Below are 241,340 nucleotides of genomic sequence, written 5' to 3'. Positions count from 1 at the left end.
CAAACAGTTCCATTGTTATAATAAAACATTTACACTCATACTAGATTAAAATACATGTGTTTAGCTTAGAGACTACTTTCAGATCAAGCTTGCTTCTAAATAAGAGACCTGACTATGAATACTCTCAGGTTAAGAGACCTGACTATGAAGACTCTCAGGTTTCTTTAGTCTTTCTTATTACAATAAAACTCAAATATGTGCAACAATGTTGTTTTTTTTAGATTCAAATATCATTCTATCTAGAAAGGGTTACTTTTTTTAAAAATTTGCAATACCTAGCCTATATGTTTAGTACCCCAAAAACTATGGCTTCATTTTCAATTAAACCAGATTCCTGATTCTGCCAAGGTTAACACAGGATTCCGCGTGCGGTAGTCTTTATTAATTTAACAATTTGTTCAATATTTCTGCTGACTTTATATTTTTTCAAATACATTACAGTCATTATAATATCTGTTGCAGTTTTACAAATGTTCAATTTGTATCCCAAAGATCAGCCTGCTTCCAGTAGCTGTGACAGTCTTGGGACAGTTTCTGCTCTCACTGAGTCTGTCAAAGCCATCACCGGTCACAGGGTGACAGTCTTTAAAAGCCTCACACCTGCAAGAACACTTCTGACTGACTTCTATTATATGCAAACTTATGGAAACTATAATAAGATCCAAAATGGAAAATTACCTATATGGTAACAGGGTCCTGGGAGACAGTCAACATGGTTTTAGGAAAGGGAGATTGTGTTTAACTAACTTGCTTGATTTTTTTGAGGATGCAACATCGATAATGGATAATTGCAAAGCATATGACATGGTTTATTTAGATTTCCAGAAAGCTTTTGACAAAGTCCTGCACAAAAGATTAATTCTCAAACTGAACGCAGTTGGGATTCAAGGAAACACATGTACATGGATTAGGGAGTGGTTAACATGTAGAAAACAGAAAGTACTGATTAGAGGAAAAACCTCAGAGTGTGGTAACCAGCGGTGTACCACAGGGATCAGTATTAGGTCCTCTGCTATTCCTAATCTACATTAATGATTTAGATTCTGGTATAGTAAGCAAACTTGTTAAATTTGCAGACGACACAAAAGTAGGAGGAGTGGCAAACACTGTTGCAGCAGCAAAGGTCATTCAAAATGATCTAGACAAGATTCAGAACTGGGCAGACACATGGCAAATGACATTTAATAGAGAAAAGTGTAAGGTACTGCACGCAGGAAATAAAAATGTACATTATAAATATCATATGGGAGATATTGAAATTGGAGAAGGAATCTATGAAAAAGACCTAGGAGTTTTTGTTGACTCAGAAATGTCTTCATCTAGACAATGTGGGGAAGATACAAAAAAGGCTAACAAGATGCTCGGATACATTGTGAAAAGTGTTGAATTTAAATCAAGGGAAGTAATGTTAAAACTGTACAATGCACTAGTAAGACCTCATCTTGAATATTGTGTTCAGTTCTGGTCACCTCGCTATAAAAAAGATATTGCTGCTCTAGAAAGAGAGCAAAGAAGAGCGACCAGAATTATTCCGGGCTTAAAAGGCATGTCATATGCAGACAGGCTAAAAGAATTGAATCTGTTCAGTCTTGAACAAAGAAGACTACGTGGCGACCTAATTCAAGCATTCAAAATTCTAAAAGGTATTGACAGTGTTGACCCAAGGGACTTTTTCAGCCTGAAAAAAGAAACAAGGACCAGGGGTCACAAATGGAGTTTAGACAAAGGGGCATTCAGAACAGAAAATAGGAGACACTTTTTTACACAGAGAATTGTGAGGGTCTGGAATCAACTCCCCAGTAATGTTGTTGAAGCTGACACCCTGGGATCCTTCAAGAAGCTGCTTGATGAGATTTTGGGATCAATAAGCTACTAACAACCAAACGAGCAAGATGGGCCGAATGGCCTCCTCTCGTTTGTAAACTTTCTTATGTTCTTATGTTCTTTCTTAAATAAATTAAACTGTTTCTATCAAAGAGCCATCTATCTCTGCAGCATAAATCTTTCAAGCAAAAAAGGGAAGGGAAGACTGGTTTTAGGGTCACTCTTGACACTGAGTGTGAGTGTGTGCATGTGTGTGTGCGTGTCTGTGTCAGTGTTTCAGTGTGTGAGTGCATGTTTGTGTCAGTGTGTGTAAATGTGGGTGTGCGTGCTTGTGTCTTTATGTGTGAATATGCGTGTGCGTGTGTGCTGCTAGGTGAAAAGTTCCATGCTGTTTGTGTTTTCAGGTCCCTTGTTGTTTGTCTGTCATCAGTATGTCTGTCTGTCAGCCTGCTGCACTCTACATGCTGAACATTATTTGTCCAGGTGTCACAGGAAATAAGTTAGCATTTGCCTTTTTGAGCCTTTCTACGCATGCGCAAATCTTAGAACTTAAAGGCAAAGTAAAGCTGTCGACCTTTTTCTGTCTGTGAACTTTAATTCAGATTATTATTGGGATCTTTCCAATGTGTCTAGTATATTGTTTTACTCTTAAAAATCTTATCAGGATCTTTATTAAAATCTACCTTGTATATGGTAAAAATCAAAAAACATGTCACTGTAATATTAATAACATGCTGTGGCAAAATGCCCCGCCCCTGGGCTATTTTTATTTGTGTTATACGTTGCGTGTTGTGTGTTAATATTGTTGTATAGTCACTGGTACACAGGATATATATGGGTTACAAGCACAAGTGTTTAAAATGATGTCAACACTCAGCCAACCCTGTGACATATGGTGTTCTTCGTGGGATAAGCGCCTCCAAGCGTCAGACCAAGGAAAGTGTTTTTTTTTTTAGTTTAAAAAAAATATATACAGTGGCTCTCAAAAGTATTCACCCCCTTTGGACTTTTCCACATTTTATTGTGTTACAACATGGATTCAAAATAGATTTAATTAGGAGTTTTTGCCACTGATAAACACGAAAAAGTCATTAATGTCAAAGTGAAAAATAAAATCTACAAAATGTTCTAAATTAATTACAAATACAAAACAGAAAATAATTGATTGCATAAGTATTCACCCCCTTTGCTATGGTGCAAACAGTTTTCTTTAGAAGTCACATAATTAGCTGAATGGAGTCCACCTGTGTGCAATTAAGGTGTTTCACATGATTTCAGGTTAAATACACCTGTCTCTGGGAGGTCCCAGTTGGTTAGTACATTTCCTAAAAAAACTACATCATGAAGACGAAGGAACATTCAAAGCAAAACCGGAATAAGGTTCTTCAAAAGCACCAATCAGGGGCAGGACCTAAGAACATTTCCAAGGTATTGAATATCCCCCGGAACACAGTAAAGACCATTATTAAGAAATGGAGAGAACAAGGCACAACTATGAATCTGTCTAGAACAGGCCATCCTCAAAAACTGAGTATCTGGGTGAGAAGGGCACTAGTCAGGGAGGCCACCAAGAGGCCTATAGCAAATCTAAAGGAGTTACAGTCTTCCACGGCTGAGCTGGGAGACACTGTGCATATGGCAACAATAGCCCAGGTGCTTCACAAAACTGGCCTTTATGGGAGAGGGGCAAAAAGAAAGCCATTGTTGAAAAAACTCACATCAAATCTTGGCTAGAGTTTGCCAGAAGGCATGTGGGAGACTCTGAAACCAACTGGAAGAAGATTCTATGTTCTGATGAGACCAAAATGGAGCTTTTTGGCCTCAACGATAAGTGCTATATTTGGTGGAAGCCTAACAACGCACATCATCCTGAGAACACCATCCCTACTGTGAAGCATGGTGGTGGCAGCATATGGGGATGCTTCTCTGCGCCACGGCCTGGAAAGCTTGTGATGATAGAGGGCAAAATGGATGGAGCAAAGTACAGAGAAATCCTGGAGGAAAACCTGCTGAAGTCTGCAAGAGACCTGGGACTTGGGAGAAGATTAATCTTCCAGCAGGACAATGACCCAAACATACAGCCAAAGCCACACTGGAGTGGCTTACAAACAAAAAAGTCAATGTCCTGGAGTGGTCCAGTCAAAGCCCGGACCTCAATCCAAATAAGAATATGTGCAAAGAGTTGAAAATTGCTGTTCACCAAAGGTCCCCATCCAACTTGTTGGAGCTTGAGCAATTTTGCAAAGAAGAATGGGCAAAAATTGCAGTGTCCAGATGTGCAAAGCTGGTAGAGACTCATGACTCATGGCTATAATTCCAGAAAGCTTTTGACAAAGTCCCGCACAAAAGATTAATTCTCAAACTGAACGCAGTTGGGATTCAAGGAAACACATGTACATGGATTAGGGAGTGGTTAACATGTAGAAAACAGAAAGTACTGATTAGAGGAAAAACCTCAGAATGGAGTGTGGTAACCAGCGGTGTACCACAGGGATCAGTATTAGGTCCTCTGCTATTCCTAATCTACATTAATGATTTAGATTCTGGTATAGTAAGCAAACTTGTTAAATTTGCAGACGACACAAAAGTAGGAGGAGTGGCAAACACTGTTGCAGCAGCAAAGGTCATTCAAAATGATCTAGACAAGATTCAGAACTGGGCAGACACATGGCAAATGACATTTAATAGAGAAAAGTGTAAGGTACTGCACGCAGGAAATAAAAATGTACATTATAAATATCATATGGGAGATATTGAAATTGGAGAAGGAATCTATGAAAAAGACCTAGGAGTTTTTGTTGACTCAGAAATGTCTTCATCTAGACAATGTGGGGAAGCTATAAAAAAGGCTAACAAGATGCTCGGATACATTGTGAAAAGTGTTGAATTTAAATCAAGGGAAGTAATGTTAAAACTGTACAATGCACTAGTAAGACCTCATCTTGAATATTGTGTTCAGTTCTGGTCACCTCGCTATAAAAAAGATATTGCTGCTCTAGAAAGAGTGCAAAGAAGAGCGACCAGAATTATTCCGGGCTTAAAAGGCATGTCATATGCAGACAGGCTAAAAGAATTGAATCTGTTCAGTCTTGAACAAAGAAGACTACGTGGTGACCTAATTCAAGCATTCAAAATTCTAAAAGGTATTGACAGTGTCGACCCAAGGGACTTTTTCAGCCTGAAAAAAGAAACAAGGACCAGGGATCACAAATGGAGATTAGACAAAGGGGCATTCAGAACAGAAATTAGGAGGCATTTTTTTACACAGAGAATTGTGAGGGTCTGGAATCAACTCCCCAGTAATGTTGTTGAAGCTGACACCCTGGGATCCTTCAAGAAGCTGCTTGATGAGATTTTGGGATCAATAAGCTACTAACAACCAAACGAGCAAGATGGGCCGAATGGCCTCCTCTCGTTTGTAAACTTTCTTATGTTCTTATGTTCTTATATGTGATGGAGTGTACATTCCACAGCAATCTTGGTCAGCTGTGAGGCCATGGCTGTAAGGAGTACACACTCCATCTGGGTAAAGGTTGTGCTGACGCTTTCAAAGGAAAGTAAAATAATAAAATGTGAAGACAACATAAACTAACTGGTCAGCAAACAAACTGGGAAATGAAGTAATAGGTTTTAAGACCATGGGGAACAGACTGTTGTCTAGAGTAATTAGCAATTGGTCTTAATTGTGTAATTGCTTGATTGCCCAGCACTTACAACGGGTTAAGCTGAGATGGCCAGAGAGAGTGAGCGGAGAGACGAAACGGTGAGAGAACGAAGAACTGTAACAGTAAAAAGGAGACTTTGTTTTGAGGGTAAGCAGAATTAGCCTGCCCCTGTTTAGTTTAAAGGGAAAAATAATAAGTGTTTAGTTTAGGACCCGAGAACAGGGAAGGTTTTGTTTGTTTTCTGTTTGTTTTGTTTTCGAATAAAACCACGCTCCGACGTGTTTCATTGCAAGTACGGCTTTTGTTTGGATTTGTTCAACTATTTTACACAACACAACGTCTTTAACCTGGTGAATGACAGCAAATTCTTCACAATATATATATATATATATATATATATATATACACACACACACACACACACACACACACACACACACACACACACACACACACACACATATATATATATATATATATATATATATATATATATCTCTTACATATAATATTAAAGAAAAGGGAGTTAATTACTTTTTTAGTGTGGAAATACAGACCAACAAAGTGGTTGTACAGGTGCAGAGAAAGGTAGCCTGGAGGGAAAATCAACCAAGGGGACGGACTCCCGAGTAAGGAGAAATACCACCGGAGCACAACACCTGGACATACCGTTTGGTCACAGTGAGAACCTAAAGCTTGCTGTGTTTGTACTCATGGAATCTATTAAGTACGAGACTGTGTTCATGACAGTGCAACGAAGCACAGTTGAGTCAGTTGTTGTAAATACAACTGAGTAAAGGGAGATGACCTGTGTGCAGAATAAATAAAAACTCGGGGAAGGAGGTAGCGCAAACAGCTTTATTTCACACTTTAAAAGGGAGAGGTGCAGAGCTTCACCACTAAAAGTGGACCCATTACAAGAAAGAAGTGGGGGTTTATAAAGGTAACAAGGGGGACACACAACTTTCATACACAAAAGTACTTATCTGTGCAGCAGTGGGTGGTTGCTCTATTTTAGAGCCCTGGGATACGGTGTTAGCAGTGCAGAACAATAAACAGACAATAGGTGGCAATCAAGTATACCATAGGAGCTGGCTAAGCTCCTGCTCTTCCCTACAGTACAGTGCCATCTGTTGGATGATCAGGGATTCATTTTGGAAATGAATCAGGAAGAAAGTCAAGGGGCCAGCCCTCATGTGTTCACAGTGGAACCACACCCACTGGTATAACTGTGGACTATACTGCTAAGGATCTCTGGGAGAAGGGGCTTGAACCTGGAATGTGCTAAGGACTGTGTTAGTAGAGTATTACACAAGGTCTCCTGTGTTTTTGTTTTATTTTCATTTTTCATAAGAAAAGAAAGAAAATTAAAATTGAAGTATTATTTCCATTCTGGTCTTCAGTTTCCTTTGTGACTCCAACATATACAACCGGACAGAAAACCTGACAATAAGGTGGTTGGTATGTTACATTTGGTGTCAGATTGGGATCTGTTAAAACTGCAGATTTCCACTACAGTACTGTCACAAAGACGGTCGGAGTGGGTGGAGTCAGACCAGAAACAGGAAAATAAACAGAGGTGGAGTTTGGTTGAGCTGAGCCTTTAATAAATAAACAGAACAGAAAATAAACGGTGGTAACAAACAGAAACACAAGGACATGGCACATGCAGCCAAAACAAACAGACAAACAAAACGGACTAATGCTAAACAAAAATATGGTGAGCAGATATTTTACTAATATTATTACGATCACAATTACTACCTCCGTCTCCTATCCCGTTCTCCACTCACCGAACACACCAACCGCGAGTGGGTGAAAACATGCTGCTTTTATGCAGCTGTACCAAGACTCGATTGCTAATCAATCATTCAATTGGAGTCTCGGTACAACTGCACATGAATTAATAAAGTGCAATTCCCCGTGCTCACATATTATAACTTTTTATTTGCACGTGAAGTGCTGTGCAATCCTTGTGCCTAAATACAAATATACATTTTAAACACTTGTGTTACACAGACCCGTTTATATCCCATGTACCAATGACTATACACCAACATTTAACACACCACACGCAACATATAACAGATAATATACACAGGGGCGAGAACTTTGTCACATATCACATTCCTCCTCTTCTGGTGGGGGAAGTGTTACCAGCAGGCATGCCTCCTCTGCTGGTGGGGGAAGTGATACCAGCTGGCATTCACCCTCTGCTGGCGGACAGGGACCCAGCAGGCATTCACCCTCTGCTGGCGGACAGGGACCCAGCAGGCATTCACCCTCTGCTGGCGGACAGGGACTCAGCAGGCATTCACCCTCTGCTGGCGGACAGGGACTCAGCAGGCATTCACCCTCTGCTGGTGGACAGGGACCCAGCAGGCATTCACCCTCTGCTGGTGGAGGAGGCAGAGGCAGCTCCTGCTGCTCTGCTCCTGGAGGTGGAGGTGGAGGTGGCAGAGGCAGAGTCAGCTCCTGCTGCTCTGCTCCTGGCGGTGGATGTGACGGAGGCAGAGGCAGCTCCTGCTGCTCTGCTCCTGCCGATGGAGGTGGCAGGGGTGGGATCGGGGTGTAGTCTCCTGTCGGCGGAGGTGGGAGCGGCGTGTAGTCTACCCTTATTACAGGGGACTGGTGCGGCTCTCCCTCACTTGCAGGGGATGACAGCGGTGGGGCCTCTCCCTCTGGTGCTGGAGATGGCAGCAACGGCTCCTCTCCCTCTGGCTCTGGAGGCAAAACCAGCAGGCATTCTTCCTCTGCTGGTGGAGACTTGGGTGGTGGACGCTCTGCCTTCCTCTTCTCCTTTCTCCTCCCCTTTCTCTCCTGGGCCAGTTCCTCCTCTCCCTCTTGGTAGGGGCAGCGGAAGGGACAGCTGGCGAACAGATGGTCCTGGTCGCAGAGGAGGCACCCCGGCAGTGGCTTGTTACATCACCGTGGATGTCTGGCCCTTAGCGGCACTCCTCCTCCCTGTCCTTCACCTCTTTATCCTCCTTCCATCCCATTTTATTTATTTATATATATTTTTTTAAACCCAAATTTTTCAAAAAATGCAGTTCCTGCTCTGGTCTGACGCTTGGAGGCACTGTTGTCCCGGTTCTGACACCACGTGTCACAAAGACGGCCGGAGTGGGTGGAGTCAGACCAGAAACAGGAAAATAAACAGAGGTGGAGTTTGGTTGAGCTGAGCGAATGCTTGCTCAGCATTTAATAAATAAACAGAACAGAAAATAAATGGTGGTAACAAACAGAAACACAAGGACACGGCACATGCAGCCAAGACAAACAGACAAACAAAACGGACTAATACTAAACAAAAATATGGTGAGCAGATATTTTGCTAATATTATTATAATCACAATTACTACCTCCGTCTCCTATCCCATTCTCCAGTCACCCGAACACACCAACCGCGAGTGGGTGAAAACATGATGCTTTTATGCAGCTGTACCAAGACTCGATTGCTAATCAATCATTCAATTGGAGTCTCGGTACAACTCCACGTGAATTAATAAAGTGCAATTCCCCGTGCTCACATATTATTACTTTTTACTTACACATGAAGTGCTGTGCAATCCTTGTGACTAAATACAAATATACATTTTAAACACTTGTGTTACACAGACCCGTTTATATCCCATGTACCAATGACTATACACCAACATTTAACACACCACACGCAACATATAACAGATAATATACACAGGGGGCGGGCACTTTGCCACAAGTACCCACTGGCTTATTAAGCAGCAGGCACAAGTGCAATATTAACACCCATCATGGAGGAAGTGTTTAGAGGTTTGATGCAGAACCTGTCGGCGCAACAAGAAGCTCTTGCAAAAGTAGCAACAGCACAACAAGTAACCCTGGTAGGGGTCACGGCTGCCCAACAGGAAACCAATCAGCTGCATGAAGAGCAGGAAGCACTGTTGGAATGAGCGGTCCTAAAACAATGCATGGAACAGATGGCGACCCACCCTACCCCAGCTTCAACTATACCAACCATCAGGTCCACCCATGTATTGACTAAGATGATTGAAGACGACTACATGGAGGCATACTTGGTGGCCTTCGAGAAGACTGCCACCTGAGAAAACTGGCCATGAGGAAAGTGGCCTGGCATGCTCTCAACCTTTTTTTAGGAATAGACGCTCAAAAGGCCTATTTCATAAGAACATAAAGTTTACAAATGAGAGGAGGCCATTTGGCCCATCTTGCTCGTTGATCTCAGAATCTTATCAAGCAGCTTCTTGAAGGATCCCAGGGGGTCAGCTTCAACAACATTACTGGGGAGTTGATTCCAGGCGACAGCGAGTGGGAGAAGTACAGGCGTGGAAAAGTACAGAGCAGTTTCGAAGCAGAAAGGAGAAATTGCATCTTGAATTGCTTTAATCAGAAAACAGAGGACATTGGGGAAACACAGCAGCAGCTCAAAGTCAAACAGCCGCGTGTGTTTTTCTGATAACAAACAAGCTGAAACTCGGAGCAGCTGATTCAAATTCAGCGCCGTTTTGAGACACGGGCGAGGGGAGGAGCCAACAGCACAGCAGAACAACGCAGCTATAAACAAGGCAGTCTTCCCAGCGACAGCGAGTGGGAGAAGTACAGGCGTGGAAAAGTACAGAGCAGTTTCGAAGCAGTTTGAAAGCAGGCTGACGGCTACAGAAGAAACTAAACTTCAAAAAAAAAAAAAAAACCCTCAACATGGTGTTCAAGCCAGTAAATAAAGCCAGCTTGATGTGGGAAATCCGAGAAAACCCAGCGGAGCTAAACCAAGTGTGCGTAAAGTGCCGCGCGATCCAGGATTTGCATAAACTAGTAAGTATGCTAGAAATGGAGCTGGAAGAAGTGAGACAGCGACAGGATCTTGAGGAACTGGCACACCCACAATTCATGGAAGTCTGCATCACCCCTAACAGACTAAAAGCCACCAGGGAGATAGAAGGTCAGAACAGCTGGGTTCAGGTAGGCAGAAGCAGGGAAAAAAAGAAACTTCGTCAAACACAACCACCAGAAATCAAAACAACCAACAGATTTGAGTCACTTCAGAATTTTGATGAGCAGAACCAACAACAAGAGAATGAAAGGAACAACATCCAGGACCCTATTGACAGTGGTGACCAGACAGCAAAAAGAAGGGAGGTCATGATTGTTGGGGACTCCATATTGAGAAACACAGCAAGTTCAATTCGCAGTTTGGACCCCCTTACTACAACAGTGTGCTGCCTTCCGGGAGCCTCGGTCAAGCACATCACTGAGAACGTGGACAGGCTCCTAGAACGAACAGGAGACGACCCGGTAGTAGTCGTCCACATTGGTACAAACAACATTGGAAGAGACAGACCAAAATCCCTGCAAAACAAATTCAGAGAGCTAGGAAGGAAATTAAAAGAGAAAACCAAAACTGTGGTATTTTCTGGTATACTACCGGCACCTTGCAAAGGACCATATGGACAGCTGGAAATAATTAATCAAAACGCATGGCTGAAGACGTGGTGCACATGGGAAGGCTTCACCTATCTTGATCATTGGACCACATTCTACAACGAGGACTATCTGTATAGACGGGATGGACTGCATTTAAATAACAAGGGAACTAGTCTACTTGGAGAAAAGATCCTCGAGCAGGTTCGGAAGCATTTAAACTAGAAAGGAAGGGGGGAGAAATCAACAAAAAAACAGAAGGGAGACCGCATCAAAACAAGAACAACAACTCAGGTAAGACAACCATTAAATGTATTTATCTAAATGCTAGAAGTATCAGAAACAAAATTCTAGAACTTGAAGCTATTGCACTAACAGGTAACTATGATGTGATAGGTGTTACAGAAACTTGGTTGTCTGAGAGTGATGGGGACGAATATAATATTTGTGGGTATACACTGTATAGGAAAGACAGGCAGGACAGAAGAGGAGGAGGGGTAGCGCTATACATAAGAAACAGTCTTGAAGCCCAGGTGTTAAACCTGGACAAAGAAAATAAAACCGAATCAATATGGGTCAGAATAACGGACAAAAATTCAAAAGGCATAATAATAGGAGCATGCTATAGACCGCCAGATTCAGACGGTGAGCACAATAATCTGTTATACAATGACATTAGAAATGTGTGTAGCAAAGGAGAAGCCATACTAATGGGGGATTTCAACTTCCCCCAAATAAAATGGGAAAACCCGGTGGGTAGCGCGAAGGATGAAATAGAAATGGTGGAAATGACAAATGACTGCTTCCTAACACAATTTGTCAAGGCACCGACTAGAGGGGAGGCATGCCTTGATTTAGTCTTTTCAAATAACGAAGACAGAATAACTAAAACAGAGGTCAGAGAACCACTGGCAAACTCAGACCACAACATGGTCTCATTTGAAGTGTTTTTTAAATCCCCAAAAGAAATGACTAAAGCTAAGGTTTACAATTTTAGAAAAGCAAACTATGAAGGTATGAAACAGAGACTAACAGAAGTAGATTGGAGTAAAATAGAGAAAACACCCACAGAAGAAGGATGGTTGTTCTTCAAAAATGTAGTACTAGAGGCACAAAACAATTATATCCCTAAAGTAGACAAATCTAAATGTAAAACTAAATTGCCAAAATGGTTTAATAGATCAATTAAAAAAAATATTCAGCGAAAAAAAGGCACTTTACAGAGCATTAAAAAAGGACCAAAAAGAAAGTACGCAGAAAGAGTACACAGAACTGCAAACGCAAGTCAAAAAGGAAGTTAGAAAGGCCAAGAGAGAAATAGAAATGAACATTGCTAAGGGAGCTAAAACCAATTCCAAAATGTTTTTCCAATATTACAACAGCAAGAGAACATTCAAAGAGGAGATTAAATGTTTAAGAGATACAAATGGCAAAATCGTAGATGAAGAAAAAAAATAGCAAATATGTTAAATGATTACTTTTCACAAGTTTTTACAAAGGAAGATACTGACAACATGCCCCACATGTCATCCAGTTCCTATCCAGTTTTAAATAACTTTAGCATAACTGAGGCAGAAGTGTTAAAGGGACTAGGAGCTCTTAAAATAAACAAATCCCCTGGGCTGGATGAGATCCTCCCAGTAGTACTCAAAGAAATGAAAGAAGTAATTTACAAACCGCTAACCAAGATCATGCAGCAGTCTCTTGACACAGGGGTGGTACCGACAGACTGGAAAATTGCAAACGTAATACCGATCCACAAAAAGGGAAACAAAACTGAACCAGGTAACTACAGACCAGTAAGCCTGACTTCTATTACATGCAAACTTATGGAAACTATAATAAGATCCAAAATGGAAAATTACCTATATGGTAACAGGGTCCTGGGAGACAGTCAACATGGTTTTAGGAAAGGGAGATCGTGCCTAACTAACTTGCTTGATTTTTTTGAGGATGCAACATCGATAATGGATAATTGCAAAGCATATGACATGGTTTATTTAGATTTCCAGAAAGCTTTTGACAAAGTCCCGCACAAAAGATTAATTCTCAAACTGAACGCAGTTGGGATTCAAGGAAACACATGTACATGGATTAGGGAGTGGTTAACATGTAGAAAACAGAAAGTACTGATTAGAGGAAAAACCTCAGAATGGAGTGTGGTAACCAGTGGTGTACCACAGGGATCAATATTAGGTCCTCTGCTATTCCTAATCTACATTAATGATTTAGATTCTGGTATAGTAAGCAAACTTGTTAAATTTGCAGACGACACAAAAGTAGGAGGAGTGGCAAACACTGTTGCAGCAGCAAAGGTCATTCAAAATGATCTAGACAAGATTCAGAACTGGGCAGACACATGGCAAATGACATTTAATAGAGAAAAGTGTAAGGTACTGCACGCAGGAAATAAAAATGTACATTATAAATATCATATGGGAGATACTGAAATTGGAGAAGGAATCTATGAAAAAGACCTAGGAGTTTTTGTTGACTCAGAAATGTCTTCATCTAGACAATGTGGGGAACTATAAAAAAGGCTAACAAGATGCTCGGATACATTGTGAAAAGTGTTGAATTTAAATCAAGGGAAGTAATGTTAAAACTGTACAATGCACTAGTAAGACCTCATCTTGAATATTGTGTTCAGTTCTGGTCACCTCGCTATAAAAAAGGATATTGCTGCTCTAGAAAGAGTGCAAAGAAGAGCGACCAGGATTATTCCGGGCTTAAAAGGCATGTCATATGCAGACAGGCTAAAAGAATTGAATCTGTTCAGTCTTGAACAAAGAAGACTAAGTGGCGACCTAATTCAAGCATTCAAAATTCTAAAAGGTATTGACAGTGTCGACCCAAGGGACTTTTTCAGCCTGAAAAAAGAAACAAGGACCAGGGGTCACAAATGGAATTTTGAAAAAGGGGCATTCAGAACAGAAAACAGGAGACACTTTTTTACACAGATAATTGTGAGGGTCTGGAATCAACTCCCCAGTAATGTTGTTGAAGCTGACACCCTGGGATCCTTCAAGAAGCTGCTTGATGAGATTTTGGGATCAATAAGCTACTAACAACCAAACGAGCAAGATGGGCCGAATGGCCTCCTCTCGTTTGTAAACTTTCTTATGTTCTTATGTTCTTATGTTCAGACCCTCACGATTCTCTGTGTAAAAGTGCCTCCTATTTTCTGTTCTGAATACTCCTTTGTCTAATCTCCATTTGTGACCCCTGGTCCTTGTTTCTTTTTTCAGGTCGAAAAAGTCCCTTGGGTCGACATTGTCAATAACTTCTAGAATTTTGAATGTTTGAATTAGATCGCCGCATAGTCTTCTTTGTTCAAGACTGAATAGATTCAATTCTGTCTGCATATGACATGCCTTTTAAACCTGGAATAATTCTGATCGCTCTTCTTTGCACTCTTTCTAGAGCAGCAATATCTTTTTTATAGCGAGGTGACCAGAACTGCACACAATATTCAAGATGAGGTCTTACTAGTGCATTGTACAGTTTTAACATTACTTCCCTTGATTTAAATTCAACACTTTTCACAATATATCCGAGCATCTTGTTGACCTTTCTACCACTCAGGCTGACAACTACGATTTTCTTTAAGCCGAGATCCTGTCCGTAGTTGGGCATATCAAGCCACCCAACCCCCACGGTCTCAGATGTTTGACTTGATTCATCTGGCCAACCAGTGGCTTAAACCGGAGGTGCACTCCAGTCGTCAGGTTGTCGATGCATTGGTAATGGATCGCTACCTACGTGGCTTACCTGCCCCAATGAGGAAATGGGTGGGTCAAGGGGATCCCCATAGTCTGGATGAGTTAATCGCCCTCATAGAGCACCAACTAGCTGACGAAGAATTGGTACATAGCACCTCTGTACCAATCCCTAAACTCAAACTACCTGGCCCGGCCATATGGAAGCAACATTACCTTGACAGGACAGGTAAGTCACCCTCTGTTGAGAACGAAGAGCAGGGGTTTTCTAAGGGAAGGGAGGGGATCGACTACTAATTTTATAAGTGTTATAAATGCAATCAGTTTGGGCACATAGGTTTTGTAAGCAAGACGAGCCTATGCAGTGCAACATGAGGGATTACTTTTGTGGTAGTATCATTCTTCCTGGGAAACTAGAAGAGAGGTGTCCATATCTGGCAGAAGTATACTTCAACGAAACTAAGGTTAAAGCTCTCATTGATACCGGCAGTGCAATTACCCTGGTAGCAGCTGATTTAGTGCCTAACACCCAATTAGACCATCATCTGCATAATCCACACAGTACGTTTCCCAAAAAGACTCGAGGCCCGAGCTTCAAAAGGTTTGCACACTGCACAGAGGGGTATGCGCATCACAAATGGCCGTTGTGTCAAAATTGTGCCAAGTTGCCATATTCTAAACGTTCTTTTGCGCGCCACAATCCATTCTGTGCTGTGTAGAAATAAAATGTATGCATCGCGCAATATGGGGGGAGTGGCCGAAAATATGCGTAATCCTTGTATATTCAAAGATACGCGCCAAGCACAAAACCATGTTTGTGACGTGCAGAATAAGGATTGTAAAAGGACTGCCTTAACTCCGCGCACACTACCATTCCAGCACTGACTACAAACAGGCAACAATGGGAAACGTGGGTAGCATGTAGCGTGTCCGTCGACATGTGGTTGTGAATGATACAAAGCACACCCAGCAACAGCAACCCAGACATAGGCGAAGATATGCTGAAAGGGTGTACACATGAGGCAAACATATGAGGAGCTCAGCAATGAGAAAATCGTGTCCAGGGATCATCTCGACTCATCTATGCCACATGCTGCATGATGACCTGGCCGGAACAAACCTGCGCAGTCATGCCTTGTCTGAGCAATTGGTAGTGTCTGTCTGTATGTGTACCCTGGCTACCGGGACCTTCCAGAAGGTAGCAGGTGATATGGTGGGGATCAACCAGTCAGCTGTGTCCCGCCACCTCGACCTTTCATAACCGCGTTGCTGCAACGTGCTGAGGAACATATTAAATTCTCCAGTACCAGTAAACAGTGAGGAGATAATGCAGGGTTTTTATGAGGTTGTGCACCTGCCGCACATGGTAGGTGCAATTGACTGCACCCATATTGCTATCCGGGTACCTGTTCCAGTTGTCTTGTTCTATCAGGATTCCAGTTGTATTCGGAATAGTGGGAAATTTGAATAGCTATTCCATGTCATGTAAACAGGGTATTCCAAAAGAGTCCATCCGTATTCTGGATACCAGTATTTTGAAAAGGTGATACCTATTACCCACTTAGTATTAGGATACTACCGGAATACTAGCCCTTCTAGACACCTTATTCTGAAAACCAGCTTTTTTTTCTAGACACACGAATCATCGTTTTATAATCTACAATATATAAGATAACAAAAACTGTACACAAATATATTAGTACTTGCATGATTGCCGACTATGCAATATCTTCTTGGTTTTTTTTAAGTTTTTTAATGTTCTACAGGCAATAATTATCTATTATTTATAAAAAAATATAATCATTTATATATAATATATAAATATATATATATATATATATATATATATATATAGCTATATATATATATATATATATATATATATATATATATATATATATATAGGCATGCTATAGCCTAGTAATATGTAGCATTGGCTCTATAATTTATTTATTTTATTATCCTTGTGGTCACATTGAGATTAAAACCTCTTTTACGAGTGAGACCTAGCTAAGCAGGTAGGAGCAAGTCAATCGGACAACAAGAACAAATACACAATAAAATACAATTAAGACGCAGGCAAATCACATTTAAAACAATAATCAAAATACACAAAAGTAGTCAACTATTTAAAACAATTAGCCACGAAATCATGCAGTTTACTCTTAAATTGCAATAAAGATATCTGGGTCTGCAGCTTTAGTTTGGACTGGAACTCATTCCAGGACCATGGGGCATAATAAGCAAAGGATCCTTTACCAGCCTCAGTACGCACATTTGAGATGTATAAAAAAGAATGAGATTTTAGGCTATGGTTACTATGGGAAGCTATAAGGTATTCATTTAAATAAGTATATTCATATAATTTACATTGAATAGCCTTATATACCAGAATATACCAGTGCTTCAACCTGCGTAAAGCCAAAGAAATTCAGCCTACCAAATCGTATAATATACAATGATGAGTATTAAATCTTGTATTTGTAATGTACCTCAATGCTGCATGATATAGCGAGTCCAGTTTACCTAAAGTTGATGGTGATGCAAACCTATATACTGCATCACCATAGTCAATTTGTGGCAAAAACATTCAAGCAATAAGCCTCTTTTTGTTTCCATAATATATGTAACATGTACATATCATAGTGACATTTATAGCGTATTCCCATGCCCAACAGACAAGTGTGGAAACATGAACTCACCTCTGTCCAGCACACTGCCTTCCTTCTGTTCCTTTAATACGGTCCTATTAGAATATGGTAATGGATTGGTAATTTGAAACATGTGATGCAAATGTATTCTAGGTCGACATTCAATATGCACATAGCACAATCAAATCTGAATATACCAATATCTGCGCAATAATTGTGATGTGCTAGTTCTAATAACTGTGCACTGCTGGCTCAAATAGAGTCAGAATAACTCCACTCTGGAGTTGGGTATAATAGTACAAACATACGCTAGTACAGAACCCCCACACATCCAACTTGTACCATCAAAGTATGGAAATGAAGATCTTTTCTGTGTGTTACCACACATCTGTAAATTAATTGTATAAATACATCTTACACCCATCTTGTAGCCCATTGCTTTATTTGGCATTCCATAGGTTGCTGTGCATTATGGGTGAGGGGTGGGCAGCTGCAGTTGCTATGAAAAGGCATGCTAACATTTTCTTAAAGTCAGACCGGTAATACGATCAACCAATCAAAGACCTATATTTTCTCTGCAGCAGTCCAATCATAAGTTAGCTGAAGTGGGACAAACAGTTCTGTAATTGTAACTGTAATTTCTGGCCATTTTTACGCATTTGTCCAGTTTGCTGAATGTCGGTGTTGCTAATTGTACAGAAACTGTTCATTTATTGAGAAATCATAGTGGCTACAATTAACATTTTAGGAGAGTGTTTAGAATTAATTATTATTCTTACAAAAAAATGGCATAACGAAAAAAATCCATTCTGGCGACACTCAAAACTTTACAAACTGGCCTTAATCATGATGTTCAAATGGGTGAGTAGAATGAATAACATGACACATTTCTGTGTGTTGTGTATACAAAAATGCTTGATTGATGTTTACTTTGCAGGTGAATGAACTTGTTACATTTACAAATCAGAGAGTGTGCTACCACAGTAGACTCTGTCACGGCACGGCTTATATATATAAAAAAATCATTCAAAACAAAGACGGTATCCAAAGCCTTTTTTAAAATTTTATTTTACTTCAAAAACATACAGCTATGTTGGATCAGCTGGCCTTTTACAGAAACCTATATAGTATTTCCTTGTGATACAATACTGTTCATATTCATTAAAACAGTGGTGTTATCAGTACATTTTTTTTTTTTTTGGTTCCTGGGTAGTAAGTGTTATTTCCTAATTGCTTATGCCTCAAAGTATAGAAAATGGCTGTTATTCCACACAAACTTTGCTTTTGTGACCAGGACAGTGACATTTTGAAATTTACCTATTTTCCAGAATATTCCAGATAGATTCAGTGCTGAGTAAACTTGGAGTAACTTCTAGAACTTTCTAGAACTTTCCAGTAATATAAATAGTAGTATAAATACAGGGGCCTTAAGCCCACCAGTTCAGTTTAGTTCCAGCTGCCTAAGTGGATACATATCTGCATTTTTCTGAGATGGCATCAAGAGGCTGCAATGGTGACATTCCTGATGGGTCTCCAAGGTGGTTTTACCAAGTTTCCCTGCTATCTTTGCCTTTGGGACAGCAGGGACACCAAGGCGCACTACCACAGGCGGGACTGTTCTCTGTGGGGAGGAACAACGTCAAGTGGGAGACACTGGTGGACCCCCGGAAGGTGCTGATGCCACCACTGCACATCAAATTGGGCCTTATGAAACAATTTGTCAGAGCTGTAGATAAGGAGTCGGCAGCCTTCAAGTACCTTCAAGACTTCTTCCCTAAGCTGTCTGAGGCAAAGGTCAAAGCCGGTGTCTTTGTCGAACCACAGATAAAGAAGATCCTGGAGTGCAATGAATTCCCCAAGAAGCTCACTAGTAAGGAGAAAGTGGCCTAGAACAGCTTTGTCGCAGTGGTTCGGGGCTTCCTGGGCAATCACAAGGCCGAAAACTATGTGGAGCTGGTTGAGACTCTGGTGAAGAACTACGGCACAATGGGCTGTAGGATGTCCCTCAAAGTCCATATCCTTGATGCTCATCTTGATAAATTCAAGGAGAACATGGGAGCGTACTCGAAGCAGCAAAGCGAGCGCTTCCACCAGGATATACTGGACTTTGAACGTCGCTACCAAGGACAGTATAACGAGAACATGATAGGAGACTACATTTGGGGGCTGATTCGTTAAAGTGATTTACAGTATAATCATAAATCTCGAAAAACTACTACTTTTGTAGTCATTTTTGTATTACTTTAGTATAAATACATGTTAATTTGGATTCATATGTTGTTTTTTTCTGACTTTATGTGAACGAAAAGACACAAATTCGCCTGTTTTCTCATTGGAAATAGGTAAATTTCAAAATATCACTGTCCTGGTCACAAAAAAGTTTGTGGGGAAAAGTTTGTGGGGAATAATGGCCATTTTCTATACTTTTGAGGCATAAGCAATTAGGAAATAACACTTACTACCCAGGAACAAAAATTGTGTTACATAGTGATCAGTACATATTGTGGCAACACCAATGATAGCAGCTTGTCGGGGTAATGCCATTACTAATGGTGACTGTTCATCATTTTGCATTCTTGCTTGGCTGTTGTGTGCAGTTGCTATATTGGTAGTGAATGCGCAGATGGTTTTGCGAGGCGCAAACAGATTTGTGAATTGCTCAAAAAACTGCTATATTCCAATGTCTCGCAACTGCTTTGTGCCGTTTTGGAATATATCTCATTTTGTGCCAAAGCACTATTTTTTTTTGAAGCACAAATTTAGCAAGGAGGTTGCGCGAAGATCGAAGATCAGGCCCTCTATGTTTTATTTCAAAACAAAAATAAAGAAATAATCCACCCCTTTACCAGCAATGGTATCGTGGGTACACGGCGGGCTTGCAAACCCAAAATAATAATAATAATAACTGGAATTGCCAGGCAATTCTAGTTAACAAGCCCCAGTATCAGTACCCATCTAAGCGTGTTTAGTTCTCAATATGTCAAGTTTAAAATCAGCAACTTCAACTGCAAAATGCATCAGGCAGCCATCTGGTTTAACGCAAGTTTCTTAAGTTAGTTGTATTGCTACAGCATCAAGGATGATGCTTGTGAATTTTCAAGTTAGTCAAGTAAACCACTTGTCAACGGAGGCAGTTTTAAATTTCAGACGTAAACGTACACTTGGCGGCCATCTTGTTTTATAAAACATAACCATTTTTATATATTTGTATTCCATTATTACTGGGAAAATAACTACCAAGTTTGGAGTTTGTTGGTCAAACGGTGTTCAAATAGTAGCAGTTTGCTGTTAAGGGTGCATTTTGTTAAAGTTTGTGGCAGCCATTTCGACATTAAAATTTATTGCAGAAACTTCTGCTTCGCAAACTTGATGCGGGTTTGGCTGCTGATGGTATTATGCCAAGTGTCAGCTCAATGGCTTCACCGGTTCCGAGAAGAAGATTTCAAAAGGTTTCTAAAAAAAGCGTCAAATGGCCATTTTCGTTTCCGGTCCATACAATTTTTTAAAAGTCAGTTGTATTGATACAGTATCAGGGAAGATGCTTGTAAGCTTGGAGTTAGTCAAGTAAGATGTTTGTCAACTGACGCAGGTTTAAATTTCAAACCTAACCGTATAAGTGACAGCCATCTTATTTTATAAAAAATCACCTTTTTCACATATTTGTATCCCATTGTTACTGCGATGATAACTACCAAGTTTGGAGTTTGTTGGACAAACAGTTTTCAAACAGCAGCAGTTTGTTGTTAGGGGAACGTTTCGATAAGATTTGTCATTAAAATTTATCACAGCAACTACTGCTTCGCAAACTTGATGCAGGTTTGGATGCTGATGATATTATACCAAGTTTCAGATCAATCGCTTCACCTGTTCCCAAGAAGAAGATTTCAAAAGGTTTTATTGAAAAATGTGTCACAGTACAGTAGCAGTTTAAAGTTTTGGGAAGAAAAAAAAAATAATAATAAAAATAATAATTAAAAAAAAATCTTAACAATAACAATAGGCTTCCCGGCGGGTATGACATCCAATAGTCATATCTAATTTAGTGAGGGGGTAGTCCTTGTTATCCCCATGAATACAGGAAATGACCACTACCCCATGTGACTACCAAGGTACCCCCATCAACAGAGCTTCTTCAATTAAAGTCTGCCCACATCCTGAGTCCACTAATGCGTGGGTCAGCACCAACACATACATCAACAATGCAAGCGGGTGAAGTGCTGTGGTGGTCCTGTCCTTGGGCCTATCGTCTGGGGTCGGTTGGAGGGAAGAGCGGGGGTGACAACCACCTCCAGCGTGGTGGGTCGATGTCGGGTGACCCAGTTCTGGGTGTCCGGCCCCAGCACCTTCACGAATTGTTCAATGGCAATTAGCTCCGTAATTTTCTCTGAGCTGTTGGCGCCGGGGCAGAGCCACCGGGTAACATGATCCACCACCTCTTGCGCCACCACGCGGGGTCGCAGTCCTGAGGGTCTCTGGTATTCCCAGAACCAGTGGTGGTACGTCTCTTCAGTGGCATCGAGCCGCTGGAGAATAGCCTGCTTCACCTGGTCGTACACCAGTGCTTGCTCGTGTGTCAGGGCTTGGTAGGCTGCCTGGGCCTCTCCGATCAAGTTGGGACCCAGCTGGGTAGCCCACCACTCCCGAAGTCACTGTGCTGCTGTTGCCTGTCTCTCAAATGCAACCAAGTAAGCCTCTGGGTCATCCTCCAGCGACATCTTCACTACCCTAGTCCTTGGTAGTTGCACTGCTGGTTCAGCCGCCCGTTCCCTCCTCTGATTGACCTCCAGGAACATATCGTGCATCCTCTCCATCATAACTGTCAAAGATTCCCGGTGCCTCCACTCCTGCACCTCCAACAATGCTACAAATGCAGTTGGGTCTATACCTGTCCCACTTCTGGACACCAAATGTTGACAGATGCAAGGAGTGAAGGTCCTCGAGCAGGTTCAGAAGCATTTAAACTAGAAAGGAAGGGGGGAGAAATCAACAAAAAAACAGAAGGGAGACCGCATCAAAACAAGAACAACAACTCAGGTAAGACAACCATTAAATGTATTTATCTAAATGCTAGAAGTATCAGAAACAAAATTCTAGAACTTGAAGCTATTGCACCTACAGGTAACTATGATGTGATAGGTGTTACAGAAACGTGGTTGTCTGAGAGTGATGGGGACGAATATAATATTTGTGGGTATTCACTGTACAGGAAAGACAGGCAGGACAGAAGAGGAGGAGGGGTAGCGCTATACATAAGAAACAGTCTTGAAGCCCAGGTGTTAAACCTGGACAAAGAAAATAAAACCGAATCAATATGGGTCAGAATAATGGACAAAAATTCAAAAGGCATAATAATAGGAGCATGCTATAGACCGCCAGATTCAGACGGTGAGCACAATAATCTGTTATACAATGACATTAGAAATGTGTGTAGCAAAGGAGAAGCCATACTAATGGGGGATTTCAACTTCCCCCAAATAAAATGGGAAAACCCGGTGGGTAGCGCGAAGGATGAAATAGAAATGGTGGAAATGACAAATGACTGCTTCCTAACACAATTTGTCAAGGCACCGACTAGAGGGGAGGCGTGCCTTGATTTAGTCTTTTCAAATAACAAAGATAGAATAACTAAAACAGAGGTCAGAGAACCACTGGCAAACTCAGACCACAACATGGTCTCATTTGAAGTGTTTTTTAAATCCCCAAAAGAAATGACTAAAGCTAAGGTTTACAATTTTAGAAAAGCAAACTATGAAGGTATGAAACAGAGACTAACAGAAGTAGATTGGAGTAAAATAGAGAAAACACCCACAGAAGAAGGATGGTTGTTCTTCAAAAATGTAGTACTAGAGGCGCAAAACAATTATATCCCTAAAGTAGACAAATCTAAATGTAAAACTAAATTGCCAAAATGGTTTAATAGATCAATTAAAAAAAATATTCAGCGAAAAAAGGCACTTTATAGAGCATTAAAAAAGGACCAAAAAGAAAGTACGCAGAAAGAGTACACAGAACTGCAAACACAAGTCAAAAAGGAAGTTAGAAAGGCCAAGAGAGAAATAGAAATGAACATTGCTAAGGGAGCTAAAACCAATTCCAAAATGTTTTTCCAATATTACAACAGCAAGAGAACATTCAAAGAGGAGATTAAATGTTTAAGAGATACAAATGGCAAAATTGTAGATGAAGAAAAAAAAATAGCAAATATATTAAATGATTACTTTTCACAAGTTTTTACAAAGGAAGATACTGACAACATGCCCCACATGTCATCCAGTTCCTATCCAGTTTTAAATAACTTTAGCATAACTGAGGCAGAAGTGTTAAAGGGACTAGGAGCTCTTAAAATAAACAAATCCCCTGGGCCAGATGAGATCCTCCCAATAGTACTCAAAGAAATGAAAGAAGTAATTTACAAACCGCTAACCAAGATCATGCAGCAGTCTCTTGACACAGGGGTGGTACCGACAGACTGGAAAATTGCAAACGTAATACCGATCCACAAAAAGGGAAACAAAACTGAACCAGGTAACTACAGACCAGTAAGCCTGACTTCTATTATATGCAAACTTATGGAAACTATAATAAGATCCAAAATGGAAAATTACCTATATGGTAACAGGGTCCTGGGAGACAGTCAACATGGTTTTAGGAAAGGGAGATCGTGTCTAACTAACTTGCTTGATTTTTTTGAGGATGCAACATCGATAATGGATAATTGCAAAGCATATGACATGGTTTATTTAGATTTCCAGAAAGCTTTTGACAAAGTCCCGCACAAAAGATTAATTCTCAAACTGAACGCAGTTGGGATTCAAGGAAACACATGTACATGGATTAGGGAGTGGTTAACATGTAGAAAACAGAAAGTACTGATTAGAGGAAAAACCTCAGAATGGAGTGTGGTAACCAACGGTGTACCACAGGGATCAGTATTAGGTCCTCCGCTATTCCTAATCTACATTAATGATTTAGATTCTGGTATAGTAAGCAAACTTGTTAAATTTGCAGACGACACAAAAGTAGGAGGAGTGGCAAACACTGTTGCAGCAGCAAAGGTCATTCAAAATGATCTAGACAAGATTCAGAACTGGGCAGACACATGGCAAATGACATTTAATAGAGAAAAGTGTAAGGTACTGCACGCAGGAAATAAAAATGTACATTATAAATATCATATGGGAGATATTGAAATTGGAGAAGGAATCTATGAAAAAGACCTAGGAGTTTTTGTTGACTCAGAAATGTCTTCATCTAGACAATGTGGGGAAGCTATAAAAAAGGCTAACAAGATGCTCGGATACATTGTGAAAAGTGTTGAATTTAAATCAAGGGAAGTAATGTTAAAACTGTACAATGCACTAGTAAGACCTCATCTTGAATATTGTGTGCAGTTCTGGTCACCTCGCTATAAAAAAGATATTGCTGCTCTAGAAAGAGTGCAAAGAAGAGCGACCAGAATTATTCCGGGCTTAAAAGGCATGTCATATGCAGACAGGCTAAACGAATTGAATCTACTCAGTCTTGAACAAAGAAGACTACGTGGCGACCTAATTCAAGCATTCAAAATTCTAAAAGGTATTGACAGTGTCGACCCAAGGGACTTTTTCAGCCTGAAAAAAGAAACAAGGACCAGGGGTCAGAAATGGAGTTTAGACAAAGGGGCATTCAGATCAGAAAATAGGAGACACTTTTTTACACAGAGAATCCTGAGGGTCTGGAATCAACTCCCCAGTAATGTTGTTGAAGCTGACACCCTGGGATCCTTCAAGAAGCTGCTTGATGAGATTTTGAGATCAATAAGCTACTAACAACCAAACGAGCAAGATTGGCCGAATGGCCTCCTTTCGTTTGTAAACTTTCTTATGTTCTTATGTTCTTATGAGTGCAGTGCAATAAAAGTGACTGTCCACACAGTACGTTTACCAAAAAGACTCTGTGTTTGAAATAACAAAAATAAATAATCCACCCCTTTACCAACAATGGTATCGGTGGGTACATGATAAGCTTGCACACCCAAAAATAATATTAATAATAACAATAATAATGCCAGTCCCAATACAAAGGACTAATTCATCCCGCATCCTCCGTGCACGAAAGTGTGCATGCTTGACTCCGGGAAAGTGTGGAGAAAAGACATGGTGTTTGTGGAGGGTAGTGCTCGGGTGATTGCTGGTTTCTCAGCGACAGCTCCATGGTGCTCAATCCTCCTCTGTGAACACAGAGCAGACACACACGTAATACAAAAAACACAACACAGGCTCCGGCCGCTTGTTTACATTTCTCAGCATAAAGCGGCGTGCTAACATAGCTGCTTCCCCTTTGTACCCACAACCTCCTCCCTGCAATCAACCCATCGCCATTGTTTCTCCAATAGAGGTCCATCCCACAGCTGATTGCAATGGAGTCATTCCGGGTACGTGCAACTACGTGCTCCCCCTAATATGTTCACCTTCCGGTTTCTACCTACCATTAAGGCTGTCCATCTAGGAGGCAGCATACCAACGTCTTTACACAGTGCCCTTTCTAATCAGGAGGGAGATTTACAACATCAATCCTTTCTCTCCTTATCACAGGGACATAAAGCCATATCCCACCACATGCATAGTGATTGCATTTAGAGGTTGCTCCTATGACCTCCGAGTGGGAAACATTACCTCACCAAGTAATCCTTGGAAGAGATTATCCAGGACTCAAAGACCTGGTTAATTTAAACGGGCAATTGGCTAACCTGGCGTTAAAGGTTGAGGTGGACAATACCACTGCTGAGAGTTTCCTCACCTTAATTCCGTTTGCAGGTGAAGGGCTGTTTGAAGGGCTTTAGCCCAATAAACAACTTAAGTCATGAGGGTAGCGGCGTTTAGAAAAGTGAAGGGGAGTTAAAAAGGTAGCAGTTTTAGTGGGGGAACCTGAAAAAAGGGCTGGAAAAGGGGTAAGCACCCAATGTTCATTCAAGGACATAATTGAGGAGGCGGGGGAGGAAGTAATTGAGATAGGTAATAGTACGGAACCCGAATTATGGTTTGAAATGTTTTCACCCCCGGCTGGGAATTTTGGGCGGGATCAAGCACAAGATCTCACAAAAATGTTTGCGAGAGAGTAGTGTAGGTGAATGGTGTGCCAGGAGAGTTGTGAATCCAAAAGAACACTATATAGTCAAGAATGATTTGTTATATCGAGTTATTAAGGTTAAGATGACCCTGTTGAGCAGCTGTTGGTGCCTCCGGCTTACTGTACCCAGATGTTGAAGTTAGCACATAATCATTTATTTGGAGCACATTTCGGAAGTGAGAAAACATTTCAAAGAATTTCACAAAGGTTTTATTGGTGAGGGATTAACAAAACCGTAGAACATTTTTACAAATCCAGTCACGAATGCCAAAGAGCCAGCCCTCCAATTGATGCCAATTATTGAGGTACCTTTTGAAACAGTGGCCATGGATTAGATTGGCCCCCTAAACAATCTGCCAGAGGACATGAGTACGTCCTTGTTATACTAGATTATGCTACCAGGTATCCGGAAGCCATACCTTTATGGAACATGGCCTCCAAAACCATTGCTAAGGAGTTACTGCAGGTGTTTTCTAGGGTGGGAATTCTGAAATAGATCCTTACCAATCAAGGGATCCCCTTTGTGAGAAAATATATGAAATAGTTATGTGCATTATTAAAAATTAAACCAATCAGAACGTCTGTTTACCATCCACAGAACGACGGGTTGGTTGAAGGTTTTAATAAAACGTTAAGGTCCTGCTTAAGGTAATTACTAAAGCGGGGAAAGACTGGGATTTGTTACTACCATATTTAAAATTTGCATTTCGGGAGGTTCGCCAAACTTAGAACATAAGAACACAAGAAAGTTTACAAACGAGAGGAGGCCATTCGGCCCATCTTGCTCGTTTGGTTGTTAGTAGCTTATTGATCCCAAAATCTCATCAAGCAGCTTCTTGAAGGATCCCAGGGAATCAGCTTCAACAACATTACCGGGGAGTTGATTCCAGACCCTCACAATTCTCTGTGTAAAAAAATGCCTCCTAATTTCTGTTCTGAATGCCCCTTTGTCTAATCTCCATTTGTGATCCCTGGTCCTTGTTTCTTTTTTCAGGCTGAAAAAGTCCCTTGGGTCGACACTGTCAATACCTTTTAGAATTCTGAATGCTTGAATTAGGTCACCACGTAGTCTTCTTTGTTCAAGATTCAATTCTTTTAGCCTGTCTGCATATGACATGCCTTTTAAGCCCAGAATAATTCTGGTCACTATTCTTTGCACTCTTTCTAGAGCAGCAATATCTTTTTTATAGCGAGGTGACCAGAACTGCACACAATATTCAAGATGAGGTCTTACTAGTGCATTGTACAGTTTTAACATTACTTCCCTTGATTTAAATTCAACACTTTTCACAATGTATCCGAGCATCTTGTTGGCCTTTTTTATAGCTTCCCCACATTGTCTAGATGAAGACATTTCTGAGTCAACAAAAACTCCTAGGTCTTTTTCATAGATTCCTTCTCCAATTTCAGTATCTCCCATGAGGGATTCTAGATATCACCAAAGAGACGTGGGGGGAACAAGATAGAGTAGGAAAGAACATCATTGATCATATGATTCAAATGTAAGATAGGATAGATCGGGTTACCCCAATTGTTATTAGCCATTTAAAGCAGGCACAAGGATGACAGTCTAGGCAGTATAACAAATCAGCCATAGTACTTTAATGCAGGGGATCAGGTTATGGTTTTAGTTCCCACCTCTGAAAGTAAACTATTCACCCATTGGCAAGGACCCTATGAAATTATTGAGGTGGTAGGGCCTGTAAATTATAAGGTTAGGCAGCCTGATAAAAGGAAAAAGGAACAAATATATTATGTTAATCTGTTACAATTGTGGGTAGACAGGGATACATTAATGGCAGAGACAGAACTGAATAATAGTGATTCACTAACGGGAAGAAGAGCCTAGGACTGAGGAAACAAAAACAGGGAAATTTAATATTGGTACAGACTTAAACCCAGAACAAAGGACAGAAATAATCCAATTTGAAAAAATAATCAAAACGTATTCTTGGTCATCCCTAGGAGAACCCCTGTCATTCAACATGGCATTATAACTCCTCCCGGGGGTCGAATGAGAATTAGACCCTACCAAATACCAGAAGCCAAGAAGGAAGTCATTCGAAAAGATCGAAGAGTTTCATAGCCCATGGAGTAGTCCGATTGTCATGGTAACCAAACCTAATGGCTCCCGACGTTTTTGTAATGACTTCTGTCAATTAAACAATGTATCCAAATTCGATGCTTACCCGATGCCAAGGTAGGCGAGCTGATTGAAAAATTAGGAAAAACTAAGTACTTAACTACCTTAGACCTTACTAAGAGGCTTTGGCAGATTCCTTTGACATCGGACGCACGAGAGAAAACAGCATTTGCCAGTCCCTGGGGTCTATTCCAATACAAAGTTATGCCTTTTGGGCTACACGGAGCACCCGCATCCTTTCAGAGGTTAATGGATAAAGGCCTGAAGGCCTCATATAGATTACGCATCAGCATACATTGACGACATTATTATTTATTCAGAGTCTTGGGAAGGTCATTTGGTGAAGGCAGAAGCTATAGTCGATAGCCTGAGGGAGGCAGACCTTACAGCTAACCCTGCAAAATGCTTTATCGGGTTAAAAGAAGCAAATTATTTGGGCTATGTGGTAGGAGGGGGAGTAAATAGACCACAAGTTCTTAAGATAGATGCCATTAAAAACTGACCAACCCCACAAAACAAAAAACAACTCAGAGCGTTTTTAGGTTTAGGAGGGGTGTTATTGGAGATTTGTGCCAGATTTGTTTTCAACCATTACAGCCCTCTTATCAGATTTAATCAAGAAAGCTGCACCAATAAAAGTGCAGTGGAATACAGCTACTGAAGCAGCATTCCAAAAGGTGACACAGATACTGTGTAAGAAACCCGTGTTGGCGGTACCAGATTTTACCCAGCAGTTCATTTTACAGACTGACGCATCAGACATAGGGTTAGGGGCAGTCTTGTTACAAGTAAAAGACGGGGTAGAGCATCCCATCTTATATTTAAGCAGAAAAATGTTACCCAGGGAAACTGTGCTAGAAAAGGAATGTTTGGCAGTGAAATGGGCTATAGAATACCTGAAATACTACTTGCTGGGGAGGAAATTCATTCTAGTTACCAAACATGCTCCACTTAAGTGGATGAAGGAGAACAAAGAGCGGAACGCTAGGGTAACGAGATGGTTTTTAGCATTATAGCCCTACAAGTTTGAGATAGAACATCGCAAGGGGAGTCAGAATGCCAACGCTGATGGGCTGTCGAGAGTCCACTGTTGGGATAGTCAAGTCACTCTAACCTGTAGGTTAGAGCTGGGAAGGGGGATATGTAATACAAATGAGGGTCTACAAGAAATGAAACCAACAAAGGTAGAAATCGACTCAAACCTCGACTGAGATCAGGAAGTAATAAATACTATACAGGGTGAAACTATGAACCAGCAAAAGACTACATATAAAAGACTACATAAATTTGCAGTATAATCGTAAATCTCGAAAAACTACTCACTTCTAAATCTTTTGTAGTCATTTTTGTATTACTTTAGTATAAATACATGTTAATTTGGATTCATATGTTGTTTTTTTCTGACTTTATGTGAATGAAAAGACACAAAAGCTCCCGTTTTCTCATTGGAAATAGTGATATTTCAAAATATCACACAGACACCTTTGCTGCTCTAAATCAGGTTGCCAGACTGAAAATACCTCAGTTTCTTTCATCTTTACTTTGATTGACATGTGACAAACAAAGGAACTGAGTGAGTGATTGTTGGAGCAGGCAGAAAGCTTATCTTGAAAGGCTGAAAAACCTACACTGTTTCTAGGTGAAATATAAAAAAGTTTGCTAAACACTCCCATGCAATAATTTTAATCAATGAACATCAATGAGAAAATAATAAAGACGGCCGGGAAGCAACAATGATTTCTTGCAACTTATATTGCATCGTAAAGATCAGGGACCGTATACAGCAGCACAGCACAGATGAGACATGGTGTTGCTCTTTACTATGCAATAAAAATTATTTTAAAAATTTTTATTTTTATGTTCCCCTTGAGAGTCATCAAATGGTTGCATTTTCTAATACATTTACAGTAAAAATGCATATTGAAAATTACGAATAATAATAATAATAATAATAATAATAATAATAAAATGTAGTGTGGCTCCATTATACTTACAAATCCTGAAAAGGCTCCAATCCATCTTCAAATGTTGCTTCACAGATGCTGAATCAGCGCTCTCCAACCCAGAAAGTCATTTTCGCCGTCACTTTAACTATTATCCACCTCCTCCAAAACTTCAAAAAGACTGAATCGACTTCTTTTGGGATGCTTTGGAACACTGCTCGCCATTTCGTTCGATTTTATAAATTTTACAAATTGAGAAATGATCAGAAAACGATAAGAAACCTTGATCCTATGTGCGTAACTGTGCTCTCGCTTGCAAATATGTGTCCTGTTTACGTACGCACATCGATTACTCTTCAATGGATTAGGCTACAAACAAAGTCAAGATATGAATGGACAGCTTGTGACCTCCCCTACAACGTGATCAGGGAGATTTCACCATCAACAAATACATGTAAGGCCAGAGCAGCGATATTACAGATGATTTTTGAAATATAATGTGTAATTGCAGTACCGATGTCCAGCCCGCGGAACAAGGGGGCATAAGAGGTTAAAGAAGGATTTTTAAGCATGGATTGTGTATGTGTGCCATTCAGAGGGTAAAAGGGCAAGACTAAAGATTTAAGTGCCTTTGAACGGGGTATGGTAGTAGGTGCCAGGCGCACCGGTTTCAGTGTGTCAAGAACTGCAACGCTGCTGGGTTTTTCATGCTCAGCAGTTTCTCGTGTGTATTAAGGATGGTCCACCACCCAAAGAACATCCAGCCCACGGCAGGCCAGTGGTTGAAAACGGCTCATTGATGAAAGAGGCCAAAGGAGGCTGACATGAATTTTGCAGAGCAACAGACAGGCTACAGTTAGTCAACTGACAGTCCAGTACAACAGTGGTGCCAAAAAACCCATAAAAGAATGCAGAACTCGTCATACCTTGAAACAAATGGGGTATGTCAGCTGACGACTTCAGAGTTCCACTTCTTTCAGCAAAATACAAGAAACTGCGGTTGCAGTTGGCTAAGGAACGGAAACACTGGACACAGGTGGATTGGAGAAACATTGCCTGGTCTGATGAATCCCCGGTTCCTGCTATTTCACGCTGATGGGAGGACTAGGGTATGGAGAAATCCACATGAGTACATGCATCCGTCATGCCGTGTGTCAACATTGCAGGCTGGTGGTGGTGGTGTTATGGTGTGGGGTGTGTTTCCATGGCACACATTGGGCCCCCTGATAAAAGTGGATCAACGTTTGAATGCCACAGGATAGCTGAACATCATTGCCAATCGAATGCATCCCTTCATGGCTGCAGTGTATCCATCTGCTAATGGATTTTTTCAGGATAATGCCCCATGCCACAAGGCTAGGATTGTCCAGGAATGGTTCAACAAATATGACAGTGAATTCAGCTTACTGCAGTGGCCTGCCCAGTCACCAGCTCTCAATTCAATTGAGCATCTGTGGGAAGAGATGGAACAAGCTATTCGGAGTAGAGATCCACTACCAGCCAACTAGACACAACTGCGGGAAGCATTGAAGTCAACATGGGCCAGCATCCCTGTGGAACACTTTCGATACCTTGTAGAATCCTTGCCCCGACGAATTGAGGCTGTTCTGAGGGCAAAAGGGGGTGCAACTCAATATTAGGAAGATATTAATGTTTTGAACACTCAGCGTGTGTGTGTGTGTGTGTGTGTGTGTGTGTGTGTGTGTGTGTGTGTGTATATAATACAGTGGCTACAAGTAATACATTTTATCTCCTTCCAACTTGTGCTCCTTCTGCTGAGTGTCACTGTGTGCCCCTTTGGTGGTGGCAGGCAGCTACGTATTGGGCAGCCAGTGGGGCTGTATGTCCCTCCCCTAGGAGTACAGCCAATTTTTCTGGGTCTGCCATGTTTTGAAAAAGTGGATGGGCATTTACTATTTTATTAAAGTATGCGGGCATTGATTATACTACAGAATACCTTCCCCAGATTACTGCTCACACAGATACCTTGGGAGTTATGGGGGTCGAATTTGTCTATGCTCTTGTGAATTGGGGATATAAGCCCTTGGTTCCAGATGTCAGGGAAGTAACCAGTACTTAGTACCATGTTGAATAATTTAAGTATTACCTCTTGTAACTTAGGTGTTGTATGTTTGAGCATCTCAGTACTAATGCTTTCTGGGTTTAAGTGCCTGAAGCTTCTCAGTTAACTCTTATAGGGTGACTGGAGCATCAATTGTATTTTGGTAATCTTTTATTGATTGTTCTAATAATTTCAGTCTTTCTCCAGTTTCAAAATATTTTTTTCTAAATTGTTCCATTTTGTATTGTTAATTCTTGTTTGTTTTTTTAGTTTAAATTGTTCCACATTTTCCAGAATTGGTACTGAATGTTGAGGAAAGTGTGAATGAGGTTAGTCATTTCCATAGAACTGAATGCTTTGTTAAATTCTTCTGTGCTGTTTGGAGCCCATCTGTATGTTTGATTAAGATTGTACAGCTTACTGGTCTGTGTCTGTGTGTTTTTAGGCTGACCGCTTCTTTTCAGGAACACAGTGATTTGGTTGTGGTCAGACAGGGGGGTTTTGTTTAAGAGATGCATTAAGAGATGAGGGGTCCTTGTCAGTGATGACATAGTCGACTACACTTGTCGCAATAACTGAGCAGTAAGTAAACCTCCCTAAAGAGTCCCCTTTTATCCTGCCATTACCGATATACAGACCCAGGGCTTCACAGAGATGCACTAACTCTCTCCCATTCTTGTTTATAACATGGTCAGGGTTATTTCTCTGTGTTAGGTGTGAGGTATGAAGGGGTCTGTCCGAATATATAGCTGTTTCCCTGAGTGTTGAATTTAAATCAAGGGAAGTAATGCTAAAACTGTACAATGCACTAGTAAGACCTCATCTTGAATATTGTGTGCAGTTCTGGTCACCTCGCTATAAAAAAGATATTGCTATTCTAGAAAGAGTGCAAAGAAGAGCGACCAGAATTATTCCGGGCTTAAAAGGCATGTCATATGTAGACAGGCTAAAAGAATTAAATCTGTTCAGTCTTGAACAAAGAAGACTACGTGGCGACCTAATTCAAGCATTCAAAATTCTAAAAGGTATTGACAGTGTCGACCCAAGGGACTTTTTCAGCCTGAAAAAAGAAACAAGGACCAGGGATCACAAATGGAGGTTAGACAAAGGGGCATTCAGAACAGAAAATAGGAGACACTTTTTTACACAGAGAATTGTGAGGGTCTGGAATCAACTCCCCAGTAATGTTGTTGAAGCTGACACCCTGGGATCCTTCAAGAAGTTACTTGATGAGATTCTGGGATCAATAAGCTACTAACAACATTAACATTACTTCCCTTGATTTAAATTCAACACTTGTATTCAACACTTTCAACACAATGTATCCGAGCATCTTGTTAGCCTTTTTTATAGCTTCCCCACATTGTCTAGATGAAGACATTTCTGAGTCAACAAAAACTCCTAGGTCTTTTTCATAGATTCCTTCTCCAATTTCAGTATCTCCCATATGATATTTATAATGTACATTTTTATTTCCTGCGTGCAGTACCTTACACTTTTCTCTATTAAATGTCATTTGCCGTGTGTCTGCCCAGTTCTGAATCTTGTCTAGATCATTTTGAATGACCTTTGCTGCTGCAACAGTGCTTGCCGATCCTCCTATTTTTGTGTCGTCTGCGAATTTAACAAGTTTGCTTACTATACCAGAATCTAAATCAATTAATGTAGATTAGGAATATCAGAAGACCTAATACTGATCCCTGTGGTACTCCACTGGTTAACACACTCCATTCTGAGGTTTCTCCTCTAATCAGTACTTTCTGTTTTCTACATGTTAACCCCTCCCTAATCCATGTACACGTGTTTCCTTGAATCCCAACTGCGTTCAGTTTGAGAATTAATCTTTTGTGCGGGACTTTGTCAAAAGCTTTCTGGAAATCTAAATAAACCATGTCATATGTTTTGCAATTATCCATTACCGATGTTGCATCCTCAAAAAAATCAAGCAGGTTAGTTAGACACGATCTCCCTTTCCTAAAACCATGTTGACTGTCTCCCACTACCCTGTTACCATATAGGTAATTTTCCATTTTGGATCTTATTATAGTTTCCATAAGTTTGCATATAATAGAAGTCAGGCTTACTGGTCTGTAGTTACCTGGTTCAGTTTTACTTCCCTTTTTGTGGATTGGTATTACGTTTGCAATTGTCCAGTCTGTCGGTACCACCCCTGTGTCAAGAGACTGCTGCATGATCTTGGTTAGCTGTTTGTAAATAACTTCTTTCATTTCTTTGAGTACTATTGGGAGGATCTCATCTGGCCCAGTGGATTTGTTTATTTTAAGAGCTCCTAGTCCCTTTAACATTTCTGCCTCGGTTATGCTAAAGTTATTTAAAACTGGATGACATGTGGGGTATGTTATCTATAACATGCTCCTATTATTATGCCATTTGAATTTTTGTCCGTTATTCTGACCCATATTGGTTCGGCTTTATTTTCTTTTTCCAGTTTTAACACCTGGGCTTCAAGACCCATCACTCTCAAACAGCCAAGTTTCTGTAACACCTACCACATCGTATTTAAGAACATAAGAACATAAGAACATAAGAAAGTTTACAAACGAGAGGAGGCCATTCGGCCCATCTTGCTCATTTGGTTGTTAGTAGCTTACTGATCCCAGAATCTAATGAAACAGCTTCTTGAAGGATCCCAGGGTGTCAGCTTCAACAACATTACTGGGGAGTTGATTCCAGACCCTCACACTTCTCTGTGTAAAAAATTGCCTCCTATTTTCTGTTCTGAATTTACTTGTTAGTGCAGTAGCTTCAAGTTCTAAAATTTTTGTTTCTGATATTTCTAGCGTTTAGATAAATACATTTAATGGCTGTCTTACTTGATTTGTTGTCCTTGTTTTGATGCTTTCTCCTGTTTTTTTTATCTCTCCCCCCTTCCTTTCTAGTTTAAATGCTTTTGAACCTGCTCAAGGATCTTTTCTGTTGTTTGTACCGATGTGTACAACTACTACCGGGTCATCTCCTCTTCGTTCTAGGAGTCTGTCCACCTTCTCAGTGATGTGCTTGACAGAGGCTCCTGGAAGGCAGCACACTGTTGTAGTAAGGGGTTCCAAACTGCGAATTGAACTTGCTGTGTTTCTCAATATGGAGTCCCCAACAAACATCATGACCTCCCTTCTTTTTGCTGTCTGGTCACCACTGTTAATAGAGTCCTGGATGTTGTTCTTTCGTTCTCGTTACACGTTTCCCATAACGATGTTTGGTGGCCGTCTTCGAATTGAAAGGGAACGCTAATTTACCTACCGTAAACCTGGTTCCCTGAAAGAGAAGATGGACACCAACCACGAGGTCACTTCGACATCACAGTTTAGTCGTGAAAGAGGGTGTTTCTTCCCCTGCATGATGATTAAGTTCCCTTGGGAGGCGGGACCGAAGAGGTCACTGGGGGAAGGGGGCCTATCGGCAGCTTTGATATAGAAGCTCAGTGACACCTACCAATAGGCAGGAGTGTATCCCATAATGATGTTTGGTGGTCATCTTCTCTTTCAGGGAACCAGGTTTATGTTAGGTAAACTAGCGTTTTCCACTCTGCAAATCTGGTAACCCTAATTACATGAACAGTGAAAGAAAGTAAAGCTCTCACATAAATTTGGTCAAGCACCAATATCCAAGTCGAACAACTAGAAAACTCAAATGAATGCCTACAGTAGAATAGTGCATGTTTCCTAACTGAATACTGCTCTATTCTCCTACTGCAAGTCATTCAACATGTATAATTAAATTAGCGAAGTGTCGTCACCTCCATTTCCCATGCTTTCTTCCAAAGCAATATGTAAGAATATGTAAGACTCTAAAACATGCTGTTAAAAACCAGAGCAATACTTCAACAGTAATACAGTACCCATTAGAAATTAAAGTTACTTTCACCTCTGATTATAAAGAACACTAGATAAGAGAGGTCGTTGTGCACACAATGGGTTGAATTAGAGTTACTTTCACCTCTGATTATAAAGAACACTCAGGAGATCAGGGGCCCCTGTGCTTGGTTCCAGTTCAGGAGCCCCTGTTCCCCGCAGTGCTGGTCTCCCCCTGTGTCAGAGGAGGAGTGTGTCACCTGGCAACATACTGCTGTTAAAGAAAGTGGGTGGCTTTCCATACAGCAGAGAAAAAGCAGCAGCATGAAATATGCATTAAAAAGCATCACTATAGTGCCCTGCGGAGAGTGCTGCACGGAATTATAGCCACAACCCAGTACTTGAACCTTGTGGAGCTGGGGGTCAGTGACCTGTGCCTCTTCTGCCTTCTGTCTGCCTTGTGAATTGTTTTTATGAAACAGCTCTTTGCTTTTAATATTACATTTTAAACTTTAAATTGGCCATTATAAAATCCAGAAAGAACAAGATGTTAGCCACTGGTGTTAGCTGGGAGTTGTTGGAGGGGCGATGACGTCATGCTGCAGTCTAGTCGGTTGTAGAGAGAGAGGGGCAGCGGTTGGTGCTGATGAGAGAGAGAGAGAGAGAGAGAGAGAGAGAGAGAGAGAGAGAGAGAACTAACTCAAGGCAAACTGGTTTTGCGTTTAAGGGGGAGGGTGAGAGAAAAATACATTTCTGAGCTTAAATCAAGCGAAAGGAATCGGGTTAATACAGAAACCGGAATATATCAATATTTACCGCAGCAAAAATAGATAACGGGTGAGACATTAGACCGCAGATATGACAGGTGGGCGTTGTATAGTGGTTTGTTGTCTGGGGTTTTATTGGCAGGGTTTTAATGTCAGAAAAACAATGTCGGCCGAGGCGTTTCCAATAAAACACCCACTCAGACAGACAGACAGAAATCTATTCATGTGAATAACGAGGGGTGCATATTTAGATGCTAGAAAATATGTATTTATTTAAATATTGAAGAAAATTGTTATTATCTATTTATTAGCCTAATATTAATTGTATCATTAAACGTATTATTAGTACTGCTTATGCAGACAGGCTGATAGCTGGAGCTACATTAAAACTGCGTTCTTTTTCCAGTAGGTTCTTGACCAAATAAAATCAACGTTGGAAGACTTAAGGAATCTTGTGACACAGGTACGTATAACGCTATATTTACTGTGTGGCCGTGTGTGTAGTCCTTCTGATATAACCTCCTAGAATAACTCTGCAGCAGCTCGAGGGTTGCACAACGCCCACAAGATACACCTCATCTTCCCAGAAAACGGGTGCATGAGGTAATGCAAATGAAATGAATATATACAGGGAGAGCGAGTGCGTTGACTGGTGCATTTAATAGCAGTGCAATCGTAAGTCAACATCATCAGTAATCGATACTTTCTATTTGTATCTGTGTATTAAGAAGAGCTCTCTCCGGAACAGTATCTGAATGCAGGCGGTGGAGGTAGGCAGGATGAAGCGACAGACAGCGGGACTCCTGCTGCTGTTATTGATTAGCAGCGCGCTCGCCAGTAAAGGTAAGAATGAATTACATCGCACTGACTTGCTGAAATACACGGAAAATCACAGGCGCAACCACTGGTAAAATGTTGGGGGAGGACATGGATTATTTTTTTACCAAGACCTATGTGTTGAAAATGTAAGGGTTCTCCTCAGGCCGACAGAACCCCGATCTATGTGCTAATGCTAACGTGCCTTAACGGTAAGGACTGCGCTGCCAGCAGACTAGATCACTTTACGGTGGCCCAGAAGTGAAAAATACAACATTAAGGAAAACACAACAACATTAAGGAAAACGCTGCAAAATTAACTTCAAACCAGAATGGGTAGTTACATAGGAAAAGGGGTTCCGCATCACTGATAGGAGGAACAACCTGTCAATAACTGTGCTGTGGAACTGTTATTAATACAGTATTTAGTTTACCAGCGCTTTTATCTTGATCTCATGTAGGGTGTATATATATATATATATATATATATATATATATATATATATATATATATATATATATATATAAATATATATATATATATATACTATATATTAGACTGCATTACATGTGTGTGTGTGTGTGGTACACAGACTTTACCATTTTGGTAAAGCATTTAACCTGCCCTGATTGTCTTTAACAGGCTAACAAATAAAGCATTTAACCTGCTCCGATCGTCTTTAAACAGGCATCAATCGATTCCTCCTTGCCAGCTTAGAAACAAGAACCATCTTCATAGCACTTAGTTTTTATTATTATTATTATTATATTATTATTATTATTATTATTATTTATATTCAAGTAAATGCACGTAGATCGGCCGGACGAGTCAAAGGTTTTCAGATCGTCTTAGCAGAACACAAATGTGTTTTCCTAAAAAGGAGCGGGTTACATGTGATCTTTAACCATTGTAGAAGTCTCGTGACACTATCTAGATAGATAGCTATCTATCTATCTATATATCTATATATATATATATATATATATATATATATATATATACATATATATAATGCGTTATATATATATATATATATCGATATTTCTATACTATGCTATTCGGACAAGGTCATCTCCTCTTCCATTCTGAGAAGATCGTATAAGAACTTTCTAGTCGAGTTTTAATCAAAATTAAGACCGTTCCAAATTATTTTTAATTAATAATAATAATAATAATAATAATAATAATAATAATAATAATAATAGCGCTAAAAGATGTTTTTTATGTAAGCTGGCAAGGAGGAATCGATTGATGAGGTTAAAAGCCCCTTCCGGCAGGGTTTCTCCTGGTCGGGCTTTTACCCATTCCCGAGTGTGTGTGTGTGTGTGTGTGTGTGTGTGTGTGTGTGTGTGTGTGTGCGCAAAGCGCTGGGAAATTATATTGTATTAATATGGACGGCGTTTGTCAATGATTGACATGTTGTTCCTCCTATCAGTGATGTGGAACCACCTTTCTTATGTACCTACCCATTCCGGTTTGAAGTTAATGTTGCAGTGCATTTCTTAATGTTGCAGCGTTTTTCATAATGTTGTTGTGTTTTCCTTAATGTTTTTGTGCTTTCATTTTTGTGTTTGTGTTTTTCACTTCAGGGCCACCGTATCAGTTGCACGCGCGATTGAAAAAAATAAACAACAACTTGGAACCACATGGCAGCTGTGTTACGTTTTACTAGATTTCACCAATCAGAGAGTGAAGGGTTGTTTTTTTTAAAGCACTTGAGGCTGAAACGTTAAAATGACTGCTAAAAAAATAGATTGTTTTCTAAGCAAAAACAGTGACAATGAATGGGGAAATTACCAGACCGAAATGGAATGAAAGAATCAGGCCAGTAAGTAAAAAAAAAAAAAAACCAAACAAAAAAAAAATTGTAATGGTGGGCATGATGTCATGTGGGCAAAAAATAAAAATGTTTTATTTTTTTTTTACAGCAAGGAATTGGGTGGTATAATGTGCAAGCTCTGTCAGAAACACAAATATTGCAAAGGATCAGGGGATAAATGGAGCAGTGTAGTCTGGTTATGAATTAGGGTGGATTATTATTCATTATTGTTATAATTGTTTTGTTATACGTTTAAGGTAAGACAGTTTTATTTTTGCGTTATAAGTGCACCCGGCTATAATACTCTGTCACCCAGCTGTACAGAATTCCTAGGGAGACCCCTGAATGTGTATGACCATTTTCACAGGACTAAGGGTCTCTCAGTGTAGCCTGGGAGTACAGATATCTGTAAATTAATGTAGTCCGTAAACACTTACATTTTGAGTTCTATTATATATTTTAACAAAACAACATTTCAAAACTGTCAAGAAACTCATAATACTCGAACCCTGACAAGCAGGAGAGAGAACTAGAATTAAAAACAGATGAGTTTGACTGGGATAAAGGTGTCTGGAGATGTCTTCCTAATATCCATGTATGTTTGAAACCCGACACACAAAGAAAAGGTGCACTTAAAAATATGACATGATCTGGAATACCTTACTAAACACAGGTATGAAATCCATACTTTATGTTATTTAAGAAAACTGTTTCATTTAGATCAGCACAAAGCACCGCGCTGTCCTAAAATCAATAGAGGCGCATTGCAACAGAACCCTCTACTGCATTGCATGCTTCATTAAAACAATTCCAACTGAGTCAAAATCTTAAAAAAAAAAACTGAGACACACACACACGCACGCACACACGCTGACACACACACACTGAGATGCACATGCATACACACACGCACACACACACACACACTGACACACTGACACACTGAAAAATACTGTGTGTAATCCTGGAGCTATGAGGCAGGGATAAGATATGTAATCTTTCAGTAATCCCAAAATCTGTGTGGGGGTGGGGGCACAGCCACTAAAATAAGCCATCTGGGGACTAGGTGGCACAAGCAGACAGACAGTGGCACGGCAATAGTAATGCAGACAGACTGGCAGTGGATTGGCAATGCAAACAGACAGAAAGTGGCACTACAATGGCAATGCAGAAAGACCAACAGTGGCACTGCAGTGGCAATGCAGACCGACAGTGGCACTGCAATGGCAATGCAGACAGACAGACAGTGGCACTGCAATGGCAATGCAGACAGACAGTGGCACTGCAATGTTAATGCAGACAGACAGACAGTGGCACTGAATTGGCAATGCAGACAGACAGAGAGTGGCACTGCAATGGCAATGCAGACAGACAGACAGTAGCACTACAATGGCAATGCAGAAAGACCAACAGTGGCACTGCAATGGCAATGCAGACCGACAGTGGCACTGCAATGGCAATGCAGACAGACAGACAGTGGCACTGCAGTGGCAATGCAGACAGACAGTGGCACTGCAATGGCAATGCAGACAGACAGTGGCACTGCAGTGTTAATGCAGACAGACAGACAGTGGCACTGAATTGGCAATGCAGACAGACAGAGAGTGGCACTGCAATGGCAATGCAGACAGACTAACATTGGCACTGCAATGGCAATGCAGAAAGACTAACATTGGCACTGCAATGGCAATGCAGACCGACAGTGGCACTGCAATGGCAATACAGACAGACAGACAGTGGCACTGCAGTGGCAATGCAGACAGACAGTGGCACTGCAATGGCAATGCAGACAGACAGTGGCACTCCAGTGTTAATGCAGACAGACAGACAGTGGCACTGAATTGGCAATGCAGAAAGACTAACATTGGCACTGCAATGGCAATGCAGACCGACAGTGGCACTGCAATGGCAATACAGACAGACAGACAGTGGCACTGCAGTGGCAATGCAGACAGACAGTGGCACTGCAATGGCAATGCAGACAGACAGTGGCACTCCAGTGTTAATGCAGACAGACAGAGAGTGGCACTGCAATGGCAATGCAGACAGACTAACATTGGCACTGCAATGGCAATGCAGAAAGACTAACATTGGCACTGCAATGGCAATGCAGACAGACAGTGGCACTGCAATGTTAATGCAGACAGAGAGTGGCACTGCAATGGCAATGCAGAAAGACCAACAGTGGCACTGCAGTGGCAATGCAGACAGACAGTGGCACTGCAATGTTAATGCAGACAGACAGACAGTGGCACTGAATTGGCAATGCAGACAGACAGAGAGTGGCACTGCAATGGCAATGCAGACAGACAGACAGTAGCACTACAATGGCAATGCAGAAAGACCAACAGTGGCACTGCAATGGCAATGCAGACCGACAGTGGCACTGCAATGGCAATGCAGACAGACAGACAGTGGCACTGCAGTGGCAATGCAGACAGACAGTGGCACTGCAATGGCAATGCAGACAGACAGTGGCACTGCAGTGTTAATGCAGACAGACAGACAGTGGCACTGAATTGGCAATGCAGACAAACAGAGAGTGGCACTGCAATGGCAATGCAGACAGACTAACATTGGCACTGCAATGGCAATGCAGAAAGACTAACATTGGCACTGCAATGGCAATGCAGACCGACAGTGGCACTGCAATGGCAATACAGACAGACAGACAGTGGCACTGCAGTGGCAATGCAGACAGACAGTGGCACTGCAATGGCAATGCAGACAGACAGTGGCACTCCAGTGTTAATGCAGACAGACAGACAGTGGCACTGAATTGGCAATGCAGACAGACAGAGAGTGGCACTGCAATGGCAATGCAGAAAGACTAACATTGGCACTGCAATGGCAATGCAGACCGACAGTGGCACTGCAATGGCAATACAGACAGACAGACAGTGTCACTGCAATGTTAATGCAGTCAGACAGACAGTGGCACTGGATTGGCAATGCAGACATACAGACAGTGGCACTCCAGTGTTAATGAAGACAGACAGGCAGTGGCACTGCAATGGTAATGCACAGACAGGCCTTTTTTTGTAGCTTCCGCACATTGTCTAAATTAAGACATTTCTGAGTCAACATAAAGTCCTAGGTCTTTTTCATAGATCCCTTCTTTAATTTCAGTATCTCTGTAACAAAGTGCCCGCCCCTGTGTATATTATCTGTTATGTGTTGCGTGTGGTGTGTTTAAATGTTGGTGTATAGACATTGGTACACGGGATATAAACGGGTCTGTGTAACACGAGTGTTTAAAAATGTATATGTGTATTTAGGCACGAGGATTGCACAGCACTTCACGTGCAAGTAAAATGTAGTAATATGTGAGCACGGGGAATTGCACTTTATTAATTCACGTGCTGGGATTCAAGTGAATAATTAATTGGTAATTGAATCCCAGCACAATAGTATATATAGATGCACGTTGTCACATACTGGTGGTTGGGTGTTCGGTGAGCGGAGAACGGGATTGGAGACGGAGGAAATAAGGAAAGTAGTAGTAGTAGTAATAATAATAACAACAACAACAACAACAAAGTATCCGCTCACCGTGTTTGTCAGTGTCTGTCCGTGCACCGTTGTGTTAAGTTTAGTCTGTTTTCGTTTGTCTATTTATTTTGGCGTAGAGTGCCGTGTCCTGTGTGTTTCGTGTTTGTTAAACCTTTTATTTTGTATTAAACCGGCGCCAACAGGCGTCTTCATCATTTCATTTCATCCGTCCTGTGTTTTGTATATTTTATTACCTTTCCTGGTTCTGACGCCGCCCACTTCGGCCGTCTCTGTGACACGTGGTGTCCTGCGTGGGATAACAGCGCCTCCAAGCGTCAGACCAGGAGAGGTGTTTTGTCAAAAAAAAAAAAAAACCACAGCAACAACAAAAAAAAAATAAAACATGGAAGGCTGGGACTGGAGAGATGGCTGCCAGGACCTGGAGGAGTTCCTCGGTGGTCTGGAGGACCAGGGCTGGTGCCTTGCCTGTGGGGAGTTTGGGCACCCGGTGGTGCGCTGCCCCTACCAGGAAGGAGAGGAGGAACTGCCGCAGGAGAGGAAGGTGAGGAGGTGGCAGAGAAGGGGAAAGGGGAAGAGGAAGGCAGAGGTCCCACCGCTGTCTCCACAGCCGCACCAGTCTCCTGCAAGGGAGGAAGAGCCGCACCAGTCCCCTGCAAGTGAGGGAGAGCCGCACCAGTCCCCTGTATCAAGGGGAGACTACACACCGCTCCCACCTCCACCACCAGGAGACTACACGCCGCTCCCACCTCCACCGGCAGGCGCAGAGCAGCAGGAGCTGCCTCTGCCTCCGCCACCTCCACCGGCAGCAGAGCAGCAGGAGCTGCCTCTGCCTCCGCCACCTCCACCGGCAGCAGAGCAGCAGGAGCTGCCTCTGCCTCCGCCACCTCCACCGGCAGGGGGAGAGCAGCAGGAGCTGCCTCTGCCTCCGCCACCTCCACCGGCAGGGGGAGAGCAGCAGGAGCTGCCTCTGCCTCCGCCACCTCCACCGGCAGGGGCAGAGCAGCAGGAGCTGTCTCTGCCTCCGCCACCTCCACCGGCAGGGAGGAGAGCAGCAGGAGCTGCCTCTGCCTCCGCCACCTCCACCGGCAGGGGGAGAGCAGCAGGAGCTGCCTCTGCCTCCGCCACCTCCACCGGCAGGGGGAGAGCAGCAGGAGCTGCCTCTGCCTCCGCCACCTCCACCGGCAGGGGGAGAGCAGCAGGAGCTGCCTCTGCCTCCGCCACCTCCACCGGCAGGGGGAGAGCAGCAGGAGCTGCCTCTGCCTCCGCCACCTCCACCGGCAGGGGGAGAGCAGCAGGAGCTGCCTCTGCCTCCGCCACCAGCAGAGGGTGAATGCCTGCTGGGTCCCTGTCCACCAGCAGAGGGTGAATGCCTGCTGGGTCCCTGTCCACCAGCAGAGGGTGAATGCCTGCTGGTATCACTTCCCCCACCAGCAGAGGGTGAATGCCTGCTGGTATCACTTCCCCCACCAGCAGAGGGTGAATGCCTGCTGGTATCACTTCCCCCACCATCACGAGGAGAGGAGCTGGAGCTGCCTCTGCCTCCACCTCCATCAGGGGGAGAGGAGCAGGAGCTGCCTCTCCCTGCACCACAAGGGCCAGGACTAGATGCTGGCGGTCCTCAGCAGCCCTTGCATAGGCTGCTGAGGGAAGCACGGGGAAGAACCTCCCGGCTGCAGTGGCCGAAAAGAGGGCCAACACCCGCACCCCAGCTTGTCCTGACTGCCAGCCTCGCTTCGCCCAAGGATGCCAGCCTCGCTTCGCCCAAGGATGCCAGCCTCGCTTCGCCCAAGGATGCCAGCCTCGCTTCGCCCAAGGATGCCAGCCTCGCTTCGCCCAAGGATGCCAGCCTCGCTTCGCCCAAGGATGCCAGCCTCGCTTCGCCCAAGGATGCCAGCCTCGCTTCGCCCAAGGATGCCAGCCTCGCTTCGCCCAAGGTTGCCCGCGCTCTGCATCGCCCGGGGTTGCCCGCCGCTGGGGTTGCCCGCCGCTCTGCATCGCCCGGGGTTGCCCGCCGCTCTGCATCGCCCGGGGTTGCCCGCCGCTCTGCATCGCCCGGGGTTGCCCGCCGCTCTGCATCGCCCGGGGTTGCCCGCCGCTCTGCATCGCCCGGGGTTGCCCGCCGCTCTGCATCGCCCGGGGTTGCCCGCCGCTCTGCATCGCCTGGGGTTGCCCGCCGCTCTGCATCGCCTGGGGTTGCCCGCCGCTCCGCATCACAGCCGGAAGTACTGTGGCCGGAACCCCACGAAGGGGAGCTGCCGGCCATGAAGAAGGGGGAGGAGGTCTGGAGACCGCCAACCCCAGCAGCAGTTTCGCTGCCGGAGAAGGGGGAGGAGGTCTGGAGACAGCCAACCCCAGCAGCAGTTTCGCTGCCGGAGAAGGGGGAGGAGGTCTGGAGACCGCCAACCCCAGCAGCAGTTTCGCTGCCGGAGAAGGGGGAGGAGGTCTGGAGACCGCCAACCCCAGCAGCAGTTTCGCTGCCGGAGAAGGGGGAGGAGGTCTGGAGACCGCCAACCCCAGCAGCAGTTTCGCTGCCGGAGGAGGGGGAGGAGGTCTGGAGACCGCCAACCCCAGCAGCAGTTTCGCTGCCGGAGAAGGGGGAGGAGGTCTGGAGACCGCCAACCCCAGCAGCAGTTTCTCCGCCGGAGATCGTGGGGGAGGTCCGGAGACCTGCTCCCTCTGCAGTTTCTTCCCTGCAGGAAGAACGGTGGTTGAAGCCCCACCAAGGGGAGCTGCCGGCGCCGAAGAAGGGGGAAGGTCGGGAGACCACACCCCAAGCAGCCTTTCCGCTGCTAGGACTACCCTGGCAGGAGAATGCTACCCCGCTGACAGCATTACGACCGGTGGGCCCCTGGAAGCCTCTGGTCCTGGCCAAGGACTTTGGGCGGGACTTTTGGGCTTTTAAGGGGGGAGGTGGCCATTGAGGCCATGTGTGCTTTGCACAGGAGGGGGTATATGTAACAAAGTGCCCGCCCCTGTGTATATTATCTGTTATGTGTTGCGTGTGGTGTGTTTAAATGTTGGTGTATAGACATTGGTACACGGGATATAAACGGGTCTGTGTAACACGAGTGTTTAAAATGTATATGTGTATTTAGGCACGAGGATTGCACAGCACTTCACGTGCAAGTAAAATGTAGTAATATGTGAGCACGGGGAATTGCACTTTATTAATTCACGTGCTGGGATTCAAGTGAATAATTAATTGGTAATTGAATCCCAGCACAATAGTATATATAGATGCACGTTGTCACATACTGGTGGTTGGGTGTTCGGTGAGCGGAGAACGGGATTGGAGACGGAGGAAATAAGGAAAGTAGTAGTAGTAGTAATAATAATAACAACAACAACAACAACAAAGTATCCGCTCACCGTGTTTGTCAGTGTCTGTCCGTGCACCGTTGTGTTAAGTTTAGTCTGTTTTCGTTTGTCTATTTATTTTGGCGTAGAGTGCCGTGTCCTGTGTGTTTCGTGTTTGTTAAACCTTTTATTTTGCATTAAACCGGCGCCAACAGGCGTCTTCATCATTTCATTTCATCCGTCCTGTGTTTTGTATATTTTATTACCTTTCCTGGTTCTGACGCCGCCCACTTCGGCCGTCTCTGTGACAATCTCCTATATGATATTTAGAATGCACATTTTTATTGCCTACATGCGGTACCTTACACTTACAGTTCTGAATCTTGTCTAGATTATTTTGAATAACCTTTGCTGCTGCAACAGTGTTTGCCACTCCTCCTATTTTTGTGTCATCTGCAAATTTAACAAGTTTGCTTACTATCTGTGACAGACTGGCCGGGGGTGACGTCAGGCCAGATGCGGGAACCAAAACAAAGACACTGCAGATATGGTGCAAATGGCGCTTGCACCGTTTTATTTTAAATAACAAAAATAAAATAAATATTTAAACAGAAAACACTGCGCACAGAGCAAAATAAATATTCAAACCAAAAACAAATCACAAACACAACAAAATCCATATAGGTCAGACTGGGCAATCGCCTTCACTGATCCTGTCTTTGTTTTTAGTTTCGTTTCCAATCACCTCGCTCTCCCTCATTGTGTTGTTCGTGATTGAAGCAATAATTTTATTGAATTTAGTGATGAAAGCTATAGCAAATTTACATGAGCAATATATTATATTTCCAATGACAGAACACATTACAAGCCATCGTATAGAGCAATGTTTTTTGCTAAAGCAGGTTTTCCAGCTGTAGTAGGTGCTGTAGACCTCACGCCAATAAATTCACCAGAGGACGATAGTGCTGAAATCTTTCAGAATCGTAAAGGTTTTTTTTCAATCAATGATTAAATCATTGTAACAGAGCTAATCATTACCAACATAGTCACTCGATGACCTGTTTTGTTTGTGCCAAGTTCGAAAATAAGGAGATTGGAGGTTTATTGTTAGGTGACAATAGCTACCCTTCTAGGCACTATTTAATGACCCCAATTTTAAACCCTGCAACTGGTCCTGAAAGATGTTTTAACATTGTACAGACGAGAAATGTTGTCGAACAGACATTCTGAGTTCTTAAAAAGAGATTTCCATGTTTAGCATTTGGACTTCGTGTTAAATTGGAACGGTCACTTGTGATCATAGGTACATGTGCAGTTTTGCATAATTTCAGTAGACTAGCGGGGCTTCGGGATTTTGAAACAGACGCACCTCTTGATGACCCCGTCCCCTCTGTGCACGAAAGGCATCAAGGTGGAAATGCGATGAAACAACAGCTTCTAGCAGTTTTTCAGCAGTTAAACACTGGTAAAATAGCCTAACTGATTACTATTTCACCACAAGTAGATACCAGTGGATTTTAACTATTGCAGTAGTGATTTATTGGGGCGGTATTTATTATAACATAACAATTACGTTCAACAGTAGAAAAAACAAAAAAACAAAACAGATGTAAGATATAATGGTTAAGTGTATTTATTATTCTGTACACACTGGTGTACCTTTTATCCCTTCCCATTCCTATTCAATGCAGCTATCTGTAACATTAATTTCTCCTCTTTCAATGCGTAGAGACGCATTTTCAATGTGTGCTCTTTGTGAGCCATCTCCAGGAGGACTGGGCCAGGGTCAGCTGATTCCCTTCTTCGGTTTGTTACAGATGGCGAAGTGACAGTGGGCAAGCCTTGTTCTACCGGAGGCGAGCTAGTGGCTGAGCTAGTAGCAGTACAGACAGCGGCGTCAGGAGCCAGTTATCTTGCAGATCGTCAACTACCTAAGAAAATGTGTTGTAAATAAATAAATGTTTTTAGTTAATTCAGTTCTTGATTGGTTATTCTAGTTATTAACTCGAACATAAATGAGATAATCAGCAGATGGACTTGCTGTCTAGGTAAATAATAATATTTAGTTGTAAATGTATAATCTAGGCTATATTGATACAGAATATAATAAATGTTTTTTTGTTTGTTTTCTACAACTGTTGAAACAGGCATCATCATCATATGGATTTGGTAGACTATCAAGTTGTTGGGGCAAAAAATTAGCAAATCTCTTTGAGTTGCTATCTGTTGCTGTCTGGGGAAGTCCATTGGAAGTCACATGTTGCTCCCGTTTCTCCCTGGAAACCTCTTTCTTTTTGCTTTAGTCTTTAAACATTTCTATATCTTATAGATCTTTATAGATCTCGATGTGTGCAATCTACCCTTAGACATTTAACCTCCTCTTTGAACGTTCTCTTGCTGTTGTAATATTGGAAAAACATTTTGGAATTGGTTTTAGCCCCCTTAGCAATGTTCATTTCTATCTCTCTCTTGGCCTTTCTAACTTCCTTTTTGACTTGCGTTTACAGTTCCGAATACTCTTTCTGTGTTCTTTGTTTTTGGTCCCTTTTAAAAGCTCTGTAAAGTGCCTTTTTTCGCTGAATATTTTTTTAATTGATCTATTAAACCATTTTGACAATTTGGTTTTAGTTTTAGATTTGTCTACTTTTGGGATTTAATTGCTTTTTGCCTCTAGTACTACATTTTTAAAAAATAGCCATCCTTTTTCTGTGGATGTTTTCTCTATTTTACTCCAATCTACTTCTGTTAGTCTCTGTTTCATACCTTCATAGTTTGCCTTTCTAAAATTGTAAACCTTAGCTTTAGTTTTAGTTATTCTATCTTCGTTATTTGAAAAGACTAAATCAAGGCATGCCTCCCCTCAAGTCGGTGCCTTGACAAATTGTGTTAGGAAGCAGTCATTTGTCATTTCCACCATTTTGTTCCACACCGGGTTTTCCCATTTCATATGGGGGAAGTTGAAATCCCCCATTAGTATGGCTTCTTCTTTGCTACATGCAATTCTAATGTCATTGTATAACAGATTATTTTGCTTAAATAATGGGATGGCAGTGGGGACAGTGAGGCTGGTAGAATAGGATGGCAGTGGGTACGGTGATCCTGGTAGAATGGGATGGCAGTGGGGACGTTGAGGCTGGTAGAATGGATTGGCAGTGGGGACGGTGAGGCTGGTAGAATGGGATGGCAGTGGGTACGGTGATCCTGGTAGAATGGGATGGCATTGGGGACTGTGAGGCTGGTAGAATGGGATGGCAGTGGGGACGTTGAGGCCGGTAGAATGGGATGGCAGTGGGGACTGTGAGGCTTGTAGAATGGGAAGGCAGTGGGGATAGTGAAGCTGGTAGAAAGGGTATGGCTGTGGGGACGGTTATGCTGGTAGAATGGGGAGGTAGTGTGGACGGTGAGGCTGGTAGAATGGGATTGCAGTGGGGACGTTGAGGCTGGTAGAATGGGAAGGCAGTGGGGACGATGAGGCAGGTAGAATGGGATGGCAGTGGGGATGGTGAGGCTGGTAGAATGGGAAGGCAGTGGGGATGATGAGGCTGGTAGAATGGAGCCACAGAACTGTGAGGCTGGTCGAATTGGATGGCAGTGGGGATGGTGAAGCTGGTAGAATGGGGAGGCATTGGGTACGGTGAGGGTTGTAGAATGGGACGGCAGTTGGGACGGTGAAGCTGGTAGAATGGGATGGCAGTGGGGACGTTGAGGCCGGTAGAATGGGGAGGCAGTCGAGACGGTGAGGCTAGTAGAATGGGAAGGCAGTGGGGATGAAGAGTTTGGTAGAATGGGAAGGCAGTGGGGACGGTGAAGCTGGTAGAATGGGACCACAGTGGGGACAGTGAGGATGGTAGAATAGGATGGCAGTGTGTATGGTGATCCTGGTAGAATGGGATGGCAGTGGGGACGTTGAGGCTGGTAGAATGGATTGGCAGTGGGGACGGTGAGGCTGGTAGAATGGGATGGCAGTGGGTACGGTGATCCTGGTAGAATGGGATGGCATTGGGGACTGTGAGGCTGGTAGAATGGGATGGCAGTGGGGACGTTGAGGCTGGTAGAATGGGATGGCAGTGGGGAAATTGAGGCTGGTAGAATGGGATGGCAGTGGGGAAATTGAGGCCGGTAGAATGGGATGGCAGTGGGGACTGTGAGGCTTGTAGAATGGGAAGGCAGTGGGGATAGTGAAGCTGGTAGAAAGGGTATGGCTGTGGGGACGGTTATGCTGGTAGAATGGGGAGGTAGTGTGGACGGTGAGGCTGGTAGAATGGGATTGCAGTGGGGACGGTGAGGCTGGTAGAATAGGATGGCAGTGGGTACGGTGATCCTGGTAGAATGCGATGGCAGTGGGGACGTTGAGACTGGTAGAATGGATTGGCAGTGGGGACGGTGAGGCTGGTAGAATGGGATGGCAGTGGGTACGGTGATCCTGGTAGAATGGGATGGCATTGGGGACTGTGAGGCTGTTAGAATGGGATTGCAGTGGGGACGGTGAGGCTGGTAGAATGGGAAGGCAGTGGGGATGATGAGGCAGGTAGAATGGGATGGCAGTGGGGATGGTGAGGCTGGTAGAATGGGAAGGCAGTGGGGATGATGAGGCTGGTAGAATGGAGCCACAGAACTGTGAGGCTGGTCGAATTGGATGGCAGTGGGGATGGTGAAGCTGGTAGAATGGGGAGGCATTGGGTACGGTGAGGGTTGTAGAATGGGACGGCAGTTGGGACGGTGAAGCTGGTAGAATGGGATGGCAGTGGGGACGTTGAGGCCGGTAGAATGGGGAGGCAGTCGAGACGGTGAGGCTAGTAGAATGGGACCACAGTGGGGACTGAGGCTGGTAGAATGGGACGGCAGTGGGGACGGTGAGGATGGTAAATGGGACGGCAGTGGGGACGGTGAGGATGGTAAATGGGACGGCAGTGGGGATGGTGACGCTGCTAGAATGGGATGGTAGTGGAAACGGTGAAGCTGGTAGAATGGGACGGCAGTGGGGACGGTGTGGCTGGTAGAAATGGACGGCAGTGGGTACGGTGATCCTGGTAGAATTGGATAGCAGTGGGGACGTTGAGGCTGATAGAATGGGACAGCAGTGGGGACGGTGAAGCTGGTAGAGTGGGACGGTAGTGGGGACACTGTCACTGCTAGAATGGGATGGTAGTGGGGACGGTGAAGCTGGTAGAATGGGATGGTAGTTGGTACGGTGATCCTGGTAGAATGTGATGGCAGTGGGGATGTAGAGGCTGGTAGAATGGGTTGGTAGTGGGTATGGTGACGCTGCTAGAATGGGATGGTAGTGGGGACGGTGAAGCTGGTAGAATGGGACGGTGAGGCTGGTAGAATGGGACGGTAGTGGGTACGTTGAAGCTGGTAGAATGGGACAGTGAGGCTGGTAGAATGGGACGGCAGTGGGGTCTGTGGGGCTAGTAGAATGGGAGGGCAATGGGGACGGTAAGGCTGGTAGAATGGGGCCACGGTGGGGACGGTGAGGCTCGTAGAATGGGAAGGCAGTGGGGATGGTGAGGCTGGTAGAATGTGATGGAAGTGGGGATGGTGAGGCTTTTAGAATGGTGAGACAGTGGAGACGGTGAGGCTAGTAGATTGGGATGGCAGTGGGGACGATGAGGCTGGTAGTATGGGACGGCAGTGGGGACGGTGAAGCTGGTAGAATGGGATGGCAGTGGGGACGTTGAGGCCGGTAGAATGGGATGGCAGTGGGGACTGTGAGGCTTGTAGAATGGGATGGCAGTGGGGATAGTGAAGCTGGTAGAAAGGGTATGGGTGTGGGGACAGTTATGCTGGTGAGGCTGGTGGAATGGGATTGCAGTGGGGATGGTGAGGCTGGTAGAATGGGACTGCCTTGGTTCTGTGAGGCTGGTAGAATGGGATGATAGAGGGGAAGGTGAGGCTGGTGGAATGAGGCAGCAGTGGACACTTTGAGGCTTGTATAATGGGATGGTAATGGGGACGGTAAGACTGGTAGGATCGGGGTAACAGTGGTGACTCTGAGGCTGGTAGAATAGGATGATAGTGGGGACGGTGAGGCTATTAGAATGGGAAGGCAGTGGAGACGATGAGGCTGGTAGAATGGGATGGCAGTGGGGACAGTGAGACTAGCAGAATGGGATGGCAGTTGAAACGAGACTGTTTCAGGAACGTGTTGACCCGGAAGGTAAACGAGGTGGCAGTTGCAATCTATAGATGCAGCTGAATTCATTTACCAAGGGATCATGTGGGGTAGCATAAAAGTGGCCTGAGAAACGCTAATCTTTTCCTTCACTTGGGGTTTGCGCTTTAAACCTGGATGGACTCAGAGTTGCAGTAGAAACCACAGAGTAGTATTCGTGAGTGTTTGTTTGTTTTGTGTGTTAGTAATTGTCTTGTTTGTTGTATCACTAGACGGCTAAACATGTTCCGGAGCTGTCGCTTTTGGGCCAGCACAAGCCGGAACTGCACTACACGAACTGTCACCTAATAACCTGTTATCACCCACCATGAGCACTACTACACGCACCCGGGACTGGTGACCGTGTTTTAATATTGTTGGGAGGATAATGTTTAATGTTTGGGACTGTAAACCCATTTGTTTGGCGCCGCGCATTACACGTTGTTTATTGTCGGAGCATTTTTCTTTTGTTGGTCACCAGACCCGGGTTACAATTAAAACCACTTTCCTACCGGATTACAATTGTTTGTGATTTCTTTTGCACCACATCACCTCTACACCTGTTCACAATCACCGGTCAAATTTCCACACATGGTGTCGGAACACAGGATGGATCGCAACGCACTGGCGGAGGTGCTGGAGGCTCTGGAACACAGATGGGAAGTAGAGGAGAGAAGCAGGGAGGAGCGCTATACTGCGCTTATTGAGCGGCTAGGGCTGGCAATGTCCACAGCACCATGTTATGTTGGCACCGAAGGCTTGGGCGATGAAGATGTCACCGGAGGATGACCTGGAGGCGTACTTGGTGGCATTCGAATAGCAGATAACTGTGAGGACTCCCTAGCTTCTGCCTGGGTTTGGATAATGTCGGCAGCCGACCCCTACCTCTCTCTCCTCCAACACCATCCCCACCAACCGTCCAGGGACCCAGACCCCCAAGACCGCCGACTCCAATGGGCCCCCTTGCCTCCCCCCCATGGAGACCAAGTTTTGCCCCCAGCTAGGGATAGAGGTGCTGCCCCTGCCACGTTGCAGTACTAGCAGCGGGACAAATTCTTTACCCGTTCCCTCTGTTCCCCCGATTTGCTTTAGGTACCACCAACAAGGACATATGGCCAGGTCATGCCCCGCTGCCATGGAATGTGACGTGGCAGTGTGGTAATTGGGCACCTGAAATAGGTAAGCGTGGGGAAAATGGTCGGGAGGGGCCTTGTATGACTGATGTGGTTTTAGGTAATGTGAACACCCGCGCATTAGTGGACACGGGTTGTGAGCATACCTTAATTCGGACAGCTCTCCTGGGCATTGTGTCATGGCGGCCACGAGGTCAGCATCTTTGAGACAAGGCTGGGGTCTGGTGGGAAAGTGTTTGAATGGTAACAAACGCCAGTCAAAGGGAGTTGGAACGCAGTGTGACCGAGAGGGCGAGGTTACTGGGCCAACCAGGGCAGATACTACTCCGGCCCCTCTCAATATACCGGACATGTAGTACTCAAGTGCGGACATAGTGTGGGGCCAACACAATGACCCGTCACTAGTGCACGCTTGGGGGCAGGTCCGGTCTATTGAAGGTAAGGATTTTGATGGCGCTGGGGCTCTAGTATATCCACATTTCAGTATCAAGGGGCGATTGCTGAATAGAGCAAATCTAGCAGCAGGCACAGGACATCCTGTAACACGATTATTGGTTCCCCCATCTTGTTGGACTGAGGTCATGAGGCTGGCGCATGGTATCCCTTTTGCAGGGCACCTCGGAGCTGAGAAGACGAGGGAGCAGATATCGCCCCGATTTTCTGTTGGTTAGGTCTTCATACTGATGTGTCGAGATATGTAGCCACAAGCCCACACTGCCAGCAAGTAGTGCTGGGTCAAGTGCACCCCGCCCCTTTTGTTCCACTGCTGATTATTTCCACCCCCTTTAAACGCATTGCAATGAACATAGTGGGCCCTTTGCTACCTTCTGACTCGTACATATATATTAGTAGTGGTAGATTATGCAATGCGATACCCAGGGGCAGTTCCATTGAGATCCACTAGCGCCGCTGCAATAGCCAACGAATTAATACAGATTATGGCAAGAGTAGGGATCCCCAAAGAGATTTTGACTGATAATGGAACCAATTTTCTGTCTAACACGCTACACCAGGTGTATAAAATATTAAAAATACGTCCCATTAGGATGTCTGTTTATCATCCACAGACGGACAGTTTGGTGGAACGCTTTAATCAGACCTTGAAGTCGATGCTGAGACAGTTTGTAACATTGGGCATCGCTTCTTCCCTACCTCCTTTTCGCAGTGAGAGAGGTGCCGCAGAGTTCGACAGGGTTCTCCGCCTTAGAGCTCCTGTATGGCCGACGGCGTCGCAGCATCCTCGATCTGTTGAGAGAGGGGTGGGAGGAGCACAAAGGCTCGTCCAAAAATGTAGTGAAGCATGTGCTCCTACTAAGAGATCGCCTAGATTTGGTCTGTCATTTGGCCCAGGACAACCTCAGATCGGCTCAGCACCGGCAACAGCAGCATTACAACAAAAATGCACTAATTCGAACCTTTCGACCAGGAGACAAGGTAATGCTGCTACTTCCCTCATCAGAATCAAAATTGTGTGCTAAATGGCAGGGGCCCTATGAAGTGATTCGGGCTATAGGGAATGTGAATTATGAAATTAGACAGTCTGATCGCCATAATACCGGATCCCAGAAAGTCGACAAAGTGGCGTTCGCAAAGAGGTATGGGACATGCTTGAGCTTGGGGTGATTGAGCCTTCCAGGAGCGAGTGGTGCAGTCCTACTGTCATAGTGGCCAAGAAGGATGGCACCAACCGCTTCTGCGTAGATTTCAGAAAGGTAAACTCTTTTGCCAAGTTTGATGCATACCCCATGCCTCGGGTCGTGGAACGTCTAGATAGATTTGGAAAAGCGAGGTTTATCTCCACTCTGGACCTGACGAAGGGATACTGGCAGATCACCTTAACCTGCAGCTCCAGAGAGAAAACTGCATTTTCAACACCAGAAGGGCTGTTTCACTTTAAAACCATGCCATTTGGGCTACATGGTGCGCCCACTGCCTTTCAGAGACTGATGGACCAGGTTTTACGCCTGAATATGCAGCAGCGTATATTGATGACGTTTTTATTTACAGCTCCACCTGGCAAGAGAATTTGGCTAGGATTGCAGCCATCCTTCAGTTTCTAAGGGCAGCCCAGCTGACAGCTAACTTGAGGAAATATGTGTTTGCCAAAAAAGAAATCAATATTTGGGATTTTTAATGGGGAATGGAAGGGTGAGACCCGTAGTCACCAAAATCCAGACTTTGGTTGACACAGCGATCCCCAAAACCAAGGCTCAGGTGAGGTCACTACTGGGATTAGCTGGTTATTACCGCTGCTTTATCCCAGAGTATGCCACAGTGGTTAACCCGTTAGTTGACGTCACCAAAAAGAGTGCTCCAAATTTAATTAAGTGGTCAGCTGAGTGTCGGGGCATTTTATGTGATTAAGCGTAGACTTTGCCAGTCTTCCACTCTTATCACACCAGATTTCACCAAGAGATTCTTCCTCCACACCGACACATCGGATGTAGGTTTGGGTGCTGTCTTGTCCCAAAAGGTAGTTGGAGTAGAAAACCTGATACTGTACATCAGCAAAAAGAGGCTACCTCTGGAACGCAGCTACTCCGTAGTCGAAAATTAATGTTTGGCCATTAAATGGGTGTAGTCTCCTGGCGACGGAGGTGGGAGTGGGGTGTTGTCTCCTGGCGATGGAGGTGGGAGCGGCTTGTAGTCTAGCCTTGTTACAGGGGACTGGTGCGGCTCTCCTTCACTTGCAGGGGACTGGTGCGGCTCTCCCTCCTGCTCTGAAGACAGCGGTGGGACCTTCCCTCTGCTCCTCGAGACAGCTCATCTCCCTCTGGCTCTGGAGGCAAAACCAGTAGGCATTCTTCCTCTGCTGGTGGAGATGGGTGCTGCAAGTAGTCTCCCTTTAGCCCAGTGATCCTCACTGGGCTAAAGGGAGACTACTTGCAGCACCCAGGTAGGCGTGGCTCCTCCCACTTGGAATGCAACCTGCTGGGGCAGTCCCATATCAGCAGCCAAGTAATTGATCACCACGGCTGCCGGTTTCACGAAGGGCACTGGGTAGAAATGTTGTTCCCAGCATTCCCAACGTTCCCCATCTCTGGCCCACAGTAGGTCAACAACCAGTGGGAAGTCCTCCCCGCTCCACTCCGGATCCGACACCCAGTCCAGCATCTCCTCAGAGGACGGGAAAGGCTCTGTCTTCTCCCTCCTGGACTCTAGTTCCTCCTCCTCCTCCTCCTCCTCCTGCAGTCGTTGCTGCCGCTTTCCTCCTGCTTCTCCCCATTTCTTTATTATTATCTTTTTTTTTTTTTTTTTTTTTGTAATCTAAAAAACTGCGGTCCCTGCTCTGGTCTCTGTCTAGGAGGCGCTGGTAATCCCGATTCTCACACGACGTGTCACAAAGACGGCTGCAGTGGGTGACGTCAGATCAGAAACAGGGACCGACTCAGAACACAGGTTTTGGAATGGTGAAGGCACTGATGCACAGTTTAATAATTAAATAGACAGAAAGTAAATGAAAGGTTTGTAACAAAAACAGCACACGGCACGTGAGGCCAAAATAAGTAGACAAACAAAACGTGTAGACACTAACAAAACAGGGTGGCCGAACGCTACACAAAACAAGTACGGTGCTGGTGCTTCCAGCACTCGTAGCAATTGATATTTATAATTATGCTTCTCCTATCTCTCCCCCGTTCTCCACTCCAGAACACACAACCCAGAGTGAATGAAAACATGCTGCTTTTATGCAGCTGTACCGAGACTCGATTTCTAATCAGTCATTCAATTGGAGTCACGGTACAACTGCACGTGAATTAATAAAGTGCAATTCCCCGTGCTCACATGTTATTACATTTTACTTGTACGTGAAGTGCTGGGCAATCCTCATGCCTAAATACAAACATTTTATACACTCGTGTTACACAGACCCATTTATATCCCGCGTACCAATGACTATACACCAACATTAACACACAACACAAAATACACACAGGGGCGGGCACTTTGCCACAACCCCTCATTAATATCATAGAGATACAGCTGCTTGGAGATTTAACACTCAAACTCAAATCAAGCTGAGTGTGTTTTTCTTACAGTCTTTTCTGTGTCAGGTCTTACATACAAAGTGTGCAAGAGAAAGCACACTACCAACTCGATTAGTGGGAGACACTGAACTCTTAGAAGCACATCATAAGTCATTAAATCTAAATAAAATGTAAAAAAAAAAAAGATGAAAAGCTGATGTTTATGTATGGAATCTGTTTTTGTAGACCCTGTTGTGGTTTAAACGTTTCGAATGCTCTGTTGCTGCATTGTGAGTGCAGGTAAATAAAGCATAGTACAGAAGGGAGCAGTCTGCGTGGGATTGTTTACATATCTGTCCGGGGGTGCCCACACCCCATCCAGTTGGGAAGAAAGTTATTGAGGACTTTCTTTACCACGAGTTATTGAGTTATTGTCAGACTCTGTATGTCTCTAAGTCATTGATGTGTTTCTGTCTCTGTGTAATAAAGGTAATAAAGCAGGCAGAGAAAAACAAAACAGGCGTGTGTTTGAGGATATTCGGAGCAACAAGAGAACATTTACTAGAATACAATTATATAGCAAGTGTGTCAGGTCAAAGAGAAAAGAAAGTAAAGTTAGAGAGCTTCTTTTAATGTAAAGTTGTATGTTCTGTATTAATTACATTATAGTTTCATGAACCCAGTTGCACTTTATGAACATTAATAACGCTTGTGTTTAATAAGGATTTCATATAAACAACTTGACTGTAAAGAATGACAGGGCTGTGAGTGACACTGGCACTGCAGGACCCCTCTGTGTGCTTGATTCTAATGAATGGCATAGCTGTGAGTGACACTGGCACTGCAGGACCCCTCGGGGTGGTTGACTCTAAAGAATGACAGTGCTGTGAGCGACACTGGCACTGCAGGACCCCTCGGGGTGGTTGACTCTAAAGAATGACAGTGCTGTGAGTGACACTGGCACTGCAGGACCCCTCGGGGTGCTTGACGCTAGGGAATGACAGTGCTGTGAGTGACATTGGCACTGCAAGACACCGCGGGGTGCTTGACTGTAAAGAATGACAGGGCTGTGAGTGACACTGGCACTGCAGGACTCCGCGGGGTGCTTGAGTCTAAGGAATGGCAGTGCTGTTAGTGACACTGGCACTGCAGGACCCCGCGGAGTGCTTGACGCTAGGGAATGACAGTGCTGTTAGTGACACTGGCACTGCAGGACCCCGCGGAGTGCTTGACTCTAAAGAATGACAGTGCTGTGAGTGACAGTGGCTCTGCAGGACCCCTTGGGGTGCTTGACGCTAAGGAATGACAGTGCTGTGAGCGACACTGGCACTGCAGGACCCCTTGGGGTGCTTGACTCTAAGGAATGACATGGCTGTGAGTGACACTGGCACTGCAGGACCCCTCGGGGTGCTTGACGCTAAGGAATGACAGTGCTGTGAGCGACACTTGCACTGCAGGACGCCTTGGGGTGCTTGACTCTAAGGAATGACATGGCTGTGAGTGACACTGGCACTGCAGGACCCCTCGGGGTGCTTGACGCTAAGGAATGACAGTGCTGTGAGCGACACTGGCACTGCAGGCCCCCTTGGGGTGCTGACTCTAAGGAATGGCACGGCTGTGAGTGACACTGGCACTGCAGGACCCCTCGGGGTGCTTGACGCTAAGGAAAGACAGTGCTGTGAGTGACACTGGCACTGCAGGACCCCTTGGGGGTGCTTGACTCTAAGGAATGACATGGCTGTGAGTGACACTGGCACTGCAGGACCCCTTGGGTTGCTTGACTCTAAGGAATGACACGGCTGTGAGTGACACTGGCACTGCAGGACCCCTCGGGGTACTTGACTGTAAGGAATGACACGGCTGTGAGTGACACTGGCACTGCAGGACCCCTCGGGGTGCTTGACTGTAAGGAATGACACAGCTGTGAGTGACACTGGCACTGCAGGACCCCTCGGGGTGCTTGACTCTAAATCCTCTAAATTCATTACATTAATACAATATCATAGCTTTCTGCATTCAGTGTCTTCGGAGCACTTGCTCTTCTTTTAGGTCCAAACAGGGGGCACTTTGTACCTTTACATTACATTGCATACATTATCCATGTCATCCTCTAAAATCACCTCAGTCCCTAGTAGCTGATTGGGCTCATCATCATTAGTATAGTCAGAGTCACTCCACCCACAGCAGACCCTTTTATTGTAGCACTGAGCCTGTTTGAATTGGGTTCCCATCTCCGTTAGAACTCTTTGAAACAGGCAGAACCACTTTAGACAGAAGATACTCAATCCGATCACATCAACCTGTCACAGATCTCTGTGTGGTGATGTCAGGCCAGGAAACAGACAACAGCACTGTTTTGCCATGTTGCAAAACAGTGAACAATAAAATAACACATTTTTTACACACACAATACATTCAAATAATAATAATACAAAACCATACAATGCACACAGGGGCGGGGTGTATCTCATCACAGAACCCTTTCGATTTTTGCACGGAGGTATATTAGTTAGGTTGCATAACATTCATCCTAACAGCCTTCATGGCTATTTTGTTATGTTTGCTTGGAACAATAAAAATAGTCAAAGTTTAAAACACCGTCACAAATGCCCCTCTTTTCAGAAAAGCTTTGATATTCAGGGCATGTCTCTGTCTGTGTCTGTCTCTGTGTGTGACTGTCTCTCTGAGTGTGTGTCGGTCTCTCTGTCTGTCTCTCTTTCTCTGTGTCTGTGTTTGTATCTCTGTGTGTCTTTTTGTGTGTCTGACTGTCTTGTCTGCTCTGATCATCTCTCTCCTCAGCCAATAAGCACAAGCCATGGATTGAGACGGAGTACCAGGGGATTGTGATGGAGAATGACAACACTGTGCTGCTGAACCCACCTCTGTTTGCCCTGGACAAGGACGCACCCCTGCACTACGCAGGTAAGAAACCCTCCCTCACCCTGCACTGCACAGGTAAGAACCCTGCCCCCTCCCTCACCCTGCACTACAGAGGTAAGTGCCCCGCCCCCTCCCTCACCCTGCACTACACAGGTAAGAGCCCTGCCCCCTCCCTCACCCTGCACTACAGAGGTAAGTGCCCCGCCCCCTCCCTCACCCTGCACTACACAGGTAAGAACCCAGCCCCCTCCCTCACCCTGCTCTAAACAGGTAAGAACCCCGCCCCCTCCTTCACCCTGCGCTTCATAGGTAAGAACCCCGCTCCCTCCCTCACCCCGCGCTTCATAGGTAAGAGCCCCTCCCTCACCCTGCACTACACAGATAAGAGCCCTGCCCCCTCCCTCACCCTGCACTAGACAGGTAAGAACCTCGTCCCTTCCCTCACCCTGTCCTATACAGGTAAGAGCCCTCCTCTCGCCTCATTGTGCTTCACACCCAAGCTTTAATGTGGTGGAGGGCAGAAAGAGATTATTCTGACCCTGCAGCTGAGACTGGTGAACACAGAGCTTTCTAAACTGTTCAACTTCTTTAAAAAGTCCTCTTGTTCCAAAAGATTCTGCAATCCCTGGCACAGTTTTGAACGACTTTTCTTTGTCTGGATCCCCCAGCATCGTTAACTCCATCTGAAAGCCTGGGCTTACCCAGTTGTTGTGGAAGGGAAAGTTGAGAGTTTGTCTCTGCAGAGACTGCCCTGGCAGAGGCTGAATCAATAGGATTGTCTCCCTGTGTCTTCATGCCATTCTGGTTGAAACATGCTGTAGTTCAGCAAACTCCCGCTTCCACAGCACTGTATGTCTTCCAGACACCACCGCTTCTGCCTCTGTGGTTTGTCTGCTGTTTTGCTGACCCTCATTTTTGGCTGGGGAATCTTTAGATTGTGCTTGGCAATACAGTAATTCATTGCGTTAATCATCATGTCTCAGTACATGTATTTGTTCTGCTATTCATTTGATAGATTCCAGTGTTCCAATAGCACTGCATACACACTGGAGCCCTCTGGCTCCCCCTTTCACAAGGTCCAGATATACTATAGCTTCACAGACACACCGGGTCTGTCCTGCCACTTCTTTAGTGCATTTAAAAAGCCCAACCGTCTTTGCGCTTGTCTTGCTGTAACAGTGCTGTCATGCTGAAGTGTTAGTAGCATCTCCAGGTAGCGCAGTGTAAGCAGAACAAACCCGTGAGACTGGCACTGTCCAAACAGACCAGCTAGTGTGGCACAGACATGCAATACTGCACACCACTTCCACGCAGACAAACACAGATCATCACATGTTCTTACACTCGGGAGATTCTCCCATAGTAACTGAAATGTCCTGAACAAGACGCAACTCCCGGCCCCCCTCTTGCAGGGTCCAGTGAATGGGTATTACAGTGATCCAACAGGACTCCTGACTTGCACACCTTACAAGAGACCATCGGAGCAATCACCCAGTCCACATTCCAGAAGCACATTCAATCACAATCGGACGCATTGTAAAATCCCACTTTACAGTCTGCAGGTTACATGGAATGGTTCTAGCTGCAGTCAGTCTGAATGGGCTACCCCGAGCTTGTGAAACTACCTCTCCCTGAGTTGCATGAGTAAGATTTCCTCACCTCCTTTGGGCTGGAGTCTCATCGGTGTAGCCATTCCCTTTCATTGGGTCAGTGTCTGTCTGCTCTAGCAGCAGAGGAGTCCATCACAATTGTCATAGCTTCTAAAAGACATTCCTTTATGAGCAAGGAACTTGAATGACCCAAACCCCATTCGCTCCGCAGTTTTTGCAGGACATTAATGGGTAAACAGCCCAGCCCGGCAGTCTTTTTCATGCCTCGTGAAAGTGTGATCTTTCATGTTCCTTAAACTTTTCAGATGCTTTCCACCAGTTTGAAAAGCCATCCCTAACAAAAGTAAATTCATGTCTCACCTTCACTTACCAGTTCTTTTAATCATGAAAAGAACCTGATCACTTTCCTCCTTAACCATGGCTATTATAACATCCAACAAGACTTACATGACCTGCAGGAAAATTGTGGTCCTTTGATCGAAATAACTAATCCAGTGCCCCTGTATGGCGGAGATCACTGTGACTGGGATTGACCTCTGACTGGAGACTCATGTATAGGAATAGGGCAGCTTGTGTTTTTAGCATTGCTGTACAAAACAGCACCCATTAGCTGATTTTAGCAGGTGGTGCTGCGGAAGAATTTATAAACATACACTTACGAGTTTTAACTACTGACCAACTCTCGGGCAATTGCACTGACCGACTCTCGGGCAGTTGCACTGACAGATTCTCGGGCGATTGCACTGACCGACTCTCGGGCGATTTGCACTGACCGACTCGGGCGATTGCACTGACCGACTCTCGGGCGATTGCACTGACCGACTCGGGAGATTGCACTCACCGACTCTCGGGCGATTGCACTCACCGACTCGGGAGATTGCACTGACCGACTCTCGGGCGATTGCACTGACCGACTCGGGAGATTGAACTGACTAACTTGGGACGACCCCTTTATTGAATACAACTGAAATGTAATGACGGGCCGATTACGCAAAGAGGAGAAGAATGCTTCTCGGAGAGAGCAGTATTTTGTACAAGCTAGCTCTCTGGGTCTCAGTGTGCAGTCCGGTGTCATCGGAGTTTGAGATGACCTTGTTCCAGTTCTTGTGAATGTCATTGTCTTTGAAACACCTGACTATTCATTTATTTTACCATGGACTATATAAGTGTGTGTTTGACCTCCCTCTTCAGTTCACTGCCAAATACTGAAGGAGTGAATAAGTGAAGGACCCTCCAATCGGGCAACATAGGGATTTACTAGCAACATGGTGGAAAGGATCTTTGGACAAATGTTGTTGTTGCTATTGGGATGTACCTGTGCTGGCCCTGGCTGACACAAAGTGAATAAAATGACTCCCTGTCCTTCTCTCCCACTCCCTCTCCCTATCTCTCTCCCACACCCTCTCTCTGGCACTCTCCCATTCTCTCTACCTGCTTGTCCTACTCCCTCTCCCTGTCCCTCTCTCCCAATCCCTCCCTCTCTCCCTGCCACTCTCCCTGTCCCTCTCTCCCACTCCCTCTCTCCCACTCCCTCCCCTTTCCCACTCCCTCTCCCTTTTTCTCTCCCTCCCTGTCCCTTTCCCTCTCATTGTCCCTCTCACCCTCTACCTGCCCCCCCCCCCCCCCCCCCCCCCCCCTCCTCAGGTGAGGTGTGTGGATTCCGGGTGCACAGTGGGGGGAGCAGCGTCCCCTTCGAGGCTGTGGTGCTGGACAAGTCGACAGGGGAGGGTCTGATCCGCGCAAAGGAGCCGCTGGACTGCGAGGCCCAGAGGGAGCACAGCTTCACCATCCAGGCATACGACTGTGGAGAGGGGCCAGAGGGGACCAACAGCAAGAAATCACACAAGTGAGAGAGTGGGGAGATTAAGGGAGATACAGAGGAAAGGGGAGGGGGAGATTATGGCAGAGAGAGGAAGGGAGAGAGGAGGGAGAGAGGAGGGAGAGAGCACACCCTAAAGGCATACTCTCCCTCTCAGGGCCACAGTGCACGTGCGAGTGAATGACGTAAACGAGTTTGCCCCGGTGTTTCTGGAGCGCCTGTACCAGGTGTCGGTGAGCGAGGGCCGGCTTTACGACAGGATCCTCAGAGTGGAGGCCATCGATGCAGACTGCTCTCCGCAGTTCAGCCAGATCTGCTTCTACGAGATCCTCACTCCCAACATGCCCTTCACCATCGACAACGACGGTACTGACTTTGTTTGTGTGTGTGTATAAGTGTTTACGCGTGTGTGTGTGAGAGTGTGCAGGCAGGTATTTCTATCAATGTGCAGACAAAATTTGAGGAAATGTCCCCAGAAAGATAGTAACTCCTGAAAAAACAACGTTGTGGGGACGTCCCCATTTTGTAAAACACCGAAATATTTAGTTTGTTGTTGACTTTCACCCTGTGTGGAGTTTTGTCTGACTGGAGTTAGAAATGATAAATAAAAAAGTGAGAATTAAGTCCCCACAAATATAGAAATGCAAATATGTGTGTATGTGTGTGTGTGTCTCAGTGTCTGTTTGTTTGTCCAGAGGTTTCACTGCACTGTTAGTAATAATAATAATAATAATAATAATAATAATAATTATCATCTTTATTTTTAATGTAACGCCTTTCACAATAAAAATGAATAAAAACAGACAAATATTTATAAAAGAATGCAAGAAAAGCAGTACAAACAAAAGAAACACAGAACAGTAAAACAAGGCAGAGAATAAAAGGAACACCTGCCCTCTATATACATGGATTTTGAAATCTCTGTTCTGCAGCGGTACGTCCATTGCACTGCTGATAAACACTACAAACAATGCAGTTAGCATGAAAAACTACACTGCTAATAAAAACAGTAATACTGAAGACAAACACCTTGAAACAGACTTGTATTTTTAAATATTTTAATCGGTAGAGTAGGACTGTGATCAAAAAAGGAGTGAATACAGTTTCAAACTTTTTTCTCCCGTCTCTTCCCCCACCCCCCTCTCTCAGGTAACATTAAGAACTCTGAGGTTCTTGATTTCCGCAGGCAGCGGTTGTATCGCTTCTCCGTCACGGCGTACGACTGCGGCAAAAAGCGTGCGGTGCAAGACAGCGAGGTGCAGATCGAGGTGAAACCGACCTGCAAACCAGCCTGGACAGGTGAGATACAGACTGCAGAGAGGAGCAGTGGGAGTGGAGCTGTGGGGCAGTGGCCACGTTGGGAGGCTCGCAGACAGAGGGGGATAGTGGGCTGCATGTCATGTTGTAAGCACCAGTGGCCAGGGAGAGCAGGTAGGAGGAAGTGCTGAAGCAGCGGGGAGGGAGGGAGCTGATGATAGCTGCCAGCACAGTTACTGAAGGCTCCTTCAGGTCTGATAGCGACGGCAAGGGAGGCTTTACTGACTTCTTTCTCACCTCTGGGTCCTCTGCAAGCCAGAAATCAAAGGGAGCGTACAGTCTGAGTATTAAGGAGTCTTTTGAAAAAAAGGACGGGAAAGAGAGGGATTGTAGTAGAGGATTATTTCCCTGATTCTAAATTTTCAGTTCTGTATAATTTTTATTGAAGAAAGGCTCAGGCACTGAGAGCTTCTCAGCGATCAGGAGAGATTGAAGAACGTGTTCGGTAAACTCAGGGACGGTCCCTGTAAAGTCGATCGCAATGATTAGGAAAGGAAGAATGATCTTTTTTTATGTCTGTTTTTCTGTTTCCCCTTTCTGCTTTGTTCCACTTTTTAACCTCTCAATGAGTGAAATTTAAATCGGGAGTTTACAGAGATGCCAACTGCTATGGTTTGGCTGTAGCAGCTAGGGCTTTGAGGCTCTGCTACGGTGATACGGGCCAAGTTTAATTAGACTCGCATCAGTGCAACAAGACGGGTGCTTCTGTTTTGTTTTTGTTTTTTGTTTTTGTGCTTCTGTGTTAATGATGGTGTGAGTTTCCATGTTCACATTTTGAGAGGAGAGAGAAGCGCTCATAAGATGAGAATTTTTTTTTTTTTTTTAACTCTGTCAGAGAGTATTACACGGAGGCCAGTTCTTATATTGCCAGCAAATTGCCAATGCATGAGGAGCTCTTAAAACAGGCACAAGTGGCTGACATCAGTAAGAAGGCAAATGTCAAATCTGAATCTGTGATGTATTTTGTCAGAAGATTTGATTTGGTCTCAGTTGATAGGCTGGATCAATTGGAATTGGAAATTGGCAATCAATTCAATTGGCAATTGGAAAATGAGTTTGTTGCGTACCAAGTAGAGAACATTCCCAAAGATATTCTTCGGTCAGACAGGGCAGATGATTCCTGGTACAAGATAGGGAGGATCTTGAATCCTGCAACAGGCCAACCAAAGTTTACATTGTTGGCCATGGTGATGCTAATCATATTGAAGGTACCCCACAGTAATGCAGACACAGAGCAAATATTTAGCATTGAGCGTAAAGTTCACACAGAGTTCCGCCCAAATTTATCCAGGAAAACGCTAGAAGCTATTTGTGTGCGGAATCTCCTTGTCTCTTGTTTTTAATTTGAAAAGCTGTAATTTGAGCCACGGTCAAGAAAGAGGTCTTACTGAGGCACAACATAAAAGTATGATTTTAATAAAATGTGCATTTATTTTTACGATAGTTTAAATAATTAACTCTGAATTACATTTCTGTCTAAGCATTATTCTTGTTGAATAGTGATTGATTTTATCCTTAAAAGTGCATGAAGGGGGCATGGTTAGGGTATGCTAGGGTTTGCTATTGTTTTCTTGATTGCTTTGCTCACTAGGTGCTAGGATTTCCATTTTCAAATGTTGGCATCTCTGAGTTTAAATATTAACAGGTGTCGAGACGCGCTAATAAGAGCTGCAGTCTCTCAATTTGTTAGGCAAAAAACAAACGTCACATTCTTACAAGAAACTCATAGTGATAACTGGAGACATGTAGCCCTTGCTTTGTGCCAATTATAAACTGCTGTCTAGAGCTCTGGCCAACAGGGAGGTCATGAGGTTTGTGGTATACTCTGACCAGACATACTGTGTGCCCAGCAGACTGAGGGAGGTCATGGGGTTTGTGGTACACTCATGGGGTTTGTGGTTCACGGGTGTGACTTTTATGTGCTCTACAGTGACATTCACAGTGTGCTGAAGATCAATAGCGGGCTGAGTGCCCGACCCTTTCCCCCCGTAGTCTGGCATCCGACGGCTGCTGTGGGGTGGGGTGGGGGGGGGGTGGGGGGGGGGGGGGGGGGGGGGGGGGGGGGGGGGGGGGGGGGTGTGGGGGTGGCACCACCCTGAGAGACTTCCAATCAGTGTCATCTGCCAAGATCAACTGGACAGAGCTGTGCCCTGCTGGTGGGGGAGAGGAGGGACCAGGACAGCCAGTGAAAGAACTGGGAGAGGGTGTTGGAGAAGTGCGGGGTGGCTGGGCAGGTGGCACTGGCTGCTGTCTTTCATAGGCAAGGCTCTCATTACCAACAACCTGGTGGCCTCCACACTGTGGCACGGGCTGTGTTTGAAGCCACCACAGGGGCTGCTAAAAGAGGTGCAGAGGGTGCTCCTGGAAGTCTTTTGGGACTGGCTGCGGCAGGGCATGCTGTACCTACACCTCTTGGCCACTGTGAAGGGAAAGACTCTGTCAGAGCCTATGTGCAGCTCCAGCTGCTACCCGACACTCACTGGAGAGACAATCTGTGGGTGAAGGAGGACACTGCGTCAGCCTGAAGAACAATATATAAGCAGCACTGAGAGAGAGAGAGAGAGCTGGGGATCTGCAGTGGAGGCTTTTACACATTATAACTGCTGTCAATTAATTTATTAGTGTTCTTAACCCTGCTGTGTCTGAGGCCTGTCCTTCTTTCATTGTTTTAGTTTTTGTTGCCGATTGACACCCATTTTTAGCCTTTCCGCCCGATAAAAGCCTGATTTTAACCTTGCTTAACCAGCTGCTTGGCCAGGCCAAGATAGATATTTACAAGAGCAGGAAGAATAGGGGAATCGGTGTGAGAGCCAGGATGCTGTGTGTGTTTTCAATTTGTTTGTTTAACGTAGGTTTGAACTGGAATTGAATTACGACAAATGAATGCATCATTTAAGAACATAAGAACATAAGAAAGTTTACAAACGAGAGGAGGCCATTCGGCCCATCTTGCTCGTTTGGTTGTTAGTAGCTTATTGATCCCAAAATCTCATCAAGCAGCTTCTTGAAGGATCCCAGGGTGTCAGCTTCAACAACATTACTGGGGAGTTGATTCCAGACCCTCACAATTCTCTGTGTAAAAAAGTGTCTCCTGTTTTCTGTTCTGAATGCCCCTTTGTCTAAACTCCATTTGTGACCCCTGGTCCTTGTTTCTTTTTTCAGGCTGAAAAAGTCCCTTGGGTCGACACTGTCAATACCTTTTAGAATTTTGAATGCTTGAATTAGGTCGCCACGTAGTCTTCTTTGTTCAAGACTGAACAGATTCAATTCTTTTAGCCTGTCTGCATATGACATGCCTTTTAAGCCCGGAATAATTCTGGTCGCTCTTTTCTGCACTCTTTCTAGAGCAGCAATATCTTTTTTATAGCGAGGTGACCAGAACTGCACACAATATTCAAGATGAGGTCTTACTAGTGCATTGTACAGTTTTAACATTACTTCCCTTGATTTAAATTCAACACTTTTCACAATGTATCCGAGCATCTTGTTGGCCTTTTTTATAGCTTCCCCACATTGTCTAGATGAAGACATTTCTGAGTCAACAAAAACTCCTAGGTCTTTTTCATAGATTCCTTCTCCAATTTCAGTATCTCCCATATGATATTTATAATGTACATTTTTATTTCCTGCGTGCAGTACCTTACACTTTTCTCTATTAAATGTCATTTGCCATGTGTCTGCCCAGTTCTGAATCTTGTCTAGATCATTTTGAATGACCTTTGCTGCTGTTGAAGCTGACACCCTGGGATCCTTCAAGAAGCTGCTTGATGAGATTTTGGGATCAATAAGCTACTAACAACCAAACGAGCAAGATGGGCCGAATGGCCTCCTCTCGTTTGTAAACTTTCTTATGTTCTTATGTTCTTATGCAACAGTGTTTGTCACTCCTCCTACTTTTGTGTTGTCTGCAAATTTAACAAGTTTGCTTACTATACCAGAATCTAAATCATTAATGTAGATTAGGAATAGCAGAGGACCTAATACTGATCCCTGTGGTACACCACTGGTTACCACACTCCATTCTGAGGTTTTTCCTCTAATCAGTACTTTCTGTTTTCTACATGTTAACCACTCCCTAATCCATGTACATGTGTTTCCTTGAATCCCAACTGCGTTCAGTATGAGAATTAATCTTTTGTGCAGGACTTTGTCAAAAGCTTTCTGGAAATCTAAATAAACCATGTCATATGCTTTGCAATTATCCATTATCGATGTTGCATCCTCAAAAAAATCAAGCAAGTTAGTTAGGCACGATCTCCCTTTCCTAAAACCATGTTGACTGTCTCCCAGGGCCCTGTTACCATATAGGTAATTTTCCATTTTAGATCTTATTATAGTTTCCATAAGTTTGCATATAATAGAAGTCAGGCTTACTGGTCTGTAGTTACCCATTTCAGTTTTGTTTCCCTTTTTGTGGATCGGTATTATGTTTGTAATTTTTGCAGTCTGTCGGTACCACCCCTGTGTCAAGAGACTGCTGCATGATCTTGGTTAGCGGTTTGTAAATTACTTCTTTCATTTCTTTGAGTACTATTGGGAGGATCTCATCTGGCCCAGGGGATTTGTTTATTTTAAGAGCTCCTAGTCCCTTTAACACTTCTGCCTCAGTTACGCTAAAGTTATTTAAAACTGGATAGGAACTGGATGACATGTGGGGCATGTTGTCAGTATCTTCCTTTGTAAAAACTTGTGAAAAGTAATCATTTAATATATTTGCTATTTTTTTTTCTTCCTCTACGATTTTGCCATTTGTATCTCTTAAACATTTAATCTCCTCTTTGAATGTTCTCTTTCTGTTGTAATATTGGAAAAACATTTTGGAATTGGTTTTAGCTCCCTTAGCAATGTTCATTTCTATTTCTCTCTTGGCCTTTCTAACTTCCTTTTTGACTTGCGTTTGCAGTTCTGTGTACTCTTTCTGCATACTTTCTTTTTGGTCCTTTTTTAATGCTCTGTAAGTGCCTTTTTTCGCTGAATATTTTTTTTTAATTGAGCTATTAAACCATTTTGGCAATTTAGTTTTACATTTAGATTTGTCTACTTTAGGGATGTAATTGTTTTGTGCCTCTAGTACTACATTTTTGAAGAACAACCATCCTTCTTCTGTGGGTGTTTTCTCTATTTTACTCCAATCTACTTCTGTTAGTCTCTGTTTCATACCTTCATAGTTTGCTTTTCTAAAATTGTAAACCTTAGCTTTAGTCATTACTTTTGGGGTTTTATAAAACACTTCAAATGAGACCAAGTTGTGGTCTGAGTTAGCCAGTGGTTCTCTGACCTCTGTTTTAGTTATTCTATCTTCGTTATTTGAAAAGACTAAATCAAGGCATGCCTCCCCTCTAGTCGGTGCCTTGACAAATTGTGTTAGGAAGCAGTCATTTGTCATTTCCACCATTTCTATTTCATCCTTCGTGCTACCCACCGGGTTTTCCCATTTTATTTGGGGGAAGTTGAAATCCCCCATTAGTATGGCTTCTCCTTTGCTACACCCATTTCTAATGTCATTGTGTAACAGATTATTTTGCTCACCGTCTGAATCTGGCGGTCTATAGCATGCTCCTATTATTATGCCCTTTGAATTTTTGTCCGTTATTCTGACCCATATTGATTCGGTTTTATTTTCTTTGTCCAGGTTTAACACCTGGGCTTCAAGACTGTTTCTTATGTATAGCGCTACCCCTCCTCCTCTTCTGTCCTGCCTGTCTTTCCTATACAGTGTATACCCACAAATATTATATTCGTCCCCATCACTCTCAGACAACCACGTTTCTGTAACATCATAGTTACCTGTTAGTGCAGTGGCTTCAAGTTCTAGAATTTTGTTTCTGATACTTCTAGCATTTAGATAAATACATTTAATGGTTCTCTTACCTGAGTTGTTGTTCTTGTTTTGATGCAGTCTCCCTTCTGTTTTTTTTGTTGTTTTCTCCCCCCTTCCTTTCTAGTTTAAATGCTTCTGAACCTGCTCGAGGATCTTTTCTCTGAGTAGACTGGTTCCCTTGTTATTTAAATGCAGTCTATCCCGTCTATACAGATAGTCCTCGTTGTAGAATGTGGTCCAATGATCAAGATAGGTGAAGCCTTCCCGTGTGCACCATGTCTTCAGCCATGCGTTTTGATTAATTATTTCCAGCTGTCCATATGGTCCTTTGCAAGGTGCGGGTAGTATACCAGAAAATACCACAGTTTTGTTTTTCTCTTTTAATTTCCTTCCTAGCTCTCTGAATTTGTTTTGCAGGGATTTTGGTCTGTCTCTTCCAATGTTGTTTGTACCGATGTGGACGACTACTACAGGGTTGTCTCCTGTTCGTTCTAGGAGCCTGTCCACGTTCTCAGTGATGTGCTTGACCGAGGCTCCCGGAAGGCAGCACACTGTTATAGTAAGGGGGTCCAAACTGCGAATTTCTCAATATGGAGTCCCCAACAATCATGACCTCCCTTCTTTTTGTTGTCTGGTCACCACTGTCAATGGGATCCTGGATGTTGTTCCTTTCGTTCTCTTGTTGTTGGTTCTGCTCATCATTCTGAAGTGACTCAAATTTGTTGGTTGTTTTGATTTCTGGTGGTTGTGCTTGACGAAGTTTCTTTTTTTCCCTGCTTCTGCCTGCCTGAACCCAGCTGTTCTGACCTTCTATCTCCCTGGTGGCTTTCAGTCTGTTAGGAGTGATGCAGACTTCCATGAATTGTGGGTGTGCCAGTTCCTCAAGATCCTGTTGCTGTCTCACTTCTTCCAGCTCCATTTCTAGCATACTTACTAGTTTATGCAAATCCTGGATCGCGCGGCACTTTACGCACACTTGGTTTATCTCCGCTGGGTTTTCTCGGATTTCCCACATCAAGCAGGTGTCACAGATTACTGGCTTGAAGACCATGTTGAGGGTTTTTTTTTTTTTTAAGTTTAGTTTCTTCTGCAGCTGTCAACCTGCTTTCAAACTGCTTCTATCTAAACTGCTCTGTACTTTTCCACGCCTGTACTTCTCCCACTCGCTGTCGCTTCCACTCGCTGTCGCTGGGAAGACTGCCTTGTTTAACTGCGTTGTTCTGCTGTGCTGTTGGCTCCTCCCCTCGCCCGTGTCTCAGAACGGCGCTGAATTTGAATCAGCTGCTCCGAGTTTCAGGTTGTTTGTTATCAGAAAAACACACGCGGCTGTTTGACTTTGAGCTGCTGCTGTGTTTCCCCAATGTCCTCTGTTTTCTGATTAAAGCAATTCAAGATGCAATTTCTCCTTACTGCTTCTAAACTGCTCTGTACTTTTCCACGCCTGTACTTCTCCCACTCGCTGTCGCTTTTGGACATGTTTGAGAGATATTTTGCCCTGTTTGAGAGATATTTTGCCCAGTTTGAGAGATATTTTGCCCTGTTTTGAAGTGTAAGATGCTGTGCTGAGTATGAATCAATAACTGCCCTTCGAGCTGCTGTCTGTCACACTGCTCTGGTTACTGATCGAGCTGCTGTCTGTCACACTCAGCATTCCCGCTCAGGTGAAATGTGCACATTTTTTGCAGTAACTTGTGAAGTACTTAAAAAATAGATGGTGAGTAAGTAGATTCAAGAAAATGCACAGAGTCCTTTTCTTCAGTCAGTTGCCAGGTTTATTGAAATATGCAGGGAGTCTGGTCCCAGGTACAGGACAAACAACACTCAAAATTACAATGCTTGCGTGACATTAAATACCCTTCTGTATAGATGGTCCACCTCCCCTTTCTCTGACATTAACCAATGGTCAAGGTAATTTAATTTATTGTGTGAGTGTTAATGTGTGTGTGTCTGTGTGTGTGGTCTAGTGTGACAACCTCTGAACTTTCTTCACACTCCTGGAGACAAAAGGTCCATACATCTGCCTTTTGTTGTCTCCTTGCGACCCCCATTGATGCCAGTGGGATTATCTCTTTTGATCTCTCTGAAGTCTAGAGCCTGTTCCCTTCTAGTCCACAGCATTGTTATCTCGTTAGCTTGCAGTCATTGTTGGGCAGTTTGTAGACGCATCGTCTCTATCAGTGGTTAGCAGTACATGCAATTTGAACCAAACAGTCTGCTATCTGCAATATTAGTCTCTTTTCAGAAAAGAACACCAGTATAGCTCTGCTAGTCCACATGCGTAGCAAACCCCTAATCAATTCTCAATCCATGTTTTCCAACAACTTGCAACAACCTTCGCTCTCAGTTTACTAACTTTCGCAAGTTATTATAAATACACCGTGTAACAATTATTTATTTTTTTTTGGTTCCTGGGTAGTAAGTGTTATTTCCTAATTGCTTATGCCTCAAAAGTATAGAAAATGGCTATTATTCCCCACAAACTTTGCTTTTGTGACCAGGACAGTGATATTTTGAAATTTACCCATTTTCCTGAACATTCCAGATAGATTCAGTGCAGTAAACTTGGAGTAACTTCTAGAACTTTCTAGAACTTTCCAGTTATATAAATAGTAGTATAATTACAGGGGCCTTAAGCCCACCAGTTCAGTTTAGTTCCAGCTGCCTAAGAGAGTGGATACATATCTGCATTTTTCTGAGATGGCATCAAGAGGCTGCAAGCATCCGGCAGACGCATTTTGCTATGTCGGAAAGCCGGCTTCTGGCGATTCTCGTGTTCATAAACTTTACAGTTTTTAACTCGTCGTATAGTTGAATATTAAAATCTTTGAAGCACAATCTTCCTGCATTATTTAGAAGTGTAAATATTCCGGTAAACATAAATAAAAATCACAATACTCACACTTTGACGTTTTTTTGTTTTATTTCCCTTTTAAAAAACATCAATTTCAGAAATCATCTCAAGTGTTTTGAAACTGTTAAAAATTTAATCGACATGTTAGTCAAAAATACACATTTAAGTGTATAGTAATTGAAGAAGACATACCATGTCCATTTTTGATTTTTGCTAATTTATTCATCATGTAACTTCACTCCAAACGGAAACTCAACATGGCAGCTGCACTAAGAAAAAAAGCAATATTTCAGTAAGACAGAGCTAAAAGAAATCTGATTATCTATATGATGGTGCGATAGTATTCTTAAAGTTTTGCTGTAATTCATGTGATCATGTACGAGTCAATACCATTATATATCATAATGCCAATTGTAAACATGTAGAGAATAAGAAAGCAAATAAGACGGCAACAGTGGCAAAGCACTGCATTCTATGCTGAAAAACTAAGACCTAATACTTGAATTATATTTTCTGACGACGAAGAAATGAGCTCAAAACTGTTTTTCTAGCTATACAATTCTTAAAGGAGAAATTGATCACTGTACTGTGGAACGGATGTAGTCACTGCACTACACACTGTTGGTTTCATAAAGACATTCTGTCTGGAGACACACCTCTTTTTAAATCTTGCAAATAACACTGCAGAGTTATAGTGGCTCTCAAAAGTATTCACCCCCCTTGGACTTCCACATTTTACTGTGTTACAACATGGAATCAAAATGGATTTAATTAGGATTTTTTGCAACCAATTGTCTTTAAAGTCACATATAATTAGTTTAGAGTCCACCTGTGTGCAGTTAAGGTGTTTCACATGATTTCAGGCTAAATACACGTGTCTCTGGGAGGTCCCACAGTTGGTTAGTATATTTCCTTGAGCAATTTTGCATAGAAGAATAGGCAAAGATTGCAGTGTCCAGATGTGCAAAGCTGGTAGGGGACTTATCCAAATAGACTAATGGCTGTAATTGCTTCCAAAGGTGCCTCTAACAAATACTGAATATTGGGGGTGAATACTTATGCAATCAATTATTTTCAGTTTTGTATTTGTAACTGATTTAAAACAATTTGTAGATTTTATTTTTCACTTTGACATTATGGACTTTTTATGTGTTGATCAGTGGCAAAAACTCCTAATTAAATCCATTTTGATTCCATGTTGTAACACAATAAAATGTGGAAAAGTTCAAGGGGGGAGAGCCACTGTAGGAAAGAGAGGATTAATTATGCATTTACATTAAAAGGGGCCCAATTACAATTGGGCAGTTGTGGCAAAGTGCCCACCCCTGTGCTATTTATTTTTGTTTTATGTTGTATGTAGTGTGTTCATTTTGGTGTATAGTCATTGGTACATGGGATATAATTTGGGTTACGAGCATGAGTGTTTAAAATGTATATTTGTATTTACAGAACTTCATGTGCAGGTAAAATGTAATAATATATGAGCATGGGAAATTGCACTTCATTAATTCACATGCAGTTGTACCGAGACTCCAATTAAATGATTGGTTAGCAATCAAGTCTCGGTACAGCCGCGTAAAAGCAGCATGTTTTCACTCACTCAGGGTCGTGTGTTCGGGAATTGAGAACGGGAGAGAGAGAGGAGAAACTTAAAGGAAAATCTAATATAATAGCAATTGCTACGAGTGCTGGAAGCACCAGCACCGTACTTGTTTTGTGTAGCGTTCATCCACCCTGTTTTGTTAGTATCTACTCATTTTGTTTATCTCTTTATTTTTGGTGTAAAGTGGTGTGTCCTGTGTTTTTTTGTTACCAATCTTTTTATTTTCTATTTGTTTACTTATTAAATGCTGAGCGTTTGCAAGCGCTCAGCTTCACCAAAAACCCACGTCTGTGTATTGTCTCACTTCTTCCTGGTCCGTGACATCACCACGCACCTGCGCACTGTGACCATCCTGCCACATATGGTGTTCAAACTGGGACAAACAACGCCTCCAGGAGCCGGACCAGGAAAAGCAAAGTGCATTTTGTGGGGGGAAAATGTTTTGTTTGTTTTGTTTTTGAAAATAAATAAATAAAATGGGATGGAAGGAGGTAAAGGACAGGGAGGACACGGTGATATAACCAGCCATTGCCGGGGTGCCCCCTCTGCGACCAAGATGATCTGTTCACCAACTGTCCCTTCCGCCATTATGAGGAAGAGAAGGAGGAACTAGTGCCCAGACTGGGGGACCGCAAGAGTCCCGTGCCCAGACGGGGGGACCGCGGGAAATCGAAGCCCAGGAGTCAGCTGTTCCCATATCCACCTGCAGAGGAAGAATGCCTGCTGGTTTCACCTCCACCAGCAGAGGGAGAGTGCCTGCTGGTTCCGTCTCCAGTGTCGGTGGGAGAAGCCCCGCTTGCTTGAGGGTCACCATCGAGGGAGATCTGGGACTGGCTGATGGACCCTGAAGGGGTCCTGAAAAGAGACCTCCCGAAGGCGATTAACTTGCTGTGGGCCCGAGATGGGGAGCGTTGGGAAACCTGGGAACAGCAACACCACCCAGTGTCCCTCCGAGACATCGCAGTCATGGTGCTCAACTACCTGGCTGCAGATATGGGAGGGGTCCTGCCATCTCTGGTCTCATCAGGAGAAGCCCCGCTGTTGTTTCGAGCGCCAGAGAGAGAGGAGCCAACGCTGCTGTCTCCAGCACAAGGAGAGCCACACCAGTCCCCTGAAAAAGAGGGAGAGCTGCACCAGTCCCCTGCAAGTGAGGGAGAACCACACCAGTCCCCTGCAAGTGAGGGAGAACCTCACCAGTCCCCTGCAAGTGAGGGAGAGCCGCACCAGTCCCCTGCAAGTGAGGGAGAGCCGCACCAGTCCCCTGCAAGTGAGGGAGAGCCGCACCAGTCCCCTGCAAGTGAAGGAGAGCCGCACCAGTCCCCTGCAAGTGAGGGAGAGCCGCACCAGTCCCTTGCAAGAGGGAGAAACTACATGCCGCTCCCACCTCCGTTGCCAGGAGACTAAGCATTTCCCACCTCCGTCGCTAGGAGACTATGTGCCGCTCCCACCTCCGAGGCCAGGAGACTACACTCTGCTCCCAGGAGTAGAGCAGCAGGAGCTGCCTCTGTATCCACTACCCTCACCGGCAGGAGCAGAGCAGCAGGATCTGCCTCTGGCTCTGCCTCCTACACCGTCAGGAGCAGAGCAGCAGGAGCTGCCTCTGCCTCCGCCACCTCCACCAGCAGAGGGTGAATGCCTGCTGGGTCCCTTTCCACCAGCAGAGGGTGAATGCCTGCTGGTGTCACTCCCCCCCCTCCCCCCCCCATCACCATGACAAGGAGAGGAGCTGGAGCTGCCTCTGCCTCCATCACCACCAGGGGAAGAGCAGCAGGAGCTGCCTCTCCCTTCATCAGAAGGACCAGGACGTGATCCTGGCAGTGCTCAGCAGACACTGCATAGCCTGCCGAGGGGAACATGGCTGGAAACAGAGGCCACGAAGAGGGCTAGTACTGCTGCCGCCACTGTACCGCAGTACCAACCACAGTACCACGACCAGGGGTCGCTGCCAGCTCTGCTGGGGCTGGAGGAACCAACCCGGAAGCCATTAATGTCTCTGCTGCCAGTCGGTAAGCTGACAGTCTTTCTGCTGTCAGCTATGTAGCTGCTGGTTATGAAGAGGGGGGAGGAGGTCCGGAGGCCACCAACCCCAGCAGTAGTTTCTCTGCCGGAGATCTTGGGGCAGGTCAGGAGACCTATTCTCACGGCAGCATTTTCGCTGCAGGAAGTACTGTGGCCGGAGCCCCACAAGAGGGAGCTGCTGACTACGAAGAAAGAGGGTGAGGTCTGGAGACCACCAACCCCAGCAGCCTTTCCGCTACTGGAATTGCCCCGGCATGTGCAGTTGTACCGAGACTCCAACTGAATGATTGAAAGCAGCATGTTTTCACTTACTTGGGGTTGTGTGTTCGGGAGTGGAGACTGGGAGAGAGAGAGAAGAAACGTAAAGTAAAATATAATATAATATCAATTGCTATGAGTGCTGGAAGCACTAGCACCATACGTTTTTTGTGTAGTGTGTGTCCACCCTGTTTTGTTAGCGTCTACTTGTTTTGTTTGTCTATTTATTGTTAGCGTAAAGTGATGTGTCCTGTGTTTTTTGTTACAATCTTTTTTTTTTATGTTTGTTTACTTATTAAATGCTGAGCGCAAGCAAGCTCAGCTTCACCAAAAACCCACATCTGTGTATTGTCTCGCTTCTTCCTGGTCCATAACATCACCACGCACCAGCGCACTGCGACCATCCTGCCACAGATAAAACATAGCAGTGAATGTGTTTTAGAGCAACAAGTCACCCAGCACGCCTTTATCAGTGTTTCATATTTTACCCTGGTTATTATTATAATGCCAGTAAAACGCTAAACTTATTTTGTGGAGTACTGTACATGTGATTACTCTTACATGACATTGCTGGACTGGTACTAATTTCATGTTTTATTTTTTATTGTAAATGTCAGCAATAAGCTAAACAGGTCTTTTCAAAACACCTTTATTTGTAGACTAAATTACTGTGTCAATGGAAGACTGTAAATATAATTCTCAGAACTGTGCTGGACATTTGGTTTTCTGAACTGTTGTAATATAATTCTTAGATTTTCCTGCTTATTTTAATGCCAGCAATGAGCCAAGTGATGTCTATAAACATTATGACAGGTCTTACAAATGAAATTGGCCATTTTTGAAAAACAGAATTTGGAATTCCCAAGAATGGAACAATTAGTAGCCCTAGAAATGGTTACAATTGAAGACAGTGCAGATGTTTTATGCAGCAGTATAAAGCAATTTTATGCAGGCCACCAGTTAAGCATGCAGTCTATATCTATGATAACAACCGACAGCTCTGCATAGGATTGGGATGATTAAAAAAATATATATATTGAGATACTTGTATTGGAATATTGTTTCAAAATTGTGTAATGCAACACAAATATATTAAAAGGGTTAATGCATGGCCGACGGTTTCTCACTGATAATGTACCCTTTCTCAGTCAAAACGGCAAGTTTCTCAGTATCTAAAAAGCGTACGCTGGTCACGCTGCTCTGGTTACTGATCTTGTGGAAATGGAGGGTGAAGGACAAATGTAACATTTTCAAAAGCATAGAAATGTGTTTTAGATTTTACTGTACTGATTAATTAAAGTAAAAAGTCAATTCAGTCTCTCTTTTCTCTCTCTGTCACTCCCCTCTCCTCTCACTTTCTCCTCTCTCTCCCCTATCTCCCTTGCTCCTCTCCTCTCTCTTTCCTATCGTTCCTCTCTCCTCCCTCTTTCTCTTCTCTCTCCCCTCTGTCTCGCTCTTCTCCTCCTCTACTCTCCTCCCTCACTCTCTTTCTCATCTCTCCTCTCCTCCCTCTCCCCTCTCTCAGGCTGGTCGAAGCGGATCGAGTATACCCCTGGCTCTGGCAGTGTCTCCCTGCTTCCCAGCATGCACCTGGAGACCTGCGATGAACCGGTTTGGAACATCCAGGCCACTATAGAGCTGCAGACCAACCACATCGGCAAGGGCTGCGACCGGGACAGCTACTCTGACCGCTCTGTGAGACGGCTCTGCGGTGAGTACTGGAAGCACTGACAGTGGGCTGGGACCATTAACACCCGACACCACACTGTGACAGCACCGCTTCACAGAATCACCCTGACAACAGCACACTAATAGCACCCCTTCACAGAATCACCCTGACAACACCACACTGTGACAGCACCCCTTTCACAGAATCACCCTGACAACAGCGCACTGTGACAGCACCCTTTCACAGAATCGCCCTGACAACAGCACACTGTGACAGCACCCCTTCACAGAATCACCCAGACAAAAGCACTCTGATTACTGCGTTACGATCCTGGCCGGTGCTTCATAGTGTGGTTCTGTGCTGGTGGGCTGAAGCCCCACCCTCTTCATCGCCTCGCTCTTTCTCCTGTCTGATAGGTGCAGTGCGCGGGGAGGTGGACCTGCTCCCGCCCCCTTCCCTCTCTACCAATTGGACTGCAGGGCTAACCACGGTGCCCTCCCCAGATTCGTCGCTGGTGTTTGTGTTCAATGGCTCGGTGCGGCAGGCGTGCGAAGTGCCCCAGTCCGCGTTGCGTGAGCTTGGCGTGTCAGCTGGAGACCACTTCACTCTGCAGCTATGGATGAAACATGCCAGCGGCAACCAGCCGGCACAGCAGCAACACGGCCGGGCCAGAAAAGAGGAGGAGAGCATCATCTGTAACACCGTCAGGAATGGTGAGAGAGTGAACATAAGAACATAAGAAAGTTTACAAACGAGAGGAGGCCATTCGGTCTATCTTGCTTATTTGGTTGTTAGTAGCTTATTGATCCCAGAATCTCATCAAGCAGCTTCTTGAAGGATCCCAGGGTGTCAGCTTCAACAACATTACTGGGGATTTGATTCCAGGCCCTGTCACAATGACGGCTGCAGTGGGTGACGTCAGACCAGAAACAGGAACCAGGAAATAAACAACAGAAATGTGGAGTTGGGTGGAGCTGAGCGATTGGTTTCGCTCATCATTTAATGAATGAACAGAACAGTAAATAAAAAGATTGTAACAAACAAAAACACAGGACACGGCACTTTCGCCAAATTAAAGAGACAAACAAAATGGACTACACAGACAAACACGCTGATATTTTAACTATTATTATTATAGCCTCCGTCTCCAATCCTGTTCTCCACTCACCGAACACACAACCTCGAGTGAGTAAAAATATGCTGCTTTTATGCTGCTGTACCAAGACTCGATTGCTAATCAGTCATTCAATTGGAGTCGCGGTACAACTGCACGTGAATTAATAAATTGCAATTCCCGGTGCTCACATATTATTACATTTTACTTGCACCTGAAGTGCTGTGCAATCCTCATGCCTAAATACAAATATACATTTTAAACACTTGTTTATATCCCGTGTACCAATGACTATACACCAACATTAACACACTATGTAAAACACAAAATACACACAGGGGCGGGGCACTTTCCCATAGATCCTCACAATTCTCTGTGTAAAAAAGTGCCTCCTATTTTCTGTTCTGAATGCTTCTTTGTCTAATCTCCATTTGAGACCCCCGGTCCTTGTTTCTTTTTCCAGGTTGAAAAAGTCCCTTGGTTCGACATTGTCAATGCCTTTTAGAATTTTGAATTATTGAATCAGGTTGCCGCATAGTCTTCTTTGTTCAAAACTGAATCGATTCAGTTCTTTTAGCTTGTCTGCATATGAAATGTTTAAACCCGGAATAATTCTGGTTGCTCTTCTTTGCACTCTTTCTAGAGCATCAATATCCTTTTTGTAGTGAGGTGACCAGAGCTGAACACAATATTCAAGATGAAGTCTTACTAATGCATTGTACAGTTTTAACATTACTTCCCTTGATTTAAATTCAACACTTTTCACAATAAGTCCTTTGTTGGCCTTTTTTATAGCTTCCCCACATTGTCTAGATGAAGACATTTCTGAGTCAACAAAAACTCCTAGGTCTTTTTCATAGATTCTTTCTTCAATTTCAGCATCTCCCATATGATATTTATAATGCACATTTGTATTGCCTGCGTGCAGTACCTTACACTTTTCTCTATTAAATGTCATTTGCCATGTGTCTGCCCAGTTCTGAATCTTGTCTAGATCATTTTGAATGACCTTTGCTGCTACAACAGTGTTTGCCACTCCTCCTATTTTTGTGTCATCTGCAAATTTAACAAGTTTGCTTACTATATCAGAATCTAAATAATTAATGTAGATTAGGAATAGCAGAGGATCTAATATTGGTGTTTGTGGTACTCCACAGGTTACCTTGCTCCATATTGAGGTTTCTCCTCTAATCAGTATTTTCTGTTTTCTACATGTTAACCACTCCCTAATCCATGTACATGTGTTTCCTTGAATCCCTACTGCGTTCAGTTTGAGAATTAATCTTTTATGCGGGACTTTGTCAGAAGCTTTCTGGAAATCTAAATAAACCATGTCATGTGCTTTGCAATTATCCATTATCGATGTTGCATACTCAAATAAATCAAGCAGGTTAGTTAGACATGATCTCCCTTTCCTAAAACCATGTCGACTGTCTCACAGGATCCTGTTACCATATAGGTAATTTTCCATTTTGGATCTTTTTTAATTTAGTCGTCTCCAATTTTTTACCCCGGTTTTCTCCCCAATTTAGTGTGCTCAATTATTATCTGTATCCTCGGCTCACCCCTTGCAACCCCCCTGCCGACTCAGGAAACGGAGGCTGGAGCATGCGTCCTCTGGATCATGCTCCTGTGAATCCATCATTTTTCGCACTGCGGCTCCACAGCAAAGCCACCAGACCTAAAGCGCCAGAGGACAACACAGATCTGGCGGCTCCACTGCAGAACCACAAACGCCTTGTTGGCCACAGGGGTCACTGATGCGCGGTGAGCCGTGGATTCCCCTGCCGACCTAAACCCTCCCTACCCGGGCAGCGCTCGGCCAATTGTGCGCCAGGAGCTCCTCGTCACGGTCGGCTGTGACATAGCCTGGACTCGAACCTGCGATCCCAACTATAGGGCACATCCTGCACTCCACATGGAGCGCCGTTACTGGATGCGCCACTCAGGAGCCCTTCCATTTTGGATCTTATTACAGTTTCCATAAGTTTGCATATAATAGAAGTTAGGCTTATTGGTCTGTAGTTACCTGGTTCGGTTTTGCTTCCCTTTTTGTGGATCGGTATTACGTTTGCAATTTTCCAGTCTGTCGGTACAACCCCTGTCTCAAGAGACTATTGCATGATCTTGGTTAGCGGTTTGTAAATAACTTCTTTCATTTACTTTTTGTTTATTTTAAGAGCTCCTAGTCCCTTTAACACTTTTGCCTCAGTTATGCTAAAGTTATTTAAAACTGGATCGCAACAGGTTGACATGTGGGGCATGTTGTCCGTATCCTCCTTTGTAAAAACTCCTTTCTGAATTTATCTCCATGTATTTAATGAGCGTTTAATCATAGCAGCCCTGGTTTGTGTGTGTGAGTGAGAGTGTGAGTCCGTGCTTGTGTATGTGTGTGTGTGTACTTGTGTGAGTTAGAGAGAGTGTGAGTGAGAGTGTGTGTCTGTGTTTGTGTGAGTGAGTGAGAGTGAGTGGGTTTTTGTTTGTGTGTGTGAGTTTGTGCGAGTGTGAATGAGCGTCAAGGGGTGTTCACACCAGACACGGCACGCATGCCGCCTCCTTGCTTGTTGCTTTGTATTGCCGCACTCACACTTATTCTCACTCACACAGACACACACACACACACTAGGGCTACTATGATTAAATCGATCTCTCTCCCTCCTGTACACTCACTCTCACACTCCCTCTCCCTCTCTCAGATGACTCGTTCTCTCACTACTCTCGGTGCACGGCTGTCGTTTATCCCTCCTGTACACTCTCTCTCACACTCTCCCCCCTTCGCTACCTTTCTCAGAGGACTTGTTCTCTTACTGCTGTTGGTGCTTGGCTGTCGTCTCTCCCTCCTCTACACTCACTCTCACACTCTCTCCCCCATCTCTCCCTCTCTCAGATGACTCGTTCTCTCACTACTCTCTCTCGGTGCACAGCTGTCGTCTGTCCCTCTTGTACTGGCCGCAGCTTACCAGCGCTAGACCTGTCAAGTTCCTCTGGAAGCTGGAACAGGTAAGAGACGCTGGTAATGTCCAGGCCACATGCTTCTCACAAGGGCTCAAGATTTTTACACTAATGTATTCTGATTCGCTCAATGAAGTTCCATTAGTAGCGAGGGACCTCTTATTTTTAGTATTTATCTTTTACCTTTAGGTCAAATACTTCGCAGCCATGGAGTTAATTTTCATTGCTATGCCAATGATACGCAAATTTATTTACAGGCCAAACCTGAGTCAAGTCTTGTTTTTCTATACGTCTTGCTTGCCTTTCTGATATTAAAATTTGGATGCAAAATAATTTTTTTAAATTAAACAGATAAAACTGAGATGCTGTTAATTGGGTCTTCTCAACAGCTTCGTGAATTGTCAACCTAAAAATTGATTGGGTTGAAGCATGTTGCGCTTCTGAAGCCTGAAATCTTGGTGTGAACTTTGACTCTACTTTCTTTTGAGTCCCATGTTAAAAATACCACCAAGATTTCCTTTTTCCATCTGCGCAACATTGCCCGACTAAGATCCTCCCTTACAGCTGTTGATGCAGAGAAATTAGTCCATGCTTTCATTACCTCTCGCATTGATTACTGCAATAGGCTATTAGCAGGGGTCTCTGTTAAGCTCCTGCAGAGACTCTAAATGGTCGAGAACGCAGCAGCCAGGGTTTTCACTAGAAGCCCACTCTCTGCTCACATCACCCCTATTTTAGCATCCCTTCACTGGCTCCTGGTAAGGCAAAGAACAGATAATTTTACTCACGTACAAAGCCCTGAATAATCTAGCATCAGCCTATTTAAAATAACCTTTCATTTTCCATGTCCCTGTATGTGCTTTAAGATCTGGGGACCAAAGATTGCTGGTTGTTCCAAAGACAAGGCTGCGAACAGTGGGAGATCGGCTATGGCTTTTTAAATTGCTTTTAGTTCTGTCTGTTATCTGTTTATATTTTTATTTTTGTAATGTTCTTGTAGTGCTGTTTTATTGTTGCTTTTATTATTTTTGATTATTGTCATTTATGTATGTAAAGTGCTTTGTGATCCCTGAAAGGCACTGTATAAAATCAGTAAATTATTATTATTAAATTATTATTGCAGGTGGTGTCCAGTAGATATAACACTGTGGTTTCAGCCTCTGCGCTTGCAGACATTTTTCACATTTCTATTCACTGCCCCTCAGTCTGATCTGACATGCCCCCTTCATTATGCATCTCTAGTTTCTAGTGCTGGTTGTGTTCAGATAATCTTTAAGGCACACTATACTAAAGTCCTTTTTTCAACTGCTAACTCCTAAAGACTGAAAGCTGCATTAGATTCTGAAGTGAGTAGTTGGTTTCTTAATTGACGATTTTGTCTGTATATCTGTTCTTCGTGTGTCTGTATGCCTGTTTGTGTGTGTGTATGTGTGTGTCTCTCTCTGTTTCTCTGTGTATCTCTGTGTTTCTGTCTGTGTCTCTGTATGTCCCTCTTTGTCACTCTGTGTGTATCTGTGTCTCTATCTCTGTGTCTCTAGGTGTGTGATGATGACTGGCACCACTACGCTGTGAATCTGGAGTTCCCCACAGTCACGCTCTACGTGGACGGAGTGACCTATGACCCCGCTCTCATCCATGACAATGGCCCCCTGCGTCCCCCTGCCCCCCGCCCCCGCCTAGTCATCGGAGCCAGCTGGACAGGTGAGGGGGGCAGAGGACTGTGTATCTGTATTGAAATGCAAGAGGGGAAGGAATGGGAACAAAGCACTTGAATGGAAGTGTTCTGAGACAATGTTTAAGAAGTTACTGCAAAAGAAAGTAATCCGAGTTCTGTATTGGCATGTTCTCTCTTGCAGAAGAAGCTCAGAAGGGAAGCACTAACGGTAGTGAGTCTGAGCAAGGTGAGAGTCTGGGACAGGGCAGGTAATCTCCCATGAGCACCAGTGTGGGGCAGCGTGGCCCTACTCACTGTTTAATTAAGTTTTGTTGAGCCCTTTTATATTCATTAAACTTGAAACTGAATCTGTTTCTATCTCAGTTTATTCTCATTTTTAAAACATTGTTTAACCTCAGAGCGTTGAATATTGAAATACAGTTATTTGATGCTAATTCACCACTCCCCCCTCTCTCTCTCTCTCTCTCTCTCAGACCTCGCCCCCCCTCAGTTCCAGTCTCATTTTCGGGGTCTGCTGGCGGGGTTCACTGTGCGGCCGGGTCGTGTGGAGCCCCACAGTGTCATAGAGTGTCTGTATGCCTGCCGAGAGGGGCTGGACTTCGGGGACCTCGAGTCGCTGGGGTCGGGCATGAAGGTGAAAAGCGTGAGCCACGTGGACACTGGAGCCGTAAGAAAGACACTGCGGGGCAGTTTAATAACTCTGTCCCTCCCTGTCTCTGTCCCCTCCCCTCTCTCCCCCTCTACCCATCTCTCTCTGTCACAGGTCCATGTTAATCCTACACAGTCCATGCTAATTCTTGAGGGCGATGACATTGAGAATTTCAATCGGGCGATTCAGCAGATCACATATCGGAACTCTCTGAGATTCGCAACCCCTGGGGTCCGTCCACTGAGGATATCCACATCACTCAGGTCAGCAACCTGCATATCCCCCCACCCACACCCCTATCCCTCACTCCCCACACCCCTCCCCATCACGCCTCACACCCCCACTCCCCAAAACCCCACTCACTCCCCACACCCCTAACCATCACACCCTCCCCGTTACGCTCCACAACCTCCCCCTCACTCGCCACACCCCTCACCCTCACTCGCCACTCTCCTCACCATCACTCACTCCCCACACCCTTCCCTTCACCCCTCACATCCTCCCCCTCACTACTGCACACCCCTCACCCTCACCCTTCACACCCCTCACATCCTCCCCCTTACCCCTCACACCCTCTCCCTCACTCCCCACACCCCTCACGCCCTCTCCCTCACTACCTCACACACCTCACTCTCACTCCCCACACCCTCCCCCTCGCACACACTATTTCTCTCCCTGTTTCTCCCAGGTGTTTCAGTGAGGAGGGCTGTGTCTCAATTCGTGATGTTGAGGGGTACCTGGTGGTCCTGCAGCCGGACGCACCTCAGATTTTTCTCTCTGGGATGGCTCACTTCGCATTGCCCGCCTCTGAATTCGAGACCCCCCAGGGGGTGCCCCTCTTCTCTGAGTTGAGGATCACCTGCTCCCTGTCCCACTCCATCAACACAGCTAGCCAGGGTATGGAGGGCGGAGGTGAGAAACTGTTCCCTGGCGTTGCCATTTTGGATTTGATTCCCTATAGTTTATACAAAAGGCTACCTCCAGACATGAGCCAGAATGGCAGCAGTTTCATTACTTCTAAAACGGTTTGTTTATTTTCTATTTGAATTTATTCTCCCACCCCACCCTTCTTCAAATTCAAATGGTCTTTACTGGTGTAGAGGGGTTCAATATAGCTACATTGAATATTCCCTATAATTATTAGGGAATTGAACTGTTAGTATTCATTACAGTATATCAGGGGTTCTCAGCCTGCGGGCCAATCAGCAAACAGCTGCGGCCCATGTGACATCCTGCTCAAATTTAAAACAAAATAATGTAGAGAGTGTACAGGCTGGTTAGATCGGCCAGACTACAGAAAATGAATGCTTTGTTGTTCACGGAGAGAAACACTTGTGAGGCTTCAGAAAGGAAAGAAAGGAAAGTGGCAGATAAAGGAAAGAAAAGGCCTTCATGCCCATGTGCTGTCACCCGTCATCACCCAGACTGTGAAGCAATTAGGAAGTAGAACACTAGCCCTTAGTGGCCCATTTATTCAGCACTTTATTGTCAGTGTCAGGTCCAGTATATTTTCACATGCACTGTTTATTTTACACATGCTGCTTTTTTCAGCGTAAAACAGGTTTAAAAGGCATTTAATCACAAAAGGACACTCAGTACTTTATCTCCAGCCAAGCCCCACCCCTTGTTCGCTGTATTTTTCACATACCTCTTTATGGACGTGCATACTGATAAATCCTCTTCTGATCACTTGTTTTAACTCCTCAATAATGCGATCCAAGTCATTATTTTATTATTATAACATCTCAAAAAGCTCTGCAAATGTCCATGATGTTCTTTGAGTGCAGGATGCAGAAGCAGCTATCTCCATTGTTGTGTCCGTGTTATCTCTGTAAGGCATGGGGCTATGAGATGCGCCTTTTTTTTTTTTTGGTCTCACTCGGCCATTGAAAGGTTTTCTTGGCTTTTTCTGGAGAAAAACGATAGAGACCTGTGGTTTACGCCTTTTTGATGATATCGGACAGGGTTAATCCTTCTTAATGTGAGAGCCATTGCAGTGTATTAATCCTTCTTGATGTCATCCTCTGAAAATAGGAGAGATTTACATGCTGACATAAACAGACATAAACAGTAGGCTATTAATTCCCCTTTGATTCAGCTTCCGGCCTTGATATAGGTTGACATATATAAGCTCGCTTGCAAATGGGACTCTTCAGTTTAAACTCAAACGATTTATTCATACAGCATAACAAAACAGACAATAAGCATTCGAATAATTAGTGAAAGCAACTTCTGTAGATGAACTAGAAGAAATTCTGTCACAATCACTGAGCTTAAACCTGTAAGCTGTGTGCAATTACAATGAGGATTCTTTATCGTTCCGCATAAACAAATAAACAAGAAACACCCACAGTTGTTGTTCCTAAAAGGCCATGCTCCAGTCCTGAAATATCGTATTCTCTATTTAGTTCTCCATTGGTATGTAACAAAGTAACTCCTATAGCATTACACGTCAGGCATCCACAAGTTACCAACATTACAATAGAATCACTTCCATAGGTTCCTAAGAGCAAATCAAATTGTACTGGATGCAATCAGATTAACAGAAGTGCCCTAATTGTTACGATAATGTTTACACTATAAGATATCTGTTATCTACTCACATGAACGCAGATATTTCAACTTTATATCATGGTTCAGCTCTCTTGTTTAGCATTAATCTTGTGCATTACTTGCATGAAGTCTCATCTAGACTTTCTAGAGGAAGCAGTATGGACTTCACAAGGCAGCAGGAGTGGGTCCTCCTGCGAGGAGCAGTTTGAAGAACGTGGTGCAGTACTAACAGCTTGGAAGCCATTTTTGCAGACACATTTAGTTGCTAAAACTCTTATTAATGTGATTTTGGAACAAAGGATACTAAGTCTCGAGTGACTGATTGTCTGGTCATACGAGAGCGGACACTTCCTTTGAGGTGAAGCTGTTAAACACTCTGGGCCCAATCTTCGATCTTTGCACAATCCCCTCGCTAAATTTGTGCCTCGCAAAAAAATAGTGCTTTGGCACAAAATGAGAGAGATTCCAAAACGGCACAAAGCAGTTGCGAGACATTGGAATATAGCAGTTTTTTGAGAAATTCACAAATCTGTTTGTGCCTCTCAAAACCGTCTGCGCATTCAATACCAATATAGCAACTGCACACAACAGCCAAGCGAGAATGCAGAATGATGGACAATCACCATTAGTAATGGCATTACCCCGACAAGCTGCTATCAGACCATTCAAATACACAGTTGACTCCATAGCTAGGTGCCGAGTTTTCAAATTAATGTACTGATAACGCCACTGTTTTATTGAATACGGACAGTATTGCATCACAAGGAAATACTATATAGGTTTCTTTAAAGGCCAGCTGATCCAACATAGCTGTATGTTTTTGAAGTAAAATTTAAAAAGACCAAAGTCTACTGTGGTAGCACATTCTCTGATTTGTAAATGTAACAAGTTCATTCACCTGAAAAGCAAACGTCAATCAAGCATTTTTATATAAACAATACACAGAAATGCGTTATGTTATTCATTCTGCTCATATATTATAGATTATAAAACGACGACTCATGTATCTAGAAAAAAACTAGTATTCCGATTGTATCCTAATACTAAGTGGGTATTTGGTATCATGTTTTCAGAATACTGGTATCCAGAATACGGACGGATTCATTTGGAATACCCTGTTTACATGGTATGGAATAGCTATTCAAATTCCCCACTATTCAGAATACAACTGGAATCCTGATAGAACAGAACAACTGGAACAGGTGCCTGGATAGCAATATGGGTGCAGTCAATTGCACCTACCACGCGCAGCAGGTGCACGACCTCATAAAAACCCCACATTATCTCCTCCGTTTGCTCTGGTACTAGGGAATTTAATATGTTCCACAGCACGTCTCAGCAACGTGGTTATGAACCTGTCGAGGTGGCAGGACTTGGCTGACTGGTTGATCCCCACTGTATCACCTGCTTCCTTCTGGAAGGTCCCGGTAGCCAGGATACACATATAGACAGTACCAATTCCTCAGACAAGGCATGACTGCACAGGTTTTTTCTGGCCAGGTCATCATGCAGAATGTGACATAGATGAGTCAGCATGTCTCAGTCGAGAAGATACCTGGACACGATTTGCTCATTGCTGAGCTCCTCGTGTGTGCCGAGGCCAGTACACCCTTTCAGCATATATTCACCTATGTCAGGGTTGCTGTTGCTGGGTGTGCCTTGCATCATTCATATCCAAATGTCGACGGGCACGCTGCATGCTACCCACGTTTCCCATTGTTGCCTGTTTGTAGTCAGTGCTGGAATGGTAGTGTGCACGGAGTTAACGCAGTCCTTTTACAATCCTTATTCTGTGTGTCACAAACCTGGATTTGTGCTTGGCGCATACCTTCGAATATACCAGGATCACGCGTTTTGTCAGCCACTCCCCCCCATATTGCGCGATGCATACATTTTATTTCTGCACAGCGCAGAATGGATTGTGACGTGCAAAAGTACGTTTCGAATATGGCAACATCAGTGTTCTATGCAAGCAGATGAGAACTTTAATTGAAGTCATTGTTTTTAGTCTTAATGTTATCTTATTTATTATTGATTTGTTTGATTCTGGATAACTTTATTTAGTCTCAGTGTTTCCTTAATTCCAATGACTTTCCTTATTACTTATTTTGTGTTGAAATCATTAAATTTTCCTGAATATGTTCCCCTGTCCGCTGGTCATCTCAGCCCCCAGGGAGTGAGGGTCGCTGTCAGACTGGCCAGTGCCTCCTTTGCAGTAAAGGTGTCCAGGCGTACTGCTTGTTTAGCTCTGAATACATGCCCTTGATTAAGGAATGTTTGGTTTCCATTTTACAATGCGCAGAGATCCTAGTGCAATTCATTCTCAGCAAATTGATCCCTCAGTACAGTGTCTTTATCTGGGACTCCCTCGGGCTGCACTGAGAGTGATCCTACAGTGTCTTTATCTGGGACTCCCTCGGGCTACACTGAGAATGATCCACAATACAGTGTCTTTATCTGGGACTCCCTCGGGCTGCACCGAGAGTGATCCTACAGTGTTTATCTGGGACTCCCTCGGGCTGCACTGAGAGTGATTATACACTGTATTTATCTGGGACTCCCTTGGGCTGTACTGAGAGTGATCCTCAATACAGTGTCTTTATCTGCCACAGGAACATTCCCTTACTGCTTCACCTGCTAGCTGTTTACGGGCAAAAAAAATCCCTTCTGTAATTTAGCAAATGGTTGTGCACACCCATCCACTCCCGTACTATTTCTATTATATACTTGTGATTCCTTCATTCCTCTAAAGAACAAAGTTTAATCTCATCTCCTGCTTCCCCCTGTGCCTCTTCTCTATGGGACAGGCGCTGGGAACCTAAACACACTGAATTTCATCAACCCATTGGTACAGAGACATAGGAACATAAACTAGTGGCTCTCCCTGACTGTCATTTCAGGGAGCACTCACATTATGCAATCCTGCGGGTGCCCCTACATGTCTTGACCTGGTTACCCCACCAGTAGCATATTCATGGGCAGGAGCCTCTTTTTCAGCAATTAGCTGCTCACAAGGCTTGCAATTCTGTTTGTAGTTCATCAAGAGACACGGTGAACACCAAACCAAATAACCCACCGACAAAGAAGGCAGACAAACGTTAAAAAAAATATAAAGCAAAACTGAAATCACCAGAATACCAGTCCCATCCCAGGGCTGAATTAAAAGAAAGTCCATGCAAACAAGTTGCTGATGGCCACAACCACGCGGTTCATTTGTCTTTATTGCCTCTCCTGAGGCCACGCCCATGTGGTTCAGTTGTCTTGCTATTGCTCCTGAGACCATGCCCACGTGGTTCAGTCATCTTGCTGTTATTCCTGAGGCCACGCCAATGTGGTTCAGTCATCTTGCTGTCACTCCTGAGGTCACACCCATGAGGTTCAGTCACCTTGCTGCCTCTCCTGAGGCCACGCCCATGTGGTTCAGTCATCGGTCACTCATTATAGAAGGCTGTGTGGTTAAAGAAACAGGCTTGTAACTAGGAGGTACCTAGTTCAGGATCTTCACACCAGGAACTGCCCAGCCCCAATCCAACAGCAGTAGCATTGTACCTGAGGAAGGGAGCTTCACTATTACTTATTGACTGATTCTCTTTCCCACGAAAACTAAAACCCTTATTAACATCAGTGAGAAAGCATCAAGCATCAGTCTATAATTTCTATTTTGGTTAGAGGATATTTAAATAGACCCATGTCTAACTTTTAAGAATATATTTATTTTGTATTCTATTTGTAAATTAACTTTGAGTGTTGGGCACAGCATGAACAAACTGTTTGGCCATCACAGCTGGTAAATTGAGATTGTTGGGTAGCCATCAGAAGATGTTCAAAGACCAGGGCTTTGCACCTGTAGCATGTCATATTGAGACTAGCAACAGATTTCACCCTCTTATTCAACATGAGACAAAGTAAACTACTTTTAGCAAGGTGCTTTTGGTGGGTGATTCTATTATTAGAGACATCAAGCCCAGTACTTGCAAATGCGAAAAAGGTCTCTGTTAAATGCTATCCTAGTTCTAGAGTCCTTGATTTTGCTGCAAAGTTGGAAGACCTGGTTTGAAACCATGGACAAGTGTCTGGGTTGATTGTTCATGTGAGCACAAATGATATTCGATTAAAGAAATCTGAGGTTCTCAAGGATAATTTTAAATCACTGTCTAAAAGCAAAACAATTATGTTACAATATAATTATCTCTGGCCCTCTTCCTGTGGTTAGGAGAGGATGTGAAGCCTTTAGTAGAATCATCTTTAAATTGCTGGCTAGCTAAATGGTGTGCCTCTGAGAATCTAGGCTTCATCGATAACTGTGATAGGTTTTGGGAGAGACCTGGGTTCTTTAAAAGAGATGGTCTTCACCCAAACAGAAGAGGCTCATTTTTACTAACACAAAATATAGAAAATTACTGTAAAAATGCACAACTTATTACATTGGCTAGAGGTGCCCCAATTAATTCACCAGCTAAATATAATATTGACATAATATCTGCCCCTTGCTGTAAACTACCAATCTTCAAGAGTGTCTTGTACTGCAAATCTAATCAAAATTAAAACTTCAACAGGGGGCAGTTCCAGTAGCCCGGCACTATCCTCTCTCAAGTTAGCATTATTCAATGCAAGATTTCTTGGTAACAAGTCTCTGTTAATTAACGATTTCATTTTGGAAACAAAGTTGGATATTCTAACTTGGTTAAAACAAGATGATAATATAGCAGTAGTAGAGGCTTGTCCATCTGGTTTCTCATTTTATCAGAAAGCACGCACTACAGGTCGGGGCGGTGGCCTCGCTACAATATTTGGGAATGAGTTTAACCTTATTCATAAAGATGTAGATGGATACTTTTCATTTGAAATTCTATTTTTTGCTGTTAGTTGTCCTATTCCCATTTATGTTGTTGTTCTTTACCTCCCCCCTAAACCCAACTCTCTGTTCTTGTCTGAGTTTGGCGAACTCTTATTGACGCTCGCTGTCAGGCATGATAGAATTGCGGTTCTAGGTGACTTCAATGTGCATGTTGATGTAGATGGAGATCCCCTTGGAAAGGACTTTATGAGTTTGCTCGAGTCTGTTGGTTATGTTCAACACGTATCGGGCCTGACTCACATCCATGCTGATACACTTGATCTAATTATCACCCGTGGTCTTGACATTCAGAATTTGTCTATCAGTGATCTTGCAATCTCTGACCATTTTGCTATTGTTATGGAACTGGTAATACCTAGCCCAATAAAACCCCTAGAATACTGTATTCAAACTCGTTCCCTAAATTCCTCCACTACTGAAAAATTCTTGGAAGCTTTATCCACTTGAGTACCTATTCATTCAGGATCAGTCAATGTATTGGTGAACAGCTACAACTCCACCTTTGGTAGCATCTTGGATACTGTGGCACCTCTTAAAACAAAAAAGTAGCTTTCAAAAGATCATCCCTGTGGTTCAATGATACAACTTTTTATGTTGCCTGGAAAGGTAGTCTGATTAAATATAAGGTTGCTCTGTCTTTAGCTAGATCATGGTATTAGAACATAAGAACATAAGAAAGTTTACAAACGAGAGGAGGCCATTCGGCCCATCTTGCTCGTTTGGTTGTTAGTAGCTTATTGATCCCAAAATCTCATCAAGCAGCTTCTTGAAGGATCCCAGGGTGTCAGCTTCAATAACATTACTGGGGAGTTGATTCCAGACCCTCACAATTCTCTGTGTAAAAAAGTGTCTCCTATTTTCTGTTCTGAATGCCCCTTTTTCTAAACTCCATTTGTGACCCCTGGTCCTTGTTTCTTTTTTCAGGCTGAAAAAGTCCCTTGGGTCGACACTGTCAATACCTTTTAGAATTTTGAATGCTTGAATTAGGTCGCCACGTAGTCTTCTTTGTTCAAGACTGAACAGATTCAATTCTTTTAGCCTGTCTGCATATGACATGCCTTTTAAGCCCAGAATAATTCTGGTCGCTCTTCTTTGCACTCTTTCTAGAGCAGCAATATCTTTTTTATAGCGAGGTGACCAGAACTGCACACAATATTCAAGATGAGGTCTTACAAGTGCATTGTACAGTTTTAACATTACTTCCCTTGATTTAAATTCAACACTTTTCACAATGTATCCAAGCATCTTGTTAGCCTTTTTTATAGCTTCCCCACATTGCCTAGATGAAGACATTTCTGAGTCAACAAAAACTCCTAGGTCTTTTTCATAGATTCCTTCTCCAATTTCAATATCTCCCATATGATATTTATAATGTACATTTTTATTTCCTGCGTGCAGTACCTTACACTTTTCTCTATTAAATGTCATTTGCCATGTGTCTGCCCAGTTCTGAATCTTGTCTAGATCATTTTGAATGACCTTTGCTGCTGCAACAGTGTTTGCCACTCCTCCTACTTTTGTGTCGTCTGCAAATTTAACAAGTTTGCTTACTATACCAGAATCTAAATCATTAATGTAGATTAGGAATAGCAGAGGACCTAATACTGATCCCTGTGGTACACCGCTGGTTACCACACTCCATTCTGAGGTTTTTCCTCTAATCAGTACTTTCTGTTTTCTACATGTTAACCACTCCCTAATCCATGTACATGTGTTTCCTTGAATCCCAACTGCGTTCAGTTTGAGAATTAATCTTTTGTGCGGGACTTTGTCAAAAGCTTTCTGGAAATCTAAATAAACCATGTCATATGCTTTGCAATTATCCATTATCGATGTTGCATCCTCAAAAAAATCAAGCAAGTTAGTTAGGCACGATCTCCCTTTCCTAAAACCATGTTGACTGTCTCCCAGTACCCTGTTACCATATAGGTAATTTTCCATTTTGGATCTTATTATAGTTTCCATAAGTTTGCATATAATAGAAGTCAGGCTTACTGGTCTGTAGTTACCTGGTTCAGTTTTGTTTCCCTTTTTGTGGATCGGTATTACGTTTGCAATTTTCCAGTCTGTCGGTACCACCCCTGTGTCAAGAGACTGCTGCATGATCTTGGTTAGCGGTTTGTAAATTACTTCTTTCATTTCTTTGAGTACTACTGGGAGGATCTCATCCGGCCCAGGGGATTTGTTTATTTTAAGAGCTCCTAGTCCCTTTAACACTTCTGCCTCAGTTATGCTAAAGTTATTTAAAACTGGATAGGAACTGGATGACATGTGGGGCATGTTGTCAGTATCTTCCTTTGTAAAAACTTGTGAAAAGTAATCATTTAACATATTTGCTATTTTTTTTTCTTCCTCTACGATTTTGCCATTTGTATCTCTTAAACATTTAATCTCCTCTTTGAATGTTCTCTTGCTGTTGTAATATTGGAAAAACATTTTGGAATTGGTTTTAGCTCCCTTAGCAATGTTCATTTCTATTTCTCTCTTGGCCTTTCTAACTTCCTTTTTGACTTGCGTTTGCAGTTCCGTGTACTCTTTCTGCGTACTTTCTTTTTGGTCCTTTTTTAATGCTCTGTAAAGTGCCTTTTTTCGCTGAATATTTTTTTTAATTGATCTATTAAACCATTTTGGCAATTTAGTTTTACATTTAGATTTGTCTACTTTAGGGATATAATTGTTTTGCGCCTCTAGTACTACGTTTTTGAAGAACAACCATCCTTCTTCTGTGGGTGTTTTCTCTATTTTACTCCAATCTACTTCTGTTAGTCTCTGTTTCATGCCTTCATAGTTTGCTTTTCTAAAATTGTAAACCTTAACTTTAGTCTTTACTTTTGGGGATTTAAAAAACACTTCAAATGAGACCATGTTATGGTCTGAGTTTGCCAGTGGTTCTCTGACCTCTGTTTTAGTTATTCTGTCTTCGTTATTTGAAAAGACTAAATCAAGGCATGCCTCCCCTCTAGTGGGTGCCTTCACAAATTGTGTTAGGAAGCAGTCATTTGTCATTTCCACCATTTCTATTTCATCCTTCGCGCTACCCACCGGGTTTTCCCATTTTATTTGGGGGAAGTTGAAATCCCCCATTAGTATGGCTTCTCCTTTGCTACACACATTTCTAATGTCATTGTATAACAGATTATTGTGCTCACCGTCTGAATCTGGCGGTCTATAGCATGCTCCTATTATTATGCCTTTTGAATTTTTGTCTGTTATTCTGACCCATATTGATTCGGTTTTATTTTCTTTGTCCAGGTTTAACACCTGGGCTTCAAGACTGTTTCTTATGTATAGCGCTACCCCTCCTCCTCTTCTGTCCTGCCTGTCTTTCCTATACAGTGTATACCCACAAATATTATATTCATCCCCATCACTCTCAGATAACCACGTTTCTGTAACACCTATCACATCATAGTTACCTGTTAGTGCAGTAGCTTCAAGTTCTAGAATTTTGTTTCTGATACTTCTAGCATTTAGATAAATACATTTAATGGTTGTCTTACCTGAGTTGTTGTTCTTGTTTTGATGCGGTCTCCCTTCTGTTTTTTTTGTTGATTTCTCCCCCCTTCCTTTCTAGTTTAAATGCTTCCGAACCTGCTCGAGGATCTTTTCTCCGAGTAGACTAGTTCCCTTGTTATTTAAATGCAGTCCATCCCGTCTATACAGATAGTCCTCGTTGTAGAATGTGGTCCAATGATCAAGATAGGTGAAGCCTTCCCGTGTGCACCACGTCTTCAGCCATGCGTTTTGATTAATTATTTCCAGCTGTCCATATGGTCCTTTGCAAGGTGCGGGTAGTATACCAGAAAATACCACAGTTTTGGTTTTCTCTTTTAATTTCCTTCCTAGCTCTCTGAATTTGTTTTGCAGGGATTTTGGTCTGTCTCTTCCAATGTTGTTTGTACCGATGTGGACGACTACTACCGGGTCGTCTCCTGTTCGTTCTAGGAGCCTGTCCACGTTCTCAGTGATGTGCTTGACCGAGGCTCCCGGAAGGCAGCACACTGTTGTAGTAAGGGGGTCCAAACTGCGAATTGAACTTGCTGTGTTTCTCAATATGGAGTCCCCAACAATCATGACCTCCCTTCTTTTTGCTGTCTGGTCACCACTGTCAATAGGGTCCTGGATGTTGTTCCTTTCATTCTCTTGTTGTTGGTTCTGCTCATCACAATTCTGAAGTGACTCAAATCTGTTGGTTGTTTTGATTTCTGTGGTTGTGTTTGACGAAGTTTCTTTTTTTCCCTGCTTCTGCCTACCTGAACCCAGCTGTTCTGACCTTCTATCTCCCTGGTGGCTTTCAGTCTGTTAGGGGTGATGCAGACTTCCATGAATTGTGGGTGTGCCAGTTCCTCAAGATCCTGTTGCTGTCTCACTTCTTCCAGCTCCATTTCTAGCATACTTACTAGTTTATGCAAATCCTGGATCGCGCGGCACTTTACGCACACTTGGTTTAGCTCCGCTGGGTTTTCTCGGATTTCCCACATCAAGCAGGTGTCACAGATTACAGGCTTGAAGACCATGTTGAGGTTTTTTTTTTGAAGTTTAGTTTCTTCTGCAGCTGTCAACCTGCTTTCAAACTGCTTCGAAACTGCTCTGTACTTTTCTACGCCTGTACTTCTCCCACTCGCTGTCGCTTCCACTCGCTGTCGCTGGGAAGACTGCCTCGTTTAACTGCGTTGTTCTGCTGTGCTGTCGTCTCCTCCCCTCGCCCGTGTCTCAAAACGGCGCTGAATTTGAATCAGCTGCTCCGAGTTTCAGCTTGTTTGTTATCAGAAAAACACACGCGGCTGTGTTTCCCCAATGTCCCCTGTTTTCTGATTAAAGCAACTCGAGATGCAATTTCTCCTTTCTGCTTCGAAACTGCTCTGTACTTTTCCACGCCTGTACTTCTCCCACTCGCTGTCGCTTCCACTCGCTGTCGCTGGGAAGATAGAAACAAATAAAAATAATCCTCACTTTCTCTTTGAAACAATTGTAAAACTAAGACATAAACGGAGTAGACCATAAATACCCAGCTACCAGCAGGCTGTGATGACTTCCTGGATCATTTTAACAATAACATTATTAATATAAGAAATCAGGTATCAAATAGCACACTCAACCTTGATGAAACATTCTGTTATACTGGTAAAACTAGTTATCCATACCATGCTAAAGCAGATCAAACCTTTGCATCTGTTGCTCTTATTAACCAACTTGATCTAACTGATTCAGTTAATAGGACAAAATGAACTACATGTGCGGTTGATCCTATTCACACTAAATTATGTAAAGAAGTATTTTCTAAAATAGATAGCATGGTTTTAAGTATTGTAAATGGTTCCCTGTCATCTGGTACTGTCCCCAACTCCTTAAAAGTTACTGTAATAAAGCCACTGCTTAAAAAAACAACCCTATTCCCTTTCAAGTACAAAAGGTATTCCATTACACATGGGTTAACCTATTACACTTGATTCCACTGAACACTTCTACCAAAGTCGCGTCTACGCCCATGACATCAGCACGCCTGTCTCCACCCCCACAGGAGACAAGCTACGTGCAAGACGCCGCTCAGCGCCATTTCTTTTTTAGCCTTTTAGCCTTACTCTATCTTATTTTATTTCTGCTTGTTTTGTCCCTCTGGGATAAGTCACTGAAATAAAAAAGTTGTTAAATATTTTGTGTTTTTTACCGTGAGTCTCTTTACTCAGCCTTATGGCTTGTGGCAGCACCATGCTTGCCTGCCCTGCTCTCGCACATCGGTAACACAGTATTATTCATTAATACCTCTGTTCTACCTTAAATCCCGTTGGAGTTTTATTAGTCTTGTTTTTACAAGTAAAGTGTAATTTTTCAACTACGTTTTTAAATATATTGTGGTTGCAATTGCTGTATTTGTGTTTTTCCCCTTTTATTCCAGTACTGGGCACGCGGCTTACTGCTTATTGCTTACAAGCCTGCGCTCCTGGTCGGGCACTGTGTTAGCTCTCGGGCTGCACAGGCTAACTTGCGGACTGTAGCCAAACAGTTACAGAGTTTTACTCTGCTGCCCATGCCACAATAGCGGATAGCTTTGGCACCATTTTGTGAAGGCTTGTTAGTGGGAAAAAAACTGTAAGCAGGTTCTTGCATTGCATCCCTGCATTACTGCCTTGGTCACGCGCAGTTTACTTTTAGCCCTGCCAGTACCAAACGTACACTGTAGCGTGCACCGTACCGCACCGCACCACACCGTACTGTACCATACCGTGCAAACTACTGTGCCGCGTATACCGTACTGCACCGTAACGTACCACGTAATGTGCCCCCGTGTACCATACTGTGCCTCTGTGCACCGCACCGTACCGTACCACACCATACAGTACGGCACAGTGCAAGTATTGTGTACCATACCGTTCATCTGTGCACCATACTGTACGTGCAACATATTGTGCCCCGTATACCGTACTGTGCTCCTGCACCAGGTTGGTCTGTGCTTTTTAGTGTACCGCACTACACAGTGCACTGTAGCACACTGTAGCATTGTGCTGTATTTTATACCGTGCCTGTTACTATCCGTGTGCATTACTACAGTCTTGCTGTAAAAATGCCTGGCTTCCATGCTTGCACAACCTGCAAGAAGCCTATCCCTTCAGAGGATAAGCACAAGGAATGTGTGCGGTATCTTGATGCTGAGCATGCTCAGCAGGCTTTATGCAATCACTCCACGAGTGAGTTCTGTGCACTACTTTCCAGACAGTCGGTCGAGCGCAGGAGCAAACATTTTGCAGAACCTGCTCCCTCGATCTCCTCTCAGAGAGATATGTCATGTGTCTTCCTCACCGTGGTGGACGACACCGCTGGCGGCAGCTAGGAAACGACAACGCAGAGGCAGTAGCCCCTTCGCAGCTTCATCATTGACCTCATCCTTTTCCTCCTAACCCCCCCCCCCCCACCCACCCACCCCCGGTCTAGGGGTTCTAAGTAAGAAGGCCAGCCGTCGCCATTCCCCAAGTGACCCGGCTATTAAGGCCCAAATGGATCACATGTGGGAAGCCATCTCAGCCCAGAGCCAGATGTTAAAAGCACTGACGGAGGTGCGCCCGGCGCAACCAGCCCCTGCTTTCCCTGTGGTGCAAGCGGCTGTTTTAATGCTAGAGTGGGGACAGAATGACTTCTTGTCCCTTGCTGCCTCGGGGACTCCTGAGGAGCTAAAGTGATGGGGACGAATATAATATTTGTGGGACAGGCAGGACAGAAGAGGAGGAGGGGTAGCGCTATACATAAGAAACAGTCTTGAAGCCCAGGTGTTAAACCTGGACAAAGAAAATAAAACTGAATCAATATGGGTCAGAATAATGGACAAAAATTCAAAGGGCATAATAATAGGAGCATGCTATAGACCACAAGATTCAGACAGTGAGCAAAATAATCTGTTATACAATGACATTAGAAATGCGTGTAGCAAAGGAGAAGCCATACTACTGGGGGATTTCAACTTCCCCCATATAAAATGGGAAAACCCCGTGGGTAGCACGAAGGGTGAAATTGAAATGGTGGAAATGACAAACGACTGCTTCCTACCGCAATTTGTCAAGGCATCGACTAGAGGGGAGGCATGCCTTGATTTAGTGTTTTTAAATAACAAAGACAGAATAACTAAAACAGAGGTCAGAGAAACACTGGCAAACTCAGACCACAACATGGTCTTACTTGAAGTGCTTTTTAAAACCCCAAAAGTTATGACTAAAGCTAAGGTATACAATTTTAGAAAGACAAATTATGAAGGTATGAAAGAGAGACTAACAGAAGTAGATTGGAGTAAAACAGAGAAAACATCCACAGAAAGTCGCTAAAGTAGACAAATCTAAATCTAAAACTAAATTGCAAAATTGGTTTAATAGATCAATTAAAAAAAATATTGAGTGAAAAAAGGGACCAAAAACAAAGTACACAGAAAGAGTACACGTTGTTCCCACAAATATTATATTCGTCCCCATCACTCTCAGACAACCAAGTTTCTGTAACACCTATCACATCATAGTTACTTGTTAGTGTAGTAGCTTCAAGTTCTACAATTTTGTTTCTAATACTTCTAGCATTTAGATAAATAAATGTAATGGTTGTCTTGCCTGAGTTGTTGTCCTTGTTTTGATGTGGTCTCCCTTCTGTTTTTTGTTGATTTCTTCCCTCTTCATTTCTAGTTTAAGTGCTTCTGAACTTGCTCGAGGATCTTTTCTCCAAGTAGATTGGTTCCCTTTTTATTTAAATGCAGTCCATCCTGCCTGTATAGATAGTCCTTGTTTTAGAATGTGGTCCAGTGATGAAGATAGGTGAAGCCTTCCTGTGTGCACCACATCTTCAGCCATGCGTTTTAGATTAATTATTTCCAGCTGTCCATATGGTCCTTTGCAAGGTGCCGGTAGTATCCCAGAAAATACCACAGTTGGTTTTCTCTTTTAATTTCCTTCCTAGCTCTCTGAATTTGTTTTGCAGGGATTTTGGTCTGTCTCTTCCAATGTTGTTTGTACCGATGTGGACGACTACTATCGGGTTGTCTCCTGTTCGTTCTAGGAGCCTGTCCATTTTCTCAGTGACTTGCATGACAGAGGCTCCTGGAAGGCAGCACACTGTTGTAGTAAGGGGGTCCAAACTGCGCACTGAACTTGCTGTGTTTCTCAATATGGAGTCCCCAACAATCATGATATCCCTTCTTTTTGCTGTCTGACCACCACTGTTAATAGGGTCCTGGATGTTGTTCCTTTCATTCTCTTGATGTTGGTTGTGCACATCAAAATTTTGAAGTGGCTCAAATTTGTTGGATGTTTTGATCTCTGGTGGTTGTGTTTGATGAAGTTTCTTTTTTTCCCTGTTTCTGCCTACCTGAAGCCAGCTGTTTTTATCATCTTCTATCTCCCTGGTGGCTTTTAGTCTGTTAACTGTACTTTTCCATGCCTGTACTTCTCCCATGCTGTCGCTTCCACTTGCTGTCGCTGGGAAGGCAGCTTACCAGTCGACCCTTTGTACAGCGAATCACAGGCCCCCCCCAGCGGACGCTGGAGGAGATAAACCTGGTCACTGACCATCTCCTGCAGCTGTCCAAATACATAAGAACATAAGAACATAAGAAAGTTTACAAACGAGAGGAGGCCATTCGGCCCATCTTGCTCGTTTGGTTGTTAGTAGCTTATTGATCCCAAAATCTCATCAAGCAGCTTCTCTACAGTGGATAGTCTCCTGGCCGAGGCCTCACAGCACTAGTAGCTGTTTGACGACAGCTTTGTCTCTCCCAGGCATGAGTGCCTGGTGGGGACAAGGCCTCTCTTTTGGATGCCCCGGTCACGCCGGGCCATACGTTTGGTCCAGCGGTGGATGACCTTTTGCTGAGCTCCCAAAAGGCGCACGAATCCACCAAAGAGCTGGTTCGCTTGCTGCCCAGGAAGGCTCCTCAAGCCAGGAAGCAAATGGCACTTTGGCACCCTAGGGCTGAGCAGCCCCAAACTCAGCGGCCTACAGTGCCTGCAGATCGGGGGGCTCCCCACTAGAAGGGCAGGCAAACACAAAGGGGGCACCACCGCCAACATCGCCGACCACCTTTTGTACAAAGAGCAATGGTAGACTCACCGGTGGCTCAGCAGCAGCCCTAGGGGTTTGCTGCCACAGGTTCAGGGATTTTATTCAAGGAGCCACCTGGATTACTGGTGATCAAGCACCACAGTTGGGTGCTCACTACAATACAGCTCAGCTGCTCACCCCAGTTCACAAAGGGCCCTTCCCCCCTTTCAGGAGTGGTTATGACTTCTGTCTCCAACCCTCAGGATGCCCTGGTGGTGTCTCAAGAGGTGAGGACCCTGTTACAAAATGTTGCTATTCAGGTAGTAGACCCTTCTGATCTGGAGTCCGGGTTTTATTCCAGGTATTTCCTGGTGCCAAAAAGGGACAGTGGCCTACGGCCCATTCTCAACCTCAGACAGCTCAATCTGTTCTTGCGGCGCAGGAAGTTCAAGATACTAACAATAAAACAGCTCTTACGATCAGTCAGACCGGGCAACTGGTTCACTACGGTGGACCTGAAAGACGCCTACTTCCATGTCCCAATAAAATACAGCCACAGGAAATATCTGTGGTTCTCCTTTCAAGAGACCATTTATGAGTTCCTTGTTTTGCTGTTTGGCCTCTCTCTAGCTCCTTTTCGATGCATGGAGGCTATCCTTGCCACTCCCTGAGGCTACAAGGCATCAGAGTGCTCACCTAACTGGATGACTGGCTCATATGTACCTAGTCTCAAGCACAGGCAGTAATCCACACAGAACTGGTGACCGCTCACCTCGACAGGCTCGGCCTGATGGTGAACATGTCAAAGAGCCAACTGGTACCGTCTCAGACTACCATCTACCCAGGAACCTGCTTGAACTCAAGCAGCATAATCACCACTCTGTCAGAGGACAGAATCCAGAGGCTCCTGACATGCCTGAGGCTGTTTCAGCCTGGTGTGTTACTGGAGGTCGTCACCTTCCATAGGCTTCTGGGCCTGATGGCATCAGCATCTCAGACCCTTCTTTTGGATCTTCTCTGTATGCGTCCTCTTCAAGCGTGGTTCAATCGCAACGTGAGTCAATTTCCCTTGCAATCACATCTCCATCTGTCGGTGTCTCGACATTGTATGGAGGCCCTCTCATGGTGGAAACAGCCGGCAAACCTGTGTCTAGATGTGCCGTTGGGCAGTATCACCAGACGAGAGGTGATCACCACAGACGCCTCCAGTTCAGGCAGGGACGTGGTGTGGAACGGACAAGGAGCGCAAGGTGTGTGACAGCCCCCTTGGGTGGGGCTACACATAAATTTCCTGGAGCTGCAGGCAGTCTTTCTGGCTTTCCAGAGTTTCTTCCAGGAGGTGCAGGGGAGACACATGTTGGTCAGGACAGACAACACAACTGTGGTAGCATACATCAACCACCAAGGTGGTCTGTGCTGTCCCCATTTCCAGCTGTTAATATGGATGAAGTGGGGCATGTTTCAAACTTGGTGTTTGGCATGGCACATTTATCCCACAACTTGCTCAATGCCAGTCATTCTGCAGTTTTTGCAGGACCTCTTTGATGAGGATAAGTCCCCCTCGACTCTGAAGGTTTACTTGGTAGCCATCTCGGGTTGCCATGTTAAAACTGACTCTGTGTCCCCAGGGGCTCATTTTCTGGCTAGTTAGTTTCTAAAAGGACACAGTTTCAGCCTCCATTTGAAAAACAAAGTGCCTCATTGGCGGTTAAATGTGGCGCTGCATGCACTCACGAAACCACCCTTTGAACCTCTGCATTTTGCAGAGCTTAAATACCTATCTTTGAAGGCAGCATTTCTACTCGCTATTACATCTGCTAAACGTGTTAGTGAGATGCAGGCTTTTTCAGTGGCAAAAGCTTGTTTGGTTCATACAGAGTCTAGGTCTAAGGTCACGCTCCATACAATTCCGGACTTTCTGCCCAAATGTTTATCGACCTTCAATGTCAATCAGTCTGTGGAATTGGAGGCTTTCCATCCTCCTCCATTCCAGTCAAATGAGGAGCATCAGCTCCATGCGCTTTGCCAGGTCAGGGCACTAGCATATTATGTTGACAGGACAAAAACTTGGCGACAGTCTGAGTAACTATTTATATGTTTTGGAGCGAAAAACCAAGGTCAAGCTCTATCAAAACAAAGGCTGTCCAATTGGATAGTGGAGACAGTTAAGATTGCTTACGAGCAAGCTAACTTTCCTCCTCCAGAGATGGTTATTGGTCATTCCACCAGGGTTCTTGCTACCTCTTGGGCATTTTTTCAGGGTGCATCAGTCTCTGACATCTGCGATGCAGCGGTGTGGTCTACTCCTCACACCTTCAAAAGGTTCTACAGCCTTAATGTCCTGGATCCTCATAACCCTGCTTTTGGAACCAGAGTGCTGACAGCGGTGTCTCGGCCACATTCAGAAGCACATTCATGAGGTAATTATGCGTTCTGTAGACATTACTGTGTCTTTTCAGTACGGCAAGCCATCGGTCTTGCAAATTTGGCTGTACTGCAGGTCATGTCCTTACGACGGCTTTAGGTATACTTATCCATGTGTAATGGCATACATTTCGTACTTGAAAGGGAACGTAAGGTTATTATCATAACACTGGTTCCCTGAAGTAGAAATGTAGCCACTACAATTCTTTGGTCGCTGCATACATTCTATGCAGTAGGCTGAAGAAAATGTATGGCGCTGAGCGCCGTCTTGCACGTAGCTTGTCTCCTGTGGGGGTGGAGACATGCGTGCTGATTTCCCGGTCGTAGACACGACTTTGGCATAAACTTGTAATAGTTTTACCCATGTGTAATGGGTACAATTTCAGGGAACCAGGGTTATGATAATAACCTTACGATCAAAATGTTCTTAATAATTTTAGACCTGTCTCAAACATCCCCTTTTTATCCAAAGTTTTAGAGAAAGCAATAGATAAACAACTGAATACATTCCTTGCGTACATAATGTAAATGAAACATTTCAGTCAGGCTTTTGACCGGAACACTGTACTGAGACTGCCCTCATCAGAGTGTTAAATGATGTGTTGATGTCTTCTGACAAGGGTTCGCCCTCTGTTCTTATTCTTCTGGATTTAAGTGTGGCTTTTGATACCATTGACCATTCAATTCTGATTGCATGTCTTGAAAATTTTGTTGGACTGTCAGGTTGTGTCTTCAGATGGTTTAAATCTTTCAAATAGGTTTCAATATGTTAAAATTGACAAAGATTCCTCTGGTTTATCAGAAGTTAAATGTAGTGTTCCACAAGGCTCCGTTCTTGGGCCAGTTTTGTTCTCCCTCTACATGCTGCCTTTGGGTGGTGTTATCCGGTGACATGACATCAATTTCCATTGCTATGCAGATGACAATCAATGATATTTATCTCTTAAAAGAGGTGACATCTAAACTGCAAATATCCTTACTGTGTGTCTTGCTGATAATAAACAGGGAATGTCAAAAAATCTGATAAAACAGAGGTAATGCTATTAGGATCAAATAAGCAATACAAATTCAGATGTTTTTTTAAGTTGACAGACTTTCAAGTTGAGGTCTGAAATGAGAAATCTGGATGTAACTTTGATCCATATCTCTCATTTGAACCTTATATTAGAAAGATAACCAAAGTATCCTTTTTTCATTTAAGAAATATTGCTAAGCTGTGGTACTTTCTCTCCATGCAAGATCAAGAGAGGTTGATGCATGCTTTTATAACATCCAGACTAGACTAGCAATGCTCTGTTCTCTGGTATTCCCAGATCAATCTTATCTCAACTGCAGTTTGTGGAGAATGCTGCTGCCAGGGTTTTAACAAGAAGTACAAGATATGAATACATTACCCTGGTACTGGTAGCCCTACATTGGCTCCCTGTAAAGTTCACGGTTGATTTTAAGGTTATGTTTATTACATACAAAGCATTAAATGGTTTAGCTCCCTCATATTTAAATGATATTTTAATCCAATACACACCTATAAGACCACTGTGATCCCAGGACGCAGGACTGCTTTTAAGACATTTAACATTTTTAAAAAGAACACAGGAGGTAGAGCATTTGACTTTAGAGCTCCCGAACTATGGAATCAACTGCCAGTTTCTGTAAGGGAGGCACCAGCTGTAGCGGTTTTTAAAGCCCGATTGAAGACATATTTTTATAATCTGTCGTTCACATATTATCTTGTATTTACCTGTATAGTTTTGCATTTTCATATTTATTGCTGATTGTTTTTTGTGCTCACCAAACAATTGCTGTTTTGTTCTGTTGTGAATCGCCCTGTGAAAATTTATTGTGAAGGGTGCTATATTAAATAAAGACTGACTGATTGATTGTGCTCCGTCTTTCGGGTGAGACGTTCTTGTAAGTGAATCTGCAGCTGATGCATAGTTCACACACCCTAGTCTCGTATCTTGTAAATCGCTTTGTGATGGTGGTCCACTATGAAAGGCACTATATAAAAATATTATATTATTATTATTATTATTATTATTATTATTATTATTATTATTATTATTATTATTATTATCTTGCTGTCACTTCTGAAACCAAACCCACGTTGTTCAGTCGTCTTGCTCTCATTCCTGTATCCACCAGTTCAATAAATACATGACACGCAATCGAACAGTCTACTGGCTGTTATTATACAGCTGAGACAGAACCCTTCTTGACTTTGGTATTCTTTGTCTGGGAATCCAAGCTGTCTCTTGGCGATTCTTGCAGCAAAGCCCCATCTTTGCTATCTCTTATTGAAATATCAGGCTTGCTCACTTGGGCCGTCACTTTTCCCAGAGCTTGTCCACACATTGACTGTGTTTGCTCACACTTGCTGTGTCGAAAAACAAATCATTCCCCCAAGTTTAACCAGTCTTTATACAGGGGCTGATTAGCAATTCTTAAATGGGCTTGCTGGCTATATTGGTTTTCTTATAAGAGCAATAAACAGACCCCCTCAAGCATGCTACACAGTGGAGGGTCATGGTTAGGGTTAGGGTTAACCTCTCAAGCATGCTACACAGTGGAGGGTGCGATGTGTCTGTGATTCAATCTCATGTAGCTCAGTCTGTATATATATATTGCCCTCAGCTCTGAGCCTGTTTCAGTGTGCAGCTTATGGTCACAGTCTGCATTGTGTGCAGCCTTCGCTCCAAGCTTTTTAGATACTGAGAAACTTGCAATTTTGACTGAGAGGGTACATTTATAAAAGAGAAACCTTTGGCCACGCCTTAACCCTTTTAATATATTTTTGTTGCAAGATATTTATTGTGGCTTTGCCTCTGATTTTGAATCATCCTCTGATCCTATGCAGCCCTGTCAGTTGTAATTATAGATACAGACTGCATGCTTAACTGGTGGCCTGCATAAAATTGCTTTATACTACTGCATAAAACACTGGCACCTGCACTGCTTTCAGTTGTAACCATCTTTAGGGCTACTAATTGTTCCATTTTTGGGAATACCAAATTCTGTTTTTCAAACTTATTGCCACTTTTTATCAACGTATTAATAGTTAAATGTTGAACATAAATATAATGGTGGTAGTTAAAATAAGTAAATGTAACAAATATTACCACAATTTAAAAAAAAAAAATTCTATCTGACTCTTGTTGCTGTAATAGTAAGTAAAGCACTTCATACCTGTCAAAATGTTTATAGACATCCCTTGTCTCATGGCTGGCATTAAAATAAGCAGGTAAACCTTTGAATTATATTACAACAGTTCAGAAAACCAAATGTCCAGCACAGTTGTGAGAATCATATTTATAGTCTTCCACTAACACAGTCTACAAATAAAGACCTGCTTAGCTTATTGCTGGCATTTACAATAACAGTAAAACATACAAAACAGTTTAGTACCAGTCCAGCAATGTCACGTGAGAGTAATCCTATGTACAGTACTCCACAAATTAAATCTAGTGTTTTACTGTCATTATAATAGTAACCAGGATAGTATATGAAACACTGATAAAGGCATGTTGACTGATTCATTGCTCTAAAACAGGTTCACTGCTATGTATTACCCAATTGTAATTTAAATAAGAACATAAGAACATAAGAACATAAGAAAGTTTACAAACGAGAGGAGGCCATTCGGCCCATCTTGCTCGTTTGGTTTTTAGTAGCTTATTGATCCCAAAATCTCATCAAGCAGCTTCTTGAAGGATCCCAGGGTGTCAGCTTCAACAACATTACTGGGGAGTTGATTCCAGACCCTCACAATTCTCTGCAAAAATCTGCAAATAGCGCCCCTTTTATTGTAAACGCATAATTAATCCTCTCAATTGTTTCTTTCCTAATTCTGCAGTGTTGTTTACAAGATTTAAAAAGAGGCATGTTTCTTTATTTTTGTATAGCGCTTTTAACGGGGGACGCCACAAAGCGCTTTACATGATAAAAAACACATACAAATATATATATATAATCAGCAAATAAAACACACACACACACATATATATATATATATATATATATATATATATATATATATATATATATATATATATATATGTGTGTGTGTGTGTGTGTGTGTGTGTGTATGTGTGTGTGTGTGTGTGACACCACACATATATATATATATATATATATAATAAATCAGCAATAGAACATAGAATCTCATCAAGCAACTTCTTGAAGGATCCCAAGGTGTCAGCTTCAACAACACTACTGGGGAGTTGGTTCCAAACCCTCACAATTCTCTGTGTAAAAAAGTGCCTCCTATTTTCTGTTCTGAATGCCCCCTTGTCTAATCTCCATTTGTGATCTCTGGTCCTTGTTTCTTTTTTCAGGTTGAAAAAGTCCCTTGGGTCGACATTGTCAATACCTTTTAGAATTTTGAATGCTTGAATTAGGTCGCCGCGTAGTCTTCTTTGTTCAAGACTGTGAACAGATTAAATTCTTTTAGCCTGTCTGCATATGACATGCCTTTAAACCTGGAATAATTCTGGTTGCTCTTCTTTGCACTCTTGCTAGAGCAGCAATATCTTTTTTATAGCGAGTTGACCAGAACTGAACACAATATTCAAGATGAGGTCTTACTAATGCATTGTACAGTTTTAACATTGCTTCCCTTGATTTAAATTCAACAATTTTCACAATGTATCCGAGCATCTTGTTGGCCTTTTTTATAGCTTCCCCACATTTTCTAGATGAAGACATTTCTGAGTCAACAAAAACTCCTAGGTCTTTTTCATAGATTCCTTCTCCAATTTCAGTATCGCCCATATGATATTTATAATGCATATTTTATTTCCAGCGTGCAGTACCTTACACTTTTCTCTATTAAATGTCATTTGCCATGTGTCTACCCAGTTCTGAATCTTGTCTAGATCATTTTGAATGACCTTTGTTGCTGCAACAGTGTTTGCCACTCCTCCTATTTTTGTGTCGTCTGCAAATTTAACAAGTTTGCTTACTATACCAGAATCTAAATCATTCATGTAGATTAGGAATAGCAGAGGACGTAATACTGATCCTTGTGGTAGTCCACTGGTTCCCACACTCCATTCTGAGGTTTCTCCTCTAATCGGTACTTTCTGTTTTCTACATGTTAACCACTCCCTTTTTGTGGATCGGTATTACGTTTGCAATTTTCCAGTCTGTCGATACAACCCCTGTGTCAAGAAACTGTTGCATGATCTTGGTTAGTGGTTTGTAAATAACTTCTTTCATTTCTTTGAGTACTATTGGGAGGATCTCATCTGGCCCAGGGATTTGTTTATTTTAAGAACTCCTAGTCCCCTTAACACTTATGCCTCGGTTATGCTAAAGTTATTTAAAACTGGATAGGAACTGGATGACATGGGGGGGGGGGGGCATGTTGTCCATATCCTCCTTTGTGAAAACTTGTGAAAAGTAATCATTTAATATATTTGCTATTTTTTTTCTTCATCTACGATTTTGCCATTTGTATCTCTTAGACATTTAACCTCCTCTTTGAATGTTCTCTTGCTGTTGTAGTATTGGAAAAACATTTTGGAATTGGTTTTAGCCCCCTTAGCAATGTTCATTTCTATTTCTGTCTTGGCCTTTCTAACTTCCTTTTTGACTTGCGTTTGCAGTTCCGTGTACTCTTTCTGTGTACTTTGTTTTTGGTCCGTTTTTAACACTCTGTAAAGTGCCTTTTTCGCTGAATTTTTTTTTAATTGATCTATTAAACCATTTTGGCAATTTAGTTTTACATTTAGGTTTGTCTACTTAAGGGATGTAATTGTTTTGCGCCTCTAGTACTACATTTTTGAAAAACAGTCATCCATTTTCTGTGGATGTTTTCTCTATTTTACTCCAGTCTACTTCTGTTAGTCTCTGTTTCATACCTTCATAGTTTGCTTTTCTAAAATTGTAAACCTTAGCTTTAGTCATTAATTTTGGGGTTTTAAAAAACACTTCAAATGAGACCATGTTGTGGTCTGAGTTTGCTAGTGGTTCTCTGACCTCTGTTTTAGTTATTCTGTCTTCGTTATTTGAAAAGACTAAATCAAGGCATGCCTCCGCTCTAGTCGGTGCCTTGACAAATTGTGTTAGGAAGCGGTCATTTGTCATTTCCACCATTTCAATTTCATCCTTCATGCTCCCCACCGGGTTTTCTCATTTTATATGGGAGAAGTTGAAATCCCCCAGTAGTATGGCTTTTCCTTTGCTACACGCATTTCTAATGTCATTGTATAACAGATAAGAACATAAGAACATAAGAACATAAGAAAGTTTACAAACGAGAGGAGGCCATTCGGCCCATCTTGCTCGTTTGGTTGTTAGTAGCTTATTGATCCCAAAATCTCATCAAGCAGCTTCTTGAAGGATCCCAGGGTGTCAGATTATTTTGCTCACCATCTGAATCTGGCTGTCTACAGCATGCTGCTGTTATTATGCCCTTTTAATTTTTGTCCGTTATTCTGACCCATATTGATTCGGCTTTATTTTCTTTGTCCAGGTTTAACACCTGGGCTTCAAGACTCTTTCTTATGTATAGCGCTACCCCTCCTCCTTTCTGTCCTGCCTGTCTTTCCTATACAGTGTATACCCACAAATATTATATTCATCCCCATCACTGTCAGACAACCAAGTTTCTATAACACCTATCACATCATAGTTACTTGTTAGTGCAGTAGCTTCAAGTTCTAAAATTTTGTTTCTGATACTTCTAGCGTTTACCTGAGTTGTTGTCCTTGTTTTGATGCGGTCTCCCTTCTGTTTTGTTGTTGATTTCTCCCCCCTTCCTTTCTAGTTTAAATGCTTGTGAACCTGCTCGAGGATCTTTTCTCCAAGTAGACTGGTTCCCTTTTTATTTAATTGCATGTAGTAGCAATTGTTATTCTTTTTGTTTCTTTTAAATAGTTTTTACCTCCTCTCCACACCCGTTCTCCACTCACCGAACACACAACCCCCAGATAGTGAAACATGCATCTATATATACTGTTGTGCTGGGATTCAATTACTAATGAATTATTCACTTGAATCCCAGCACGTGAACTAATTTGTGCAATCCCTGTGCCTAAATACAACTATATATTTTAAATCACTTGTGCTACACAGACCCATTTCTATCCTGTGCACCAATATCTATACACTAACATTAACACACCACACACAACGTGTAACACACCCATACACATAGGGGTGGGGCACATTGCCACACACCTCCAGCTCTCAGCCTGTTTAAATGTGTAGCTTGTGGTTACTGAGTCTGTATTGTGTGTATTCCAAAATGTTTTTCCAATATTACAACAGCAAGAGAACATTCAAAGAGGAGATTAAATGTTTAAGAGATACAAATGGTAAAATCGTAGAGGAAGAAAAAAAAATAGCAAATATGTTAAATGATTACTTTTCACAAGTTTTTACAAAGGAAGATACTGACAACATGCTCCACATGTCATCCAATTCCTATCCAGTTTTAAATAACTTTAGCATAACTGAGGCAGAAGTGTTAAAGGGACTAGGAGCTCTTAAAATAAACAAATCCCCTGGGCCGGATGAGATCCTCCCAGTAGTACTCAAAGAAATGAAAGAAGTAATTTACAAACCGCTAACCAAGATCATGCAGCAGTCTCTTGACACAGGGGTGGTACCGACAGACTGGAAAATTGCAAACGTAATACCGATCCACAAAAAGGGAAACAAAACTGAACCAGGTAACTACAGACCAGTAAGCCTGACTTCTATTATATGCAAACTTATGGAAACTATAATAAGATCCAAAATGGAAAATTACCTATATGGTAACAGGGTACTGGGAGACAGTCAACATGGTTTTAGGAAAGGGAGATCGTGCCTAACTAACTTGCTTGATTTTTTTGAGGATGCAACATCGATAATGGATAATTGCAAAGCATATGACATGGTTTATTTAGATTTCCAGAAAGCTTTTGACAAAGTCCCGCACAAAAGATTAATTCTCAAACTGAACGCAGTTGGGATTCAAGGAAACACATGTACATGGATTAGGGAGTGGTTAACATGTAGAAAACAGAAAGTACTGATTAGAGGAAAAACCTCAGAATGGAGTGTGGTAACCAGCGGTGTACCACAGGGATCAGTATTAGGTCCTCTGCTATTCCTAATCTACATTAATGATTTAGATTCTGGTATAGTAAGCAAACTTGTTAAATTTGCAGATGACACAAAAGTAGGAGGAGTGGCAAACACTGTTGCAGCAGCAAAGGTCATTCAAAATGATCTAGACAAGATTCAGAACTGGGCAGACACATGGCAAATGACATTTAATAGAGAAAAGTGTAAGGTACTGCACGCAGGAAATAAAAATGTACATTATAAATATCATATGGGAGATACTGAAATTGGAGAAGGAATCTATGAAAAAGACCTAGGAGTTTTTGTTGACTCAGAAATGTCTTCATCTAGACAATGTGGGGAAGCTATAAAAAAGGCTAACAAGATGCTCGGATACATTGTGAAAAGTGTTGAATTTAAATCAAGGGAAGTAATGTTAAAACTGTACAATGCACTTGTAAGACCTCATCTTGAATATTGTGTGCAGTTCTGGTCACCTCACTATAAAAAAGATATTGCTGCTCTAGAAAGAGTGCAAAGAAGAGCGACCAGAATTATTCTGGGCTTAAAAGGCATGTCATATGCAGACAGGCTAAAAGAATTGAATCTGTTCAGTCTTGAACAAAGAAGACTACGTGGCGACCTAATTCAAGCATTCAAAATTCTAAAAGGTATTGACAGTGTCGACCCAAGGGACTTTTTCAGCCTGAAAAAAGAAACAAGGACCAGGGGTCACAAATGGAGTTTAGAAAAAGGGGCATTCAGAACAGAAAATAGGAGACACTTTTTTACACAGAGAATTGTGAGGGTCTGGAATCAACTCCCCAGTAATGTTGTTGAAGCGGACACCCTGGGATCCTTCAAGAAGCTGCTTGATGAGATTTTGGGATCAATAAGCTACTAACAACCAAACGAGCAAGATGGGCCGAATGGCCTCCTCTCGTTTGTAAACTTTCTTATGTTCTTCTTATGTTCTTATGTATAATGCCCCCAGCTCTCATGTCAGATGCAGTGGCGCACACGCTCGATGGCTGTGAGGTGTCTCCGGTGGGGGAGGAGCTAGACCTACAGAGGGAGGAGCTTATTCTCGACCCTGAGTCCGTGAAGGAGAAAGGACTGGAACTGATCAATAACACGGCTTACATCGCAATATCAGGTAATCAGTGATCAATAACACTCTCTGTAGCACTGTAGAAGCAGTTACATTGCCTTCATCCATGTAGCAGGTAATCTATAATTATCAAACTATATTTCCCAAAGTGATTTTTACCAGTTTTTCCCTCTGTGATGAGTGTGAATTTCCAGCAGTGCAGTGGGAGATGAAGTTTACATGTTTACATCTTGTTTTAAGTTGTCTGTATTGTAAGTGGCATCAAGTCATAAATTTGGCTGAAGAATTAGGGTAGAATGTGTCCCTTCTCTTTCTCTCCTCTCAGGTGTGTAGTTGATCAGTTTCTCACAGTCTCTCTCCTCTCTCAGGTGTGCAGTTGATTAGTTTCTCACAGTCTCTCCTCTCAAGTGTGTAGTTGATCAGTTTCTCAGTCTCTCTCCTCTCAGGTGTGCAGTTGATCAATTTCTCTCTCCTCAGGTGTGCAGTTGATCAGTTTCTCAGTCTCTCTCTCCACTCAGGTGTGTAGTTCATCAGTTTCTCACAGTATCTCTCTCTCTCTCTCCTCAGGTGTGTAGTTAATCAGTTTCTCAATCTCTCCCTCTCTCAAATTGTGGGATTGTGGGCAAGGCTTGTGAGGAGTTGTAGGGCAGGTGTGGAAGTAGTGTTCTTCTAAGTATTTGTTGTTTAAAAAAAAAATTAAAAGACATTTTGCCGGTTGAGCCCCAGCGATAGGGGTTGGGGGGTTGGGGGGGGTTGAGTCACTCTGCATTGTATTGCCGGATGGCGGCTTGTCCGTAGAGGAGTGTATGTTAGCAGCGGGAGAAGTTGTAGGATACAATAGCATACGTTCGGCATCGAGAGTGAATAAAGCTGTGTATATTTTTTTTAACCAAGTAACTCAAGTTGACCAGCTAGTGGAGCAAGGGATTAATGTTCAAGGTTTGTTTTTGGAAATGTCTCCTTTGGTTTCACTAGTCACTAAGGTGATACTGTCCAATGTTCTCCCATTTTTGAGCAGTGGTCCTCTGGAGAATAAATTGTCAAGATACAGGATATGGTATTCCTATCTCTAGTAAAATCGGAGGAAGAGAGGTCTCCAGCCTTGCGGAGCTCTCTCCAGGGTCTCCCGAGCCTGGACAAGGAGGAGAGCAGTGGATTGGAGACTCCGCTAGCATTCCCAGAGCTCACTGTGGCTGTAGCACAGGTCTCCAAAAGGAAGGCTCCCAGACTGGATAGACTGCCTGCAGAATTCTACAAACAGTTCTGGAGCTGTGTTGGTGAGGCCCTTTACCAGGTCCTGCAGGAATGTGTTCTGGATGGGGAGATGCCACTGAGCTGCCGCAGGGCAGTGGTAACACTGCTACCCAAGAAAGGAGACCTCTGTAAAATCAAGAACTGGCGCCCTGATCCCTTGCTCTGCTCCGATTACAAACTGCTTTCCAAGGCTCTCGCTAATCGCCTAAAGACCAGCATTGGATCAGTGGTGCACACAGACCAGTTGTACTGTGTGCCCAAGATCGATCTTTGATAATTTGTTTTTATTAAGATATCTGTATCCAAAGTCTATAATGTTGATTTTGGTTTAATTTTGCTTGATCAGCTAAAAGCTTTTGATAGAGTTGACCATGAATATCTGTTTTGTGTTTTAAAAGCTTTTGGTTTTAGCCTTGTTTTTACTTCTTTTATAAGACTCCTTTTTCACAATGTTTTTAGTGTTGTGAAGATTAATAATGGTCTGACTGTCCTTTTCCCTGTGCAGAGGTGGATACGGCAGGGCTACTCCCTCTTAGAGATGCTCTATGCTCTAATGCAACCCCACCAAGCTCTCTGCGTATGCTGACGAACTCAATGTGTTTGTCACAACTGACAAAGACGTCGCTGCGCTGGAGTCACGTAATTCTAATGTACGAAAAGGCAACCTCAGCACGAGTAAACTGGGCAAGTTTAGTGCCTTCAGTTTTAAGCTGGAACAAAACTGGGGTCAAACTTGTTGGTATTTAGTTTGGAAATGAGCAGTTCTCTCATGCAGCAAAACTGGGAGGGGCTGCTGGACAAGGTGAAAGAGAGGCTGCAGAGCTGGCAGTGGCTCCTCTCTTGGCTCTCTTTTAGGGGCAGGGTCCTCATCATTAACAATCTTGTCGCCTCTATGCTTTGGCATAAGCTGGCGTGCCTGGATCCTCCCCTGGTTTTGTTAATTCAGATACAGAAATGCCTGGTGCAGTTTTTTGGAACGGACATCACTCGCTGCGCCTGGCTGTTCTGTATCTCCCCCATGAGGAGGGAGGGCAGGGGCTCATTGATATCCTTAGCAAGATGACAGTGTCTAGGCTGCAGGCTGCCCGAAGACTGTTGTACACCCAGCAGCTGAGCTGGAGAGACCTGGCATTTTGTTTATTGCAGAAGGCTGGGAGGCTGGGTTTTGACAGACATTTGTTTTTAAAATCTATTGATTGTTTAGTGGTGTAGGGTTGGAGGGTTTTTATAAGAATCTGTTAATTGCTTGGAGACTTTTAAAGATCACAAGGTAGGAAGAATCACTGAACACAGAGTGGGTTTTTAAGTCCCTGTTTTTTAACCCCATTTTTAAATTTGAGGATTTTAGCTCTGTTTTTTTATCCACTTTGATTTTTAAAGCTGGTTTTACTAAACTGGGGCATTTAATTGATTTTAACCTTTTTAGTTGGAAAGCCGGCAGAGTTTTAACGCCTCCACTGAATATTAGATCAGAATGTTTCCTGGGAAAGGTGCTGAGTGATTTTCAGGCCTCTCGCTGTCTGGCACTCTCCCAGTTTTTGAGCAGGTTTTTGGAGGAGCGCGTGGACCCAGAGCAGGAACCCCTGTTCCCCGCAGTGCTGGTCTCCCCTTCAGTGACAGTGGAGGAGGAAGAGCCAGTTGGAAAGCTGCTGTCGCTTAGGAAGGTCACTGAAGTGGCTTTCCACACAATTGAGAAGAAGACATTGTATGAAATCTATGTGAAAACCAAACATTTTAATAAGTTGAAAGACGTGGTGGACACTAATTGAGGGCTCACCTTGGTGTCTCTGTTGAAGTTCCTGTCTGGAGGGTACTCTATAAGCTTCTTGTCTAAGCGCTCCGGATACCTGCAGTAGAGAGTGCTGCATGGCAGTTTTGCCATAAATAGATATCTGAGCCGAGTGGAGCCGGGGGTCAGTGTCCAGTGCCCCTTCTGTCCCACAGAGGAGTCAGTTTTCCACCTGTTTGTGGATTGCCTTTGGGTGCAGCCCTTCTTTTTGTTTTTGCTGGCTTCCTTGGGGGTTATTTTTACTAAAAAGTTTTTTTGTTTTTAGTGTAAAGTATAGTTTTGCACGGAGGGATAGGTGCTCATTGGTTCACTTTGTCCTTGGTCAGGCGGAATCAGCTATTTTAAAATCCTGAAAAAATTATATTTTAGCCACTTGTTTTATAAATCCTATCTAGGATCAAGATGGAGTTTGCCTATTTTAAAATGGTGCATGACCTGGACAGTTTTGAGAGACGTTGGTGCAGTGGGGAGGGGTTATGGGCCATGAGTGAGGAGAGGCAACTTGTTCTGCTCATGTGAGAAACACTCTCTGAAAGACTGAGATCCTGTTGAACTGGACTGTTGTTTGACCTTGAAAACTGACATTACTCTACAACTGTAACATTACTCAATAACCGTGTTTGTTTTTTTGTTTTTTTTTGTTTTGTTTGTTTTTTTTTTTTTTTTTTTTTTTTTTTTTTTTTAAAGAGTGGCTTATATTTAGTTTTTATATTGTATTCTATTTTATAGAATAAAGGGATTTAAAAGTAAAAGTCTCTCTCTTCAGGTGTGCAGTCGATTAGTTTCGCGGAGAGAGAGGAGTTCCACAACGTCAACTAGTCAAAGAGTCATTCTGTGGCAGGCTGGCGAGTGGATAGAGGCCCAGAGACAGACTGCAGTTCAAAAAAATAACTATTTTATTATAAATAAACACAAAAATAAAAGTGCACAAGGGCAAAATAACAGATACTCAAACACAAATAAAGCAAAAACAAAACTCACAAAAATAACAGTTTCCAGGCTGGGCAATGCCTTCACTGGATTCAAACTTTCTACACAACCAAAAAAAACCAACCTGCTTCCTCAGCTCCCTCTCCCAAATGAGAAGCAGAGGCCTCCTTTTATATCAGGTGGCTGGGCGCTGATTGATCGTTAATCAACCTAATCAACTAATCAACCCCAGCCACCTGAACATAATAAACCCAGGCAGGCAGGGGAAGTTAACCCCATCCCTGCCAATTTAAAAAGGGCAGAGCTTTGCTCTGCCACACACCTCCCCCCATGTACAACGTACACCGGCCGCAATCGGCCAACCCCCCCCCCCCCCCCCCCAAGAGTCCAATTATGTCCCTTGGGTGGGCTGTTATGGTGGGTGCTGGTGGGCGGGGTTGATGTCGGAGCCCCCAAGCCTTCTTTGGTTGAGGGGGCCCCGAATCTCCAAGGTAGCACGGCGACGGCGGCCCGGCTCCCTCTGGTGGCGGAGGCGGCGACGGCGGCCCGGCTCCCTCTGGTGGCGGAGGCGGCGACGGCGGCCCGGCTCCCTCTGGTGGCGGAGGCGGCGACGGCGGCCCGGCTCCCTCTGGTGGCGGAGGCGGCGACGGCGGCCCGGCTCCCTCTGGTGGCGGAGGCGGCGACGGCGGCCCGGCTCCCTCTGGTGGCGGAGGCGGCGACGGCGGCCCGGCTCCCTCTGGTGGCGGAGGCGGCGGCGGCGGCCCGGCTCCCTCTGGTGGCGGAGGCGGCGGCGGCGGCCCGGCTCCCTCTGGTGCCGGAGGCGGCGGCGGCGGCCCGGCTCCCTCTGGTGGCGGAGGCGGCGGCGGCGGCCCGGCTCCCTCTGGTGCCGGAGGCGGCGGCGGCGGCCCGGCTCCCTCTCTGGCTCTGGGAGCGACGGCAGATCCTCCTCCCTCTCTGGCTCTGGGAGCGACGGCAGATCCTCCTCCCTCTCTGGCTCTGGGAGCGACGGCAGCTCCTCCTCCCTCTCTGGCTCTGGGAGCGACGGCAGATCCTCCTCCCTCTCTGGCTCTGGGAGCGACAGCAGATCCTCCTCCCTCTCTGGCTCTGGGAGTGACGGAGGCTCCTCCTCCCTCTCTGGCTCTGGGAGCGACAGCAGATCCTCCTCCCTCTCTGGCTCTGGGAGCGACAGCAGATCCTCCTCCCTCTCTGGCTCTGGGAGCGACAGCAGATCCTCCTCCCTCTCTGGCTCTGGGAGCGACGGCAGATCCTCCTCCCTCTCTGGCTCTGGGAGCGACGGCTGCTCCTCACCCCTCTCTGGCTCTGGGAGCGACGGCAGCTCCTCACCCCTCTCTGGCTCTGGGAGCGACGGCAGCTCCTCACCCCTCTCTGGCTCTGGGAGCGACGGCAGCTCCTCCACCCCTCTCTGGCTCTGGGAGCGACGGCAGCTCCTCACCCCTCTCTGGCTCTGGGAGCGACGGCAGCTCCTCACCCCTCTCTGGCTCTGGGGAACGACGGCAGCTCCTCACCCCTCTCTGGCTCTGGGAAGGCGGCTCACCTCTCTTTATTGGAGTGACCGGTGGATCTCCCATGTCTACCGCCAGGTAATTAACCACCATGAGGGCAACCTCTGGGAAGGACGCCGGGTGGTGTTGTTCCTCCCACTGTTCCCACCTCTCCCCATCTCGACGCCACAGCGTGTTGATAACTATGGGGAGATCGTGGACGAGGTCTGCCTCAGGGTGCATCAACCAGTCCCAGATCTCCTGGGACGGTGGTGAAGGTGGTGGTGCTAGAGGTAGTGGGGTGGCCCCTGATGCCCGGGGTGAACACTGCACCTCTTCCTGGGCCTGGTTGTAGGGGCATCCTGCCCAGTTGTGGCCGTCCTCCTCACACCGGCCACACCAGTTTGCCGGTGGCACGTCTGGGCAGGACCGCCAACGATGGTCCTCCTTCCCGCACCAGGAACACCAGGGGAAGAGGCTGGCCGGGTCCTCCAGCGGTGGCTGCAGCAGCTTACATTTCTTCAGCTGCTGCTTTTCCTGCCTTTGCCGCTGTCTGCTCTTCTTTCCCATTTTTTTTTTCCAAAAAAAAAAAAAAAAATAAATAAATACTGCTCTGAGCCTCTAGGTGGCGCTATCCCACTTCTGACACCAAATGTGGCAGGCTGGCGAGTGGATAGAGGCCCAGAGACAGACTGCAGTTCAAAAAAATAACTATTTTATTATAAATAAACAAAAATAAAGTGCACACGGGCAAAATAACAAATACTCAAACACAAATAAAGCAAAAACAAAACTCACAAAAATAACAGTTTCCAGGCTGGGCAATGCCTTCACTGGATTCAAGTTTTCTACACAACCAAAAAAACCAACCTGCTTCCTCAGCTCCCTCTCCAAATGAGAAGCAGAGGCCTCCTTTTATATCAGGTGGCTGGGCGCTGATTGATCGTTAATCTAATCAACTAATCAACTCCAGCCACCTGAACATAATAAACCCAGGCAGGCAGGGGAAGTTAACCCCATCCCTGCCAATTTAAAAGGGCAGAGCTTTGCTCTGCCACACAGTCTCTCTCGCCTCTCAAGATCAGTTTCTCGTCTCTCTCTCTCTCTCCCTTCAGGTGTGCAGTCGATCAGTTTCTCAGTCTCTCTTTCTCTCTCTCTCTCTCTCTCTCCCCCCTCAGGTGTGTAGTCGATCAGTTTCTCAGTGTCTCTCTCTCTCTCTCTCCCGAAACCCCCCCACTCAGGTGTGCAGTTGATCAGTTTCTCAGTCTCTCTCTCCTCAGTTGTGCAGTCGATCAGTTTCTCAGTCTCTCTCTCCCCCCCCCCCCCCCCCTCAGGTGTGCAGTTGATCAGTTTCCCAGTCTCTCTCTCCTCAGGTGTGCAGTCGATCAGTTTCTCAGTCTCTGTCTCCTCAGGTGTGCAGTCGATCAGTTTCTCAGTCTCTCTTTCTCTCTCTCTCCCCCCTCGGGTGTGCAGTTGATCAGTTTCTCAGTCTCTCTCCTCAGGTGTGCAGTCGATCAGTTTCTCAGTCTCTCTTTCTCTCTCTCTCCCCCCTCGGGTGTGCAGTTGATCAGTTTCTCAGTCTCTGTCTCCTCAGGTGTGCAGTCGATCAGTTTCTCAGTCTCTCTCTCTCTCTCTCTCCCCCCTCGGCCACACGTCACCGAGTCAAAGAGTCAGAGAGAGGAGTCCCTCAGGTGTGCAGCGACATTTCTCAGTTTCTCTCTCTCTCTCTCTCTCTCTCCCCCCTCAGGTGTGCAGTTGATCTGTTTCTCAGTCTCTTTCTCTCGCCTCAAGTGTGTAGTTGATTAGTTTTTATAGTTATTTGTATTTGAAGTGTTTTAAAAAAAAAAGGGGGGGGGGGGGCTGACTATTTATGTCAGTTTCTGGTCATAACCCCTTGAATTACCCCTTTGAAAAACTAACTAGGAGACATGGAGTAAAGATTTCCCCAGAACAGTTTTAACCCCTCGAGAGGTGTGTGCTAGCGACCGGGGAGATAGTGGGATGTGAGAATATTAAAACTGCACCCCATATGAACTGAGCTATTGTAATTTTTAAAACAACTGAATTAGTAAATCAGATTGTAGAAAAAGGGATAGTTTTAAATTATATGTTCACACCGGTGTTGCCGATTGCAGCCCCGGCATGAAAAGTAACAATTTCAAATGTTCCACCTTTTGTACGTAATGAAGTACTGGAGAGAGAGTTAGCCCGGTACGGACAAGTAATGTCAGGGATTAAGAGAATTCCCCTGGGCTGCAAAGCCCCACAGTTGAAGCACATTGTGTCTTTCCGAAGGCAGGTTTACATGATATTAAATAGTAAATGAACATCTCTTTAAAGTTTAAAATCGATAATCACGATTATGTGATTTTTGTTACCTCGGAATCCAGGAAGTGCTTCAGGTGTGGGAGTGAGGGGCACATAGTCAGGAACTGGCCAGAGGAGGAGAATGAGGAGCGCGGTGCAGAAGATGAAGGCAGTGGGATCGGGCAGAGGATGCACCTGAGAGCGAGGCCTAGTCTGATAATCAGACAGCGGGAGGCAGTGGCAGTAACGTTGGGGAGAAAGATGCTGGCAGCATTACTCACACCATTAGGGAGGCAGAACTGATCCGGGGTAAAGACGATCAGGAGACACAGGTAGGAGACAGCACCGTGGCAGTGGGAGTGGAGGAAGCTGGAAGCAGCACTGATGTGCCGGTTGCAGCACAGGCTGTGGCAGGGGAAGCAGAGGTAGTTGCAGCAGAGTTGATAGACGCTCCGGGGGAGACAGTTGAGATGGAAACAGAAAAGAATAAGTTTAAAGTACAGGGGGAAAAAAGAAGAAGAAGAAAGAATGGAGGGGTGGTGGCAAAAAAAATGTAGTATGGAGGGAGATAAAGAAAGTAATGGGAGTACTGGAAAGGGAGTAAAAGATAGTAAGGCTGGGGAGTAGAGCAGAGCACTGGGGAAGAGACTGGTAACTTGCTGGAGCGCAATCACTGCCAGCACTGCTATGAGGATTCCTCTGGGTCGGAAAGTGAACGTGAGACTCCTCTCTGGCATCGGGCTCCCCGGCCAGCCAGGGCTGCATAGGACCTGGGGAGTATGATCTGCAGAGAATTGGAAATTCTGGAAATTTTAAACCAATTTCCCTAAGGTACTATGAGAAATTGTTATTTCCTACTGCCGTAGAGCATCTCGACAATAAGACTTGTCTTTTGACACAAAATTATAGAACTGTGTATTTATTATATATATATATATATATATATATATATATATATATATATATATATATATATATAATCTATTATATATATGCTTATATATATCGCAGGTGACTTGGTAGGGAAAAAATCTCCTTTTTAAATATTTTTAATGAATTGCCAATCAGAAGAATATAATTTATTGGGAGGAGATTTTAATTGTACAGAAAATGATAAAGAGAACAGGAATCATGCAGAGCCCCGTGCATCAGCTAGAGAGATGTGCAGGATAATTGAAAAGTGTGAATTAAAAGATGTTTGGAAAAGTTTTAATAATAATAAAAGACAGTATACATGGGTAAAAGTCAGGGATAGTACACTCTCTCTGGCCCGATTAGACTGTTTTTATTGTTTTAAACACCCTTATAGTCAATTGTGCACATTTTAAAACTTGTTTTATTTCTTTCTGGTAGCAGTGGAGAAGGCAAAAGCTCAGTTTTAATTCCCTGAGACAGTGGTGGGATGTGGGGAGGTGCAGATTCGCCAGTTCTGTCAGAAGTGCACTGTGACTTGGAGCATTAACGAGTCAATGAGAGCTTTGGAGATGGACATCCTAGAGCTTCAGCAGGCTCTGGAGTCCACATGAAATAGCAGGCTTGTTGAGGACCTCAAAGGGAAAAAAGCTTCACTCATTGACCTGCTGGATACAAAGCACAGAGGGCGCTAACGAGATTGAGTTTCCAGAGTGTATCACAGGTGGACGCCCTGAGCCACTACTTCTTCTAGAAAAGAAACAGGGCCAGAGCAAACAGATCCATTGCCTGCAAACAGAGGATGGGAGAGCTGCAGGAGCAGGGGGAGATCCGCAGGAGGGCCGTGCAGTTCTACACACAGCTCTTCTCCAGCGAGGCAGGAGGAGGAGACGCAGCCCACACACACACAGGTTCCGTTAAGATCTGCCACAGGTCCCTGAAGAGGAGAGGGAGGGGCTGGATAGAGCGTTTACACTGCAGGAGCTCTCTACCACCCTCAATGGACTGAGCAATGGCAAAGCCCCTGGTGTCGATGGCCTCCCCACTGAGTTCTATAAAGCGTTCAGGGATGAGCTGGGGGAGGACCTGCTGGCGGTTTCTAAAGTCTGGCTCAGGGAGAGCTGCTGCTCAGATGCAGAAGGGCAGTAGTAACACTTCTACCTAAAAAGGGGGACCTGTGTGAAATAAAGAACTGGAGACCTGTCGCCTTGTTGTGTGAAGATTACAAGTTGTTGTCAAAAGCTCTGGCCAACAGATTGAGGGAGGTCCTGGGGTCAGTGGTACACTCAGACCAGACATACTGTATGCCTGGCAGGTCAATCTTTGACAACATATTTTTAATTTGCAATATTTTGGCTGCGTCAAAGCCTTTTGGTTTGAATACTGGTTTGATTTCACTTGATCAGGAAAAGGCTTTTGACTGAGTTGAACAGCTATATTTGTGGTGGACCATGCGGTCCTTCGGGTTCAGCGCTGTCTTTGTGGCCATGACTCGTGTGTTCTACGGTGACATTTACAGTGTGCTAAAGATCAACGGCAGGCTGGGTGCTCCTTTTGCAGTACAGAGGGGGGTCAGACAAGGCTGCTCTTTGTCAAGCATGCAAGCATATAAACTTAAAAATGTTTTTTTTTTTTTTTTTTTTTAAAGATACGTATTGTTTGGGGTGTTATTTTTTATGAGTTTGGTGGAGGTTTAACTTAGTAAGAAGGGGGGGAAGCGGCTGTAAAGCCGGGATGGCCTCCATCCCCATGATGGCTGTGGGAGAGAAGATTGGGTGTAAAAATGTCTTAAGAACATAAAAAAGTTTACAAACGAGAGGAGGCCATTCGGCCCATCTTGCTCGTTTTTGGTTGTTAGTAGCTTATTGATCCCAGAATCTCATCAAGCAGCTTCTTGAAGGATCCCAGGGTGTCAGCTTCAACAACGTTACTGGGGAGTTGATTCCAGACCCTTGATTCTCTGTGTAAAAAAGTGCCTCCTTTTCTATTCCGAATGCCCCTTTGTCTAATCTCCATTTGTGACCCCTGGTCCTTGTTTCTTTTTTCAGGTCGAAAAAGTTCCTTGGGTCGACACTGTCAATACCTTTTAGAATTTTGAATGCTTGAATTAGGTCGCCACATAGTCTTCTTTGTTCAAGACTGAATAAATTCAGTTCTTTTAGCCTGTCTACATATGACATGCCTTTTAAACTCAGAATAATTAGTTTTTTTAATTTGCAATTATCCTTTACACTGTGTAATAATTTTTTTTTTGGTTGCTGGGTACTATTATTCCCCACAAACTTTGCTTTTGTGACCGGGACAGTGATATTTAGAAATTTACCTATTTTCCAGGACATTCCAGATAGATTCAGTGCTGAGTAAACTTGGAGTAACTTCTAGAACTTTCCAGTAATATAAATAGTAGTATAAATACAGGAGCCTTAAGCCCACTAGTTCAGTTTAGTTCCAGTTGCCTAAGTGGATACATATCTGCATTTTTCTGAGATGGCATCAAGAGGCTGCAAGCATCTGGCAGACGCATGGTCTCCAAGGCGGTTGACAACGTCAAGTGGGAGCCACTGGTGGACCCCTGGAAGGTGCTGATGACACCATTGCACATCAAATTGGGCCTTATGAAACAATTTGTCAGAGCTGTAGATAAGGAGTCGGCAGCCTTCAAGTACCTTCAAGACTTCTTACCTAAGCTGTCTGAGGCAAAGGTCAAAGCCGATGTCTTCGTTGGACCACAGATACAGAAGATCCTGGAGTGCAATGAATTCCCCAAAAAGCTCACTAGTAAGGAGAAAGCAGCTTGGAACAGCTTTGTCGCAGTGGTTCGGGGCTTCCTGGGCAATCACAAGGCCGAAAACTATGTGGAGCTGGTTGAGTCTCTGGTGAAGAATTACGGCACAATGGGCTGTAGGATGTCCCTCAAAGTCCATATCCTTGATGCTCATCTTGATAAATTCAAGGAGAACATGGGAGCGTACTCGGAGGAGCAAGGCGAGTGCTTCCACCAGGATATACTGGACTTTGAACGCTGCTACCAAGGACAGTATCGAGAACATGATGGGAGACTACATTTGGGGGCTGATTCATGAAAGTGATTTACAGTGTAATCGTAAATCTCGAAAAACTACTCACTTCTAAATCTTTTGTAGTCATTTTTGTATTACTTTAGTATAAATACATGTTAGTTTTTCTGACTTTATGTGAACGAAAAGACACAAATTCGCCCGTTTTCTCATTGGAAATAGGTAAATTTCAAAATATCACTGTCCTGGTCACAAAAACAAAGTTTGTGGGGAATAATAGCCATTTTCTATACTTTTTTGAGGAATAAGCAATTAGGAAATAACGCTTACTACCCAGGAACAAAAATTGTGTTACATAGTGTTATCAATGTTGCAACCTCAGAAAAATCAAGCAGGTTAGTTAGACATGATCTCCTTTTCCTAAAACCATGTTGACTGACTCCCAGGATACAGCTACCCTATAGGTAATTTTCCATTTTGCAACTTATTATAGTTTCCATAAGTTTGCATATAATAGAAGTCAGGCTTACTGGTCACAAATCAGTGGTTAAATGTGAGGACCCAGTTAAACGAGGCAGTCTTCCCAGCGACAGCGAGTGGAAGCGACAGCGAGTGGGAGAAGTACAGGCGTGGAAAAGTACAGAGCATTTTCGAAGCAGAAAGGAGAAATTGCATCTTGAATTGCTTTAATCAGAAAAGAGAGGACATTGGGGAAACACAGCAGCAGCTCAAAGTCAAACAGCCACATGTGTTTTTCTGATAACAAACAAGCTGAAACTCGGAGCAGATGATTCAAATTCAGCGCCGTTTTGAGACACGGGTGAGGGGAGGAGCCAACAGCACAGCAGAACAACGCAGTTAAACGAGGCAGTCTTCCCAGCGACAGCGAGTGGAAGCGACAGCGAGTGGGAGAAGTACAGGCGTGGAAAAGTACAGAGCAGTTTCGAAGCAGTTTGAAAGCAGGTTGACGGCTGCAGAAGAAACTAAACTTCAAAAAAAAAAAAAAAACCTCAACATGGTCTTCAAGCCAGTAATCTGTGACACCTGCTTGATGTGGGAAATCCGAGAAAACCCAGCGGAGCTAAACCAAGTGTGCGTAAAGTGCCGCACGATCCAGGATTTGCATAAACTAGTAAGTATGCTAGAAATGGAGCTGGAAGAAGTGAGACAGCAACAGGATCTTGAGGAACTGGCACACCCACAATTCATGGAAGTCTGCATCACCCCTAACAGACTGAAAGCCACCAGGGAGATAGAAGGTCAGAACAGCTGGGTTCAGGTAGGCAGAAGCAGGGAAAAAAAGAAACTTCGTCAAACACAACCACCAGAAATCAAAACAACCAACAGATTTGAGTCACTTCAGAATTTTGACGAGCAGAACCAACAACAAGAGAATGAAAGGAACAACATCCAGGATCCCATTGACAGTGGTGACCAGACAGCAAAATGAAGGGAGGTCATGATTGTTGGGGACTCCATATTGAGAAACACAGCAAGTTCAATTCGCAGTTTGGACCCCCTTACTACAACAGTGTGCTGCCTTCCGGGAGCCTCGGTCAAGCACATCACTGAAAATGTGGACAGGCTCCTAGAACGAACAGGAGACGACCCGGTAGTAGTCGTCCACATCGGTACAAACAACATTAGAAGAGACAGACCAAAATCCCTGCAAAACAAATTCAGAGAGCTAGGAAGGAAATTAAAAGAGAAAACCAAAACTGGTATTTTCTGGTATACTACCCGCACCTTGCAAAGGACCATATGGACAGCTGGAAATAATTAATCAAAACGAATGGCTGAAGACGTGGTGCACACGGGAAGGCTTCACCTATCTTGATCATTGGACCACATTCTACAACGAGGACTATCTGTATAGATGGGATGGACTGCATTTAAATAACAAGGGAACTAGTCTACTCGGAGAAAAGATCCTCGAGCAGATTCGGAAGCATTTAAACTAGAAAGGAAGGGGGGAGAAATCAACAAAAAAACAGAAGGGAGACCGCATCAAAACAAGAACAACAACTCAGGTAAGACAACCATTAAATGTATTTATCTAAATGCTAGAAGTATCAGAAACAAAATTCTAGAACTTGAAGCTACTGCACTAACAGGTAACTATGATGTGATAGGTGTTACAGAAACGTGGTTATCTGAGAGTGATGGGGACGAATATAATATTTGTGGGTATACACTGTATAGGAAAGACAGGCAGGACAGAAGAGGAGGAGGGGTAGCGCTATACATAAGAAACAGTCTTGAAGCCCAGGGGTTAAACCTGGACAAAGAAAATAAAACCGAATCAATATGGGTCAGAATAACAGACAAAAATTCAAAAGGCATAATAATAGGAGCATGCTATAGACCGCCAGATTCAGACGGTGAGCACAATAATCTGTTATACAATGACATTAGAAATGTGTGTAGCAAAGGAGAAGCCATACTAATGGGGGATTTCAACTTCCCCCAAATAAAATGGGAAAACCCGGTGGGTAGCGCGAAGGATGAAATAGAAATGGTGGAAATGACAAATGACTGCTTCCTAACACAATTTGTGAAGGCACCCACTAGAGGGGAGGCATGCCTTGATTTAGTCTTTTCAAATAACGAAGATAGAATAACTAAAACAGAGGTCAGAGAACCACTGGCAAACTCAGACCACAACATGGTCTCATTTGAAGTGTTTTTTAAATCCCCAAAAGTAAAGACTAAAGCTAAGGTTTACAATTTTAGAAAAGCAAACTATGAAGGTATGAAACAGAAACTAACAGAAGTAGATTGGAGTAAAATAGAGAAAACACCCACAGAAAAAGGATGGTTGTTCTTCAAAAATGTAGTACTAGAGGCGCAAAACAATTATATCCCTAAAGTAGACAAATCTAAATGTAAAACTAAATTGCCAAAATGGTTTAATAGATCAATTAAAAAAAATATTCAGCGAAAAAAGGCACTTTACAGAGCATTAAAAAAGGACCAAAAAGAAAGTACGCAGAAAGAGTACACAGAACTGCAAACGCAAGTCAAAAAGGAAGTTAGAAAGGCCAAGAGAGAAATAGAAATAAACATTGCTAAGGGAGCTAAAACCAATTCCAAAATGTTTTTCCAATATTACAACAGCAAGAGAACATTCAAAGAGGAGATTAAATGTTTAAGAGATACAAATGGCAAAATCGTAGAGGAAGAAAAAAAAATAGCAAATATGTTAAATGATTACTTTTCACAAGTTTTTACAAAGGAAGATACTGACAACATGCCCCACATGTCATCCAGTTCCTATCCAGTTTTAAATAACTTTAGCATAACCGAGGCAGAAGTGTTAAAGGGACTAGGAGCTCTTAAAATAAACAAATCCCCTGGGCCGGATGAGATCCTCCCAGTAGTACTCAAAGAAATGAAAGAAGTAATTTACAAACCGCTAACCAAGATCATGCAGCAGTCTCTTGACACAGGGGTGGTACCGACAGACTGGAAAATTGCAAACGTAATACCGATCCACAAAAAGGGAAACAAAACTGAACCAGGTAACTACAGACCAGTAAGCCTGACTTCTATTATATGCAAACTTATGGAAACTATAATAAGATCCAAAATGGAAAATTACCTATATGGTAACAGGGTACTGGGAGACAGTCAACATGGTTTTAGGAAAGGGAGATCGTGCCTAACTAACTTGCTTGATTTTTTTGAGGATGCAACATCGATAATGGATAATTGCAAAGCATATGACATGGTTTATTTAGATTTCCAGAAAGCTTTTGACAAAGTCCCGCACAAAAGATTAATTCTCAAACTGAACGCAGTTGGGATTCAAGGAAACACATGTACATGGATTAGGGAGTGGTTAACATGTAGAAAACAGAAAGTACTGATTAGAGGAAAAACCTCAGAATGGAGTGTGGTAACCAGCGGTGTACCACATGGATCAGTATTAGGTCCTCTGCTATTCCTAATCTACATTAATGATTTAGATTCTGGTATAGTAAGCAAACTTGTTAAATTTGCAGAGGACACAAAAGTAGGAGGAGTGGCAAACACTGTTGCAGCAGCAAAGGTCATTCAAAATGATCTAGACAAGATTCAGAACTGGGCAGACACATGGCAAATGACATTTAATAGAGAAAAGTGTAAGGTACTGCACGCAGGAAATAAAAATGTACATTATAAATATCATATGGGAGATATTGAAATTGGAGAAGGAATCTATGAAAAAGACCTAGGAGTTTTTGTTGACTCAGAAATGTCTTCATCTAGGCAATGTGGGGAAGCTATAAAAAAGGCTAACAAGATGCTCGGATACATTGTGAAAAGTGTTGAATTTAAATCAAGGGAAGTAATGTTAAAACTGTACAATGCACTAGTAAGACCTCATCTTGAATATTGTGTTCAGTTCTGGTCACCTCGCTATAAAAAAGATATTGCTGCTCTAGAAAGAGTGCAAAGAAGAGCGACCAGAATTATTCCGGGCTTAAAAGGCATGTCATATGCAGACAGGCTAAAAGAATTGAATCTGTTCAGTCTTGATCAAAGAAGACTACGTGGCGACCTAATTCAAGCATTCAAAATTCTAAAAGGTATTGACAGTGTCGACCCAAGGGACTTTTTCAGCCTGAAAAAAGAAACAAGGACCAGGGGTCACAAATGGAGTTTAGAAAAAGGGGCATTCAGAACAGAAAATAGGAGGCACTTTTTTACACAGAGAATTGTGAGGGTCTGGAATCAACTCCTCAGTAATGTTGTTGAAGCTGACACCCTGGGATCCTTCAAGAAGCTGCTTGATGAGATTTTGGGATCAGTAAGCTACTAACAACCAAACGAGCAAGATGGGCCGAAGGGCTTCCTCTCGTTTGTAAACTTTCTTATGTTCTTATGTCTGTAGTTACCTGGTTCAGTTTTTTTTCCCTTTTTGTGGATCAGTATTACGTTTGCAATTTTCCAGTCTGTCGGTACAACCTCTCTGTCAAGAGACTGCTGCATGATCTTGGTTAGTGGTTTGTAAATAATTTCTTTCATTTCTTTGAGTACTATTGGGAGGATCTCATCCGGCCCAGGGGATCTGTTTATTTTAAGAGCGCCTAATCCCTTTAACACATCTGCCTCAGTTATGCTAAAATTATTTAAAACTGGATAGGAACTGGTTGACACGTGGGCATGTTGTCCGTATCCTCTTTTATAAAAACTTGTAAAAAGTAATAATTTAATATATTTGCTTTTTTTTTTCTTCATCTATGATTTTGCCCTTTGTATCTCTTAGACATTTAACCTCCTCTTTGAATGTTCTCTTGCTGTTGTAATATTGGAAAAACATTTTGGAATTGGTTTTAGCCTCCTTAGCAATGTTCATTTCTATTTCTCTCTTGGCCTTTCTAACTTCCTTTTTGAGTTGCGTTTGCAGTTCCGTGTACTCTTTCTGTGTACTTTCTTTTTGGTCCCTTTTTAACGCTCTGTAAAGTGCATATGAAATTGCCTGCAGTGAATATTTTTTTTTAATTGATCTATTAAACCATTTTGACAATTACTTTTACATTTAGATTTGTCTACTTTAGGGATGTAATTGTTTTGCGCCTCTAGTACTACATTTTTGAAGAACAGCCATGCCTCCCCTCTAGTCGATGCCTCGACAAATTGTGTTAGGAATCAGTCATTTGTCATTTCCACCATTTCAGTTTCGTCAGTCGTTCTCCCCACCGGTTTTTCCCATTTTATATGGGGGAAGTTTAAATCCTCCATTAGTATGGCTTCTCCTTTGCTACACACATTTCTAACACTTGTCTGAATCTGGCGGTTTATAGCATGCTCGTATTATTATGCCCTTTGAATTTTTATCTGTTATTCTGACCCATTTTGATTCAGCTTTATTTTTTTTGTCCAGGTTTAACACCTGGGCTTCAAGACTGTTTCTTATATATAGCGCTACCCCTCCTCCTCTTCTGTCCTGCCTCTCTTTCCTATACAGTGTATACCCACAAATATTATATTCGTCCACATCACTCTCAGACAACCAAGTTTCTGTAACATCTATCACATCATAGTTACTTGTTAGTGCAGTAGCTTCAAGTTCTAAAATTGTGTTTCTGATACTTCTAGCATTTAGATAAATACATTTAATGGTTGTCTTACCTGAGTTGTTGTTCTTGTTTTGATGTGGTCTCCCTTCTGTTTTTTTGTTGATTTCTCCCCCTTTCCTTTCCAGTTTAAATGCTTCTGAGCCTGCTTGAGGATCTTTTCTCCAAGTAGATTGGTTCCTTTTTATTTAAGTGCAGTCTGTCCCCCGTCTATACAGATAGTCCTTGTTGTAGAATGTGGTCCAACGATCAAGATAGGTGAAGCCTTCCCGTGTGCACTACGTCTTCAGCCATTTCCAGCTGTCCATATGGTCCTTTGCAAGGTGCCGGCAGTATCCCAGAAAATATCAGTTTTGGTCTTGTCTTAATTCCTTCCTAGCTCTCTGAATTTGTTTTGCAGGGATTTTGGTCTGTCTCTTCCAATGTTGTTTGTACTGATGTGGACGACTACTACCGGGTCATCTCCTGTTCGTTCTAGGAGCCTGTCCACATTCTCAGTGATGTGCTTGACAGAGGCTCCCAGAAGGCTGCACACTGTTGTAGTAAGGGGGTCCAAACTGCGAACTGAATTTGCTGTTTCTCAATATGGAGTCCCAAACAATCATGACCTCCTTTCTTTTGCCATCTGGTCACCACTGTTAATAGGGTCCTGGATGTTGTTCCTTTCGTTCTCTTGATGTTGGTTTTGCTCATCAAAATTTTGAAGTGGCTCAAATTTGTTGGATGTTTTGATTTCTGATGGTTGTATTTGATGAAGTTTCTTTTTTTCCCTGCTTCTGCCTACCTGAACCCAGCTGTTCTGACCTTCTATCTCTCTGGTCGCTTTCAGTCTGTTAGGGGTGGTGCAGACTTCCATGAATTGTGGGTGTGCCAGCTCCTCAAGATCCTGTTGCTGTCTCATTTCTTCCAGCTTCATTTCTAGCATACTTACTAGTTTATGCAAGTCCTGGATCGTGCGGCACTTTACGCACACTTGGTTTATCTCTGCTGGTTTTTCTCGGAACATCATGCAGGTGTCACAGATTACTGGCTTGAAGAGTTTAGTTTATCTTCTGCAGCTATCAACCTGTTTCCAGACTGCTTCTAAACTACACTGTCCTTCTCCCACGCTTTCGCTTCCACTCGCTGTCGCTGGGAAGACTGCCTCATTTATAGCTGCGTTGTTCTGCTGTGCTGTTGGCTCCTCCCCTCGCCCGTGTCTCAGAACGGCCGATGAATTTGAATCAGCTGCTTCGAGTTTCAGCTTGTTTGTTATCAGAAAAACACACGCAGCTGTTTGACTTTGAGCTGCAGTGTTTTCCCAATTTCCTGTGTTTTCTGATTAAAGCAATTAAAGATGTCATTTCTTCTTACTGCTTCTAAACTGCTCTGCACTTTTCCATGCCTGTACTTCTCCCACGCTGTTGCTTCCACTACCTATCGCTGGGAAGACTGCCTCGTTTAACTGCGTTGTTCTGCTGTGCAGTTGACTCCTCCCCTCGCCCGTGTCTCAGAACGGCCGCTGAATTTGAATCAGCTGCTTTGAGTTTCAGCTTGTTTATTATCAGAAAAACACATGCAGCTGACAAGGAAGAGTCTCATGCTACTGTGTGTGAGTTACCTATGATTGATCTTGTGGGGTCTGGATCCAGTATTAAGGGAAATGTAAGCTCTGAAGCTGAGGTCACAAAGGGAAGGAGCTTCTGAACCCTTCCGATGGGGAAAGCAGAGCTGACAAGGTGCATGATCCTCAGCCTGGAGTGATTGCGGCCAGGGAGCCGAGTGGGGACGTTGTGGGAGATCTGGAGAAGGCAGAGGAGTCGGTCTGTCAGAGGAGGAAGAGGAGGTGGAAAAGGTGGGGAGCTTCTCAGATTCCTCTAATCTCTGAAATTCTGACCATTCAGATAGGGAAATGTGAGCTGTATTCTCTTCAGTAGTTTTTTATCAATCAAGACAAAAGGAAAAAAACTAAAATTATTAGATTTTTTTCCGGACAGCAATATGTTTGTGATATCAGTGAAATAGATTTGTAAACGTGTTGGGTATGATGAGCTGAGTCAAAAGAAAAGATATAGGCTCAAGAAGTACATTACTGCTGCACAAAAGGTGACTGATGCTTCAAAAAAATAGAAATGTTGGATAAAAATTGCACGGGTGCTTTTCTATTCTGTTTTCTGTTTTTGTTTTTACTCTCTTTTTACTCTTCAATGAAGTGTTTACGCATGGCCTCTTGATATTAATGGTGCCAGAGACGGGGGTAGAAGAGGTTTATTGTTTTGAGTTGAACAAACAAAAAAATCTGGATGTTATATTCTTGCAGGAATAAATATACTGATAAAGACAGTGATAAAGAGAACGAGACTGACTGGTAGTTGGGTGGGAAGGAGAGTGTGTTGAGTCATGGCTCTAATGTGAGTGTAGGCGTAGCGGTGCTGTTTTTTCCAGGCTTGGGTGTAAATATACTCTCCAAAATGGAAGTAATCCAGGGTTACCTTTTAAGGATAACAGCAGAAGTAGCGGGGTGTTCTTATGTTTATTAATGTTTATGCTCCAAATGAGGGGATTGTTCGAGTGACTGTTTAATTGTGTAATGCAGGTGTTAACAGCAATGTGACCCTGAGAGTACCCTTGTGGGGGGGACTGGAATTGTACTGTTCATTTTATTGAAGACAGGAATGGGGAGGAACCCCATCACCAATCTAAAGGCATGCTCTCAGAGAGACAAGAACTCAAAACTAAGACAGTATACTTGGGTGAAAGTGTCAGGAAATTGGGTCAGTGCAGCCAGGCTTGATAGGTTTTACATTTCGAAAAGCGTGAATAATAAGGTTTTAAAATGTTCTGTATTTCTTACAAGCATGTCTGATCACCATTTTGTAACACTGAGTTTGTCTCTTTTTCCCGCACCCCATAATCACTATTATTGGCATTTTAATATAAAACTCTTGCAGGACAGTAAGTTTTGTTTGAGTTTTATTGAATTTTGGGAAAGGTGGGAAATGTTAAAACTGATTGAGTCCTGATTGAGGTGTGGGAAATTAGGAAAGCTCAAATAAGGTTGTTCTGTCAGCAATATACAGAACATACAACAGCTGAGATAAAGGAGTTGGAGAAGGATATTGGGCAGATGGAGCAGTGCATAGTGGGGAAGAACAACCCTGTGCTGCGGCACAGTTTGGTTAAGAACAGGCAGGAGCTTGGGTCTCTGCTGCAGGAGAGGGTGAAGGGGGCAATGATTAGGGCTTGTTTCTCCAAAATGAATGATATGGATGCCACTAACTCATATTTTTTAGTCTGGAGCGGAGTGCTGTGCAGCACAGGCAGATGCATTGTCTCTGGCTGCCATGTGGGAGAGTGACAACAAACTCGGGGAGATGTGGGGAGACCTTATACAGACCTTTTTCGGACCTGGAGCATGCAGCGCTGTTGCATCAGCACCTTTCAACGCTGGCCCCAGAGCAGAGGAGTGTGCTGGATACTGCGCTCAGTCTACAGGAGCTTACAGCTGTTCAACAACTATCCTTGGGCCGTGTACCAGGCTGGCTGCCTGCAGAGTTTTACAAGCGCTTCTGGGTACTGCATTGGGGAGAACTTTTATGAGGTTGTGCAAGAGAGCTTTCGAGAGCAGGAGCAGCCGCATAGCTGGCGTCGGGCAGTGCTTACACTGCTGCCAGGAAAAGATTTGTGTCTCTTAATTCTGTGTGGAATGTAAGATTTTGTCCAAGAGTCTTGCTGATAGGCTCAAGGACCACCTAGCAGCAGTGGTACACAGGGATCAGACATATTATGTTCCTGAAAGGACAATCAAAGACAACCTTTTTCTGATCCGGGTCATTTTGGATGTTTCAAAACTTTTCCATCTGGATGTCGGGATGCTTTCTCTTGATCAAGAGAAAGCTTTTGATTGTGTGGATCATGGTTACCTGTTTGAGACTCTAAAAGCCTTTGGGTGGGGAGGGGTTTGTGTCCTGGGTGTGGCTGCTGTACAGCCGGTAATCCTGTATGGTGAAGGTGAGCGGGGGTCTGAGCCGGCCCGTTGCAGTGCAGAGGGGGATCAGTCAGGGCTGCCCTCTCTCAGGTCAGCTGTACACCCTGGCCATAGAGCTGCTGCTGTGCCTGCTGCGGAGCAGACTGACAGGGCTGGTAATGCCCAGGGCCCCGCAGGGAGGGGAGACTAGGCTAGGATAGCTAGCTGTTTTTAATGCAGCTTGAGCACTGAGCTAATACAGTTTTATAGTTCTGTGTTGCAGGCCTGGCAGATGTTTGTGGTTTCACATTGTACAATCAGCTATATAATCCAGTGTTTCCAGTAGAGGCTCTGTATTCTCCTAGTCTGCATGGACAGTTCATAATGTCTGAATAATAATCTGACCTGCGTGGAGTGCGGGAGTGCAGAGGAAATAGCACGGCACATAGGAGTTCACTCAGTCCGGTGTATCGAACAGATTTTGGACAAGGTGTTTGCAGTGTTACCCAGCTCCTTCACGGAGTTCCTGACATGGGAATACACAAATCAGGGGGAACAGGAGCTGGTTCCCTGATAGTTACACCTGCTGTCAGGGAGTGGCAGGATAGTGAGGGGAGTTTGCTGTCCTTCAATACTCTTACACTGGGAGCTTTCCACACAGTTAATAAGAGGGCTCTGAATGGTGTCTGTGTAAAGGTTGGTTATTTAAATTCATTGAGAGAGGTCAGGGATTCTAAATGGAGGGAGTTTTAGATACAACCCTTCTAGTACAATAAACTGGAGAATATTGTATAAGTTGTCAGTTCCTAAGAGGACAGGGGATCTTCAATGGAGAATTATACACGGGGTGATAGCCACTAATGAACACCTGGCACACCTTGATCCAGCGGTGGAGGAGGGTAGTTTTCACTTTGGAGCATTTTATTTTCGGGCCCAAGTATTCATTTCTACAAAGAAATAAAATGTGTTTGATGAATTTTGTTTTTGGGCAGGCAAAACTGGCAGTATTGATAGCCACATGGCCCGGGTCTCTGTCCTACACTCGCCGCTCTCAGCCAGCTGTAAAAATACTTATGGGGTCTGCCCAAGGGTTCCCTGCTACGACTACTTTTATTTTCTTTTGGATTTCTTTCCCGGCCATTCTCGATCATGGACTAGAGCTTCCATACGCTCAGCACGTCTTAAAGGCAGACCTGAGGGAACAGAAGAATGTTATTTTATAGGGCTAGCAATTCCCCGAGACACGCCTCTTAGCCATTCAGAGAGGGAAAGCTCACACACCCTGTCTCCCACCTCTCCGTGTCCATGACCAACAGGCAGATATTGAATGCTGGCTCCCCTCTTCCGGCAGCACTTTGAATACACCAGAAGAGTCAGCACAGATCTCCCAGTTACACATCCTCCCCCCCCCCACCGGTTACTTTGAAAATCCTACACCCCCATGCCTTCCCAACAGAAAAAATCTGCGTTTTCTTCTCAGGTGTGTAGTTAATCAGTTTCTCAGTCTCTCTGTCCTCTTAGGTGTGTAGTTGATCAGTTTCTTACAGTCTCTCCTCAGGTGTGCAGTCAATCAGTTTCTCAGTCTCTCCTCAGGTGTGCAGTTGATCAGTTTCTCACAGTCTCTCTCTTCTCAGATGTGCAGTTGATCAGTTTCTCAGTCTCTCTCGCTCTCCTCTCAGGTGTGTAGTTGATCAGTTTCTCATAGTCTCTCTCTCTCTCAGGTGTGTAGTTAGAACATAAGAACATAAGAAAGTTTACAAACGAGAGGAGGCCATTTGGCCTATCTTACTCGTTTGGTTGTTAGTAGCTTATTGATCCCAAAATCTCATCAAGCAGCTTCTTGACGCATCCCAGGGTGTCAGCTTCAACAACATTACTGGGGAGTTGGTTCCAGACTCTCACAATTCTCTGTGTAAAAAAGTGCCTCCTATTTTCTGTTCTGAATGCCGCTTTGTCTAATCTCCATTTGTGAACCCTGGTCCTAGTTTCTTTTTTCAGGTCGAAAAAGTCCCTTGGGTCGACATTGTCAATGCCTTTTAGAATTTTGAATGCTTGAATTAGGTCGCTGCATAGTCTTCTTTGTTCAAGACTGTGAACAGATTCAATTCTTTTAGCCTGCTTGCATATGACATGCCTTTTAAACCTGGAATAATTCTGGTCGCTCTTCTTTGCACTCTTTCTAGAGCAGCAATATCTTTTTTATAGCGAGGTGACCAGAACTGAACACAGTATGCAAGATGAGGTCTTACTAATGCATTGTACAGTTTTAACATTACTTCCCTTGATTTAAATTCAACACTTTTCACAATGTATCCGAGCATCTTGTTGGCCTTTTTTTATAGCTTCCCCACATTGTCTAGATGAAGACATTTCTGAGTCAACAAAAACGCCTAGGTCTTTTTCATAGATTCCTTCTCCAATTTCAGTATCTCCCATATGATATTTATAATGCACATTTTTATTTCCTGCGTGCAGTACCTTACACTTTTCTCTATTAAATGTCATTTGCCATGTGTCTGCCCAGTTCTGAATCTTGTCTAGATCATTTTGAATGACCTTTGCTGCTGCATCAGTGTTTGTCATTCCTCCTATTTTTGTGTTGTCTGCAAATTTAACAAGTTTGCTTACTATACCAGAATCTAAATCATTAATGTAGATTAGGAATAGCAGAGGACCTAATATTGATCCCTGTGGTACTCCACTGGTTGCATATAATAGAAGTCAGGCTTACTGGTCTGTAGTTACCTGGTTCAGTTTTGTTTCCCTTTTTGTGGATCGGTATTACGTTTGCAATTTTCCACTCTGTCAGTACCACCCCTGTGTCAAGAGACTGCTGCATGATCTTGGTTAGCGGTTTGTAAATAACGTCTTTCATTTCTTTGAGTACTATTGGGAGGATCTCATCTGGTCCAGGGGATTTGTTTATTTTAAGAGCTCCTAGTCCCTTTAACACTTCTGCCTCGGTTATGCTAAAATTATTTAAAACTGGATAGGAACTGGATGACATGTGGGGCATGTTGTCCATATCCTCCCTTGTAAAAACTTGAGAAAAGTAATAATTTAATATGTTTGCTATTTTTTTTTCTTCATCTACAATTTTGCCATTTGTATCTCTTAGACATTTAACCTCCTCTTTGAATGTTCTCTTGCTGTTGTAATATTGGAAAAAAATCATTTTGGAATTGGTTTTAGCCTCCTTAGCAATGATCATTTCTATTTCTCTCTTGGCCTTTCTAACTTCCTTTTTGACTTGCGTTTGCAGTTCGGTGTACTCTTTCTGTGTACTTTCTTTTTGGTCCCTTTTTAACACTCTGTAAAGTGCCTTTTTTCATTGAATTTTTTAATTGATCTATTAAACCATTTTGGCAATTTAGTTTTACATTTAGATTTGTCTACTTTAGGGATGTAATTGTTTTGCGCCTCTAGTACTACATTTTTGAAGAACAACCATCCTTCTTCTGTGGGTGTTTTCTCTATTTTACTCCAGTCTGCTTCTGTTAGTCTCTGTTTCATACCTTCATAGTTTGCTTTTCTAAAATTTTAAACCTTAGCTTTAGTCATTACTTTTGGGGTTTTAAAAAGCACTTCAAATGAGACCAAGTTGTGGTCTGAGTTAGCCAGTGGTTCTCTGACCTCTGTTTTAGTTATTCTGTCTTCGTTATTTGAAAAGACTAAATCAAGGCATGCCTCCCCTCTAGTCGGTGCCTTGACAGATTGTTTTAGGAAGCAGTCATTTGTCATTTCCACCATTTCAATTTCATCCGTCGTGCTCCCCACCGGGTTTTCCCATTTTATATGGGGGAAGTTGAAATCCCCCATTAGTATTGCTTCTCCTTTGCTACACGCATTTCTAATGTCATTGTATAACAGATTATTTTGCTCACCACCTCAATCTGGCGGTCTATAGCATGCTCCTATTATTAGTTGATCAGTTTCCCAGTCTCTCACCTGTCAGGTGTGCAGTTGATCAGTTTCTCAGTTTTTCTCTCATCAGGTGTGCGGTTGATCAGTTTCTCACAGTCTCTCCTCTCAGGTGTGCAGTTGATCAGTTTCTCACAGCCTCTCTCTCCTCTCAGGTGTGCAGTTGATCAGTTTCTCACAGTTTCTCTCTCCTCAGGTGTGCAGTTTATTAGTTTCTCACAGTCTCTTTCTCTCTTTCTGTCTCTCCCTCCTCCGAGGTGCCGAGTCGATCTCAGTATACGAGGATCTTTTGCGTTCGCTGCGTTATCGGATCTCTTTCGGTGCCGCTCTGTATGAGAGGAAGTTCCGGCTGTCCTGCACGGAAATGAACGGACGCTACGCCAGCAACGAGTTCTCAGTGGAGGTGAGATTACGTCACGGCTGAGAAGGAGCGCTGTCCAGTGTCTCTGTACTAATTCCTCTCTCCCTCCCCTCTCGCTATATATCAACCCATTTCTCTTTCTCTGCCTCTCCCTCCTTATCGCTCTATATTAACCTCTACCTCTCTCACTCACTTTCCTGTAGCACAGGTTGTTGGTCGTGAGAGGGGTCAGAGTGCTGGTGTGTGAGGAGGTGCTGTGAGTAGAAGCTCTGCAAAAGTTTTATTGTTCCCTATCAAATATGAAATGTAACGATTGCCTAATGGGTATTTATCTTTAAAGACCATGAAAACCTGAATATATATATATATATAAAATTTTGTAAGATGGCAGGGAGGGGGTTAAAATCCTTCCCTGCAGAAAACGTGTGAAAATGCACACCAGGTTTTTGTTTAATTATTAGTTATCCCCTGCACCTGGTGTTAATTGTAAATTAGAGCCAGGTGCAGGGTATTTATAGAGAGCAGCCAGTCTGTTCGGGGCTGCTGGTGTGTAAGGAGCCCGATTGTTGTTGTGCACAGTCGTAGTACAAGGTAGAGTGTGTGAAGACCTTGTGTGTGTTTTGGTGACAGGTAAACGGCTTAGCCGTCCTGTGTGAGGTAGATAACGGCTTGTATTAGTTAGTGCTCCAAGAAGGAGCTAGGTGTTTGTTTGTTTTGTTTATTTTTGATTTGTGTTGATTAGAAGTGCGCGTCAGCGCCATAAAAATCAATTTCTGTTTCTTGGGTCTGCTTTTAAAGGGGCAACGAACTGTGAGAGTTGTGAGGATCTTTTCCATATGGTGGCAGAAAGTGTGGGCGTGCCCCTATGACCCTGGAAATGGAAGGCATCGAACAGTTGATCGCCAGGATCAACAGAGATACCGCTGCTCAGTTGGAAGTGAATAAGAGATGAATCGCCAGGATGAACAGAATTACCGCTGCTCAGTGGGAGCAGAATAAGAGATGGAGATTGGCACTAGGGCTTCCGGAAAGGGAGCCGATGGAGCTGGAGCTGCTGCTGCAAAAGTGGGAGCAGACCCCGCCGCTGCCAGAGCCCAGAGAGCAGGAGCCGCCGCTGCCAGAGCCCAGAGAGGAGGAGCCGCCGCTCCCAGAGCCCAGAGAGGAGGAGCCGCCGCTCCCAGAGCCCAGAGAGGAGGAGCCGCCGCTCCCAGAGCCCAGAGAGGAGGAGCCGCCGCTCCCAGAGCCCAGAGAGGAGGAGCCGCCGCTCCCAGAGCCCAGAGAGGAGGAGCCGCCGCTCCCAGAGCCCAGAGAGGAGGAGCCGCCGCTCCCAGAGCCCAGAGAGGAGGAGCCGCCGCTCCCAGAGCCCAGAGAGGAGGAGCCGCCGCTCCCAGAGCCCAGAGAGGAGGAGCCACCGCTCCCAGAGCCCAAAGAGGGAGAAACAACGAACAAAGAGGAGGAGGTGAGGTGCCCACCTCCATCACCCCAGCGAACCAGTCCGGCATTGCCAGGTGCGGTCCCTTGCTCCTGGACACCCTGGCGATCTTCTTAGACCTTCCTGCGCTGGACCTGGAGCCCAGGAATCTGCAACATTGGCCACAGCTCTGCCCCTGGTTCCCTGCTCCGCTCATCCTGAGCACCCAGACGTTGCTAGGCTGCTGCCAGACGTCGCTGGTGCTCCACCTGTTCGCTGCTTCGCTTCCCCTGGGTGATCGGACATCACTGTGCCGGTCCCCAGGTGAAGATCTCTGCCCACTGCTGCATCCTCCTGTTTCCCGGTCGTCGCTTCGGTCAGCCCTGTCATCCCGATGGGGTCCCGTGTCGCCGGTTCATGGTCCCTTCCCGGAAGTGCCGGAAGGTCCGACCCACCCTCAAGCCCGCCCGTGGAAGAGGGCGGAAATTGACATTTTTGGACTTGAGTGTGGGTGGTTGTGTTTTAGGGGAGGGGGTGGCCTTGGAATGGCCGATCAGTGTTTCACACTTGGGGGGGAGAATGTGTAAGATGGCAGGAAGGGGGTTAAAATCCATCCCTGCAGAAAACATGTGAAAATGCACACCGGGTTTTTGTTTAATTATTAGTTATCTCCTGCACCTGGTGTTAATTGTAAATTAGAGCCAGGTGCAGGGTATTTATAGAGAGCAGCCAGTCTGTTTGGGTCTGCTGGTGTGTGAGGCGCCCAATTGTTGGTGTGCACAATCGTAGTACAAGGTAGAGTGTGTGAAGACCTTATGTGTGTTTTGGTGACAGGTAAACGGCTTAGCCGTCCTGTGTGAGGTAGATAACGGCTTGTATTAGTTAGTGCTACAAGAAGGAGCTAGTTGTTTGTTTGTTTTGTTTATTTTTGATTTGTGTTGATTAAAAGTGCGTGTCAGCGCCATAAAAATCAATTTCTGTTTCCTGGGTCTGCTTTTAAAGGGGCAACGAACCGTGAGAGTTGCGAGGATCTTTTACTGTATATATCAAAGCTGCACACAGTTCCTGTGACGCAGTCTCACCCGCCCCTTAGGGCATGAAAGCAATGCTAACACAACATCGTCATCATTTTTCGTTTCACTGACCTGAGAGAGAGATCAACATACAGTTAAGTATCTGATTTCATCTGATTCCGCTTGTGTTTACACTAATTGCGATTTAATATGTGCTTTTAGTAATTGCTAATTACACGTTGTGCACTCAGCAATGGTTTTCGTTAGTCCCTTAGTGGCCTTGTGCTGGCAGCTCCGACGCCCCTTCCCAGGGATTGAACACCTTAAGTCGGCTTCTGTATTTCTCTCTTAAGCTGCTAGCCTTGGTGAAGCTTAAAAAAAAAAAAAAAAAAAAAGTTATTTTATTTTAAAAATGATATTAAAATAACGATAACTGTTTTATTACTGTATTGTGTGAGAAAAAAATAATTCTCTGTGTGTATTTTCTGGTTTTTTTCCCCCCACAGAAACACTTAAATAGAGTCCGGCTACTTGCAATTTTTCCCTCAGTGGCTTCCACAGTAAACTCTGCTTGCAGAATTAGTGTGAAGACTGTTAGGGCTCTAGCAGAAGGCTTTCCCCAGTTTTTGAGCTGCTGGTTAGCCAAGAGCTCCTGTTCTCGCTGGTACTTTTGAACAACATAAGAACATAAGAACATACAGTTTACAAATGAGAGGAGGCCATTCAGCCCATCTTGCTCGTTTGGTTGTTAGTAGCTTATTGATCCCAGAATCTCATCTAGCAGTTTCTTTAAGGATCCCAGGGTGTCAGCTTCAAACTGGGGAGTTGATTCCAGACCCTCACGATTCTCTGTGTAAAAAGTGCCTCCTATTTTCTGTTCTGAATGCCCCTTTGTCTAATCTCCATTTGTGACCCCTTATCCTTGTTTCTTTTTTCAGGTCGAAAAAGTCCCTTGGGTCGACATTGGCATTACCGTTTAGAATTTTGAATGCTTGAATTAGGTCGCTGCGTAGTCTTCTTTGTTCAAGATTAAATTCTTTTAGCCTGTCTGCATATGATATGCCTTTTAAACCTGGAATAATTCTGGTTGCTCTTCTTTGCACTCTTTCTAGAGCAGCAATATCTTTTTTATAGCGAGATGACCAGAACTGAACACAGTATTCAAGATGAGGTCTTACTAATGGATGTACAGTTTTAACATTACTTCCCTTGATTTAAATTCAACACTTTTCACAATGTATCCGAGCATCTTGTTGGCCTTTTTTATAGCTTCCCCACATTGTCTAGATGAAGACATTTCTGAGTCAACAAAAACTCCTAGGTCTTTTTCATAGATTCCTTCTCCAATTTCAGTATCTCCCATATGATATTTATAATGCACATTTTTATTTCCTGCGTGCAGTACCTTACACTTTTCTCTATTAAATGTCATTTGCCATGTGTCTGCCCAGTTCTGAATCTTGTCTAGATCATTTTGAATGACCTTTGCTGCTGCATCAGTGTTTGTCACTCCTCCTATTTTTGTGTCGTCTGCAGATTTAACAAGTTTGCTTACTATACCAGAATCTAAATCATTAATGTAGATTAGGAATATCAGAGGACCTAATACTGATCCTTGTGGTTCTCCACTGGTTACCACACTCCATTCTGAGGTTTCTCCTCTAATCAGTACTTTCTGTTATCTACATGTTAACCACTGCCTAATCCATGTACATGTGTTTCCGTGAATCCCTACTGCGTTCATTTTGAGAATTAATCTTTTATGCGGGACTTTGTCAAAAGCTTTCTGGAAATCTAAATAAACCATGTCATATGCTTTGCAATTATCCATTGTTGATGTTGCATCCTCAAAAAAATCAAGCAGGTTAGTTAGACACAATCTCCCTTTCCTAAAACCTTGTTGAATGTCTCCGAGGACCCTGTTACCATATAGGTAATTTTACATTTTGGATCTTATTATAGTTTCCATAAGTTTGCATATAATAGAAGTCAGGCTTACTGGTCTGTAGTTACCTGGTTCAGTTTTGTTTCCCTTTTTGTGGACCGATATTACGTTTGAAATTTTCCAGTCTGTCGGTACCACCCCTGTATCAAGAGACTGTTGCATGATCTTGGTTAGCGGTTTGTAAATAACGTCTTTCATTTCTTTGAGTACTATTGGGAGGATCTCATCTGGCCCAGGGGATTTGTTTATTTTAAGAGCTCCTAGTCCCTTTAACACTTCTGCCTCGGTTATGCTAAAGTTATTTAAAACTGGATAGAAACTGGATGGCATGTGGGGCATGTTGTCCATATCCTCCTTTGTAAAAACTTGTGAAAAGTAATCATTTAATATATTTGCTATTTTTTTTTTCTTCATCTATGATTTTGCCATTTGTATCTCTTAGACATTTAACCTCTTCTTTGAATGTTCTCTTGCTGTTGTAATATTGGAAAAACATTTTGGAATTGGTTTTAGCTCCCTTAGCAATGTTCATTTCTATTTCTCTCTTGGCCTTTCTAACTTCTTTTTTGACTTGCGTTTGCACTTCCGTGTACTCTTTCTGTGTACTTTCTTTTTGGTACCTTTTTAACGCTCTGTAAAGTGCCTTTTTTTGCTGAATATTTTTTAATTGATCTATTAAAACATTTTGGCAATTTATTTTTACATTTAGATTTGTCTACTTTAGGGATGTAATTGTTTTGCGCCTCTAGTACTACATTTTTGAAGAACAGCCATTTTTTTCTGTGGATGTTTTCCCTATTTTACTCCAATCTACTTCTGTTAGTCTCTGTTTCATACCTTCATAGTTTGCTTTCCTTGCACTCGCTGGGCTCAATTCTGTTGTGGGTCTGACTGCTTCCAGTCCTTCCTGCAGTGTCTCCTTGCCTCTCTGGTCTCTGCTTGCAGTGCCACTGAAGATTGTCAATGACGGCAGGCCTCCTCCAGTCGTATGGCTGCGTTGCGTTAAGCCAGACACTGTACCATTTGGACCGTACCATGCTTTGTGCACCGTACCGTACTGTGTTTACCGTGTATTGCGCAACGCACCGTGTGTACCATGCACCGTACCGTTTACACCGTGCAGTACCATGTACCATGAGTGCTGTACAACGTGCAAGCACTGCATAGTGTATACCGTACTGTTTATACCGTGCAAAAAGTTTCTTCTGTGCAGTACTGTACTAGTGCCTAGACATGTGCAGATACTAAAAAATAACAAGGTTAAGTAACATTCTATAATATCAGTAGATCTGTTCAAACCTTCCTTGGTTACTAGTACTATACATTGTACTGTTATAGAAATTACAGCTGAGCGATTGTTTGAATTATACAACACTGCTGTTATACTATGCCTGGGTTTCACTCTTGCGGTGTCTGCAAAGCGGGTCTCCCCATGGAGAACAGGCACGCTAAGGAGGAGTTTTGTGAGTCTTTTTCTAGGCATACTCTGGAGGCGTGAGTGTTTCGCAGCTCTGTAGAGTGATCTTCGTCCATTGCCCCTGGACAAGTCTCTCCCCCATCCTTAGCTCAGAAAGAGAGGATTGAATCCTCACCTGAGGGCTCAGTGCCAAGAGAGAGCAGGAGATCTTTACGTAGGAGATCTTCCTCTTCTCCTTCTCCTCCTCCTGCTTCTCTTCCTAAGAATAGGAGGAAAAAGAGCCACCAGTCTCATAGATCGGAGAGCTCTGAGCAGCTACATAAGCTCTGGGAGGCGGTATCCAAACAGGGCAATATATTAGCGGAGCTACTGCATGAGAGCATTGCTTCCCTGCTCTCTCTGTGCCTTTAGAGAAACAGAGAGTAGTATAGACAGTGAATAAGCGCTAGCGGTGTATTACAGTTCTCTGTGAAATTCAGGGGTGAAAGTGATGTCCGGGTTTATGCTGGCTTTTGCTACAGCTCCGGATCGTGCTACTGGTAGTCTATTAAGAAATAGACAACAGTTAACAAACACAAGACAAAACTCACGTTTCACAATACGGCAACACAGACTTCTTGTAGGTTAACACTAACCATTTACCAAGGAACAGATCACTTACACTACGCCCCCTATTTATACCCTCTCTCATGACCCCTAGGTTAATGAGTGCATCCACTCCTCCAATCCTCGGATGCCACGCCATCTCCCGTCCGAGCCATTGAGCTTGGGTGCTGTAGCTCCGCCCCTTCCTAAATGACCGACTTCCACCTGCCCTAAGGAATAGATTGTCATACTGTTTAGTTAAGGGTACTCTGTTCCTTTTACATAGTGCCCTCACAGGTCGGGAGGAGATCTAACACCAAGAATCCTTTGATCTCTGTCACATACCCCATCACTCAGGGTGGAGTTGAAGGAACACTCGGCTAAATCTACCTTTCCCATTACTCCCCCCTCCCAGGAAAAATAATCCACATTTTGGTGGTCTTTTCCTGCATGATGTATCATACGGTAATGAAGGGCTGCAATGCCAGAGTTATTCGGGCATTGCTGTCCTTCATATAGTTTAACCACTTGAGTGGGGCGTGGTCAGTGATGAGATCAAATGAGTGCCCCAGCAGGTAGTATCCTCAAAGAGTGAGTAGCCCAATTGATGGCCAAACTCTTTTTCGACAACGGAGTAGTTTTGCTCCCGAGGGAGAATTGTTTTATTTGTGTATAGAGTGGGATGTTCTACTTCTGTTTATCATTTGGGACAGGACTGCACCCAAACCGACATCCGAGGCATCGGTGTGGAGGATGAATCTCTTGGTGAAGTCTGGAGTGATGAGAGTGGGGCCTGGCAAAGTTTCTGCTTAACAGTATCAAACGCCACCCTGACATTCTGCTGACCACTTAATTGAATTTGGTGTGCTCTTTCTGGTGAGGTCAGCTAAAGGATTAACCACTGTGGCATACTTTGGGATAAAGCAGCGGTAATAACCGGCTAACCCCAGTACAGACCTCACTTGGTTTTGGGGTTTGCCGGATCTACCAAGGCCTGGCCCTTGGTGACAACTGGTTTCACCCTCCCAATCCCCATTATAAATCCTAAATATTATGTCTTTCTTGGCAAACGCACATTTTCGCAAGTTAGCTGTGAGCCGGGCTGACCTTAGAGACTGAAGGACAGCTGTACTCCTAGCCAAATGCTCACCAGATGGAGCTGTAAATAACCACAATGTTGACATACGCTGCTGCATAGTCACAATGTGGGTGTAAAACCTGGTCCATCAGTTTCTGAAAGGCAGTGGGCACACCATGTAGCCCAAACGGCATGGTTGTGAAATGAAACAGCCCCTCTGGTGTTGAAAATGCAGTCTTCTCTCTAGAACTACGAGTTAACGGGATCTGCCAGTATCCCTTTGTCAGATCCAGAGAGGAAATAAACCTTGCCGTCCACAGTCTATCGAGAAGCTCATTGACCCGAGGCATGGAATAGGCATCAAACTTAGCAATAGTGTTTACCTTGCAGAAATCAAAGCAGAAGTGCTTGGTGCTGTCCTTTTTGGTCAGTATCACAATCGGACTGTATTACTTGCTCCTGGAAGGCTCAGTCACCCCAAGTTTGAGCATGTCCCATACCTCGTTGCGAATGCCTCCTCGTTGACGTTCTGGAATCTGATAAGGTTTGTCTCACACTATGACACTTGGGGGAGAGACAATGGCATATTCAACAAGGTTAATTCGGCCACGTCAGAAAGAACATCATTGAATTCCTCAATTAACATGCTCAGCTCATGTTGCTGATCAGGAAGTAATTGTTCCCTCATTGAAATGTTCTTTCTGCTAGAGGTCTCTAGCTCAGGGCCCAGATCATCCTCTACATTGCCTGGGGCTATAAATAGGGCCTTTGCCTGCCAGGGCTTTAATAAATTTAAATGATAAATGTATTTTTCATCACAGTGATCGGGCTGACTAATTTCATAATTCACCTTTCCTATAGCCCGAATCACTTCATATGGCCCCTGCCATTTAGCACACAGGTTTGATTCTGATGGGGAAAGCAGCATTACCTTGTCTCCTGGTCGAAAGGTTCAAATTGATGCATTTTGATTGTAATGCTACTCTCGATGCTGAGCCGATTTGAGGTTGTCCTGGGCCAAACGACCAATCAAATCTGTAGCTCTGAGGTGGCTGCATGGCAGGCCTGCAGAGTGACCAAAAAAAAAAAACTGCTGGCTGACGGCATATGTTTCGAAGGACAGCGTGTGTTCGTCTTCGGACCCACATTGCGGTTCATAAGTTATAAGCATTTGTAACTTTTTGGAGGTAGAAGAAAATAATAATATAAAAGTTGCAGGCAACTTTAAGGCGTTTACAGCAGAAAAAGATATCATACAAACATTTTGTTCATTGGAAAGCCTCATTTTATAGTGTTTGTTTTCTGTAGGATAACAGTTGGTATTATTACTTGTATATATATATATATATATACACACACAGTACCGTGCAAAAGTTTTAGGCAGGTGTGAAAATATGCTGTAAAGTAAGAATGCTTTCAAAAATAGAAATATAATAGATTATATTTATCAATTAACTAAATGCAAAGTGAGTGAACAGAAGAAAAATCTAAATCAAATCCATATTTGGTGTGACCACCCTTTGCTTCAAAACAGCATCAATTCTTCTAGGTACACTTGCACAAAGTCAGGGATTTTGTAGGCATATAGTCAGATGTATGATTAAACAATTATACCAAACAGGTGCTAATGATCATCAGTTCAATATGTAGGTTGAAACACAATCATTAACTGAAGTGGAAACAGCTGTGTAGGAGGAATAAAACTGGGTGAGGAACAGCCAAACTTAGTTAACAAGGTGAGGTTGCTGAAGACAGTTTACTGTCAAAAGTCATACACCATGGCAAGACTGAGCACAGCAACAAGACACAAGATAGTTATACTGCATCAGCAAGGTCTCTCCCAGGCAGAAATTTCAAGGCAGACAGGGGTTTCCAGATGTGCTGTCCAAGCTCTTTTGAAGAAGCACAAAGAAACGGGCAACGTTGAGGACCGTAGACGCAGTGGTCGGCCAAGGAAACTTACTGCAGCAGATGAAAGACACATCATGCTTACTTCCCTTCGCAATCGGAAGATGTCCAGCAATGTCATCAGCTCAGGTTTGGCAGAAACCAGTGGGACCCTGGTACACCTATCTACTATCAGGAGAAGTCTGGTCAGAAGTGGCCTTCATGGAAGACTTGCGGCCAAAAAGCCATACCTCCGACATGGAAACAAGGCCAAGCGACTCAACTATGCACGAAAACACAGGAACTGGGGTGCAGAAAAATGGCAGCAGGTGCTCTGGACTGATGAGTCAAAATTTGAAATTTTTGGCTGTAGCAGAAGGCAGTTTGTTCGCCAAAGGGCTGGAGAGCGGGATAAGAATGAGTGTCTGCAGGCAACAGTGAAGCATGTTGGAGGTTCCTTGCAAGTTTGGGGCTGCATTTCTGCAAATGGAGTTGGGGATTTGGTTAGAATTAATGGCCTCCTCAATGCTGAGAAGTACAGGCAGATACTTATCCATCATGCAATACCATCAGGGAGGCATCTGATTGGCCCCAAATTTATTCTGCAGCATGACAACGACCCCAAACATACAGCGAAAGTCATTAAGAACTATCTTCAGCGTAAAGAAGAACAAGGAGTCCTGGAAGTGATGGTATGGCCCCCACAGAGCCCTGATCTCAACATCATCAAGTCTGTCTGGGATTACATGAAGAGAGAGAAGCAACTGAGGCTGCCTAAATCCACAGAAGAGCTGTGGTTAGTTCTCCAAGATGTTTGGGCCAACCTACCTACCGTGTTCCTTCAAAAACTGTGTGCAAGTGTACCTAGAAGAATTGATGCTGTTTTGAAGGCAAAGGGTGGTCACACCAAATATTGATTTGATGTAGATTTTTCTTCTGTTCACTCACTTTGCATTTTGTTAATTGATAAATATAAACTATTAACATGTCTATTTTTGAAAGCATTCTTACTTTACAGCATTTTTTCACACCTGCCTAAAACTTTTGCCCAGTACTCTGTGTGTGTGTGTGTGTGTGTGTGTGTGTGTGTGTGTGTGTGTGTGTGTATATATATACATACATACAGTGGCTTGCAAAAGTATTCAGACCCCTGACCAATTCTCTCATATTATCAAGTTACAAATGGTACATTGAAATTTCGTTCTGTTTGATATTTTATTTTTAAACACTGAAACTCAGAATCAGTTATTGTAAGGTGACATTGGTTTTATGTTGGGAAATATTTTTAAGAAAAATAAAAAACTGAAATATCTTGCTTGCATAAGTATTCAACCGCTGTGCTGTGGAAGCTCCCAGTTTGCACCAATGAAAGAAATTGCCCTAACGAGGACACAATTACTTTACCATTGGCCTGCACCTGTGAACCATTAAAGTTGCTGTCACATTTTCTGGATAAAAACTCCACTGTTGATGGATCATTGTTAAGGCTGTGAATCTGAAGACCAAAGAGCATTCTACAAAAGTTAGAGATAAAGTAAAAATGCATAGATTAGGGAAAGGGTACAAAATAATATCCAAGTGTTTGGATATCCCAGTGAGCACAGTTGGATCAATAATCAGGAAGTGGAAGCTGCATCACACCACCCAGGCACTGCCAAGAAAAGGCCGTCCCTCAAAACTCAGTGCTCAAACAAGAAGGAGACTTGTGAGAGAAGCCACAGAGAGGCCAACAATCACTTTGAAGGAGCTACAGACTTCAGTGGCTGGAAGTGGAGTAATGGTGCACCAGTCAACTATATCAGAGCTCTGCATAATACTGGCCTGTATGGAAGGGTGGCAAGAAAGAATCAATTACTCAAAAAGTACCATCTGAAAGAGCATCTGGAGTTTACCAGAAAGCATGAGTGACCCAGCAGCTATGTGGGAAAAGGTTTTATGGTCAGATGAGACCAAGATAGAGCTTTATGGCCAAAACTCAAAGCACTATGTGTGGCGCAAACCTAACACTGCCCATGCCTCAAGACACACCACCCCTACAGTGAAGTATGGTGGTGGCAGCATCATGCTGTGGGGATGCTTCTCATCAGCAGGGACTGGGCATCTTGTTATAATAGAAGGAAGAATGGATGGAACAAAATATAGGAAAATACTGCAAGAGAATGTGTTTCAGTCTGCTAAAAAAACTGAAGCTTGGGAGGAAATTCACCTTTCAGCAGGACAATGATCCCAAGCACAAGGCCAAAGCAACATTGGAGTGGCTCAAGAACAAAAAGGTGAATGTCCACAGTGGCCCAGTCAAAGTCCTGATCTCAATCCCATTGAGAATCTGTGGCACTATTTGAAAATTGCGGTCCACAAGCGTAGTCCAACCAACCTGACCAACCTGGAGCAAATCTTCCAAGAAGAATGGGCCAAAATTACTCCGACACTGTGTGCAAAGCTGGTACATACTTACCCCAAAAGACTTAAAGCTGTTATTGCATCGAAAGGTGGCTCTACCAAATATTAATGTGTGGGGGTTGAATACTTATGCAAGCAAGATATTTCAGTTTTTTATTTTTCTTAAAAATATTTCCAACATAAAACCAATGTCACCTTACAATAATTGATTTTGAGTTTAAGTGTTTTAAAAAAAAAAAATATTGACCAGAACGAAATTTCAGTGTACCATTTGTAATTCAGTAATATGAGAGAATTGGTCAGGGGTCTGAATACTTTTGCAAGGCACTGTATGTGTGTGTGTGTGTGTGTGTGTGTGTGTGTCTATACATATATATATATATAAAACCATTATATGATGTATTATTAGTATTAAACAGTATATGTTGCAGGGTAAGGTAATAGGGATGGGTCAGTATACCGGTTTTTCGGTTTAGGTACATTACAGTTCCTTTAATTCTACACGGCAACTATCGTAAATCCTTTATACAACAGTTGACGCGTTTTTCAACTGCAAACACGCTTCTTCTAAATCAAACAATAGTACTTGCAGCCTTAGCAAAATGTCTGAGGAAGATCTTTTTGTAGGAAACTGTCCATGACACAGAATACACGTTTTAATTGCTGCGTTCTGTTAACCAGAGTTTGCTGCGCCAGCTACTCTTGGCAGCCTTCTCCAAACCTTGCAGCACACCACACATTTTCAACATGCTATATTTACATTTGTCTGGATTATCAACAGTCAGTTAATGTAATTGATTAACATGAACTTTTTTATAAAATGATACATTACTTATCATGGATTTAGTACATTATGTTTGTTTAAATGATTTATTTATTTAATACAGCATTGACAAGGTGGTTCACGGCTTCATTGTATAATGAGAAAATGTCATTCGCCTCCACTACAAAGTGGCAGCAGTAGTTTTAGTGTTTATTTGCATTACGATTAGCAGGTGACTCGTAATCTTTGCATCGTCCCTTTGGTTCACAGCCGCAGCCAACCTCCCTCAGTAACATTTGTGTGTGGAGTTGAGAGACATCTACAGCGCCTCTCAGTGATTCTGTGTAGCCCTGTGCAGAACTGCGGAAATCTGTGCTATAAGAACACGACCACTGTCTCAATTAAAATTAACACAGACCTGCGACTGCAGCAGGCTAGCCTACTTATTATCAACGTAATTTTTATTTTTTTTTACAAACTCTACATGTGTAATAATTATTGGAAGCTTACTTGTGCAATGTCGTAACTAACGTGTAGCTTTAAATCCACTAAAACATTTAAGTATTAATACGTTTTTTTTTCATTATGTACATATTTTATTTATCCGGTTGAAAAAATAAACTTCTGCTCTTATAACCTGTGGTACAACTTTGTGTTAACTAATAAGACTGATCATTTCCAAATTCTTTTTACCATCAGCTAAACAAAGTATTTATTGATTTATTTAATTTTATACGCTAAAATGTTTTTACAAGCTACCATGCAAACTTTATACCGTCCCATCCCTATAAGACAATATCATTTTTTATTAGGAATTACCAGTTTTCATGGTCAAAAGGGGCCCTCTTGTGGTGAACTTTAGAATGGAGTTTTTTTTTTGAATGTGAAAATAAATGTCAATTTTTGTACACATCCTGTGAACACTGTCAATGTGCTATATGAAGCAAACAAAAAAAATCTAAAAGTGTTTGAAACCAGCTGTAATAGAGTCTACTCTATGGTTTTAATGACAGTATAACTAACTTATTGTGTATCTGACTTGCCCTCTCCCGCAGTCGTCAATGGCGAATGCAAATTAATATTTGATCACTGAGACCAATTTTGGTCGGCAACAGCTCGCAAATTTGAGCCCTGTGTTTAGCACTGATCTGTACATTCTACTGTGCCCCCAGCATCTGAATAATGATTTACATTACATCTTGCAGCCATGGGATGTTATTTGCTCAATTAACGTATGAGCCACACCTGTGTAGAAGCCCTTGCTTTCAATATACTTGGTGTCCCTCATTTACTAAGGTGTTTCCATGTTTTTGTCCACTACCTGTATGTATATATGTGTGTGTGTGTGTGTGTGTTGTATATATATATATATATATATATATATATATATATATATATATATATATATATATACACACACACACACACACACACACACAGTAGCTCTCAAAAGTATTCACCCCCTTGGACTTTTCCACATTTTATTGTTCAAAATTAATTAGGAGTTTTCGCCACTGATCAACACAAAAAAGTCCAGAATGTCAAAGTGAAAAATAAAATCTACAAATTGTTCTAAATGAATTACAAATATAAAACAGAAAATAATTGATTGCATAAGTATTCATCCCGTTTGCTATGACACACCTAAATAAGCTCTGGTGCAACCAATTGTCTTTAGAAGTCACATAATTAGTTGAATGAAGTCCACCTGTGTGCAATTAAGGTGTTTCACATGATTTCAGGCTAAATTCACCTGTCTCTGGGAGGTCCCACAGTTGGTTAGTACATTTCCAAACAAAAACTACATCATGAAGACGAAAAAGCATTCAAAGCAAATCCAGAATAAGTTCTTCAAAAGTACCAAACAAGGGTAGGATATAAGAACATTTAAAGGCATCCCCCGGAGCACAGTAAAGTCCATTATTAAGAATGGAGAGAATATGGCACAACTGTGAATCTGTCTAGAACAGGCCATCCTCAAAAACTGAGAATCCGGGCGAGAAGGGCACTAATCAGGGAGGCCACCAAGAGGCCTATGGCTTCCACGGCTGAGCTGGGAGACACTGTGCATACGGTAACAAAAGCCTGGGTGCTTTACAAAACTGGCCTTTATGGGAGAGTGGCAAAAAGAAAGCCATTGTTGAAAAAAACACATCAAATCTTGGCTAGAGTTTGCCAGAAAGCATGTGGGAGACTCTTGAGCAGTTAAACGAGGCAGTCTTCCCAGCGACAGCGAGTGGAAGCGACAGCGAGTGGGAGAAGTACAGCGTGGAAAAGTACAGAGCAGTTTCGAAGCAGAAAGGAGAAATTGCATCTTGAATTGCTTTAAATCAGAAAACAGAGGACATTGGGGAAACACAGCCGCGTGTGTTTTTCTGATAACAAACAAGCTGAAACTCGGAGCAGCTGATTCAAATTCAGCGCCGTTTTGAGACACGGGCGAGGGGAGGAGCCGACAGCACAGCAGAACAACGCAGTTAAACGAGGCAGTCTTCCCAGCGACAGCGAGTGGAAGCGACAGCGAGTGGGAGAAGTACAGCGTGGAAAAGTACAGAGCAGTTTCGAAGCAGAAAGGAGAAATTGCATCTTGAATTGCTTTAAATCAGAAAACAGAGGACATTGGGGAAACACAGCCGCGTGTGTTTTTCTGATAACAAACAAGCTGAAACTCGGAGCAGCTGATTCAAATTCAGCGCCGTTTTGAGACACGGGCGAGGGGAGGAGCCGACAGCACAGCAGAACAACGCAGTTAAACGAGGCAGTCTTCCCAGCGACAGCGAGTGGAAGCGACAGCGAGTGGGAGAAGTACAGCGTGGAAAAGTACAGAGCAGTTTCGAAGCAGTTTGAAAGCAGGTTGACGGCTGCAGAAGAAACTAAACTTCAAAAAAAAAAAAACCCTCAACATGGTCTTCAAGCCAGTAATCTGTGACACCTGCTTGATGTGGGAAATCCGAGAAAACCCAGCGGAGCTAAACCAAGTGTGCGTAAAGTGCCGCGCGATCCAGGATTTGCATAAACTAGTAAGCATGCTAGAAATGGAGCTGGAAGAAGTGAGACAGCAACAAGATCTTGAGGAACTGGCACACCCACAATTCATGGAAGTCTGCATCACCCCTAACAGACTGAAAGCCACCAGGGAGATAGAAGGTCAGAACAGCTGGGTTCAGGTAGGCAGAAGCAGGGAAAAAAAGAAACTTCGTCAAACACAACCACCAGAAATCAAAACAACCAACAGATTTGAGTCACTTCAGAATTTTGATGAGCAGAACCAACAACAAGAGAATGAAAGGAACAACATCCAGGACCCTATTGACAGTGGTGACAAGACAGTAAAAAGAAGGGAGGTCATGATTGTTGGGGACTCCATATTGAGAAACACAGCAAGTTCAGTTCGCAGTTTGGACCCCCTTACTACAACAGTGTGCTGCCTTCCGGGAGCCTCGGTCAAGCACATCACTGAGAACGTGGACAGGCTCCTAGAACGAACAGGAGACGACCCGGTAGTAGTCGTCCACATCGGTACAAACAACATTGGAAGAGACAGACCAAAATCCCTGCAAAACAAATTCAGAGAGCTAGGAAGGAAATTAAAAGAGAAAACCAAAACTGTGGTATTTTCTGGTATACTACCCGCACCTTGCAAAGGACCATATGGACAGCTGGAAATAATAAATCAAAACCAATGGTTGAAGACGTGGTGCACACGGGAAGGCTTCACCTATCTTGATCATTGGACCACTTTCTACAACGAGGACTATCTGTATAGACGGGATGGACTGCATTTAAATAACAAGGGAACTAGTCTACTTGGAGAAAAGATCCTCGAGCAGGTTCGGAAGCATTTAAACTAGAAAGGAAGGGGGGAGAAATCAACAAAAAAACAGAAGGGAGACCGCATCAAAACAAGAACAACAACTCAGGTAAGACAACCATTAAATGTATTTATCTAAATGCTAGAAGTATCAGAAACAAAATTCTAGAACTTGAAGCTACTGCACTAACAGGTAACTATGATGTGATAGGTGTTACAGAAACGTGGTTGTCTGAGAGTGATGGGGACGAATATAATATTTGTGGGTATACACTGTATAGGAAAGACAGGCAGGACAGAAGAGGAGGAGGGGTAGCGCTATACATAAGAAACAGTCTTGAAGCCCAGGTGTTAAACCTGGACAAAGAAAATAAAACCGAATCAATATGGGTCAGAATAACAGACAAAAATTCAAAAGGCATAATAATAGGAGCATGCTATAGACCGCCAGATTCAGACGGTGAGCACAATAATCTGTTATACAATGACATTAGAAATGTGTGTAGCAAAGGAGAAGCCATACTAATGGGGGATTTCAACTTCCCCCAAATAAAATGGGAAAACCCGGTGGGTAGCGCGAAGGATGAAATAGAAATGGTGGAAATGACAAATGACTGCTTCCTAACACAATTTGTGAAGGCACCCACTAGAGGGGAGGCATGCCTTGATTTAGTCTTTTCAAATAACGAAGATAGAATAACTAAAACAGAGGTCAGAGAACCACTGGCAAACTCAGACCACAACATGGTCTCATTTGAAGTGTTTTTTAAATCCTCAAAAGTAAAGACTAAAGCTAAGGTTTACAATTTTAGAAAAGCAAACTATGAAGGCATGAAACAGAGACTAACAGAAGTAGATTGGAGTAAAATAGAGAAAACACCCACAGAAGAAGGATGGTTGTTCTTCAAAAACGTAGTACTAGAGGCGCAAAACAATTATATCCCTAAAGTAGACAAATCTAAATGTAAAACTAAATTGCCAAAATGGTTTAATAGATCAATTAAAAAAAATATTCAGCGAAAAAAGGCACTTTACAGAGCATTAAAAAAGGACCAAAAAGAAAGTACACAGAAAGAGTACACAGAACTGCAAATGCAAGTCAAAAAGGAAGTTAGAAAGGCCAAGAGAGAAATAGAAATGAACATTGCTAAGGGAGCTAAAACCAATTCCAAAATGTTTTTCCAATATTACAACAGCAAGAGAACATTCAAAGAGGAGATTAAATGTTTAAGAGATACAAATGGCAAAATCGTAGAGGAAGAAAAAAAAATAGCAAATATATTAAATGATTACTTTTCACAAGTTTTTACAAAGGAAGATACTGACAACATGCCCCACATGTCATCCAGTTCCTATCCATTTTTAAATAACTTTAGCATAACTGAGGCAGAAGTGTTAAAGGGACTAGGAGCTCTTAAAATAAACAAATCCCCTGGGCCGGATGAGATCCTCCCAGTAGTACTCAAAGAAATGAAAGAAGTAATTTACAAACCGCTAACCAAGATCATGCAGCAGTCTCTTGACACAGGGGTGGTACCGACAGACTGGAAAATTGCAAACGTAATACCGATCCACAAAAAGGGAAACAAAACTGAACCAGGTAACTACAGACCAGTAAGCCTGACTTCTATTATATGCAAACTTATGGAAACTATAATAAGATCCAAAATGGAAAATTACCTATATGGTAACAGGGTACTGGGAGACAGTCAACATGGTTTTAGGAAAGGGAGATCGTGTCTAACTAACTTGCTTGATTTTTTTGAGGATGCAACATCGATAATGGATAATTGCAAAGCATATGACATGGTTTATTTAGATTTCCAGAAAGCTTTTGACAAAGTCCCGCACAAAAGATTAATTCTCAAACTGAACGCAGTTGGAATTCAAGGAAACACATGTACATGGATTAGGGAGTGATTAACATGTAGAAAACAGAAAGTACTGATTAGAGGAAAAACCTCAGAATGAAGTGTGGTAACCAGCGGTGTACCACAGGGATCAGTATTAGGTCCTCTGCTATTCCTAATCTACATTAATGATTTAGATTCTGGTATAGTAAGCAAACTTGTTAAATTTGCAGACGACACAAAAGTAGGAGGAGTGGCAAACACTGTTGCAGCAGCAAAGGTCATTCAAAATGATCTAGACAAGATTCAGAACTGGGCAGATACATGGCAAATGACATTTAATAGAGAAAAGTGTAAGGTACTGCACGCAGGAAATCAAAATGTACATTATAAATATCATATGGGAGATATTGAAATTGGAGAAGGAATCTATGAAAAAGACCTAGGAGTTTTTGTTGACTCAGAAATGTCTTCATCTAGGCAATGTGGGGAAGCTATAAAAAAGGCTAACAAGATGCTCGGATACATTGTGAAAAGTGTTGAATTTAAATCAAGGGAAGTAATGTTAAAACTGTACAATGCACTTGTAAGACCTTGTCTTGAATATTGTGTGCAGTTCTGGTCACCTCGCTATAAAAAAGATATTGCTGCTCTAGAAAGAGTGCAAAGAAGAGCGACCAGAATTATTCCGGGCTTAAAAGGCATGTCATATGCAGACAGGCTAAAAGAATTGAATCTGTTTTCAGTCTTGAACAAAGAAGACTACGTGGCGACCTAATTCAAGCATTCAAAATTCTAAAAGGTATTGACAGTGTCGACGCAAGGGACTTTTTCAGCCTGAAAAAAGAAACAAGGACCAGGGGTCACAAATGGAGTTTAGAAAAAGGGGCATTCAGAACAGAAAATAGGAGACACTTTTTTACACAGAGAATTGTGAGGGTCTGGAATCAACTCCCCAGTAATGTTGTTGAAGCTGACACCCTGGGATCCTTCAAGAAGCTGCTTGATGAGATTTTGGGATCAATAAGCTACTAACAACCAAACGAGCAAGATGGGCCGAATGGCCTCCTCTCGTTTGTAAACTTTCTTATGTTCTTATGTTCTTAAGTGGAAGAAGATTCTTGGTCTGATGAGACCAAAATAGAGCTTTTTGGCCTCACCGCTAAGCGTTATGTTTGGCACAAGCCTAACACTGCACATCATCCTGAGAACACCATCCTTACCGTGAAGCATGGTGGTGGCAGCATCATGCTATGGGGATGCTTCTCTGCGTCGGGGCCTGGAAAGCTTGTGAAGATAGAGGGCAAAATGGATGCAGCAAAGTACAGAAAAATCCTGGAGGAAAACCTGCTGAAGTCTGCAAGGGACCTGGGACTTGGGAAAAGACTCATCTTCCAGCAGGACAATGACCCCAAACATACAGCCAAAGGGACACAGTGGAGTGGCTTAAAAACAAAAAAGTCAATGTTCTGGAGTGGCCCAGTCAAAGCCCGGACCACAATTCAATTGAGAATATGTGGAATCGTTGAGAATTGCTGTTACCAAAGGTCACCATCCAACTTGACGGAGCTTGAGCAATTTTGCAAAGAAGAATGGGCAAAAATTGCAGTGTCCAGATGTGCAAAGCTGGTTGAGACTTATCCAAACAGACTCATAGCTGTAATTGCTGCCAAAGTGCCTCTACCAAATATTGACTCAAGGGGGTGAATACTTATGCAATCAATTATTTTCTGTTTTGTATTTGTAACTAATTTAAAACAATTTGTAGATTTTATTTTTCACTTTGACATTGTGGCTTTTTTGTGTTGATCAGTGGCAAAAACTCCTAATTAAATCCATTTTGATTCCATGTTGTAACACAATAAAATGTGGAAAAGTACAAGGGGGGTGAATACTTTTGAGAGGCACCCCCTTAGCAGCAAAGACTTCAACTAAGTGTTTCCTGTAACTGTTGGTCAGTCTCTCACATCGGTTTTCAGTAAATCTGGCCCATTCCTCTTTACAGAACTTCTTCAACTCGATAACATTTGAGGGCTTCCTTGCTTGGACAGCTCGCTTCAAGTCCTGCTACAACATTTCAATAGGGTTTAGGTCCGGACTTTGACTAGGCCATTCTAAAACAAGGAATTTCTTTTTCTGCAGCCATTCTTTTGTACATCTGCTTGTATGTTTAGGGTCATTATCTTGCTGCATGACCCACTTTTGGTTTAGCTTCAGGTCACAGATGGATGGCCTGACATCCCCTCTAGAATCTTCTCAGAAAGAGTAGGATTCATGGTTGTCAGTATGGGTCAGAATAACAGACAATTCAAATAGCATAATAATAGGAGCATGCTATAGACCGCCAGATTCAGACGGCAAGCAAAATAATCTGTTATCCAATGACATTAGAAATGCATGTAGCAAAGGAGAAGCCATACTAATGGGAGATTTCAACTTCCCCCATATAAAATGGGAAAAACCGGTGGGGAGCATGACGGATGAAATTGAAATGGTGGAAATTACAAATGACTGCTTCCTAACGCAATTTGTCAAGGCACCGACTAGAGGGGAGGCAGCCTTGATTTATATTTTTAAATAACAAAGACAGAATAACTAAAACAGAGGTCAGAGAACCACTAGTAATCTCAGACCACAACATGGTCTCATTTGAAGTGCTTTTTAAAATTCCAAAAGTAATGACTAAAGCTAAGGTTTACAATTTTAGAAAGGCAAACTATAAAAGTATGAAACAGACTAACAGAAATAGACATCCACAGAAAAAGGATGGCTGTTCTTCAAAAATGTAGTACTAGAGGTGCAAAACAATTACATCCCTAAAGTAGACAAATCTAAATGTAAAACTAAATTGCCAAAATGGTTTAATAGATCAATTAAAAAAAAAATATTCAGCGAATAAAGGCACTTTACAGAGCGTTAAAAACGGACCAAAAACAAAGTACACAGAAAGAGTATAAAGAACTGCACATGCAAGTCAAAAAGGAAGTTAGAAAGGCCAAGAGAAAAATAAAATGAACATTGCTAGGGGCTAAAACCAATTCCAAAATGTTTTTTCCAATATTACAACAGCAAGAGAACATTCAGAGAGTAAGTTAAATGTCTAAGAGATACAAATGGCAAAATCATAGACAAAGAAAAAAAAATAGCAAATATGTTAAATAACCTGTTTCTATCCAGTTTTAAATAACTTTAATAACCGAGGAAGAAGTGTTAAAGGGACTAGGAGCTCTTAAAATAAACAAATCCCCTGGGCCGGATGAGATCCTCTCAATAGTACTCAAAGAAATGAAAGAAGTTATTTAAAAACCACTAACCAAGATCATGCAACAATCTCTTGACACGGGTTGTACCAACAGACTGGAAAATTGCAAATGTAATAACGATCCACAAAAAGGGAAATAAAACAGAACCAGGTAACTGCAGACCAATAAGACTGACTTCTGTTATATGCAAACTTATGGAAGCTATAATAAGATCCAAAAGGAAAATTTACCTATATGGTAACAGTATCCTGGAAGACAGTCAACATGGTTTTAGGAAAGGGAGATCATGTCTAACTAACCTGCTTGATTTTTTTGAAGATGCAACATCAGTAATGGATAATCACTAAGCATATGACATGGTTTATTTAGATTTCCAGAAAGCTCTTGACAAAGTCCCACATAAAAGATTAATTCTCAAACTGAACGCAGTAGGGATTCAAAGAAACACGTGTACATGGATTAGGGAGTGGTTAACATGTAGAAAACAGAAAGTACTGATTAGAGGAGAAACCTCAGAATGGAGTGAGGTAACCAGTGGAGTACCACAGGGATCAATATTAGGTCCTCTGCTATTCCTAATCTACATGAATGATTTAGATTCTGATATAGAAAGCAAACTTGTTAAATTTGCAGACAACACAAAAATAGGAGGAGTGGCAAACACTGTTGCAGCAGCAAATGACATTTAATAGAGAAAAGTGTAAGGTACTGCATGCAGGAAATAAAAATGTGCATTATAAATATCATATGGGAGATACTGAAATTGGAGAAGGAATCTATTTTTTTTTTTTTTAATTGGAGAAGGACCTTGGAGTTTTTGTTGACTCAGAAGTATCTTCATCTAGAAAAGTGTTGCATTTAAATCAAGGGAAGTGATGTTAAAACTGTACATGTATTAATAAGACCTCATCTTGAATATTGTGTTCAGTTCTGGTGACCTTGCTACAAAAAGGATATTGATTCTCTGGAAAGAGTGCAAAGAAGAGCAACCAGAATTATTCCAGGTTTCAAAGGCATGTCATATGCAGACAGGCTAAAATAATTGAATCTATTCAGTCTTGAACAAAGAAGACTACGCGGCGATCTAATTGAAGCATTCAAAATTCTAAAAGGTATTGACAATGTCGACCCACAGGACTTTTTTGACCTGAAAAAAGAAACAAGGACCAGGGGTCACAAATAGAGGTTAGACAAAGGGGCATTCAGAACAGAAAATAGGAGGCACTTTTTTACACGGAGAATCCTGAGGGTCTGGAACCAACTCCCCAGTAATGTTGTTGAAGCTGACACCCTGGGATCCTTAAAGAAGCTGCTTGATGAGATTCTAGGATGAATAAACTACTAACAACCAAACGAGCAAGATGGGCCGAATGGCCTCCTCTCGTTTGTAAACTTTCTTATATTCTTATGTTCTTATGTTTTGTCAATGATGGTAAGCCGTCCAGGTCCTACGGCAGCAAAGCAACCCCAACCCATCGCACTCCCACCACCATGGTTGACGGTTGGGACGGACGGTTCTTCTGTTCGAACAGTGTTTGGTTTTTGCCAAACATAACGCTTTAAAAACATAATGGCCAAAAAGTTCTACTTTTGACTCGTCTGTCCAGAGAACATTGTTCCAGAAGTCTTGTGGATCATCTATGTGCTGTTTGGTGAACTTCAGACGGGCAGCGATGTTCTTTTTAGAGAGCTGTGGTTTCCTCCTGGCTATCCTTCCATGAGCACCATTCTTGTTCAGTCTTTCTAATAGTTGAGTCACATTAGCCAAGGCGAGAGTGGCCTGCAGATCCTTAGATGTTACTCTGGGGTTCTTTGTGACTTCCTTGATGATTTCCAGTTTGTTCTTGGAGAGATTTTTGTAGGACGACCACTCTTTAATAGAGTGACTGTGGTCTTGAACTTTTTCCATTTGTAGAATTGTAACTTTCTCCATCTGTCTGACAGTAGATTGGTGGAGCCCCAAATCCTTAGAAATGGTTTTGTAACCATTTCTAGACTGATGAGCATCAATAACTGTTTTTCTAGGTTCTCAGAGATTTCTTTTGATCGTGGCAAACAGAAGAATGGTTCTTCTTTTTGATGCATAAATAAACTGACTCACAGACATCTCTCTTTCCTTTCAGCAGGAGTCTGAACATGGAGCTTTCTTTGATGTTGCTTTATTGCAGGGTAAAGAGCTTTTCTTGATGTTGGTTTATTGCAAGGTAAAGAGTGTTTCTTTGATGTTGGTTTATTGCATTTTATGGAGTCTTCTTGAAGTTCAGAGTGATACAGCTGCAAGCTCACTCTCATGGAGCCACGTGAATCAATTCAGGAACCAAATTGGAAACCAATTCAAATCCTGGGTACAAGTTACCAGTTCTTATAGACTTTCAAAGAAAGACCTATACATTACCCAACCACTGTCTTTTTTTGTGTTGGACAATGGTTTGTCTTGTCCTGTCTAGGATGAATAAATTGTCTAATTATGACTTCCTTAGCTTCCTTTTTCTCCATAAATCCTGGTCGGATGCTTCAATCTATTTGTGATCCTTTAGAGGCCCTTTGTGCCAGGTTCAGTTAAAGTCCACTGGTCAAAGAGCTCACTACCCCCTCCTTTGTGCTATGTGGACAGAAGTTGCTCCAGTCAATAGTTCAACATGTGGTCCTGTTGCTGTGTGCTCCAAAATTAATCCAAGAGATTAGTCCAGATATACACTTATATCAAAAATAGTTATTAATTCAAGGAAATTGTTCCTACAGTGTCTAGAGGGGATTGATTAATCTTTGATAACTCTTTCTAAAGTATTTAGTTCCTGTAGGATATTAATTTGTTCTGGAGTTAGTTCTGTGGTTGGAATTGGTTGATATCATTTTTCATATGTTTCCATTTTGTATCCCTAATTCTCTATCTCTTTCTCGTAGTTTACTGCTCTCATATTCAGTTTTTCTTTAGAGTGGTGGGTTTGTATTGTTTGAGGCTGTAGTTTTGGCAAGTTTATTGTCATTTGGATTTTAGTGTTTCTGGTTTGATAGTGTTCTTAACTTTTTTGTCTTTAATTTACATTCATTGTCAAACATTTCAATCTGTTATAGCCTGAGATACTCTGTTAAAGCCTGAGTTACTCTGTGTGGCAATGTTGCCCCGCCCCTGTGTGTACTTCTGTGTTATATGTTGCGTGTTGTGTGTTAATGTTTATGTATTGTAGTTGGTACACGGGATATAATGTGGGTTATGAGCACAAGTGTTTAAAATGTATATTTGTATTTAGGCATGAGGATTGCACAGCACTTCACGTGCAGTTAAAATGTAATAATATGTGAGCACAGGAAATTGCACTTCATTAATTTTCTTGCAGTTGTACCGAGACTCCAACTGAATGAATGATTAGCAATCGAGTCTTGGTACAGCTGCATAAAAGCAGCATGTTTTCACTCACTCTGGGTTGTGTGTTTGGTGAGTGGCGAATAGGTGGGTGGGGAGAAGGAGAAAACAAAAAGAGAAGTGAAAGTAAATTAATTTAACTCACCATGTTTGTCTGTTCATCCACTTGTTTGTCTGTTTAGTGTTAGTATGTTTTCTTTGTATATTTATTTTGGCTCAAGTGTTCAGTGTTGGTTCCTGTTTCTGGTCTTTGTGACACGTGGTGTCATCATGGGATTACCAGCGCCTCCTAGGCGCAGACCAGAGCAGGAACCGTAGGTTTTTTGGGGGGGAAAAAGGGACTGTTTTGTTTTTTTTTTTTTTGGGGGGGGGGGGGGGGGATAAATGAATAAATAAATAATGGGATGGGAGGAAGAAAGGCAGCCATGGCGTAATCGCCAGGAGGAGTTGAAGGAAGGAGGGGTTTCATGGTTTGCCTCCTGCAAGGAGTATGGGCACCTCTGGGATGTATGCCCCTATGAAGACCCTTTCTTTTTGAAGGCCCTCAATCGGGGAGAGGTGGAGGATGCGGAGGAGTGACTTCATCTGAAGGCCCAGAGACCAGCCCACAGAAAAAAGGGGAAGACGCGAGTGCCAGCTCCACAGCTAAAAAAGGGAGGAGTCTGTGCATTCACCGCCCAAGAGGGAGGAGTCTGTGCTGGTTTCACCTCCACAGCCTGAGGGGCAGGAGCCCGAATGTCCACAGCCCAAGAGAGAGGTCCCGGAGCATCCACAGCCCAGGAGGAGGAGACAGAGTCTTTCCCATACTCCGACGAGATGCTGGACTGGGTGTTGGACCCGATGGAAAGGGGAGGACCTCCCACAGGTTGTTGACATGCTGTGGGCCAGAGATGGGGAACATTGGGAACGCTGGGAACAACACTACTACCGGGTGCCCTTTGTGAATTCGGCAGCCATGGTGATCAACTACTTGGCTGCCGAAATGAAACTGCCCCAGCAGGTTGCATTCCAAGTAGGAGGGGCCACGCCTACCTGCACCCTCTTTGGGCTGAAGGGAGACTACTTGCAGCTCCCATCTCCACAAGCAAAGGAAAAATGCCTACTGGTTTTGCCTCCAGAGCCAGAGGGAGAGATCCCACCACTGTCTCCAGAGCGAGAGGGAGAAGCGCTGCTGTTCCCTCCAAATGAGGGAGAGGGATATAATGAAGGTTTTGAGTGTTTTCTTTTGTTGAAAGTTGCTTAGCAGGGTTTCGTTCTCCCTGTTGTTTGTTGCTTTTATATAACCCTCTGTATTGAGTGATTGGACTGCAGTATAGACTGAAGAATAGTCTCTCTCTCTCTCTCTCTCTCTCTCTCTCTCTCTCTCTCTCTCTATATATATATATATATATATATATATATATATATATATATATATATATATATATATATATTTTTTTTAACCCCTGTCTCTCCTCCCTGTCCCAGGTGAATTTCCTGCACAGTGTTGACGCTGGTCAGTCGCACCCCAATCACCTGCTGTCCTCTCAGCAGTTTATGCCCCCCTTGAGACACAACCTGCCCCCTGAACTCACGGGACACAACCTGGCCAACGCACAACGTAACTCAGGTACTAACCCGGCTACACAACACAGCTATACAACATACAGCTGTACAACACAACTGCATAACACACAGTGTTTCAGTGTGTCTCGTTGTATACAGTGCCTATAGGAAGTATTCACCCCACCTTTGACATTTTCACAGTTTGTTGTGTTACAACCTGAAATCTTGATGCATTTAGATGGAGTTTTTTTTTCCTTTGATTTACACAACCTACTCAAAACTTTCAATGCGTGAAAAAATGGGGGGGGGGACACAAATCAATTAAAAATAAACACCTAAAAAGTCTTGATTAGATAAGTATTCACCTCCTTTGCTATGACACTCCTAAATAAGCTCAGGTGCAGCCAATTGCCTTCAGAATTCACACAATAAGTTAAATGGAGTCCATCTGTGTGCAATACAAGTGTTTCACATGATTGCTTAAATACACCTGTCTCTGTAAGGTCCCACTGTTGGGTACTGCATTCAAAGCAAAGATACTACCATGAAGACCAAGGAGCTTAAAAGCCCATGTAAAATCCTGCTTAGAATTTGCAAAACGACATGTGGGAGACTCTGAAAAGATGTGGCAAAAGATTAAAAACATAAGAACAGAAGAAAGTTTACAAATGAGAGGAGGCCATTCGGCCCATCTTGCTTGTTTGGTTGTTAGTAGCTTATTGATCCCAGAATCTCATAAGGCAGCTTCTTCAAGCATCCCAGGGTGTCAGCTTCAACAACATTGCTTGGTTCCAGACCCTCACAATTCTCTGTGTAAAAGAGACTTCTATTTTCTGTTCTGAATGCCCCTTTGTCTTTTCTCCATTTGTGACCCCTGGTCCTTGTTTCTTTTATCAGTTCGAAAAAGTCCCTTGTGTCAACATTGTTAATACCTTTTAGAATTTTTAATGCTTGAATCAGGTCGCCGTGTAGTCTTCTTTGTTCAATTAAACTATTTGGCCTAAATGCAAAGCATTATTTCTAGTGGAAAACCAACACAGCACATCACCCATGTAGCACCATCTCTACTGTGAAGCGTGGTGGTGGCAGCATCATGCTATGGGGATGTTTTTCATTGGCAGGGACTGGGAAGCTTGTCAGGGTAGAGGGCAAAATGGATGGAGCTAAATACAGGCAAATCCTTGAGGACAACCTGCTTCAGTCTGCAAAAGACCTAAGACTGGAATGGAGATTCACCTTGGAGCAGGACATTGAACCCAAGCACACAGCCCAAGTGGCACTGAAGTGGCTTATAAACAAGAAAGTGAATGTCCTAGAGTGGCCCAGTCAAAGCTCGGGGTGCGTCTTTTCCTCATTGTCATCCTTCTGGAGTGCCTCTGAATGCCTTTTAATTTGTTTGTTTTTTAAACCATTTAAATGCAAAACCATAACAAAACATGTACACAGGTTTTTTTTATTTTTTATTATTTGTCCAGCGGTGGCCTTTCATTAATTTCTCTGTACACACTACTACTTTGTATATAATGTAGAATACGTGATTGTAAACATCTAACACAAGTACGTACAATACTCTCAAATAAACATGTTATGATTTTGAATATGCGTTTCTTAGGGTCAGTATTATTGTTATTGCTTGTGCCCGGCACCACTTTCTTTACAAATTAAAAACTGTGTGCATGTGTTAGGTCTTGTCAGTGTTTCAGATTGCACAAGAACAGTCTGTTGTTGCCATGAGAAAAATCTGTTGATTGACAGGTTTGAAAGTTGTACTCATGCAATCACTTTGGCTGTGTGAAAGGGTTATTAAAAGTTTGAGACGGCACAGTAGCCGCATTGCTGTGTGAAAATGGTAGCAGTGTATCTCAGTATGTCTCATGTATCGCGGTGTGTCTCCGTGTGTCTGTGTATCTCAGTGTCTCGTGTATCGCAATGTTTTATCTCAGTAAGTCTGTGTGTCTCCGTGTGTCGCACTGTATCTGTGTGTCTCAGTGTGTATCTCATTGTTTCTCTGTGCATCTCAGTGTATCTCAGTGTAATCTCTCCTCCTTCTCACTCCCCTTCTCCTCTGCAGTTGTTCCTGGTGCTGCAACCGTCATCATCGTTGTGTGTGTAGGCTTCTTGGCTCTCATGGTTGTTTTGGGAATATTCCGGATTCGCTCTATTCACCGCCAAGAAACAAAGGAAGGAAGCAGTGGAGGGAAGGAGGGTGAGATAGACTGGGACGACTCGGCTCTCACCATCATTGTCAACCCAATGGAGGTGCGGAGCTCTCTGTGTCTGTCTGCCTGCATATCTGTCTGTCTGTCTATCTGACTCTATCAGTCTGTATACTGTATCTTACTGTCTGAGGACTGCACTGTGTTCCTGTGATTTTGGGTTATAATTCTCTTCCACCAACTTTGTCGATACTGAGTCGTTTCACCCCCTAAGTTTTCTGAAATTCATTTTGCGTTAGAATGGTTTTCAGAAGCAGAGCCAGGCTTACTAACTATTATACTCCCCCCACCCCCCAAAGTCCTACGAGTTACAGCACGGAGTCGCCGCTGAGGGCAAGGAAGAGAAGGAGGAGAAGGGAGAAGAGGGGGAGGAGTCTCTGGAATCACTGCCCGGCGACGCCCCCGACAACCAACGAATCATCATCAAGCTTGACGGCTGAGACCACAACCCCCGGCACTACTGAGAGGGGCAGCAAGGAGCAGAGGAGGCTGGGAAACTGGGCTGGGCGGCCATTCTACCTTTCACTGCTTCATAGGCTGGAACAGACGCCTTCTCTACTGTAAATCTCAACCCAAATTACCACTTCATCTATAGAGAAGTCCAGTGATGGCCATTTTGGCTCTCACTCCTCCGCAATATAGGAGTCTGTCTCTATGCCAGAGCCAGAATGGTGTCAGTTTCATAGCCTCATCTGCTTCTTATGCGGACACACCAAACACATCGTGCTATCTCATTAGCTTTGTTTGTTTGTTTAGTCAAAGTTTGTAACATTTCAAGGGATTTATGATTATTATCGGGGCCAATCTCATGCTGTTTTATGATTATTATGATGGTTATCATTCTCACTGCATTTCTGTATACATTGACTGATTCCTCCATTGTTATTATTATTATTATTATTATTATTATTATTATTATATCCATAGTCATAAGGTTAACACTACTCAGTGCTATTGACAGTGGAAGCCTGCAGGTTCTAAGCATGGCGAGACACACACTGCAGACAGAACACAGTCGAACTGCACAGCTTTAAGGAATGTTTAACTGTTTGATATGTCAGCTTTGTGATTGTATAACGTTTGTAAATAATAATGGTGCACTGAAATGTGTCGGTTTTGCGTGTTCGTTGGGGTCACTTTCACCTTGAAACTCCATTCAAATACTGCAGTCCAATCACTCAATACAGACTCCCCTGCGCTGTACACGCCTCACCACTCCCCTGTGCTGTACCCGCCTCACCACTCCCCTGTGTGTGTCTTGTATCCTCTCCTGCTGTTTGTGCTCAGATCACTACACTATGTCCTCTTTAACCTGGATAGGAAGCAGTTTTATTTTTGTAGAAATGTTCCATTCACTGACTCACAGCCACCACAGTTGCAGAGGGGGCAGAAATTCTAACTCCACCCCAAACGTCCCCCCACCAGTGATCATTTTGAAAACTGCGCCCTTCAGAAATGAATTCAGCTTTTGGAGTCTTTTCAGAAGCAGACCCCAGTGGTTGGAAAGATCATCAGTTTAGAGAAACTGACTGGCTTCAGGATAATCCACTTTCCACTTCCTTTAAAATGATTGTGTGTGATCATTGTTCCCTCTCTACCCCAGTCCCTTCTTTCTTTCTTTCTCCTCTCCCCTTCTGTCTCATCTTGTCTTGTGATCTTTTTGAAGACTCTGTATTTGACCCGTGTCTGTTGCTACAAATTTCAAATGAAAAATAATTTTAAAAAAAGAATCATTATAATGAATATGAATTCTCAATAAAGATATTATTGAACTGATGTCAAAACTACCAACGAGTCTGAGTCATTAATATCTGTGTGTGTTTGTGTGTTCTTGTCTTGTGATTTTGAAGACTCTGTATTTGACTGTTTCTACAAATTTCAAATGAAATATAATTAAAAAATAATAATTATTATAATTATTATAGTAAGATATTATTGAACTGATGTCACCTGTCCAGTGAGTCTGAGTCATTAATATCTTTGTGTGTGTGTGTGTATGTGTTGAAGGGAAGGATATTGATGGCACTGGGGCACTAGTATATCCACACTTCAGTATCAAGTGGAAATTATTGTATAGGGTAAACCTAGCCGTGGGCATAGGACAGCCTGTAACTCAATTACTTGTTCCCCCGTCTTCTCAGACCGAGGGCATGAGGCTGGCGCATGATATCCCTTCTGCAAGGCACCTTGGAGCTGACAAGACAAAGGAGCGGATATTGGCTTGATTCTATTGGGTAGGTCTTCATACTGATGTGTTGAGATATGTAGCCACATGCCCAGACTGCCAACGAGTAGCGCCGGGTCGAGTGCGCCCAGCCCCTTTGGTTCCACTGCCGATTATTTCCACTCCTTTCAAGCGCACTGCAATGGACAGAGTGGGCCCTTTGCTACCTTCTGACTCCGGGTATATGCATATATAAGTAGTGGTAGAGTATGCAACGCTATATCCGGAGGCAGTTCCATTGAGGTCCACTGGTGCCTGCGATGGCAACAGAATTAGCGCAGATTATGGCTAGAGCTGGAATTCCCCACGGAGATCTTGACTGATCATGGAACCAACTTTCTGTCTAATACACTACAGCATTTGAAAAATACATAACCATCAGGACGTATGTTTATCATCCACAGACGGAAGGTTTGGTGGAACGCTTTAACCACACCCTGAAGTTGAAGCTGAAACGATTTGTAATGCAATAGCAGAAACATTGTGTATTGCTTCTTCCCTACCTCCTCCTTTGCAGTGAGAGGTGGTACAGAGTTAGACAGGGTTCTCCCACTTCGAGCTCTTGTACGACCAACAGCCTCGCAGCATCCTCGATCTGTTAGAGGGGTGGGAGAAGCACAAAGGCTTGTCTAAAAATGTAGTGAAGCATGTGCTCCTAATAAGAGATTGCCTGGATTTGGTCAGTCGTTTGGCCCAGGACAACCTTAAATCGGCTCAGCACCAACAACAGCAGCATTACAACATAAAAGCACTAATTTGAACCTTTAGACCTGTAGACAGGGTAATGCTGCTAATTCCCACAGAATAGAAATTACGTGCTAAATGGCAGGCACCATATGAAGTGATTCAGGCTATAGGAAAGGTGAATTATGAAATTAGAGAGCCCGATCGCCGTGATGAAAGTGAAATTTATCACGTAAATTTATTAAAGCCCTGGCATGCAAGGGAGGTCTTATTTATAGCCCCAGGCAATATAAGATAATTTAGGCCCCTTTCCAGAGACCACTAGCACTAAAATCATTTGATGCAGGAACAATTGGTTCCAGGTCAGCAGAGGGTGCTGCCTAAGCTTATTGAGGAGTTCAGCGATGTTGCCTCTGGCTCTGTCATTGATCCTGGTTTGTTGTCAATTCATGCTAAAATGCTTTGGACTTGGAACTTTGACCTCTTGTTGATGGTCAAACTTGACAATGGACTATTTTTAACAGCTATCTCCATAAATACTGCAGATAGGTTTATATGTACTATTGGCCACTGTGGAAGGGTGGTGGGTAATTCACTGACACAGGAGACAGACAGGTGAATTTGGCAACACCGCACAGGTGCCCAGTTTTATTTCAGGGTGCTGTTTTTTCTTTAGTCCCGCAGATGGCGCTGTGGGTCCGTGGTCCGATTTACGAACGATGGTAAACAGAACCACGGGCATACCAAGCGATGGTACACAATACCGGCGCCCTTGCAGGTGCTTCGAAACAATAATTCAAAACAGAAGGCACAAAGAAACAGGGAAAATAAAACAGTAACAAAAACTACAAAGAAAAGGTGCTGCACTTTGCAGCGATATCCCGGTCGCCGCTGCCCGTGCGACCCAGATCACCGTCCTACACTGCCGGCTCACTAGCCTGCTCCGATATACTAATCAGGGGTCTGCCCAAGGGTCCCCCACCCTCAATGTCTCACTCTGAACCTCCGTTTCCTTCTCTCCCACTGGTTCTCGGTCGTTGACCAGCGCTTCCGCACTCTTGGCGCGTTTAACAGGGCAGATCTGAGGAAACAACAGCGCGTTAATTTATAGGGCTAACAATCTCCCAAGACGCGCCTCTCAGCCATTCAGAGAGGGGGAAAGTCCACACACCCACTTTCCCACCTCCCAGTGTCATTGCCATGACTCACAGATGGTTGTTGGACGACTGCCGCCCTCTTCCTGCAGCCCGTGAACACGCCAGCAGAGTCAGCACAGATCTCTCCTTGTTACATATCCTTCCCCTCAGAATGACACCACCGGTTCATTCGAAAATCTTACACCCCCATGCCTTCCCGAGAGAAAAAGTCTGCGTTTTGATGCAGCTTTCCTGCTCGGTGGACTACCCTGAAGGCATAGGGCTGCAAGGCCAAGTACCACCGTGTGATTCTGGCGTTGCTATCTTTCATCCGGTGAAGCCATGCTAAGGGGGCATGATCTGTAACCAGGGTGAAGTGTCGCCCCAGGAGGTAGTACCGGAGTGACTCGACTGCCCATTTTACCGCGAGACACTCCTTCTCGATGGTGCAATAATTTCTCGCGGGGAAGGCGCTTCCTGCTGATGTACAGGACTGGGTGCTCGCTTCCCCGAACCTCCTGAGACAACACTGCCCCGAGACCTGTCTCTGACGCATCCGTCTGCAGGGTGAACCTCTTACCAAAATCCGGGCTGCATAGTACTGGCTTACTACACAGCCTCCGCTTCAAGGCGAGAAAGGCCCTCCGGCACGACTCCGTCCACTGAACCGTATTTGGGGCAGCCTTCCGGGTGAGGTCTGTCAAGGGAGCAGCGAGCGTAGCGAAGCTCGGGATGAACTTTCTATAATAGCCCACTAGTCCCAAGAAAGAGCGCACCTGGGTTTTGGTTGTAGGAACCGGCCAGTCAGCCAAGGCTTTCACCTTAGCAACTAGCGGTCTGATCTGGCCGCCCCCTACTCGATACCCCAAATACTCCAACTCACTCTTCCCAATGGCACACTTCTTTGGGTTAGCAGTGAGCCCCGCCTCCCGCAAGGATTGCAGCACCGCCGCCACCTTACACAGATGACTCTGCCAATCCTCACTGTGGATAACCACGTCATCTATGTAAGCAGCAGCATACTGCTGATGGGGCCGCAAGATGCGATCCATCATCCGCTGGAAAGTGGCGGGGCTCCGTGCAACCCAAAGGGCATGGTCCTGAATTGGTACAACCCGAAGGGAGTCGAAAACGCCATCCTCTCTCTAGATTCCGGGGTCAGGGGTATCTGCCAGTACCCCTTCGTTAAATCCAGTGTCGTCATAAAATGAGCCGTGCCTAGACGCTCCAGCAACTCATCTACCCGGGGCATCGGATAAGCGTCAAATTTCAATTTCTCATTGATTCGTCTGAAATCAATGCAAAATCGAGTTGACCCCTCTGGCTTATCGACTAAAACAATCGGACTGTTCCAGTCACTTTGAGAATCTTCTATTACCCCCAGTCTCAGCATTTCGTCAATTTCCGCTTTTATTACCTGTCTTTTACGCTCAGGTATACGGTACGGCCTCTGGAGAACTAGCGCCCCCGTCTCAATATCAATGTGATGATGGGCTACTCGAGTCTGCCCCGGGACGGGAGAGAACATGTCAGGAAACTCCGCCACCAGACCGTGAGCTTGACATTTCTGCGTTGGTGTCAGATTCTCAGCAATCTGTACCAATCCTTTTCTTGCCAACACAGAAAGATCAGGTCCGTGACGTCATCTGCATGCGCCACTAACAACGCCTCTGGTTGCAACCAAGGCTTTAAGAGGTTGATATGATAAATGTGTTTCTCTGTCCGTTGCTCCGGCTGGCAGATCTCATAGTCCACCTTCCCAACCTGGCGTGTAACCTCAAAGGGTCCTTGCCACTTAGCCAAGAGTTTCGACTCAGAACTGGGTAATAACAGAAGTACCTTATCACCCGGCTGAAATGTGCGTAACCGGGCTCCTCGGTTATATTGTGTCTCCTGTCTGTGCTGCGCCTGCTGCAAATTGTCATGTGCCCATTTCCCCACAGACTCAAGACGTTTGCGCAGGTCCAACACATACCAGACGGTATTGGTCGAATTGTCCTGCTGTTCCTCCCACATCTCTCTGACCAGATCGAGCACACCCCGGGATCTCCGCCCATACAACAGGTCGAATGGTGAAAACCCTGTAGAAGCCTGGGGAACCTCTCTGATAGCAAAGAGAAGGGGAGGAATCAGCTGGTCCCAGTAACGCACATCACTATGAATAAATCTGCGCAACATATTCTTAAGGGTCTTATTAAAGCGTTCCACCAAACCGTCGGTCTGAGGATGAAACACCGAGGTCCTAATGGTCTTAATTCCCAACAGCTTCATGTTCCGCGGATTAGCTGGGACATAAAATTGGTGCCTTGATCAGTTAGTATCTCCTTGGGAATCCCCACCCGGGAGAAAACCTTCACAAGTTCATTGGCAACAGACTTAGCAGACATAGATCGGAGGGGAATTGCCTCTGGATAACGCGTAGCGTAATCCAGAATGACAAGTAGGTGGGTGTATCCTGTCACACTCCTTTCTAGTGGCCCAACTATGTCCATACCCAGTATGCTCAAACGGAGCTTCCACATTCCCTTCTGACATTCCCCACAACGCTCACAAAACTGCTTAACATCACCATCCAGCCCCAGCCAGAAGAACCGTGACACAAGTCTTGCTTTAGTTTTATCCCTTCCAAAATGACCAGACAGGGGAATAACATAAGCCAGCTGCAACAAATCCTCCTAAAGGGCTGAGGAATGAGCAACTGATGATGCACTTCACCGGTCTGGGGTAATTTATCAACACGGTACAGTAGGTCTCGATCAATTTCAAAGTGGGGGTACGTGGCGGCGCATCTGGGCTCGATCACCCGACCATTAACCACTGCTGCTTGGTCAAAGAGCCTGTCCAGCACATCGTCACGCCCTTGCTCGAGTCAGAAGTCACGGGAGCGAGCTAAGAAATCAGCTCCCATGGCTTCCAACTCGGGGTCAGGTCGGTCCCGAGCAGAGGCAGCAGAGCCAGACCCCTGCACTGGCTCTGCGACCTCCCCCCCGGACTCTTCACCAACCACCCCCACCTGAAACTTCTCCGACTCCCTCCATTGCCAGCCCTCATTCTTAGCGATCCGGCGCTCCCGTTTAGTTTTACGGGGTTTAAATCTATGGCAAAACCATTCTGGATCACGAAAGGGAAAAATCTCTCCAATTACTTCCTTTTTCTTAGCCAATAAAGAAGACAGGGCTGTCAGAGCAGCCAACCAATTTTTAAACTGCTCACAGTCCCGTCCCAGAACTACTGGTACCGGCAATCAAGGACATAATCCTACCTGCACCTGCGTCACCTGCTGGCCAATAGTCATACACACATTGATCTTGGGATAGGAGCGGACATCCCCATGAATACATTTAATATGCACCCGTCCCAATATACGTTTATGCCCCAGTGAGATTAGGCTCTCCTGTACTAGAGACTGACCACACCCTGAATCCAGGAGAGCCTGGATTTTTGTACCATCCACTGTCACAGGAATAATAAAAGCCATGTGCTGAAGTGACTGTGGTAATTGAACGTGCCTACCTGGTCAGCTGAGGTCACACTCCATCACGGGGCAATCCCGGGAGAGGTGGCCCACCTCCCTGCACGTCCAACACCTTGGTGGGCTGGTTTCTCTCCCCAAAGTTTTAGCAAAAGGGGGAAACACTGGAGCCATAAAAGGGGCTCGCCGATAAGGCATCCGCGCGAGATCCCGGTCCGACACTGCAGCAGCCCGTGGGTATCCCCACCCTGCCCCAGTTCCCAGGCCGGGAGCTCCCGCCGACACCCCCCGACCAAATCCTGAACTACCCCTTCCTCCGAGTCCCCTCGCCCTCTCCGGGGCCAGATGAGGGGTCGATCCGGTGGCCGCGCTCCTCCCAGACGGTCTCGCAGGCGTTGGCTCCGCCTCCTGGTACTGTTCCACCAGTTCAACCGCCCGATCCAGAGTATCTGGTGCCTGTCGCTGGACCCATAGCCGAGGTCCCGGGGCCAGACACTCCAGAAACCGCTCCACCACGATCAGCTCCACCAACCTGGCTTCGGAAACCGCGTCCGGGTTCAGCCAGCCCATGGCGTAATCTTTTAGCTGGTGGGCAATAGCTCGGCGGTGCTCCCCCGCCGCAACCTGCTCTTCCCGGAATTTCTTCCGGTAGCCCTCCGGGGTAGCTCCCACACGACTCAGGATGGCTGCCTTTGGCAGGGGGTAATCCAGCATGTGCTCCAGGGACAGCATCCTCACAGCTGCTTGAGCCTCCCCGGTGAGCTGGGGTAACAAACAGCTAGCCCACTGGGCTTGGGGTCACCTGGCTGAGATCGCCATGGCCTCGAATACATCCAAGTAGGCGTCAGGTCTATCCTCGGCCGTCATTTTGGTGGGTCTCTGTAGGTCTGGAGCTGCGGGTCTAGCCGCCCCCTGCACTGCCGTGGTGAGCGTCTGTTGCAGGAGGTCCATCATCGCGGCAAACTGGGTAGCATCCATTGCCAGTCTGCTCCTTCTGTAAATGCACTTTTTGGGGCAGTGCCAGTGAATCCCACTTCTCACACCACGTGTGGAAGGGTGGTGGGTAATTCACTGACACAGGAGATAGACAGGTGAATTTGTCAACACCGCACAGGTGCCCAGTTTTATTTCAGGGTGCTGTTTTTCTTTAGTCCCGCAGATGGCGCTGTGGGTCCGTGGTCCGATTTACCAACGATGGTAAAGAGAACCACGGGCATACCAAGCGATGGTACACAATACCGGCACCCTTGCAGGTGCTTCGAAACAATAATTCAAAACAGAAGGCACAAAGAAACAGGGAAAATAAAACGGAAACAAAAACTACAAAGGTGCTGCACTTTGCAGCGATATCCCGGTCGCCGCTGCCCGTGCGACCCGGATCAACGTCCTACACTGCCGGCTCACTAGCCTGCTCTGATATACTAATCAGGGGTCTGCCCAAGTGTTCCCCGCCCTCAATGTCTTGCTCTGAACCTCCGTTTCCTTCTCTCCCACTGGTTCTCGGTCGTTGACCAGTGCTTCCGCACTCTCGGCGCGTTTAACAGGGCAGATCTGAGGAAACAACAGCGCGTTAATTTATAGGACTAACAATCTCCCAAGACGCGCCTCTCAGCCATTCAGAGAGGGGAAAAGTCCACACACCCACTTTCCCACCTCCCCGTGTCACTGCCATGACTCACAGGCGGTTGCTGGACGACTGCTGCCCTCTTCCTGCAGCCCGTGAACACGCCAGCAGAGTCAGCACAGATCTCTCCCTGTTACAACCACTTATGACATTTAATAGAGAAAAGTGTAAGAAGCAAATGACATTTAAAAGAGAAAAGTGTAAGGTACTGCACGCAGGAAATAAAAATGTACATTATAAATATCATATGGGAGATACTGAAATTGGAGAAGGAATCTATGAAAAAGACCTAGGAGTTTTTGTTGACTCAGAAATGTCTTCATCTAGACAATGTGGGGAAGCTAGGTTAACAAGATGCTCGGATACATTGTGAAAAGTGTTGAATTTAAATCAAGGGAAGTAATGTTAAAACTGTACAATGCACTAGTAAGACCTCATCTTGAATATTGTGTGCAGTTCTGGTCACCTCGCTATAAAAAAGATATTGCTGCTCTAGAAAAAGTGCAAAGAAGAGCGACCAGAATTATTCCGGGCTTAAAAGGCATGTCATATGCAGACAGGCTAAAAGAATTGAATCTGTTCAGTCTTGAACAAAGAAGACTACGTGGCGACCTAATTCAAGCATTCAAAATTCTAAAAGGTATTGACAATGTCGACCCAAGGGACTTTTTCAGCCTGAAAAAAGAAACAAGGACCAGGGGTCACAAATGGAGTTTAGACAAAGGGGCATTCAGAACAGAAAATAGGAGGCACTTTTTTACACAGAGAATTGTGAGGGTCTGGAATCAACTCCCCAGTAATGTTGTTAAAGCTGACACCCTGGGATCCTTCAAGAAGCTGCTTGATGAGATTCTGGGATCAATAAGCTACTAATAACCAAACGAGCAAGATAGGCTGAATGGCCTCCTCTCGTTTGTAAACTTTCTTATGTTCTTATAGGGAACCAACTAAGAGCTTTCTATGTCTTGGACTTTGACCTTTGACGACTTGTTGTTGGTCCAACTGGAGGTAGACTCATGTTTACTATTGCACATGTATGAAACTTGGTTGTCTGAGAGTGATGGGGACGAATATAATATTTGTGGGTATACACTGTATAGGAAAGACAGGCAGGACAGAAGAGGAGGAGGGGTAGCGCTAAACATAAGAAAATGTCTTGAAGCCCAGGTGTTAAACCTGGACAATGAAAATAAAGCCAAATCAATATGGGTCAGAATAACGGACAAAAATTCAAAGGGCATAATAATAGGAGCATGATATAGACCGCCAGATTCAGACGGTGAGCAAAATAATCTGTTATACAATGACATTAGAAATGCGTGTAGCAAAGGAGAAGCCATACTAATGGGGGATTTCAACTTCCCCCATATAAAATGGGAAAACCCGGTGGGTAGCACGAAGGATGAAATAGAAATGGTGGAAATGACAAATGACTGCTTCCTAACACAATTTGTCAAGGCACCGACTAGAGGGGAGGCATGCCTTGATTTAGTCTTTTCAAATAACGAAGGCAGAATAACTAAAACAGAGGTTAGAGAACCACTGGCAAACTCAGACCACAACATGGTCTCACTTGAAGTGTTTTTTAAATCCCCAAAAGTAATGACTAAAGCTAAGGTTTACAATTTTAGAAAAGCAAACTATGAAGGTATGAAACAGAGACTAACAGAAGTAGATTGGAGTAAAATAGAGAAAACACCCACAGAAGAAGGATGGTTGTTCTTCAAAAATGTAGTACTAGAGGCGCAAAACAATTACATCCCTAAAGTAGACAAATCTAAATGTAAAACTAAATTGCCAAAATGGTTTAATAGATCAATTAAAAAAAATATTCAGCGAAAAAAGGCACTTTATAGAGCATTAAAAAAGGACCAAAAAGAAAGTACGCAGAAAGAGTACACGGAACTGCAAACGCAAGTAAAAAAAGGAAGTTAGAAAGGCCAAGAGAGAAATAGAAATGAACATTGCTAAGGGAGCTAAAACCAATTCTAAAATGTTTTTCCAATATTACAACAGCAAGAGAACATTCAAAGAGGAGATTAAATGTTTAAGAGATACAAATGGCAAAATCGTAGAGGAAGAAAAAAAAATAGCAAATATATTAAATGATTACTTTTCACAAGTTTTTACAAAGGAAGATACTGACAACATGCCCCACATGTCATCCAGTTCCTATCCAGTTTTAAATAACTTTAGCATAACCGAGGCAGAAGTGTTAAAGGGACTAGGAGCTCTTAAAATAAACAAATCCCCTGGGCCGGATGAGATCCTCCCAGTAGTACTCAAAGAAATGAAAGAAGTTATTTACAAACCGCTAACCAAGATCATGCAGCAGTCTCTTGACACAGGGGTGGTACCGACAGACTGGAAAATTGCAAACGTAATACCGATCCACAAAAAGGGAAACAAAACTGAACCAGGTAACTACAGACCAGTAAGCCTGACTTCTATTATATGCAAACTTATGGAAACTATAATAAGATCCAAAATGGAAAATTACCTATATGGTAACAGGGTCCTGGGAGACAGTCAACATGGTTTTAGGAAAGGGAGATTGTGTCTAACTAACTTGCTTGATTTTTTTGAGGATGCAACATCGATAATGGATAATTGCAAAGCATATGACATGGTTTATTTAGATTTCCAGAAAGCTTTTGACAAAGTCCCGCACAAAAGATTAATTCTCAAACTGAACGCAGTTGGGATTCAAGGAAACACATGTACATGGATTAGGGAGTGGTTAACATGTAGAAAACAGAAAGTACTGATTAGAGGAAAAACCTCAGAATGGAGTGTGGTAACCAGCGGTGTACCACAGGGATCAGTATTAGGTCCTCTGCTATTCCTAATCTACATTAATGATTTAGATTCTGGTATAGTAAGCAAACTTGTTAAATTTGCAGACGACACAAAAATAGGAGGAGTGGCAAACACTGTTGCAGCAGCAAAGGTCATTCAAAATGATCTAGACAAGATTCAGAACTGGGCAGACACATGGCAAATGACATTTAATAGAGAAAAGTGTAAGGTACTGCACGCAGGAAATAAAAATGTACATTATAAATATCATATGGGAGATACTGAAATTGGAGAAGGAATCTATGAAAAAGACCTAGGAGTTTTTGTTGACTCAGAAATGTCTTCATCTAGACAATGTGGGGAAGCTATAAAAAAAAGGCTAACAAGATGCTCGGATATATTGTGAAAAGTGTTGAATTTAAATCAAGGGAAGTAATGTTAAAACTGTACAATGCACTAGTAAGACCTCATCTTGAATATTGTGTGCAGTTCTGGTCACCTCGCTATAAAAAAGATATTGCTGCTCTAGAAAGAGTGCAAAGAAGAGCGATCAGAATTATTCCAGGTTTAAAAGGCATGTCATATGCAGACAGGCTAAAAGAATTGAATCTGTTCAGTCTTGAACAAAGAAGACTACGTGGCGACCTAATTCAAGCATTCAAAATTCTAAAAGGTATTGACAGTGTCGACCCAAGGGACTTTTTCAGCCTGAAAAAAGAAACAAGGACCAGGGGTCACAAATGGAGATTAGACAAAGGGGCATTCAGAACAGAAAATATGAGGCACTTTTTTACAAAGAGAATTGTGAGGGTCTGGAATCAACTCCCCAGTAATGTTGCTGAAGCTGACACCCTGGGATCCTTCAAGATGCTGCTTGATGAGATTTTGGGATCAACAAGCTACTAACAACCAAACGAGTAAGATGGGCCAAATGGCCTCCTCTCGTTTGTAAACTTTGTTATGTTCTTATGTTCCTCTAATCAGTACTTTCTGTTTTCTACATGTTAACCACTCTCTAATCCATGTACATGTGTTTCCTTGAATCCCAACTCTGTTCAGTTTGAGAATTAATCTTTTATGTGTGACTTTGTCAAAAGATTTCTGGAAATCTACAAACCATGTCATATGCTTTGCAATTATCCATTGTCAATGTTGCATCCTCAAAAAAATCGAGCAGGTTATAGACACGATCTCCCTTTCCTAAAACCATGTTGACTGTCTCCTAGCACCCTGTTACCATATAGGTACTTTTCCATTTTGGATCTTATTATAGTTTCCATAAGTTTGCATATAATAGAAGTCAGGCTTATTGGTCTGTAGTTACCTGGTTCAGTTTTGTTTCCCTTTTTGTGGATCGGTATTATGTTTGCAATTTTCCAGTTTGTCGGTACAACCCCTGTGTCAAGAGACTGTTGCATGATCTTGGTTAGCGGTTTGGAAATAACTTCTTTCATTTCTTTGAGTACTCTTGGGAGGATCTCATCCGGCCTAGGGGAACACAGCAGAGTGAGATAGAGGAGTCATGCGCTACTTTTTCTCTTTAAACTGCAAGGCAGCAAGGAAAAACACATATACACAACAGCAATTGTGAGTGTAAAATCACAGTCATCCCGGCGTACTGACACAAGCAACACTGACATTAGCGAATTCCACTCAACAGCAGGACACCACGAGCTGGGTTCCTGTGGAGAATCCCACTTATTATTACTTATTTCTAACTGCACGGCAGTAAGAAACGAATATACATACATACAGACAGGCTGACCAAGCTGGCGTATACAACACAACACGGGCTCAGCAAAGCTGGATCCTGGTAGAAACCATACATTTTCTCTTTAAACTGCAAGGCAGTAAAGAAAAACATATACACACCCAATTAAAAACAGTGCACTGAGTAGGTGGCTGAGGCAGTTCAGCAGAGTCAACTCTACAGCGGAACACGGCAGCGCCGGGGTCCGATGGAGGATCACGCGTCTCTTTCTTTTAAACTGCAATAGCAGAGGAAACTTCAAACAGCGAGTGCTGTGAGGTTTAAGTAGGCTGCAATCGCAAGGCGATGCAGACTGTTACACAGAAAAAGAATAATACAGCACAGTGGCTGGACAGGGGTCTCTAGCCTGGACTATGTGCAGTCACATGACCGGAGCAGCGCGTAGCCTACAGTGGAGTGGAGCACCGTCTATAGGTAGAGGCAAGAGGCACTGTTGCGCTAAGTCTGAAGCAGTAGTCAAGCACTGTGTGCACTGCATGCACTGTGCGACCCAAGCACTGTGCGCAGAGTACTGTGCACTATGTGCAACGTGTACCGTGCAGCACTGCATTCCCACACTAGCGGCAGATACCGTGCACAGAAGCACCGAGTACCGAGCGCACCAAGTAGAGCATGCACCGACCCACTAGCAAGAGCAGTACAGCAAGACAATGGGCACCAGGTGCACTGTGGTACCGATGTAGCACGGGCAGAGTCTTACACACCACAGTATTAAAAAACATGGGGCAGCTGTGCACGGTGCCTACCCTGACCACGTGGTCACACGCCTGAGCAGTGCGTAGCGTACAACAGGGGGACAAGGCCGAAGCCGTGGCGGGCAATTGACTTAAGCATACAGTAATAAAAACAGTTTTTAAAATACAAAAAACTGTTCAATATTACAGGACAGATGGGGGAAGAGCATTCTGTCTATAGATTTGAGCGACCTACACCAAGGTGAAGGCCCACGCAGCCCGTTTACGTCTCAACCCAACAACGAGGGAAGCCTCGGTGAGGAGTATATGGCCGTGCCAGCGAAAGCAACCGCGGTGTGGCTAGCGCCTTACGCGAGTACGGGGATGCGTTCAGCTACAATCAAAACAAGGCCCTACCACGGCCTGCAGATGGCTGGTGGGCAAACTCGACAACTGGAGCAAGGCAACCCCGGTCCCATGGAGTAATAGTTCTCTCTGAAGGGTGAAAAACACACACAATTCTTAACAAGAATACTTACCATGCTAAGACAGACAGAAAGAAGCAGCCTGACATGTGGAGCGCGCAGGTGCTGAAAGTCAGAAATAGAATAAAAAGGCTATGATTTTTTAAACTACTGATTCCGGGAAAGCGGTGACGGTGCAGGGGAACTAGCAGTAGCTTGCACGGCACTTTTTATAAGACAGGGCTCAATGTAACACAGAGGTCTTACCTTACCAATGCGAGAAGCAAAAGAGGGTGTTTCTTCCCCTGCGTGATGGTTAAGTACCCTCGGGAGGCGGGACCGAGGAGGTCACTGGGGGAAGGGGGCCTATCAGCAGCTTTGATATAGGAGCTCAGTGACACCTACCAATAGGCAGGAGTGTATCCCATAACAATGTTTGGTGGCCATCTTCAAATTGAAAGGGAACTCGGTTACCCAAATGCATCTGGCATTTTTTAATAAAGTCCATATGCAGCACGTTCGTTATTTGTCCATTCCAGGAATTTATTTTTCAGTACCGAGTCAAAGAAAACATGCCTATTCGGGTCTAAAATTCTATAACTGCGTTTAAAAAGTAAACATTATGTTGTCTGAATCAAGGTAGCTGTGCTTGCTTGTACCCTTTAACATGGGTAAAGCCAAACACAGGAATACTTTTTTTTGTCTACGCTGACTATGGTTTGTTTTACATTCTATTCAGCAGCCTCTGTAGTAGCCTATTAATGTGTGATTCTGAAGTTATAATGATCAGTTGTATTTTCTTCAAGTCAAATTACAAGATGTGCAAAACAATTACCTCCATCTGCATGCACAGTTTCTTTGGGAAACGATCCTCAACCGAAATATACTTTGCTTGTTTTGCTTTGTCTTCCATTTTTTGTATTTTACACCCAATGCTGAATACTACATTTTAGCAACCTGAATCAAAACAATGCAGCACTGACTTTGTCCTATCTGCTATGTACAGTACAGCAGGTCACAGAAAAGCCAGTACATATGCACTGATAGGCGGATTAAAGCATCATGTGAACAGTAAACAAGAAAGTTAATCGCTTTGGAGTATTTTTTTTTTTTAATTACATTTCTCTAAGTTTTTGTTTTGCCTAAGTGCAATGCACACAGGAAGGTAAAGGAATAAAAAAAGCATATCTACAGAAAAAAGATATGTAGTTTGTGTTGCTTGCATTGTGCAGTAGTTGACGAGATTTCTTTCCTCCCCTCACCAACTGAAAGTGTCCCAATTTTTCACTCTTGCTATCTGGTCACCCTATCTCTATACAGTAAACTTGTTTCATTTTTTCATTCTGTTCATATTCAAATATGCTTTTCACTCTCACTGACTCCCCCTGCAGGCTATAAGAGCACACTCACTCTCACTGACTCCCCCTGCAGGGCTGTGAGAGCTCACTCACTCTCACGGACTCCCCCTGCAGGGCCATGAGGGCACATTCACACTCACTGACTCCCCCTGCAGGCTATGAGGGCACACTCACTGTCACTGACTACCCCTGCTTAACCAGCAGATTCACTGCTCAATTTAGAAACACTGAAAGCAACAACTAATTTACTAGAAGTCTTTCTCAGTGTCTCAGTGTAAATTCAATGGCAAAAGTTTCCACTACAAGTCTCTCTGTACTTTCTAGTTTAAATGTCATTGAATTCATTCTGTTTCTTGTATTTGTTCTAAACATGGTGAGTGAGAAAGTACAATTGATTTTGGATGCACAGAGATCACGGTTTTCACATTTTACTTTTGTATTTATTTCAGATTGTTAGTGTTGGGTTCGCTGCTTTACACAAGATGCTGTAACCTGCTCTAACATGCTATTGCAATGTAGGGGAGCTGTGGAGCCCTGCCCTGTGCTGACTGGTAGAACACTGCAGCCTCGGGGCTCTGCTGTGCTTTGCGGTCTTGCTGGAATGTGTGGTTGCTGAGGTTCACAGACCCGTGTGTTAATATCATTGGAATGAGGTCTAGTCTATGAATCACCATGTGTACAGAGCAGCTCAACCTTTCATATTTCCAGAGTTCTGCAATCAGAGACCTTGTCAAACAAACATACAAAAATACACACAACAGGGTTAGACAAGCTATCGGGCAGACCGCCCTCGTCATGGAGAGTGTGCATGTGTCAAGCACAAGCATTTTTGCTGATGCCTTCGTCAGACAGTGAAATCACGTGACTTGTAACAATCCAATAAACTAACGTCATTGTGGCTCCACAAGGAGAGCCAGTGCTGCATAGAAACCAGAGTTTCAGAGGGATGCTGGAGCCAAGACGGCCGTCATGCTGCTGCAGTTTCATCAGTGTTTGTGGTTCAGAGGCTCGGCTCAGAGTCCTGCAGCAGTAGCAGGCCCATCTTGCTCAGTGCACTGCAGCTGACCGGTGTGATTGTGGAGAATGGGTTACAGAGCAGGAGACTGGTGCCACGTTGGCTCCACCATGGATAAACTACAGGCAACCTGGAGCCAAGATGGCCGAAGTTGGATGAGCCTGCCGGCAGAACAGCATGAAACTGAGGCCGGCTGGGGTGGGGCTTCCTGCCTCAGTGCTGCAGCAGCAGGGAGCTCTGCACAGCTGATGGCAGAGGCAGGCTCCACACTCCCGCAAGCCTGCTGGGTCCTAAAGCCTCCCTCACGGACTGCCGACACAGCTGCTGCAGAGAGAGGGGCTGAGCTGAGGGGGAGAGGAAGCGATTCATTATTGTAATAATTGAACCAAAGGGGAGGGATGAGAAAAGGGAAGGGAAGAAAAAGGGGGAGGGGAGGCGATAGAAATGGGGGATGAGAGGGGAGAGGAGTGGAGAGGGAGGGGAAGGGGGAGAAGGCAGAGGGGAGTGAAAGTTGACAGGGAAGAGAGGAGGGGAGGGGAGAGGAGGGGAGGGAGGTGGCAGGGAGAGAGGAGAGGAGGAGAGGGGAGACGAGGGAGGTGGCAGGGTAGAAAGGAAGGGGAGGGGAGGGGAGGGAGAGATGTCCAAGCCCTCACACTCACGTTTCAGTCCGTTCCGATATCTGATGGTGACCTCACACTGACCCCACACTGCACTCACGGCTGGGTGAAAGGCCGCACCCCTCAACCCTTGGAAAGCCACGCCTAAATACCTCCCATCCTCCAAAGCGTATCCCAGAGTGCCACACTGCAGGTCCAGCACCACCAGGATGCACTCAGGGAACCCCGACAAGGTAATTTCCTCTGCCCAGAACCCTGCAGAGGAAAAAAAACCTGAGTCGGGAATTAACTCCTGTACAACACAAACACTAACTGCACTAAAGCTCAAACACTGGTCTGCTTGACTCTGTCTCTTCTAGCTTCAATAACACTGATGAAGATGGTGCAGTGTGTAATGGTACAGTGTGCAGTGTGTAATGGTATACTGCAGTGTGTAAGGGTGCAATGCTGCAGTGTGTAAGGGTGCAGTGTGCAATGGTAGTGTGCAGGGGTATTGTGCAGTATATAAGAGAGCAATGTTGCAGTGTGTAAGTGTGCAGTGGGCAGTATGTAAGGATGCAGTGTGCAGTGTGTAATGTGTAATGGTACAGTGTGCAAAGTGCAGTGTGTAATGGTATTCTGCAGTGTGTAAGAGTGCAGTGCGCAGTATGTAATGATACAGTAGATATGGGCGCAGTGTGCAAGGGTGCAGTGTGTAATGGTATTATGCAGTGGTGCAATGTGTAAGGGTGCAGTATGTAACAGTACAGTGTCTAAGGGTGCAGTGGTGCAGTGCATAATGGTATTGTTCAGTTTGTAAGAGTGCAGTGTGTAAGGGTACATTATGTAAGGGTGCAGTGTGCAGTGGTACAGTTTGTAAGGGTGCAGTGTGTAATGTTATTGCACAGTGTGTAAGAGTGCCACATTTAAGGGTTCAGTGTGCAAGGGTGTAAGGGTGCAGTATGTAATGGTACAGTGTGTAAATGTGCAGTGTTTAATGGTACAGTGGGTAAGGGTGCAGTGAGTAATGGTACTCTACAGTGTGTAAGAGTGCAGTGTGTAAAGGTGCCATGATGCAGTGTATAAGGGTGCAGTGGTGCACTGTGTAAGGGTGCAGTGTGTAATGGTGCAGGGTGCAGTGATACAGTGTGTAATGGTGCAGGGATACAGTGTGTAATCTCAGCCCATTGTGATTTCTTGATTAGGTCTTGGCTGCAGCAGCAATGCTTGAGTGAAACCCAGCTTATTTATGGAGTGAATCTTTATTAACTATTTTAACCTCAGCAGAGGTTTTCCATTGTACTTGGAGCAGCCCAGTAAGAATGACACTGTTGAGTTAACTGTACTAGTAAGAGTGAGCAGTACCAGTAAGAGTGACACTGTTGAGTGAGCTATACCTGTAAGCATGACACTGTTGAGTTAGCTGTACCAGAAAGTGGATGGCTGCTGTGCTGCAGAGTGTCCACAGTCCTGTATTGTGTCCTGTATTGGCTCCTGTAATAAAGGGGTCAGTGTGTTTACCTGTGGGGTACCTCCGTGCCTGCCCCCTGTGGTAAAGCACCCCTTTCCCCAGATCCAGGCCCCAGGAGTGAGGGTCACTGCCCAGCAGAGCCTGGTACCCCTCGGCCTGCAGGGGTGCCTGCGTGGTAGAGACCCCCACAACGGCGTGTGTCCCGCGCTGAGACGGGGGCCATGAGATCTCCCACACATGCAGGCCACTCATGTACCCCATTCTACCTGCAGAGAGGGGCAAACACAGCACTTAAAGGGGCGGGAATCTGGAGCTATGTGGAGCAGAGGTAGTGTATAGTATAGGGAACCTGGAGCCAAGATGGTCGAAACTGCGCCAGTTTCAGAACCACTGAACTTTATACTGCTTGAAACAATGTGCTCGCCTAACATTCCACCTCTCCACTGTTTAATATCCTGCTGTGTGGGCTCTGTCTGCTCTCTATCGCTCTCTATTGCTGTTTCTGCTCAGTTAGTTAATAGCCAGGCTTACTAACTAGTCCAGTGAAATGCTTCTGAAAAGACTCCCCAGAACTTATTAAGAGGATTGGGTTTGAGAGACAGACTCGGAAGATGGTGGAGGTCTCACTACAATCGGACGCGTTGGTCTCTAGATTGGTATAACTAGAGTGTGTCAGTGCAATTCAGTCAGATGGTTTCACTGCTTGGGAGGATTTCTGAGGTTTTCATCAGTCTCTGGTCAGTGTGGCTCACAGGTTCCACAGCTCTACTTCCAATGATAATTTGTTAATGATCCTGACGATTATGGTACAGTAACAGTGTTAATAACACGACTCATTCTACACTAACGCAGTGCTCTATTGGAGTGGTTCTGAAAGATGAAAATAGTAGCATGTGCCGAACTCAGCGAGAGCCCCATAGAAATGACAAGGTTTTTAGGCTCTGGCAAGACAATGACCTAATTTCTGTTGCTCAATCTATCATTTTGGTAATTATAAACACACAGCATTATACATTAAAAAAAAAAAAAAACTTCAATTTGGAATTCTATTTATTCTGTATTTAAATATTAGTAAATAAGAGTGTTTTGGGATCTTGTAAGTGCATCAAACCTGGACTGAAATATTCAACCTCGCAACTATAAAAATAACACCTGTTTTTTTATTACATTTGTACTGCTCTGCAACTATCAAAACACACAATGCTATGTAGTATCCAATAATAAATTCATAATTTAAAGCAAGTTAAACCTCAAAACCCATTTGCACAAAACACAGTAATGGGGAGTGCCAGATTGTGAGGGAGGGAATGCCTATGTGTGATACAGTCATGACGTCCACCATGTTTCACAGAGAAGTCTGTCCAGCAGTATCCACAGTAAGAGATTCAGACACGCCTCTTTTAATGCATGAACATTCTGTGGAAAATAACCTCTCGATATTTCTGTCAAGCCAACCTCGATCTTTTAGATGGAAGATAGTGATGTTTTTGTTTGATTTGTGGTTCCTATTTTAATAACCGATAAGCAACCAAATAAACCTGCGATTGATATTGATAGCAAGGCGATATTTGAGTAGGGTTTCTGAAGGGCCCCTAAACTGGTTACTAAGCAACCTGGCTCACAGCTTTTAGCACTAAGAACAGTAATTTCATTTTAAAAAATTAACAGGAAAATACACACATGGTATTGAAAAAATATTTCATAAACATTCAGGGAGTATCCATCACTTATTTATTTAATAAAAAAAAAAATTAAACCTCTTCGATGCAGCGCTGTATCAAAACCTCCAAAATAGAAGCTGCTACGGCCAGATCGTAGCTGTTGGCTTCTCTGCAGCCGTTATTACACCCGGTGTTGTCACGCACACAAATATTTAAATAGGACTGCTAATAATAACAATAATTATAACACTAATACTAATACTAATAATAATAATAATAATAATAAGAAGAAGAAGAAGAAGAAGAAATAAACAAGACTAGTAATGACAATGTTCACAATAACATGGATAATGATTCCAATAATATTATGGGATGCTTCACTAGTCTACATGAATAATGGTGCTAACAACAGTAACAGTAAGATCTCCTCGTACCTCGAATGCTGTCAGTCGTTTGGGCTGTGGGGCGCCTCTTGAAGGTCAAAGGTGATCCACAGACTGTCATGCAGGGGGAGGAGTCTTGGGCATTCCAGCCGTGTTGTGATTGGACCTCGGGGGAGCAGGGGGGCAGGGCCAGCAGCTCGGACAGCCTATCAGGAGCTGGCAGGGTGTCTGTGTCCGCAAGTGAGCGGAGGGCCTGCGAGGCACTGGGAGGGGGGGGGACAGGGATGGGGAAGTCTGCCTTGGACTCCTCACTGCCTCCCAGCTGCCAGAGCAAACTGGTAACCAGTTTCTGACCCATTCTCCTGTCAGCATGCAGCTCAGTGAACACAGGGTGTTCTATTGACCTAGATCTGAAAAATATCTACCAGAAATGACAGCAGTCTGAAACTGGCAAAGCTGTCTGTCTGCCTCTCTGTCTGTGCACAGTGGAGTATCTCTAATGGAAAAATCTTTTTTCTGTTCTTTGTTATCTTTTCTTTCTTTCCGATTCAAGTCACGCTCTGTCGCTTTCCTCTCGTTTACTGTAGAGTGGTCTCCTTCCCTTTCTCTTTTCCTTATTTTGTTTTCCTCTAAAGAGAGAGGTCTTGTTTTGTTATTTTCTTCCCTTTTCTTGTTTTCCTGTTCTCTACTTCTCTCATTAGGGCTGCTTACCAACTCTGAAAGCAAAATTAAAATTATTAAAACAGACACACACACACAGATAAACATGCTGATTAAACATACTGACTGAAAAAACACACACACTGATATACACACACTAATTGAACACACTGAAAAACACACACACTGATACACACACAAACACACACACTGAGATTGTTTGACTAGGACTCAGTGAGTAAACAGCATGTGTTTGTCATAGAATGTTTCTGCTTTCTTTCAGTATTGTTGCTGATCATACCAGAGAGTTACAAAGAGACGGAAACACAAGACAGACAGACACACAAACACACACACACAGATCAATAGTTACTGCAAGCACACACACACACCAATTGATCAATAGTTTCTACAGGCAAACAGACAGACAAGCAGGTAGGCAGGTACCGTGGTGTTTGAGCCCATGGTCTCTTTCTCTCGCTCCCCTATGCCCAGTTGTCTCATGACTCAGGAGTTTTATTAGTGTGACATCGTCACGAGGTGGGAAGGGGTGAGGTAGGAGGCCCCTCCTCCTCCTCCTCCTCCTCCTCCTCTCCTCCTCCCTCGTTACATGTGTGATCAAGTTAAACGGGCGAGTCTAGACTAAACTGCATTCCTCTTCCCCTCCAATAATGAGGTATTTACCCCCAAATTCAGATGTCAGGCCAGCACTATATGAATACAGAAACCCTTCACATGTATAGGTGGAGCAGACCAGATATATTGAAAGGTCTGGTCTGCACTTCAATGAGGAGACTGCCATGTGTCTCTCTCTCTCTCTCTCTCTCTCTCTCTCTCATAAGATTTTTACTCCCCCCTCTCTCTCCTGCTCATGTTGACATTTAAAACATCTCAAACCGGTTTGTTTAATCACCTTCTTGGAGCTGTGGTTCAACGTGATCGCAGAGCACCTACAATTAGACTGGGCGTGCTGCCTACCTGCCTGTCTGTCTGCCTCCCCCACAGCAAACAAACCTCTGAGCACTGAAAATACAGAACCACCCTGCTCAGAGACACATAACCACTCTGCTCAGAGAGACACATCACCCTGCTCAGAGACACACAACCACCCTGCTCAGACACACACAGCCCTGCTCAGACACACAAGCACCCTGTTCAGAAAGACACAACCACCCTGCTCAGACACACAACCATCCTGCTCAGACACAGCCCTGCTCACACACAACCACCCTGTTCAGACACAGCCCTGTTCTGAGACACACAACCACCCTGCTCAAAGACACAGCCCTGTTCTGAGACACACAACCACTCTGCTCAGAGAGACACATCACCCTGCTCAGAGACAAAGCCCTGCTCAGAGACACACAACCACCCTGCTCAGAGACACACAACCACCCTGCTCAGACACACACAGCCCTGCTCAGACACACAAGCACCCTGTTCAGAAAGACACAACCACCCTGCTCAGACACACAACCATCCTGCTCAGACACAGCCCTGCTCACACACAACCACCCTGTTCAGACACAGCCCTGTTCTGAGACACACAACCACCCTGCTCAAAGACACAGCCCTGTTCTGAGACACACAACCACCCTGCTCAGACACAGCCCTGTTCTGAGACACACAACCACCCTCTCACACTACCTGTGATCACGTTTAGATAGTTTCACTCTTCCGTTGGGAGGGTTTGTCATACAAAGAATGCAAGAAAATAAAAAGCTCACAACATGATTAGAGGGAGACATTGAACACTTAGCAACATATTATGAGTCATTAAATCTTAATTGAAAACAAAAACATGTATTAATGTATTGAATCTGTTTGTATAGACCCTGTTGAAGTTTACACGTGTCGAATGCTGTGTCGCTGCATTGTGCAGATGTTAACTCTTGGTGTTTTAAGTTTAGCTGCTGACAGGTTTCAATGGGGATGCGAGTTGCAGCTTATGATTTTCGGTTTTAACCAATAAGCACTGGAAACGGTACTTAATTAACACCGACTTCATCCCTTTCCCAGTGCAGTTATGCAATGCCCCTCCTTCCTAGTTCTGACATTGATTAATTCTGAAAACTACTGCATGGCAGACAGGGAGGATTTTCTACACGCTTGCGAGATTTAAAAAGATTACACGACACAGAGGAGTGTTCTTGCTCGCAAGATTTAAAGTTAAATTACAGGTCCACAATCGTGAAATTTTAAACGGAATTAGCAAAGTTTGGCGAAATGTAAAAAAAACACAAAATGCTTAAACACACGAAACCCTGGATGAATATGCCGTGACCATTGAAATTACGTTGTGGAAGACTGCGCAATTAAGAAGGTACGGGCGCGCAAATCCGGAGTTACTATAAAGTTCGTCAATACAATAAAATAATCTGGACAAAGATTGCCAAAACTAACAAAGTCTTTATTGTGGAAACAGCAAAAAGAAGAGCGTCTCCCCGAGCAACAGCTGCCTGTGTATCTTTGAACAGTCACAGCAATACACACATATATATATATATATATATATATATATATATATATATATATATATATATATATATATATATAGATTACGGTCCAGATATACAACCACAGTTCAAGCCTAAATGTAGAAATCCACGTAATAACAGTTACACCCAAAACCATAAACAAACCCATTTCTCCGATCTCAGCGCTTCAAAAAGCAACCTATTTGAATCGCTTCACTATCCACTTTACCAGCTCAGTGTCATTATTCAACCAGCCATCTACCCCCACCACATGTTATGAACTTCGTTCCGGGCATGTGTTGAGCATGCTAGTTAACTAGCTGTAATGAGGGTGGTCAAGCGTAATTTTAGATTTTATGGAAAAAAAAAAAAGATCAAAGCATTTTTGGTAATCAGTTGTCATATAACTGAAACATATTTGAAATGAAACATACACCCCCCCCCCCCCCCCCCCCCCCCTCTTGCCTTTTAAACGTGTTTACGTACCAAATGCAGCTTCTTTATTTATCCGGCAGCCATGTTCAATTCTGCTTTACGCCTCTGCTGACTTTGACCTTTCGTAATTTAAATTAATTTTAAATTTTAAAATGCTTTAAATAGGCGGATCAATGTTTTATGTGTACAAGTCAACCTCTTGAAAATCACACCTCTCACTACGGAAATGAAGTATTGAGGACCTGGCTCTGACACAGCTGATCTGCCCATAGCAAAACTGCGCTGTTCAGTTGTCTCACACAGCGAAGAATGAGTTAAACTTCGACAAACTGGATACGTGTAACTCAGTCCAACACACGTATCTTCCAAACCACACCTGATAGGATAATAATTCAGAGGGGCGGGTCAACTGGACACACACCACACCAGCAATGATCTATGTTTTTGGGCGATAGCCCCTGATTGGGGGAGGGGGGGGGGGGGATACTTTTTCACTATGACATACTAATTCTTTAAAAAGCAACCAGTTTAAGTATGCACCAGTTCTGTAGACTCGGTCAAAACAAAGTCAGCAAAAACGACTTAACGACTTTTTGGTTTTAGACTTAAGTCAGCTTTGTGAATACGGCCCCAGGGACTACCCTGGATGAGGTTTAAGTCTAGATCTGCCATTGAAACAACTTTTTTTTTTTTTTTTTTTTTCTCCCATGGCTTGAAAGGTGATAGGATATGATTTATTTGACGATCATCCAAACGAGAATTGATTGAGAAGCCAATACCATTTTAACAGACGGTCAATTGAAACCCTAACAAATATTTTGCATACCGATATATCTGCATCAACTAACCGAAGCAATGCAATTCCAGCTTTTTTGCGTGTGATTTTTTTTGTTTTGTTTTGGATTACAGTATTGAATATGTTATTGCAATGTCGATCATACCATTAACATTGTAACTATACTTAGGGCTGTAAGTCTACCTTTAATTTATAACAAGCAGCACTAAAATAATGGCTTGAGAGGAATGAAGACTTCATTAGCAGAGGCAGAAACATACAAATACCAGCTATGTTTCTTTTGGTTTCATTATTCTTATTCTTATTCCATGTTTTGACTGATTTTTGGAACCTATCTTCTCCTAGAGCTTTGTATCTCCTAGAGCTTTCTACCTCTCTACCTCTGTAAAATCTTTATTTTGAACTTTGACCTCTCATTCATGGTCAAACTCTACAATTCACTGCTTTAACTGCTTATATCTCCTTACACACTGCAGATAGTCTCATGGTTACTACTGAACACGTATAGGAAACTAACTAAGAGCTTTCTAAAAATGTCTTGGACTTTGACTTTTGACTTCTGGTTCATGGTCAAATGGCCAAGTGACTATTTTGACAGCTTATAATTCATTAAAAAAAACTTGATTATGGCCGTTAAATTCACTTGTAATACACTTTTAAAGCGACCAGTTGAAATGCTCAAGTCAATGCTCGGGTTTTACAATGCAGACAAAGTTTCACCAGAAACTTCAATTCTAGTTTTGCATTTGTTATCTATAGCGTTTTTTTTGTTTGTTTGTTTTTTTTTTTTTTTTTAGCAAAAATGTATTTCGAGCTTTCCACAGCTATAAAACAAATCTACAACCTGTGTTCCCTTTATCGTGTGTATTACAACTGTTTCTTCCCGTTTCCCCTCTGCCTGTTTACTCCATTATTAACAGAAACTATATCCTGTTTCTAAAAATGCTTGCATCTCATTAAAAACCAAGAACGTCTTTCTTAAAGGGATACACATCTATAAAGCAAATAAAAAATATAAATATAAACGATTTTTTAAAAAAATATATATTTTATTAACAAATATTCTTGCAGAGCTCAACAGTAAAACACCTAAAACATTTATGCTAAAAATCCACATATAAACAGTATTTTTGGTCAACTCTGTTACTGACATGTAGCATACTGTTCAGCAAAGTGTGCCTGCTATTAAATATCTAATTCATGGATATATGGCAGTTCATGTGTCCCTTATCTTAGTTTTAAAAAAGCTAGTTGTTAACAAGTAAAGAACTTATGTTTAAAATCCATTAAGACTCTTGATCTGCAGAAATGATTCCGAGGTATTACAATTTTTATATGAAAGTCTTAATATAAGGTTCATTTCTATAATCTGAAGGGCATTGTATCATTCAGTTTGATTTTGTTTGTAATCAACTCAAGCTATCTTCTCTAAACTATTGAATACATTTTAGACTCAAAGGTACATAAATTCAAAGGTAACATAGCTGACATGACAGTAACATAGTTGTCCCATTTTTAAAAACAACATTTTGTATTAAACATCATTTAAAATAAACCCATTAATCTGTAAGAACTGGTTTGCACACTAAAATTAATATACTGTATATTTGAATATAATTATATATTATGTGTGTGTGTATATATATATATATATATATATATATATATATATATATATATATATATATATATATATACATACCACACACACACACACACACACACACACACACACACACACACACACACACACACACACACACACACAGTGCCTTGCAAAAGTATTCAGACCCCTGACCAATTCTCTCATATTACCGAATTACAAATGGTACATTGAAATTTTGTTCTGTTTGATATTTTATTTTAAAACACTGAAACTCAGAATCAATTATTGTAAGGTGACATTGGTTTTATGTTGAAAAATAAAAAACTGAAATATCTTGCTTGCATAAGTATTCAACCCCTGTGCTGTGGAAGCTCCCAGTTTGCACCAATGAAAGAAATTGCCCTAACGAGGACACAATGACCTTACCATTGGCCTCCACCTGTGAACCATTAAAGTTGCTGTCACATTTTCTGGATAAAAACCCCACTGTTGAAGGATCATTGGTAAGGCTGTGAATCTGAAGGAAAATGAAGACCAAAGAGCATTCTACAGAAGTTAGAGATAAAGTAATACAAATGCATAGATTAGGGAAAGGGTACAAAATAATATCCAAGTGTTTGGATATCCCAGTGAGCACAGTTGGATCAATAATCAGGAAGTGGAAGCTGCATCACACCACCCAGGCACTGCCAAGAAAAGGACGTCCCTCAAAACTCAGCGCTCAAACAAGAAAGAGACTTGTGAGAGAAGCCACAGAGAGGCCAACAATCACTTTGAAGGAGCTACAGACTTCAGTGGCTGAGAGTGAAGTAATGGTGCACCAGTCAACCATATCAAGAGCTCTGCATAACACTGGCCTGTATGGGAGGGTGGCAAGAAAGAAGCCGTTACTCAAAAAGTACCATCTGAAAGAGCATCTGGAGTTTGCCAGAAAGCATGAGAGTGACCCAGCTGCGATGTGGGAAAAGGTTTTGTGGTCAGATATGACCAAGATGGAGCTTTTTGGCCAAAACTCAAAGCTCTATGTGTGGCACAAACCTAACACTGCCCATGCCTCAAGACACACCATCCCTACAGTGAAGTATGGTGGTGGCAGCATCATGCTGTGGGGATGCTTCTCATCAGCAGGGACTGGGCATCTTGTTACAATTGAAGGAAGAATGGATGGAACAAAATACAGGAAAATACTGCAAGAGAATCTGCTTCAGTCTGCTAAAAAACTGAAGCTTGGGAGGAAATTCACCTTTCAGCAGGACAATGATCCCAAGCACAAGGCCAAAGCAACATTGGAGTTGCTCAAGAACAAAAAGGTGAATGTCCACAGTGGCCCAGTCAAAGTCCTGATCTCAACCCCATTGAGAATCTGTGGCACTATTTGAAAATTGTGGTTCACAAGCGTCGTCCAACCAACCTGACCAACCTGGAGCAAATCTTCCAAGAAGAATGGACCAAAATTACTCCGACACTGTGTGCAAAGCTGGTACATACTTACCCCAAAAGACTTAAAGCTGTTATTGCAGTGAAAGGTGGCTCTACCAAATATTAATGTGTGGGGGTCGAATACTTATGCAAGCAAGATATTTCAGTTTTTTATTTTTCTTAAAAATATTTCCCAACATAAAACCAATGTCACCTTACAATTATTGATTTTGAGTTAAAGTGATTTAAAAAAAAAAAATACTGACCAGAACGAAATTTCAATGTAACATTTGTAATTCAGTAATATGAGAGAATTGGTCAGGGGTCGGAATACTTTTGCAAGGCACTGTATATATATATATATATATATATATATATATATATATATATATATATATATATATATATATATATATATGTTTTAAATTCCACAATAAACATGGATAAAAATTAACATGTTTAGAGTCTTTTCCTTGCTCCTTGTTTTTTAAACATTTTATTCTTTAAACATTTATGAAAACAATTTAACATTTAAATTCAGCAATTTAAGAACACATTTAAAACTTGTGAACATTGCAAACAAATGTCGTGACTAAGTGACTGAGACTTAGAAGTACTAGGATGCCACAAAAAATTGAATATGTGCCTCATAGTGTATCACACATTACGCACTTAGTGTAAACTAAGCTGCTAAACAAATATCCAGGAGTATTTGGAGGTGGTGTGGATGTTGTATGTGTTTAGCTTGTGTATAGAGGCTCCTGCAGTCATGGAAACTCACAGATACTGTTATAGCATACAAATCAATGACGTGCTTTACACTTCTGTTATTTTGGACCTGTGGCAAAGTGGTTGGTAGAGGGAACGGGTGTAGCGGTGATGCGATTCAGGAGTGACAGGCAGACAACAGTTTCCAGTGCAAAGGTGCTTTTATTTATAATCAAGGTCTGGTGACCGTAAAATAATAAATCCCCGGCTATACACAACAATGTGTGAAGCCTGGGGATAGCAAAGCAGGGCACAGTCCCGAACAAAATGAACACACGGTCACCAGTCCTGGGTGAGTGCAGACGTGCTTGTGGTGGGTGAAGAGACAGAATTTTGTGACGGTTCTGTGCAGTCATGATCCGGACCGTGATGACCCTGATCGACAGCTCCGGATAGGTGAGTTAACTGTGGTGGTGCAAAACGCAGACAATTACAAAACAGACAAAACACAATACACAACTCTTCACTTTCTGAACGAGAGCTCCTCTCTCGGTCTTTCTCTCTGCTGAGCTTTTAACCAAACAAAGGAAAAGATCAGCGTTACCCTGGCCCCTATATGTATTCCCACATGACATCTAGGTAAACGGTTGCAGCTGCCTTATTACTTGCAGCTACCCCTTGTTTACCTTTCAGGTCAATACAGTCCTACAACAGAGTCTCGCTTCCCCATTAAAAATCCCAAATATTGAGTCTCTGTTTTGGCAAACACACATTTCCTCAAGTTAGCTGTCAGCCGGGCTGCCCGTAGACTGAAGAACGGCTGCAACCCTAGCCAAATGCTCTCGCCAGGTGGAGCTGTAAATCACAACGTCATCAATATACGCTGTTGCATATTCATGATGTGAGCATAAAACCTGGTCCATCAGTCTCTGAAAGGCAGCGGGCGCACCATGTAGCTCAAAAGGCAATGTTTTAAAGTGGAACAGCCCTTCTGGTGTTGAAAATGCGGTTTTCTCTCTGGAGCTGCGGGTTAAAGTTATTTCCCAGCATCCCTTCGTCAGGTCCAGAGTGGAAATAAACCTCGCTTTTCCCAGTCTGTCTAAAATTTCGTCGACCCGAGGCATAGGATATGCATCAAACTTAGCAATAGCATTCACCTTTCTGAAATCCACGCAAAAGCGGTTGGTGCCATCTTTCTTGGCCACTATGACAATTGGACTGCACCACTCGCTCCTGGAAGGTTCAATCACCCCAAGCTCGAGCATATCCCATACCTCTTTGCGAACGCCACATCGTTGACTTTCCGGGAACCGGTACGGTCTCTCTTGCACTGTGACACCTGGTGGAGACATAATGTCATATTCAACTAAGTTTGTTCTGCCGGACACGTCAGAAAGAACATCGCTGAACTCCTCAATAAGCTTACACAGCTCTCTTTGCTGATCCAGAACCAACTGTTCCCCCACTGAAATCGCTCTGGTGCTTGGGGTCTCTGGACAGGACCTAAATCATCCTCCATATTGCCTGGGGCTATAAATAAAACCTCCCTTGCCTGCCAGGGCGTTAAACGAGGCAGTCTTCCCAGCGACAGCGAGTGGAAGCGACAGCGAGTGGGAGAAGTACAGGCGTGGAAAAGTACAGAGCAGTTTCGAAGCAGAAAGGAGAAATTGCATCTTGAATTGCTTTAATCAGAAAACAGAGGACATTGGGGAAACACAGCAGCAGCTCAAAGTCAAACAGCCGCGTGTGTTTTTCTGATAACAAACAAGCTGAAACTCGGAGCAGCTGATTCAAATTCAGCGTCGTTTTGAGACACGGGCGAGGGGAGGAGCCGACAGCACAGCAGAACAACGCAGTTAAACGAGGCAGTCTTCCCAGCGACAGCGAGTGGAAGCGACAGCGAGTGGGAGAAGTACAGGCGTGGAAAAGTACAGAGCAGTTTCGAAGCAGTTTGAAAGCAGGTTGACAGCTGCAGAAGAAACTAAACTTAAAAAAAAAAAAAAACCTCAACATGGTCTTCAAGCCTGTAATCTGTGACACCTGCTTGATGTGGGAAATCCGAGAAAACCCAGCGGAGCTAAACCAAGTGTGCGTAAAGTGCCGCGCAATCCAGGATTTGCATAAACTAGTAAGAATGCTAGAAATGGAGCTGGAAGAAGTGAGACAGCAACAGGATCTTGAGGAACTGGCACACCCACAATTCATGGAAGTCTGCATCACCCCTAACAGACTGAAAGCCACCAGGGAGATAGGAGGTCAGAACAGCTGGGTTCAGGTAGGCAGAAGCAGGGAAAAAAAGAAACTTCGTCAAACACAACCACCAGAAATCAAAACAACCAACAGATTTGAGTCACTTCAGAATTTTGATGAGCAAAACCAACAACAAGAGAATGAAAGGAACAACATCCAGGACCCCATTGACAGTGGTGACCAGACAGCAAAAAGAAGGGAGGTCATGATTGTTGGGGACTCCATATTGAGAAACACAGCAAGTTCAGTTCGCAGTTTGGACCCCCTTACTACAACAGTGTGCTGCCTTCCAGGAGCCTCTGTCAAGCACATCACTGAGAACGTGGACAGGCTCCTAGAACGAACAGGAGACGACCCGGTAGTAGTCGTCCACATCGGTACAAACAACATTGGAAGAGACAGACCAAAATCCCTGCAAAACAAATTCAGAGAGCTAGGAAGGAAATTAAAAGAGAAAACCAAAACTGTGGTATTTTCTGGTATACTACCCGCACCTTGCAAAGGACCATATGGACAGCTGGAAATAATTAATCAAAACGCATGGCTGAAGACGTGGTGCACACGGGAAGGCTTCACCTATCTTGATCATTGGACCACATTCTACAACGAGGACTATCTGTATAGACGGGATGGACTGCATTTAAATAACAAGGGAACTAGTCTACTCGGAGAAAAGATCCTCGAGCAGGTTCGGAAGCATTTAAACTAGAAAGGAAGGGGGGAGAAATCAACAAAAAAACAGAAGGGAGACCGCATCAAAACAAGAACAACAACTCAGGTAAGACAACCATTAAATGTATTTATCTAAATGCTAGAAGTATCAGAAACAAAATTCTAGAACTTGAAGCTACTGCACTAACAGGTAACTATGATGTGATAGGTGTTACAGAAACGTGGTTGTCTGAGAGTGATGGGGACGAATATAATATTTGTGGGTATACACTGTATAGGAAAGACAGGCAGGACAGAAGAGGAGGAGGGGTAGCGCTATACATAAGAAACAGTCTTGAAGCCCAGGTGTTAAACCTGGACAAAGAAAATAAAACCGAATCAATATGGGTCAGAATAACAGACAAAAATTCAAAAGGCATAATAATAGGAGCATGCTATAGACCGCCAGATTCAGACGGTGAGCACAATAATCTGTTATACAATGACATTAGAAATGTGTGTAGCAAAGGAGAAGCCATACTAATGGGGGATTTCAACTTCCCCCAAATAAAATGGGAAAACCCGGTGGGTAGCGCGAAGGATGAAATAGAAATGGTGGAAATGACAAATGACTGCTTCCTAACACAATTTGTCAAGGCACCCACTAGAGGGGAGGCATGCCTTGATTTAGTCTTTTCAAATAACGAAGATAGAATAACTAAAACAGAGGTCAGAGAACCACTGGCAAACTCAGACCATAACATGGTCTCATTTGAAGTGTTTTTTAAATCCCCAAAAGTAATGACTAAAGCTAAGGTTTACAATTTTAGAAAAGCAAACTATGAAGGCATGAAACAGAGACTAACAGAAGTAGATTGGAGTAAAATAGAGAAAACACCCACAGAAGAAGGATGGTTGTTCTTCAAAAATGTAGTACTAGAGGCGCAAAACAATTACATCCCTAAAGTAGACAAATCTAAATGTAAAACTAAATTGCCAAAATGGTTTAATAGATCAATTAAAAAAAATATTCAGCGAAAAAAGGCACTTTACAGAGCATTAAAAAAGGACCAAAAAGAAAGTACACAGAAAGAGTACACGGAACTGCAAACGCAAGTCAAAAAGGAAGTTAGAAAGGCCAAGAGAGAAATAGAAATGAACATTGCTAAGGGAGCTAAAACCAATTCCAAAATGTTTTTCCAATATTACAACAGCAAGAGAACATTCAAAGAGGAGATTAAATGTTTAAGAGATACAAATGGCAAAATCGTAGAGGAAGAAAAAAAAATAGCAAATATGTTAAATGATTACTTTTCACAAGTTTTTACAAAGGAAGATACTGACAACATGCCCCACATGTCATCCAGTTCCTATCCAGTTTTAAATAACTTTAGCATAACTGAGGCAGAAGTGTTAAAGGGACTAGGAGCTCTTAAAATAAACAAATCCCCTGGGCCGGACGAGATCCTCCCAGTAGTACTCAAAGAAATGAAAGAAGTAATTTACAAACCGCTAACCAAGATCATGCAGCAGTCTCTTGACACAGGGGTGGTACCGACAGACTGGAAAATTGCAAACGTAATACCGATCCACAAAAAGGGAAACAAAACTGAACCAGGTAACTACAGACCAGTAAGCCTGACTTCTATTATATGCAAACTTATGGAAACTATAATAAGATCCAAAATGGAAAATTACCTATATGGTAACAGGGTACTGGGAGACAGTCAACATGGTTTTAGGAAAGGGAGATCGTGTCTAACTAACTTGCTTGATTTTTTTGAGGATGCAACATCGATAATGGATAATTGCAAAGCATATGACATGGTTTATTTAGATTTCCAGAAAGCTTTTGACAAAGTCCCGCACAAAAGATTAATTCTCAAACTGAACGCAGTTGGGATTCAAGGAAACACATGTACATGGATTAGGGAGTGGTTAACATGTAGAAAACAGAAAGTACTGATTAGAGGAAAAACCTCAGAATGGAGTGTGGTAACCAGCGGTGTACCACAGGGATCAGTATTAGGTCCTCTGCTATTCCTAATCTACATTAATGATTTAGATTCTGGTATAGTAAGCAAACTTGTTAAATTTGCAGACGACACAAAAGTAGGAGGAGTGGCAAACACTGTTGCAGCAGCAAAGGTCATTCAAAATGATCTAGACAAGATTCAGAACTGGGCATACACATGGCAAATGACATTTAATAGAGAAAAGTGTAAGGTACTGCACGCAGGAAATAAAAATGTACATTATAAATATCATATGGGAGATATTGAAATTGGAGAAGGAATCTATGAAAAAGACTTAGGAGTTTTTGTTGACTCAGAAATATCTTCATCTAGGCAATGTGGGGAAGCTATAAAAAAGGCTAACAAGATGCTTGGATACATTGTGAAAAGTGTTGAATTTAAAACAAGGGAAGTAATGTTAAAACTGTACAATGCACTTGTAAGACCTCATCTTGAATATTGTGTGCAGTTCTGGTCACCTCGCTATAAAAAAGATATTGCTGCTCTAGAAAGAGTGCAAAGAAGAGCGACCAGAATTATTCCGGGCTTAAAAGGCATGTCATATGCAGACAGGCTAAAAGAATTGAATCTGTTCAGTCTTGAACAAAGAAGACTACGTGGCGACCTAATTCAAGCATTCAAAATTCTAAAAGGTATTGACAGTGTCGACCCAAGGGACTTTTTCAGCCTGAAAAAAGAAACAAGGACCAGGGGTCACAAATGGAGTTTAGAAAAAGGGGCATTCAGAACAGAAAATAGGAGACACTTTTTTACACAGAGAATTGTGAGGGTCTGGAATCAACTCCCCTGTAATGTTGTTGAAGCTGACACCCTGGGATCCTTCAAGAAGCTGCTTGATGAGATTTTGGGATCAATAAGCTACTAACAACCAAACGAGCAAGATGGGCCAAATGGCCTCCTCTCGTTTGTAAACTTTCTTATGTTCTTATGTTCTTATGTTCTTAATAAATTAACATGATAAATTTCACGTTCATTTCGGCGATCGGGCTGTCTAATTTTATAATTTCCTTCCCTATAGCCCGAATCACCTCATACGGCCCCTGCCATTTAGCACACAGTTTTGATTCGGATGAGGGAAGTAGCAGCATTACCTTGTCCCCTGGTCGAAAAGTTTGAATCCGTGCATTTTTGTTGTAATGCTGCTGTTGTCAGTGCTGAGCCGATCTGAGGTCTGTCTTGGGCCAAACGACCGACCAAATCCAGGCGATCTCTTAGTAGGATCACATACTTCACTACATTTTCAGATGAGCCTTTGTGCTTCTCCCACCCCTCTCTCAGCAGGTCGAGAATGCCGTGAGGCAGCCGGTCAGACAGGAGCTCAAAGGGGGAGAACCTCATTGAACTCTGCGGCACTTCTCTCACCGCAAAAAGAAGGTAGGGAAGAAGCGATGCCCAATGTTTCTGCTCCTGTGTTACAAATCACCTCAGCATTGACTTTAATGTCTGATTAAAACGTTCAACCAGAAGTATTTTTAATATTTTGTACACCTGCTGTAACGTCTTGGACAGAAAAATGGTCCCATGATCAGTCAAAATCTCCTTGGGGATCCCTACTCTAGCCATAATCTGTGCTAACTCGGTGGCTATTGCAGCAGCACTAGTGGACCTCATAAGAACGTAAGAACATAAGAAAGTTTACAAACGAGAGGAGGCCATTCGGCCCATCTTGCTCATTTGGTTGTTAGTAGCTTATTGATCCCAGAATCTCATCAAGCAGCTTCTTGAAGGATCCCAGGGTATCAACTTCAACAACATTACTGGGGAGTTGATTCCAGACCCTCACAATTCTCTGTGTAAAAAAGTGCCTCCTATTTTCTGTTCTGAATGTCCCTTTGCCTAATCTCCATTTGTGACCCCTGGTCCTTGTTTCTTTTTTCAGGCTGAAAAAGACCCTTGGGTCGACACTGTCAATACATTTTAGAATTTTGAATTCTTGAATTAGGTCGCCACGTAGTCTTCTTTGTTCAAGACTGAATAGATTCAATTCTTTTAGCCTGTCATCATATGACATGCCTTTTAAACCCGGAATAATTCTGATCGCTCTTCTTTGCACTCTTTATAGAGCAGCAATATCTTTTTTATAGCGAGGTGACCAGAACTGCACACAATATTCAAGATGAGGTCTTACTAGTGCATTGTACAGTTTTAACATTACTTCCCTTGATTTAAATTCAACACTTTTCACAATGTATCCGAGCATCTTGTTAGCCTTTTTTATAGCTTCCCCACATTGTCTAGATGAAGACATTTCTGAGTCAACAAAAACTCCTAGGTCTTTTTCATAGATTCCTTCTCCAATTTCAGTATCTCCCATATGATATTTATAATGTACATTTTTATTTCCTGCGTGCAGTACCTTATACTTTTCTCTATTAAATGTCATTTGCCATGTGTCTGCCCAGTTCTGAATCTTGTCTAGATCATTTTGAATGACCTTTGCTGCTGCAACAGTGTTTGCCACTCCTCCTACTTTTGTGTCGTCTGCAAATTTAACAAGTTTGCTTACTATACCAGAATCTAAATCATTAATGTAGATTAGGAATAGCAGAGGACCTAATACTGAACCCTGTGGTACACCGCTGGTTACCACACTCCATTCTGAGGTTTTTCCTCTAATCAGTACTTTCTGTTTTCTACATGTTAACCACTCCCTAATCCATGTACATGTGTTTCCTTGAATTCCAACTGCGTTCAGTTTGAGAATTAATCTTTTGTGCGGGACTTTGTCAAAAGCTTTCTGGAAATCTAAATAAACCATGTCATATGCTTTGCAATTCTCCATTATCGATGTTGCATCCTCAAAAAAATCAAGCAAGTTAGTTAGACACGATCTCCCTTTCCTAAAACCATGTTGACTGTCTCCCAGGACCTTGTTACCATATAGGTAATTTTCCATTTTGGATCTTATTATAGTTTCCATAAGTTTGCATATAATAGAAGTCAGGCTTACTGGTCTGTAGTTACCTGGTTCAGTTTTGTTTCCCTTTTTGTGGATCGGTATTACGTTTGCAATTTTCCAGTCTGTCGGTACCACCCCTGTGTCAAGAGACTGCTGCATGATCTTGGTTAGCGGTTTGTAAATTACTTCTTTCATTTCTTTGAGTACTACTGGGAGGATCTCATCCGGCCCAGGGGATTTGTTTATTTTAAGAGCTCCTAGTCCCTTTAACACTTCTGCCTCGGTTATGCTAAAGTTATTTAAAACTGGATAGAAACAGGTTATTTAACATATTTGCTATTTTTTTTCTTCATCTATGATTTTGACATTTGTATCTCTTAAACATTTAATCTCCTCTTTGATGTTCTCTTGCTGTTGTAATATTGGAAAAACATTGTGGAACTGGTTTTAGCTCCCTTAGTAATGTTCATTTCTATTTCTCTCTTGGCCTTTCTAACTTCCTTTTTGACTTGCGTTTGCAGTTCTGTGTACTCTTTCTGCATACTTTCTTTTTGGTCCTTTTTTAATGCTCTATAAAGTGCCTTTTTTCGCTGAATATTTTTTTTAATTGATCTATTAAACCATTTTGGCAATTTAGTTTTACATTTAGATTTGTCTACTTTAGGGATGTAATTGTTTTGCACCTCTAGTACTACATTTTTGAAGAACAACCATCCTTCTTCTGTGGGTGTTTTCTCTATTTTACTCCAATCTACTTCTGTTAGTCTCTGTTTCATACCTTCATAGTTTGATTTTCTAAAATTGTAAACCTTAGCTTTAGTCATTACTTTTGGGGTTTTAAAAAACACTTTAAATGAGACCATGTTGTTGTCTGAGTTTGCTAGAGGTTCTCTGACCTCTGTTTTAGTCATTGTCTTCGTTATTTGAAAAGACTAATTCAAGGCATGCCTCCCCTCTAGTCGGTGCCTTGACAAATTGTGTTAGGAAGCAGTCATTTGTCATTTCCACCATTTCAATTTCATCCTTCGTGCTACCCACCGGGTTTTCCCATTTTATATGGGGGAAGTTGAAATCCCCCATTAGTATGGCTTCTCCTTTGCTACACACATTTCTAATGTCATTGTATAACAGATTATTGTGCTCACCGTCTGAATCTGGCGGTCTATAGCATGCTCCTATTATTATGCCTTTTGAATTTTTGTCCATTATTCTGACCCATATTGATTCGGTTTTATTTTCTTTGTTCAGGTTTAACACCTGGGCTTCAAGACTGTTTCTTATGTATAGCGCTACCCCTCCTCCTCTTCTGTCCTGCCTGTCTTTCCTATACAGTGTATACCCACAAATATTATATTCGTCCCCATCACTCTCAGACAACCACGTTTCTGTAACACCTATCACATCATAGTTACCTGTTAGTGCAGTAGCTTCAAGTTCTAGAATTTTGTTTCTGATACTTCTAGCATTTAGATAAATACATTTAATGGTTGTCTTACCTGAGTTGTTGTTCTTGTTTTGATGCGGTCTCCCTTCTGTTTTTTTGTTGATTTCTCCCCCCTTCCTTTCTAGTTTAAATGCTTCCGAACCTGCTCGAGGATCTTTTCTCCGAGTAGACTAGTTCCCTTGTTATTTAAATGCAGTCCATCCCGTCTATACAGATAGTCCTCGTTGTAGAATGTGGTCCAATGATCAAGATAGGTGAAGCCTTCCCGTGTGCACCACGTCTTCAGCCATGCGTTTTGATTAATTATTTCCAGCTGTCCATATGGTCCTTTGCAAGGTGCGGGTAGTATACCAGAAAATACCACAGTTTTGGTTTTCTCTTTTAATTTCCTTCCTAGCTCTCTGAATTTGTTTTGCAGGGATTTTGGTCTGTCTCTTCCAATGTTGTTTGTACCAATGTGGACGACTACTACCGGGTCGTCTCCTGTTCATTCTAGGAGCCTGTCCACGTTCTCAGTGATGTGCTTGACCGAGGCTCCCGGAAGGCAGCACACTGTTGTAGTAAGGGGGTCCAAACTGCGAATTGAACTTGCTGTGTTTCTCAATATGGAGTCCCCAACAATCATGACCTCCCTTCTTTTTGCTGTCTGGTCACCACTGTCAATAGGGTCCTGGATGTTGTTCCTTTCATTCTCTTGTTGTTGGTTCTGCTCATCAAAATTCTGAAGTGACTCAAATCTGTTGGTTGTTTTGATTTCTCTGTGGTTGTTGTTTTGTTTGACGAAGTTTCTTTTTTTCCCTGCTTCTGCCTACCTGAACCCAGCTGTTCTGACCTTCTATCTCCCTGGTGGCTTTCAGTCTGTTAGGGGTGATGCAGACTTCCATGAATTGTGGGTGTGCCAGTTCCTCAAGATCATGTTGCTGTCTCACTTCTTCCAGCTCCATTTCTAGCATATTTACTAGTTTATGCAAATCCTGGATCGCGCTGCACTTTACGCACACTTGGTTTAGCTCCGCTGGGTTTTCTCGGATTTCCCACACCAAGCAGGTGTCACAGATTATTGGCTTGAAGACCATGTTGAGGTTTTTTTTTTTTTTTTTTTTTTTTTTTTTAAGTTTAGTTTCTTCTGCAGCTGTCAGCCTGCTTTCCAACTGCTTCGAAACTGCTCTGTACTTTTCCACGCCTGTACTTCTCCCACTCGCTTTTCCACGCCTGTACTTCTCCCACTCGCTGTCGCTTTAGAGCTTGTGCCGCATAGGCCATTTTTTATCATTGTCTCTGTGACCTTGCACTGCTTGTTTGGGCAAGACACATCCTTGGAAGGGACCGCCAGACCAACAGCCGCTTGCACCACAGGGAGAGCAGGGGCTGGTTGCGCCGGGCGCACCTCCGTCAGTGCTTTTAAATATCTGGCTCTGGGCTGAGATGGCTTCCCACATGCGATCCATTTGGGCCTTAATTGCTAGGTCACTTGGGGAATGGCGGCGGATAGCCTTCTTACACCTCGAGGGGGAGGGGGGAGAGAAGGAAGAGGATGAGGTCAATGATAAAGACCGAATGGGCTACTGCCTCTGCACCGTCATTTCCCAACTGCTGCCAGTGGTGTCGCCAGCCGCGGTGAGGAAGACACATCTCTCTGAGAGGAGATCGAGGGAGCAGGTTCTACAAAATGTTTGCTCCTGCGCTCGACCGATTGTCTGGAAAGCAGTGCACAGAACTCACACATGGAGTGATTGTGTAAAGCCTGCTGAGCATGCTCAGCTCCAAGACACTGCACACATTCCTTATGCTTATCCTCTGAATAGATAAGCTTCTTGCAGGTTGTGCAAAAATGGAAGTCAGGCATTGATACAGCAAGACTGTAATAATGCGCAAGGATAGTAACAAGCACAGTATAAAATACAGTACAATGCTACAGTGTGCTACAGAGCATGATGTAGTGCGATACACTAAAAAGCACAGACCAAACTGGTGTGGTACCATCGTACGGTACACGGGGCACGGTAAATGTTGCACGTACGGTGCGGTATGGTACGGTACGGTGCACGGATGCATGATTGGTACTGGCAGGGCTAAAAGCAAACTGTGCGTGACCAAGGCAGCAATACAGGGATGCAATGCAAGAACCCGAGAGCGCCTGCTTACAGTTTTTCTCCCACTGATAAGCCTTCAGAAAACGGTGTCGAAGCTACCCGCTATTGTGGCATGGGCAGCAGAACAAAACTTTGTAACTGTTGGGCTACAGTCCGCAAGTTAGTCTGTGCAACCCAAGACATAACACAGTGCCTGTCCCGGAGCACAGGCTTATAAGCAATAAGCAGTAAGCCGCGTGCCCAGTACTGGAATAAAAGGGGAAAAACACAAATACAGCAATTTCAACCGCAATATATTTAACAACATAGTTGAAAATTACAATATGCTTGTAAAAAACAAGACTAATAAAAACTCCAACAGGAGTTAAGGTAGAAAAGAGATATTAATTAAATGTAAATAATACTGTGTAACCGATCTGCGAGTGCAGGGCAGGCAAGCATGCTGCTGCTGCAAGCCCGATGGCTGCAAAAAAACAAAATAATTATTTAACAATGTTTTTGCTTCAGTGACTTATTCCAGAGGGACAAAACAAGTAGAAATAAAATGAGATAGGCTTATCTGAATGCTGAGCTCACTCACTCAAGAAATGGCTGAAAAAGAAATTGCGTTGAGCGCCATCTTAAGAACATAAAAACACAAGAAAGTTTACAAACGAGAGGAGGCCATTCGGCCCATCTTGCTCGTTTGGTTGTTAGTAGCTTATTGATCCCAAAATCTCATCAAGCAGCTTCTTGAAGGACCCCAGGGTGTCAGCTTCAACAACATTACTGGGGAGCTGATTCCAGACCCTCACAATTCTCTGTGTAAAAAAGTGCCTCCTATTTTCTGTTCTGAATGCCCCTTTGTCTAATCTCCATTTGTGACCCCTGGGCCTTGTTTCTTTTTTCAGGCGAAAAAGTCCCTTGGGTCGACACTGTCAATACCTTTTAGAATTTTGAATGCTTGAATTAGGTCGCCACGTAGTCTTCTTTGTTCAAGACTGAACAGATTCAATTCTTTTAGCCTGTCTGCATATGACATGCCTTTTAAGCCCGGAATAATTCTGGTCGCTCTTCTTTGCACTCTTTCTAGAGCAGCAATATCTTTTTTATAGCGAGGTGACCAGAACTGCACACAATATTCAAGATGAGGTCTTACTAGTGCATTGTACAGTTTTAACATTACTTCCCTTGATTTAAATACAACACTTTTCACAATGTATCCGAGCATCTTGTTAACCTTTTTTATAGCTTCCCCACATTGTCTAGATGAAGACATTTCTGAGTCAACAAAAACTCCTAGGTCTTTTTCATAGATTCCTTCTCCAATTTCAGTATCTCCCATATGATATTTATAATGTACATTTTTATTTCCTGCGTGCAGTACCTTACACTTTTCTCTATTAAATGTCATTTGCCATGTGTCTGCCCAGTTCTGAATCTTGTCTAGATCATTTTGAATGACCTTTGCTGCTACAACAGTGTTTGCCACTCCTCCTAATTTTGTGTCATCTGCAAATTTAACAAGTTTGCTTACTATACCAGAATCTAAATCATTAATGTAGATTAGGAATAGCAGAGGACCTAATAATGATCCATGTGGTACACCGCTGGTTACCACACTCCATTCTGAGGTTTTTCCTCTAATCAGTACTTTCTGTTTTCTACATGTTAACCACTCCCTAATCCATGTACATGTGTTTCCTTTAATCCAACTGCGTTCAGTTTGAGAATTAATCTTTTGTGTGGGACTTTGTCAAAAGCTTTCTGGAAATCTAAATAAACCATGTCATATGCTTTGCAATTATCCATTATCGATGTTGCATCCTCAAAAAAATCAAGCAAGTTAGTTAGACACGATCTCCCTTTCCTAAAACCATGTTGACTGTCTCCCAGGACCCTGTTACCATATAGGTAATTTTCCATTTTGGATCTTATTATAGTTTCCATAAGTTTGCATATAATAGAAGTCAGGCTTACTGGTCTGTAGTTACCTGGTTCAGTTTTGTTTCCCTTTTTGTGGATCGGTATTACGTTTGCAATTTTCCAGTCTGTCGGTACCACCCCTGTGTCAGGAAACTGCTGCATGATCTTGGTTAGTGGTTTGTAAATTACTTCTTTCATTTCTTTGAGTACTACTGGGAGGATCTCATCCGGCCCAGGGGATTTGTTTATTTTAAGAGCTCCTAGTCCCTTTAACACTTCTGCCTCAGTTATGCTAAAGTTATTTAAAACTGGATAGGAACTGGATGACATGTGGGGCATGTTGTCAGTATCTTCCTTTGTAAAAACTTGTGAAAAGTAATCATTTAATACATTTGCTATTTTTTTTCTTCATCTACATTTTTGCCATTTGTATCTCTTAAACATTTAATCTCCTCTTTGAATGTTCGCTTGCTGTTGTAATATTGGAAAATATATTATTATATAAAATATATATATATAAAATATAATATTGCACATAGCTTGTCTCCTGTGGGGGTGGAGACAGGTATGCTGACGTCATGGGAGTAGAAGGGACTTTGGTAGAAGTGTTCATGTGTAATAGGTTAACCCATGTGTAATTTCAAGTACATTTCGTACTTGAAAGGGAACACATGCAGCTGTTACACTTTAACTGCAGTGATTTCCCAATGTACGGTGTTTTCTGATTAAAGCAATTAAAGATGTAATTTCTCCTTACTGCTTCTAAACTGCTCTGTACTTTTCCATGACTGTACTTCTCCCACGCTGTCACTGGGAAGACTGTAGCATTAGTAAATCACATCCTGCCCCTGTAGTGTTATTAAGTCACATCCTCTCCCTGTCTTTTCCTAGAGGTCTGCATCCAGTTGCATTGCAAATCACAGAAACACTCAAGTTATTCTTTATTCATCAGTACAATTCAAATTATTATTATTTTTTTAAATTTAAAGACTATCTGCCGATGTTCTGGACAATTTTATTGTAACTTGCACGATTGTGTGTGTGTGTGTATATATATATATATATATATATATATATATATATATATATATATATATATATATATATATATATATATATATATATATATTTTTTTTAAGTAAATAAATACTTTATAACACTACTATGGCAAAATGGGTAAGTATGTGCAGGTGAAGGCAATGCGGCAGTGCAGAAGAAACAGACGACAACGATATTCAGGTGCAAGGGTGTTTATTGATTTTGTTTTCCAAAGCCTGACAGCAAAAAAAACAGCCCACATGCAACAGAAAACACATACACATGTCATCAAGTTTTCAATGTTCTCCTTTTAGGTTTTCTCTAACCATTTACAAAAGGAACAGATCACTTTACTACGTCCCCTTTTTATACCATCACCCATGACTAAGGCCCTGTGAAAATCACTGAAATTTTCTTTTAAATTCATGGCATTGTCACTGGTAACGTATCATATTTCGTGGAATGTGCACAGAAATATAAAATAAATTATGTGTATAGATTTAAAACAGCAAATATACAGTTAAATGCACTGACATCAAAATTAACATCAAAGTTACTCAAGCACTTTACAATAGCTTGTGTAACTGTGTTGTAATTAACAGCCTGTAGATAAAGTGTATCTGCAGGTATAGCTTTCAGTTCTAGTACATCAGATGCATGTTCACAATTTAGGTCTTGCAAAACAAATAAATGTCTAATCCAAACTGATCTTGTGCATCTGTCAATTTGTCAGTGTGACCACTGATAAGCAACCAGACTGTTTTACCAATTCTATAATCTCCTGCTTGTGATACTCGGCAACTTTAGGTAAGTATTCATGTCTCAGCTGGGCTGATCACCATTTGCTACACTCTGTCTGAAGAATTTCCGTAACTTTTGGTAGTCCAATTTTTCAAAAGGGATATTTGCGCAAACAAACACCTTTGTCAGGTCAAAATGGACTTTTAGAACATGGAGGTGGCAAAGTGAGTTATAGTGCACAGGTGTAGCGGTGATGCAGTGCTCCAAACAACAACAAACACAGTTCTGATGAAGTGATGGGTTTTTAATTGCAATCCTCCACTGGTTGAAACTGACCAACAGAAATTATAAATTAAATACAGGCATGTGTCAGAAATATAATGAATCTTGGTTGTAAATCTGACCTGTGTGGGTGCTAAACAGCGAGAACAGAGTTCTTTGGACGGGCTGGCCTGACAGTTCTTTCCCCAGGTCGGGACGTCGTCAGTCTGGAAGAAGGTGAGACTTCAATGCAAGAACATATTGACCTGAAAGGGAAATGACGTAGCAGCCGCAGATTGTAAAGGCGGCTACACTTGTTTACCAAGGGGTTATGCGTGACAGCATATAAGGGGACGGAGAATCTTAATCTGTTCCTTCTCTTGGTTTAACAACTTTTGAACCGTAAGGACTGTGTGAGAGACTGTTTTAAAAATAAAGACGTTGATAAGTGATTTGTTTTGTTTGTCTGTAGTTGTATATTGCTAGACGGTTAAACATGATTCCAGATCTGTCGCCAAGGGCCAGCACTAACTCGGAACAGCATTGTACGATTGTCACTAAATAAACGGCATTACCCACCACGAGCACTACTGCACACACCCAGGACTGGTGACCATGTTAGTACTATTGTGGGGCAGATATCTGTGTTTTTTATTTGGGACTGCAATCTGTTATTATTTACGCTGTGCAGTACACACTATTTTGTATCGCTGGGGTCGTCTTAGTTGGTCGCCAGAGCTGGACTAAAAATAAAGACAGACTTTTCCAAACCGGATTACAATCTCTGTCTTCCTCTGCACCTGTACACAATCAGCCACTTTGCCACAAGGCAGTCCACAACAATGTGTACTGCTATGTATAATTAATGCATGGGAAAGTCTCAAATGATAATACACGATAATTCACAAGAGACACACACACACACACACACACACACACACACATACAATACACATAAATGATCACCAGTCCTCAGTGAGCGCAGTAGTGCCTGAGCTGAATATTTATTATGCTCTGGTGCAGCGGTGTTCCGGGTATGTGCTGGTCTCTGGCAACAGCTCTGGAACATGTTTAGCCATCTAATAAATAACAAGTAAAAACTAGACAAAAAAACAAATACTCACGATACAACAATATGGGTCCTTCTGGGTTCAATGCTTTTAACCAAAACGAAGGAACAGGTTATGTCATTTCGTCCCCTACTTATACCGTCACTCATGACCCCTTGGTAAATGATTGCAACCGCTCATCCAATCCACGGCTGCCACATAATTTCCCTTCTGGTCGATGATAATGTACCTAAGCTCCGCCCCTTTTCTAAACGACTGACTTCCTTTTAACCTTAGGAAGGAAGTGTCAAGCCAAGCAGTCCAGGGTACTCTGTTCCCGTTACTTAGCACCCTCTCAGGTCGGGAGGAAGATTTACCACCAAGAATCATTGTCTTTCTATCACATACCCTACCACTCAGTGTGGAGCCGAAGGAACACTTGGCTGAATCTACCTTTCCCATTACTCCCCCCTCTCGGGTGTTCTAATCTGTAAACCTTTTGGGACAAGACTGCACCCAAACCCATATCCAACGCATCAGTGTGGAGGATGAATCTCTTCGTGAAATCAGGTGTGATGAGAGTGGGGGCCTGGCAGAGTCCTTGCTTAATAGTACTGACCACTCAATTAAATTTGGTGCACTCTTTTTGGTGAAGTCGACTAAAGGGTTAACCTCTGTGGCATACTCAGGGATAAAGCGGAGGTAAAAACTGGCTAATCCCAGTAGTTACCTCACCTGAGTCTTGGTTTTGGGGATAACCGCGTCCACATTTTGGTGACAATGGGTTTCACCCTTTCATTCCCCATTAAAAATCCCAAATATTGAGTCTCTGTTTTGGCACCGTGCATTTTCCCAAGTTAGTTGTCAGCCGGGCTATTCTTAGAGACTGAAGGACGGCTGTAATCCTAGCCAAATGCTCTCGCCAGGTGGAGCTGTAAATAACCACGTCATCAATATACGCTGCTGCATATTCATGATGTGGGCGTAAAACTTGGTCCATCAGTCTCTGAAAGGCAGCGAGCGCACCATGTAGCCCAAATGGCATGGTTTTAAAGTGGAACAGCCCTTCTGGTGTTGAATATGCGGTTTTCTCTCTGGAGCTGCGGGTTAAAGGGATTTGCCAGTATCGCTTCATCAGGTCCAGAGTGGAAATAAACCTCGCTTTTCCCAGTCTGTCTAAAAGTTCGTCGACCCAAGGCATGGGATATGCATCGAACTTAGCAATAGCATTTACCTTTCTGAAATCCACGCAGAAGTGGTTGGTGCCGTCTTTCTTGGCCATTATGACAATCGGACTGCACCACTCGCTCCTGGAAGGTTCAATCACCCCAAGCTCGAGTATATCCCATACCTCTTTGCGAATGCCACCTCGTCGACTTTCCGGGATCCTACGATCTCTCTCGCACTGTGACACCTGGTGGAGACATAATGTCATATTCAACTAAGTTTGTTCTGCCGCGCACGTCAGAAAAAACATCGCTGAACTCCTCAATAAGCTTACGCAGCTCTCTTTGCTGATCCGGAACCAATTGTTCCCCCATAGAAATCGTTCTTGTGCTCGGGGTCTCCGGACAAGGGCCTAAATCATCCTTCATATTGTCTGGGGCTATAAATAAGACCTCCCTTGCCTGCCAGGGCTTTAATAAATTAACATGGTAAATTTCATGTTCATTCCGGCGATCGGGCTGTCTAATTTCATAATTTACTTTCCCTATAGCCCAAATCACCTCATACGGCCCCTGCCATTTAGCACACAGTCTTGATTCTGATGAGTGAAGCAGCATTACCTTGTTCCCTGGTCGAAAGGTTGTAATGCTGCTGCTGTCGGTGCTGAGCCGATCTGAGGTTGTCCTGGGCCAAGCGATCGACCAAATCCAGGCAATCTCATAGTAGGAGCACATACTTCACTACATTTTTGGACGAGCCTTTGTGCTCCTCCCACCCCTCTCTCAGCAGGTCGAGAATGCCGCGAGGCTGCCGGCCGTACAGGACGTCAAAGGGGGAGAACCCTGCTGAACTCTGCGGCACTTCTCTCACCGCAAAAAGGAGGTAGGGAAGAAGCGATGCCTAATGTTTTTGCTCTTGTGTTACGAATCTCCTCAGCATCAACTTTAGGGTCTGATTAAAGTGTTCCACCAAACCGTCCGATTGTGGATGATAAATGGACGTCCTCATGGGACGTATTTTCAATATTTTGTACATCTACTGTAACGTATTGGACAAAAAATTGGTTCTGTGATTGGTCAAAATTTCCTTGGGGATCCCTATCTCGCCATAATCTGCACTAATTTGGTGGCTATTGCAGCAGCACTAGTGGACCTCAATGGAACTGCCTCCGGGTATCGCGTTGCATAATCCACCACTACTAATATATGCATATACCCGGAGTCAGAAGGTAGCAAAGGGCCCATTATGTCCACTGCAATGTGTTCAAAAGGAGTGGAAATAATGGGCAGTGGGACCAAAGGGGCAGGGCGCACGCGACCCGGCGCTACTTGCTGGCAGTCTGGGCATGTGGCTACATATCTCGACACATCAGTATGAAGACCGAGCCAATAGAATCGAGCCAATATCCATTCCCTCATCTTCTCGGCTCCGAGGCGCACCGCAAAAAGGATGTCATGCACCAGCCTCATGACCTCGGTCCGACAAGACGTGGGAACCATCAATTGTGTTACAGGCTGTCCTGTGTCCGCGGCTAGGTTTACCCTATACTTGCCCCCAAGCGTGCACTAGTGACAGGTCGTTATGTTGGCCCCACACTATGTCCGTGCTTGAGTACCACAGGTCCGGTACATTGAGAGGGGCTGGAATAGCCTCTGCCCTAGTCGGCCTAGTAACCTCGCTCTCTCGGTCACACTGCATTCCCACTCCCTTTGACTGGCATTTGTTACCATTACAGCAGGCTTGTCTCAAAGACTCTCCCTCCCATTTCGCGGTCTGTCTCTCCTTATTTGTTTTTCTAGGATGGAAAAGAGGGGAAAACATTTCAGTATGAAAAGGGAACACATCACCAATTCGTTTCCCTTTTTTTCTGCCATGTTTACGTGTGTGGCTGAGACTGCCATTATTTGCATTAATTGTTTAAAGTTTGGCCAGTCTCGGCCCAGAATAATTGGGTGCGGCAACCTTTCCACCACCCCGATAAATATACTTTTAGTGTGGGGTATGCCGCTGTGTCTCCATCGATACAGGAGATGGCCACCTGACCTTGTGGCCGCCACGACAAACCGCCCAAGAGAGCTGTCCTAATCAAGGTTTGCTCACATCCTGTGTCCACTAACGCGTGGGTTTTCACCTTTCCCAAAATAATGTCAATCAGACAGGGCCCCTCCCGACCATTTTCTCTGTGCTTACCAGTTTCAGATGCCCAATTGCACGCCACCACATCATACTCCATGGCAGCAGGGCATGACCTGGTCCGGTGTCCCGGCTGGCTGCATCTAAAACAGAGAGGAGGGACAGAGGGTGCATTGGTTAAATATCTGTCCCGCTGCTGGTAGGGCAATGGGGCAGAGGCAACACCTCTACCCCTGCTGGGGGCCAACCTCGGTCTCCATGACGGTGAGGCAAGGGGGCCCAACGGGGTCGGCTTTCTGGGAGGTCTTGGTCCCGGGAGCAAGGGTGACGGTGGTGTTGGTGGAGAGGGAGGGAGAGGTTAGTGACTGCGAAGGGCAGGGACTGACAGGATCCCAACCCGGGCCGATGTCAGGGAGTCCTCCAAGTCTTCAGCCAGTTTTACCGCCTCCTCCAGGGTGTCGGGGTTGTGGCGCCGTATCCATGCTTGGGTTTCGCCGCCTACCACATGGCAGAATTGTTCCACCACAATGGCTTCCCCCATTTGTTGAGCGGTCTTCTTCTCAGGGGTCAGCCAATGGACCATGTGGTCGCACAACTGCTCTGCGACCACCCTGGGGCGTGTCTCCGGGGCTCACTGGTATTCGCAGAACCGCATCCGGTGGGTCTCCACGATGATGTTCAAACAACGGAGAATAGCCTGCTTGACTAGGTCATAATTGGTGGCGTACTGGTCGCTCAGGGCTTGGTAGGCTGCCTGAGCCTCCCCGATCAGGCAAGGTCCCACCTGGCTTGCCCAGAACTACCGCGACCATCCCGCCGCGGTCGCTAGCTGCTCGAACACCACCAAATATACCTTTGGGTCATCCTCCGCCATCATTTTCATGACCCGTGCCTTCGGGGGCGACATCAATGAATTTACTATGGGGTTCGCTCCTGCAGCAACAGCCAGCCCTACCTGTTCTATGAGCACTTTGTAGCGCTCCTCCCTCCATCTCTCCTTTGCATCCTGTCTGATCTCCAGTGCCTGCAGCAGCTCTGCCAGTGCATAGCGGTCCATTCTGGATCTGACACCACGTGTGGCAAAGTGGTTGGTAAGGGGAACAGGTGTAGCGGTGATGCAGTGCAGGAGTGATGAACAGACAACGGTATTTCAGTGAACAAGGTGCTTAAATTGGTAATCCAGGTCTGGTGACCCTTAAATAATAAATCCCCGGTTATACACAACAATGTGTAAAGCGCGGGGATAACAAAAATTGGGCACAATTCTGAACAAAAACACAAGATGCGGTCACCATGGGTGCATGCAGACATGCAGGTGCTCGGTGCAGACACAGGTTTGTGTGCAGTGTAGTGGTTCTCCGGATAGTACTGACCCTTTTTCCGACAGCTCTGGAGAAGTGCTTTAACTGTCTACAGTGACAAAAACACAGACAGTTAACAATATACACACAACACGTATTTCTCTTTTAATTACTGAGAGTTCCTCTCTCGCTCCTTCTCTCTCCAAACGTTTACCCAAACGAAGGAAAAGATCAGCGTTACCCTGGCCCCTATATGTAATCCTGCATGAAATCTAGGTAAATGGTTGCAGCTGCCTTATTACTTGCAGCTGCCCCTCGTTTACCTTTCAGGTCAATACGGTCTTACTACAGAGTCTCGCTTCTTTCCAGGCTGACCCAGATCCCGGTCCCGGAAACGAACTGTCAGGCCAGCCCTTCCAGATACTTCTCCTCTCGTTCTTTAGCACCCTCACAGGTCGGGAGGAAGATTTATCACCAGAACTCATTGTATTTCTGTCACAAGCTTGAAGAAAGGTTTTAAGAGCAGGAATGTTTCAAAGTTTTGCAAGTCCAGTTGTAAAAAGAGTCCATGAGCATGATTTAACAGTCCTGGAGTTTCGTTGTAAATTGTTAGATTTCCAAGAGCCATGTATGAAGTTTGTCTTTTACAATCCTGCATAGAAAGTCAATTGCAGTTAATTCTCTTCAAAGATATTGTCTTCTGGTTGCAGTTCAATTCAAAGTTTAGTTCCAAGAAAGATTGAAGTTCTTAAATTGAAGAATGTTTTCTCCAACAAGGCATCTTGTGTAGCTTCCAGATATATAGATGATTCCTCAAAGATTTCTCAAAGAATAGGTCCAGAATAGATCCTGAATGGATGGAAAAATCAAGACCCAGAAATCATTTGAGACACCAGCCAATCATTTGGGATTGACCCAAAATGTAACCTCATTGGCAGTTGTCCTTAGAAAAAGGTGTGCCCTTGATCTTCAAAGAATTCTTGTCCACGCTTTAGACAAAGCTATCTATCAAATATCTTCTTAAAAGGTAACTTAAGAAAAGTCTCTTTTATTAATAACTCCACTGCACTCCTTCCTGTCTCTATAAAACCTTCATATTCATGTTGCCCACAAAAAGATGAATAACTCCATACCTTATTATAGATGGCTACTCAGAGCCTGAGTAACACAAAATATATTTGGTTATAAAGTACTATTTGTTCATTTTAAATTGTAACTTATTCATTAAAGATTTAACCATGTACACTACTGGTCAAAAGTTTTAGAACACTAAAAGTTTTTATTGAAATTTACGCAGTTTAATGTCTCAGTGTACTCTGAAATGAAAGCATAGAACAGTGACAGAAATATGAGTTCTGGTGATAAATCTCCCTCCCGACCTGTGAGGGCGCAAAGAATGGGAGGAGAAGTATCTGGAAGGGCTGGCCTGGCAGTTCGTTTCCGGGACCGGGATCTGGGTCAGCCTGGAAAGAAGCGAGACTCTGTAGTAAGACCGTATTGACCTGAAAGGTAAACAAGGGGCAGCTGCAAGTAATAAGGCAGCTGCAACCGTTTACCTAGATGTCATATGGGAGTACATATAGGGGCCAGGGTAACGCTGATCTTTTCCTTCGTTTGGGTTAACGTTTGGAGAAGGATCTAGAGAGGAGCTCTCGTGGTAAAGAGAAATTATGTGTTGTGTTTTGTCGTGTTTGTCTGTGTTTTTCACCACCAGACAGTTAAAGCACTACTCTGGAGCTGTCGCCTAGGGCCAGCACTGTCCGGAGCACCACTGCACACCACACTACCTGTGCTTGCACCGACCACCATCACGACTGCACTCACCCAGGACTGGTGACCGTCTGTTTGTTTTTTTTGGGACTGTGCCCTGTTTTTGTTATCCCCGTGTGTTACGCATTGTTGTGTATCGCCAGGGATTTATTTATTTTACGGTCACCAGACCTGGAAAAGAAATAAAGCACTTTTCACTGGATTACCGTTGTCTGCCTGTCACTCCTGCACCGCATCACCGTTACACCTGTTCCCCTTACCAGCCACTTTGCCACACAAACAAATAAACAATTGGAGATAAAAAAGAAATCATGGAATAGTTTTGTTTAACAAAATGTTATCTAAATTTTTGACTCATCAAAGTAGCCACCTTTTGCAGATCTTGTTTTTTTTTTTCAGGCTGAAAAAGTCCCTTGGGTCGACATTGTCAATACCTTTTAGAATTTTGAATGCTTGAATTAGGTCGCCACGTAGTCTTCTTTGTTCAAGACTGAACAGATTCAATTCTTTTAGCCTGTCTGCATATGACATGCCTTTTAAGCCCGGAATAATTCTGGTCGCTCTTCTTTGCACTCTTTCTAGAGCAGCAATATCTTTTTTATAGCGAGGTGACCAGAACTGCACACAATATTCAAGATGAGGTCTTACAAGTGCATTGTACAGTTTTAACATTACTTCCCTTGATTTAAATTCAACACTTTTCACAATGTATCCGAGCATCTTGTTAGCCTTTTTTATAGCTTCCCCACATTGTCTAGATGAAGACATTTCTGAGTCAACAAAAACTCCTAGGTCTTTTTCATAGATTCCTTCTCCAATTTCAATATCTCCCATATGATATTTATAATGCACATTTTTATTTCCTGCGTGCAGTACCTTACACTTTTCTCTATTAAATGTCATTTGCCATGTATCTGCCCAGTTCTGAATCTTGTCTAGATCATTTTGAATGACCTTTGCTGCTGCAACAGTGTTTGCCACTCCTCCTACTTTTGTGTCGTCTGCAAATTTAACAAGTTTGCTTACTATACCAGAATCTAAATCATTAATGTAGATTAGGAATAGCAGAGGACCTAATACTGATCCCTGTGGTACACCGCTGGTTACCACACTCCATTCTGAGGTTTTTCCTCTAATCAGTACTTTCTGTTTTCTACATGTTAACCACTCCCTAATCCATGTACATGTGTTTCCTTGAATCCCAACTGCGTTCAGTTTGAGAATTAATCTTTTGTGCGGGACTTTGTCAAAAGCTTTCTGGAAATCTAAATAAACCATGTCATATGCTTTGCAATTATCCATTATCGATGTTGCATCCTCAAAAAAATCAAGCAAGTTAGTTAGGCACGATCTCCCTTTCCTAAAACCATGTTGACTGTCTCCCAGTACCCTGTTACCATATAGGTAATTTTCCATTTTGGATCTTATTATAGTTTCCATAAGTTTGCATATAATAGAAGTCAGGCTTACTGGTCTGTAGTTACCTGGTTCAGTTTTGTTTCCCTTTTTGTGGATCGGTATTACGTTTGCAATTTTCCAGTCTGTCGGTACCACCCCTGTGTCAAGAGACTGCTGCATGATCTTGGTTAGCGGTTTGTAAATTACTTCTTTCATTTCTTTGAGTACTACTGGGAGGATCTCATCCGGCCCAGGGGATTTGTTTATTTTAAGAGCTCCTAGTCCCTTTAACACTTCTGCCTCAGTTATGCTAAAGTTATTTAAAACTGGATAGGAACTGGATGACATGTGGGGCATGTTGTCAGTATCTTCCTTTGTAAAAACTTGTGAAAAGTAATCATTTAACATATTTGCTATTTTTTTTTCTTCCTCTACGATTTTGCCATTTGTATCTCTTAAACATTTAATCTCCTCTTTGAATGTTCTCTTGCTGTTGTAATATTGGGAAAAACATTTTGGAATTGGTTTTAGCTCCCTTAGCAATGTTCATTTCTATTTCTCTCTGGCCTTTCTAACTTCCTTTTTGACTTGCATTTGCAGTTCTGTGTACTCTTTCTGTGTACTTTCTTTTTGGTCCTTTTTTAATGCTCTGTAAAGTGCCTTTTTTCGCTGAATATTTTTTTTAATTGATCTATTAAACCATTTTGGCAATTTTGTTTTACATTTAGATTTGTCTACTTTAGGGATATAATTGTTTTGCGCCTCTAGTACTACGTTTTTGAAGAACAACCATCCTTCTTCTGTGGGTGTTTTCTCTATTTTACTCCAATCTACTTCTGTTAGTCTCTGTTTCATACCTTCATAGTTTGCTTTTCTAAAATTGTAAACCTTAACTTTAGTCTTTACTTTTGAGGATTTAAAAAACACTTCAAATGAGACCATGTTGTGGTCTGAGTTTGCCAGTGGTTCTCTGACCTCTGTTTTAGTTATTCTGTCTTCGTTGTTTGAAAAGACTAAATCAAGGCATGCCTCCCCTCTAGTTGGTGCCTTGACAAATTGTGTTAGGAAGCAGTCATTTGTCATTTCCACCATTTCTATTTCATCCTTCATGCTACCCACCGGGTTTTCCCATTTTATATGGGGGAAGTTGAAATCCCCCATTAGTATGGCTTCTCCTTTGCTACACACATTTCTAATGTCATTGTATAACAGATTATTCTGCTCACCGTCTGAATCTGGCGGTCTATAGCATATTCCTATTATTATGCCTTTTGAATTTTTGTCTGTTATTCTGACCCATATTGATTCGGTTTTATTTTCTTTGTCCAGGTTTAACACCTGGGCTTCAAGACTGTTTCTTATGTATAGCGCTACCCCTCCTCCTCTTCTGTCCTGCCTGTCTTTCCTATACAGTGTATACCCACAAATATTATATTCGTCCCCATCACTCTCAGACAACCAAGTTTCTGTAACACCTATCACATCATAGTTACTTGTTAGTGCAGTAGCTTCAAGTTCTAGAATTTTGTTTCTGATACTTCTAGCATTTAGATAAATACATTTAATGGTTGTCTTACCTGAGTTGTTGTTCTTGTTTTGATGTGGTCTCCCTTCTGTTTTTTTGTTGATTTCTCCCCCCTTCCTTTCTAGTTTAAATGCTTCTGAACCTGCTCGAGGATCTTTTCTCCAAGTAGACTAGTTCCCTTGTTATTGTGCAGTCCGTCCCGTCTATACAGATAGTCCTCGTTGTAGAATGTGGTCCAATGATCAAGATAGGTGAAGCCTTCCCGTGTGCACCACGTCTTCAGCCATTCGTTTAGATTAATTATTTCCAGCTGTCCATATGGTCCTTTGCAAGGTGCGGGTAGTATACCAGAAAATACCACAGTTTTGGTTTTCTCTTTTAATTTCCTTCCTAGCTCTCTGAATTTGTTTTGCAGGGATTTTGGTCTGTCTCTTCCAATGTTGTTTGTACCGATGTGGACGACTACTACCGGGTCGTCTCCTGTTCGTTCTAGGAGCCTGTCCACGTTTTCAGTGATGTGCTTGACCGAGGCTCCCGGAAGGCAGCACACTGTTGTAGTAAGGGGGTCCAAACTGCGAACTGAACTTGCTGTGTTTCTCAATATGGAGTCCCCAACAATCATGACCTCCCTTCTTTTTACTGTCTTGTCACCACTGTCAATAGGGTCCTGGATGTTGTTCCTTTCATTCTCTTGTTGTTGGTTCTGCTCATCACAATTCTGAAGTGACTCAAATCTGTTGGTTGTTTTGATTTCTGGTGGTTGTGTTTGGAATGGTCTTCACTACACTGTTGCAGAAGTTCCCACAAATGTGTTGCACTTGTAGGTTGCTTTGCTTTCACCCTTCTGTCCAGTTCATCCCAAACCAGCTCGATGGGGTTTAAGTCTGGAGACTGTGCTGGCCATTCCATGATTTGAAGCTTACCGTCTTGTTCTTTTCTTCTAAGGTACTTCTGACATAGCCTGGAGGTATCTTTTGGGTCATTATCTTGCTGTAGAATGAACCCTTGACCAACTAGGCGTATACCAGAGGGTATTGCATGGTGCTGCAAAATGCTGTGGTAGCCGTTTTGGTTCAGGGTGCCACTCGCTCTGTGCAAGTCGCCTACTCTGGATCCAGCAAAAGAGCCCCAGACCATCACTCTTCCTCCTTCATGTTTGACAGTTGGTGTCACACACCGAGGAACCATCCTTTCGCCTACTCAACGGTGTACAAAAACCATGCGTGATGAATCGAAGATTTCAAAATTTGATTCATCTGTCCATAAGACCTTCTTCCAGTCTTCAGTAGTCCACTGGCAGTGCTTCATGGCCCAGGCAAGCCTCTTTTTCTTATTTTGCCATTTTAGCAATGGCTTTCTTACTGCCACTTGACCTGTCAAACCTGCAGCTCGAAGTCTTCTCTTCACAGTTGAAACTGAGACTTGCTTACTTCGACCAGTGTTAAGCTGTGCTGGAAGCTGTTGTCCTGTGAGCCACCTATCACACAAGCTGTTGACTCTCAGAAACTTGTCTTCTGATTCTGTTGTGGCTTTGGGTCTGCCAGACCTCTTCCTGTCAGATTTCCCTCCAGTTTCCAAGTGCCTTTTGATGGTGTAGGAAACTGTACTCACTGACACCTTGGCTTTCTTTGCAATTTCTCTAAAGGCAAGACCTACACTTTTAAGGGTTATAATGGTCTGTCTGTCTTCCTTTGTTAATTGCCTTTTTCTCGCCATTATGATAGCAATATACTACTTCCTGCAGTACAATACTGTCCAAATAATGCTTAAGATGGTGTAGTAACACAGTCTGTTCCAACACTGCTTGTATACAGACAGAGGGTTTGTAAGTAATCAACAAAAGTTATGACACCTGTAGGAATTGTTAGCATCAACTTTCAAGGCTTAATTTACTTCCATTGCTGCAGAACAGCTGTAAGTTGTAAACCCATTACTTGTTCCCTGAAAAAGGCCTTTTTGTATAACTCTGAAATGTACACTATTTTTCAGTTTTTGGTAACCTAAACTTTTTTTTTAACCTCTGGCAGTTTACCGCTTATCTTTGTACCATTTCAGGTTATTCACTGGACTTGAACTCAAATTTCAATAAAAACTGGAAAAATGGGGGAGTTTTAAAACTTTTGACCAGGAGTATATGTGCCAAATGTCATTGTAAGGCACAAAAAATATTTTCAATCCTTAACATCATAACGACAGTTATCAAAATACAATTTGACAGACAACAATCATCACAGTGTGTATAGTGTTTGGTATTGTTAGTTTAAGAAATTTATAAACAAAATGTTAGTGTCAATCTTGGATTTAGAAAGTTTTAAAAAAACTATGTGTACTCATCTAAACATTTTAAAGGTTTGCTGACTGGCAAAGCTACTTCAAAGAAATTAACTAACCCACTTAGAGTTACTCATAAATTTCAATAGACATTTTGACCCCTGGGCTAGAGACAGCCATTTTATCAGAGTCTGACCATTTAGAAAATCAGACACACTTTCTTGAGCCACTTGGCCTGGCATTCTTATCTAATTAACACAATCTTGTTCATTTCTTCCTAGCCTTGGCTAGTAGATAGGCAGAGTGCTTTCTTAGTTTCTTTTGAAGCTTGCATTTTAAGTTGTGTGAGGGGAGATGAGAGAAAGAAAAAAAAAAAATAGAATTATATTAGAATACATAAATTCCCCTCAAAAACAGCAAGAGGACATTCAAAGAGGAGGTTAAATGTCTAAGATATATAAATGGCAAAATCATAAACGAAGAAACAAAAATAGGAAACATAATGAATGATTACAAGTTTTTACAAAGGAGGATATGGACAACATGCCCCACACGTCACCCTGTTTCTATCCTGTTTTAAATAACTTAGCATAACCAAGACATTAGTGTTAAAGGGACTCGGAGCTCTTAAAATAAATAAATCCCCTGGGCCGGATGAGATCCTCCCAGTAGTACTCAAAGAAATGAAAGACATTATTTACAAACCACTAACCAAGATGCAACAGTCTCTTGACAGACAGAATTGCAAACGTCATAGTGATCCACAAAAATGGAAACAAAACCGAACCAGGTAACTACAGACCAATAAGACTGACTTTTATTATACGTAAACTTATGGAAACTATAGTAAGTAAGATCAGTATTAGGTCCTCTGCTATTCCTAATCTACATTAATGATTTAGATTCTGGTATAGTAAGCAAACTTGTTAAATTTGCAGACGACACAAAAGTAGGAGGAGTGGCAAACACTGTTGCAGCAGCAAACGTCATTCAAAATGATCTAGACAAGATTCAGAACTGGGCAGACACATGGCAAATGACATTTAATAGAGAAAAGTGTAAGGTACTGCACACAGGAAATAAAAATGTGCATTATAAATATCATATGGGAGATACTGAAATTGGAGAAGGAATCTATGAAAAAGACCTAGGAGTTTTTGTTGACTCAGAAATGTCTTCATCTAGACAATGTGGGGAAGCTATAAAAAAGGCTAACAAGATGCTCGGATACATTGTGAAAAGTGTTGAATTTAAATTTAAAAACTGTACAATGCACTAGTAAGACTTCATCTTGAATATTGTGTGCAGTTCTGGTCACCTCGCTATAAAAAAGATATTGCTGCTTTAGAAAGAGTGCAAAGAAGAGCAACCAGAATTATTCCAGGCTTAAAAGGCATGTCATATGCAGACAGGCTAAAAGAATTGAATCTGTTCAGTCTTGAACAAAGAAGACTACGTGGCGACCTAATTCAAGCATTCAAAATTCTAAAAGGTATTGACAGTGTCGACCCAAGGGACTTTCTCAGCCTGAAAAAAGAAACAAGGACCAGGGGTCACAAATGGAGATTAGACAAAGAGGCATTCAGAACAGAAAATAGAGGCACTTTTTTACACAGAGAATTGTGAGGGTCTGGAATCAACTCCCCAGTAATGTTGTTGAAGCTGACACCCTGGGATCCTTCAAGAAGTTGCTTGATGAGATTCTGGGATCAAAAAGCTACTAACTACCAAACGAGCAAAATGGGCCGAATGGCCTCCTCTCGTTTGTAAACTTTCTTATGTTCTTATGTTCTTAAGTAAAGCAAATGCCATCATCCACCGGATTTTTGATCTTTGATTTTTCTTGAAGTGCTGGACGCCCTTTCTTTTGCAGATGTTGTAATGCTTTCTTTGCACTACAATGAGTGATCTGCATTGCGACTGAAGTTCTGGCAGTTTTGCACTTAACAGGTTGTTAGATTGTATTATGTAACCTAATGAGAAGAAAACAAAATGCAGCCAAATGTACATCTTCAACAAAATATAGTGCCATGTTTTGGTTTTTGGTTGTTGTTGCCATGAGAACAATCTGTTGATACAGGTTTGAAAATTGTACTCGCATGATCTCTTTGGCTGTGTGAAAGGGTTATGCCGGTATTACAATGGCATAGATTGCACAATTTCATGCTGTGTGAGAGGGTATTTTACACACTTGTTAAAACATTTCAGAGACGGCACAGTGGCTGCATTTCTGTGTGAAAATGGTGTAAGAAATGTCTTCATCTAGAGAATATGGGGAAGCTATAAAAAAAGGCCAGAAAGATGCTCGGATACATAGTGAAAAGTGTTGAATTTAAATCAAGGGAGTAATGTTAAAACCTTACAATGCATTAGTAAGACCTCACCTTGAACACTGTGTTCAGTTCTGGTCCTTGCTACAAAAGGATATTGTTGCTCTAGAAAGAGGGCAAAAAGAGTGACCAGAATTATTCTGGGTTTAAAAGGCATGTCATACTCAGACAGGCTAAAATAACTGAATCTATTCAGTCTTGAACAAAGAAGACTATGCGGCGATCTGATTCAAGCATTCAGAATTCTAAAAGGTACTGACAATGTTGACCCAAGGGACTTTTTTGACCTGAAAAAAGAAACAAGGACTAAGGGTCACAAGTGGAGATAAGATCCAAAACGGGAAATTATCTATATGGTAACAGTATCCTGGAAGACAGTTAGCGTGGTTTTATGAAAGGAAGATCGCGTCTAACTAACCTGCTTGATTTTTTTGAGCATGCAACATCAACAATGGATAATTGCAAAGCATATGGCATGGTTTATTTAGATTTCCAGAAAGCTTTTGACAAAATCCTGCATAAAAGACTAATTCTCAAACTGAAGCAGTAGGGATTCAAGGAAATGCATGTACATGGATTAGGGAGTGGTTAACATGTAGAAAACAGAAAGTACTGATTAGAGGAAAAACCTCAGAATGGAGTGTGGTAACCAGTGGTGTACCACAGGGATCAGTATTAGGTCCTCTGCTATTCCTAATCTACATTAATGATTTAGATTCTGGTATAGTAAGCAAACTTGTTAAATTTGCAGACGACACAAAAATAGGAGGAGTGGCAAACACTGTTGCAGCAGCAAAGGTCATTCAAAATGATCTAGACAAGATTCAGAACTGGGCAGACACATGGCAAATGACATTTAATAGAGAAAAGTGTAAGGTACTGCACGCAGGAAATAAAAATGTACATTATAAATATCATATGGGAGATACTGAAATTGGAGAAGGAATCTAAGAAAAAGACCTAGGAGTTTTTGTTGAGTCAGACATGTCTTCATCTAGACAATGTGGGGAAGCTATAAAAAAGGCTAACAAGATGCTCGGATACATTGTGAAAAGTGTTGAATTTAAATCAAGGGAAGTAATGTTAAAACTGTACAATGCACTAGTAAGACCTCATCTTGAATATTGTGTGCAGTTCTGGTCACCTCGCTATAAAAAAGATATTGCTGCTCTAGAAAGAGTGCAAAGAAGAGCAACCAGAATTATTCCGGGTTTAAAAGGCATGTCATACGCAGACAGGCTAAACGAATTGAATCTGTTCAGTCTTGAACAAAGAAGACTACGCGGCGACCTAATTCAAGCATTCAAAATTCTGAAAGGTATTGACAGTGTCGACCCAAGGGACTTTTTCAGCCTGAAAAAAGAAACAAGGACCAGGGGTCACAAATGGAGATTAGACAAAGGGGCATTCAGAACAGAAAATAGGAGGCACTGTTTTACACAGAGAATTGTGAGGGTCTGGAATCAACTCCCCAGTAATGTTGTTGAAGCTGACACCCTGGGGTCCTTCAAGAAGTTGCTTGATGAGATTCTGGGATCAATAAGCTACTAACAACCAAACAAGCAAGATGGGCCGAATGGCCTCCTCTCATTTGTAAACTTTCTTATGTTCTTATGAACAACACTGTATAACCCTCTCTGTGACCATAATAAGACCTTTGGCTAGCCGCCTGGAGGAAAGGCAGTCCAATTAGCCGTAGATTCCCAGAGGTTTCACTTCCCCTACTACCTGAATGGGTTAAGGTTTTTTTATTTTCTATCCTGAGTGTTAACGGACCACACTGACATTAAGTTAGTGAGCATAGATGGGCCGAACAGCCTTTTCTCATTCTCTAATGTGTTATATTGCTTGGGTTTTAAATTGTTAAACCTCTTGAAAATTTTAATTACCTCTATTAAGTCATTGTTATTTCACAACATTCTTCCAGTGTCCCCTTGAAAGAAAGATCACCCTTCTTCTGGGAGAATGTAAACAAACCAGACAGTCAGCAAGTCCTCCTTTCACTCATTCACTGTGATGAACAGAAACTCACTCAGCAAGCATCTTTTTACATGTATTTCATTTTGTTACATTTACAAAATGAACAATTACTGTTTAAGTACCATTATTTTTACATTTCAGCAATAACATTTTTATATTACAAATGATGAATATTTAATAATTACAATGTATTGTATAACTGTTCAAAGCTGAGGAGGGAGGGAGTCTGGCTCGTGGTTAGAGCTGAGGAGGTACTGGGGGGAGAGAAGCAGCGTGGCTCTGGTGGTTAGAGCTGAGGGACTGGGAGGGAGAGAAGCAGCGTGGCTCTGTTGGTTACAGCTGAGGAGGTACTGGGGGGAGGAAGGCAGTGTGGCTCCAGTGTGGCTCCAGTATGAAGTCAGTCTGTATAAAATACAGTGAAGCATACAGTGAAGATGTAGCCAAGATGTCCAACACTGGGGTACAGTTGTATTATTACATGTATAACAGTGGCATATTGTCCTTTTCCCCTCCCTCCGCTTCACTGTACCAAATGTCCTCATGAGTCCACTTGCAGAAACTGACATCATTGTGGATCCACCACAGAGCCGACCTCCTGTCTATCTATAGGGAACCTGGAGCCAACATGGCCGAGGTGTGGTGCAGTTACGTCAGTCCCAGTCTCTCCGCTCTCCTGAACAGTGGGTGTGCCCGTGGGCTTCACACTCGCAGGCTGGTCCGCGCCCCCTCACTCCCCCCCAGCCCACTCATTCCCCCTCCCTCTCCAGGCCGAACTCTCTCAGCAGGGTGTCCAGGTCTCGCTGATCTGCGGCACTGTACAGGCTGCTCTCCCCCATCATGGACAGGGCCATTCTGAGTGTGCTCCAGATGTTGTCTGAGGTGGCCCCTCCCCCCTGTGCAGAGGTCCTGCCCCCCTCCCTGGCAAGCCCCTCCCCACTGGCAGAACGTTGGAGGCGCAGTGCTTCCAAGAAGTGCTCGACAGCTTCCCTGAGAGAGAGGAGAGAGAGAGAGAGAGCTGCTGAGAACTACAAATCCCAGCAGCCACTGCACTGGAGACTGTCCCTCTGGGTAATGTAGTTTAAACACAACCCTGGGTAGCAGCTTATTCACTGTTAAGGGGATCAGCCAGGCTCATGCTGCTGATCCCCAGCTTGTATCTGTATTGTTATTGGCCACCTGTGTGCCCTGGTTGGATTGTGCTGTGCTGTTATTGTTATTGGTTATCTGTGCACCCTGGTTGGACTGTGCTGTACTGTTATTGGTTAGCTGTATGCCCTGGTTGGATTGTGCTGTACTGTTATTGTTATTGGTTATCTGTGCACCCTAGTTGGATTGTGCTGTATTGTTATTGGCTACCTGTATGCCCTGGTTGGTTTGTGCTGTATTGTTATTTGTTAATTGTGTGCACTGGTTGGATTGTGCTGTATTGTCATTGGTTACCTGTGCGCCCCTAGGTTCACACAGCTGATGCCCAGGTTGTATCGGGAGCGGATGAAGCCTGGCTGCAGTTCCAGCGCTCGCCTGTAGGCCTCCACCGCCTCCTCCGAGCGACTGCCGTTAGCAAGAGTGGCACCCAGCTTATTCCAGAGGAGATAGTCCTAACAGAGGAAAGGAGAGGAGAGAGAGGGTGAGAGGAGAGGGGATGAGAAGAGAAGAGAAAGGGATGAGAGCCACTCTCTCACTCTCTAACCTCTGGTCTGGCACTCAGTGCAGTGTTGAAGCAGAGACACTGTCTCACTCTCTCACCTCTGGTCTGGCGCTCAGTGCAGTGTTGAAGCAGTCGATGGCCTTGTCAAACTCGCTGCTAAGATTGAACAGAACCCCCAACCCACACTGCACATCCGGATCAATATGAGATGGGTCCAAACTGACCGCGGCGAGGAAGAGAGACTGGACTTCTGAGAAGAGAGAGCTGAAACACAGAGAGAGAGAGATAGGAGTCACCTCGCGGTACGTTAAACAGCTCGTTAAGGAACGCGTGCCTAATGAACAGCAAGGATCTGCATGTTACATAAAGACTACTTTAACCTCTTACGCCCCCCTGTTCCGCGGGCGGAACATCGGTACTGCAATTACACATTATACAAAAGCAAAACAGCAAAAAAAACTGGCAATATCAAAAACGTTGTTTTCCTACCGTCAAACTGCAAAGGAATTTTTCATATTCGCCGTTTCACTGCTGAGATATTCCCTTCGCAATGTATCTAGTACCTCACGGTTCAAAAACAACTCCGATCGACTAGCTGTGCGTTTCGCTGCTCTGGCCTTACAAGTATCTGTTGATGGTGAAATCTCGGTGATCACATTGTAGGGGAGGTCACAAGCTGTCCATTCATATCTTGACTTTGTTTGTAGCCTAATCCATTGAAGAGTAATCGATGTGCGTACATAAACAAGACACATATTTGCAAGCGAGAGCGCAGTGTTACGCATATAGGATCAAGGTTTCTTACCGTTTTCTGATCATTTTTCAATTTGTAAAATTTAGAAAATCGAACAAATGGCGCAGTGTTTCAAAGCATCTCAAAAGAGAATTCGATTCAGGCGTCTTTTTTGAAGTTTTCAAAACCTCCTCTACCTATTATACTTGAAAGTGACGCTTTTAAAAACCCTTTCTGGGCTCAGTGGAGAGCGCTCGTCGTAAACTCTCTGGAAGCAGCATTTGAAGATGGATTGCAGCTCCACTTGATTATACTATTATTATTATTATTATTATTATTATTATTATTATTATTATATTATTTCTTATTATTATTATTCGTAATTTTCAATATGCATTTTTACTGTAAATGTTATTAGAAAATGCAACCATTTGACTCTCAAGGGGCACATAAAAATAACATTTTTTTTAAAATAATTTTTATTGCATAGTAAAGAGCAACACCATGTCTCATCTGTGCTGTGCTGCTGTATACGGTCCCTGATCTTTACGATGCAATACAAGTTGCAAGAAGTAATTGTTGCTTCCTGGCTTTCTATTATTTTCTCATTGATGTTCATTGATTAAAATTATTGCATGGGAGTGTTTAGCAAACTTTTTTATATTTCACCTAGAAACAGTGTAGGTTTTTCAGCCTTTCAAGATAAGCTGTCTGCTCCAGCAATCTCTCACTCAGTTCCTTTGTTTGTCACATGTCAATCAAAGTAAAGATGAAAGGAACGGAGTTGTTTTCAGTCTGGCAGCCTGATTTAGAGCAGCAAAGGTGTCTGCAATCTCATTATTATTATTATTATTATTATTATTATTATTGTAAACATTTAGCAGATGCCTTTATCCAATAATCAACATATGTTCACATGTCAGCAGTGCTTGAATGAGTGTAACCACTTTATTTTGAAAAAAAAAAAAAAATCATTTTGCTTCTTGACATTACATACTTTCAAGCAAGTGAGTAACAAAAATAGTCAGGTACTGAAAATTCAGAGCTACAAAAAAATCTCAGTAGCAACATTCTCCTGCACAAACAAACAGTTATGTGACAGCAATTTGCTTGACAGTTGTGGCATATGAACTGAGAGTATTTGTCATGCATACTCATCATGGATACATTTCAGGCACCCCAAAGCTCTCCAAAAAGACCACCTTTTGAATGAAATATTGGACAAATAAGTAAAAAAAAGAGGATTACAAAATCTAATTCATGTGGCAATGTATAGCATGTGAGGTGCCAGAAGGTAACCTCCCTTTTAGATCTTGCTCAAGAAACTAGTGTATGACTGGCCATAAAGATTTACACAGTATTCATTTTTTGGAGAGGTTTGGGGACCCTTGGGCCTAGCTTTGTAAAAACTCATGTATAATTTGATCCCTTTATTCAATCAGTTTCAAATTTGTATCCAGTATAGTAGACATGTTGGGGAAGCACTGGAAAAAAAATCAGGCTCTTTGCATGTGCTACAAGGTGAAAAAATGACGACAGAATATAAACAAATGAAAAGCGTTTCTTGTTTTTTATGTTTTATTTTCTGGATATCTCCTTCCAGTGTGGTACTTAGTAAGACTTATATCAAATCTGAGGTTTTAGTCATAATGACCAGGGCTGTGCTGTCTATACTTTGGAAGATAATGTGATTTATTTAAGGCCATAGCCCTCCAGGTGGAAATTGCCTGTGGGAGGCTGGGGGTTTAAGAGGTTAAACTAGAAGAGACCAAGTCAAGCAGACAAGCGTTTCTTCTGTTTCCCCTCAATAGCCCTGATGAAGGATCGATCACTAGACTGATAAACTGATTGATTGATTGACTGATTGATTGGTTGGTTGGCACTCACTCTGGCAGCAGGGACCCGAATGCTCTTCTGTGCGCCCCGCTCGCGCACGCACTCCCACTCTCGCGCTCCCTCACTAGGCTACCATAGCGTGGGTTGTGTCTCAGCCAGTCCCGCAGCGTCTCGCAGGCCTGCTTGTGCAGAGACTCATTGGTGAAGCTCACAGCCAGAGCCATGAGGCACACCAGGTTATCAGGCTGGAGCTGCAGGCACCTGAGGGGGGGGCGGTTCACAAATGCATACTTGTAATGTAAGATTACATTTTATTTCAAATGTGTTTGCTGGCTGCCTCTAATCAAGTTGAAAGTGTGCTTCATTCTCAACACTGTGCTGGGTTTGAAATCACTCTCAACATGATTAGAGGAGCCACTGAACACTTAGAAGCACATCAGTGCACAATACATTAAATCTAAATAAAAGTTAAAAAAAAAATGAAATGAAATCTCAAAATGCCTGCTTGTGTGAGGATTATTACGGGATGAGTTTGGTGTGATTGCGTCAGGGTGCATTTCCTGATTCTCACCTGCGGAGGGCACTGATAGCAGCCAACTCCTGCTCATTCTCAGCCTGAGAGGTTCCGAGATACTGCCACGCCTAGAAGGGGGAGGAGAGAGGGGGAGGGGAGGTTGTTATATCTATAACAAGTTCACATCAATGTTAGTCAGAATACCAGATTAGTGAGAGACAGACAGGCAGACACTGATTCTTCTCCTCCTCACTCTTGCTGTGTTTTGGGGTCCCCCCCTTGCCTTGTCTCACTGTGTTTTGGGGTCCTTCTCCCCTCTCTCTCTCACTGTGGTGTGGGGTCCCCCTCAGCTTGTTTTGCTGTGTTTTGGGGTCCCTCTCCCGCATCGCACTCTCTCTCACTGTTTTGGGTCCCCACTCCTCTCGCTGTGTTTTGGGTCCCCTCTCCCCTCTCTGTGTGTTTTGGGTCCCCCCTCCCCTTTCTGTGTGTTTTGGGTCCCCCCCTCACCTCCATGTGCTGGGGGTCCCTCTGGACTGCGCTCTCGAACAGCAGTACTGCGTTGGGGATGTCCCCCCTGTGGAGCCGGCGCAGCCCCTCCTCAAAGGGCTCGGGATGCTCAAGCAGCGGGTTCTCACTCTCGAACTGGTACCCCTGAGAGACACACACAAACACACCGCCCCCCTGCGACATTAAACACGACATCCTGCATCTCAGAGTGTGTGTGTGTGCGTTTCGTCTGCGATTGTGTACCTTGTCATATGACGATGTGACAATCTCGTCGAACTCCGAGAGCCAGGGGTGTGACTCTGCGTCTCTCTTTGCCATCTCCTCCCACTCTACCTGCAGCTTATCCCAGAAATCCACGTCCGACTGGAAACAAAGGACAGGGTTAAACTACAATTACAATCCCTGAAAAACTACACTCCCTACAACCCTTTCTGTCTCTCCCTCTTCCTAGTTACAGCTTTAAACTACAATTAGAAAAAGAGAAAAACTATAAGAAACTACACATCCCAGACTCCCCTTCAACACACTGCCCTTCAGAGTGAGTGTGCAAGTCCTGGTGCATTCTGGGTTGTGTAGTTTCACTCACCTCCACTGCAGCGCGGGCCTTCTCAAAGTCTGTGTCTGAGACGAGGGCTGGGGCCTTGGTGAACTCATCAACCCAGGACTCCACCGACGACTGAGAGAGAATTGTGAAATATAAGTAAACAAAGGATCAAGCCGTTCTGCAGTTTGTCTTTGTTACACCAGCTCCCCTCCAAGTCCTCACGTACAGCCACAGAAATTAGAAACCCAGGGCAGGCCAGCTCTTCAACCACAAGCTTTTCAGCCAAAGCCTTACCCAGAACTTCTCTCACTTAAGGAGAGAAAGAGTACTTGAGTTCATTTAGAATCCTGTTGAGGACTCGGAGGGAGTGGACCTCCAGCTGCCTGGCCAGGCTCTCCACTTCCCTCAACTGCCAAGTGGTCACCAGCAGCAGGTGTTTTAATTTAGTGACTCCCCCAGACACAAAGACATAGCACATAGCTCCTTACTGGAAACCTTCCACAGGGAAATGGGTTAAAGAGCAGCAGCTCCTCCAATACTGAGCTTTCAGTCAAGTGTTCCTCCTGCCTCTCCATTCAAACCATCTGCCAGGCGTTTAGTAAGTTCTTATAGAACTGTGGGATTCCAGAGATGTCTACTCTGGATACATTTACTAGGAACAGCTGCCTTCCCACACTGTGAAGAAAAGAAAAGGCAGTGTGTCTCCAACTCAACTGCTGAAAAAACAGCAGCCGCTGTGTTGCCTGCAGCCAAAACGCAGCCATGCGACTATGAACATCAACTAGTCCCTGCCCCCCTTCTCCTGGTGGTAAATATAACACAGCAGGGCAGAGCCAGTGTTGTCCATTCCAAAAGAAATTCAAAAGTTTTTTTTGTATTTCAGACAACATCCTGAGGGGGGGTCTAGGCACACCAGTTTATGCCACAACATGGAGGCAACCAGGTTGTTTATTATCAGCACCCTTGCCCTAGAAGAAAGCTGAGGGAGCAGCCATCTCCAGCGTTGTAATTTTGTCTTCACTTTAACAAGCAGACCTTCCCAGTTAAGCCTTCATACTGCTCTCCCCCCAATTGCACTCCCAACACTTTGAATCCTGTCCTCTCCCATCACAGTGATTGTGGAAGCAAGGGGGGCCCAGTCCCACTCCATTCTCCAGACAGGAAAGTACTACATTTTCCCTAGTTTACCTTAGCAGAGGAGGCTCTCTGGAAAACACTCCAGCACCAGGACATCAGCCTGAGAAGTAATGAAGACTGTGACATCAGCAGCGTAAGCAGACAGTATGATTGGAGGAGCACTTGCCACTAGAGGAACTTTCAGGCCCCCTCACCCATCACAATTGAACTCATAGATCCCTTTACTTTAAACTTATGTTCTTTAGAAACAATACTCCATTTTAAGTTATCACTACCAGTGTTATCTTCAGCAGCAGTAGATGTACTTGACTCACTGCCTCCAAAACCTGCAGTATCATACTCTCTCTTCAGACGTGGTGCCAGTATAGGTTCCTGTGTATTCAGCTGTACTGGGTTTTCTGCTCCCTGTGGTACTGCCACGACCCCGCTAGGCTCCCCGTTATTACCAATTTCTCTATCTCCTAATTTATCTGGACAAACCTTCCTGAGGTGCTCCTGTTTTCCACACTGAAAGCACTTTAAAATTATCTCATTACTGCAAAGACAGTGTGATTAACACAGTCAATATTAAAACTCCACAAAACATCAACAGCAGAATTTGGACATTTAATAGAATAAAAGCCTGCCTCCTAAACAACAAAACATGCTTTACTTCAGGATGCTTACAACCAAGTGGAATGGGTTTGATTGGGGACATAAGCTTCCCACACAGAGCAAGTTCTCTGGCTAACTTCTCATTTTCAATGAATGGTGGCACATTGGAAAGAATAATCTTAGTGACGAGGGAAGACAGCAACAAAACGCTGACAAACTTCTCTTTTATAGTTAGCCCCTCAACAACAACACAGTGAATTAGCTGCTCATCATTAAGAAACACCACAATCGCCTTATTCATTCAGGAAGTTGACTTAATATTATTATATCCAATGTTTTCACCAACTGCTAACAAACATTCCTCTATGGAAACATTATCTTCGGGGACGGATTTAAATCTATGCCTGCAGGACGGCCTGCTTCCCCAACCCTGAGTTAGAACTCATATCAGATCTTGCACTTACACAAAATAAATAAATAAATGAAATAAACTAACTAACTACAAACTCTGATTTTCACTCACTCAGTATCCACGCCGAACTTACTCCACTTTCCAGCCCCTGCCACTACCCACAATCCTCAGAGAGCAAGACAGGGAGAAAGAAAGAGAGTGTGTGTGTGTGTGTGTGTGTGTAAGTCTGGGCAGATTCAGTTAACGCCAAAGCAGTATCATTGCTTTGCCATAACAGACCTGGACATCAGTGGTATAAATGCACTGACAGTAAAACCTCACCTCACCCCCTCCACAGTACAGCTGGGATCAGGACAGTAGAGAACAATACTAGCAAGCCCTGAACAACCCTCTGTAAGGGGGTCTGTGCAACACTCTCAATGCACTCAGCTACAGAGGGGTCTGTGTAACATTCTCAATGCAATCAGCTACAGAAGAGTCTGTGTAACACTTGCAATGCACTGGTGGCCATACAAAAAGCCCCTCTTCTGGGAAGCTCGCGATCGGGGTGAGGTGGAGTCAGCGGAGGACTGGTTCCTCCGGGAGAAACCTCAACCCTAGCCACTGGCCCAAAAGAAGGGGAGGAGCGGCCATCCCAGGAAGGTTGGTGCAAGCTCCAGCGGCCACGAAGGCAGAGCCTGTGCGTAGAGAGCACACAGGCGGGGAGCACAAGGGTCCAAATTCCTCAAAGGCGATGTGGAACTGACTGGTGCAGAATGTGACCGTCTCCAAATTGATTAATTTATTGCTAATTTGGAGACGGTCAAGTGTAAAAACCTGCGGCTGTCACTGAGCGAGGTAGAGTGTGTTCAGGGAGAAAGAACAGGAGAGACGGAGCTGAGAATCAAAATTAAAGAAAACAATTGCTATTCGTGCCGAAACAGTCCAGAATGATGTAAGGAATTTTATAATAGTTTTTGTGTTAGAACTGATTATTCTTTTATAACACTGTGTAACAAATTTTTTTTTTTGGGGGGGTTCCTGGGTAGTAAGTGTTATTTCCTAATTGCTTATGCCTCAAAAGTATAGAAAATGGTTATTATTCCTCAAAAATTTTGCTTTTGTGACCAGGACAGGTAAATTTCACAATATCACTATTTCCAATGAGAAAACGGCAAATTTGTGTCTTTTCGTTCACATAAAGTCAGAAAAAAACAACATATGAATCCAAATTAACATGTATTTATACTAAAGTAATACAAAAACGACTACAAAAGATTTAGAAGGGAGTAGTTTTTTGAGATTTACGATTATACTGTAAATTTACAGTATAATCATAAATCTCGAAAAACTACTGTAAATTTACAGTATAATCGTAAATATATATACTTTTGAGGCATAAGCAATTAGGAAATAACACTTACTACCCAGCAACAAAAATTGTGTTACATAGTGTAATATGTTTTTTTTCTGTTATAAATTGAACAAAGAAGCTGGGAGTGGTATTTTGGGTTTTTGAGTTCAGGAATGTAAGGCGATTGGGGTCCTCTGTTCTGCTTTGCTTGGTTACATGGGGTGGGGGATGGGAGAATCTCAGAGATAACAGATGCAAAGGAATGTGAGGGGCCTTGGTTGTCTGGGGTGTTGGTGGAGTAAAGGAATGTTTTTAAGGCTTTGAAACTTGCCATGAATATACAGGTATAATGACATCATTAAAAGGGTGTGTTTTGGAATATACTTTTAGACAAAGGGGCATTCAGAACAGAAAACAGGAGGCACTTTTTTACTCAGAGAATTGTAAGGGTCTGGAATCAACTCCCCAGTAATGTTGTTGAAGCTGACACCCTGGGATCCTTCAAGAAGCTGCTTGATGAGATTTTGGGATCAATAAGCTACTAACAACCAAACGAGCAAGATGGGCCTAATGGCCTCCTCTCGTTTGTAAACTTTCTTATGTTCTAAAACTGAAGTGAATGCATTGTCTGGTGCTAAGTTCTATCAATATCACTGCAGCCCAGAGTGATGCGATGCTATTCAATACAATTGTCTACTCTACACTATACCAATATAAGAAGTAGATTGGAGTAAAATAGAGAAAACACCCACAGAAGAAGGATGGTTGTTCTTCAAAAATGTAGTACTAGAGGTGCAAAACAATTATATCCCTAAAGTAGACAAATCTAAATGTAAAACTAAATTGCCAAAACGGTTTAATAGATCAATTAAAAAAAATATTCAGCGAAAAAAGGCACTTTACAGAGCATTAAAAAAGGACCAAAAAGAAAGTACGCAGAAAGAGTACACGGAACTGCAAACGCAAGTCAAAAAGTAAGTTAGAAAGGCCAAGAGAGAAATAGAAATGAACATTGCTAAGGGAGCTAAAACCAATTCCAAAATGTTTTTCCAATATTACAACAGCAAGTGAACATTCAAAGAGGAGATTAAATTTTTAAGAGATACAAATGGCAAAATCGTAGATGAAGAAAAAAAAATAGAAAATATATTAAATGATTACTTTTCACAAGTTTTTACAAAGGAAGATACTGACAACATGCCCCACATGTCATCCAGTTCCTATCCAGTTTTAAATAACTTTAGCATAACTGAGGCAGAAGTGTTAAAGGGACTAGGAGCTCTTAAAATAAACAAATCCC

At 43.2% G+C, this 241,340-nt stretch overlaps 3 protein-coding genes across 20 annotated transcripts in view; 1 reads left to right on the top strand and 2 right to left on the bottom strand.

Annotated features, from left to right (window-relative positions):
* Window positions 1-37,011: 37,011 nt before the first annotated feature.
* Window positions 37,012-170,894, top strand: LOC121325764 (calsyntenin-3-like). 17 transcript variants are annotated; one of them, XM_041268746.1, is made up of 20 exons: window positions 37,012-37,076; window positions 37,516-37,572; window positions 37,858-37,952; window positions 60,610-60,732; window positions 63,945-64,146; window positions 64,277-64,485; window positions 65,269-65,418; window positions 79,514-79,699; window positions 80,074-80,370; window positions 83,659-83,771; window positions 85,262-85,424; window positions 85,580-85,624; window positions 85,872-86,032; window positions 86,162-86,310; window positions 86,736-86,959; window positions 114,442-114,603; window positions 140,456-140,601; window positions 166,814-166,955; window positions 168,963-169,150; window positions 169,407-170,894. In XM_041268746.1, the coding sequence occupies exons 3-20, from the start codon at window positions 37,865-37,867 to the stop codon at window positions 169,545-169,547; spliced, it is 2,889 nt and encodes a 962-aa protein (XP_041124680.1). In that variant the 5' UTR covers window positions 37,012-37,076; window positions 37,516-37,572; window positions 37,858-37,864; the 3' UTR covers window positions 169,548-170,894. The 17 variants fall into 17 exon arrangements, with proteins under 17 accessions (XP_041124680.1, XP_041124671.1, XP_041124674.1 ...); XM_041268737.1 differs by having other exon boundaries at window positions 37,841-37,952; XM_041268740.1 differs by having other exon boundaries at window positions 37,838-37,952.
* A 15,020-nt stretch (window positions 170,895-185,914) lies between these two features.
* Window positions 185,915-194,319, bottom strand: LOC121325657 (SPRY domain-containing SOCS box protein 2-like). Of its 2 annotated transcripts, none has more exons than XM_041268500.1 (5): window positions 194,063-194,319; window positions 190,491-191,155; window positions 188,446-188,661; window positions 186,988-187,200; window positions 185,915-186,672 (listed from the first exon to the last, which is right to left on the bottom strand). In XM_041268500.1, the coding sequence occupies exons 2-5, from the start codon at window positions 190,795-190,797 to the stop codon at window positions 186,542-186,544; spliced, it is 867 nt and encodes a 288-aa protein (XP_041124434.1). In that variant the 5' UTR covers window positions 190,798-191,155; window positions 194,063-194,319; the 3' UTR covers window positions 185,915-186,541. The 2 variants fall into 2 exon arrangements, with proteins under 2 accessions (XP_041124434.1, XP_041124436.1); XM_041268502.1 differs by lacking the exon at window positions 194,063-194,319 and adding an exon at window positions 191,547-191,630.
* Window positions 194,320-230,962: 36,643 nt separating this feature from the next.
* The window catches only part of pex5 (peroxisomal biogenesis factor 5), a 77,069-nt gene continuing 66,691 nt past the window's right edge, over window positions 230,963-241,340 (bottom strand). The window contains 8 exon segments of the mRNA XM_041268415.1: window positions 230,963-231,769; window positions 232,223-232,380; window positions 232,529-232,694; window positions 235,051-235,260; window positions 235,571-235,641; window positions 236,021-236,164; window positions 236,264-236,383; window positions 236,607-236,696. Coding sequence (XP_041124349.1) covers window positions 231,529-231,769; window positions 232,223-232,380; window positions 232,529-232,694; window positions 235,051-235,260; window positions 235,571-235,641; window positions 236,021-236,164; window positions 236,264-236,383; window positions 236,607-236,696 — 1,200 coding nt within the window. The 3' untranslated portion in view covers window positions 230,963-231,528.

The sequence above is a fragment of the Polyodon spathula genome, chromosome 13 (genome assembly GCF_017654505.1).
Source record: "Polyodon spathula isolate WHYD16114869_AA chromosome 13, ASM1765450v1, whole genome shotgun sequence".
NCBI classification, from domain to species: Eukaryota; Metazoa; Chordata; class Actinopteri; order Acipenseriformes; family Polyodontidae; genus Polyodon; species Polyodon spathula.
Note: the sequence above shows the minus strand (reverse complement) of the source record. Positions and strands in the feature narration are given on the sequence as shown.

Bases quoted from the DNA above. Each gene is read 5' to 3' on its own strand.
- LOC121325764 (XM_041268746.1), top strand. From the start codon at position 37,865: ATGCAGGCGGTGGAGGTAGGCAGGATGAAGCGACAGACAGCGGGACTC. The intron at 64,147-64,276 runs GTGAGAGAGTGG...TCTCCCTCTCAG, and splicing joins AACAGCAAGAAATCACACAA to GGCCACAGTGCACGTGCGAG. The intron at 65,419-79,513 runs GTGAGATACAGA...CCCCTCTCTCAG, and splicing joins CTGCAAACCAGCCTGGACAG to GCTGGTCGAAGCGGATCGAG.
- LOC121325657 (XM_041268500.1), bottom strand. From the start codon at position 190,797: ATGGGTCAGAAACTGGTTACCAGTTTGCTCTGGCAGCTGGGAGGCAGT. The intron at 187,201-188,445 runs GTAAACACACTG...TTTCCTCTGCAG, and splicing joins GGCACGGAGGTACCCCACAG to GGTTCTGGGCAGAGGAAATT. The intron at 186,673-186,987 runs GTGAGTGTGAGG...TCTCCCCCTCAG, and splicing joins ATATCGGAACGGACTGAAAC to CTCAGCCCCTCTCTCTGCAG.